The sequence below is a fragment of the Thamnophis sirtalis genome, unplaced genomic scaffold (assembly GCF_051295495.1).
Source record: "Thamnophis sirtalis isolate CommonGarterSnake01/CBP01778 unplaced genomic scaffold, rThaSir2_p1.2 scaffold_2, whole genome shotgun sequence".
NCBI lineage: Eukaryota > Metazoa > Chordata > Lepidosauria > Squamata > Natricidae > Thamnophis > Thamnophis sirtalis.
The window spans coordinates 162,617,892-162,906,249 of NW_028261382.1; the positions used below are offsets into that span (position 1 = coordinate 162,617,892).

At 38.3% G+C, this 288,358-nt stretch overlaps 2 protein-coding genes across 3 annotated transcripts; one reads left to right on the forward strand and one right to left on the reverse strand.

Annotated features, from left to right (window-relative positions):
• Positions 1-322: 322 nt before the first annotated feature.
• On the forward strand, positions 323-58,477 carry ZNF236 (zinc finger protein 236). Of its 2 annotated transcripts, none has more exons than XM_014072934.2 (33): positions 323-385; positions 3,932-4,068; positions 4,825-4,989; positions 6,318-6,496; positions 8,002-8,126; positions 9,240-9,412; positions 11,316-11,462; positions 12,457-12,528; positions 14,368-14,532; positions 15,753-15,978; positions 17,454-17,726; positions 18,652-18,855; positions 20,030-20,174; positions 20,724-20,984; positions 21,690-21,940; positions 22,729-22,830; positions 29,172-29,323; positions 31,590-31,690; positions 31,836-31,987; positions 33,567-33,779; positions 34,613-34,883; positions 36,050-36,153; positions 36,593-36,958; positions 37,868-38,013; positions 38,884-39,130; positions 39,768-39,947; positions 40,602-40,760; positions 42,870-43,048; positions 45,129-45,260; positions 49,599-49,796; positions 52,371-52,500; positions 53,389-53,565; positions 56,766-58,477. In XM_014072934.2, exons 2-33 carry the CDS (start codon positions 4,042-4,044, stop codon positions 56,888-56,890), a joined length of 5,547 nt encoding a protein of 1,848 aa, XP_013928409.2. In that variant the 5' UTR covers positions 323-385; positions 3,932-4,041; the 3' UTR covers positions 56,891-58,477. The 2 variants fall into 2 exon arrangements, with proteins under 2 accessions (XP_013928409.2, XP_087563461.1); XM_087707335.1 differs by having other exon boundaries at positions 37,898-38,013.
• Positions 58,478-63,979: 5,502 nt separating this feature from the next.
• Positions 63,980-216,541, reverse strand: MBP (myelin basic protein). The gene is made up of 9 exons (XM_087707336.1): positions 216,327-216,541; positions 169,178-169,250; positions 150,420-150,513; positions 98,811-99,244; positions 78,009-78,119; positions 74,760-74,795; positions 72,889-72,921; positions 69,220-69,342; positions 63,980-65,759 (listed from the first exon to the last, which is right to left on the reverse strand). Exons 2-9 carry the CDS (start codon positions 169,223-169,225, stop codon positions 65,703-65,705), a joined length of 936 nt encoding a protein of 311 aa, XP_087563462.1. The 5' UTR covers positions 169,226-169,250; positions 216,327-216,541; the 3' UTR covers positions 63,980-65,702.
• Between the last annotated feature and the right edge of the window lie 71,817 nt (positions 216,542-288,358).

The following is a 288,358-nucleotide window of genomic DNA, read 5'->3' on the forward strand; positions in this document are numbered from 1 at the left end:
AAACTTGGAACTACAACTCCCAAAATTCCCCACGGCCGAGGGAGAGGGGCTGCAGCCGCCATCCTCTCACGGGAGAACAGCAGGCCCAAGGCGACTCCTTCCTTCCTTCCGATTCGTCAGTTTGCGCTTTCCCCGCCCCCCGCCCCGCTCCTCCTCCTCAACTCATCACCCTGCCTCTTCCCTTCTCGGCTCGCGAGTCGCGCTCGCCTCGTGCCGGGGTCACGTGGGCCCTCCGCCCTGAGAAACATCCCCGCCTCCTGCTCCTCCTCTCCCTCCCCTTCCTCTCCTCTGGGTCCGTTCCCTCTTCTACCCTCCCAGCCGCGCTTCCGGCGGTAGGTACCGTCCGTCCCTCTTCCTCCCTCCGCCGCCAGCTGCGCTTCCGGCGGTAGGTAGAAATGTATTTGACTCCTCTTTTCCGAACTGGCAAGGGGTGATGGTGGGGGTGTCGTTGCCGTCCGCTTCTTCCTCGACGTGACGGGCGAGGGTGGCGGTTTCTGCCTTTCCTTGCTCGAGCGGGGGAAGAGGAGGGACGGAGGGAGGGAGAGAGGGAAGGCTGCCCGTTTCTTTCTCCTGGTTGACTGCGGCCAGTAACTGGGGCAGTGCAGTTAGGGGGGAGAGAGAGAGAGAGACCTTTGCAGAACTGCGTTAGGTCGGCGGCCGGGTAGAGGGAAGAGTTGTTTTGCTGTGAGGAGGCAAAGAAATAAACAGCCTACTTCGGCTGCGGAGAAAGTGAACGAGGAGCAACCTTCCCTACTCCCCCTTTGCTGAGAAGCTTCCTGGTTGGGCCTGGTTTTGGCCCGTTTGTGGAGCAGAAAGAGAAAGGGGGGAGGAGGGGGAGCAAATTCCCATCCCCTAAAATTTCAGGACACTTCTGCTAGTTGCTAAACCCGGCGTCTTTCCAGCTGACACCTGATCCGTCGTGATTATGGAGCATGGCCCGCATTTAATCTGACCATCAGAAGTTAGAATCCACAACCTCCTCCTTGCTTGTAAACTTCAAGGATTCTCTGAAACTGTTTAACAATTTGTTTTGAAAATGGATTCATAGTCAATATAACTAATAGAGTTAAATAAATTACAATGGGATTGTTATAATATAAGATAGCTACCGCATTGGAAATTAAGTCAAGCTGAGATTAAATAATGAATATTTTAACGTTGGCACAAAATATTTGTACCCAGACGACCCTCTGATTAATGGAAAATGGATTGTTTATATAAAAATAAAATAAAAAATGCATTAAAAAACCAATTTGTTTTGCTAGATTCTCCCATTTTGCTCTCCCCCATTACACCCCCCTCCGAATAAGTATGGAAGACTTCTTTATTTCCTCAGCATCACCAGTCTTATCGCCCCCTCCGATTTTCTTTAAATAGTTTGAAATCAGTTGCTGGGGGAACTGTATTTCTCTCTGCCCTAAACTCAGCCCTAACATCTGTTCATTGAACTCTTTCCAAACAGAACTAAGGTGAGCAATGTAAAATTGGATAGTTGTAATCCGGTCAGAACTTAGGTATGGATTTTACCCTCTCGATGAAAGCAATAGCTTTCATCTTTTACTCCATTGTGCTGCTCCATTGCTTCTCCGTGTTGCAGTTGACATCTCAAGGAGCAGATCTGTAGATATATAGGAGCGTGGAGCCTCACTGAGACACATAGTGATATCTCTAACCCTGTTTTCTACTTGTTTGTATATTGGTCTGCCTTCCTTCTGCCTCCATTTTCAATTGAAGGTTTCTGCAAACAGTATGTGTAATAAGTGGCCTTTCCCTAGATGTAACAATTTTCATAATACAGAGTGGTGTTGATCATCTGAAATATGTCCATATTAAGTAAATTTTGGATAGCCACTTGCTGGATGCATTATAATAGTGGGATATATTTTCTGCTGTATGCTCATTATATATAGGATCACATTCAGACATCAGGTATATGACACGTCTAACAGACCCACATTAGAGCTGATGCTAGTTCTAGTTCAAATTACAGGAAGAGTCCTAACTGACAATATTAAGATGCTAGAATAGTTCTAACTTACCCTGATTTCTGCATGTATTTTCATGAAATTATTTCCTTAAATCTGGTTCTCAGAGTTTGCTATTCTATCAGAATTGATAAAAAATATATACCCAATGGACATAATCCAGTATGAGTGAATCATGTTGCTATAGGTTTAACAGGCAAAAAGGTTTATTTTTGTACTTACTCAGCTCTGATTAAAATCAAGGTTTGTAAAAGATTGTTTCAAAAAACTTCCTTACAACATCTCATTGTCAATATTGTGACAAGTAGGCAAATTATTGTTCTGTATTAGTACTTAGCAGGTTCAGTTTGAAAAGACTAAAAATCTCTGCCCCGAAAATTTGTAGTCCCACAATTGTATTTTGGAAACTTAATGTATTAAATTAGTCTACAGATAGTCCTCGACTTAACAACAGTTCATTTAGTGACTGTTCAAAGTTACAACAGCACTGAAAAAAGTGAGTTATGACTGTTTTTTACACTTAAAAATGTTTAGCATCCCCATAGTCACCTGATCAAAGTTCAGATGCTTGGCAACTTGTTTATATTTATGATAGCTGTAGTGTCTCAGATTTCTGTGATCATGTTTTGCAACCTTCTAAGAAGGAAAGTCAATGGGAAAATCAAATTCACTTAACATGTTACTAATTTAATAACTTCAGTGTTTCACTTAACAACTGTGGCAAGATAGGTCGTAAAATGGAGCAAAATTCCCTCAAGAAATATTTTGCTTAGAAACAAAAGTTTTGGGCTCAATTGTCATAAGTAAAGGACTACCTGTATTATGCTTTAGTCAGGAAATTGTAGCTAAACAAATTATTCTTTACTTTGCAAATGAACCCACTATCATTGTAGAAATGAAGGAGCCTATATCTATGCCTATTACACAAGTGTTGGATTTGGAATTCAAAACTTGGGATTATTTTGTGTGAATATTTATCATCATTTGAATAATTAATATTGATAGTAAAATTATGTCATGTTATCTGTTTACTGAATCTTGATACCATATGTAATATAATTTTAATAAGCCTTTGCCTAATGTAGCATTGGATTTCATTTAAATAACAGATCAGAATGATGAACATTTAGATTGTTTTAAAATTTTGGCTTTTTAGTGCAGTGATTACATTATAAAATTTGGCAATATGAAAATAGTGGAAAGACATAAATTTATTATATGATCAAATTATATAATTTGATGTGGTTTACATATGTATATATACCCATAGAGAAAGAAATGTGTATGGTGTAAGAGAAAGATAAGCTTTTTAATACTATATTATGTATTATTTCTCAAATCCATAAATTATAATTCTAGTGATATATTCAGGCAGCGTCCAATCTCATACTCAATGAGTAAATAAAAATGGTCTTTTGAAGTATATTTCATTCAGTATGGTAAAACATTTCAGTGTAATCTGTACTGTTAATTTTCATCTAAAAAATAAAAAAATATTTGGGAGATGTTCTTAATTTTTGTTCTTGGCCTTTAAAACTTTAGATCTTTTCATTGCAACACATTGACCTGACTATAAGAAGTTATTGTAATTATTTTATCATTTTTTTCTCTGATTTTCTAAACTTAGCATTTAAAATAGAATACATTAAAAATTTCTTGATCTTTTTAACAGTGTTGGGAGACTGAAGTTCAAGTCTACACTCACGCTGAAAAGCTTACTGATTGACTTTGAGATAGCCTCTACTTCTCAGATCACAGGGTTGTTATGGTAAAATACAGAGTGAAGGCAGGATAGAAATCTAACAAAAATAAAATAAAGATGAATCAGTTTAGACCACTTCAGCCATATATATCTTTTTAAAAATATGGGAATAGAACCATCTAAATGGACATGAGTAATTTTTGCTAGACACAATTAGTTAATGTTAAAATGCTTTGTCTTGTAGATGGTGTTCTAGCACTGAATGCAGAATAATAATTATCTCTGGCAAATTTCAGACTTCTGTAAGTGTGAATCTTTTGGTCTTTTTCAAAAGACACACTGTTTTGGCGCCACATGAGGGATCATGAGCAAAATGACAAGGTATGTATCTCATTTAATTTGGGGAAAAATAATGAGAAAATTGATGTAGAAAAAAGTGCATATTTTGTTCATTATTTTCATGAATCAAATTTCAAGATTCTTAATTTTGCAAAAGATTTGGTTTATGGAATTTTCTTTTTCCTTTCCCTTATATGTATTTAAGAAAAACAGAAAAGAATAAGAATATTTAATTCCAATTTTAGCAATGACAAGCTCTTAGCTATTGTACTATCCTTTGAGTGTTTTTCTGAGCTAAAAAACAATGCCACAAATGCCTAAACCTTGTTTAGAATTTTTTCCCTACCTATAGACCAGGGGTGTCAAACTCAGGCAGTGTCATGTGACATATTGGGACTTTCCCCCCCTTTGCTAAACTGAGCATGGGTGTGGCTAGCATGTGACGCATCTGGCCCATGGCCCAGGAATTTGCTAGCCCTACTATAGACAATTTATAAATATTATAAAACAATATATCTGCTGTAAAATTTATACTGGAAATTATAAATCCGAGATTTATAGAAAGAAAATATTTTTAAAATAAATATTTAAAGTTCAGTAGCATTATAAAAATAGTTTGATAATAGGAATTATTTCATGTAGACTTCAGGGTATTTACATGCAGATGGTTTATAAAACATGCTTGTATATACTGTCAAGGATGACATAATTTCCAAGAGAGTTTAGAATAATTACTTTGTATTCCCTCTTTTACAGGCCTTTTCAATTTACTTTTCATTTTTCTTTTTTTATAAACAGCCTCATCAGTGTGACCAGTGTCCAATGTCATTTAATGTTGAGTTCAATCTTACATTGCACAAATGTACTCACAATGGGGAAGATCCTATGTGTCCTGTTTGCAACAAAAAATTCTCAAGAGTGGCCAGTCTTAAAGCTCATATTATGCTTCATGAAAAGGAAGAGGTAATTATATTTATTTTAAAATATGTGTACAATATGATTGTACATTTGAAGTTAACATGTCTATTTTGACATTGTCCTTAAATTGGTTCTTATTATATAAGAAAAAAAGAGAATATATTTTCTATCTTTAATAAGAACAAATAATGGCAAGATCATGTTGACGATCTTATTTCATATTGAAATTTTTTATTTCCTAAGCTACATAGCTAAAAGCATATTTTTATATATATCTAAACTGCAAAATGTCATGAAATTCAAGTGCGAAATCAGTATTTGATTTTTCATTTAGATATCAATTTCATACTTACCTTAATATTTTAAGTTAATTTGAAAAGCACATTCGGGAACGGACTTCCAGTTTGCTCTTAGTGTTGTTTTTTTGCCCTCCGGAACCTTTAGGGAAGCCTCATAAGGGCTCTTGAACACTCCGGAGAGCTAAAATCGGCCCTACGAGCAAACTGGAAGTGACTTCCGGTTTGCTCATAGCATGGTTTTTTGCCCTCCAGAGCCTTCAGGGAAGCCTCCTGAGGGCTCCTGAACGCTCCGGAGGGCTAAAACCGGCCCTACAAGCAAACTGGAAGTCCGTTCCTGAACTTCCGGTTTGCCCATAGGGCCGGTTTTTCGTGCTCTGGAGGCTTCAGGGAAGCTCCTGAAGCCTCTGGAGGGCAAAATATGGCCTCAGAAGAAGGCTGAAGTCAGCTGACAGGGCAAGCCTTCCGTGCCCTGATAAATGGCTTCGCGTGCCACCTGTGGCACCCGTGCCATAGGTTCGCCATCACAACTTTATAACCATCTGATAATGAACTCCTGCATTTGCTCAGCCTTTAGTTTGATATTGATGAAGGGGTAAGAAAAGATTTGTAAAATCCATTTACACATAGTCCTCAAGTTACAAACACAATTGGCACTGAAATTTGGGTCATAACTTGAGGTATGTGATTAAACTCAATTTTATGGCCATTTTTATTATAGTTAAGGAAATAACTGCAGTTGTTAAGCAAACCATATGGTTATAAGTGCAAACCCATTTTTTGCACAAGATGGTTATTTTTTTTTTGCTTTTTCCACAAAATGGCAAAAAAAGTATTCCAAAAGGCAATCACGTGACTGCGGGAGTGGTGCAGCACTCATAACTTTGAGGAGAGGTTGTAAATACCTTTTTTAGAGTCTGTGATTAGTTTGAATGGTCATTAAGTGACTAGTTGTAAAATGAGAACTATAAGTCTGCTGGGTTTTCTAATTTTTTAAAAAATTGTTGACCTTCCTAAATGTCATGAAATACACTTACACATTTCCAGGAAGTAATCAAGCTGACTTTATCTTTACAGAACCTTATCTGTTCAGAATGCGGAGACGAGTTCACTTTGCAGAGCCAGTTGGCCCTTCATATGGAAGAACATCGCCAAGAGCTGTCTGGAAGCAAAACCCACATCTGTAAAACCTGTAAGAAAGAGGTTGAAACTGCTTCCCAACTAAAGGAACATATGAAAACTCACTACAAAATAAGGTGAAAATCATCGATTCTTTACATATGTTCACAAGTAGGTTAAATGATAATATACTGCTCTGGTTGACTTACCATACTGTGTCATTCTCAGATGCATGACTGCATGATTTTTAATAGTTCTAGAAAAAAAACCCCAGATTTCATATCTTGTGATTTTTAACATCCTGGGGCAGGGAAAACAGATTATATCTTATAACGGCAGGGAATGGAATTGAGAGCTTGTTATCCCCAGATTTCTGAGTATATATTTTGTCCTGCTTATAATCAAAACAGAAAATGGAGGATATGTAAAGAATGCAGCAATTCATTTTATGTAAAGAATGCAGCAATTTGTCCTTTGTTATGGAAAAGTTTTCCTCAATCAGTAAAAACCTTTCCTTAACAAATGATAAAGAATTTGGAAGTGAAATAACCTACCATTTATTGGAGTGAGGAGCTGACAGGAATACATTTTTCAGTTTAAAAAAATGAATTTATGTAACTGCGAAAGTTTCCTGTAAAGGTCAGTTGCAGTTTAGATACCTTACTTATACTGTTAGGCCTGATTCATGCATTCACTGGGACATGCAATCCAGCAGTGTCCATGTGGAGCTCAGATGCTCAGTGGTTTATTATGTGTGGTCTCCACTACTTATATTTCCCCCCTTTTTTGTGTGTGAGAAATTGGCTGAGAACTACTCTGATGTAGCAAATGCCCTACTCTTTATCTCAGATACTGTAGACCAGGGCTGTCAAACTCCCGGCCTGTAGGCTGGATGTGTCACGTGCTGGCCATGCCCACGTTCCGGTTTAGCAAAGGGGAAAAAAGTCTTGATACGTCATGTGATGCTGCCGTGACGTCGTGAGTTTGACACGCCTGCTGTAGACAACATTCTTCTTTCTGTGAAGGACTGGCAGTGTCTCTCAATCCAGTCCCATTGCATGTATTTCAACAGCTTGGTTTGGAGACATTTTAATGTATTAGTCATGTAAACTTTGATTAATCAAAGTTTGATTAATTGATTGGTTAATTATGCATTTGGGGTTTTTATTTGCTAATGCACAAGCATCAGATGCATAACCTTAGTAAAAGATGCTCCATATAAGAATTCCTATTTTAACATGACGTTTGTTATCTATGCTTTCTTTTAATTTAATTAGAATATATTTTTGATCAAATAGAAATGTAATTGCAGTCCTAAATAGTCCAAGCTGTCTGGACATTGAAAGAAAAAAAAATATAAGAATTAAGATGATCACTATTTTGGCACTAATAGTGTGGCATTTATTGCTCTTTGTTATCGGTGTCACATATAATGCTTATTAGAAAAAAATACTTGGTGCATAATCATGATTATATGTTAATAACAAGATACCTATTTTACTGTATATCTGAACAAACTACTTTATTATAATTCTGTCTATGTTAATAGTGGAAACAATAAGAAAACTAGTTTACCTTAAGATCTGTTGATGATTGTATGGTTAAAATAATGTTTGATGTTTCATTGTTTTTATGTTCAAAGAGTATCAAATACCAGGTCATATAATAGAAATATTGACCGAAGTGGGTTTACATATTCATGTCCACATTGTGGAAAGACTTTCCAGAAACCAAGCCAGTTAACACGACATGTTCGAATACACACAGGTAAGATGAACAAATGCATCAAGCATATATTTAAATTTATTGGTCGCCCTATGAAAAAGAAAGCTTAAAAATGATCCGGCACAAATTTTATTTAAAAAACATAAATATCCACATCTTACCACTGAATAATCCTTAGAACAGATGAGGATTATATGAGTGTGGTACATTGACAATGCATGCCAATATTCATTTCCCCCTTAACATCATCTCTGATGTAATGAGCCTCATCTGTTTGTGGAAATCTTCTGTGCTCAAGATTATCTTATATGGAGAGCGCACATGAATATAAAAGAGACTTCCACTGCAGGTGTTAATTTTCATTATTGAGAGAATGGGGCAATTGAAATTTTGTCTACAGCAATATTTGGTTTTGCCTGCTTCAGACAAGAAATCTGTAAGAAATCAGCATTTCAATTTTCAAAGTTGTAAATATATTGTATACTGTGACAACTATAACATAAATTGTGCAATCATTGTTAGGGTTTGTGGCGAATTTACTTTTCAAATTTATCAGTAAAGATATTCTAAAACGGTTCACTCCTACAAATCTTTGGCAATAATTTTTTCCCCCTTTCCTCTCAATATTTTAATGAAATTTGGTAACAATACAGTAAGACTTTTTAGATGAATGAAAGGGTAAGAAAAAAAGTGAAAAATGTTTCATCACAAAAAAAATCCTTGGAAAAAATATCAGAAAATAATTTAATTAGCTTCTCAGATTGTTGAGTTTTTCCATGTCCTTCCTAAACAGCTCTGTGCCAATCGTATCTTTCTGTTTGCATAGGGATTGCATTCAAAGGATTTTGGGGAATAAAACTCCACGCACCAGAAGGATGAATGGGTGCCTGATATGTGTCTCCAACTCATATGTTCCCATTAAAGAAAAAAAAATCAGGCAAATCTAAAGTTAATTTGTTGACATAAATCTGGACAGTTTTGCATCTATCAATAGTCACTATAATGACATAGGATGAAAATATCCTGTTGAGTCTGTAGCTTAAATCATTGTATATTCTTTTAACTACGCAGGCTTTTTAGAGATTTCATTTTTCCATTTCCCTAATGCTGCCTTTATTGATGAGAATTCTTTGTTTGATGTGTGCATTATTTTAGGTGAAAGGCCATTTAAGTGTAGTGAATGTGGAAAGGCTTTTAATCAGAAAGGTGCATTGCAAACCCATATGATCAAACACACTGGTGAAAAACCGCATCCTTGTGCCTTTTGCCCTGCAGCCTTTTCTCAGAAAGGCAACCTTCAATCACACGTTCAAAGAGTACACTCAGAGGTAAATCACACCGTTGATTTCAGTGATGTGGAAATGTATTACTTTTTTTATTTTAATTTTTTTCTTAACATTCTGGGTTTCCAGGATTTTTCAAGCAACTGCAATATGGTTTGCTACTAATTTGTATTTACACTGCGTTCTCTTATTTTCCATGCATAAAAGGATGTTCCTGGGGAAAACAAATAAATAGGCCATAGTTAAATTAAGGTGCAAATAGGAAGACATGTTCTTCGTTACAATAAAACTTTCCTTGTTCGGGGTCGATTGCTGTCCATTAAATCCAAAATCCCAATGCTCTTGTTTGCACAATCTTTGTATCATTACATAATTGATGTTTTGTAGGTTTTATGTCAATTTGTATAATTTGCATTATGCAATATGTACTTGGACATTATTTTGAAAATGAAATCTGAACACAAGTGTTATATCCAAATTCTACTTAATGAGAGTCTATCAAGTCAAGGTGGCACTGTATAAATAGTCTTTGTTTAGCGATTGCCTTGTTCTTGTGACCATTTGCAGTTATGATAGTGATAAAAAAGGAACTGTGCAACCAGTCCTCACATTTACGACATCAGGTCTGTAAAGCTGACCTGAAAGCTGAAGTAAGATCATAAGCACAATTATGATTTTCATTTAGCAACTGCTTCACTTAAATGACCAAGCTGTAGACCAGTGGTGGGTTCCGGATCCTGGTGCAACCGGTACAGTGCAACAGGGCCGGGCATCCACCACATGAATGCGTGCAACACACGCATGCGTACTTACCACCCGCAACGCTCTAGCTGCTTGGCAGAGTGTCGCGCAGGCGTCGTGCATGTAAGTCCCGAACAGCTCAAATATTGGCAAGGAGCACGGGTTGGCAGGTGGGCCCTCCAGACCACCGTACCGGAATGGTACCTGGTGCTCCTGGCAGGCACCGGTATGCCCGTATCGGGGCGTACCAGTCATAACCCACTACTGTTGTGGACCCCAATCATCATCAAATGAGGGTTACCTGTATATTATTTTTACTCCTGGAATTTCTCTGTATATTTCTTGTCCTCTCTTGCAATGTATTTTCCTTGGGTGCTCCTACATATGTTCAGGTAAATAAAGAGTTTGCTTGATGGCAAGCCTACCACATCTTTTTCCATTTATGGTAGTATGTAACATGTATCCACGAGCTTGCAATAAAGTGCCTGGGAAATTTTGGGACCTTGAATGTTTCCATTCTCATGATAAGTCTTTTTTGTTGCTGGATGATGACTGCCATATCTCAGATGGGAATGAGACAAATTGCCACAGCCAACTCACTGTGGCCAACTTGCCATGGCCAACTCATTGCAGCCATCTTACCACGGGCAACTTGGCGTAGGACAACTCACCATGGCTAACTCACCAGGAGACAACTCGTTGGACAATTTCACAATTCTATTTAATTATTTAAAATAAACAAAAATTACTTTAATTTTTGCCATTCACATTTCATTCTGCCACTCCTTTTCCATCCTTTCTTTAATGATTCTATTCCACCATTTATTTGATATTGATATAACTCTTGTCCAGCAGTGAGTTGTCCTGTGGCAAGATGGCCATGGCCCGTTGGCCATGGGAGGTTAGCCGTGGTGAATTGTCATAGACCCTCTCAGATAAATGTGAAGTAGATACTGCAGTACTGAAGCTAGCCGCCTTTTTCATGCAGCATGCTTTTTCAAACCCCTCTTGTCTGTGATCACAGCCTGTTTGACAATCCTGGCAACTCAAGAATGAAAGAGATGTTTTATTACATAGGATTGATTTTATTTAAATTATCTTCAGAATAAAACCAATTACAATAAAATAGTGTATATTAAGTAGACGTAATACTTTTTGTACGTAAGTGTATATGTACTAACATATATTCTTTCTTTTCTTTCTAAAGGTAAAGAATGGCCCTATGTATAATTGTACAGAATGTAGTTGTATTTTCAAAAGTTTAGGCAGCTTAAACACTCATATCAGCAAGATGCATGTGAGCTCCACACAAAACACAACAAACTCTACTACAGAAACAGCTCATATTACAACGGTAACTTTATATTCTAATATCTTTGCCCACTTGCATTATATTGTGTGCTTTAATTTTGCTTAGATGGTATGATACACTATATACTATTGCATCATTTATAAATGTACAGAAATGTTATTATTACTTTACTTAAAAAAAAACCTTTCCACTGATCATTGAAGTGACGTATGCAAAGTGACCCTTCAAAGTGCTGGGAGGAGGGGGAGTCAGAAAATATTTCTGTGAACTTTTGTAGAATTTTAATGCAGTTTCAAAACGGTCTTTTAAATGTAACAAAATGAGCATGCTAGAAAAATAAGTTATCCTTCATGTCTACAATAGACTATTTTCACAATATGGAAATTATTTGCTTGTCTTGGTATTACTCATAACTGTTTTTACAAAGCAGAGTGGTTTATAGCATTTTCTTTTACTTAAAACTATCTTCATGACCCAGGAAATATTTGCAGAATATGTAAGATGTTCTAACTTTTCCTTCGAGGGTTTTTTTTTATCTCAACTGAAAGCCTCACTCCATTTTTCTAGCACTCTGATAATTTTTTCATGTGTCGCTAGTGATTTTGATTAGAACACAGAAAAAACCAAACAGAAATTTTCTTGGCATTCTTTGACCAGAAATACAGACACATGAAAAAATCATTTGAATTTTTTTTTAAAAGGCACTTATTAGTCATGTCTTAAAGAAAAGTATGTTAATGTTTTTTCATCCTTTAATAAATAAATATTCAATAATTTCAGTCAATAAATTCTCTAGAATTATGTATTTTATATCAGGACATTAACAGGTTTATCCTAACAAAGTCCTAAATGAAACTAATTCTGCAATTTATTACTCTACCATGTTTTGTTTTGAAAAGTGGATTTATGTATGTATGTATGTATGTATGTATGTATGTATATATGTGTGTGTGTATGTATGTATGTATGTATTTATTTATTTATTTATTTATTTATTTATTTATTTATTTATTTATATTTATATTTCTTAAAATAGGATTCGGTAGCTCAGCCATTGACGTTAACAACAGTTAATTTACTACAGACTGTGGACAATAAATGGAAAAATGTAAGTATTCAGCTTCTAACCTTAATGAGGTTTTATTACTGTTGTAAAATCTCATAAGGGACTCATTGCAGAACTTTTTATATATTACATGTATTCCACATAATTGTCTCATGGAGATACAGTTATCCTTGAGAGATTTTAAACGATTTCATATTATTTGTGAATTTGCTGTTATCAAATAAAGATAATCTTATGCCACTTGCAGGAATACTGAGTTATTTACCAACCCTCATAACTGGAGTATATATTGAGAATTTTTGCCTTGTAATTTAGCAGCAAAGAGAAGATGGCTATTCCTGACATTACTGGATGCCTATTTAAAACAAAAGTCAAATGTAACCCAATGGAAGACATACACTGCCAAAATCATGCCCCCAAAAGTATGTAGACTTCAGATGTAATAGGCAATATGAATACCAAAAATTCCAGAAAGGCCAGAAACAGATTATCCAGCAGACACCATTGGAATCAGCAAAGGAATAAAATGATCCTGGAAATAACTTAAAATTAGACATGAAAGCAGTAGTATTCATAGCTTACAAGAAGATTAAATGTATTATATATCTGAGATTTTTTTTTACGTTTGCTTTTCTGCTTTTACTTTTTCACAAAATGTCCTACGCAGTTAAAACAGCTAAAATGTGAAGCTGAATAAATTACAGGGTAGCTGTTAAACTAACACATTGGGGAACTTCTTATCAGCGCACTTAGAATATACTTCTAAAGTAATAGGAAGTTTCTTGCAAATAATTAGCTGTTGCGGAATATTAACAAATCAGCAACAAAGCACTCAAAGGTACTTCAGCAAAAGAACACTTATGGCAGCATTCTGTAGAACCAGAAATTTCTGAGTTATTTATAAAACCAGAAAGTATGCCGAGTACAGGAAATCTTAAAAATTAAGAATCTGCTGTTCCAAGGGAATTAAGTTTGTTCACTTATTAGTTAATTTGTATGCTCACAATTTCATTCCAGCTGATAGCACTTAACAGTTAGAACAGGTATTTTTATTACAGTACCAGAACAATAAGGACTAGTTGTTCTATTGGCAGAGAATTATGCTTGTGGTTGCTTGCTATTTATTTATAGATTTTACCAGGTTTCTATACCACTCAGCTCAAAAGATTCAGTGGCTTACACTCCTCATTCCATTAAGGAGAATGTATAATAAGAGTTTAAAAGAATACAAAAAGAAAAACCCAAGAAAACAATAAACCTCATCTCTATCACTTTTTAAAATTTGGGATATGCATGTAGGTCATCACAGATTTTATTATCTTTTTAGACATGGATGATATTTTTTTTATTGCTAGTAATTGTTCAGTTCAACAGTATCCCCACAAACATTTATAATGGAGTGAGCCCAAAGTTACAAGGCACTAGAATTGTTACATTTTATAGAATATTTTCTCACATCAGAGCACTCATGCTATTATCAAGCCTCCTTCCATCATTTTAAAATTATTAGATTATATGGTTTATAAAACAGTACACATACCTTTCTTGATTTTGTTATGCAATAAAGCTCCTCAAGTTAATGAATTGGCCTTTTTTTGCTAATTAATTCAGGCCTATATGCTTTAAAAAAAATAATAAGTCTTTGAAAATTTTCGTGTTTATGAAACACATTTGAATTCAACATCGCAGAAGCAGTGCCTCAGTAAGGTAAAATAATTTTTTTGTCCAACTTTGAAATATTGGTCCTTGCTTTTCATTGGATTATTAAACAGTATGGTTCAATTTCATTTAAAAATACCAGTTTAATTCCAAATGTTCTTTGTAATACCTAACATGTGTTTGCAAATCACATTTGTGTACTCACAAATGACTTATCCACAGGCAGAAAATCCAATAACTCCAACTGCAGGACATCAAGGTCAGCAATCAGTAACTGATGTCATTCAACAACTCCTTGAATTGTCAGAGCCAGTGGAAAATAATCCTTCCCAGCCATCTAGTCAGCAACTCAGTATGGCTGTGGGAATCAACAGAGATATTTTGCAGGTAGGATAACCTGTTTGGAATCCTCACCTTGTCTTTTAGCATATTGAAGTCTCCTTACTTGGAAGAAAGGAATAATCAAATCACCCCAGACTAATTTCTCTCTCGTGTGGATTCAGGAAATGCTTTGTCTATAGAAATTCTCAATCATCCACGTCATGGTTGTTCTGAAGGTGCTGTTCCAAAGGCAACTGGACTTTCTTGGTTTTTTTCCGGTTCTGAAGAAGCTTCTTGCATGAGAAGTGAAATGTTGTCAAGGAAAAAAAAACAAGAAAGTTGAGTTGCTCTTTGGAAAAGCACCTTTGGGACTTTGGCGGAGGTGCTTGAAATTCAGACTGCTCCTGGTGGCTGAAAAAAAGGACAACTATTTTGATTGTGATTGTTTTAGGAAGGAAAAGTGCTGAATGCCCATGAGAGCATTACCCTCACCCAAATATTGCTACTTGAGTGCTGTCTTCTTACAGGAATGCCATTGGCAGTTGTTCTTCCCACTTGTGGGTTCAGGGTTTTCAAAATATCTGTGAAACTCCAGTGTTAATAGGACTATAAAAGATTTTAAAAAATGTATCTTAGAAATGATAGCAATAGCACTTAGACATAGATACTGATTCACAATACTTTACAGCCCTCTCTAAGCGGTTTACAGAGTCAGCATATTATCCCAACAATTTGGGTTCTCATTTTACCTACATTGAAAGGATGGAAGCTGAGTCAACCTTGAGCCTGGTGAGATTCAAACTTGCAAATTGTAGGCAGCTGGCAGGCAGCAGGCAGCAGAAGTAGCCTGCAGTACTGCATTCCAACCACTGCGCCACCTTGGCTCATCATCTTAGAAATGATGATATGTGACAAAATGCTGTTTAAAATGAGCAGCAGAACATGAATGAGGTGTTCATTATTCTACGTTGTTGAAGAAGGAAACTTTTCGGTAAATTTCTAGTTGTTTCTGGGTTGAAAGTATTAGAAGTTGTGCTTTCCCTTTTTGGCCAACTGGGTTGTTACTTTTGTTGGAATCTAAATAGAGCTTTACATTTTTACTGTGCTTTTCTTACTCTAGGGAATAGAGCAAACAGAAAGCTGTGAAATGTTCAAATTGAGCTAGAATCGGAAAGGGTGAAATGAATCAGACATCTCTGAAAAACAAACCAGTTTAAAATATTATTGTCTATTTGAAAGTTCCACGTGAATCTTGCTCTCAGTTTAATTCATTATGTTTGTCTTAGCAAGCCTTGGAAAATAGTGGGCTATCCTCAATACCAGTTTCAGCAAACACAGACTGCGGTGAAACGAAGACTCCTCCAAGTCCAGAAGAAACTGCAGATTCTCAGAATCTCTCTGGCCATCAAGTCAACTCCAACAATACGGAACAAGTTAAAGAGCAAGACAACCCAGAGAAAGTAGATAAAAAAGAGAAAAGGGTTCTGAAGAAAAAATCCCCATTTTTACCTGGTAAGGGTGAAAGGTTAATTCTGTCCACTACAGTATACATAAGCAATATTTATTAGTATTTATGTTACCATCAATGTGTGAAAAGTTGGCATTGTACAGAATGCCTAGGAAATCTGTATAGAATGCATGACATTTTTAGGCACAGTATGGAATGACTGTTATTTTAATATATGTATAATACCTAGGCATTATGCAAAATGACAAGAACTATTTAGGCAAAGTATGAAAAAAGAGTCATGAAAAGGGTTAGGGTCAGAGTTGGGTTAGGGTTATTGATCTACTTGTTGCAACAAGGAAGGCTAGAATGGCATTTTAGCGGGAGTAGTTCGTACTTTGCCGGTTTGCCATTTGGCATTGCATGGAAAGCATAGGAAATGTGTGAAATATTAAACATTTCATACTTTGATGTCCCATTTGTTGGCATTCTATAAATTTCCTAGTGTTCTATAAAATGCCACATTTCACACATTAATGGCAACATACACTGTGTAAGCATTATTTAGCAATATATAGCGTAGCATTATCACTGCTGGTTGCCTTTCTGTATAATACTACAAGCTGAATATATCCTTTCTGTTCACTATTTGACAGGTTTCTCAAGTAAAAAAAAGTCTCTATAGACATTGCATTGTGTAACTATTTTCTATTTAGAGCTAGGATATCTAGTAAATTGTAGGATCCAGGCATACTGTACTGTACTGTAAAGGGTCATTCCTAGTCAAGCTGACCTCTAAACAGGTAGGAAAAGATGAAAAAAATAAGGAGAAAGCCCTCCGTTCTGCCCCAGGTTCTATTCCAGACCAGTGGTGGGTTCCCACCGGTTTGGACTGGTTTGGCTGAACCGGTAGTGGTTTGGTGGCCTGGGTTGCTGGAACTGGCAGCGACCCAGGCCTGCCACGCCCCAAACCGATTCTCCGGGTGGCACCGTAGGTGCTGCCATCTTTTTTTTCAGTTCTGCACATGCGCACATCAAGCATGCATGTCCACGCAGCGCGCCCACGAGTGAACTGGCAGTAGTGCCTGCTGGAATCCACCCCTGTTCCACACTTATGCATGCTGAGAGAAAGGGCAGTCTCCTCTAGATACAAAGAGTGCCCTGAAAATCTGCATAATCATTTGGAGAATGTTGTCAAAGGGTGTCTCTCCAGAATGCATTGTGAAAGTCTAGAGAGATCTGGAAAAATATAATCCAGGAAGAAATGCAGACATACCTTTACAGGATCTGCTGTCAGATCTCAAGTCAACTTACAGAACCCTTTACTTTTATTAATTCATAGTGTAGCTATAACAGACTGTTTCATGGAAGCATTATTTATCTAATAGTGAGCAATTCAGTCTACCAATTAATGTCACAGTTGCTAGATGACATTTGCCAAAATGTAACCTTCAGTGCATTTCAAATTCCACTCTCTTTTTTCCTTTCACAATTAGCATGTCAACCTTTTCAAATTGTTTACTCTAAAATTATATTTCAGGTTCCATACGTGAGGAGAATGGAATACGATGGCATATTTGCCCATACTGCTCTAAGGAATTTAAAAAGCCCAGTGATCTCGTACGGCATATACGCATTCACACTCATGAAAAGCCATTCAAATGTCCACAGTGTTTCCGGGCCTTTGCTGTGAAGAGTACTCTCACAGCGCATATAAAAACGCACACGGGAATTAAGGCTTTTAAGTGTCAGTACTGTATGAAGTGCTTTTCTACCTCAGGAAGTTTGAAAGTACATATTCGCTTGCATACAGGTAAAAAGTCTTGCAACTGGACTTCTAATGTTTTGAAGCCCTGCTTATTTTTAATCTTAGCAAAAAAAAAATGAACATTTTCTGTGTCATAACCCTATTTGCTTGTCAGCTGTGTTCAGATCAAACATAGCACAGCAGGACCAACAGTGTCATGTTTTCATTGTAAAATGTAACTGTTGCTTACGTATGTTAAATTTAATATGCATCAATCCAGAAAGAAAGGACCAATGTAACTATAAATTGTGTACTATTGACTTTCTCTGGGTTCATATTACAGTGTTTGTGCAGACAAGTGGTGGAGACTTTGGATCTAATTTGGCTACTGTGGAGCCTTAAGCAACACCTTATTTAAAGTGTCTATGGAGATTCTCAATCGTCATGATTGTCCCAAAGGTGTTTTTCCAAAAGGCACCTGGACTTTTTGGAAGAAAGCCTGGTTGCCTTTTGGAAAAACACCTTTGGAGCCTTATCTGAAGCCTTATCCTTATCTCATACAGGCAGGCATCTTAGTTAAGGTGCTGGGAAAACTCTATTTTTAGCCTTTGGTGAAGGCCTGGGCCATTCAGGATTTTTGGAGTACCTTCTATGCTCAGAGGGAAGATTTTGAGCAGTTACCTTGCACATCTTTAACTTACATATACAGCTGTCCTTTGTTTGTTCTGCATGTTGCACATTGGGGCAAGGAGTGGATAAGTGAAGCTTGTATTTTTGTGGAAAGCATTTGTTCTCTGTCGTAATCCTACAAGGCCATCTATGCTGGGGAAAGCAGGCTTTGTCTTGGTAATATTATAAGTTTAGTTATAAATAATCGATTTTTTATGGTAAAGCTTTTGAATGAGTTAAGCATATTTGATTATTTACCTTATCAACTTTTTATCTATTTTTAGAAGTTGGAATAAAGATGTAATCTCTTTGTCTTTTGTAGGTATTAGACCCTTTGCTTGTCCACACTGTGACAAAAAGTTTCGAACTTCAGGTCACAGAAAGACACACATTGCTTCCCACTTTAAACATACTGAATTGAGAAAGATGCGGCATCAGCGGAAACCTGCCAAAATTCGAATAGGCAAGAGCAATGTGCCAGTACCTGATATTCCTTTACAAGAACCAATCCTCATCACAGATTTAGGTAAAGTGTATAACATAATTTTGCTGGAAGAAATTTCAATATTTATTTAGAAGAGAGTAGAAGTGAAAGAAATGTGCATATTTGATCACACTAGATTCAGATAGTTTGAGAAAATATTCTTCCATGGTTTAGCTATGATTATGTAAGAAATATAATTAGAAAAGCAGTTTCATTCTAGTGTGCCAGGACTGCTTAGCCAAGAAAGAAATAAAGTGCAGATAAAATACAGTACCTATTCTGATATAGTGTATTTATATTTAATAAGGCTTTGCAAAGCATTTGAAAATAATCTGTATGGAGGAAATTTTCTAGGCAGTCACAATTAGCATAGCTTCTTTAACTCTTTTGAAAATGTGCCTTATTTTAAACAGTTTGGACAGATCTAATCTGCAGGGTTTTATTGAGGGTATATATTCAGTATGTTGTGCTGTGTATAAGCTAAATTCCTTTATATTTCAGGAGCTTTACAAATACACAATTTTATTAAAAGGCAAACTACCTGTTTTTCAAAAGTTTAATGTAGGAAGATATAAGAAAATAAGTATTCACATTTGCAAATATCTCCTGATATTTAAGCAGCCTAGTAAGTTTTAATAATTAGTCTTGGGGAAATTAATATTTTCGATTGAAAATGTACATTCTTTTTTTTAAAGGGTTCTTAAAATTGATACATAGGAATATTTCTAATGACCCAATTTATAAATATTTTATTCACATAAATTAAAGGCTAGTGCTATGCTGCACCTTTAGAGACAAAATGTCGCTTCAGAGTGGGTGTGCTTACAAAAGTAAAACCAGCCTTCATTTTCTTAAATGTGTCTGGTTCCTAGACCTGCATGGAAGAGGCAGAGGACAGCCATGTGCTCCTAGAAAAGGCATGGCTGCTTTAAGAAGTTGCTGCATTCATAATCACAGGTGTTTGAAAGTTCCAATATGTCTCTGAATCTGATACATTGAATAATGTTACTGCTAAAGTATTTAATTTTGAAAATGATAATTGGCCTAGCCCTAGTACAATGTATTGCTGTCCTGAGAATTTTATATACATTAAGGGGGGAAAAAAGTAATTATGAAAAAACATAATTTTGATTTCTGTTTAGGAACCAGAATATAATAAACATTGGAAGGATTTTTTCCCCTTTAAAATAGCATTAATCTGCCATTCTTTCTGCAGGTCTTATTCAGCCAATACCAAGGAATAGCCAATTTTTCCAAAATTATTTCAATAATAATTTTGTGAATGAAGCAGACCGGCCATACAAATGTTATTACTGTCACAGAGCTTATAAGAAGTCTTGTCATCTTAAACAACATATCCGGTAAATTCTACTGAAAAAAATATGTTTTGCAATGGACTTTATAGTTACCAGAAGAGATTTGGAAGAGATCTAGGCATATTTCTGAATTAGAGGAGTTTAAGAATGGAAAATATTTCAAAACAGAAAACTTCTTATCTCACTATAGAAAATGTGTTATCTCTGCCAAAGATGACGTTACAAATTTTGCTGCACCTATGAAATTTATTGTATTCGAAGACATGTCAGTGCAAAGAAGGGAAGTTCTCAGTTAACTGAATTTCATTGAAATACCAAAAAAAATAAAAATAAAAGAATAGTCAAGGCAAAAGATAAACCATGGATGAGCACTTAAAATTTGCTGAGCATAATTAGCGATAAATCCCGATTTGGGGTTAAGAGGAGAAAAAAATAAGAGAAAAGGGAATAGAGTAGGAATTTGAATAGGAGATTGTTGCAGGTGCCATTTCTCATAATTTATGTGTCTCCTTTTCTCTTTTAATTGCTATTTATTTAGTATTTATTTCCCTTATCTGTTCCTCTGACTTTGATTTTCTTTGATGTGATCCAAAGGTCACACACGGGTGAAAAACCATTCAAATGTTCTCAGTGTGGAAGAGGCTTTGTATCAGCAGGAGTGCTAAAAGCACATATTCGAACCCACACTGGATTAAAAGCATTCAAGTGTCTTATATGCAATGGAGCGTTCACCACTGGCGGGAGTCTGCGGAGGCACATGGGTATCCATAATGACCTTCGACCCTATATGTGCCCATATTGTCAAAAAACATTCAAAACCTCATTAAACTGCAAAAAACATATGAAAACGCACAGGTTTGTATATCTTGAAATTCAATCCTGAACTATAATTAATTCCAGTTGTTATAAGGTGGCTCTTTTGAAATTCTATGGGGCCTGCCAGTGAATTCAAGTTTTTGAAAGAACTTTTAGGGCATTTTTTTTCAGAGACTGGGAACCTAGGTTGAATTACAAACAACTATTTTTAATGAGTAGATCAGTTTAAAAGTGAAAATAACAGGATGAGAAAAAGCAAAAAGTCTAATTATCACTTGATTTTTAAATATATTTATTGTGGTTATAATATTGCTAAATATATTTCTTTCTGCTAATTTGGTAACTTCTTATTAATTAATTCCTTGTTAGTTCTCTTAGCTTCATTAGTACTTTCAAGTCTATAGTATAGCAGAAGTAGAAATGTGGGCAGAGTGGGGAAATTCAGGAAGTGTCTCAAATTAGATATATTGAGTGATTTGATTATATTACATCAAGTTTGTTTCAGTTCTTGGGAACCACATAAATAGATTTTCTCCATGATCTGTCTCTAACCTAATCCTTCAGGTCTTTCAATTATTTACCTATTGCTGCTTTTACTGAGTCCATCCACCTTACTTTGGTTGTCCTTTTGTTCCACCTTTTCTAACATTAAAGAAGAGCCTTCTTTAGAGACATAGCATTGCATAATGCATCCAAAGTTCTAATGTGTTGACATTGCAAAAATGTTTCTTCCTTTTCTTCTAGGTATGAGCTCGCCCAGCAGCTTCAGCAACATCAGCAAGCTGCTTCCATTGATGACACAGCTGTAGATCAGCAGAATATACATGTTTCGACTCAAATGCAAGTGGAAATTGAAAGTGAAGAGTTGCAGCAAACTGAAGCTGTTGCAACAGATCAAGAAGCTATTTTAGATTTAGAACAGCAGCAGGTTGTTGACACTGAAGAAGCTGGACTCAGGCCTCAGTTGACTGATCAGTCATTAGGTCAAGAGGAAGGTAAACTATTGAGTATACTGTTTATAGGATTAAAATCCACAGGGTTGTATCATTGGTGATAACAATGAGCAAAGACATGGGTGTCAAACTCACGGCATCACGTTGCTGTCATGTGACATTTTGTAATATTTTTCCCCTTCATGAAGCTGGGATGGGTGTGGCCTGTGTGTGATGCATCTGGCCCGTGGACTGCCAGTTTGACACCCCTGAGCTAAGATGTTAATTAAGTATTGTAGTGCCTGGATCAAGATTTTTTCTAAGAAAAGAGGATAAGTGTATATTAAATTTCCAATTTCCAGATTTGGAATTTCTTTTCTTAGCAGCACTTTTACGGCATTTCAAAGATACTTTGAAGATAAATGAAATGTAAATAATAGTTAAGTGGCAGACTCACTTAATATCAAAGTAGAAAATAATTAGACTTTTATAATTTCCTGTTTACTCACCATCTTTTTTCAGTTAAAGTAACCCCCAATTTAATGTATTTTGTTTGTGAACTTTGGAAGCAAAAAACAGAATTTGTCCTATGTAGATATCTTTAGAGCGATGTAAAAATACTCATAACATTTGTCTATACAGTGTATATCTCTATGAAATATTGTCTGCCAATCTATCCATGTATGTCACTTTTTTATGCATGGGTAAAATCACTTGGAAATTTAACAGATATTTTGCTTTTCTCCATTAGTCTGTTAAATCAAGGATTTCTTTTTTGTTGAACAGCTTCCGCAGCAACTACTGAACTACTTAATGTCATTTCCTTTTCAAATATATATATTTAATTTCAGATAGATTTGTGACATCCCAGCATGCACTGCAAGAAAATATAAACCAGTTTGAGCAGCAAACTATCGTACAGCAATCGTTTGATCAGCAAGGATTATCACAAGGTTGGTAAAGGTACAGCCTTTTTAACAGTGTCAGACAGTACTTTTGTTGCACTTGCAAGCTTCATGAGCAATTTATTTCAATTCCAAAATGTCATATATAGAAGGCAATAAGAACTTACATACTTGCATCGCTAGAGGCTAAAGTCCAGTTATTTATTTATTTTTAATTGCTAATCTGGGAACCTTAAAAGTTTATCTTCCATCTTCCATCCAAAGATGATAATACTTTGTAGATGAAAATTCTCCTTAGACAGAGGTAGGATCATAATAGAAGCTTCCAACAAGAGAAAGCACGGCAATTTCCTATATACACACACACACACCGCCCCAAGTAGTGTTCTAAAGGTTTTTAGTTTTTATGTACACTGGTTGTGCTGGGGTCTTGAGCTAGATTGATCTTCAGCAGTAATAAATTTGCATAAAATACAAAACTGCATCCATCCTTTTGCATTTATAATTAGAATGCCTACTGAATCATTGGTGCGGTTTTTGCTTTAAAAAAATAATTATCTTTGACCAAGGACCTTAAAATGAAAATACCTAAAAATGCTAGAGAAGGAATAATTAAAGTGTATGTTGTACACAATTTCTATTCAACTTGGAATACCCTCTACAGATTTTCCATACTTTGGAGTTTCCTTGAAGTTCCTGGAGCCCTTCAGAAATTTTGAATTTCAGGTAGGTATGTATGGACACATGCATTTAAAATGGTGGCCCCTATCCCTTTGTCTGGATATGTGTTTCTTTCCCATTTTTCTTTCTACTAGTCAGAGAGGAAAATTCAGTTCAGGTCATTGTTTCTTTACTTCTTTGTTTCTTTACTTCTGATAGACAACATTGTTTTTAGGTATTGTTGATCCATAGGAAAAACATTACCTGCTTTGTTATTAGATGACACTTCAAGTTGGCGCTTTTCTCCTGTTGTTTCCACAGTTCTTCTTTACATGTCATAGTTGGTCTTCCTGATGGACAGCTTTAAGATCCATAAGGATAACACTCAGAAATAGTACATATGTGATGTGAGGAACTATTCCTGGAAGAAAAGGGGAGCAGAATCATTAAAATGACTTCTGTTATAACTATGATTGTTACATTACAGCCTTTTGGTAGATTATTTTTGCACTCTTCAGAGTATAGAATATATGATATTTTCTCACTGCAAGAGCCTAGCCATACCCTTACTGGGATTCGAACCTGGGCTATATTACATATTAGGCAGATGTGTTAACCACTAAGCCACTAAGACAGAGAAAGGAAGCAGTAGGCTTCCTCCCATATTTGGGCATACCAGGGGTTGTGACACTATATATATATGTATATATATATATGTATATATGTATATGTATATATGTATATGTATATATGTATATGTATATATGTATATATATATATATATGTGTGTATATATATATATATATATATATATATATATATATATATATATATATATATGATGTATATATATGTATATATATGTATATATATGTGTATATATGTGTATATATATGTATATATATGTATATATGTATATATATATATATATATACATATATATATACATATATACACATATATATACATATATATACATATATATACATCATATATATATATATATATATATATATATATATATACACACATATATATATATATATATACATATATACATATACATATATACATATACATATATACATATACATATATACATATATATATACATATATATATACATATATATATATATATATATACATATATATATATATACACACACATATATATATATATATACATATATATATATATACATATACATACATATACATATATATATATACACACACACACACACACACACACATACATACATATATGTATTAGTATCAGTTTCAATTTCTTTAAATATTATAAAGGCTCTTTCATTAATATTTTTCATTACATAGTTTTGTTTGGAGAATTATTGTATTTTCTGTTTTATAAACAGGAGATTCATTAGTTCTGGGAACTCTTTCTATGAATACAAGTGCTGAAACATACATGTTATTTTAAAATAAAATCATTGTCAGAGCATACAGGATTTGAATACTTTTGTCTCTTCCATGAATACTAAGAATTAAAATGCCGATCTTTTTTTCTCTTTTAAACAATTGATTTTTAGACGTGAACAAAATCAACTTCTCACTGTTTCCACTATTGTTCTCTGCATAGAACAATAAATGACTCACACTAACTGTTGACCCTATTATTAACCACATTGTGATTAATAAATTTGGTCTATTGAACCATGGCTTAATAAACCAGGATATAAATATAAATTTCATGTGCTCAATTTTATTTTATTTTATTTGCCATTTGATTCAGATAGGACATTAATCCAGATTGTGGTTTGTCAGTAAATTCATTTTAGCAAACCCAACCATTATAGCTTAGTATCAATTTGAACACTATGACTTTTTCAATAATTTAAAAATTCTGATTTAATGTCATATGCAAGTATTAGCTGAACAGATAGCTTAGCCTACCTCCTGGGTAAGTTGACCTGCCAAAGTTAATTTTACAGCATGGGCTTTTTCCTAAGAAAAAGAGCCAAGGTGGCGCAGTGGTTAAATGCAGCACTGCAGGCTACTGCTAGATCAGCAGGTCAGCGGTTCAAATCTCACCGGCTCAGGGTTGACTCAGCCTTCCATCCTTCCGAGGTGGGTAAAATGAGGACCCAGATTGTTGGGGGCAATATGCTGACTCTCTGTAAACCGCTTAGAGAGGCCTGAAAGGCCTATGAAGCGGTATATAAGTCTACTGCTATTGCTATTGCTATTGCTTTCCATCAAATATTTACTCTCAAATCACCTGGGCAAAGGAAAAAATTAACAGTGTTCGATATCAATACCCAGATTGACCAAAAAAGAAAAAAAAAAGCTATTTACATTGGCTGGCTAAAAACAAAACCAATTTCCAAATTGAAAAATAATGAGTTTCATGCAATTCCTAACAAGGTCTACAGCAAGAGTTGAATTGCTGAATTCCATGGCTAAATATGGGTGCTTCATCACTTGTTTCATCATGAAAGGATTTCTATATGTGGTACCCCAGCCATCAAAGATACTGCTCGGGCTTTGTTCAACTATCAACTCTATACCCCCTTTAGGCTTAGATATTTTAAATCCCTATTTGAAACAATATCCCATTGAGACCTGGATCGTAGCTTGTTCTATTTGACTGTAATATATAAATTCTGAGCAGAACAGCTAACAGTAGGCAGTGCAGCTAAAATCCATTATATTGAACAGATTTGGGTTTTATGTAAAGGCGAAGTATTTATCCAAAATTTCATTTTTTTTATTTAATAGATATGTATTTTATTATTTTCTCCTACCTATTTTATTTTCAAAAAAGACCTTGTATTTCTCCTTTTTTATTTTGTCTGACATGGTCATAATACTACTTTGGTAGTAATACTAACAATTAACAGTCTGGAAACCACTCATTGTGATTCTTAATCTAAATTGGCCATTCATTATTTCTAAATGTAATGATTTTTAAATCCGCTTTAAAGATGGATTTCATATCCTGATATAAGAATTTATTAACCACAATTTTCCCAGTTTGAACCAATGGAAGGCTTCCTGATTGGTTTTTCAATATATCTGAAGAGCAGAAAGGGATTAAAAAGTGGTTCATATAAACCTCGTGCATATGTTGGTTTATGCAGCCAAGACTTCATTATTCAAATTTGCCTTTTGTGAAGAATAAAAAGCCCTCAGATTCAGCTGCCACATAATAACACTTAGCAAAAAAAATTGGAATCTGCTTTAAAGACTTCCAGGTCAATGGTAGCCATTGATTTTGTAACAAGTAAATATGGAAGGTTTTTGCAACAGGCATTTTCAACAGTTCTTTACTTTTAATGGAACTCTGTTCTTTCTAAGAAAAGGAAGCAGTAGCAGAGAAACAGTGATTTCAAAGAGAGAGTGCTTTTCAGTGTGCAGTGTCACACTTGTAAATTGCATCATTTAAAAGGAGGAAACAATGCTCTAGGTCAGTGATGGTGAACCTTTTCGGCACCGAGTGCCAAAACCGGAATGCGCATGTATGCACAGGCATGTGCGTGCGGTGGAGCACCGGAAACTCAAAGACCAGCTGGCCGGTGTGTGCATGACTGTTTTTTGGGCATTTTTCAGACCATTTTGGGGGCTGTTTTCGGGCTGTTTTTGGCCTGAAAAACATCCCAAAAATGGCCTGGAAACCAGTCTATTTTTGGGGCCGTTTTCAGGCATTTTTCAGCCTATTTTCAGGCCATTTTCAGCTGCCCACAAAGACCAGCTGGACAGCGTGCTGGGATCCAGAAGAGCACCTGGTGATGGCACACATGCACACATAGAGGGCTCTGCGTGCCACCTCTGGGACATATGCCATAGCTTCGCCATCACGGCTCTAGGTTGAAGATTCAATATGAGGAGAATTGATGCCTGATTATTTTTTCCTTGGATTAGTGCACACACTTATGTCCATATTTATTCCTGCTTTATTTGGTGGGTAACAAGGAAGATAAAGGGTACCGGGTCAACCTCTTAGACACATGCATGTGTACATAAATTCAAAATTTGAATGGCTCTGAGTTAAAGGAAACTTCAATTTATGTTCTGTGGAGATTACTGTAAAAAAGAAGGAAAATGAAAGGTAAGTGACCTTAACTTTGGCCATTTAGTAAATTCTTAGAATGTTTCCAGATTTGTTCTTTTCTTCTAGGTTTGGCAAATATAGTTTCTATTTTTCCATAGCCATTATTATAATAATGAACTATTATTACATTGTTATTCGTTTGATATTGCCGATTTTATGGATCCCTGTTTTTCTATAGCATATATGTAGGGTTGATTAGATGACATTAAGTTGGCATGACCACACATGTTCCCTATGTCACACTATCTCTAGCGATAATCTGTAGCTATTCCAAAGACATTCCAGTGATCTCTTGATTTCCATCCACAGAGCAACATCGCCAAGGTTAAACATTTTTACCCAGTCCAAATATATTCCTCACTGTCTTTCACCACTAGGTAGCCACTAATAGATGGCCATTTATAGTATAGTATGGTCTTTATTGTCATTGTACAAAATAAATACAACAAAATTGGTTACATTTACATAAAATTGATTTTTACCTACTACATGTTAATTTCTGATTCGATTCTGATATGTATTGGATTATATCAAATCATGCATTTGACAGTGGCCTTTTTAATATCATTGTCACTTCATATTTTCATGTAGTCTCATGCTTTGGATAATATAGCAATAGCAATAGCAGTTAGACTTATATACCGCTTCATAGGGCTTTCAGCCCTCTCTAAGCGGTTTACAGAGTCAGCATATTGCCCCCAACAACAACAATCCGGGTCCTCATTTTACCCACCTCGGAAGGATGGAAGGCTGAGTCAACCCTGAGCCAGTGAGATTTGAACAGCCGAACTACAGAACTGCAGTCAGCTGAAGTAGCCTGCAGTGCTGCATTTAACCACTGCGCCACTGCGCCACTCTATATAAGTATAATGTGGTTTAAAGATCCCTATCCCTATCTATGTTAACTTTTTTCCAAAGCTTCGAATTTAGAAATATTGATTTCCTACTTCATAATTCCAGGTTTCTCTTATTTCATGCATCTCACATTCTATATTCCAGTTATATGTGTCCTTCTGAATAAGGAATTCCTCTTTCATGATATTTACTATGAAAGCCAGTTTGGTGTACCAATTGAGGCATCAGGCTAGAAACCAAGAGACTGTGAGTTCTAGTCTTGCTTTTGGCACAAAGCCAGCTGAGTTACATTGGGTTAGTCACTTTCTCTCAGCCCTAGAAAGGAGACAATGGCAAAAATCACATCTAAAAAAGAAAATTGCCGAAGAAACTGCAGAGAATTGACCAGTCAGTCTCTGAGAATTGAACATGATTGAATGGAAGGGGGGGGGGGGGGGAAAGGAGTTTGTCTTTCAGGATCGATGCTATATGTAACCAATCTTCTTTCAATTTTGATTTGCATCTATATTTAAAGAGAAGGATAGTCTGTACTGAGGAAAATGTGTCATCATCTGCCACACAAGCATATTGGAACAATGTTTATATACTTTTCTTGTCAGCAGTAAATATTTTGTCATTTGTCAGAGATCTGGAAAGGGATTTTCCTTGCAATCCTGTTTGCTGACTTCAAGATGCCATTTTACTTGAATCATGCTAAAGAGCTCAGTTAGTAAAACCTGAGTTGTGAAGGATTATTTTTTTAGGTGTGTTTGTGTTACAAAAAAATAGGGGGTTGTTTTGTTCATTTGTATTTGTACCAGGTTTTACAGTAAATGATGGCTACAGTCAACCAAGTCAGTTTCCAGCAGTACAACAGCTTCAGGATTCAAGCACTCTTGAATCTCAGGCTCTTTCAACAAGCTACCATCAACCAAGTCTGCTTCAGGTTCCTGCCCCCGATACTATCAACGTAGTAAGTATTAATTAAAAGATTGAAGAAATTATTTGTGCTGTTTCTGATTTGGGGCTCTGGATGAGATTTTAGATGAGATTTAGATCTGGTTTTATGTGACTTAAAGGCTAATAATGAACTGCAGTAGTTCTGATGGATGATCAGCATCAGGAACTGAAATAATTGTATGTCTGTCTCTCGTCAGTCTCTTGAACCCTGGTATTTAAAAACAGAGCCATAGCATGTCTAGTTGGGAAAGGCCTCAGGGGCATCTTTTTGCCAAGTCTTAGAAATCCAATTAGACCCTTGGATCCAATTTCAGAAGATTGTGCTGAATGTAATAGCTGATTTAGATGGATTGGCTTGGTAATGGAGAACTAATAGAAACTTAATGTGGATAAGATTGCAGTCAAAAGACAGATATAACTTAGGAATTATTTGGGAGGATTTATTGTGCTTTTGAAGAATTAGGTTTCTTATGTCAAAAACTGCCTTTTCATGATTAGAATAGAATAGAAAACTAGAATAGAATAGGTATTATTGTCACTTTCAATGTACACTGATCAGCATACATTAAAATGTAATTTCATTGCATGCAGCTTTCAAAGGGTCACTACCTCCAATGAACATGACAAAATAAATAAATAAATACAAAATTATGCATATATCCACATATATTATGTGATACAGAGAAACAGAACAGTCTAATTTGGATGTATACATGTACATAGCAAGAAAAATGAATCTTGCAAGTTTACCAGACAGATGGCATAGGGAAGAAAGCTGTTACAGGATCTGGTAGTCCTGCTAGAAATACTTTGAAGCCTCTTCCCAGAGGGGAGCAACAGAAACAGACTGTAAACTGGTTGTGTGGGGTCTCTAACAATGCTATGAGCTCTAAGCCCATAACGCTTATAAGCAGTATCCTCAATAATGGGAAGTGAGCTTTCTATAATTTTTTCAGCTATCCTTACCACTCTCTATATGGACTTTTTATCTGAGGCACTGCTGTTACAAAACCAAACAGTGATGCATCATATTTCAACAGTGTCTATTATTTTATATAACTAAATGTACTAGTTATATACATTACTGGTTTTGTATCAAATCTCTGCTAAATTCATCTCATTTGGATGACTGCCTATATTATACTGCAGTGAAATTCTTCATCAGAGCCAGTTATAATTAAGGTTATGACTCCTTATTATTTATTGGTTACAAATCTGTGCCTAGGCCCTGTTATGACTATAAATGAAAACCTGTACGCAGGATATTTAAAAAAAAAACACTTCCGCTATAAAGAATGCTAGAGAAAGCCTTTTCAGTTGCTTCTGCCAAATGCTGGAAATCCACATTTGGAACAGATGTTAGAATTCTCGTTCTGTTATATCTTCATACTTTTTTTCAGATAAACCTTTACTTTTAGATTGACTTACCAGTTAAAGTTAAAGTGACCATATTTTTCAGAGTATAAGATGCACTTTTTTCATGGAAATGTTGGTGCGTCTTATACACCGAATACAGCCATTTTCTGGCCTCCTGAAGCCCTGTCCCCGCATCTCATATTTGTGAAAAATGGGCAAAAAGCAGGCCGGTTCCCACCAAAATAGGGGTGTTTTTGCCTTCCCCCAACCCTTAAAAGCATTCTGCAGGTTTCAGCAGGGCTGAAGGAAGGCAAAAATGCCCCCATTTTGGTGAAAAATGGGGGCGTTTTTGCCTTACCCCAGCCCTGCTGAAATCTGCAGAGTGCTCCTGGGGGCGGGGGAAGAAAAAAACTTTTTTTCCTTACTTACCTCTTTGAAATCTTGGTGTGCCTTATACACCGGTGCGTCTTATAGTCCAAAAATACGGTAATTGTTGGATCCCTTTTTTATGGATCCCTTTTATATGCTTTTATGTTTCGATGATATGTTCTGTATTGTATAGTTAGCTATCTTGAAAATGCATTTTGATAGAAAAGCAACCTATATGTGATTATTTTCCTCTCTCCAAAATTAACATTTATTTAAATTAGAAAAATAATTTGTGCTGAGAATGGGATTATGGCATTTTGGAATCACTTGGGTTTAAACCTTGTACCCTTATGGCACGGGTGTCAAACTTGCCGTGTCACGTTGCCATCAAATCACGTATTGTGACACTTTTTCCCTTCGCTGGGGTGGGCTTGTCCTGCGCGTGACACATCCGGCCCACAGTCTGCCAGTTTGATACCTCTGCCTTATGGCCTAAATCGGAGGTTATTATCCATTATATATTTAAAAGATTTATTTCAATGTATTGATACCAGGCTACCCGGTTAGTTCAAGATCAGTCATCAGACCTTGAGATGCATGGCCAGCGTTCACAGTTTCTGGAAGATAATGATGATCAAAGCAAAAGATCTTACAGGTATGTCATATTTCAAATGGTAGTTATATATAATATCTAAGTGTTGCTAACATTAAGTCAGAAACTGTAATTAAAGTTTTCACATGTTCCTAGGATTCATCAATGCCTTTGTTTCATTTTATTCAACAAACTTTCATTTTAATAGGTGTGAGTATTGCAATAAGGGCTTCAAGAAATCTAGCCACTTGAAGCAGCATGTACGTTCACACACTGGGGAGAAGCCTTATAAATGCCAACTGTGTGGCCGGGGATTTGTCTCTTCCGGAGTTCTTAAATCTCATGAGAAAACACATACAGGTAATGAAATTTTGGTAATATTTGGTTCCTTTGCAAATCCTTTTAGCTTGCTTAAAATGGACAGCACAATGGGATCAAGCATGGAGATATAGATAGTCCTCAACTTAGGTCAATAATTGAGCCTAAAATTCTGTTGCTAAGGGAGACAGTTGTTTAAAGTGAGTTTTGCCCCATTTTATGACTTTCTTTGCCATAGTTGTTAAGTGAATCACTGCAGCTGTTAAGTTAGTAACATGATTGTTAAGTGAATCTGGCTTCTCCATTGACTGCTAAAAGCAAAGCAGAAGGATACAAGCGGTGATCACATGACACCAGGACACTGTGACAGTCATAAACATGAGTCAGTTACTAAGCATCTGAATTTTAATCCATAACCATGGAGATGCTGTAACGGTTGTGTGAAAAATGGTCATAGGTCACTTTTTTTCACTGTCGTAAATTTGAATAGTCATTAAACGAACTGTTGCAATCGATGATTATCTGTATTTAATTCATCCATTTCAATAATAACCTATTGAAAGCTGCTGTGCAATCCAAATAAAAGATATATGTAGGTGATTGTGACCATTTCCAGAAAGTGGAATGTATATGGCTTTTACCGTTTAATTAACGGATGGAATAGTTACCAGTTCCAAAATCTTGTATAAATTCACAAAAAGCAGTATCAGCATAGTGACCTGTTGAAAACACTGAAGTAATAATGAGAGAATACATTTAAAATCCTCACTCGGCCTGAAGCTCATTTGGTGACAGAATGAGTCTATTACCCTAATTTTATAGGATTGTTTTGAATACTTTTGTAGAGGAATAACCTTATATTGCAGCTGAATGCAAATTATGTGAGTAAATAAAAATAAATACTGTATTTTTGGAGTATAAGACGCACCGGAGTATAAGACACACCCAGGTTTTGAAGAGGCATTTTTTTTTAAAAAAGTAGGTAGGTAGATGGAGGGATGGAAAGGGAGAGAAAGAGAGAGAAATGCAGTAGGTAGGGAGGGAGAGAGAGTAGGTAGGTAGGTAGGTAGGTAGGTAGGTAGGTAGGTAGGTAGGTAGGTAGATAAAGGGAGAGAGAGGAGAGAGAGAGAGAAATACAGTAGGTATGTAGGTAGGGGGAGAGAGTGTAGATAGATAGGTAGGTAGAAAAACTGAAAAATGGGCCTTTTTGTAAAAAAAAATGCATGCATAGCCTTATGGAGGCTTATAGAGTGCTGCTGGGGGCTGGGGGAGGGGAGCAAAAAACAGCCCATTTTTTGCTCATTTCTGCCCTCCCCAGCCCCCAGGAGCTCTCTGAAAGCCTCCATAAAGCAATGCACACCATTTTGGTGAAGGGAGCGGGGCTTTAGGAGGCAAAAAAAATGCTGTATTCGGTGTATAAGATGCATCCAGATTTTCAGCCTCTTTTTAGAGGAAAAAAGGTGCATCTTATACTCCGAAAAATACAGTACATCTGTGGAACAAAGTGAAAGTCAGAATATGTTTTCACATTTGCCTTTGTTTTGTATCATTTTTGATGTGTAGACAAATTATATAACCACTATTTACTATCTCTATTAACTTTCCTCCCTTTCCCGCCTAGGAGTTAAAGCATTCAGTTGCAGTATTTGTAATACTTCCTTCACCACCAATGGAAGCCTTACTAGACATATGACAACTCATATGAGTATGAAGCCCTACAAGTGCCCATTTTGTGATGAAAGTTTCAGAACCACAGTTCACTGCAAAAAACACATGAAAAAGCATCAGACAGTGTCTTCAACAGCAACAACAGGTGGAGAGGTAGCAGGAGGAGGTAAGCAACAGTCTCTGTGTGTCAAAAAAGCATATTACAGTTAGCCTCCACTTATGACTGGTTGTTCAAAGTTATGACAGCCTTGGAAAGAATGGTCTAAAACTCCTAAAACACTTTTGGCTGTTGTAAAATATTGGATCTCCTCCTCCCTGTCACATGACTGTATTTTCAGTACTTGGTAGTTGGTTCACCTTTATAATCAGTTATCAAGCTCCCTGTGATCATGTGATCATCATTTGCAATTTTCTCTCCTGGCTTCCCCAGAAAGTCAGTGGGGAAGCCAGCAGAGAAGGTTGCAAGGGGGTGGGGGGAGAGCGGAACTGAAATCCTTTGTGCACAGAGGGGAGGGAAAGCCCTTGGTGGGCTATCAGGAGGTTTTCAGTAGGCAGATCTTTTGTTCTGTCTCTTAACAACTTGGGAGATCACTTAACAATCACAATTGGGAGTGTCAGGATTGCAGTCATTGAACAAATCAGTGGTGGGCATCTCACTTAGCAACCACTTTGCTCAGAAACTTTGCTCAAAATATTCTGGTCTCAATTGTTGTAAATTGAGAATTAGCTGTAAATGTTCTTTAGCATAAAAATTATAGGATTTCTTTTGCCGGGAATTGTATAAATTTTGTAATCTGAAAGAGAACATGCATCACAGTATTGTAGTATTGATGTAGATCATATAGTGACCTTGCAGACACATCTCTGATGCCCTTTAACCTTGGAGTATCTGCACTTTTGTATAATTGCTATGAATAATTGGCGTCTGCATTAACATCCAAGAAGTTTGTTTGATATTACTGGTCTTTAAAAGTGTTGCTTCTCTGTTTAATTATGCAGAAGAGGAAGAGGCATCATCTGAAAAGGCAAGCTCTCGAAAAGCTAGGCCGGGTGTTATCACATTCACAGAGGAGGAAACAGCTGAACTTGCAAAAATTAGACCTCAGGAAAGTGCCACTGTCTCTGAAAAAGTTCTCGTCCAGTCTGCAGCAGAAAAGGACAGGATTAGTGAAATCAAAGACAAACAAGCGGAAATGGAGGCTGAACCAAAATATGCCAATTGTTGTACTTACTGCCCAAAAAGCTTTAAAAAACCTAGTGACTTAGTTAGGTAAGTGAATATGTAGATTTTTTTTTTAGTTTTGATATATGAATTATATTACTTAGCAGTTTACTTTCTTTCATCCTTAATTTAAAGGAAGAGGCAGGTAACCTTCCAGTCATCATCTGCGTATAAGCATGAGCAAATGGGTACCACCTGCCACACCAACTAGTTTGTACTCTCTCTGAATAACTCTTTACAAGACAGTCTAACTTCTCAATGTTGGCAGAGACTCGTCTATCAGTGCAGTACCAACTGCATGCTCAATATTTTGATGACATTATTTTCCAGTTAGAAGCTGGTCATACTGAAACCGAGTTTTGAAAGCATTTTGCAGTAAAGTGTAGATATACCTTTATTATCTCAGGTTCTTTGGATTTAAGCAGTGATAGTAAAAAGCCACAGATTTTGTTACTTTTGAAGAGTTTATATTCAATGATACGATTAAATGCACACAGATAGTTGACATTTTAATGGTTTTCTCATAAAAGTTGTGATCATCTGTAGCAAAACACTAGTTTTGACTACTTCAATGACAACTAGTCTATGGACTTCTTGGCTAAATACTATTTTTATCATCCTCTTCTATTCAGATTATAATTTTTCCTCAAATAATTATTTACTTTAAAAAGTTATATTAACCACTGGGAGGCAGTATGTGATTGGCTTCATGCATATTGAGACTCATCAGGTGTATGTCTGATGAGTCCTAATAAGGGTGAAACTAGACATATATTACATCCAGGTGGTCAGTACAACTGATAATACCATACAGGATTATATGCATTTTATAAAAACACTGAAAATCCCCACCCCCCCAGCCCAATAGAGGAAGTGAAAGTCATTTAATGCTGTATAGGAGAACATGGTGTAATATAACAATTGACTCAGAATTAAAGACAAGTGGATTGTATATAGCAATTTCTTCTCCCTTGTGAATTTATTTATAATATGTATCTCCTAATCTGTATTCAGAATCAAGTTTGGAAAGTATATTATATTGTAGGCGAATTAAAGAAAAAAATGGTTTTTACTGTGTGCTTAAGCTACATTGAATGTAAAGTAATTCTATAGGAATGTGAGGCCTAACTCAAGATGAAGCCTAACTGAAACTTCTTAGCTATTTCAATAAACATAAAATACCTTATAATGATTAGAATAAATATCTTTGGCAGGCACGTACGTATCCATACAGGAGAAAAACCTTACAAATGTGATGAATGTGGAAAAAGTTTTACTGTAAAGTCGACTTTGGACTGTCATGTAAAAACACACACAGGTATGTAAGATCATGAGCACTCCCAAATTAATTAGACAATAATATTAGATAATAATGAGTGAACATCAGATATATTATACCTTGTATATTAGGCTGTTAATCTGGGAAAGATACTTGACTTTCTAATGAATTAACAATTTAGCTTTTAATATTTAAGTATACTGTTTGGTTTCCCTCCCCACATCCACTTCTTCCTCCACTTATTTGTTTGGAAAGTGGTTAAGCCAATATAGCAGACTTTGTCTAGTTATGACCTAAAAGGTTTGTTTTTTTTCCAAAGCTCGAAAATTTAGGAGTAGATTACGATTTAGGAGGAAGTCTTTAAACATTTCTTTTATCAAATACTATAAAACATTAATACAGGTTGTTTAATGTGCAAACAAAATCTAGCATAAATTTATATATGATCAGAAATAATGTATATTTCATTATTCTCCAGGTCAGAAACTTTTCAGCTGCCATGTATGTAGTAATTCATTTTCTACAAAAGGGAGTTTGAAAGTTCATATGCGTCTACATACTGGAGCAAAGCCTTTTAAGTGTCCTCATTGTGAATTGAGGTTTCGGACTTCTGGACGCAGGAAGACTCATATACAGTGCCATTTTAAATCCGAGGCCAAGAAAGCCAGGAAAGCTGGCTCTCGTGCTCCAGCCAAAGGTCTACAGCCAGTCAATCTTCTGAATTCAACCACAAATGATTCTAACGTTTTCATCATGAATAACTCTGTGCTGACAGGCCAGTTTGACCAAAATTTGCTCCAGCAAAGTATCGTTGGTCAAGCTATCCTTCCTGCTTCTATGTCAGGTAAACATGGAAGTGTTTCATTCTATTTTCCGGTGTGTGTGTGTGTGCATGTCAGTTTTGAGAAAGGTGAAATCAAACTCTTCTGCATCTCCTGTTACTTTCACGACAGATGATGGTACAGTCATGATGGTACAGATGCTTGGGGTCTCTGAACAGAGGCTTCCACAGATGTTTTAATTGAGTCTCTTCATCTTTGTGTAGTTTATAATTTATGATTGACAGGTGTGTTTCAAAGTCATTCATAGAGGACATTGTGGTTTTTTGCAGGGAAACGCTTGGGTTATATAAGAAAAAAATGCAATTTTATTTTGATGATTATAGGATTTCTATCTTTCCTTACATTAAGATATGATTATTGATATCTTGGAAATAAAATATAATAACTACTAAATTGAAGAGAATGATAAAATACTTTAAAAATCCAATCAGTTGCTTCATAAAATTAGCAGCAAATCACAGTGCTATAAATACCAGTAGCAAAATTATTGAAAACCATAAATTCTGGTAGATGCATTATATACAAATAGTTTGGTACAAATAGTTTTAGCCATTTAGTATGTATGCATTTAGTTTGTGTCATTCCCACTCTATGTACATTCATTTACTTAAATTCATTTGTATATATAGAATGCACACTCTGATTTCATTGCTATCAGTCAATCAGGATTAATCAATTTGGCACTTTTTAAAATACACAGTATCAATTTTTTGGTTTTATTGGTATTACCACTATGCGCGATTGCATATTTATTTAAAAGGAAGATTTCATTATTCAGTAAGGGGCATTCCTCAGTAAGCGTCTTTAGGTTTTCAATTTTAATTATTGTAGTATAGCTTGCTTAATTCACTGATGTAGAATATGGATTAATTCATGTTTAATCTTAAAAATATGGCTGTTTTCTTTGGTAGCTGGAGGTGATTTAACTCTATCCTTGACAGATGGTAGTTTGGCCACCCTTGAAGGAATACAGTTGCAACTTGCTGCCAACTTGGTTGGACAAAATGTTCAAATTTCTGGAATAGATCCTAGTAGTATTAACAACATTACTTTACAGGTGGGTTTATTCTATATTATCCTTCATAAGCTGTTAAATAAATTATGCATAGACAAATGGTTATAATCCTTGCTTTTAATCTCCAGATCTTTCATATAATGTTTCAATAGTGTTTAAGTGCCGTTTTTCTCTCCTTCCTACAAATAATTTTCTTTGCGTAATTTTCTTTATTCTATTGCCCACTTATTTAGAATATGGATTCCTAATTCTACCTAATTACTCAAAAGTTTTGAATGCTAGGAGAATGTTATAGGCATCCATCTAAAAGAGGACTTAGAAAGCTGAATTGATAAATGTGAAAAATCAATCATATTTATCATGTCATTTTGCTGAGAATGTTTCTTGTTATCTTTCTGACCTAGTATCTCTCCTGTTTTATATTTGAAAGTTTTTATCAGGTGATGAGGCACTGTGAAAAGAAATCCCTTGACCTGCAGCTGTCCAACATTTTGATTTTCTAAGAAAGTTAATCACGTTCATGTAGAGTTCAGAAGCTTTCTTATAAATAACCCTTGACACTTTGACACAACTTTAAAAAAATAATTCTAAAAGGTCTTCGGGTGGAATCTGTTGAGTGCATATCTTTAGATCTTTTAATGCTAAAAAGCAAAATGAAATGACTCAGATTCACAAAATACAACTTCTGGCAGAATTTGTATTTTATTTACCTGCCAATTGTTGGTTAATGTTTGAAATAAACCAATGTAACATTGCCATAAAACATTAAAACTATCCAACTTTTGTAAGATTGAACAAGTTATTTATCTGTGAGATGTGCCAACTTTTGTTGCTTGGGTATTATAGTTTTACTATACTCGGATTTGGAAAATAAAAATGGAATATATTCCTATCGGACTTGTTTCTTTTCAGATTGATCCCAGTCTTTTGCAACAGACTCTTCAACAGGGTAATGTACTGACCCAGCAGCTAACAGGAGATCCCAGTTTGGCGCCTCAGAACTCCTCCCTACAGACAGTAGAAAGTACAGTGTCAGCAGCAAATGTGGTAATACAGCCTTTGTCAAGCTTGTCCTTACAGCCCAATGTTACTTCTTCAGCAAATATGACAATGGGGCCGATGGCTGAGCAAGAATCTGTATTGACTACAACTACTTCAGGTAAATATAATAGAAAAGCAGATTCATCTGAAAGCTCTTTGATTAAAATTATCTAAATTCCTCTTATTTTCCTATCTTATAATCACACCACTATAATCTGGTAAAAGATATATTTCTATTAATAAAAATTTCTAAAATAGATCAAGATAGGGCCATCTTATGCTCGCAGCCAGAAATTCAACTCACTTCTCTCAGGGATATCACCCTGAAATCACTTGTGATCCTCCTGATAAAAAGCTGGCCTATCTCTGAGTTCTGAACTGAGGGATATTTTTCTATCTTTTATTTGCTTAAATAATTTAAAATATGATTGCTTAGTTCATTTGAAAAACCAAAGATTTGATTCTGCACATCCTCGTTCTACAAATGGTCACCTGGAGAAGTCTGGAAGAAAATTCTCCAGATTAATCCCAAGAGTCACAAATAACCTTCTTACTCCTTCAGATCTAAGACAGATAGAGCACCTGTTTTTCTACTATTGTGATTAGGATTATCTATGCGGAACCATTATTATGTGATATGTATCAAAGCCAGCTCCCTTATGTTTTTCAGTTACATGTCCGACACTGTTATAACATTAAATATGAATAATATAAAGCCTGAGTACTTTCATTTAGTTTATTTTACTCATGTTCAGGTTCACAGGATCTCTCTCAAGTTATGACTTCACAGGGAATGGTATCAACTGCCAATGGTCAACATGAGATTACACTGACAATAAATAGTTCTGGTCTGAGCCATGTTTTAACTCATGCTTCTAGTTCAACCACTACAAACTCATCAGGCACCCCTCAAGAGATCACCCTTACTATATCTGGCAAGTATTATTGTGAAATTATTCTGATTCTTCTCCATTGAAACTTTTTAATGAAACATACTCATTTGCAGTTTTACCTTAGGTGGAATATTTAGGGTATTTTTGATGGGGTTATATTTGGTGGGGTTACAAATTTAATGTTGTAGTAAGTTTTGTACAAATGTTCTTGATCTTTAACTGATTAGTACCGATTGAGTATACCTTATAGAATGTTTTTTACTGCAGCTTCTGCTTCACATATTTCTTCCATATATTTGGCAATATTCAGTTTATATTGTGAAATAATTCATAACTATATACTTTGAACTTGACAAGATTTACCATACTTGTTCCTCAATTTGTTATACAAGTGACAATAATCATGTGCTTTATTTCATTAGAGATATGCTCTCTGTATATACTGATCCTGTCAGTGTAAATTAAAATACTGTAGGATGCAGTGTTCCCTTTAAAGGTAGAGCTCAGCCATACTGAACTTTGATTCTGAAGTTTTTACATAAACTGTTCTATTTCAGAAATGAAAAATTGTTCATTTTAAAGAATATTAAAATGTATAAAGTTTCATGATGGCACTAATTGCTGAGGGCTTTGTTACTGAAAAAGGAAAGGGGAACTTAGATCTGAAGTGGCTAAACAATTCCATTTTCCATTTAGGCCAAGACCTTATTCAACACATTTCCTCTGGCAGCAATGAGCTGAATGGGAACCTACGATTGGCAGCACCTAATATCACTAATCAATCACCTGCTACAACACTAACTATAAATAATGATCAGTTATTGTCACAGAACCCAACACTGAATAGTTCTTCAGGTAAATTTTCATTTATTTTCCTCAAATTTGCTAGTTTGCACATAGTTACTTAGAACTATTTTACAGTGATCTCGATGGAATTTACATTTGAAAACATGTTATAAATTATTTGAACCACATGCAGGGTGGATTTGATTTAAATTAAGTCAATTTAAATCATGATTTAAATCACTGGTAAAAAGACTTAATTTAAATCAACTCAATTTAAATCACAATTTTTAAAGAGCAACTGTCATTTCTGCTACTTCTCTGACCCGCTGTTGACTTACTGATGGTCCCAATGTTGCAGAATATATAGCCTCATGCTACTTAACTAATCTCCATTTCATGCTGATTATTTATGTATCTTAAATAGAAAACTATATTTAGATAGATTTTTACTCCAAAAGCATTTTATTAAAATAAATTTGATAAAAATAAAATAAAAACTGATTTAAATAAACAAATCTGATTTAAATTTTTAAAAATCTGATGTAAATTTTTAAAAAATCAGTTTTTTTTAAAAAAAACACATTGATTTTTTTCCACATTGACAGCATGGTTATCTTTAATAGAAGGTATGTGAGATAGCCATGGTTTGGAGGAATAAGGTCATGGCGAGAATGTGCTTTACCTTGTCAAGGTACAAAGATGGCACAATTTACCTTCCCATGGGGCTTAAGTTCAGTCCAAAAATATGCAACCGCAGAAGTCATTTCCAATGCTAGAACTGCCAAGGAAAAGCCTGCAGTCATGAAAAGCATCTCATTTCACTATGGTGGGGAGGGTATGTTGTTTTGCATTGTGTCTTTAGAATGATAGTTTGCACAGATTCTCATCACACCAAAGTAAACATTTGAATATTTGAACATCCTTGTAATCTTAATTCCTGTTCACCTTAACCTAAATTTCAGGGCACTTTGTGCTTGTTTACTTACTAGCTTTAATTCAGGCATTCAAGGCAATACACTTGTTTTTCCTCACAGCAATCTTCTTGAGATAGGTTGAGCTGAAAATATGGTCCCTTTTTGAGGTAGACCAGTTTAGGAGACAAATATCCAAGAAAATAAGTTTTGGTACAGGTAGTCCTCAGCTTATGATCACAGTTGAGGACAGAGTTTATGTTGATAAGCAAAACATTTGTTAAGTGAGTTTTTCCCCATTTTACGATCTTGTTGTTTAAATGACTCATTGCAGTTGTTAAGTTAGTAATGTTGTTAAGTGAATCTGGCTTCCCCATTGGCTTTGCTTGTCAGAAGGTCACAAAGGCTAATCACATGACCTCCAGACACTGCAATCGTCATAAATATGAATCAATTGCCAAGCATCCAAATTTTGATTATGTGACCTTGGGGATGCTGCAATGGTTGTAAGTGTGAAAACGATTGTGTCACTTTTTTCAGTGCCGTTGTAACTTTGAACAGTCACTAAATGAACTGTTGTAAGTCAAGATCTACCTGTATAAGCTATAATAACTGAATCTTGGAAACCTGACAGTTTATTTTTCCCTCTCTCTTATACCCAAGATAATCGTGGTGAACCAGACTTGATATTTTCCTCACTCTCTTCTGTCTTTTCAGACAAAATTGATATTTTGGTAATGGCTGCAATATATTTTCTTCAAGGTCATTTTCAAACCCTCTGCTGAGGGAATGAATTACCCAAGGTCGCTCAGTTTGGTCTTCCACGAAACATGCTGACTTTCTCATTGCAAATTACACTAGTGCAAACTTTCTAATTCTGACATTCTAAATTGAACACATGTTAAGCATATTAGATCAGGAGAAGTAGTACCAAGATATTACACAATCTAGAAGTTAATGTCATTTAAGCTCTTGTTAACATCTCTGTGATTCTGGCCTATTCTGTTGAATTTGTTCATGCAGAATCATAAGGGCAAGTAGACGTTAATGAGTGTTTATTTTAATGGTTAGGAATGCACTTTTCTCCCCAAGAGGTGAGTAGCACAAAACTATTTTGGAGTAAGATACTGACAGTTGTAGCTGGAATTTAAATTTTGCATGGGTTACAGAATGGCTAAATAATGAAGACTCTTAGAATGTTGTACAGTACATCCCCAATTATGAATTGTGATTCTGATTTTGAATTATTGTGGTATACTTTTTGTAGAACTTAACACTTCAAGCGGAAACCTTCCAACGACACCACCTTTGTCTCAGCCAGCTCAGAACCTAGTAATGTCATCCCCAGGTGTGGGAGGAGATGGTAGTGTCACATTGACCCTGGCTGATACTCAGAGTATGTTATCTGCTGGTCTTGATGCAGTGACACTTAATATCACTTCACAGGTTTGTGTCATTTCTCTGATCTGCTCTACCCTGTTCTTAACATTTGCTAAATTCATTAAACTTGGGGAAAAAATATTAAGATAATCGTAGGTTCATCCTGCTTGTATAGCAATGAATATTGAACATATTTTTTAAAATTGTGCAGTATACCTCACTCTTTGTGTGGTTTCAACTTTATGATATATCCGGTGCTGCATTTTTCAGGGTCTCTATGTAATTGAATTTCGCTTATATTTCCTAAAGGTAAGATGGGATATTCAGGCTTTGCATCCAAACTTCTGTTGTTTGGATGCAAAGCTTGAATGCAAAGTGCCCCCCCCCCTCTTCTCACTATTCCCTTTGCTTCCTAAAACTTGCTCCATATAATATGGAATTCTAAATATGACATGAGAACTGCAGGGGGAAGCACAGATTAACAAATATAGCTCCATTCTTTTCTCCCTAGGAAGCATTGAATCAGTGGGACTAGAAATTCTTTTGTGACTTGTTTGCAGAACAGTAGTTTGAATCCAGCTGATTGTTAGCTCTCATCAATTACAAAGGACTTTTGTTTTCTCTTAATTTTCCCATTAATTTAGCTACGTGGAACCTATCCATAGATTAAATATAAACCATCCCTTGCAGTAAGAAGAAAATACATAAGAAAGTTACATCTGTGGGAGATATTTTAAATGTAGAAGTTTGTTAAGGACGGATATAGAGTTATACTCTATATCCTTCCTTAACAAACTTCTACATTTAAATATGAATATGGATAATACAAATTGGTACTTCTTTTGGTTGTATGGTTTTAAAACGAAGTGTAGTATATAGGGATGATGGGCAGTAAACAAGTCTAATAATTATTATAAGAAGAATCTAAAGTGCTCTGGGACTTTAGAATTAAAACTGACAGGTACCTGCCATGTAAAACCTCAGACTGAGCAATTATAAAAAAAAAAATGACAAAAAAATCTGGATAGTGGACATAGTAGTACCTGGAAACAGCAGAATAGAAGAGAAAGAACCAGAGAAGTTAACAATATACAAAGACCTGCAAATAGAAATAAAAGCAAGCAAAGGTAGTACCAATACTAATAGGAACTTTGGGTACAGTCCCAAAACAACTGGAGCATCACTTGAACACCACTGGCATTGATAAAATCACCATCAGTTAGTTGCAAAAGGCAGCTTTAGTCTGAACGGCTTACATCTGGGACAATGCCTTTAACACATCTACATTTACCTATCCCAAGTCTTTAGGGTCCTGATAAATTGATAAAAATGCCCAATCCAGTCTGAACATCTGGCTGACTGTGCGATGAGCATACTTTTTAAGTGCCAGACAGATCAGAGAAAGAAATGAAGTGAGTAATACAGAAACATGCACCAAGAATATATATCTCACCCCAAATCAATTAACTGCAAAAGTCACAGTTAATCCCTGAAGGATTAAGGGGTTAATCATAGAGTAAGCCTTGGGGTTTTCATACAATGGCCTTGTGAACTATGAATAAAAGATAATATTTTTCCCCCAATCGTTTATCAGAATGTGTTATATAATGCTGCATCTTCATTGCTTTCCTCTTAGTACCCAAATTGAAGTATGTAACACTGAAATAAATGTTTGTTAGTCTTTTATATAGCCTTCTCAACTTTAGTTTTCTCCCCTATGTTTAGTTTTTTTTAACAATTAATGAGTGACAAATCATCTTGAATTTTGTTAGTACTACATGCTAACAGATTGATGGTGTTGTAAGTGTGATTTGTTGGACAGATTTCAGATTTTACACAAAACTTTCATTAATGTGATCACAGGATATATAGTCCATAGGCTATCAGTCAATTAATTTCACATTACATATTACTGCTTTTAGGGTAACTCTTAACATTAGACAAATTAAATATTTTGGGGTTATTAATAGAATAATAGCTTAAACTTTTCATTTAGCCTAAGATATAAGATTATATAACATATAAACTTATCTACTTTAGTTACCTATGCGTGAAAAGTTTAAGTAATAAATATGTTAATTGGTTCAGATTTTGATATGTGACTTAGTTGCACATTTTTTTAAACATTTGGAAATTTCTTTGCCAGGGTCAGCAGTTCCCTGCTTTACTCACAGATTCTACCCTTTCTGGCCAGACCAATTCAAGCTCACAGCAGGTCATCCTAGTCAGCCATGCTCCACATTCAGTACCTGCAAACCATGATGAATTAACTTATCAGGTAAGTGGTCTTCATTAACCTTTCTTGAATGCTAATGCAGTCGTTTTGTGTCCTGTATCTGAGGTTGTCATTTATCTTACTCATTTATTTCATTAGGGATAGTATCTATGAAAACTTTAATTTGACAAGTTTGCTCTTCCAAGGAGAATTTGAGATGGCACTATATTAAATGTAGTATTTGTCATTTTTCTAAATGAGACCTGAAGTGCAGGCCTTTATATCGGGAGCCTGCTATTCATAGGAATTACTCCAGATAGTGTCTATTGCAATGTTCTCTAGCCTGGTTCTCTCCCAATATATTAGATATTGCCAATTGCCATAATCCTCCTGTCAGTGTGGCCTCTAATTAATGGATTCTGAAACTTGGAAGTCCAGTATATCTAAGTAATTTGTTTGAAGAAACTCGTATATGGAACTATTGCCTTAGGCTGATGATATTTTTGTTCACAGCTATCCTAGTGAATTTAATACAGCATATTTTTGCACAGATATACTTTATTGGTGTCAGATGCAACTTTTTTTAATTTTAAAGTCGAAATTTGATTCTCTCATGTGACTGTTTTATTCTTAATATTTATTTTATCTTGTTCTTCTACGCTCTGGTTGCATCTCATCAGCATCTCATCATTGTTTAATTCTTCTGATTTTCTCTTACATCACTTATCTGAAACCTACTATTATTATTCTGCTCTTTTGGATTTTTTTAGTATAGTTTTTCAAATTAATTATGATCATTAGTGTTAATGATTGTTGGCTGTGAATTAGATAGATCTAACAGCATTCTGTAAGATTCCCCGAATGAGCAATGGTGATGATAACCATTTCCATGTTGTTTGTGTCCAGCTTCTGAAGAATCTTTGAGCAAGGAGGCTCTGTTTAGTTGTTGGATTGATAGATCCTACATACATTTTGCTTTTTTTCATTAAGTGAATTTAAATGTGATGTCTATAAAGCAAGAGAATGTACAACCTCCCCGTTTTTTCCATTTTGGCATATGCATTACTACCCTTGACAGATGCCCTATTAGTGTGCTAACATTGCATTTGAAATAATTAAAAGTATCCCTTTATAATGGGCTGTCTGATGAGTGCAGTATTCTTTAGGAACGCCTGATTGCCCACCTAGTTAACCTAAAATCCTGGCAAGTAAGATTTTGCAATGTGTACAAGACGCACAGTAATACATGATTTGAGATATAACTACTTTTGATGTTTTGAACATAATACAATACCAGTACTTTCTTAGGATGATCTTTGCATTGAGGCTTTAAAGGAGAGAATAAAGTATTAAAAGTCAGTTCTTATTTTTGCAATTTAATATTTATGACTTTGCTGTACTAAAAATTCCCATATCTCTGTTGATTGCCTTCACATCCTTTTAAGGGGAATATTATATTTAAATATGTAATTTATTATTGCTATTTGACATCGTTTTCCAGATGTACTGTGCAGGAAAAATGGCTTAAATATGACTAACTGCAGTAAAGAGTGGTACTATCAATTCATGTAACTTTTCAGCAAGTTCTGCTTTTCTTTCAATATCAGTATCAGCCCCTTTGCCACTATAGCTGATTTCTTACAGCTAATATGCTTGAATGTAGAATTTTGGTATCTCTATGCTCTACATATTTGTTGATTGTTTCTTACTATTCATGAAATCTGTTTCTGAAGGAGATACTCTTGAACTATCTATTCTCTTTCCTGAAAACACCATTCTTAATTTTTCTCCCCTTCTTTCATTCTTATTCTCAACTAATCCTATTTGGTTTGTGATTAATTTCTTTGACCACTCTAGTTTTTATGTCCTTACATGTCTTTCTGTAAACTTAAGTTGCATATAAATTGCCTCACCTGTCTGCTTTTCCTCTTCATTTTCATTGTCCACCCCAAAGCTTCCTCTTTGCTGCCTTCCATAGAATTGCTTTTTACTGCTTCAACAGTAACTAATTATGACAAAGAATGGAAAGTCTTACCTGATGATTTATTTATTTTTGTTCATGGGTAATGTCTCTTTCAATCTTAACTCAAGCAACTGATGTCTAGATGTGTTTTTTTTTATGTGCTACTTGAAGAATACCACAGTAAAACATTTATGTAGTATTAAGACATAGAGACAGGCACATACACCGAGAGAGAGAAAGAGAGAGTACATGTATGTTATGTAAACTATGTCAAAGGCTATGGAAATGCTACTCTAGGAAACATCTGTTGCTGATAGGGCTTAAGCCTAGAGCTTTCAGCCACAGTGCTTGAATTGCCTCTGGTTTTGCTCACAGAGTGGGAGTACTCAGAAAGATGGATTGATGGAGACATAAATCTTAGGAAAATTAATCAGGTAAGAATATTTCTGCATTCAAAGGTTTACTTACATCTGGAAAGCATTTGTCTTTTTAACTTTTAGTCTTTCTAATCAATTGTGGACAGGGTGACAGGCTGATTCCTGACTAGTAGCAGGTGGGTATTGTTTGTTTCTTCAAATGACTAGTAGGGCAGTTCAGTTCTAAATTATTTGAGTAGGTAGTTTCTCCTAGCTTTCAGATCCCCAATGCCTTCAGAACATGTAGGCAAATTGATACTAAGCTATGGCTTTGTATCATGTATTTTCATAGCAATCTCATCAAGTTTACCTCTGGCATGTTTTCCCTTTTCCCTGCCCTCACCCCAGCCATTTAACAGAATGGCACCTGAAGTTGTCAATTATAGGAAATCTTATTTTGAGGAATTAGTAAAAGACTACAGGTTTCAATCTTCATGATACTTACCCAAATTGTGGTCATAATCACTACAGTGCTGACTATGGGATTTATTTGGTAACTTAGGTCATGGCTAAGTCATCTGCGGCAACTCAAACTATCCAAGTCCATATAACAGATAATAGAATTCTGCATATAGAAACACATTGCCTGGAAATAATAGCTTAATGTAAGCAGAATTGTTCCTGTGTGCCTCTTTATAGTTGTAAGCACAACTATGATTTTAACTTTGGGTCTACGTATTCTTTTTGATCCATCCAACAAGTTGGCTGAGGTAGAAATCTTGCATCCTTGGTTTATTATTGTACCACAAGTCAGCAAGCATAGTTTGGAACGAAACCAAGTCTGCGGGATTTAAGTAGACATTATCATAAGACTTATTGCGTATCAGGAATAGAAGTTTCTAAGCTCCTGTAATGATATGTGGGAAAGATTTGGGGAGTTGGGTGAAAAGAGGCCGCCTAGGGAATGGTCAGATAAGAGAGGGCATAGTCCACAGCTAGATAGTGAGTGGAGCAAAAGATTCAGAAGGAATCGTCCCTAGTTTCTTGGGCTGTAAAGGAGATGGCAGGAGATTTTACTTTCAGACTTAGAAGATTTGATTAATATAGCGTTACCATAAAGTAGAAATAGCTTATCCAGCTGTGTTTCCTGTCTGGTCTATCCTGTAAGGCTGACATCTCCTTTCCTCAAAAGGAAAAGAGGAAATTAAATGACATATAGATGAATGCTGGACTATGAGTAGCCTTGGTGGCACAGTGGTTAAAGTGTAGTATTGCAGGCTAATTCTGTCCACAGCTGGGAATTTGATCCTAATGAGGCTCACGGTTGACTCAGCCTTCCATCCTTTTAAAGTCAATAAAATGAGGATCCAGATTGTTGGGGGCGTTATGCAAATAATTCTGACATTGAAAACTGCTGAGAGCAGGGGTCCCCAACCCCCGGACCCAGGTCTCTTCAAAACCGGGCTGTGCGAGTGATGGGCAGGCACGTATGGGTAAAGCTCCACTCGCGTGAGTGGAGGCCACTTGTGTTCACGCACAAAGCTCCACTCCATATAATATAATAATAATATAATTTTATAATAATAATATCAGGTGTGTAGGCTTGATTGGGAAACTAGAAAAAGCACCCTAGAAAAAGTGTATACAGATGAAGAGGCAGTTGCCTGTTATGGTTGACAAACTGATCCCACTTTCCTAGTCCATGTGAGAGGGGTAATTTGACAGCAAAATAATCTCTTGTTACATAATGAAACAAATTCATGGGGAAATTGGTATCCCTAAATTGGGTTGAAGTAATATTGATGAACACCCCCTTATTCTTTTACTAGATCACCTGTGTGTGTGATGTGTGGTCTGTATCCACATATGTATCCACGCATCTTGCAGGAAGTTGCTAACAAGATTATTAATCACTTACATGGAAGAATTGGGGTAATATGTGTGTCAAATCTGTATAATAAAACTATGCTCTTGAGATGTAATTGTATCCCATCTGAAAAGGCAATTCAATATTTTCACAAACATTTTGAGGGTTGTGTTTGCCATAATTATTTGTCTGTGTATTTTGTGTCCCTGTTACAGGTGAGTGAGGTTTCCCCACCTCTGTCAAAAAGTATTCAAGTTGAAAAAGAGGCCCGCGTGCACCATTGTTTTGAGTGTAGTCAAACATTTTCTTCAGTCACCGTGCTAATGCAGCACAGTAAGGAAGTTCATGGAAAAGAAAGAATCCACATCTGTCATATTTGCAATAAAGCTTTCAAACGAGCCACACATCTGAAGGTACGAGATGAAATTAATCTGTTTTAATAAAAATTTAAAAAGCCAGGTGGGTGGACTTTGGGACAATCACTGTCTCAGCCCACAATACCAGGCTTTGGTGAAGAGCTGGTTGGTCAGTTCCTGTTGCAACCAATAGGCGAATGCTGGATTGATCCAGGAGAGGAGGTGGGGAAACGGACCCTGCACTTGCAGGAAGATGCTAGGAAGAAGCGGGGGTGGGGGGAGGGAGGAGAGAATAGGGACCTATGATCAATCTTGCCTTGCCTCTAAGGTTTAACAGTTGAGCCTGGTTATTAGTTGGATAGGATATTTCCAGGTTTCATCAGGGTATTTAGATAAATTAAGGACTTGAAGTCCCAAAGGTGCTTTTTCAGGAGGCAAACTGGTAACTTTGCCTCCTGAAAAAGCACATTTGGGACAACCATGACCTGGATGACAAGAATCTCTACAGACTTTAAGGACTTGAAAACATCCCTCAGAAGAAGGAAAGAATAAAGGGCGACCTGATTTGCTGTCAAGGAAACAACATGGGCTTGTCAACGGGATTTGTAGAGAACTTGGAGACTTTACTGGTCTGACCCCCTCCTCCGTCCCGTAACGAAAGCCGAGACAAGCTTAATTAGAATGTCCTTTAATAACAAGACCAGAATCTTGGTGGCTGAAAGCCAAGCAAACAAACAGATAAGGACCTTGGCAGCAAGTCCAACAAACCTTGGCAGCAATTCAGACAAACCTTGGCAGCAATCCAGCCTGCCCAGTTAGTTTCTCTTTAGTCAATGCATTGACTTCTGTGAGAGGGGTGGGTCACAAGCAGTCTTTTTTATAGTCTGGAGAGGGGCCTAATGACCTCTACCTGAGCGCAATTACCTCCTGTAATTGTGTAATTGTTCTTGAGCTGAGTAGCTCTTCGATGGCGTGCATCCAGGAACAACTCACTGCTGGTTTTTGGATCACTCTCCCTTGTCTCCTCCCCACTGGTCCAAGGCTTAGGCGCTACCTGGTGTCCAACCAGTCTCTCTGCGCCCTGCTCGGAGTCAGGGCACAGACTCCAGGGTCCTCCACATCTTCCAGGGCTGACTCATAGGGCCCCTCGCTGTCGGAGTCTGGTGGCAGCTCCAACGGCTCCTGCTGAGCTACAACACTTTACTATTACCAAATCCTGTGCAAAACGTTTTAAGGAGAGGTTCTGCAACATTTTCTGCCCAGCAGAGCAAAATAATTCAACAATATCAGGGAGCAGCTTCCAAAGTAGCTATATGACTTTGCAACACCCCTGCGTCTGTTTTAACAATTTAAAAATAAGTTCTTTGCATATCAGCCCACCACCCCATTTCAAAAATTTTGCACAACCCTTATATTCAATTGGATTTTGCACTGCCTTCAGGATTCCAGGTTGTTTGATTTTATTGCTGGAATACCCATGCTTCCATTTTTCATGTTTATTCAAAGGCAGGGCTGTACTATCATTCTTTCAGCTCTGTTCTTCCATGGTAACACTGAATTGAAACAAAGCACTTTTTCTAGCAAATGAGCAAACTTCTTTCCAGGTACACATTTTTTACAGAAACAATTTTGTTTCTCCTTAGCAGGATAGGCAATGTAATTCCGTGGCACTTTATTGACTGTCCCTAAGGAAACCTGAGCTTACTACTTCCACCTCTGTGTTTCAGTATTTCATTAAAACCTGGAAAAAATTTTTACGAAGACAAAGTGTTCGAAAGTATTAGCCCAGTTGCTTGTGTTTTCTTGCTTTGCTGCTTTATTTAATGTTGCAATCATAAATACAATTATATTTTATTATGTCACCTTGAACATTGTTTCAATTAGGAAGCAGTAGGAATTCCACTTGTTATCCAGACAACTAAATCTTAGTTTGAAGAGAAAAAGAAATATTTCATTCTGAATCATAGTTTGCTCCAGTAAAAATTAGAAATTGTTATGTTTGAATATTAATGAACAAGCAGTTCTTTACGCACCTGGAATCTAGACACATGTAAGGCTTACCTTTCTAATATTATATGTAGAAATTATAAATAGCAGAATAACAGAGTTGGAAGGAACCTTGGAGGTCTTCTAGTCCAACCCCCTGCTCAAGCAGAAGTTATACCATTTCAGATAGCTGGTCAAATCTCTTCTTAAAAACCTCCAGTCTTAGAATCCCCACAACTTCTGAAGGCAAGTCATTCTACTGATTAATTGTTCTGGAAGGAAATTTCTCCTTATTCTCTCCATCCTTTGCTTCTTGTTCTGCCTTCAGGTGCTTTAGAGAGTAGGTTGACCCCTTCTTCTTTGTGGCAGCTCTTTAGATATTGGAACACTGTCATTATGTCATCCCCAGTCCTTCCTTTCATTAAACTAGACATACGTAGCAATAGTGTCTGTCTTTGAAGTGTTGCATTTCACATTCCATTGCACATTTCTTGTCCTTTTGCTCTGAGTTATATAACACCCCTGGGCCAGATCTGCAAAATGAATATAGGGTTGCAGAAACTGGAACTAAATTAACAAGCCTCCAAATATATTTCTATTATAAAAAAAATGTGACAAATAAAATGTATTTTGTCTTTGATTAAGGAGCATATGCAAACGCATCAGGCTGGACCATCACCGAGTTCCCAAAAGCCAAGAGTATTTAAATGTGACACCTGTGAAAAAGCCTTTGCTAAACCAAGTCAATTGGAAAGACATAGTCGCATCCATACAGGTAACTAAATAGTACTGAGTGATACCCATTGCAGTATTTGAGGTTAGATTTTAATCATTTTGCTAATTATGTCTGAATCACCAAGGGCAAAGAAGCCTCATTTGTTTTTAACCACCATGCATTTTTTAGGCTATTAATATTGAGAAAGTTCACCCTTATTACAATTCATAGATTGTAGACATGGCATATTAGACAAAGTGTCTAAGGTATCTACTTGGTCTGCTGTCCTCTTCATGCAAGACAGTTCTCATCTGTAGGTGCTGCACTTCAGGACAGAAGGATCCAGAGGGGTGGAACCAATTCTGAACAGCTGCAGAACCTCTCTTATTAATTGGATTTCCTCCATATTCTATGTATCCTGTTTTGATAGCCTCCCATTCTCATTGCATGTATGGATATTTGTCTGTCTGAAATTAGCTGCAGCATGCTCAGATCAATTATTTGAAAACCAATGGAAGAAATGCCAGGTTACCTGGGGAATACGTATGGTGGAAGAGAAATAAGTCTACGACCACTTTGTGATCTTTGGGGAGGATCAAACGTTCAAGTAGAATTGTCGCATCTCCAAAACGTGTTAATAGAGGTGACCCTTAAGGAATCTAATAAAATGACTTTTGTTTGGATAATATGATGGTTATTTTGGAAGAAGACAGGCTAAGAAAATCAGCTTCCCATTTTATTCTTCCATAGCAATTCCCAGCATTCTGCCTTATGGCTGCTGAACATTTGTGACTATAGCTCTATCAGCCCATGTGTTTTGCAATGGGCTAGACGATTGCTTAGCTCCGTGGAAATGAGAAATATACTTTTCGGGTCACATTAGAAGAAATGGGAAATTTGCCATTGGGTCAATTCATCTGTTCTTGTTTCTTTGCTTTTTTACCAAAGGTGAGCGTCCCTTTCAGTGTACCTTGTGTGAGAAAGCTTTTAACCAGAAGAGTGCACTGCAAGTTCATATGAAAAAACATACAGGGGAAAGGCCGTACAAATGTGATTACTGTACAATGGGCTTCACCCAGAAAAGCAACATGAAGCTTCATATGAAACGGGCTCATGGCTATTCCGGTAATGTGATATTTACTCTGAGAAAGTTTGGTATACCTTTTTATTTATAGCATTATGCTGAAGAGTCTCAACATTTCTAAGTTTTTTGGATTGTACCAAGCACTATAAGAATTGGGCTTTTTGCGCTGGCTCTTAATCTTTAAGATAATAGTAGGGGTATTAATGTAATTCAGTTGCTTATTGAACAGAAATGTTTTCAGTTGTGCTGTACAGTTATATTCCAGTCTAATTTTATAGGTGGCATAGTTGTTGAGAAGTATGGAGAAATCTTACCTCACAGGGTAGTTTTTTAAGGGAAAACTGGAAGGAGGTACCACCATGTATTCTACTTTCAGCTTCTGAATATGCATCTAATGAATACAAAAATTAATTATTTCAGTTCTATATTTGACTTTGAAGAAGCATTTTGGAACTTGCTTAAGTTTTCCCATTTTTGTGACTGAAAAATAAAATGTACGGCAAAAATGTGAGCCATGAAAATGAAAATGGGATGTGATGCACCTGCATAGCCAAGTCTCCCAGCCGCCTTATCACCTCTTCAGACTTCTGCGTTGTTATGCAAATAAATATTTAGGTGATAATTTCTGCTAGCTTTGCAGAAAACAGGCAGATAAATGTAGACATTTTGTTTATTTTAATAAGTGGGGTCTGGTAAATCTGAGTTGGATTGGACAATGCTAAAGACAGTTGTTAGGCATAGTCTAAAGACCAGAAGAGGATGAAGAGCATTGAGGGAATATAATTATCTAGCCCATAAGGCAGCATATGGTTCCAGGAGATAATAGAAGATGAGAAGATCAAAGCCACATGCAGAACTTCTGAGAGAGACTGGGAGAAATGGGAATGGATAGCAGGTTATGGCATCCTCATGGAGATAGGTGAAACAAATCCAAACCAAGTAGCTATACCAAGGCAGGAAGGTACATCATTAAACTCAAGATTTTATTCTAAAGAATAGATAATATACAACAACTTTAAACCCATATTTTATGTGTAATTCTATTTTCAAGCCTACCTATGTCTCCATTCAAGAGTTAAGCAAGGATTTATAGAGACTGGTGACAAAATTTCTCCCTGTCACCCTCAGATGCTCTGCAAATGGCCGTGGAAGGCTTTGATCTTCTCATCTTCTATTATCTCGTGGGAACCTATTCGCCTTCTGGACTAGTTAGTTATTATCGCTCAATGCTTTTATCCTCTTTTGCTCTTCAGGCTATATATATAACAACTGCCTTTAGCTTTGCAATCACCACCCAGTCCAACTCAGATTTACCAGACCACATTGTATTTATTAAAATAAACAAAATGATTTCAACAAGAGTTTAAAATGGAATTGACAATAGTGGCTTTCTGATCAATACATGTATTGGCTATTACAGGTGAAGATGTGAGGCAATCTATTTGCTTTGCTTATGTATGATAGATTCTGGAGCAAATGAAGGCTTGCTTGGCCGTTTATACAGGGAGCTCTAGGCAGGTCAACACTTAATTATCAGAAAAGCATCACTGAGTCAATAAAATGAAGTCGCAAACTCCCAACCTGAATGCATCATCTTTCTATAAGGTTTATATAAATATGATCCATGCATATTCATCTTCAAAGGGGAATAAGCCTGCTTTTCCTGTTTTACAAGTCCTATTATTGGTGTCCTTGGTTAACAACCGTTTATTGAAATTATGATGGGACTAAATGAGTGGTATTTACAACTGATTCTCCAAGTTGTCCCAGCACCCCTGCTGTCAGGTGATCAGAATCTGGGTCCTTGGAAATTGGTTCATACTTTTAATAGATATGGCATCCTGTAGTCATATGGTTACCATTTGGAACCTTCCTTGTCAGCTTTCAAGCAAAGCCAGCTGGGAAGGTTGCTGCTTGCTCCCACCAATTTTCTCCTGAACATCTATACCCTGCCGATTGCAGGGATTTCATGTTAGCACCCTTCCCCTGCCAGCCTGCCATCCACATCTGAGCCTCGCCATAGCATCTCCTCCCTAACTTGCATGTACTTATGTCTCGTCTCAGCACTCCCTCCCCAACCCACACAGACTCGTGCCTCGCCACTGCGCCCTCTCCCCATTGGGGAGTACTCACTGGAGTAACCCCACCCATCTTCCATAGAACTTGCCCTACTGCCTGCCTGCTTGTGAGCCATAGGGGACTTGAGATTTCTCACTGGCTTTCCATTGACTGTGGGAAGTCTGCAGGAAGTCGCAAGATACAATTATAAGAGGTCGTTGCTAATACACATGATACTCATTTAATATCTATAAGCATTTATGGGATTGCCAATGCTAAATGATATGGTCGTGTGATATTGCACTTTGTGACCATTTCATTAACAATGGGAAATCCAACTCCAATTTCTGTCAATAAATGAGCACTATCTTTAATGAACAAGAAGGCTGTTTTCTTTTCTAGAGAGTATGTTGACATGAAATAAAACACTGTACATTTAATTGATGTCACCATAATGTAAAAACCCAGTGGATATATTGTAGAAACTTGATTATATTGTAAGAAGACCTATGATTTGCAATGAATCTGACTTGCTAGAAGAAAAGCAGTCAATCTTTTCTGGTGTACCTCCAAGAGACATAAGAAACAAAAAATACATTTGGTCCTTTTTCTTTATATTTGCAAATTTTCTTTTGATTTTTCTTCATCATGCAATTTTGAGGGCTATGGCCTGAATAAATACAGCTGTGGAAACTGCATTAAATGATTAGGTTGGAAAGTAGAATTTAAGGATGACAACTTCTGTATGTTACTTTCTTAATCATAAAGAGTATTTATGCATATAGAGCTCCATTACTTTTGAGAACTGGCACATAAATTTTAATAGACATAAATTAAATATTGATTTTTTTGAACAAGCTACTCTGTTAAAAGAATTGGACATACCACAGACTAGAACTGCATGTAGGGCTCTGTGTCCAAATGATAGCAATAAAGAAAAGTGAGGAGTACCCCTTGGAAGATGAATATTCTTTAAATTAAAGTTGTGATAGGTATTTACTCAAAACAAGCCTCAGTAAGTTCCCCTACTCCCAAGCTCTTATTTCCTCTTTTTTTGGACCCTCCCCCTTGCAAATCACTGCTGTGTAGTCAATAAAATAATCTTTTGGATTTAATTTTCCGCTGTTTGCCTGAAGACTTTATGCTGTATCTCTTACTGTTCTTTATCTTTTTATTATGATAGGTGCAATGCAAGAATCAACCAGTCATCCAGGACAGGAAGGCGAAGACATTAATCGTGCCCTGAATTTGGAAGAAGTTGTTCAAGAATCTTCAAACGAATGGCAGAGTATAACCAATATTTTTTGATGACTATAAGATGAAAGCTCCAAATGCTTTCAGGACTAGAATTTTTTTTTCTTTTTCTAAAAATAGTCATCTGTGGATTTTTACTATTAAAGCGTATTGCAAATAATAAGGATGATATAGCTTTTTAAATATTACAAAACACCGAATGAATGACCTGTCTTTTGTAAGCATATAGAATATTTGAGGAACATCAGACAAACTTTGCTGCATTATCTACAATCAGTGATCTCAGGTAGATGGAACTTGTTTATCTTTTCATTCCACCACAAGTGTATTCTCTAAAACAGAAATACACCCAGACCTTGAAATCAGTGAAGAGTGAATCTGAAATAGGCTTTCTTGGATGTTCTGTCAATCATGAGGAATGTCTTGAGTATTTAAAACAAAAATGTATGGGTGCCGTAGATCAGAGGTCTCCAACCTTGGCAACTTTAAGCCTGGGGACTTCAATTCCCAGAATTCCCCAGCCAACAAAGTTGGCTGAGGAATTCTGGGAGTTGAAGTTCACCAGGCTTAAAGTTACCAAGGTTGGAGACCCCCGCCATAGATGATGCCTGCTCCAGTGCAGATAATACATGATCTAAGGCTGTTTTAGACCATTAATTGGTGTTGGCAGATACATCAGGATGATAGCTCGTATTCATTTCGTTTGATGAGTGCTATTATTTCTCAGCTTTAAACTCAGCAATAATTCAAAGGAACACATTTAACAACTGCGATTCCCTGAAGTAAATGACAAACACATATACTTTCATGTGGATCTTTCAGCAGAGAAACTTTTGCTGAATAACCATAAAAATATAAGCCATATATTCAAGATGGTAGGACTTACAAGACTATATATATATTCCCTGAAGATCAAATTAGCTGCAGGTTAAGTTACAGCACAGTCATTCTGAAAGATAGCTGCAGATTGGAAGTCCTTGTTACTATTGTCATCAATTTATCTTGGCAGTTATGAAATTTTTAAAGACTACCTAGGCTTTTTCAGTATTACTCTGAAAGGTCCCATTCATTGAAAAGAGGTATAATTATATATAACACCCACATTGGAAATAAAGCATATGTTCTGTTTTAGACATTCCAAAGACAGAAAGATCTTGCTTAATTTTACGTTGAGATTTTAAAATTTCTTTATATGTTATATATATGTATGTGTGTATATATACAGATATTTAAGCCTCTGTGTGGCTGATGAGTATATTTTGTAAATAATAATTCCAGTTTCAAGAAGTGTTTATAAAGTTTTCAACTTTAGACAAACATTTCAAAACCAGTATTGATTCATTTTAATGTAATGTAGACATGTTATATCTTTATGAAAATATTATTGCTTTTAATTTGTTTCTCGGTTCCAGAAAAAAAACTATCTGTACATATAATTTATATTTTGTGTATTATAAGACTAGTACTTTCTATTTCCAAAAAAAGGAAAAATCACTGCTTTTGATAGGACATCTCATAATTCTTTTGTTAACTCTGGACATATGTATATAAGTATATATAGCTGGTGACTTGAAAATAACACTTTTGTTATGTGGAAATATTTAAGTCAAACATGTTGAATAATATTAATTTTTTTCCAAACTTGGTTTTCTGTCTGGTACATTATTCCTTTTCTGGGGTATTAATTATTATGCCTGAATAGATGCAAAACAATTATTGACCAGGCTCTGTAGATATTTCATGTTATTTTGCTATCTTATTTCTTTGCTTTGAATATTTTTTTCCATTTCAAGGGTTTTTTGTATTAGCGTTACTGAAAGTGTTTTGCTTGTTTGCAAATAATTTTTGTACTTATTGATATCCTTATGTGATTAGAAGAACACAACATCTTTAAGAAAAGAAGAAACAGTATTATACTGTGTAAAGTGAAACAACAAAGTTTGTGCTTAGATCTGTTCCATATCAGCAGAGACATACAAATTAAATTCACGTATTACCATATTTATTTTTTAAGCACAAACTTATGAAGTTAGTTATTTGCTAACTTTGCTATTCTTTTCTGTGGGCTATTTGAAGTCCCAAGTAAATGATACATAGAAATATTATGGAGATTAAGAAAACTGATATTAAAAGTACAGTTAATAATAATCTAGTCTGAACCATCATCAATAATAATTATATATTAAAATGCATATGCCACCAACTCCAAGTGTCTCAGGGCATATATTATAGATGGCAAACCAGGGACGAAATCTACCCTGTCTAGATCATGATAACTTGACTGAAAGACATTTACACCTCTCCATATTTTATTCTCCTCAAAAACTACCTTTACTTTAGTTGCAACACAGTTGGGCTATCATTGTGGAAAAATGAAGCTCGAAATTATACTTTACGCCTGAAACTGTTGAGATTGTTATTTTGAACAGGAAGTAGTGTGAGTCACCATTTTGTGCTGAATTACTAAATCAAAATCTTAATGAGAAATCTACCTCGCTTTTGACAAGAAGGCAAGAATGTATTCATTCAGGCAAACAATACCAAGAGTGACAAATAATTCAAAAGATCAGCTGTTGTCACAATTATGAATGCCTTATTGTAACTTGCTTTTCTTTGTTTTGCAAATCAAGAGTAACCAGCTGAAAACATTTAGTGATTAAGAACATAAACTGTATCTTGCTGGATTGAGCTCCCTGATCAATTTGTTCAGAAATCTCTTCTCACAATGGCCAACCAAACTGCACAAGGAAGCCCACAAGTCTCCCAGGAGATGGCCTTCAGAAGCTGTCACACTGCTATCAAAACTAACGGCCCTTCATCCGCTTGTCTTCCATGAATTGTCCAACTCTTTTCTTGAAGCCAGCCCTGCTGGTAGCCAGGCCCAGTTCTTATACAAGCAGATTCTAAAGTTTAATTATGAATAGGAAAGCCCATGTTGCACTATCACAGGGCTCTCCAAAGTTGGCAACTTCAAGACTTGTGAACTTCAACTCCCAGACTTCAAGTTTGGAGACCCCTGCTCTATAAGGCTATTTCAAGGGAAGGTAGTGTCTGTTTATGTCATTCTTTCAAGCCTTCATGTAAGTACATGTCTTTTTAAAGTATTGCTCTATAAATCATATAGTATATTCTTTTTCTTATAAGCCGCCAAGAGTTGTGTTGTTTGGTTTGGACAGCCATATATACCCTTTAAATAGTCAGATGGAATTAGATACTGGATCTCTGGAAAGTGACAGAAAGTTGTAAAAGAAACTACTGCATAGAGCTCCGGTATTTTTGAATCTAATTTTAAATGTATCTAGCTCAGAATTATATGAATTTCACAGGAGAATACTTTACAATTTGAGAGAGGGTCCAGTGTCATGCTAGATTATATTTTCTCTCAAACACGATCAATAACTCATTAAATAAATATTAGATTTAGAGAATGTAAAAGTGAGCTTCTCTGAGAAACGCTTTCAGGTAGTTGAAAAAGACTCTTCATTTTCCCTTTATCCCACTGTAGTTTTGGTCAATGAGGGAACGTTTCTAAACTTGCATACAGATATTGGACTGTGATTTGATTACATATATATTATCCCCATGCTAGCCTAACTTTTCATATTCTTTTGTTAGCCTGATTAATTTGCAGCTAATTTATGTTTTAGGAAAAAGAAAGGAAAATATTACTTGCCTCAGGGAATGATTTAAGATGAATACCATGCATTTATGAACCGAGGAAACCAAATCTCTCGGGAAATTTGATAGTATTCTACAAAACTCTAAATACATCTAATCAGCCAGAGGCTTTGTTGCATTAAGATATTTGAATGTAAAATAATTGCTCTCCTCCATTATGTTCTATGCAGATTTCTTGAAAGATAGGTTAGACTGAGCTCATTGTCAGTCAATGTAACTTTTTCCATCTATAAATGTTTTGGGAATTGTTGAGGAAAATATCTGACATTTTCCCCATCGTATTAAGCTGCAGAATCTTGCAATATTTTTTTTTTTCATTTTCCCAATAGTTAAAATTGGTAAAAGAAAAAAAAAACCTTGTAAGTTAACATTTAGGACAACAGGATATGGAATTTTTCCCCCCATTTTTGAAATTCGCTATACCACATTGGAGAGTTCCACATTATACCTCTGGTTAAAAATGTGTATGTTGAAGTCATACTTACTGGACATTAAATCAAATGTTTTTGATTTAATATTGAGCAGAATTTTTGAACTTTAATTATAGAACGATCAATTATAGAGCTATTTCCTTAGCTCTCAGAATTTGAAACACACTTGAAACTTAGTGTTATCAAATTTGCTTTTCAAATATTGCTAATTTTAATACAAGGGGAAGAAATTATTGCTGCTAGCACATATATATTTCAATATGTCCACCTCTTCCATGAGTCCAATTGTTTTATCTTAAGACATCATATTATATATGCTTGCAATTTCTAGAGGTACCTGCTTTGTTTAAATTGTATCTGAAGATGGAGGTTGCTATGGATAAAAGCAATTTTGATTGTATTGTGCAAGTTCTTTGTTTTGCTTTGCATTTTCATTTCAACAGCCCTGAAAGTCAAGTAGGTTTATCTTTCTAATGTTCTGTCTCTGAAATGCTTCTTTCACCCTGTTCTATGCGAACCACAATTTTCTCTGTGCTTCAAGCATCCCAGGCCAGAAATACAATGGATCACCTAATGGCTTTTCAGGCTTTTAAAGTTATAATCCTGTGCTCAAAAATAAGAGAGCATCATAATTTGACCAGATTTGGAGGATAAAGCAAGAATTGTCAAGAATCCCAAAAAGATTCTGTAAAAACACAAAAGATTGTGTAAAGAGTGACACTTGATTTCTACAGTCTCTGCTCACGCTTAGGATTAATTCCATGCATTCTTCCTTTAGACCAGTGGTAGTCAACCTGGTCCCTACCGCCCACTAGTGGGCGTTCCAGCTTTCATGGTGGGCGGTAGGGGTTTGCTGTAACTCTGCTTTATAAATTTTATAAAGTAAAGTTACTTCCCTACTTTATAAATCACCTTTACTGTGGAACTGGTGGGCGGTTAGAAAATTTTACTACTAACAGAGATACAAAAGTGGGTGGTAGGTATAAAAAGGTTGAGTATCCCTGCTTTAGACAATAAAGTATGTTTTTTTTTTCTGGGTCCACAAACAATGGGTTGGAGAATAGAGGCAAGGATACTTCACCGTTTGGGTGAAACCCAATTCAGTGTTCTTTGAACCCAACCAATCTACTTTCATCATCTTTTAGCAACATTTGCTTAAGTTTAGCTGGTTAATTTTCTGTCTAGGTTATTCCATGTCATCCTTGTGGTATATTGGCTGGTTGGCTGATCTCATTCCATAAACACTAGCTAGTTGGGAATATATTCTGATTTGCTTGCTCAATATATTTGCTCACAAACGTTAGACACCATTTTATATTTCTATGCAAGCCCATCATGGTTCCATATTTGAATACCTTTTAAATTAATGTTGCATGGTGGACCAGTCCCTAGACTAATGTATGATTTAGTTAAAATTCATATAAAGACAGCTTGATCCTACCAATATGGAAAAATTAATGGGTTGCAGAAAACAAAATGTTTCATGTACATAAATCCGACCCACAGAGAGAGAGGTAAAAAGTGGAAGCAAAGATGAATAATACATTTACTTGAAAAGTACAGACTTTGTTTTAGTGTTTTCTCGCTCGTAGCAATACTGTGGAATTATTTGCATAAGATAGAAGACACGTTATTGAATTTATTCATTGAATAATTCATTCACTATGGTAACTCTTTCCTGTTTAAGAATGATGATATTCAAATGAAGTTGCTGTTGCCACCATATAGTGTACTCATCCGAGTTGGTCTGTGTGAATTCAAAGTAATTTCTCCCTAAACGGGATCCATTGTATTGCAAATGTAGTGCATTTAGGTAGTGTATTAAGGATGTGCTTGGGTGGAATAATAGACAGTCTTTTATTTCTTCCTAAAAATGTGTCCCATAGGGGAAAAAAAATATAATTTGTCCTTATTGCATTTAATTTCTGTAGAGGGACGTTTTTAAAACAACAACAACAACAATAATCAATTATGTGAGAATTGCCATCTGAAGTATTACACCCTCGTGTATTGCTTAAGAATAATCTTTCATTAAGCAGTGAAAGATTACTTAGGACTTAGAAACTGCGTGCTGCTTCTTCAAATTAACAATGGGAAGATAAACATTGATGAGGTTTTTTTTTCTTATAGCAGTTCTGTAACGAGCATTTTTTTTCATGACATCCAAAAAAGAATACATTAATTGTTTCTCCCAAGGGCACTTAATTGCAAGGGGCACATTTGTCTATGTGTGTGTGGAGGGGGGGGGGGGGAAGCAGTGATAAGCAATGAGCTTAAGATTCAGTTCAAGGTGTCTCAGATGCAAGAAATGTCTGCAAATCTTCAATGTAGCCGGACCATTCCCAAGAAGATCAGAGAAGGTGTTAGGTTCACAAACCCTCATATTTAGCACCAGTTCTGAATATAGGTAGTCCTTGACTTTCAACCATTTGTTTAGTGACTGTAAAAAGTTTCAATGGCACTGAAAAAAATAACTTACATTGGTTTTTCACACTTTTGTAACTCTTGCAGCATCCCCATGGCCACATGATCAAAATTCAGGTGCTTGACAACTGACTCATATTTATGATGGTTGCAGGGTCCTGGGATCATGTGATCTCCTTTTGTGACTTTCTGACGATGTCAGTGGGGAAGCCAGAGTCACTTAATAATTGTGATACTAACTCAACAACCACAGTGATTCACTTAATAATAACTCTGGCAAGAAAAGTCATAAAATGGGACAAAACTGATTTAACAACTGTTTTGTTTAGCAACAAATTTTGGGCCCTGTGGTGGTTGTAAGTCAAGAACTACCTGTACAATGTAAAATGTGCCTCCTTTATAAGTTCAACGAAATGAAGCATCTTCTCTGACAAAGACAGATGAGAAGAAAACTGTGTTTAAACTTGCCCCTGTTGCTTAATTCACCATGTACTGTATTTTAAAAGGGATATAATCTGCATCCAGACTTCGTTGTGAACGTGATATGCTTTAGTTAGCTGCTTTGTACGTTTTCATGAAATATCTTTAAAAAATTTCTCCAAATGTCATATTAAAAGTTGAGTATTTTATTTTTTTTCAGGAGTTGAACTCATACACTTTAAAACAATACACTTAAATGAAACTCACTATTACGTTGTGGATACACAACGGGACGAGGCTACACATAGAAAAATACACATAGCCAGTAACATTTTGAAAGAAGATGTAATGGAGGGACGTATATATTTGTGTGTTGGTGCATGCTCATGTTTGTTTATTGGTTTTGGTATTTGGTTTTGTTTAGCTTCTGTATTTTTCTACTCTCTCATCTTTCATTGCTGCATATTAAGACTGTTATTTAAAATCTATGGTAGATTAAGGAGAACTATCAGCCATAGTATCTCTCTTCATCTCTGGCATTAAGTGTCAAGAAGTTCTAATATTATGTTGTTGTTTTTTAGCATAGCTTAAAGTAGATGCTGGCTTGGGCCTAAATGTATTCTATAACATATAAGCTCAAACAAAACTTTGTAAGAGTAAAAGAAGGCCTCAAGTAACAAAACAGGTTTTATGTTTTTAAAATAGTGCAATTCAGAAGAGCATTTTTCTTCATGTAGAGGGGCAAACCCATTCCCACATGCGTATATCTTCATATATGATCTGTTAATATTTTTACCTCTAGTTGTTAGTGCTAATGTCCATTACCTGCAGTGACACAAGTCTATCTTATTTTGGTTCACTGCTTGTTTAACTCTGCTGCAGTAACAAGACAACTACAACTACTAACTATGTGTGCAGTTACAATCTGGAACTTCATCACCAAAGGGCTTTCTGGAATGAAAAACATTAGACTTTTTTTTAAAAGAAAAACTATTCGCCGCCAAAAAGTTTACTTTGCAGCGAGCCCACTCTTCACATATCTAAGTCTAGGGTTTTCTTGTTCTTTGGGATTATTCCTTATTGCTATCATTGTTATACTACTCTAATTCAAGTTTGATATCTTCATGTCTCTCTCCCAACCACTCTTATTTCCCAATATGTTGGCAGTGACAAGCAATTGGTTATGCACAAGAAGTTGCTAAGACGTTGTATAATCCTTCTCCATAACCATTGCTTGGACCCATTGAAACATTCACAGCTGCCTTCTCCCACATCACAACATACCTTGTACTCCCAATGTAATATACCTTTCCATGACTGCCTAATCCAGTTAGGAAAAGAAAAACAAAAGGTGTGAGAGAAAAGGGATAAAAAATAAGAGCAAATAAAAATAATAAATCAAAGCCAAATCAAAACATTGGATAAACAGCCCTTACAACATTCTGCACGTGGTTTTTTTTTATTATTATTGTTTGTTTACAGCAAAGATCTCAAAAGATTAATTAATGACTGCATTAATTTAGGGTTATATTTTATGTGGTTAAAGGTTAGTGAAAAAGAAATCGGAAAGGGAATTAATGTTGCTTGTTCCTGAAAAATTAAAGCTTTATATTTCTTGGGGAGCACCTTGAAGAAGAAGAAGGAATAAGATGGGGGATTTTGTTATTTTTTCCTAAATAACGCTGACCGAAAGCTACCTTGCAAGTTTGGGAGGCTTTTGTTGTTGATTTTTCAACTCTTGGTCAGCATTTGCCAATATAGTTTTGCATATTCCTACTGCATGCATAACTCAACTGACATTAACAAATAGATTGTTTTTTTTTATCTAAGGAATTCGACAATTTGTTATTAATCCTTGGGGTAGCTATGTTATGAAGCAGAGAATGTAGCCTTTTAGTGACATCTTAAGTGTTTCAGCGCCTAGCAACAGGGGAGCCAGACCTTGACCCAGGTCGGGAACCGGAGCCTCCCTTTGGAAAGAAGAAAGAAGAAAAAGCAGTATTAAAATCAACATATGCAGCTGAAATATACTACAACATACATATTTTGTATATCCAATTCCATTCGGCCTGTGATTCAAAATAGCTCTCAAAGCAAGGTTCAAAACTGGTTGAACTTCGCTCAATAGAATTAGGATTCAATTCAATAAGGTGGCATCTTTATTATACTTCAGAAATGGCAGCTGTCACAAATCGTGGACAGCCACTGAGAAGGATGAAGCAGAGTTTACATTGCTTCCATTTCAAATTCAACACACACTTTCTCTATTTTCCTCCCATGTAATGGAGTTCTTAGCCTTCCATTTTCCAAGCTCATTTGATAGTGGCCGTTGTATGTTTGCAATTCTTTGCATTCCCGTTCTGAGTATTGACTGCCACTAATAGAACAATAGGGATGATGTATTGGATAAAGAATGGATAGAGAATAGCAATTAAATTTTGATTCACAATTTGGCAATTCTGATTACTTGAAATCAGGTAGTAGGTAAACAAAGCATTTTGTAGCATCTTCAATTAAGTTCATATAGATACTCTCTGTCATACCTAGAAAAACTGTGAATCCATCTTTTGAAAAAGGAGAAATAGTATTAACTCTAATGTTTGCCTAGAATTCCAAGTTTTTAACAAACATTCATAACAGTGAATCGATAATAATGTACTTTGCAAGAATAGTTCATAATCTCTGTATTTGTAATCCTGTTATACATTTTGCCTGTGTTCACAAATTTGAGAAAGAGAAATAAATCTGCAAATCTCATATTTTGACATATTTCCAGCACCAAATAATTTTGTGATTTAGCTTCCAACCCTAGTTCGATATTTCAGAAATAAAACCTTTGTACTTCCTCAAAATATAGGAAAAATTAAGGTGGTTCTCATAAACCCAGAATATTCCATGAAATCAGTTTCTAGTTCATGTTTTGAGTACTTTCACCCTCTCTACTACAGGTAGTCCTTGACTCACAGCAGTTCATTTAGTGAAAGTTATAACGGCATTGAAAAAAGTGATTTATGACCATTTTTCACACTTAGGAGCCTCGCAGCATCCCCATGCTCATGTGATCAAAATCCAGATGCTTGGCTATGGACTTATATTTATGATGGTTGCAATGTCCAAGGTTAGGGTTTGTGACTTTCTGACAAACAATGAGGAGGCCAGATTTACTTAGCAACTGTGCTACTAACTCAACAACTGCAGTGACTCACTTAACAAATGAGGCAAGAAAGGTGGCAAAATGGGGCAAAACTCCCTTAACAATTGTCTCATTTAGCGAGAGAAATTTTGGGCTCAGTTGTGGCCGTAAGGTCGAAGACTACCTGTAGTTGAGTGTCTTGCAAAAGTACCCTTTCAGGATGAATATTGCCACCTGTCCTTTATTCGTTTTGCAGCCTTCCTAGGAGAGCTGCAAAAGGAAGGCAGGAACCAGAAACAGAGAAGATTTAGCTCAGCAGCTATCAGATTGATTTAAAGGATTGGGTATTAAGGAACCTTGGTTCTCCCCCCCCCCCCCAATTTTTAAATACATGCTTCTGCCTATCTCCTGTTGCCGGGTGCATTCCTTAGATTTCTAAAATTTATGCTTCCATAATTACTTGTTGATTCAGAAGGCACCGTACTACCTTATTTCAATAATTCACTGTTCATTTTTAATCTCAAATTACTCAGCCACAACATTATTGCTTAGTTTCATAAATGACAGAGCACTGTAATTATACTTAATGGCTTATTAATTATGTTCCATGAATCATTGATTTCTATGTTATTGTAGTCCTATTAAATCCATTACTTGTCATGGAAGCTCTCCTTAAATTTGTTCTGGTTTTAGGAACCAGGGTTTTTAAAAAATATATATCTGGTGGAATATAATAACAGGGACCATTTCATGCTAAGTTACTGTCAAAAATAAACCTGTATTTTTGCCGGTGCTTAGAAAGAAGTTGGAGGGAACTTTTTTGGGGGTAATAAGAAGGCTGAGCAAAATAAAATAACAAAACTGTCTCTAATAGATAAAAATTATTAGGAGAAAACATAAATGAAACTGTCTAGGCTAAAAGCCCAGGCTATTCTGAACTAACTTTTACCAGCTCTAAGGAGAATAGTCAACAGTGGAAGTTGTGAGATTCTCAAGGAAAACATCGAAACTTGGCTTACAAAATTAGTAACATTTATATATTTGTGTGGAGGTGTGAGCAGCTGCTTTGAAACTGTTAAAACTGGGGAAAAGGGAAATATTTAAAACTGAAGAAAATGAGAAAATAATAATACAAGCTTTAAAAAAGTGAATGGAATATTTTTCCACATGTACTTCAAAGGGAACAATATTTATTTTAGCGGAACTTCATTCTCCAACATCATCATTTTGAAGATCTAATTCACCCAGTTCTAATATGAAGTAGTTCCTTTTTTCTCTCAGAAAAAAATCAAAAAATTCATAACCTGCAATTTGGACAGATCTTTCCAAAATATCCAATTTGTATAATTACTAGTGCATAACATCGCCAAAAGCATTGCTGATTTTTTTTTTAAAGTTGTTAAAAAGTTGTTGTTATGAACGTTTAATTTTGTATAGTACAGCAAATCGTTATTTACTCATTGGCTGAGAGAGTGATAGGCCCATAGTCACCCATCCAGTGTTCATGCCTAAGAAGCTGGTATAGAGTTATGGTTCAGGTATTGGACCGATATGAAGAGGATCCAAGTTTGAGACTACTCTCATTTTTTCTACATTTGAAACAAAATTATTAAACTATAAATTTCTAAAGCTCTTTATTTCACTCAATGCATATTAACATCGAGTTGGGGGCAAACTAGTGGTGGGATTCAAAACTTTTTACTACCAGTTCTGTGGGTGTGGCTTGGTGGGTGTGGCAGGGGAAGGATACTGTAAAATCTCCATTCCCTCCCCACTCCAGGGGAAGGTTTCTGCAAAATTCCCATTTCCTCCAGATCAGCTGGGACTCGGAAGGCAGAGAATAGATGGGGGGTGGTGGTGGAGCCAGTTAGAGGTGGTATTTACTGGTTTTCCAAACTACTCAAAATGATTGCTACCAGTTCTCCAGAACTCGTCAGAACCTGCTGAATATCACCTCTGTGGTAATTCATGGATCTGACATTACTTTTCCCTATGTGATGGGATTCCATCACATAGATGGATTTTGTTACATATACTATTTGTATTTCTCTCTGCTTGGATGATTCTTTACATTTAGACTGATACTAATAGTAGTATTTGCCTTAGTTTAGATTTTTTTAATGTTGTAATCAGACATCCAAACTGTTTTCCTCTTTCCAATCTTTTAGACAATCGCTTAAGACTATTTCCTGGACTGCTTGAATGAATGCAATATATATTAGCAATAGATAAGGAACATTTTCTTATCCCTGCATAATGTTGGTTACTTTTGCTATTTTTAGAAGTATTATCTTTACCAGTCTAAACAATTTAGACAGTGTGCCCTGGCCATCATAGCGGTATCCTTTGTGCCCCTTGTGAGCATATTTATGCTCATAGAATTTGCCACTTCCATATCCAGGTCTGTGAGTTTCGCCACCCTGCAAAAGAGAAAAGCAAAATTACAAATATCGGTAGATTGCCATTAAAATGCAGAACCATCCTTCAGGAAACAGTACTAAATGATCAAAGGCTGAATTGTATCAAAGAATATGGCTGCAGGCCTAATGTCATTTATCCTAGGGAAGCCACTGGCTTCTGTGCGAAAGTTTATAGCTCTGTGTCATAGATAGCAAGCAGAATGGGATTTTTTTTTTGCAAATAACTAGTGATGAAAGAAAATATTTGAACAATTATTGAGAAAAAAGATACTTGGGGAACATTTCTAGCAGAGATAGTGGAAGGTGAATTCAATTCCATTAAAATTGACATTCTATATATACAACTTATCTTAGCCTAGATTCCCATTGTTTGGAAATTGCCTGAGGTGATAATGATCCATAATTACTTATATTACAATTACTCATTTTTGTATTCATTCTACCAAACAGTAACAAATGAGAGCACTTAATGGCAGACTATCAGAAGGAGATGCTGGTACAATAAGTGCATCCATCTTTAAAGAATGAAATCCCTAGAAAATATTATATTGAATATTATCCAGAAAAACAGAAAAAAATGGGACATTTTGAGCAGGTACTTACAGATCATTGACATCCGCTTTTGAAAAGCATTATTAAAAATGAACGAAAGAATTGTTCAACATAATTGTGTAATTGTATGAAGAGAACAAGTAATTCAAAGAATTTCCAAATAGTAATCTGCTTTGTAACTAGTTCTTCAAACGAAAACCTCATTTCCAGCATTGGTAATATGCAGCCTTAATGATAAACTTATGAAAATTGCCTCAGCCAACACATTACAATTATGTCTTTATTTTTAAGTGTTTCCTATCAAAGTAATGACCTGGCTCAACCTTCCAAGCAGCAAGCACATCCAGCAAGTTTTCTATGGTTTCCAACTGTTATTATGAAAAAAAATCAGTAGGATTACTGTGTAGATAATTAAGGCATTTCACCAGGGATGTAAAAAGCAGTTAGTATTCACTTCTAAGAGTTTGCAAAAGGGTCAGTTCATAATAGGCATTGCCAACACTCCATGATCATATTCAAATGCAATCTTATTGCAAATTACTGGTCTATGACTGGTCCCTTCTGTTTATATCTTTCTTGCACTTCTACAAAATTCAAGGTGCTTCAGCCATAGTCTTGTAAATTTGCAATAGTTTTCATAAATACCTTGTGGGCATTTTTACCCAAAGGCAAAGTATAGAATATTCTACTTGGGTGTAAATTAATGGAACAATATAGTTATCTTCCAATATCATTTTATAGCTGAGCTTCCTGATGGAGATAACAATAGCACATAAACTTATATACCACTCCATACTGCTGTACAGCACTTTCTGAGCAGTTTTCTCCCAACGATCTGGATCCTCATTTTACTGAGACTGTTCTAGGTATCCGTTGGGTGAAGTAGCTTGAAACTGCTCTCAGCTGGACTCTGCCTATTGCAAGTCCTTTGGACTTGTCTGAGGCCCAATTTAGTATGACTTCCTAGAGAAAAGCTATGAGGGATCTAAATGGGGAAGAACAGCTTTGGGTTAACCCAAGCAAACTTGAGGGGCTGTGAGATTTGGGATCAATCAGGTCTGGAGTTGGGACAATATAAACCCTTCCCTCACCAGCCACAAATCCAAGTATCTAACTCTGACAAACTTTCATAAAGTCTTAAAGTCCTGGGATTTTTCCCTAGAGCATTAACCAATGATATTGGTTAAGCTTGTCCAGTAATCATTTTGGGATGTTTGCAAATTGGTCTCAATTGTGGCATAGTGTTGTATTGTTGTGGCTTTCTGTTATTAATCATTCTATTTATAATTTGGTTAGTCTTACGTCAGCTATCTAAAGTCGCTCTTTGTGAGTTGGGAGTTAGATATATGAATAGAAAGATGATGGATGGAAGATGATTGTAGATATATACCGAAGGTATAGATTTAGATAAATTCATTGTCACATCGCCTTAATGTGAACACTCTCAAGAAAAGCCACTTTAAGATAAAGATTAAAAATTGTGGATTATGAACAAGAGGGAGAAATAATCTTTGACTTTGAAGCTCCTTTGTCTGGTTGTCACTAACAGTACATTTTTATAAGCTTACTACTCTTTCTCTCAGCAAGAAATTACCATATTTTTGGACTATAAAATGCACCGGTGTATAAGACGCATCAAGATTTCAAAGAGGTAAGTAAGAAAAATAAGGTTTTGTCCTTCCCTGTCCCCAGTGGCACTCTGCAGGCTCCAGCAGGGCTGGAGGAAGGCAAAAACGCCTCCATTTTTGCAAAACATGGCTCATTTTTTGCAAAAATGGAGGCATTGTTGCCTTCCCTCAGCCCCACTGAACCCTGCAGAGTGCCACTGGGGCCTGAGGGAAGGCAAAAATGCCTCTATTTTTGCGAAAAACGACCTATGCTTTGGCCGTTTTTCATAAAAATGGGATGTGGGGGTGGGACTTCGGGAGCCTGTATTCGATGTATAAGATGCACCAACATTTCTATGTTCTTTTAGGGGGGGGGAAGGTGTGTCTTATACTCCGAAAATTATGGTAATCTGTTTTCACAGACATTTGATGAACAGGGTGACTGCTTTAAGTGACCTTTTTAATTTCCAGAGATATCCCAATCCATGATAAGAATCCAAACTGATAGCTCTACCTCCTTTCAAGTCTGACTAGCATTCTGGTCCTCTCTAGCTCCAGGGTAAAGACATGGAGCCAAGTACATAAAAAGATTTGCCCAAGGAAGAAAAAAAAATGTATTATTTGTTCTCTACATCAGGACTCCCCAACCCCCACTCTGCAGACCGGTACTGGTCCATGGCCCATTGGGACCTGGGCTGTACAACTGATGGGCAAGCATATGAAATTTTACTTGTGCATGTGTGGGATTAGGTTGTGTGCACGTAACCATCCCCTCCTCCACTGCCACTAATGCCAATCCATGCAACCAGAAAGGTTTGGGATCACTGCTCTACATCATTATCATAAACACAATTCGGCTTTTCCTACAGTTTCATATTTTACATCTTCATTTTTTTTACTTTAAAAAAATGGTCGAAGAATGCGTAACTTCTCAGTATATGACAATGTTGTAAATATAGGGCAAATCCAATAGAGTACTGTGCTCTTGAACCCATAAAGAATTGGAGCTTTGTACCGTTCATAGTAGAAACCCACCCTTTCCTTCCCCTGCCCCTCCTCCGTCCCACGGACATACAGAACATTTAGGGAACCTTAAAAGAATGCAATTTGCCATGCAGTGAAGGTGCTCTGTGCTCAGGAATCTTAATTTAAGCTTGACTCATTTCAGGATAAAAGCAAGCAATAAAATCATGAATATAAAGAAACTGCTTTGGAACCAGGAATGGATCAGTAAGAGTAAAGCAAACAAGCCAAAGAATAAATAAAAGAATAAACAAATATATACTGGAATTCTGCATCAGCTACAGAAAAGCAAGACAGCAAACTGATGCCCTTTGGGCCTGGGGAAAACAAAATAATTGCGAAGGGAAGCATGTTTATCACCTACCCAGCTAAATCTGCTGAAGGATAATCCTCTCCCCTGCACATGTAAGAAACAAACAAAGTGACATGATAACCACCATGGACTTTAAAGACACTGAGCATGCCAACAGCTGGTAGAAAAGGATTATCACAGTCGGTTGTGTGGATTAAAATATCTGAAGTCCAAGATGTTTGGATTGCAGTTGTGATGTGGGACTGTAGAAGAGTTTACCACATTACACCTTTCAGATGTTCATCATAAAACCCATTGTCTAATGTGTACATCAATTTTACCAAAGGGATTGGTTGTCTGTCTATTGCAGGATTGTTCACAATAAAGCATTTCAAGTGTTGTTGTATTTTTGAGGACAATGAACTATGGTCCAATGTTCTGCATAATGAGTACTTTTCATCCACCCACAGTCTCGGTCTCTGCTATTTTATTAGGTCAGAATTTGAAACAAGGTAGTTTGGCTTTCTGTATTCAGAAGCTGAAGCTGTAGAGAAATTTGAGGGGGGAAATGGAGCGAGTAAACTGTGGGAGTGGTTGTTGTGGGGAAAACAGGAGAAGGAAGAAATAATTGGTATGTTTTCCACCTCGAGTTGTATATGAAAAAAGGGCAGGATAAAAATCTAAAAAGATCCTGTGCTTGTAAAGATTAAATTGGATATTGAAATACAGGGAATCCTTGGCTTAATATCCCAATTGAGCCCAAAATTTCCATTATTAATCAAGGCAGTTGTTCAGTGAATTTTGACACAGTTTATGATCTTTCTTGCCATACTTGTTAACTTGTTAACTTACCAACATGGTTGTTAAGTGAATCTGGCTTCCCCATTGACTTTGGTTGTCAGAAAGTCACAAAAGGGGACCACATGACTTCGGGACACTGCAACCTTCATAAATACATGCCAATTGCTAAGTGTCTGAATTTTGATATAGCAATAGCAGTAGCAATAGCAGTAGACTTATATACCGCTTCATAGGCCTTTCAGGTCTCTCTAAGCGGTTTACAGAGAGTCAGCATATTGCCCCCAACAATCTGGGTCCTCATTTTACCCACCTCGGAAGGATGGAAGGCTGAGTCAACCCTGAGCCGGTGAGATTTGAACCGCTGACCTGCTGATCTAGCAGTAGCCTGCAGTGCTGCATTTAACCACTGCGCCACCTTGGCTCTTCCTAGTCACGTTACCATGACTAGGCTGCAATGATCGTGAGTGTGAAAAACAGTCATACGTCACTTTTTCAGTGTAACTTGGAATGGTCACTAAAAAAAATGGCTATAATCAAGGACTACTTGTAACAAGCCACAGAATGCAAAGAATCATTTCATCCTGTCCTCCGGAGGGAGCCAGCACAGCCTTAATGCTTAAGACTGTTTCTAATTTCCATTTATCTGGACTCCTTTGCTTGGTCATCAGACCTTGGTGGCCCTGGCTGCTGTTTCTTAATGGAAGTCAGCTTGTACTAAGGCCTCTCTTGTTTATACTTGAATAATCAGTGGAAGGGGCAGCCTCATATGTATCACTGAGATCTAGCTGGTATCAAGGAAGAAGGGGAAGCCCACTCCAAAAATGTGGCCAACCCAGGTTTGGGTGTGGCATCAACCACGACCTCAGGACATTTTATAATCCATGTGAATCTTGTGGTTTTCAGTGGTGTTGCCTTGTTAATGAAGTTGGGCATGAAGGATCAGATAGGATTGCTACAGCAGCACAGACTGTGGTCAGATGTAGGCAATAGTTTTTTAAAGCAACCCAATATGCGGTAAATGCATCATTTAGACTACATTGGACTGGAAGGTTATTGAAGTATTTTTTTTTAAAAAAGGAAACCTTTCTTTCTTTTCTTTATCACAGGTTTCGTAGGTTAATATATTCACAGCAAGCACTTACTTTTGCCTGAAGAGGAGGAGTTGTTCTGGGTGACACCTGAAAATCAATTTAAAAAAATAATAATTTGCAAATATATACTGTATATTTGGAATCTCTCTCTCTCTCTCTCTCTCTCTCTCTCTCTCTCTCTCTCTCTCTCTCTGTCTCTGTCTCTGTCTCTCTGTCTCTCTGTCTCTCTCTCTCTCTCTCTCTCTCTCTCTCTCTCTCTCTCTCTCTCTCTCGTGTGTAATTCCATGGTTAAGTTACAAATGACCAATAGATGGCAGCAAAGGCAAATTTTTCTTTCTCATTACTGCTATCTAGTGGGTGTCTAATTTTCTGCACCCATACCTGGTACCCACCTGCTTTTCCATTTTCTTCCCAACATAATCAGCTAATTAATACATTGAGATGTTTAGATATGACTGAAACTGGTGACAAAATGTTGCACCGATTTTTTTTTCCATCTAAAGTTTTCATATTTCTGCCAATATTGGGACTTGTTTAAATTTTAAATTAAATTCTTTTCTTCATGGGACAGGTTCTTGAAATCTGAGTTGGTTGTTACTTTAAGCCCCTTTCTCAACTTTAGCAGATTGAAGAATTTGGACTTCAACTCCCAGAATTCCCCGGTCAGCCATGCTGGCTGCGGAATTCTGGGAGTTGAAATTCATGTCCCTTCAACCTGCTAAGGTTGTGAAACACTGTGATATGCAAATAGTATCAGCATTCAGGAAGAGGCTTATCATTACAAATTAAGAAGCCTTCCTAGATAGCAGGGATTCACTGGTAGGCCATGTTGATAAGACATCACTCAGTTCAGCTAACCGTATCATTGTGGCTTGCTCTTTATCCATAAGTAATCCCGCCACAAACAGCTGCAGGGAATAATGCTGGCTTGTCCTACTTCTTGTTTAATATAACTTTGTCCTCCTATTTAACATGCTCAGTGATGTTTATTGGCGAGTTTTCCATCTTTAAAAATTTGGAGGCCTCTCTGCAAACATTTCTTAAGCTTGTTGTTATCTCATTGTCTGTTCGGTGGGCATAGGGAGAGGCATGCATACAAATACACCGTTATCTACCAGGATCAGAGGTGGGTTTCTACCGATTCAGACTGGTTCGGCCAAGTAGGTAGTAACTCGGCCTGCCATGCCCCCAAACCAGTTCTCTCGGCAGCGCCATAGGTGTCGCCATCTTGTTTTTTGCTTCTGCACATGCGCAGAAGCATTTTTTAGTGCTGCACATGTGCACATAACGTGCATCAAGCGCATGTATGCCACTGAGTGAACCGGCAGTAGCAGGAACCCACCCCTGATCAGTATGTGCTATTGGCTAGTTATAATACAGACTAAAGCTTCAGGATTGATAAAGATTGGTGATCAATACCACTATTAGACGTGTTTTAACTGATACATAATTAGTAGTTCCTTGCTGTTAAACTTTCAATCAAAGCTATTTGAATGGGATTGCATGGCCCTAGCATTTTTTTAGGAAACCGCTTAAATCTGCTCAAGCTCATTACAGGGACATCAAACATTAGAAGGGTTATCCGTGTCACAGTGCTGTTCTCTTCAGAACACTTTTGAAGTCCCAAAGCCACGACTCTTGCAACCAATTCTGTTAAGTATGTGATACTTCTCAGACAGATCTTGTCATTAAAATCAGCTTTATAACGCCAAGTGAGAAATTAAGACTTAGCTACCAAGTAGTAATTCGCGTTCTTCATCTCAGAAGTAGCCAATAAACCTGGGCTTTTGAATCATGATGTGGCATACTTTGCTTTGAAGCATGTTACTAGAGAGAAAGGAGCTGAAGACACCTATTACTTTCACCACTCATTCTGTATTCATTGTAAATTTATTTCACCTCTAAGTTATCAGATGGGATTGCACAATGTCAGATTAGTTCATCTTTAGGAGTTTGAATGTCTGTCTGCACTTTTTCAGAAGTTTGGAAATTTATTTTGAATAATAGCAGCAGCTGTTCAGGCACACTTCTGTCTGTATGACTGGAAGACTGGGTTTATACAGATGAATATTAGAGATTTACAAATCTCTATACAATTAAAGAAACAGAAAGAGTCTTTTAAACACTATCTATCTCTCTGTGTGTGTGTGTTGGGGGGTATGTGGTGTGTGTGTGGTGTGTAGTGTCTAATAGACTACTTCTGATCTCTCTCTCTCTCTCTCTCTCTCTCTCTCTCTCTCATCTATCTATGTATCTATCTATTCATTCTCTCTGTCTCTCTCTCTCTGTCTCTCTGTCTCTCTGTCTCTCTGTCTCTCTGTCTCTCTCTCTGTCTCTCTCTCTCTCTCTCTCTCTCTCTCTCACACACACACACACACACACACACATGTTACATAAATTCAAGGCAATATGACCAGTGAGTGATGATCTCAGCACTTAAGAGTAGTTTCTCAGCTTTTTCTCTGGGATTGTGTCTTAGTCATAGTTTATTATTCCAGTATAGTGGTCAGAATTCCCTCCTTAGATCTAACAATAATAGCCAAGAGATGATCCCATAACTGCAGAGGTAGCCTAGGTATTATTTTCAAATCAATCTGATATAGGGGGAAAATAAATTACAAATAGAATAAATAGTTGAAATATTTTGATTAACCCTGGGGAATTTATAATCTAATCCTATAAATGATGATTAAGTACCAGAAAGTTTGCCTAAGCTCAAATATATTGATTATCTGAAACAACTCCCACATGTATACGTAGGTTAAATCCACAGATAGGCACATGAGTGCACATAAATGTGTGTTTACACATCTCTACCCAAAGTGGTTATTTATTTCACTGTAGTAGATGGTTTCCTAAATTCTTTTGAATTTGTAGGACATATCCTCCTATGGAATAGAACAGAGCTGGATTTATGGATAAATAGCACTAGCACTTAGACTTATATATTGCTTCATCATGCTTCACAGCACTTTCTAAACATTTACAGAGTCAGCATATTGCCCTCAACAATATGGGCCCACATTTTACTGATCTCAGAAGGTTGGAAGGTTGAGTCAACCTTGAGTCGGTCAGGATCGAACTCCTGGCAGTGGGAATGCAGAGTTAGCCTGCAATACCACATTTTAACCACTGCGCCACCACATCTCTTGGGAATTAAAGATTTCCATACCCATTGAGGCCTGTGGATGAGAACAATCCCTTTGCAACTCCCGCCTACCAAAACTACTTGGAGCCCTGGCAGTTCATGTTTCCCCAAGACATAAAAGTAGAAATGACATAGAAGAAAGTAAAACTTACAATGTTCCTGAAGAAGTGGACTACTGGGTTTTCATCCACATAGCGTCCATGGTAAGATCTTGGATGAGGCAGAGAACTTACGTGGCTAACTCTGGAGGCATGGTGATAGTCCTGAAACACAGGGTAGGGTCATACCTGTAGATCAGCATGTATTCCGAAAGTAATTAATGTTCCCCTCTTGAAATCAAATCAAGAAAACAACATAGATGTATCCATTTAATTGTCACAGAGTTGCATTTGATTTGATAAAAACATAACATTTTTAAAAACTGAAAGTTGGAGCTATATTTCCAATGACTATTACATTTATAGCAAGGGACGTGCTGTCTGGAGAATTCTGGGAGTTGAAGTCCACAAATCTTAAAATTGCCAAGGTTGGACACCCCTGATTTAGAGGCTATTGCTAAGATGCTTTAATTGATTTATCTCTTAAAGCTCATTTCTTTTCAAAACTAACTCTTTATGCTTTAATTCCAAGGACAGGAAAGAACTCATTTGGAAAAGAATAACTCTTCCGGTTTCCAAGCAAATACTTTTTTTTTAACTTCTTCAAAAATCTCTCTTGAAGTTCAAGCAATTTGAGATTGTTTGTATGCATATCAAATATAGTATATTGTTATTAATTTGCAATCCAGTTTCCTCCATGTATCTACCTATTGTTCAATTGCAAGGATATGAAGGATATGGAATACAGAACTCCTTCCAACTCTTTTAGCAAAATGGCTGTACGAGGTCTCTGTAGTTTTATTTATGTACATAAATATTTCATTTATTTATTTATTAAATTTGTTTGGTGCCCATCTCCCCTCAGGAGACTCTGGGAGGCTAGCAATGTTAATAGGTAAATAATGCCTATGTTGCATTAATGTGTATCTAACTTTATCTGGGGTTTAATCAACTTAATCAAGTAGAATACAAATTTGTGCCTCTATGAGTATCTATGTTTCTGCTCTCCCCTTATGTTGCATCTGCATGCTTGTGTATATGTGTACACCAGGAACTTGCACAAGTTTCACTCTAAGCCAGGGATGTGCAACTTTAAGGCCTGTGGAGATTGGGGAACTGGGAGTTGTAGTCCAAGTTTAGTTGCCAAGGTTGGACATGCCTGCTCTAAGCCACGTAAAACAGGATGGAACAAGGCAGAGGGAATTTGAGCTTCTACCCAACCTATTTTCCCATCAGGATATATTGGGAGAATTTTTTTCTGGATTGCTTTTCGTCACAGCCCAAGATTGGATCTAGGCCAGTTTAAAGCTTGAGGTTTCTTTTGCTAGCTTCTGCTGCCACACCAAATTTCATTGTTTTCATTCTGTTCTGTTTCCAGAGAATTATCCTGCTGAGAGACAGGCAGAGTCATGAGCCTCTTAACCCAATTAACCTTTCCAACCCTCTGTTGAGTAGAAAAGAATAAAAAGAGAGAGGTCAGATGAGGCTAGCCAAATGGATTATTTTCCCTGGCCCTCTAAATTCCAGGGTAGATACAGAAAGCCATTTAAGAGTTGGTCACCTCTTTAAACTCAATACAGAAAGTATGTAAACATATGAAAAATAAGTCACCAGTAGCACTTAATTCTGGGCATGATTGAACATTTAAAATGTGACTGGATGCTGTATTGTATGCTGTATTTTGTGAGAACTGATTTCCACAAAAAATCTCCACTGAAATTTTTAGAAGCAATGCTGGATTAACATGATCCAGAAGAAGTTAGCAAATCATTATCTTTTATTAAACCAAGCATTACTCTAAACCTAATTGTCTTTAAGTCTTTAGGCATCGGTGTTTAAAACATGCATGGCAAAAATGAAGTATGAAATTATAAGAAAAAACTGTTGTTAAACTAGTGATAATGAACGTTCTTTCTATTTCTATTCACATATACATACACATACTCATACATCATATATATATACACACAGACACATACTCATACATTCAGTTGGCCCTCTGCTTATACCAATAGCAATAACATTAGGCTTATATACCACTTCACAGTTCTTTACAGCCCTCTCTAAGCGGTTTACAGAATCAGCATATTGCCCCCCAACAATCTGGGTCCTCATTTTACCCACCTTGGAAGAATGGAAGGCTGAGTCAACCTTGAGCCTGGTGAGAGTTGAACTGCCAAATTGCAGGCAGCCGGCAGTCAGCAGAAGTAGCCTGCAGTACTGCATTCTAACCATTGTGCCACTGCAGCTTATGCTGTGAGATTCTAACAAGGGACACAGCCAATTCTTGTCCTTACTGTGATTTTCTTTTGGGAGTGCTTAGTTAAGGTTGACAACGGAAACCTCCCAGGGGCAAGTCTCTTCAATCCTCAGCCTTAATACCACCTAAATATTGGAAATGTTGCTTTTGGCTATTTTGACATAATGTCAGCTGCTAGGAACATGGAGCATACAGCCCTAAGCCACAGGCAACCTGTAATTGACTTCATGTATCACACCATGAACTAGATAGGTCATAAGGACAAATGGAATCTCCACAGAATGATGTAGAAAGAAATGAATTTGTTCAGCGTTGCAAGTAGTACATCCTCTCCTCCTCCATAATATTGCATCTAGTTTTGCAAATCTTCAAAACTAATATGTCATCTTGGCTACATAAAGATCAGCAGTTGGAGAAGTGTGATTGTAGCTATCCATACAATTATTCATTTGAAGGGCTACTTGATGTCTTGGATGGCGAACGGAGGGTAGGACACTGTCCTCTCTTGAAATCACTTTCCTTATTTAAGAATGATTAGCTGCCCAATCTGGAGGGATTTAAAATATGTGCTGTACAGTTTTTCTTCTACCTGCCACCCTATGAAGAATTTTGTGTAACTTAAAAATTCCCATTGTTGTATATCGGTGGAACTCCTGATTCTGCTCCCTGCCTTCAGCCTGTAACCTGGAAGACTATACACAAAAATATGACACAATGCGCAGTAAATAATATATGAAAGAGTGTGCATTTTAGAATATAAATTTCATGAACTTTTCTTGGGTATCATAAAAATATGCATATACTTACCTTTAGTTGCAGGAAGACCTACATTAAAATTTGAATATAGTGTCTGAATGAGTCATCTTTGCTTTTGCCACTAATGCTGGCTTGTCATTATAGATCTCAGATGCTTCGAAAGAAAGTTCACAAAGTACTTCAAAATTACACAGTTATGTTTTTAGGTTTTTAAAATTCTGTTTATTAAAATACGTAGCTTGCTCTTTATGAAAACTTCTATAGTTTTCTATTTTTAAAAAAATATGTCTCTGTTAACATGTAATCAGGGGTAAAATCCACTTACAGTTGCTACCAGTTTGGTAACAATGTGAGCACATGCCTCCTCGCATGCACAGGACCTTCCGCGCATGTGCAGAGCGCATCTGTAAAGGTAAGCAAACAGTGAGGGGGAAATCCTGCTTTCTAGCTAATATAAATCATGTGTCACAGCTGATTGTTGGAAAAACTGGTTCGCCTGAACCAGTAGCATTTTTTTTTACTATTGGTTTGGGTGAACGGTAGCATTTTTATTGCCAGTTCGGGCAAACTGGTTCAAACTGATAGTATTCTACCTCTGTAGGTAATGCAAATTCCAGCACTGATTTGATCCAGTCACTCCTGTAAGGAAAGATTTGTCCCAAAGAGAATAATGGAATAACAGAACTGGAAAGGACCTTGGCGGTCTTCTAGTGGAACCTCCTGTTAGAGTCTGCTAACTTCCCAATGTTTAATGTCGACTGTTTATCAGATGGTCCATTGTCTCTTCTGATGTTCATTGTTAAGATGAAATTCTACAGGTCTGTGAAAATGAGGCTCTTTAGATCAATCCTCATGGGAATCCATTACAATTTATATCCAAGGCTGGGTGGTGAGAATTTTTTTTAAAAAAGAAGGAACAAATGGGGTAGATAAATATACTGGCTTCATTCACGATAGCACCATCTTTGATTGTGTATGCCACTGCAGATTTTTCTTGATGCGGGAAGAAAAGAGACAGCTTCCTTTAAAAAATACTTTCTTTTTTGCTCTGGCTGGACGGTCATAATTGCTTAATACATCCTGAATCATGTGTTGCCACAGCACAGATTTGAGTTAATAGGCCAGGATAAAGGATATGTTAGAGACCCATCTTGTTCAAAGATGCCTATTAGATAAATGTTTGGAGACATAGGAAGAAGCCTGTGAAACATTAGCCTGAGGCAGAGACACAGATTTGAATATTCTGTGAGAGATCAAAACCGTACAAGCAAAAATACAATCTGGCTCTCTCAATTACATCTATTGAGCTTCAAATATTAGAATTAAACAAAGTTTTTATTTTTTAATGGGCTCTGACTGCGTGGCAGGAGACTACAACTTTCAGTGCTGCATTTTAGTTAAAAGTTATTCTTCTTCATCCTGAACCAATTATTCCACAGATGGCTTTCTGTGAGCAGATTGGAGACTTAATGGTTTTTGTTATTCCACCATCACCTTCAAATTTCTGAAAATGTTTCTTCTCAAGTAACCATTACAAGTTGGAATAGTTTTTATCAACTCCGCAAATGCAATTCAATCATATCCACATGGTAAACTAAACTGAGTCAGTGGAAAGAAAATGCGAAATTATGGAAGAAACGTCCTTTTAAAACCAAGTGAATGACTGGCTTTTTTGAGTGATCACTCAGATGCTGTGAAAATGATTTTTTTATGAAGGAAGGAAGAGAGGGAGTCAGGGAGGGAGGAAAGGAAGGAGGGACGGAAAGGAGGGTGGGAGGGAAGGAGGGAGGGAGGAGGGAGGGAGGAAGGATGGAGGAAGGAGAGAGGGAAGGAGGGAGGGAAGGGAGAGAGGGAAGGAAGAGAGGGAGGGAGGAAGGAAGGGAGAGAGGAAGGAGAAAGGAAGGAAGGAAAGGAGGGAAGGAAGAGAGAGAGGAAGGAAGAGAGAGAGGAAAGAAGGAAGGAAAGGAGGGAGGGAAGGGAAGGGAGGGAGGGAGAAAGAAAGGAAGGAAAACATAGATTGGAAATGCAGTAAATGTCAAACTAAAACTTTTCGAAATTCTGCCATTTCTGCTTTATTCCAGTAAAGGAAGACTTGTTGACAGAACACTACCTAACAATGCTTAGTGGTTCTCAAGTCAGAGTGTTCTCTGGAGAAAGACTTTCCATTTTTAATTCATTTTAAACATCCCAATCTCCTTTTCCAATAGCCAGTTTTCAACCACACGCAAAAAAAGAGATACACCCTGGTCATGAATGAAAATGAAACTCAAGAGGACTCCTACAAACATCCAGCCTGCACCTGCTGCAGTGGGATTTTTTCTCTCTCAATGTACGCTGTAGAAATTCTGGGATGTCTCTCATCCGGAAGGCACCAGGTTGGGGGAAGACTTCAGTAATTGGAAGCTTCAAGCTGAACGGTGGCCATCTTACCGTCTGTTTGTTTGGTTTGAACAGATTTGGTTTTACAAATAAGATTGGCACACTTCCGTCTCAGGTGCCTTCATCAAAAATAAATAAATAAAAATCCTGACTGCCTTCAATTGCCTGGGGAACCAGTTCTGCTGAAACACAGGAGACGGGAGGGCCATCTCCATCTCCAGCTTTTGTAACTAAGCAACAAGAATTACCAAGGCAACCAGACACTTTCAGGTAGATAAAAGCTAGTAGATAAGAGCTGAGTGGTGTTGTGACTCTGGACTGAAAGCTCTTTAAACCTGCCAGTCATCTAACTAAAGTACTGGGGGGAATGGAGAAGAAAGTTGGGGCTGTAAAGCTTTGTTGTTGTTGTTGTTGTTGTTGTTTTCAACCGCCAGGCTTCCCCTTTTTCTCTTAAAGAAGATGGGCTACAAAGGGAGGGCTCTTCTTATCCTTGAAATTGATTCCGACATCTGAAAGCTGTGTGTTCTCCAATATCTTTGTAGCTGTATCAAAAGTATAGTTGTTACCTTTTTTGGTTTCTTTTAGAAACACAAGCCACTCAGTTCTGGTTACCTGAAATCTTAGGTTTTTTTAAAAAATTTCAATCGAAATAGAGGTGTTTAACGGTTTTTATGTATCGGTTTTATGATATTATGCCCCAGAGTCGCTATATGAGAGAGTTGTGTAGACGTGACAAATGCATTGAAGAATAAAATTAAATTGCTCATTTTTTGACTCGTGCCAAACAAAGCCTTATTCTGAGTTTTTGCTATTGAAGTATTATCAATGATGCATTTGCAAGAACAAATGAAGCATGAACATTGTGGACCTTGGTTACTTATTGAGAAGACAGTATTTCAACTGGTAGAGCTTTTCTTAACCTACTATATAAGTTGCAGCTATGTAACTAATTTCTCTCCAATACTGATGGCACTGATATAACGGTTCACCGACAAAAGGGTGAACGACAAAACCGCGCCCGACTAAACCGCGTCGCTGACGTCATCAACAGGGCAACAACAGCACAGAGACAGAAGCACGCTATAAACCCTAAACCTAAACTTAACCCCTAAACCTAAACCTAACCCTAAACCTACCCCTAAACCTAACCCTAAACCTACCGTATATACTCGAGTATAGGCCGACCCGAATATAAGCCGAGGCACCTAATTTTACCACAAAAAACTGGAAAAGTTATTGACTCGAGTATAAGCCTAGGGTGGGAAATGCAGCAGCTACCGGTAAATTTCAAAAATAAAAATAGATACCAATAATGTTTTTGAATATTCATTTCAAAGAAAAACAGTAAACTAGCGGTGTATTCAATGAAATACTTCACTCACCTCATGATGCTGATGTCCCGCTGTGATGATGATGTCCCGTGCAGCCGCGGGAGCGATGTCCCGCCTCCTATGACACACGGCACAGTGATTCCTATCATTGGATCACTGTACCAGAGGAGGTGGGACATCGCTATGTGGCTGCTTGCCATAACAAGGAGGAGGTGGGACATCGTTGCAGAGCGGCAGGAGGGGGAGGAAGGGGAATCGTAAGACAGCCCTGCATTACATTAGAACGTGAGGAGGGGGGATGGTGCGGTGCACGCTGCGCGGCAAACTGACACAGAGGGAGGGGAAACTCACAGGGGCACTGGGCCATTCACGAGTGTCACCCAGCGGCATGGCCCCGCCCCTTTTTCTCCTCCATTTCGGGCAAATTTTTCACTGACTCGAGTATAAGCCGAGGCGGCTTTTTTCAGCCCAAAAAGTGGGCTGAAAAACTAGGCTTATACTCGAGTATATACAGTAATCCTAAACCTAACCCTTAACCTAACCCTAAACCTAACCCTAACCCTTAACCCAACCCTAACCCTTAACCCAACCCTAAAGCTAACCCTAAAGCTAACCCTAAAACTAACCCTAAACCTAACCCTTACCTTAAGTTGAATCGGCTTTCTTTCAACGTGCTATTTAAAGCGCCCTTCTTTCTCTGCGCTGGCTGTTGTCACCGCATTGATGATGTCAGCGACGCGGTTTAGTCGGGCGCGGTTTTGTCGTTCGCCCTTTTGACGGGTCACGGATATAACTGCCATGGGCCCTTTACTTAGTCAGTTAAAACTACAAGGGAATCCAGCACCGCTTCCCTGTCAAATCTTACTAAAACAACAGGACTTTGTAAATAATCAGTGCTAGATAACAGGCATTGTGAGAAAAAAGACATTTTTAAAAGTAAGAATTTAAGATACAAATAATGGACATTTCCTGTCATTGAGAAAGGACGACCAATAGGTTGCATAAAGTACACTCCAATTTCAATCCTATGTTTTGGATATCTTTCAAGATGGCAGGAAAAAAAACAGCATTTATAATCCCAAATTCTGAAAACTATTGGTTGGAAAAGGCTATATTTAGGCCCTTTCTTGTATTCTTTAAATCACTGTCATTCTAGTACCTACACCTGGGAAATATAATACCTATATTGCATCTGAACAGAAACCGGTTACTCTAAGGGGAAAGATAGCATGGGGAAAAAAACACTGCTGGGATAGTTTCTTTGAAAATCTGCTTTGTTCCATTAACAGAAGATCCCAGAAGTGCCAAAGCAATTGCATTATTAGTAAGGCTCTTTATCTGGGCAGTACATTACATACCAAGAGTATATTGAGAAATTCATCTCATTTGGTTCAGGAAGAACTCCGCCATGACAATTGTAGTTTCATTATTACAATTTCGGATAGAGTTTTTGAAATGGGCAATCTGAGCCTATTTAAGTCTTCTGCAAGTAAAAAGTATGATTTTCACCACAGGTATGATGATTTTGTAAATAATTACAGAGTTGCAGCCTGGCCTTATTTCTTTTCATATGCAATGTTTGCCTGCTGTGCTGTTCTCCAGCAAATGCCACTGATAGTTGCATATGCCTACCAGTCTACTTGTATTTCAGTGAAATTTAACATTTTGTCTTTTTCTAAAAATGTATTTAGTGGTGAATCGACATGCAGATACACAGACACACAGACATACACGTCCTACACTGCCAACACAAATGATAGCGATTATACAATGAAGAAAGAAAAGCTCAAAATGTAATTAAAACAATTATTAAAATAAACTGGTTATGACAAAAGCAAGAAAAAAGGTTGCAGATTTAAAAAAAAGGATCCAAATAGTTACTATACATAAACATAAAATAATATTTACCTTTGTATTAGATTCCACAATGAAAATTGGGCTTGTTGCAACGTGTAGCAAAGGTTTTTGGTGCACATTTTGAAAATCGAGCAAATAATTGCAGTACAAGGTTAGAATACAGTAAATGTATTCGTCTTTAAATTATGAAGAAGATATTGTTGTTTTTGTTTGTTATATCTAGCATATATTTTTAAAAATCACATATTGAATAAGAAATAGAACTGAAAGAAAAAAAATCAGATAAAATTTGTATTATTTAAAACATATGATCCTATTTTTGAGGGAGGGAGCACTATGTATTCAAACCAGGACTTCTTGCACTTACAAATGTGATAAAATTCAAAAACTGTAATACTCTTGATAAAACTGAATATTAAACTAGAATACATTTAATCTTCCAAGCACACTATGAAATAGGATAGGTTGGTAGATAAGTCCTGTTTGAGCACAGACAGTTTCAGACTATCAACAATTTATGCCCGGTAATAATTCTTGTAATACCCCCTTTTTATTTTGAAAAGTGTAGTCCTTCCTATTATCTTATGGGTTTACAAGTAATATGATTTTTAAAGAACTATTGAAGTTCTGAAACTCAGTGAAAGAAAATTAGTTATATGAAAGAATGCTAAAAGATCCTGTAATGAAAAACTATTATTTCAGAAGATTTTTCTGATAATATTTATTTCAATATTTAGTCAAACTAGAAAATTATAAACAATTTATAATTTATTAGTAAGGTTACTAAATTTGGGTGAAGAACCATGATAAACCACTAGCTGGCAGCAACGATGTACATTCATCTTGAACCTTTGTTTCCATTTAGTGATTAGTCAATGTTTTTGCAGACCATATTTAAAGCTCTTGTATTATATAATTGGACTGTGCATACTTTGAGATGACTTAGAAGAGAAGCTTCAGAATATGTGAAAGCATAAGTACAGCACATTTTTAAAGGAGCTGCATCTTTTCTCAGTGGTCCCCTTAAAGAAACCACATTTTTCTAGTGGCTGTGTGATTTAAAATGTCTCTTTTGAATCAATTGGAAGCATCCACCACTCAATATGATGTTATCTGTGTTATTCTAGAGAATTATCACTTCCCTTTGCATTGGACATTATCTAGAACAATATTTGTGTTTGATTGGACTTACTCTTTCCAGAATTAACTTCCACTTTCTAATTTAATATAGCCAATATTTATTTAATTGATCTCTCAAAAGTGTTTTTGCCCAAAAATGGTGCTGAAAAAAACAAGCAATTATACAAAGATAAAGTATGAGTGCCAGCAAAAAGAGCCAAATAAAGTTACGCTAGCTTAAATGCTCCTGAGAAGGTCAAATTGGATTATTGGAATACATGTGTTAGGTGTACCCAAACTGGAATATTGAAACCCACTCTGTTTGTTGGAGATTCTTTGAAATCTACTTCTGTTCCAGAATGCAATTTCAAGATTGTAGGTGGGTACTTTCAGGCAGGATCATATCATATCTTTCTACAAGGGCTGCAATTGCTACCCATTTCTTCCTGGGCATGTTTCAAAGTATTTGTTCAAGTTTCCTCAGGAGCCCTCTCTTCCAGTACCTGTCAGTCTTGATGGAGAGATCCTTCTGGATGTGTTTATGTAGTTGAGGTCAGTGGTGAGATTCAATTATTTTTACTACCGGTTCTGTGGACGTGGCTTGGTGGGCATGGCAGGGGAAGCATACTATAAAATCTCCATTCCCTTCCCACTCCAGGAGAAGATTACTGCAAAATCCCCATTCCTTCTCAATCAGCTGCGACTTGGGGCGGGGGGGGGGGAGAGAATAGATGGGGTGGGGCCAGTCAGAGGTGATATTTACTGGTTCTCTGAATTACTCAAAATTTCCACTACTAGTTCTCCAGAACTGGTCAGAACCTGCTGAATACCACCTCTGGTTGAGGTAAAAGGCCTCCTTAGTGGCTGAAACTAAACTTGTTTGTTCCTACTTGGGAATGATATTCTTCTATGTAGTATTTTAGCCATGGGCAAAGATATCCCTTTATTAGCAAACAATTTCTCCTCTGGTAACATTAAATGTTAGTAGAAGCCATCTTATCCCTCTGCTAGATTTACAATTCTTATTAAAGAATTTTGTAAGTGTGCATGTTTTGACTTTCAAATATGTTAAATTTGGTGGTAGTTTAATTTCTGTAAGTTACCCTATGTAATTTGTATGCATTGAAAACATAAAATATAAAAGCATCATAAGTGGACCCTGCCATAGTGTGGGAATAACACTTTGAAGACGAAAACATAAAAAAAATAGTGTTTTTATAAATACATTGACAGTAGAAGAACCCTCTTGAATATAATATATTTGTCTGCTGTTGGAAAGACAATGAAGAAAGAGCAAATTTGCCTCATGGGTAAGAAGTTCCAAATCCTAGGAGTAGCTACTGAGAAGGCCCTGAATTTTCATCAAGACTGCCTCCCACAGTGATAAGCTTGAGAGAAACGCTTCTTGCAAAGTCCCTATATGGGACAGTTCAGTTTTTTCAGATGCACTACCTATGTAGTTATGATTTTCATAACTTGTCCCTGAACATCTGCCTGCAAACAGAACTGTTAAATATTACATGATTGTTACAATGGATCCTGTTCAGACATTCAATTGCAAATTTCTACATTGGGTGAAGTTTTCAACTACTTTCCCAAGTTAGTTTCAACTCAGTGTAGTCCTCGACTTACAACCACAATCAAACTCAAAATTTCTGCTGCTAAGCATTTGTTGACTGAGTTTAGCCCCCATTTTATGATCTTTCTTGTGGCAGTTGTCAGGTGAGTCTCTGCAGTTGTTAACTCAGCAATACGGTTAAGTGAATCTGCCCCCCCCCTACTTCCTTGGCTTGTCAGAAGTGATCACATAACACACACACACATCCCGGCACTGTAATGTCAGAAATACATGCCAGTTGGCAAGTGTCCAAATTTTGATCGTGTGACCATGTGGAAGCCGCAACAGTCATTAAATATGACAAATGGTCACAAGTTACTTTTTCCAGTGATGCTGTGACTTCAAATGGTCACTAAACAAAGAGCTGTAAGTTGAGGCGTATACTTGCATATGCTACCTTCACCCATGGACATCATTAAAGAAAATGGTATTTCCTGCTTCTCTTTCTAATTGCACATTAACGGGGAGAGATTTAAACTGGCTGTGGGCCATCCTGATTAACAATTTTCAGCTATAGCCAATGCACACTCACTCACTGGCATCATGCATTGCTTCTTGTCCTGCCTTCTGGTGCTTTTACATATGACGTGTGGGTCCCTGTTGGATGCATTATCAGAAGCAATGTTTAGTTCACATGGTGCAAAACTGAATAGGACTTAAATGAATAGGCTGCATTGATCAGTGCTAATTGCAACAGTTCTTACCAGAGTTAGGTCGTATGAATATATAACTGAGATAGGTAAGAGGATGACTTTCTTCTGAGGTATGTTGGGGATATTTTGTTTGCTTTGCATTATTATTTTTTCTTCCTAAAAGGGTAAACACTGTTTAGTATTGAGTAGAAACATGTATTTATGCATTTATTTATATGCTGCCTCAATAAGAGAATTTCTCTGGGCAGCTCCAATTAAAAATACAATGTAAAAAGAACCACATTATAAAAATAAAAATGCAACACAACAAATATAAAAAAATAGATGGTGCCAATAGTTCAGTTCAGAGAAAGGCTCTAAAAAGAAATCTCGCTCTTTAGAAATATATGGAAAAGTGGCAAAGAGTGAGCCAGACAATTTGCTCCAAAGAGGCTAATCTACCAGTCCAATCCATCAGTCAGTCAGTCAGTCAATCAATCAATCACTCAATCTGTCAATTAATCAATTAATCAGCCAATCAATCAATTAATCAACCAATCAATTAATCAACCAATCAATCAATTAATCAGTCAGTCAGTCGACCAAGTAGTAAAGCAATCTCCCCTTGCATCACTCTCTGAACTTTCCCAAAGTGTGGGGGTAGGAGCGGTTTCTCCCCGCTAGCTCTAATGGGTTGGGTCAAAATTGGCTAGAAAAGGCAGTCCTGAAGAGATCAAAGTGCCAAGCCATGGATTCAAGAAGTTGCCTAAATTAAATCAGAAATCCATTGGCAACTAAAGCATGGAGTTCTGTGCTCTCAAATTTTGGTAGGTATCTCCTCACTTTTACAACAGAAAGCTTCATTCAACTAAAAAGTTGAATTTGGGTCTTTTAGACCATTCAGAGTCCATGACTAGAGAACTGGAGGCAGAACCGTTGTGGACAAAAATATGCTGCATTCCCATATATTTGTTTGGAATTATTATCCAAAACATTAAAAATATACAACATAAACAATTGGGCACATACAAATAACTTTTTGGGATGAGCAGGGAATCCTCACCCTGCTTTTTTATATGGTATTGCGCAAAAAAAATATATGGTATTGTGCATAGTTTTTATAACAAAATACACATTTTAATCCTGAGCCTATAATATTATTGCAGACTACCAGACTTATTAAGAACCACTGGTCAATATGTAAAAGCTGTATCTATAGTATTCTCCTGCATATGGGCAGCTATTAGTCAAATTCATCGTATATTTGAAATTGTGCTTAGTAGTTGAAATTCCTTCTTTCTCCTTTACTGTTGATTGAACATCTTGATTTTTGGCTTCAGAAAGCAAAAAAGATTGGAATTTGTCATGCGATTTGCCTAAATGACAACCTCCAGCCAGTGGACGTTGCTTTCAAAAATACAATAATGGTTACCATCTTGAGTGGTTTAAATTTGAGGGAGGCTAAAGCTAATCTCTTTGGCTGTATAGCCACATCAGTAATAATGTGCTTTGCTCTACCAGTTGCTGAGCAACAGTAACAGGAAAGCATGACTACATTCCGATCCTATGCACTGTACTCATGTCCTATTCATGTCCTACTCCCCCAAATTTCATATTGGTGTCTGGAAAACATTTCAAGTATTGTTCAGAGGCTTGTGTCAACATTAGCAGATTCCAAATGAGCTGTTTATAAGCAAAAAGAATAACTTCAGTTGATGTGACTTTCTCTTTAAAAGTTTTTTGTTTTGAATCATGCCCTGAAGTATTAGAGTTTTTCATTTGTGTATATTCAATACTTCCCTATTATGAATTCTACCATCTTATGCTGCAGGACATTTGAATCCCCAGATTCAACTCAAAAAGGGAATCTTAATGAAAGATAGTGTTGTTTACAGAAATATTTTTTCTTATACCATAGTTTTCTTTAGAGAATTCCGTGCTTGCTATTTAATTAAAAAAAAAAAAGATTAATTCCCATGCTTGCTTGGAGAGCTAGAGAGTTGGCTTTTTTTCTTGATACCAAAACATTGGTCAAACGTCAGCTAATGTGATTGCAGAATCTTATCTTGTTTTTGCCCAAGGATATATTTTCTCAGATTTAATTTTTAGAGGTTGCATGTTGAGAGTGGGGTAGTTGCTAATTAAAAGCAGAAAATGTTATTTCCCCTCTATTTTTCATTTCTTCTAATCACTAACCCCAATAAAGAGCAGTTTGAACCTATCAGAATCTGAACTGATCTAAACAGGAAATCCAGTCAAAAGGTCCATGTCCTAGGATTCTCTGTTTGCTGCAGATCTGCAAATCTAAAGATCCCATTTCACCAACTCTGAACATTTTAGAAGACCAAATGATGGTTTTCAGCTGGGTTTGGATGGTAGTAAGTGTAGTTAAGAGCACAATTTATGGCTATAGTGGGAGAAAAGAGTGGTTTCCATAGAGAACACTATAGAAAAATCCAGTAAGAGGCAAGCACATTTTGTAGTAATCTCTGAAGACTGAATTATTACATATCAGCGATGTGTACATTCCAAGGGTTATTTATTCATTTATTTAATTGAGCCGAACTGTAGATCCCTTTAACACAATCCATTTTATTCAAAGCTTATTACAGTTATATATTTTACATTTTCGTGTTCTTCTCACCTCAAATCAGCTATCTTTCAAAACCCACATCGTTCTTAGTCCCGATCAACAGAATACAGTATGAAAATATATGACAATGAACATAAGATGTTAATGTATTAACAATGTATTAACTACTTAGTACACCATTTTGCCGTGAGAAAGGTGCTTAAGACGTCCTTTACCAATGCTTACGAAGATCAAATATTGAAACAAAATCATGTTGATAATCACAGACTGTGGAAAGCTAGTACCGTTGATTATATATTTTACAATGCTACAATTTATATCTCAGTCGCACAAAATCGACAAGATTTTTATAGACACAACAAAGTTTTGAAAGAAGAAAAAGTCACAGTACATCATTTCTTTCAGAAAGTATATATATACATATTGAAAGACTTAAGATTGAAAACGAAAAGGTCCTATTGATGTGGCTAATTTTTCAAAATACCTTGCACTGAAAGTACAGTCTATTATAGCTATTACCATTAATCTGAAACAAGTATTTGCTTCATTACATTTTACTTTCCACTTTGAGTGGTCTGTGATTAAATAAGAAGTCCCTGGTGAACCACAACTTCGGACATCATTGGAATTGTTGAACCAATAAATTACAATTATAAGATTCATAACAATGAAGCAAATTGAACAATAATATGCGATGTTAGCTTCTTCCGAATACCCCAGATAGAAACACAAGGACTCTCTGGTTTACTCAAGGCTTGTTTCAAAGAGAGAAGTAAAGGATGGAAGGTATTTACGAAAGAACAATGAAAATTTTAGGTTAATAAATCAAGAGATGATCGTCTGAATGTGACATATCATTCATTTCATATTTACAATGATCTAACATATGTTCTGAGGGGAAAAAACCCAAACTTTTTATTCCTGAAATATTCCTGTCCAGTTTCTTATTGACCAAATGTCAATAAGAAGCTTAACTGTAAAATATTTCCATCGATTTTAGATGCACTTATTTTTGAGAATTTAATTATATAAAATATTTAGACGCTACATTAAATAAAAAATGTGTCTGTTAGGTCATGAAGCCTAAAAAATGCCAGTATGTTTTCACCAGTGCATAGCTCCTGAGTAGCAATTTAGTTGCTAAACTGAAACAGTTTAGACGCTGACATTTCATTGGAATCTGGAGCCGATCTGGAGCCATTCTGGAGTGCAGTTTAAATGGTCTTATTCTGGGTTTACAAAAGGAATCGGTGCCACTTAGAAAATAAATCCACCCCTTCCAGTTAACTGCTACAAAATAAAATACAAAATCAAACTGAGTCTCTCAGTTTCTACCTTGGTGTTTTAACCACTACACCAAATTGGCTCTCAGTAAGTTATTTAGAAGTTGACCTATTTATTGACCTATTGATAATCAGGTCAATGAAAGATCTCAAAGTTTCATGCCATAAAAGGGTGCATTTGCATTCTGTGTCGCTAACTCACAGGACCATCCCGTAACTGTTGACCATCCCGTCAACTGTTAATGACAAGCTAATTTTAAATGGTTAATAAAATAATAATCTTAGTAAGAAAGTATCAGAAGGTAATACTTTGACGTAAAAAAATAATTTTATGTTCTATCATGAAAACAGAATCATTTTTTCAAATGGCACAAGCATCTAATCCGGCTTTCTAAAATGGTCCATTGAACTGATTCTTTGATATGATAATGTATGATTCACTTCAGTGAATCCTGGTGAATGCTTGCTTAAACACCATGTTTGCCACTAGGTGCATTATCCCCCCCCCCCCAGTTATATTCTATAAAATGTTATTATTTGGAATTAAGAAGTTTTGAAACTAAACAGGCTTATAATAACAACAAAAAATATCTCGGTGCTGGACTATAGAAACATGAATAATGGAGGAATGTATTGTAAATGGCTTGAGTTTGTAGAAATGGCTAAATTGTTTAATTAAGGAGACAACTGCATTACTGTTATAAAAGACTGGAAACCTTTTATGGTGGTTTTGCTGAAAATGAACAAAAATGAACTGCTGATTTCAGGATGTATTGATTAAAAAAAGTTAGTTTATGGGAAGAAAGCAGCTATGCAATATGGGAAGGTGGAAGTGATAATTGCTATGCTTGCAACAGCTGCAAAGAAAAATCAGAAATGGTTTCTTTAGCCATTTCCCATTTTTGTTATTGTTCACTTTTTATTCTATCCTTTTATAATCTGTTTTTTATTCTATTTATTTTACATTTCTGTAGTTTTTAAAATCTGCGTGAGACCTTCCTTTAATAAAACTTATTTGTAAAAATACCCCTCTGTGTCAGCTGGATATTCATTTTAAATTGTCAAAACCATTTGACTGGAGGTTGCCATTTGAGGTACAAATAGCCATCTTAGACAAATTGCTCTTCCTTAATGGTGAAAAGCATCTTTGGGGAAGTGCCTATCCTTTGCCATTCCATAAAATTCAGTTAATAGGGTTTCTTTGGAAATGTGGTTATTAACGTTGCAGTTACTTGATTTTTACTAAAAACATGTCATAGAGGTGATTTGGGGTCAACTTATAAGACAATCAGACCAACAATTTCAACCCTCAGATTGTTCTCTATTAATTTCAACTATTAAGTCTTCAAGAAGATGTTGGATAGCCATTTGTCTGAAATGGTATAGGGTTTCCTGCCTAGTCAGGGGGCTGGACTAGAAGACTTCCAAGGTCCCTTCCAACTTTGCTATTGTATATCTTGTATATCTTGTATAACTGTAATTTCTCACTATGCATATATTTAAGATGATATATAGGTGATTTGTGTCCTGCCACAAAGGTGCCTATACTTATATATTCAGTTTCATGCGTTTTATTATTTTCCTATTCCTTCCTTTCACATTTCTTAAACAACAAGAGAATCTGCATCCTGCAATAATGAAGAGGAGGTAGAAACAAAGTAAGTATTCTTCAGGCTTTCCTCCATCCTACTCTCTTTAAACAAAGCATATTATTATTCAAACATTGTGTTTTTTCATCCCTGGATATTAATAAGAAAATGTCCCTCTGCGAAGAATTTATAATGCTCTTTCACTGAATGTCAGCAGCTTCTCTGGACAAAAGGGTTACTGTGTTTGCTGCATTCCAACATTCACTGATGTGGGCAGATCAGTTATATAAACTAGGATTGCATTGCTTGGGGAGGGGATTTAACCATCATCCTAAATTACATTGAACTCTGGGAATCCTTTCCAACAGACTTTAGATAACTTTTCTGGTAGCTCAAGAAGCTCTTCGGTCTTATAACTTTATAAATCCAAAATACTTTTCATGTAAATAGGATCTGAAGTTTTACAGAGGTATATGGTGATACTTTTAGTTTGTTTGTTCCATTTGAAGAGAGGTCCTTGAGTACATTGTATATGGGAATAACCTTGGGTGTGAGATGGAAGAATGATAAGATAAGAGGCAGCTGAGCCCACAAAAGGAAGAGATGCATGATAAACACCTCAGAAGGTTCTTCCTTCTTAGCTTCTTGCACTGTAAAAGTGAGGGGAGATACTGACAGGCAAGAATTCTCTTAATGTAACTTTACAATAAAGATGGAGTGTGTACTCATGAGTGTTTTTCTTGTCTGAATTACTTCTCAGGATTGACAGAGCGTATGCTCCCTCGTGATTCTCATTGCCAAGAAATGTTCTTCTTTGAATACAAAATGCAATACAAGGGCAGCACGATTTCACTTTCAAGATGCTTTCAAAATTTACAGTGCTTGTTTGTGTTAACTATTTATATACAATATCTAGACACATTTAATAGGAGGGATACAGTGTATTTCGGGCTATTCTGACATAGTTATGGACAAATCCTTTTCTGCCACTCACAAAAGTCAAGAAAGTCTAGGATGATAATAATTCTATGTTTTCCTAAAAGCATAAACATGCACATATAGTATTAACAAAAGTTTATAGCACTTACTGAATTAACTTCCAGCATTGAATTTCTCCCGGAATGGATTCCTAGGATAATTTTTCATTACCAGCATTATTATTTCAGAGAATAAATAACACTGTTGCACAATGGCATAGCCATTTGTTAATGATTTTGTCTCAAATACCGACAGTCCAGCATTTAAAAGCAGATGTTCTGTTCCAGCTAGACAATATTTGGAACTGTTTATAGCTTTTTAGTTTCTGTCCTTGAGGCACTGAGTTTTAGGTTGTGACGATTGAAATGCATCAGTGAAGGCAATGGAAACTAACAACTGTGAGCTATGAATCAACCATGCAAAACAATCATATATCATACAAAACTGTTTTTTGTCTATATACAAATCCACTGTAAAAGGTAAACAGCAGTTATTGCTCAATACAGAGCCATCTACAGCTTGAAGCAGATTTAATTCCCTACCACTAGGTGCTTGAAATGAAAACTTTGTGAACGATGGTGTCTCAAAATCGTGACTGACTGATTATCATAATGTTCTTTTCATTGATCATAAATAGGTAATTTTACAAGCATGCCATACCAGTCAGTTTTGCCACTTCAAAACGTTTCTGTATATACAACAGGGGCCATTGGTCAGCCTGGGCAACACTGTAATAATACACAGAGTTTCAAAATTCTTCTGAAAAAGAATCTTAGGAGAGGTTTTTTTTAACTACAGTTGATTGTTCTTGCAGTAACTTTCTTGCTCTCCTCTTTCAAGGCTGTCCAGTATATAATGTGAGTCCCCTTTACAAGAGCTAGACTGTGAAGCAATTCAACATCCTATTAAAAAAGAGAGTTATAGCACCCAAACTCCTAGTTCTGGCTGCCAAGTACCATGATATAAAGAATTACTTGTAGAAATAGTCACCTGTATCTTCAATAGTGTGCCAAGTTTCTTACTCTCCAATCCCAGCTGACGTGTTTAGTACTGAGATGCACTAAAATATCTTAAGGCTTCCTTATTTCCCCCATAATAAGATTTGAAACAGAACAGCGAAGCAACAACAATAAAACCACTATTGAATTTAACTTATGGACAGTAGATATAAATCTACATTGTGGAAATCAATCGTTGAGCACATAAAGAGATACAGTGGCAGAGAAAAGATATTTTTTGCCTAAAGATATAGAATGGAATAAAATACATCAACATGGCTTTTCTTATGGCAATATAAGCAACTGCCTTGCTGCTCCTAAGACTGCTGAGCCATTAGCAAACTCAACATTGTCCACACTAACTGGCATTGCTTGTTTGGGCTATAGGTTAAGGAATGCCTTCCAGTTTGGTCAGGACATGCTACTGGTTGGACTTTTTCCATATAAATGTCATGTTCTACACTTTGCTGGCCCTCTAGCGCCTTTACCTACACTGCAAAGAATCTATCCAACCAGAAAGCAATTTAAGAAGTAATTAGAAGGGCCAAAAATGAAATGATTTAGACAAAATATTACAGTGATATATAACATTAAAAGATGAAACAACAGGCAAACAAATGTTTTTCTTGCATCTCAGCGTCTTCGTTTTGCTTTCTCTTTATCCTCATTAAGATACCCATTCCTATTGTTTACATTGGGGCATGATATTTTCCACTAACATCCCCACTCAAAAGTAAGAATAGTTATTTCTCATGTTCCACCACAAAATTGATGTTCGTCAAAAGGGCAGTAAAATATACTTAATAGAGACCTGGTCTAATTTTGCCATACTTTTCATTTTGTTTGAGGGAAAAGAGAATATTTGACCGGATTTCACATTTGCTCTGCATTGCAATAGTCTTCTAATGCTGCCTAGTGCCATGGAATTGCCCACAGGAACAAAAACAAAACAGATATTAAACTAATACACTTTAATTAACCAAAATCACTGCATAGAAAGATATCATAGAAGTATTGCATCAAATTACAAACATTCTAGGATTCTTCTCCAGGCTTTCAGAAACTCTGCAAGCAGTGTGATAGGAGGGGGGGTGTGGGAAATCAACAGAAGACTAACAACTTTCTCAATATACATTGGGAGAGTTTTACAACAAGTAAACAACAAAGATCCTGACTTCTGAAAAATCCTGACAACCAAAACTGAGGCATCCAGTTAGAAAATTAAGGACAAGACAATGTTCCTAGTCAACTCAAGGGTATTATATTTTTTGTAGGGATATTTTCTCATACACTATTTTAAACTTTGGACTAATAACCAACATTGCATTAGAACTCGATACATAACATCCTTTTTGGCTAAGCCAATTCTTGCTCTTTGGAGATTATTCAGTTCTTGTGATTTTTCTCCCACCCTCCTTTTAGATTTCTTGCTGCTAATCTGTTCTCCTTTCCTCTGAGCTCACCTTGCCCCGTCTCGGATAATGCTTGTCACCGCCAAAGAATCTGCCCAAAGAATCAAGTAGACTTGGTTCCCTGTATCTTCGTGGAGATCCATGTCTAGCATGGTCTATGGTACTTGCAGTTGCAAGTTTGGACCCATGCCGGAAAGAGGAGCGTTTTTGTGAAGCCATCAAATCCGAGTTCTCAGAAGCTGCTGCTGCTGCACTGTCCTCCTGAATGGTCTGTAGCTCATCTGATTCAGAGGGCCGATCTTTGAAGGTGTTGTCTTCTCTGCCTGGGGCATCTCGGGAAAAGAGGCGGACCAAATGGGGGCGACCAGTTGTGTCAGCTGGGTTGGCTTCCTTCCAGGCATTCTTTGGATCCGCTGTGCCCTTGGAGTCTGTCACCGCTCTGCTCTTAGTGGAGGTCCCATTGTTCTGGTTCACATCTGCCTCTCCTGCAAACAACAAGGATGAGATATGAATACGGGCCTGTGAAAAACAGAATGTTAGAACAATGGTGCTTTCTTCCCCTTGCCTTCAGTTAGCTGCTTCACACAAAAACCATAGATTATATGCAACTTCAACAGATCTGTCCTTTACTGAACCTGACACACATATATAATTTTTATATATATCTAAATTATATATATATATCTAAATTATATATATATATCTAAATTATATATATATATCTAAATTATATATATATATCTAAATTATATATATATATATATATATATATATATATATATATATATATATATATATATATATGTGTGTGTGTGTGTGTGTGTGTGTGTGTGTGTGTGTGTGTGTGTGTGTGTGTTTTATTTGTGCTGATAAATAAATAAAGGGAGACTAGTATAGATCTATTTCAAGCTATTTAGCTCTCATCAGCTTGAAATAGATCTATACTAGTCACCCTTTATTTATTTATCAGCACAAATTAAAAAAAACACAAATATAACAAAGGCAACAGTAAAAATATTGGGTTTCTGTCGTGATGGACTCTTGTGATGAGCCGATTGACAGATGATGGAAGCAGTTAGCTTCCTCCCATAATTGGGGCTTACCAGGAGTTGTGACACTAAATATAGCCCAGGTTCAAATCCCAGTAAGGGTATGGCTAGCTGATGAGAGCTAAATAGCTTGAAATAGATCTATACTAGTCTCCCTTTATTTATTTATTTATCAGCACAAATAAACACACACACACACACACACACACATATATATTCTATTAAAAGTTATAAATTGCAATGTATCACACAAGCTCATTGTACATATGTTGTGCACTGACAATAAAGGAAATTATTAAATATTAAATATTATTATTACTAAAGTTATTTTTATTAAGCTGACGTGTATCTATTTATTCACTTGAAGTCAGTCATTAAGAAGACAATGTTCCTTAAGTGATTGTTAAGGTAAACTATTACCAGAAGTTGCTAAATGATTCCCAATTCAAAACTTAAGATGAATCATATTTAAATGTACCATTTATTTCTCGATTAAATTGCAAGACTTTATCCTTTTACAAAACCCCACGAAGCTTCCTGCCTGTTACCCAAATGCTGATTTTCCTGATGTGATTGATTTCCACCAATATCAACATAGGGTGCAAAGTAATACGTGATGTTTCTTTAGATAAGGATAAGGCACATGTGGTTGCTTTTGTTGCTTTTACCTGTGTTCCATCCCCCCCCCCCCGGTGTGCTTTTCAGGTTGTTATGAAGAAGCGATGGAGCCTGACGGATGAACATTTGTGAGAACCCTCATCATTGCAGAAAGCATTTCAAGTTATTAATACCTGGCCTATGGCAATAAATTATATTAACATTCTAAACGTACAATATAACATTTCCTTGTGATTTCACAATGTGTTCCTCATTGGCAACTGATAGACTGCTGCCCATTTGCAGTAGTGACAACATCCAATCAAGATAGCAGTGGCCTTTTAAAAATTCTGATTGTTACTCATATTTTAAGGGGCAATGCTTCACTCAATAACAGCTGCCAATTTTAATTGCATGAAATATGGCATTAAAATTAGTTTTGCTTCATCACGACAGCCCCAATTAAGGCTTTGGAACCAAAGGCCATGTTCATGAATAATATTTCTGCCACCTTCCTTAACTTCAGCCACTTTTTTTGCTGACTCTAAATGTATAACATTAGAATGGATATGTTAATATGTTGTAATTGAGCATACATCTTGTTAAACAGAAACTTTGAGGCTAAAATAAAAATCATAATAAGATTTTATGAAAAAAATTACTTGTTAACACTAAGCAAATTCTATACCATAATGCACATTCATTATACAAGAAAAAGAAAAAGAACAATGAAGATATTGTGTCTAATTAAATGCATTAACAAAACACCAGAGCACCTGCATGCTAATATTTCTACTACAGTTGTGCTTTTGTAAGGGAATGCATTTAATTCTGGACAACAATGGAGGACATTTGTGCCACAAAAGACGCTTCTCTCAATCCCAGCAAGAATATCTTACGCCGTTCTTTAGTAAAGAAGTTTTACACTGACAGTTTTTATTCTCCTATTCCTTGGGAAAAGGTCATAATTGGTATGGCATAGCATAATGTGAAAGCATGGTGTAACTTGTAGACTTTGACAGTGAAGATGCTAACCACACAAAAGTATTCCTTGGCACCGTACCTATAGGTGCCTCTCTTGAAGCTTGGAGTTAGTCTCACCAATTTTTTTTAAAAGATTATTTTTATAAGAATTAATAATTAAGTGGGAAGTCAACTTAAGTACTACCCTCCAACATAGTATCTTCTGAAACATTCTAATGAAATAAAGATGGTAGGCTCAAACCATGTCTAATGCTTTGTTTGCAAATATAACCAAATAAACCAAATAAAATATGAAGTAAGCTGGGTGGTCAAGGTATCCTAGAGAAGGGGTCTCCAACCCCCTCTTTGTGGAGTGGCACAGGTTTGCGGCATGCCAGAAACTTGGCCACATAAATAAGCAAAGCCCCCGGGAACTGGTCCCTAGTGCCCAAAAGGTTGGGGACTGCTGTCCTAGAGGATACATGAATCTTTTCTGAATGGCCATGTCCACAACATGGTCTCAGAATTCCAAATATGCCCATCAGCTTAATAGATTTACATTCAAACAGAGCAATACAACTTAGTTTTTCTATGGCTCGGGTGCCTATCAAAATTCATCAGCTCCAAATATTCAGGGTAAGAGAAGATGTATCAGTGAAGTTGCTGATAAGTTAACCAACAATCCCTATCAGTTCCCACGAAAAATGGATTTGAAGAAATACACATAATATAGTAGCATTAGAACAGCCCTGCTGCCTCAGGCCAAGGCCTACTTTAGTCTAACATTTAGATGACTTACCTTGTCGGTGGTTGATCCTGTTCTTGGTAACATCCTGCCTTCAGATTTAAGAAAAATTTCCAATCCTCTGAGTGTCAGACGATTTCAAAACATACTTATTCCCATAGCTCTGAAGCTGCCTTAGTTAGTTAGATTGTAAATGGTTTTTGATTGTATTTCTATTGATTGGTAGTATAAACTGCTGTCAACTCTTTCAGAAAAGCCATGCAGAGAACAGGCAGCACAAGGACTACCTGAAGTCTACTTTATTTTTATAGCGTATATTAAAAGACTCTTGAATACCTGCCTGAGTTTGATCTTTCTTCATCTTCTTATAATAAATGGAATCAAGGTAGAGTTTCTTCTTTCTCAGGACTGGATTGTTATTTACTGTACTTAACAGTTCTTATGTTTCCCTTAGTCAAGATAGCAATAGCAATAACAGTTAGACTTATATACCGCTTCATAGGGCTTTCAGCCCTCTCTAAGCAGTTTACAGAGTCAGCATATCGCCCCCAACAATCCGGGTCCTCATTTTACCCACCTCGGAAGGATGGAAGGCTGAGTCAACCCTGAGCCGGTGAGATTTGAACAGCCGAACTGCTGAACTGCAGTCAGCTGAAGTAGCCTGCAGTGCTGCATTTAACCACTGCGCCACCTCGGCTCTTAATCATCTCTGTAAAATGGAGGGTTATGAATAATTGCACAAATAGGCAAATACATGTTATTTTCAGAGTGACCAATCAGATGCTTCTTAAGTGCTTTCCAGCAAGAACAGATACATAGCTCTCTTCCCTTGTGGTTCCCCTATAAGTTGTATAGGGTGGCATGTTCCAGATGTTTTACATAAAACTTATAAAATGAGTTTTAAATTTTCCTCCTGGTGGTGGCTCAGTGGCTAAGATGCTGAGCTTGTCGATCAGAAGGTCGGCAGGCTAGCGGTTTGAATCCCTGGTGCCACGTAATGGAGTGAGCTCCTGTTACTTGTCTCAGCTTCTGCCAACCTAGCACTTTGAAAGCATGTGAAAATGCAAGTAGAAAAATAGGAACCACCTTTGGTTGAAAGGTAACAGTGTTCTGTGCACCTACAGCGTTTAGTCATGCCAGCCATATGACCACGGAGACGTCTTTGGACAGTGCTGGCTCTTTGGCTTTGAAATGGAAATGAGCACTGCCCCCTAGAGTTGAGAACGATTAGCACATATGTGCAAGGGGAACCTTTACCTTTAGGAGCAAGATCAATCTATGAATACAAAGACTATACATTTCTGATGTCAACACAAGAACACATTCCCCTGAATTGCTTTCAATGTTGGTACCTGCTGCCTCCCTTGTGTTTATTTGTGGTGATATTTCAAGTTTCATTACAAGCAAAAATACGGGACATGAAAAAGCATTCAGGAAAAATAAATTACCATCTGTCAAGTGTGGCTTAAAGATTGGGAAGAAGACTTCTGGCTCTTCACAGATTTTCACACAGTGGGGGAAAAATGAACTCCTGCTGAGATGAAATTGAAAAAAACAGCCCTAAAGCAAGATTCTGTAGTGTACACCTAATGTTCAGCACATCTTTGTTTTCTAACTACTTTTGGCTTGGAAGTTGGTTATTTAGAGTATAGTGTAGGGAGAGAAGGAGCAGAAAACAAAAGTCTGTGGTAATAGGTGGTGGGATTTGCTATGGCAGTAATTTGGAATGTATGAAAAGCATGTGGCAGCCATCCATATCACCCCACAGAGACCTTAAACAAATACACACATACACACTCTGAATCAAAGCCTTTTCAACAAGGAAGTTCTATTAAAACACCCACAGATTTCAAGTAAATGTAATCTTTTGTGTTTCTGGAACGTGTAGTTTTTTAAAATTTAATTCTAGCATTTCATAGCAGAGTTCATAAACAGTGCAATGATAATATGTATTTTCTGGGATCCTTTACCTGTAGGTGTTTGTCTCCTACTTTTCAGAAGAAAGCATACAACTTTCTTCTTCTATAAGATATGCTGCAGTCAAGGAATGCTGCTTCATTTTGACATTGATATTAAATAACCTAAATTGACACTCTTACATATGGCAGAAACCCTTTGACTGGCAACCCAATTTGTGACAGTAAGCTACACATTACACATTAAGGGGTTATTTCCCAAACCTCCCATTTTTATTCCACTAAATGTCTTAGGGCTTCTTCATGATACCTTGAAATACTGTTTTTGGAAGTAAACTTACCAGGAAACTTTTAAGCATTCTCCCGACAAGAATGGGAAGAAATATTTTTTTAAACATGATTTAGATATTATGGAGTTGATCTGTTGGAAAGTACAGTGAAAAGCATTTACATAAATAAAGATCCTGTCAATTATGTTATTTTCTTTCTAAGACTGGTTTTAGGATGGAGATGCAACTTACTAATATGTTAACTGCAATTCCTATTTCAATATAAAATTTACCTTTTAAGATGCTAAAACCTTGTTTTTATGGGTGGTTGTTTCAAAAGTGTGCCTGGAGAATTGCTAGACCCTCTTTTTCTTTTGAAAAATGTAATTTCTTTTAAAAAGTTCTATTAAGCTCACCAAATATGATTATTTGCTGCTGTTAGTTTTTATAATTGCTGTATTAATATTTTTCTAAGTTTACTGTAATAGTTTTTATTATGTATAATTAGGAATTGCTGGGTTGTTTCTAATCCTCATGAAAAATAAAATAAGAATGATAAAAATAGTAATAGTAATAGCAGTAGTAATAAGGACTGCAATATATTATTGTATTAAATTTTAATATTTATGGTAAGTCTTTAAAATAAATAACGATTTTAAAAATGTGGACCAGAAACATCCACAGTGTATTAAAAGTGGTGCAAAGATGTAAGTTATGGAAAGTAGTTTAATAAATTTCTTTAGTCATTAAATTTTTTCTAAGTTTAGAAATAAATTATTTAAAAAATAGATATCTCATTTTTTGCACATTTATAAAAGAAATATCCAAGGGAGAAAACTGAGAATTTCTGCGGTTCCAATTGAGTGTTTCATAACATGGCCTAAAATGTGAAAGGAACCTTCAAAGTTTTTTGAAAATTGAAAATCATATTGTTCTGCAGAACATCTATTTCTGTCATCCGAGAGATATAGGTAGTCCTCAACTTACAGCCACAATTGAGACCTGAATTTCTACTGCTAAATGAAGCAGTAGTAAAGCAAGACATTACATGACCGCATTGCTTAGTGACTGCAAACCAAGAACAGGAATCATTAAGCGGTGGGAGTCCTAGGTAAGAAGTGCAGGGGCTGAGGGATGCCCAGTGATACCCAATGTAAGACACGCATGAGTTGGGGGGAGATGTATGCTGTAATGCAACTCAAAGCTGTAGCTGCCTGTGGAAGTCTCGGCTTCCCCAGTCCAGTAGTGTGGCGCAAAACTGGGAAGCTTCAGTTGCCTTTCCTGATTCAACAGTCTCCCCCTATATCTCCCCATGCCTGATTTATGCCCTTTTGGGCACCTTGTACAGTGGCAGTCATTAGCAGAAGTCCTTGGGCTGGAGCTAAAGAAGAGACCCAGGGCCTCCAGCAGTCTTAGTCAGGTGCCACTGCCCCCAGGCACTTACTTTAGACCCAGGGCCACTGCTGTCACTGATAAATGCCACCTCAAGCTCCCCGTTGTGACCAGCCATTGCAGCACCATTGTGAAAGGACTCAGTTTCCCCCTGCCACTATGTGCTTCACAGGTCGTGCCACGCCCCGCTGACCTTCGCTATTTTTCTCCTGCTGCTGATAGGCGCACCTGGACTATGTGAGGCAAAGGCTGACTGCACCAGACTGTCTTTTTAAGGTCATCTTGGGCCACTCGCCAAGCCTCTAGTGCCACTCTTTCTCCAAATTGCATGCCTCATTGTGGTGAATCCTTTGGAAACCTTCTAGTTCTCTCCAAGACTCGCGAGAAAGGGGTGCACGATTTGGAGGAGAAATGAAAACCGCGATTTGGAGAAGGAAGTCTTCCAAAACTGGGGGTGAAGTCAGGGCCTCAGGATGGGACTGAGGCTACTGAATGCCCTGGGCCTTTATAGCAGGTGGGCTGCCATGTAACCAAATTTTGATCACGTGACTGCAAGGGGTTCCACCACAAAACTGCGCTCGACTAAACTGCGCTCGACTAAACCGCGTAGCTGACGTCATCAACAGGGTGACAACAGCGCGGAGACAGAAGCACGCTGTAAACGCTAAACCTAAAATTAACCCCTAAACCTAAACCTAACCCTCCTAAACCTAATCCTAAACCTAACCCTAAACCTAACCCTAAACCTAATCCTAACCCTTATCCTAACCCTAAACCTAATCCTAACCCTTAACCTAACCCTAAACCTAACCCTAAACCTAACCCTAAACCTAACCCTTACCTTAAGTTGAATCGGCTTGCTTTCAAAGAGCTATTTAAAGCACCCTTCTTTCTCCGCGCTGGCTGTTGTCGCCCTGTTGATGACGTCAGCGACGCGGTTTAATCGGGCGCGGCTTAGTCGAGCGCGGTTTTGACGGGTCACGACTGCAAGGGGCGCTGCAACAGCCATAATTTCAGGTCTGGATTGTTAATCCAGTTTTTAAGCACCCTTTCAATTTCAAACGTTTGCTGAACAAATGACCACAAGTCAAAGAGTATATATAGTTTCACACACTCACTCACGCACACATCATATAAACAGAACATTAGGAATTTCTCTGACTGCTCTGTTTGGAAGTTCATGACAAATGAAATAAAAGCTAATATTAACATTTTTTGTCATTAAATTGTTACATAGTTTCACTCATTTTCCCTCTCTTCTTGAAATATGTTAAGATCTGACAAAGGATACTTTCTTCAGGTTCAAAAGTACAGATAGCTCTCAACATATGACCAAAACTGAGCCCAAAATTTCTGTTGCTAAGCAAGTGAGTTTTGCCCAATTTTCTGACCTTTCTTGCTATAGTTCAGTGTTTCTCAATCTTGGCAACTTGAAGATGTCCGGACTTCAACTCCCAGAATTCCCCAGCCAGCATTCGCTGGCTGGGGAATTCTGGAAGTTGAAGTCCGGACATCTTCAAGTTGCTAAGGTTGAGAAACACTGCTCTAGTTATTAAGGGAATCACTGTAGTTGTTAAGTTAGAAACACAGTTGTTAAGCAAATCTGGCGTTCCCATTGACTTTGCTTGCCACAAGCTTGCAAAAAGTGATGATAGGACCCCAGGACACTGCAACCGTCATAAATACATGCCAGTTGCCAAGCATTTGATTATACGACCACAGAGATGCGGCAATGGTTGTTAAATGTGAAAAAACAGTCATAAGCCACTTTTTTCAATGCCATTGAAACTTCGAACAGTCACTGGTTATAAGTTGAGAATTACTTGTATAATATGGGTGAAGATAGAAAAATGTTTCATATTATAGCATCAGAGGTGGTATTCAGCAGGTTCTGACCAGTTCTGGAGATCCAGTAGCGGAAATTTTGAGTAATTCTGAGAACTGGTAAATACCACCTTTGATTGGCCCTGCCCTCATCTATTCTCTGCCTCCTGAGTCCCAGCTCATCGGGAGTAAATGGGGATTTTACAGTAATCTTTCCCTGGAGTCAGGCGGGAATGGAGATTTTACAGTATCCTTCTTGTGCAACGCCCACTAAGCCATGCCACGCCCACCAAGCCATGCCCACAGAACTGGTAGTAAAAAAAACTGAATCCCACCACTGTTCAGCATGGTGGTGAATTTGGTAGTACGGTTGACTTTTTTATATTGACATACTACACCCCAAATTTGGCTTTGAAACATAAGCTATAGTTTAATTTCTGGTTACAAACCAGAATCTGATCTTGGAGAGAAGCATTGAATCCAGGATCACAAAAGAAATATAGAATAATAAGGAGGGAAAATGAAAATACAAAGCTTATTCTGGGTTTAAGTTATGCCACTCAAAATTAATATCAGAATAAACTTAGTGAATTATATTATATGTCCCATATAGCTAAGGGTGGTTACAATGTGCAATGTTAGAAATTTAACATCTAAAATGCTTAAATTTGTTAACAATCACCTTCCAGGTTTTCTTCTAAATTGATCAAATATTGCAGTTATGAGGGGAATGGTCTCTATGTTCAATAGATTTACTGTAATGATGCTTTAAAATAACAGGCAAAAGGCACCTCACTTAAATCCTTATACAATGGACAATGTAAAAAATAATGAACAATGTCTTGTACGCAACGCAAACATATGCACAAAGGCATTCTTCCAAAGGAATGTTAGAATACTGTCTTGTTAAAGGAAAGAAAAGGCATAGATTGAAATCTGAACTTGGTAAAAGCATGCTGAATTTTCAGAAACTGGAAATAGCTGGCTTCACAATACTCCATCTTTACTGAAAGATTTTTTTAAAAAAAAAATGAGAAACGAGAACCTCAAACTATAGACCCTTTTTACCTGCATCACAATCCAATACTTCAGGGGATGGTAAAAAACATCTGGCAGTGAAGAACTGCAGCTGTAAAAGGATGAACTTGGAATCTCTTCCTTGAAAATTTATGCTGAGCAGTTTCTAAACTTTAATAACAAAACAAACAATTGCCTACCTATTATGATACAAAAAAAATAAAGAAAAATGTATGTGGATAATAAGCTTACAAAATCAAAAGCTACAGGATAAATTTTCTTGTAAGATTCATTTCAAAATTTCACTCTAGATACGGTACTTGAAAGTACAAAAAAATAGCCATCTAGCAATCGTTCAAATTTGGAGGCTTTCTTTAACTATAGGAAGTCCTCAGCCTACAACGACAATTGAAGCCAAAATTTCTATTGCTAAGTTAGAGATGTGTTAAGTGAGCTTTGTCCTACTTTACAACTTTTCTTGCCACATTTGTTAAGTGAATCATTGCGGTTGTTCAATTAGTTAACACAGTTGTTAAGTGAATCTGGTTTCCCCATTGACTTTGCTTGTCAGAGGGTCACAAAAGGTGTTCACGTGACCCCAGGACACTGCAACCGTCATAAATGTGAATCAGTTGTCAAGCATCCAAATGTAAATTACATGACTATGAGGTCGTAAGTGTGAAAAATAGTCATAACTCACTTTTTCAGTGATGTTGTAACTTTGAATGGTCACAAAATGAACTGTTGTTATGTCAAGAACTATCTGTATTTTCATTATTCTGATTTTGGAATAAGAAATCTTTACATAAAGTACTAAAGTGGTTGATACTCCCAAGAAGCCTCTCCTGTGTTTCAATATTTCTACCAGGTCATCATACACAATAAACTAATAGTTTGCTCTGCCAGGTATTTGAAGAAAAAAACAAATGCAACATTCCCTTAACAACTGTTAACAGCTACATCATAAAACAGAGTAGACTGACTCATTTCCTTGTCAAATCCTTTTTAAGACTTTAAAAATCATCTAGAAACCTCAACTTCCCACTACGGTGAATAGGATAATTGCTCTAAGAAAATGAATATGTTATATTCTTTATTATAGATAAAGGCTGATTATCTTTGTCACTATATCTAGAGCACATCCAGATTAAGTTTAATTAGTTAAATTTAATAAACTTATATGCCGCCCAATCCCGAAGGACTCTGGGCGGCTTACATAAAAGACAATTTAAAAAGTACTAAAAAGTTTAAAAAGTAAAGAAAACAAAGAAGGTTAAAACACAACACACTCAACCGTAGTGGGGCTGGACCTCATTCAAGAGGTCAACAGCCCCAGGCCTGCTGGAAAATCCAGGTCTTAATAGACTTTTTGAAGGCTGCGAGAGTGGGGAGGATCTGGATCTCTGGGGGTAGATCGTTCCATAGGGCTGGAGCAGCTACAGAGAAGGCTCTCCCCCGAGGAGCCGCCAAACGACATTGTCTGGTTGACGGCACCGGAGAAGGCCCACCCTGTGAGATCTTATCGGTCGCTGGGAGGTATGTGGCAGAAGACGGTCCTGTAGATATTTCCCACACTACTGGGAAACATGTTTCCCACCCATATTGAATTTGGAGGAAGCGGAATTACATATTACTGAATGTTCTCCAATGAAATCTAGAATTGTTCTTGAGTCATCTGCCATTAATAAACACCTTCCAGTCATAATCATTCCTTCACCCTGCACTGTAATAAAAATCACAGAAAAAAATGTCCTACCATTGTTTCTGCCTACTTACTGTGTCTCAAGTCTCAGATATAAAAACAAATGAGGTCGGTAAAATGAGGTTCCAGATTGTTGAGAGCAATATGCTCACTCTGTAAACTGCTTAGGCCCATAAAGCAATGTGACGCAGTATATAAGTCTAAGTGCTATTGCTATTGCTAAAATGGCAATAAAGTTTAATTTTACAAAGATTACATTATGTTACCAACTCCATGGCAATGGTGGGTTTCAAAAAGGTGGGTTTCAAAATTTTTTACTAATGTTTCTGAGGGCATGGCTTGGTGGACATGGCTTGGTGGGCGTGGCAGGAGAAGGTTACTGCAAAATCCCCATTTCCTCCCAATCACCTGGAACTCGGGAGCCAGAGAATAAATTGGGGGGGGGGAGTCAGGGGTGGTATTTACTGGTTCTCCGAACTACTCAAAAGTTCCGCTACCGATTCTCCAGAATGGTCAGAACCTACTGAATGCAACCTCTGTTCCATGGGTAGTGATGGGTAGCTAACCATTACATGGGTAGAGCTTTCCAAATCAGCTTTCTGCCAATGCTATTCAGTTTATTTGATGTCACAGTTGTAGCGTCACCTGCAGTGAACCAGTTAAGTGAAACTCTTTGTAGGCAGCACAGTGGGCTTACTCATCTGTTGGAAGCTCTTTCCTCATCCCCTAATTGTTTCTCAGTACGCGATAATTTTTGTGAATGAATCCAGGACCCACAATGATGATGATGTAATCCATACAGCCATGTCGGCTCTTGATGATTCTATGGGCCAGGTCTCCATGTCTTCCGATCTTGCACTACTTTTTTGAGTTGTTCTATACTTTGGTTGGTGTCAGTTTTGATGTCCAGCCACCATGTTCTTTGGTGGCCTCGATTCCTTTTACCGCTATTTCTTCATGTATAATTGCTTTCTGCAGTTATCTCGCCCACATAACATGGGCAAAATAAGTGAGACATAGTGTCGTGATTTTGCCTTCCAGTGGCACAGCTGGTGTTATGAGCTCCAGTGCTTGCTTGTTAGTCACCTTTGCTGTCCAAGGACTAGGACATACAGAGAGACCATTTTGTTGTGCCTACAATTCCCAAAATTCTCCTTTACTGATTTTTTGCTAGACTTCTGAGATCATATTATATAGTGGATATTCTCAAGAGAAAAAGGACCTTGTTAAATAAGCAGGGATGGATTACAAAAGGGAAGGAAATAATCAATAAAACCACCAGGGCTGAGAAAATTACATGTCTATCTGAACAGACAAAACCGGTAAATAAAAATAAAGCCAACACTAAAGTAAAACAGCAAGGGAGATTTAAAAAAAAATACCCTGGGAAAAAAAATCATAGATAAATAAATGGAATTGGGTAGCATACTCCGCACTAAATCTGCCTTACCGAGCTGGAACTAAAAAAATAAAAAAGTTTTAAAAGGAATACAACTGTGAGGGTTTAAAACTAGCCTAGCACATAACAAAATATCACATTTTAATTTAATGTTTCTGAGGATTACTGAGACACATCATCAAAAGCAATATAAATTCAGTACACCATGCAGTATGAATAAACACAGCACTTTGGCTTCTATTATTCCCCCCCAAATATGCACTTAGAACTTTCTCAGACTTTTTATGTATAATTTATGGAACCCTACATAAAAGGAACACAGAGGCTTTTTTTTTTCACATACTGCACACAGCTGTAGAATTATTCTCCCCAGAGGTTTATCAATGCTTAGCCCGAATAGCTTCTAGAAAAGCTGCAGAACTTTTCATTTCTGGCTTGTCACTCAACAGGGTTGCACAGGTGTGGGATAATTATAATTTAATAGGGTAGTTTGATGTCATTGAGTTTAACAACAACAGCCTGGAGAATGTCAACGCAGATTTATCATTTTAAAATGCAGATATTTGGATCTTCTATTATCTCTTCATTTGACTCTTTAAAATTTTATTTTTTAATTACTAAAAAGAAATGCATTTCAAAAACCTTTAAAAGGATTGAAAGCTAATTATCAAAATATACCTGTTTATTTCATGTATACTTGGCCTCTCTCTACTTCAACAAATACTCAAAATGGTCATACGGGTCATCTTAAGAGCTCTTTTCTTTCATTTTGATAAAGAGAGAGAGAGAAAAATGAGAAGTAACATTTACAAAATGTCACTGAGCTCTGTTTCAGTTGTTTTTGTATCATTCAACTCTCAGCAACCTTTTTATTCAAAGGCAGCATTTATCAAAAAGGAAAATGATAGTGAATGTAAAATGACACCTCTTCCCAGCCTGGAATAATAGAGAGAAAAGAAGAGTTAAAAAGAAAACTACATATAAATATAAATTAAAATCCTTTGCTATGTCAAGCTTTTCCACACAATCATTGCCCATTCTCATGTTAGAAGAAACCAAGAGGAGGAGGAAGAGGAGGAGGAAGAAACTTTTTGGGATGAGTGGAAGATAAAGGAGAAAAAAGACAATTGCACTGGAACAGGGCCGGATTTAGATGAAAAGAGGCCCTAGGCTATTCCACTTATGAGGCCCTTTCACCTCCCATTTTTAAGTTTGTAAATTACATGAGAGACAATAAAATACATCATTACTGTGATATATATATATATATCAATATATATCAATATATATAGCTGGCCTCCTGATGGAGGGCGGCTCTGCTCTGCGGCAAAGGCAGCGAGGCCAGCCGCCTCCCCTGCTGCGCTCAGCTGCCCGGCTCAGCCCCCTCGCCCTCACCTGCCTGGCCGCTGGTAGGCTCCGCGTCGACGGGGCGGCTACTGGGAGCGGCCGCTCTCGCCAAACCGCCGGTGCCGGGAATTTGGGCGGGCTCCCCAACTGCCGCGGCGCTGGAACGATCTTAACCAATACATTTTTATGTTTGTTTATTAGTCATATGCGTAGAATTTCTCCTTATTTTCGGTTCAGTGTTTTAGTGTTCACTGTTTTTAGAATAGTGTAATTTTAATTTTGCTAACAATTTGAATGTAGGCCCCTCTTGATCTTGAGGCCCTAGGCTGAAGCCTAGTTAGCCTATCGGAAAATCCGGCCCTGCACTGGAAACAGAATGAGAAGGAATAAAACAGAATTGAAGAAAAGCAAGGAGAACGGGTAACTGAACAGCAACAGAAAAAAATGTTATTTAAATGCTACCTAAAACTTCCTTGCATGCAGAGGTGGTATTCTACTGGTTCAGACCGGTTCACGCGAACCATAGCGGAAATCATGGATGGCCCCGCCTATTTGCCCAGGCTCTACAGCATCCCATTTAGCTCATGCGCAGAAGGCTGTGTGCATGATCGATGGTGGAGCATGCAAGCAAAGCACGTGAACCGGTAGGGAAGGTAACTGAATGCCACCCCTGCTTATATGGTCCTGTAATACCTTAATTCAGGGTAGTGTCAAGGTGACTGGATGGAGCTGAGTGTTTACTGGTTGGAAACCCTTCCTGACACCATTTGGAGTTTATTAACTAAAGATACTACCTAAAGCAGTGTTTCTCAACCTTGGCAACTTGAAGATGTCTGGACTTCAACTCCCAGAATTCCCCAGCCAGCATTCGCTGGCTGGGGAATTTCTGGGAGTTGAAGTCCGGACATCTTCAAGTTGCCAAGGTTGAGAAACACTGACCTAAAGGGATTAAAAATCACCCGGCAAGGGAGGTGGGTTTCTGCCAATATGCCCTGGATTGGGAGAACCGTTGGTGGCGGGAGGCTCCACCCACCTTCTGGACACTTCTGCGCATGTGCAGAAGTGTCGCACAAGTGTGCACAAGTGTGCACAAGTGAACCAGTAGTAAAATAAATTGAAACCCACTACTGCCTGGCAAGCAAGAGCCCAGCCCTTTCAAGTGATACCTGCAAGATGTACAGCAATTTGCATGTTTTGCCCCTTCACTTGCTTTGAACATATATTCTGTTAATTGCAGAAAAAAAAATAAGAGGAGCCTCTGCTTTCATTTTAGCAAGTAATTATTGCAGGTTTGGGGGTGGGGGAAATATATTTTGCTATTGTCAAATGTCCCAAGTAGCTTGCTTTTGGAGCTTGCCCTCCATATCTATCACAGAAACCATATCCAGATATAACTCAAACCACCTGCTTGGTACTTTGGGGCTAAGAGCCAAGTTTATTTACTCAGCATGTGCCTATGTATTGCTTGGGAAGATTGCTAATGATGTAGAAATGGCCCCATCAAGGAAATTTGTTTGGCATTTCTTATAATCCAATTGAAAAAGAAAAAAACAACAACACATTGGCAAATTTCCCTGGGTTTTGGGAAGCCAGTGTTCAGAGGAAATGTTGCCATTTGACAAGGACATAGAAAAATCTGTCTTAAATAAAGAGGGGGGGGGGAGATAATTTATAACCGCATATTTGTACTCATGTTATGGTAAATGTCTCTTTTATGATTTCAAGCCCGAATAAATACTTGAGCCTGTCAAAGGGAATAAAACTGGCTGAGATAAAATTGCCCTTGGCAGACCCTTGTAGAATTCCTATTATATCTTCCAGCATGTCCCCAAATAATCCTTTGGCTGCAGCACAAGGAGCACAGCGCCACAGAGCACAGCTCCTTCTGGGTACTATTGACTATTGTATGGGGGAAAGGGCAAGCTGATTTGCACTGGGACTTCGCTGGCTTTTCAAAACGCCTTTGTTTGTCAACTGCATAATCAACCACGGCCATAAAGCCTGGAGACACACGTGGTTAATAACCCCCCCCCCAAAAAAAAATCATTACATTCAATTAAAATAAACATTAAACTGTCGATCCCTTCATCAAGGAATGTTTTAGAAATACTCTTGTCTCAAACATGAAATTGTAAAATCAGCTTTAGCTGTCAGATTACAGCGCTTCCGATTTAGTTCTGAAAAGAGGCTTCACGGCAGGCAGGCAGGAACACATCTGCAACTCTTTAAAGCAGCTGCAATCCTCAAAATAAATAAAAAAGATGGATGCTGTTCCCGCTACAAGAGACAGGATATTTCTCCCATGTGCTCCCAAGCATCTGTTGGCAAATCTGAAGGACTGTGCAGCTCTGTTGAAAAATAGCACTAAAAGTCATTGGGTACAAGAGGCATTTCAGAATACGTGAATTTCAGAGCTGCAGCTGAGCGATGTCCTCTCGTGGTTTCTCTTTCCTTCCCTGAAAACCCTTTTCTGATTACAATGTATATCTTTCCCCTTTCAGGATCTATTCCTTGGGGCCTCTATTTGCTTACTGAGGATGGCTCATCCTTTTAGGCTATAAAATGTACTTAGTCCCTTCAGTGGTGGGATTCAAAAGTTTTTACTATCGTGGGTGTGGCTTGGTGGGCTTGGCAGGGGAAAGATACTGTAAAATCTCCATTCCCTCCCCACTCCAAGGGAAGGTTACTGCAAAATCCCCATTTCCTCCCGATAAGCTAGGACTCAGGAGGCAGAGAATAGATAGAGGCGGGGCCAGTCAGTGGTGATATTTACTGGTTCTACAAACTACTCAAAATTTCTGCTACCGGTTCTACAGAACTGGTGGAACCTGCTGATTACCACCTCTGGTCCCCTCTAAAAGGAGGTCAAGGAATTAGGGATAGGTCCAGAGGTGGGCTGCTACTGGTTTGCGTGAACCAGCAGCTCTAACCAGTGGCTGGGCCCACCCACCTACCCCGGCGCTATTCCGTCTTATATAATTGCCATGAGTTTGAAGCCGCACTCTCATATTTTTGGTTCTGGGCGAACTGGTTGTTACATGGATAGGTCTGAAGTTTGGGAGTAAGATGATTCCAGGTGTACAAAGGGCTTTGTGGAGGATGAGCTATCTAGCATTAGTCTACACTTTCATTGGTACAATGCCCTTTCTTTCTGTTCTTCCTTTCTGAATCACTATTTTTTCCTTCTCTAAGCTGCTCTGGCAGCACTTTGTCAAATTAAGCATCAGACCAACACATCTGATGACAATCAGAGATCCTGCCACTAAGTGATACTGGGTGTAATCCTTTGCCTGAGAGTGAGCCTAATACGTAGTGATATTTATATTTAGGTTGAAAAGAAATGAATCTTATTAGAGGACATTGTTGTTGTTTGTTGTTTATTAGTTTTGTATGCCGCCCACTCCCGAAGGACTCCGGGCAGCTCACAATAAACAGGGAAAGGGAAATAAATAAGACAATACAAAGAATTTAAAAATGCACAACATTCACAATTGAGGCGGGGCTAGATATTTCAACAGCCCCAGCCTGTTGGAACAGCCAGGACTTGGTAGCTTTACGGAAGGCCGGGAGGGTAGTAAGGGTCCGGATCTCCACGGGGAGCTCATTCCAGAGAGCTGGCGCAGCAACAGAGAAGGCTCTCCTCCGGGGGGTTGCCAGCCGACATTGGCTGGCTGATGGAACCCGGAGAAGGCCAAGCCTGTGAGATCGAATCGGTCTTTGGGCGGTAATTGGCAGGAGGCGGTCTCTCAGGTACCCAGGTCTGATGCCATGCAGGGCTTTATAAGTAACGACTAGCATCTTGAAGCGTGTCCAGAAACCAATGGGTAGCCAGTGCAGCTCGCGGAGGATAGGTGTAACGTGGGTGTACCTGGGTGCACATTGGTCTTAACTGCTATCAAAATTACTTATCATAGTTTCAGCTAAGCCTCTTAGTATATTACATCATGAATTGGAGATAGTGGATTTGCAGACACCTTAAGGGATTCCTAAAATTTGTAGAAATGCATTTCAAAAATAAGTTTGAAAAAGTACACAAATATCCAATGACTGACTGTAATTTATATTTAAATTATAATTAAACTGAAATACTTTGCTGATTAGATAACCCAAGTCTATAATTGCCATGGCTAATTTTTTTCTGTGGAGTATATAAACTATATCTTAGTCCTCATGAATCTGCATTTTGAGTTATTTTAATATTTAACAGAAATTTTATACAATGAGTAACACCTCTGCGGCCCTTATTCAGGCTTTTCTATAATCTAGAATAGGGCTGTTAAATTCTCAGCCCATGGGTATCACACACTGGCCATGCCCACACCCAGTTTAACAAAGGGGGGGGGGAGTCCCAATATGTCATGTGATGCCACCATGATGACATGGGTTTTACACACCTGAACTCGAAGCACAATATTTTCATGGTATTGTAATGGAAAGAAGTAACACAATATGTCAGAAATTGCTATAATATTGTCTCTGAAACGATCTCCCACTGAGCCAACTCCCTATGGTGGTTCACATGCCAACTGCACCCATTACAACTCTTAGACTCAGATTTTTAAAAAAAATTTCCAAGGTTCATTTGGAAGCTTTCTTCTCACCCACAAATAGTACTCCAATGGGTCTATGACAATTTGCCACCATGGCCAACTCGCTGGGGACAGGAGTTCCGCTAATATCAAAGAAATGGTGGAACAGAATCATTTAAAAAAGGATGCAAAAGAATGGAAAGAATGAAATATAAATGACAAAATTAAAACATTTTGTATTTATTTTAAGCAATTAAATTGCATTTTTAAATTGTCCTATGGTGAGTCCTATGTCCTATGGATTCCAGAGCAGTGTTTCTCAACCTTGACAACTTGAAGATGTCTGGACTTCAACTCCCAGAATTCCCCAGCCAGCATTCGCTGGCTGGGGAATTCTGGGACTTGGTCCAGACATCTTCAAGTTGCCAAGGTTGAGAAACACTGCTCCAGAGGATGGTAGAGGACAGGAAGGCCTGGAGGAACGTTGTCCATGGGGTTGCAATGGGTTGGACATGACTTCGCAACTAGCAACAGTGGCAAGGTGGCCACAGTGAGTTGACTAAACATGAGAGCCATTGCCACAAATCCACCCCCCCTTTTTTGCAATTTCCAAAGGCCATCAGCATGCTTTAACTTTTTGTTATAATCTTGCCTGTTTTATTTTAAATAATTTTTATAGCAATACATACTCGCTGAATTGCACTATTTTAAATCAGACTCCTGAACAATATTTTGACAGAATAACTTCATTGGCTACTCATTTGGTCTAGTTATCTAGCTAGCTAGTTTGATATAATGATTAAGGTGCTAGACAAGAAACTGGGGGACTGTGAGTTCTAGTTCTCTCTCGGGCATGAAATCCAGTGGGGGCTTTGGATCAGATATTCTCCCTTAGCCTAATCTACCTTGCATAGTTATTTTTAATGAGAAAATAAGAATCAGGAACATTATGTATATCTCTTTACGCTATATAGATTAAAGGCAAGATAGAAATCATGCAAATCTTATCCATCTGTACTTTCCTACCGAATTATTTTCTTTTTTTGCACTTGAATCCTAAATGTGACTCCATATTTCATGAAGAACAATGGTGGCTAATGACACACACACACACACACACACACACACAGTAACAGCAGCAGTGATCGATGGGATCTTAACACAATATCAGCTTTTCAGACTCAACGTTCTGCAGAGAAAAGCTGCATGCACAGTACGAAGCTTTGTACCAGCTTGTGGGTGTTACTGCTATTTAAAACCCATTTTGCAACAAAAAAGGCAGTTAGCTTTTCAAATATGTATAGTATTCTTCAGTATAACATTGTGCAGAAAAGGCAAGCAGAAAAAGCTGTGGGTTTTCCAAGAACACAATTATAGGAATGGTAAGAAAGATGCCGCTTATGATGTTTCAGCACTTGAGGGGAGGAAAAAAAACAAAACAACCTGGTGAAATGCTATTAACTTTAATGCCTCTTTTTGCCATTTATTTGAAATAACTGTGACTTAATGTAACAGAATAATATTAAGCAGAGAAACGTTCCACTGAGAAGGAAAGAATAATACAGTCAGGTGCTTACAACGATTTGTTAAACAACAATAAACTCTTTTCCCTACCTATCAATGTGTTAAATTAATACTGCTCACTTTCTGTGACAGTAACCACATGGTTTTACCATATAGTCATGCAGACTGGTGCCTTCAGTTGTTAATGTACATTTTAGTTCCATTAGTGGCAGCCTGAAAATTGCAAAGAAAAAAGTATCTGCTATGAACTCCACATGGTGTCAGGAAGGGCATCTGGCCAGTAAATGCTCAGCTCCATCCAGGCATCCCGACTCTACCCAGAATTAATGGCAAAGGACAGTAGGAAAAAAATTCCTAAATTTCTGAAATCAACTATTTGTATGAGACGGCTTATCATTGAGAAACTGAACAGGGTAGTCCCTTCAAAGCCACCCAGAAATTTGTATATGCAGGATAGTATTTCATATAATTGTATTTATATAATGTCTTCTTATATATATATCTGAGATACATTTCCCTAAATTGATGAATTAATTTTGAGATGATTAGTGATTGTTTTTTAAAGGAAAACAAACATTACTTGTTCTTTTAGAACATGATGGTCAGACCTGCTGTCGATACCAGTTCTTTGGCTGACTAAGCTACAAGAAAGGATTAACGAGGGTGCCTACTGCTATTTTATATTTATTTATTTCACTGACGTCGTATCTTTTTGTATAGCAGATCAAGGTTATGCACAGTGCTTTCTCCTTCTATTTGTCCCCTAATAGTAGCGCTAAGAGATAGATTAGGGTGAAGAACAGTAATTGGATGAAAGTCATCCAGAGTGCTTCTGGGGCTGAAGGTAGATTAGAAACTAGGTCTCTTCACTTATAGTCCTTGGCCACAACACATTGGCTCTCACAATACACAAAATTATCCACTCCAATGTCCTACCTGTCAATGACTACTTCAGCTTCAACCATAACAATACATGAGTACATAATCTCAAGGTAAACCACTCTAAACTCGATTGCAGAAACTACGACTTTAGCAACAGAGTGGTCAATGCCTGGAATGCACTACCTGACTCTGTTGTTACATCCCCCAAACCCCCATAATTTTAACCTAAGACTGTCTACTGTTGACCTCATCCCAGTGCCGGATTTTCCTATAGGCTAACTAGGCTTCAGCCTAGGGCCTCAAGATCAAGAGGGGCCTACATTCAAATTGTTAGCAAAATTAAAATTACACTATTCTAAAAACAGTGAACACTAAAACACTGAACCGAAAATAAGGAGAAATTCTACGCATATGACTAATAAACAAACATAAAAATGTATTGATTAAGATCGTTCCAGCGCCACGGCAGTTGGGGAGCCCGCCCATGTTCCCGGCACCAGCGGCTGGGCGAGAGGCGCGGCCGCTCCCAGTAGCCGCCCCGTCGATGCGGAGCCCACCAGCGGCCAGGCAGGTGAGGGCGAGGGGGCTGAGCCGGGCAGCTGAGTGCAGCAGGGGAGGTGGCTGGCCTCGCTGCCTTTGCCGCAGAGCAGAGCTGCCCTCCGTCAGGAGGCCAGCTATATATATTGATATATATTGATATATATTGATATATATATATATCACAGTAATGATGTATTTTATTGTCTCTCATGTAATTTACAAACTTAAAAATGGGAGGTGAAAGGGCCTCATAAGTGGAATAGCCTAGGGCCTCTTTTCATCTAAATCTGCCTCATCCCATTCCTAAGAGGTCTGTAAGGGGCGTGCATAAGCACCAGCGTGCCTACCGTCCCTGCCATACTGTCTCCATTTATTCATAACCATTTACTGTGTTCGTACTTACTTATACCTGTTATCTTTTACGTGTTTGACAAACTAACTAAATAAAAATAAATAATATTCCACTGCATGCAGTTTGTTAACCAGAACTATTCTACATGAGAATGGCAGTCATTGAAACTGGAATTTGAAACAAAGTCAGGTGACCTTGCTTTATGGCCAGCTTGAGCCACCCAACATTTCTTAAGAATCAGAACAGACAAACCACCCGTGCCAAGTAGCTGCAATTCCACAATCCACTATTATTTTGAACCACTGTTTCAAACGTACTCTTTTCCATTATGGTCCATCTTAATCTCTTCCAAACTGTTGGTCTATTACCCTTCATTCCAGTGTATGACACCTCCAGAGCCTGGCACATCTCTTGCCTTCTAGCAGCTTGTCAGTGCTTTGAATGACCATTTCATCCTGGCTGCTATTATCAGCTTCGTACCCCCCTTCCAGTTGATCCCACCATGCTCATAAATAATCACCATTAACCAACTTCAGTGGTGGGATTCAAAATGTTTTTCAACCGGTTCTGTGGGCGTGGGTTGGTGGATGTGGTATGCCTTGGTGGGCGTGGCTTAGTGGGCAAGGCAAGGCAAGGCAAGGATACTGTAAAATGTCCATTCCCTCCCCACTCCAGGGGAAGGTTACTGCAAAATCCCCATTCCCTCCCGATCAGCTGGGACTCCGGAGTCAGAGAATAGATGGGGGCCAGTCAGAAGTGGTATTTACCGGTTCTCTGAACTACTCAAAATTTGCAATACCATTTCCCAGGAGTGGTTAGAACCTGCTGAATACCACCTCTGACCCACTTCTATTTTTCTCACCTTCTGCCATATCCACTTTCATCTATCTCAGCGGGCATCTTTTTGGTTTCCAAACAGGCTGGGTGAAACACGCTTTCCTGTGTGTGCTGCAATGATCCCATTTCTTTTTGTTTTGTTTCAATGCTTAAATTGCAGCACAGGCATGTTGGAAGAAAGCTAAAAGGTTTCAGTGCATTCTACTTTGCTTCAACGAAGCTGAACCCTCATTCCTTTTGCCATAATGTTTCTATGGAGCCAAGGTGGAAAGAAGGAACAATGTTGTTCCTTTTTTTGTAAAGTTTGTAGTATTGAAGGAAGCATGATACAACGAGGAGGGAAAATAGTGTCTACGTTAGTGTCAAAGTCTTTGGGAAAGCACAGGGGAAAAAAGGATTACTGAAAAAAAAGCCTCACATTCTTTAAAATGAAGATGGGTACTAGGAGACACACTGGCGTGAGCCAATAAAACTTGTCTACTGGGAAGAGCAAGAAGCAGAGGAACAACCAGTCCCAATATGAGTAGCTTTAATCTGAGATGGATTAAATATCCCAGTGCTAGGTTTCAAAAATTGTTCAAATCTACTCTCTGTGTGTGGCCTCTTTTGTGGAAGTGGCTTGCCACCCATGTGACCGGATGGGAGTGGCTTGCCACCCATGTGACTGGATATGAAATTATGAATTAGTACTTAGGTCGGTTCAAGTAGCTGTTCAGAAACTCTGGCATTGAAGCATGCAAGTCTTAAAGCTGTCAAGTTACAAGATCCTTGCACCCCTAACCCTTTAGAAAAAAAAACTAGGGGTCTTCAAACCTGACAGCTTTAAGACTTGTGGACTTCAACTCCCAGAATTCTTCCTCCAGTCACGTTGGCTCAGGAACTCTGGCATTGAAGCATGCAAGTCTTAAAGCTGTCAAGTTACAAGATCCTTGCACCCATAACCCTTTAGCAGTGGTGGGTTTCAAAAATTTTTGGAACCTCTTCTGTAGGTATGACCTGCTTTCCGAGTCCACTGGTGGAACCTCTTCTAACCGGTTCAGTAGATTTGACGAACTGGTTCTACCAAATAGGTGCGAACTGGTAGGAACCCACCACTGCAGTATGATATCCCAATATAGGTACGTATCCCAATATGACAGGGCTGTGGTTGACCATGGGGGGTCAGGCAGGCATAGCTGACTGGGTGAGTGTTGCCAATTAGGTGGGTGTGGCCATCTTAAGGCCACTCCCCAAACTGCTGGCATGTTTCCTCTTCGCATTGGGTAGACTGAGCCAAAGCCATGCTGGCCCAATGCTTCCTCTTCGCATTGGGTGGATCAGGCTGAAGCAACACCGGCCAGCCCCTTACATTTTCCAGAACGGCCCCATGGGCCGGATCTGACCATATCACAGGCTGCATCTGGCCCATGGGCCTTGAGTTTGATACCCCTGCAATGTGAGGTAGCTTTAATCTTTAATTTAAGCTCCAGTGGAGCCACCTAACTTTTTGTATTCCAGGATTGGAGAGGCTGCCACAAAGAAGAGGGAGTCAATTTATTTCCTAAAGCACCAGAGGGCAAGACAAGAAACAATGGATGGAAACTAATCAAGGAGAGAAGTAACCTATCACTAAGGAGAAATTTCCTGACAGTTAGAACAATTAACCAATGGAACAGCTTGACTTCAGAAGTTGTAGGTGCTTCATCGCTGGAGGTTGTTAAGAAACAACTGGACAGACACTTGTCTGAAATGGTATAGGATCTCCTGCTTGAGCAGGGCGCTGAACTCGAAGACCTCCAAGGTCCCTTCCACCTCTATTCTGATTCTGGATTGAGCACCAATCTAGTCCCACTTCTGGTCCACTGCAATCTGGATTGAAATTTTTAGTCAACCTCAGAAACAGCTGGAACACTGTCAGAAGCAAGCAGTTTGAATTTACCATGCAAAATTGCTCAAGGGTTGACTTAAATTTACTTTCTATACATCAAGATGGAGAACCTGAAGGGGGACTAACATATGACTGGAGTAGAAAATAATATGGGCTTTGGAGCTTGGTGGATGATGCAGGTGTAGCTCTGCTCTTCAAGTTCCACTGGATCTTTTCCAGATGACTGGATTACAACTGCCTATAATTCCTGCCATGATAAATCCTTGAGATGGGAAGACTGTTTTAGCTTTATGTTTTTGCAACACCTTATAGCAGGAAGCTAAGGCTCAATTATCACTGAGGACAACAACAAAAAATAAACCTGTGAAAATCTATTTGCATTATTCCTTTGTTTGGTATCAAGTGATTGTTCTAATAACAATATATTGTGAAATTATCTCTTCTGTTCCTCAGAGTTTTTTTTTAATTAAGAGGTTTGAAGGAAAAATTAGAGGATGCTTGGAATATGTGAAAATATACTTTTTATTGCCCTCATGGTAACCCTAAATCCATTATTGTCTGTCTGTCCGTCCATCCATCCATCCATCCATCCATCCATCCATCTATCTATCTTCTATCTATATCTCTCATCCATCCATCCATCCATCCATCCATCCATCCATCCATCCAATCATTTATTTAGGTGATTTTTATAGCTACCCATCTTAGCAAACCACTCTGGAGGTTTCACAATTCAAAAATATATATTACAATTCCATAAGTGCTTTTCAAAAGGCAACTGGACTTTATTTTCCTTGAAAATGTTTCTCATCCAAGAAGCTTCTTGTCCAGCCTCAGAACTGAAGAAGCTTCTTGGATGAGAAGCGAAATATCTTCAAAGAAAAACAAAGTCCATTTGCCTTTTGAAAAAGCACCTTTGCAACCACCATGACCTGAATGACTGAGATCCATATATTCATAGACATATATTACAATTAAAATCTTAAAACATTTGCAAACAATAAAAACAATAAAACCATTAAAACAATAAAAGACCATTAAAACTTCTAATCCGAGTACATATAAGACATCTGGCCTGTTAATAATATAGCCAGGATGCGGGGCTTCTTGGCGTATGTAGCACCCCAGGCTCGGGGGCATAGCCAAGTCTTTACAGAAGCTAACAGGGATGGGGCCATTCTAATCTTCTGAAGGGAAGATGTTCCACAGATTAGGAGTTGCTGCAGAAAAAGTTCCCCTTTTATTAGAACTTCAATGGATGTATTCACAATTCTCTCCAGCAATATGTAATTACACTCAAATATAAGTATGCAGAGAGCCATAATCCACTTTGCTTTAGTCTTTGGCAACATCATTTAACATTCAGCAAACAATCAATTAAGAAGTCTTTAAGTTCAACTGACCTACAGCAGAGTTCAGTACTAGTCTAACAGATTGCTCCCACTTTTTCTCTGTTCTTGACAAAATTGAAATACAGCTTGATCTCAAAGGCCAAGGATGGGCAATTTGTAACAATGAAACAGCCTCTGGCATATGTTTGAATAGCCTCAGCCAATAACTAATCTTGGACTTATGGCAAGGGTGATCTATTTCATCTTGAACTGCTTGCTGGGCAGTGTGTTGGAGGAAAAGGTTAAATGGAAGAGAGGGAGGATTTTTAGTGTCTACCCTATTTATCATGAGCTTCAGCCCTGACCCCTGGAGTTATAAGGCTGCCAATCTATTATCTCTGAGTAAACAGAGACTTTTCCACCACAAGCAATGTTTAAACATTGAGCATAGTATAGAAAGTCAGCTTGTTGTAGTGGTTAAGATTTGGCCTAGAAACTAGGAGTGTGAATTCTAATCCCATTTTAGGTATGAAAGCTGGCTGGGTGATTTTGTGCCAGTCATTCTCTTTCAGCTCAACCCACTTCACAGAGTTGTTATTGTAGGAAAAATAGGAGGAAGGAAGGGATATTAGGTATGTTCATCACCCCGAGTTGCTTATAAAGTAATAAAATCAAGAAAAAAATTGAATCTATCAATCAATACAGCATAGCTGCATGTTATGCAGTTTTAACTTTTGACTGGAAGCTGCCCAGAGTTGGTTAAATGATGGGTGGCTATATAATGTTTCAATAAAAATGATGGAAATCTCAAATGTTTGTTCCCAGAGCCTTTGTGTTCTTCAATCTCTAATTCTGCCATTTGCCCAAGTGGTAGTGGCTTTGCAGTTCTTACTATCACCATTTACCTTTAGGGGGCGTTTTACCTGATATGAGCTTACATATGGAGAGAAATGGGCTTTCAATACCATGCTGCCTTACTGACAACTACGAAGATAAAAACAAAATAATGAAATAATTGTTATTGGGCCATCGCTGGGCCATGTAGTATATCAGATCCCCCCCCCCTTAGGAGACAAACTAATCTTGCAGTGAATAAATACAAGTAAATATGATTAATAGGAATCAGTAATGTAACAAACTCTTTTGGAACTCATTGGTAGCCTCATTCTTTAATGAACAAGGACACATTCAATTTTGCAGCTACTAAGATTGTTGGATGAGCAGGCACAAAAACAGCCAGGGAAATGATTGAAGCCTGGGAAACAGGCCCTTCATCAATCAACAGGAGTGCTGATTTACCACCGCCCTATCAAGTACTTAGAAGGTAGGGGCTGGGCAACACAAGGAAACAACAGCTAACGACTTATAAGCCAGCCATCTACACACACCCAATCAACATCTAAAAAAACCCCCACATATAACAAGCACTATGAATACCACACACAGAGCAACATAAATTCTGCTGGAGATAAGATCTCTGAAGATGAGTCCAAAAGCTCAGAAGACAAAACCTCTGGTCCTGGTGATTGACCCAGATTGGATCCTGCAAACTCTTTTTAGTTTCAAATGTTGAAATGGAATAAACAATATTGACAAAGATAGATGGCAGAACCATTCCAATCAGGGGATCCAACAACTCTAATTTACATAATAAGAAAAAGATGCTACAGAACACGTGTAAGTAAATACAGGATAAGAATTCAGTGAGGGTACATGCTGATCTGCTATCAATAAAATAAATTTTGCTTTAAAGACATCAATAACACAGACTTCCTGAAGAACTGACTCAAATTGACAGCAAAACAACATGTCCTTCCATTGTGTGATGAATAAAAATGACTGAACCCACAGAAAATGAAGATTAAACTCAACAGAGTTTCTAGTTAGACCATTCATCTATTTCTACTCAAGTAACATAGTCGTCCATCAAATGTTCTTTTTGATTCAATTTAACTGGGCTTCATTTTGTTTTCTGGAAGTTTCAAACTTTAATCTAGACCTGGAGAATTATCTCATCATTCTTCTTCTTTCCATCTCAGGAACACATTTTCATGCTTAACTCCTTTCCCACAAAGGACTGCCTCTAGTTTCTAAAAGAAGAAAGCCTCTAGTATTTTCTTGTGTGCTATAACCAATATTTTTCTCACAGAAAAGAAAATGATTCAAAACCAGTCATGTTTGAGAGGTTGATAGAAGATGGTAAGTGTTTATATTGTAAGCAAGGTATTTTAACATGCACATAATCACATGCACGCTAATTAGTAGACTGTCATTTTGATGGGAACACACTAACTTTTATGGAAATATTTGTGTGAAAGGTTTTCATGAACCACTGTATATTTAAGTAACCAAAGTAATTTTCTTCATCAGAAATACTGACTAGTTTGACCTGCAATTCTGTAAACACAGAATTATAATAGTTTGACATTATAATAGAAATGAGTACCTTATTATCCAGAAGATTTATCATTACCAGAATCCTCAAGAGCGTATTACCTGAAACACTAAATATGCACCTCTCTCTTATTTATTTATGAACTTCATATATTTATGGCTCTCAGATTTAAAATCAAGATAATGGCATTGTTAATAAATAATTAACAGGCAGAAATAATTAACAGTGTAAGCACCTGTATAAAAAACAATGCATGTTAAGCACAAGCTAATACATCCCTTAATTCTGCAAGGAATGCTGGTTAGCAACAGAGAAAACTCAATGTTCTGTATTCAGCAGAGTTGTGGAACCCCAAGCAAATCTTCTCAGATAAACATGGAGGCTCTTACAGAAAAAGATTTCTCTCAAGTGTCTTGGATCTAAACTGTGTGCAGCGTTCATGATAATAATCAGAACTTTGCATTTCTCTCCCCCCCCCCCCAAAAAAAAAACATTGGCAGCCAATGCAGTGTGTTCAACATAAGTCTCTCCTCATTCGGAATGACCAAGTAGGTTGCTGAGTTTTGTATTAATCAAAGTCTCTAGGCTACATAAAAAGACAATTCCATGTGAAGTGCATACTATAGTCCAGGGGTGTCAAACTCAATTCCTGGGGTCTGGATCCTGCCTGCAGGGTGCTTAGATCTGGCCTTCGGAGCTGCCCTGGAAACAGCAAAGGATCATCTTGCAGTGCCTCTGGTAGCAGAGGGTTGTAGGAGGCCGTCACAGCTGAAAACAGAGCTTGAGAGCCCATTTTCGCTGGCAGAGCACTTGGGCCACCACAAGCACCTCCAACACAAGTCCTAGCAAGGGCCACCCACCCTGGCCACGGCCCCCAGCCTCTAAGATCAAATACAACCCTGATGCAACCCCAATGAAATTGAGTTTGACACATTATCTATCATGTGGCTGCTATGAATTCTTAAACCACAGCAGACAGAATGTGAATATTCAAATCTCACAATACATAAGGCTAAGAGCCTTTAATGCCAATTCCATTTGAGATTGGTTCTTTTGTGATTCTCACATCGCTCATGTTGATTCTACTGCTTCAGAAATTCCTTCAGCGTTAATTTTCTATGGCCCTGGAATATATTTATAAAAGGAAGACATATATCTTAGAAATAAATGAGTATTACAAATAAATAATAATATCTTATACAGCATAAGCATGCTGTGTACTTGAAGTCTGCAAGTTATTGAATTATGTATCTGTGCTACATAATTTCTCATCATAAAAGGTCTATTGGCAGAAGATGATAAAATCTAATATAAGTTCTATTTTTTTTAAAAAAAAACACTTTCCACCCAAGACAGCATTCCAGTCAAAGGGGAAAAAAGTGCTAGGAACCTAAACCTACGAAAAGGTGAATGTGAAATTATACCAATACAACTTGCTGGTATTAGCTTAATTAGCTTATTAGTATAAGTTTGCTGTTGCAACTTATAATTTGAATTTAGTTTTCCATAGCTGCTAGCACTGAATTGCCAGTTGAAAACACTACACTGGGTTACGATTATATCTTACAGCAAGTAATGTAATTGACAAAAAAGGTTGATAATATTCATCATAAATTATAGAAGTTGAATTCCTTTCTCCTAAATTGCTGTAGGGTTTAGAATAGTTGGACTAACAATACTTATATTCTGCATATGTTTTCAAATGCAGTTTCAATTATGTTGAGGAAAAACTTTTCATACATAAAAAGGTAGACTTTGAGGTGGACTTAAATAGGATTAAGAGCAGGCTTTCCACAATTGTACACTTGATTGCTGATTGATTAGGACTGACCTAACACTGCAGTTCAGGAATCTACAGCTTCCTTTGGTTTGGAGGGGTCGGTTCTGCCAGCATTACTGCTGGTTCGGCATGTGTGTGCATTTGCACCTAAAAAGGTCTGTACATGCGCACAACATTAGAAAGGGGAACATTTGTTTGCAATGAAGATTGTTCTGTGCGTGCACAGAACTGAAAATCAAGATGGCACCGCTAACAATAGAACTGGTTCGGGGGCGTGGCAGTCCAAGTTACTACCTACTTGGCCAAACTGGGCCGAACCAGTAGAAACCCACCTCTGCTTGACAGGAGGAATACGGCACTGAAAAAATGGGTGGGTTGAGAACCTGTTTTAGGAGGGAGATTTTGGTATATTAAGGGTGAAATAGATTCCTTAATGCCATACAGTCCTAACTTTAAAATGTCTTCCAATTTCCCCCCAATAATATAAAAAAATGTGGAAAATGTGAGTACCCACCACCATCAAGTTGATCTCTTCTTAGATGGTGTTGGAATTAATTTCCTTGTTTTAAGCCTTCTTGCATAGACAATCAAGATCTTCTTTTTACAGTGGTGATTATATTAATCTTAAAATATCATCTAGAGGTGTTCTTATTTTTAATAAACATTTTTTTTATTTTTACTAAACAAACAACACCCCAAAATGATCATCTTACATTACATCTTGTAGAAAGTGTGTCAATTGGTTACAATTAGCTTTCGTGCATCTCTTCCAGAATCATTACTTACATTCATATCGAATATCAAAGTTCTTAATGAGTCTTACTTTCAACATATCATAGTTCTCATTTAGCTGAAATTGTTTTAATGTCCTTTTGCCTAGAATAATCCATAGTTAAAAAAACAACAACAACAACACAGCCACCTAATGGCATTTCATTAATTATTATCGAGAGGTGTTCTGAACCAAATCACGCACAGATGTTAGAGGATCTTAGACAATTTCTAATTATTTTGCTAAATGCTGAATCAGATGCTAAGTAAAATGAGCAATGAGATGAGAAACTTCTAATTATGAGGCAGCAAATTCAGATTTAATCCAATCAAATAATAACATAACTTCCAGATTATGACACTTGAACTTTATAATGTTTCTCAACGATAACAATAACAAAAGGAAATAATTTGTACTCTGCAGAATATGTGCTCACCTATTTCACCAGAAGAATAAATGGATTGCATAATACACAAATATTGTCAAAGCTAGAATAGGTAGGAAATCTTAATATAAATTTGTTCCTGAGGCATTCATCTAAGTTGCACCAGTGAACAGGATACCAATGGTAAAACATTAGGTCAAAGCTCTAACTTAAAAGAACTCATCTTATTTTAGTTATCAAATCTAGTACAATAAAACAGCAATGCGAAATAACTATACACAATTCAGTTATATGCAGTAGAGATTTAGGATGCCAATATGCACTGTGATAAAGACCAGGGGTCTTCAAACTTGGCAACTTTCAGCCTGAAGGACTTCAACTCCCAGAATTCCCCAGCCAACTTTGCTGGCTGCAGAATTCTGGAAGTTGAAGTCCACCAGGCTTAAAGTTGCCCAGGTTGGAAACCCCTGATATAGACCATAAGAGCTATTTGGAGTAAGTATTCTAGGCAACAGTTTGTGGGTTTGGTTAATAATCAAGAATTCACCAGTCTTTTAAAGTAACAAATTAGGTGGCCTGAATTAAATACAAGAGCCAACCATGTTTGTTAATCACACTTTCCACATTCATTACCTAGTTTAGGTAATGAAACATCTGCAAGAAAACAAGCAAGCTCAGAGCACCAAGGACCCCTCAAGAACAAACTGCCTATCTCATTTATTCCACCTTATAGTTTTTATGGAAACTTTCTGGAAAGTTCTGCTACCTAAACATTGTGAAGAGTCTGGGGTTATTAGGAATACTATATAAGAAAATGCTATTATTGAATTGTGTGTATTGTAATGAAAAATCAGAAGAAATGTAATTTAATAGTTCCCAATTTTATTAGTTCTTGAGAGGAAAGTGCTTAAGATGAAAATACCTTTTTAAGAAACCTATTTTCATTTATGAAGCAACCTTCATTGCTGGTATTCTTGTTAATTCCTTGTTGAAGAAGTACTAAAAGTGCTATGCGATTCTTTGATTTCTATTAGAAGTCCAGTACAATTATGAACAAGGTTTTCCTTGATGTTATTCACAATAGGGGAAATATTGAGACTTACATAATGAATAGAGCTTTTATTTCATTCCTTTAACTAATTCCAACCAGGGCTATGGGTTAAAAATGTGGAACACGCAGTGCTGCAGCAAATAAGAAGCTTGTAACTCAACCTCTTCAATAGTTTGCCATTTAGCATTGTTGACTGATCTTGAAGTTATAGTAAGAGTAACATAATCTGCCTGGAATATGTAAAAACAACAATCCCACTTAATTTTCTATTGAGCAAATAATAAAGTACACTATATTATGTAAACATTTCAAAAACATTTTGGACTTTGTGTGTCTTGACTTTCAAGCAATACTTTTTCTTCTCTTCAGAGGCAGCATTTGATGACATAATTATGTATGTATGTATGTATATATGTATGTATGTATGTATCAGAGGTGGGTTCCTACCAGTTCGCACCTATTCAGTAGAACCAGTTCATCAAATCTACCAACTGGTTAGAAGAGGTTCCACCAGTGGACCCGGAAAGCAGGCCACACCTACAGAAGAGGTTCCAAAACTTTTTGAAACCCACCACTGGTCCTTGGATATGATTATTCTACACTATCATGCTCATATTTATAAAACTCAGTGCCTCTATGAAAGGTAAGGATGACTATTGCATTTGTGGTGCAATCAGAACATTGCGTGTGTTGAAGTTGTTTTAACGCAAACCAAAGATGCCTTTTAAAAAACAAGTTTACATTGGTTCTGACAAGTGTCGTCGGCATCTTCATATCTGATCACGTGGGCGGCAAGCCACTCCCATCCAGTCACATGGGTGGCAAGCCACTCCCACAAAGGAGGCCACACCCACAGAGTAGGTTTGAACAATTTTTGAAACCCACCACTGGTATGTATGTATGTGTGTGTGTGTGTGTGTGTGTGTGTGTGTGTGTGTGTGTGCGCGATATAGTTACATAGATACAACAAGATATAGTCTTGTTGTATTCGGGTCTTTTCCCATGTAAGATTGAGATTGTCTTGGCAACATTTCGGCGAGGTCTCACTTGCCAAGCCGAAAACACCAGCCTGAGGATGGCGAGTGAGACCTCGCCAAAATGTTGCCCAGACAATCTCAATCTTACACGGGAAAAGACCCGAATACAACAAGACCAGCATACGTACACCCGTGAAAATCTATGAAAACAGTATGTATGTACAGTATGTATGTTTTCGTGCATATACATAGAAATATTCACACAAATATTTGAAAGACTATCATATCAAAGATCTGGATTTCAGTAACAAGAAGGGATTGACAGGGCTCTGCCACCATGTTAGAATCACCAATAAAATATTTGAAATGTTACATACAATTTAATATTAAAATGTAATGTTAGAACTATCTGCAACCAAGATTAGTCCAATGTATTATTACTGGATAATATATAACACTAGCTGAATACCCGTGCTCTGCTACAAAACTATGTGATCAGGCTTGATAAATCGACACTTGAAAATTAATGACCAGTTATGATCAGCCTCTCCTCTCCCCTTCAGGCTTGCCCCAAAGAAGCCTCTCCTCTCCTATCCCCCTTCTCCCCCTAAGGCTGGCCCCACTGATCCTCTCCTCTCCCCTTCTCTCCTTCAGGCGTGCCCCACAGAGGTCTCTCCTCTCCTCTCCCCTTCTCTCCCTCAGTCTAACTCCTTAGCATCAGAGCGTTTTTCAGGTGGGGAGGGGCAGTAGAATGTCTAAACTTTCAGCCTAGGGGCCAGATGAGTCATGCACTGGCCACACCCATGCCCAAGTGGCAGTTGGAACAGAGTTCTTTTCAGGTGGGGAGGGGGAGAAGATCGTCTAACTCCTTAGCATCAGAGTGTTTTCATAATATTATAAGAAATACTAATGATCTGATGGTCATTTCGAAAAATCCTTTCTTAGTGAGCACCTAGAAGCCAAGAGGAACATATGTGCCAAATGTCAAGTTTGTAGGCTTTACGGTTCTGAAGATTTTGTGATGATGCATGAGTGGTATTTTGCTTTTATATATATATAGATTTCAAGTTGGTATCCATTTAACCAAATGCATGAATTATCATTATTTGCACCTGATGCAAGTTCTGAACTAATCCTAGCTGTCCCTCCCTTAAAATTTATGGGGTCAAATATATATTATTTTATGGATTTGATAAAAAGGACTATTCTCAAGGAAAGCTATTCCTTAAAGCAGCATTTTTACCTTTGAAGAAACCTTGAACTAATTTTCAAGTCTCAAGAAACCCCTGTGTAAAAATCATAAAAAATTCAAAAACCCCACAATGCAAGTCACTTTTAAACTATTTGATCGATACTTTATATTTACCAACAAAACAGTAGGCTGGAAGCAGAAGGAAGCAGGTAAAAATGTATACTGCTATGATTTATACTGCTCTAACATAGTGTGATGCATGAAGTCAGAATCCCCCCCCAATCACAATGTCAGGGACCCACAATCTCTTATGACACTCCTAGTAAACTTTCATGGAACCCCAGTTGAGATAGGCTGCCTTAAAACAATGGTATTGCAGGGCTAAAATATTCTCTTAGCTTCAAAGCTATACTTCTGCATGCACGTATTTATGGTTTAAATATATTGGGTTGTTGAGTAGCATATCGAGTAGAACTTCTCTATTTTGGACTCCATTGTATTTCCAGCCCAAATTATGAACCTTCAAAAAGAAGATTCATTCTGTTGGCAAATGCTCCATATAAGATAACTATTGATGCTATCATTTCTGACAACCTATTAATAATCGTGCATTATCTTGATATATGAGTAGGAAAAAGTTAATATTAAATGTATCACAGACATAGTAACCTTCCCTATCAAGAATGACTCATTTTTATCTAGAGGCAGACAAGACTATGCATTTTAAATTGCAGGCTAAACTTGGTACAGTTGCTGTTTAACTGTATTTATCATTTAATTCTCTTTTGCACTGTAATTCATCCTGAGGCTTTGACAGAATTTACCTACAATATTATTTCTCTAGGGTTGGCTCTAGCAGTGCCACTTAAAATATTCACTCTCACGCTAGCAGTCTTCTATATATTGTAAAGCACCACAAAGTTGTTAGAATTGAAACAGCTAGGCCTACGTATGTGGAACAGGTACGCGTATTTCTCCCTCCAAAGAGAGGTTTGTAGGATAGTTGGCGTTAAATACCCAATGATAAGTATTCAGTGAATAGTATACACACAAACCTATGGTCTTGGTTAACAGAAATGGCTATTAATATAAACTGCAGATTATGCAATTCCCTTGGGTCAATAGCAGTCAAAAACTATAAGGAATATTATGTATTTAGAGCTTTATTTTTGAAGACTTTCTAAAATATGAAAAGTAGCAACATCAATACTTGTATTAAAGCACAAATAATAAACAATGATTTACAATGGGTACGATCCTGTCTCCAATAGAGGTCCTTCAGTTGGAGAAATGTTGCCCTTTGGTATTTACTCTCCTTAAGAAATCTGTGCAGTTCAGAGGAGACTGAATTCCTTTACATTTGCCTGCAACCATTCCACCAAGAGCATACTCAAGAAAATAATAAATATATTGCTCATCTGCCATTCCTCATTGCTGTACCGCTATGTGTTGGAAGGCAACAGCCAGCTATCCTGTGTCATCTAAGATAGCTTTGTAGGACTCAAGACATGATTCATATGATCACAGTGTGTTATACAGTTCTGTTGTCAAATGTCTAAGACCGATCAAAACAATTCAGCGAATACTTCACGTCTCATATCCTTCAGGGATTAAGTAAATTAAAAATGCATTTCATTTTATAAAATTGATTCTGTCAACAACCACTAAGTCTTCTTCATGGTTTACAGCAGCAGCAGCAACAATAATAATAATCATATTTATTATGTGGTTGTAGTATCTATCCTAGTCCATAATCGGATATGTATTTTTTTCCTTTGCTATTCAGCCCAGCATGTCATATCCCAACAAGAGCAAACTATATCCATCTGTAGTTGGGCTTAGAAGCCTGGCCTGATTCTTTTTGTAGATATGAATGCAAGTTTGATTAACGTTACAGTCTGACTTCAATTCCATGTTTGCAATAAACTGTTTCTTATGCAAATATAGTCACACTACATCGACAGCACGATTAGAGTAATGGTGCATGGCTGCATTTAAATCATTTGATTAAACTATTATTGGATCTTTCTGTCTTGCTGATAGCTCATGTTCTTCTGGAAGGCTTGCCAAGCAGGCATCACACATGGGAAAAGAACAAAAGGTTGTTGTTGCAGCTAAATGGAAACACTGCCACCTACATCACTAACATGACACACATTTCAGGGACACTCTGTTAGTACATGGGTAGCATGGGGGATGCTGCTCAGGAAAAGAGCATTGAGAGTTCATTCTGCACAGTGTGGGAGCCACTGCTCCTTCCATTCTCCTCCGGTAACTTCATAAAGTCAAGCAGGAGAAACCCATGAGGGAAGAACATTATTATCTTCTCTGTTGTTGGAAGTACATATAATGCTTCTGTACCGGAGACAAATTCTTTGTGTGTCTAATCACACTTGGCCAATTAAACCTCTTCTCTTCTCTTCTCTCTCCTTTCCTCTCCCCTGCCTTCTCTTTCACCCCACCTACTCTACCTACTCTACTCTACTCTACTCTACTCTACCCTACCCTACCCTACTCAGCACGGGCTTTCCTGGATCTTGTAGAAGACATGGCATGGAAAGGAATGTGGGTGTTCTCCTTCCAGAATTTCCCCACCTTTCTCTGTGCTGAACAAGGCTCTCGTGCTTCTAAAGGCAATGCCAGAAACTAACAAGAAGTACTTCAATCATGCTAAAAACTGAATTATACATAAGTCTTGTGGTTTATACGATGACGAGCAACAGGTAATAAATCAAATTAACAAGATAGCAAGTTAATATTGTTTTATCTACATCCCATAGACGTACAGAAGGCATACTGGAAGGCTAAGGATTTTTATTTAGCTGATGTTTCTTAGCAGATAAAAAGGCAGCTGCTCCACAGTACAGCGTATTCGGTGTACAAAGAATCCAGGTTCAGTAGGTACAAACTTAATCAACACAGCGGTATAATCTTCATGCACTGGGATTGAGCAAAATGATTTTGATACCTTGCCAAGGATGCAGAGACTTTGATGAAGCCTATTTGAGAATCTCTCTGAATCATCCTATCGGTAATAGACAACAAACTGTACGGAACAGTGTGTACCAAGGTGTTACGTTTCTCCCCAAACGCAGGATTTTAATTAAAGTACACTTTGTTTGCAACTAGTTCTGTGTGTTCACATACCACATATTTCTCAGGATCCTGTGAGAATTAGAGTCAACCATGTTGGGACCAGTTCAAAGAACACACTAAATCTTCAATTTACAAAGGGCAGATAATTGAAACCATGAAGAGTTTCTGCTAATGTTTTGGGAACTTGGGGTAGTTTTTACAGAGTTAAAGGAGTAGCATTTCATTGTAAGTTGATTTTGCCTGGTAAACCAATCCAAACAATTATTTAAGGGGTGGGATAAAGAAACTTCTGAACAAAATAAAAGAGGAGAATGGACAGGTCCCTGAATACATCTGATATACGGCAGTTTCTTAGGTTTCTACAGGGAGAAGATCCACTAGATAAGAACTTTGTAAAAATAATGCACAACAAAATGCTTTTTTTTCTGCCTTAACTGTGTACTAGGAACACAGAAAATAATATTTCATCCTGGAATTTTTTCTGAAAACAAGCCAAGTAAACAGTCAATTCATATAAAAGCAGATGCGGTTATATAGTGAATGGCTTGAATCTTCTTACAATAAATAGGTATAAACAAAGCCTCTTGCACAATATTTTGTTACTAAAATGACAAATCATTTTAACTAGATTAAAAAAAGTTCACAAATTGCTACTTTTGTTTGGCTTCAACATCAAAACAGGCTGAAACAAACAAAACGATTTAATGTCATTGGGACAAAATAAATGTTTAAGTGATATTTCTAGGATAGCAATTCGTACACTTTCAGATTAGTTTTAGTCATTAAGTGAAAATGAAGGTGAGGTTGTGAGTAATAATCTCCCTCAGGAGGACTGGAAAACTGCAACACCGAGCAATTGGAAACATATGAAGCAAACAGCTTTTTCATTTCCTGCTTTAAAAAAATGAATCTAGGGTTGTGTACCCAAACTATACGAATTAATGTAGAAGTAACAGTCATTTAAATCAATAGAAACCTGCTTGCTTGTATGTATGCATACAATTACAACCTATTCTGTCTTGTTAGCTATTATAACGATAAGCCTTATACCAGGGGTGGGTTTCTCGCCTCGTTCCAACCGGTTCGGTTGGAACGGGGCCGGCGGCGTCCTCGTGCACGCGCGCAGTGCAAGCATGCGTACTAGCGTCTGTGCGATGCTCCAGCTGCTCCTGGAGGATCGCGCAGGCGCTGTATGCGTCCTGCGCATGCGTGGAAGCACAGAACTCGTCAAAACTGGGTAAGGAGCGCGGGCGGCTGGGTGGGCCCTTCGCCGTTCCCAGAAGTTACTTACTTCCGGGTTCACCGACCAACCGGTTTGCAGGGACCGCCTCAAACCGGTTGAAACCCACCCCTGCCTTATACCATATATAAGCCAAAGCACAATGGCATTTGCTGCTAATGACAGTGCTAACCCTAGGAGTTTATAAATATCTGAAGCAGCAACATTCATGGTGGAAGGCAGAGTATCAGAGGGACAAAACAGCTTTGCAATGCAAGCTGTGGCCTCTTCCATTGTCATTTTCATGCCATATACAAGCCCCAAAGGGCAAAGCTAGAAGTATGACACTCAATTCAATGCAATTCCATATGCAATAGGAATCGGGGGGACACTGCTGATCTAAAAACTGAATTTGTGAGCAACTTTTTCACTGGTTTTTAAAAAAATATCTTGCTGTGTCTGAAAAAATCAATCTTTAAATTGATATTTCCCATCTCACGGATACTTTTCATTCTTTCCAGCCTAATAGAATATTGAAAAGAAATTACACAAATGGTGTCTGATAGCCAACAGGTTAATAACTCGAGAATAAAACAGAACAATCTCAGATCTCATATCATGAAAAAAAAATCCCCACAAAATGAATATGAAAATGGCCTGGATTCAGCTTGAGAGACAACTATTCCAGAAAAAAAAAATCCCTCCCCATTAGACTTCCCTATTGCTGATCATTTCATTCTAAGCTCCCTCCCTCTTCTCTGTTGGACATGTGACCAAGGGTGATGAAGATGGAACTCATTCTACACTTGCTAGTGTTGACTTTCAGACAAACACCTACATGGGCAAAGTAAACTCACACACAAGTTATTTCATCGCACAGAAGAAAATAAAGGTGACTTCTATGGCCACTTCTGGTCAAGAACTTGGGAAAAAGAAATTAAATTCTTATCCTCTGCAGGTTTGTGTTATTCTTTTCAATCTAATAGAATGTTGGGAACAATTTCTGTACAGATGTTTGGATTGAGTTCTCCATCAGAATTAACTGGTTAGAGCCTAAAAAAGTACTAGTTCTAAGAATAACATAAATCCAGAAAAAATGAAATAACTCTCTTTGGGAAGGGCAGTGTCTTGGAATGCTGCTGATTTTTCTAGTCTCATTCCACCTCTCTCCTGATGAAATGTCCCAGAAGGACGAATTTCAGAAGTTGTGATCTGCATGCCATCCTTCCCTTTTTCTTTTGGACTGAAGAAGCTCTTTAAGGATATACATTTTTTCCCAAGCTAAGAACATTAACTAGGGGTTAGAGTTCAGTGTCAAAAATGCATTCCCAACAAGTGGAAAAAGCAATTTTATTTAAGTGGAATTTTAATATTTAATTTAGTAAAAGTAACGTGATTACTTCCCGTTTACTTTAATTCTAACAATTTAATAATTCTAATCTGGAAAGCCACAATACTTTAAAAAAAACCCACTGAACGGCCTAAAGGAGAAGTGTATTACTTTGAAATAATAAGTAATTAAATTGTTATCAGCTAATTTTATCAAGACAACCAAGATCTATGGAGATATCCGGAAATTGCAATCCTCCTTTAAGAGCATGAAGATTTCAATAAATCTTTACAGGCATTTTCACAGGCAAAACATAGCAGTTACAACTGATAATGAAAAAGACATTTCTTAAGTTGCTCTCATTGTTAATTGATTTGGAAGCGGGAGTTGATATATGTTTTATAGCCGGGGTCATTTCATATTTGTTGTTGCTTTAGATTTATAAGAGCCGAGGTGGTGCAGTGGTTAGGGTGCAGTACTGCAGCCACTTCAGCTGACTGCTAGTTCTGCAGTTTGGCGGTTCAAATCTCACCAGCTCAGGGTTGACTCAGCCTTCCATCCTTCCGAGATGGGTAAAATGAGGACCCAGATTCTGGGGGCGATATGCCAACTCTGTAAACCGCTTAGAGAGGGCTGAAAGCCCTATGAAGCGGTATATAAGTCTAACTGCTATTGCTATTGCTATTATAAAGCCTCCCAAAGTTGTCTGGAATAGGACAACTCAACAAGCAGACAAGTTTGCCTAATTGTATTATAAAATGTAACGTTATACTTGAAACAAGCTATCCCTAAAAAATGGTTGGAAGAGGCTGCCTTGATCCAAGAAAAAAAAAAGCCAAATGAAAATGCCATCATTTGATTGTCTCCCTGTTGCAGCAGATTGTGGTTTGTAATCTACTTACGAAAGAGCAGGACTTGAGACCACGAAAGTGAGAGAAACAGGTTTATTGGATGCATCGAGTTCAGCGTGTTCACACACCAACATCTGAACTGAACTGAGCTCTGCCCAGGATCCTACTTTTATGCCGTGTTCCACACGGTACATTCTCAAGGCGTTTCCATACACGAGACAAGCATGACATTTCAAAAGGGGAAGTTCACTTGGACTGTTACAGCAAAGTACATAGGAGAAATATAAAAAAGAGAAGTTCCTATTTCGTCTTAAGCTGTCAGCACCTTTTACCTCTGTTCTATCTCTCAGCCACGTCTGGCTTCCTGTGCCCCCACTTTACAGGGTCTTGCCACACTGTTCAGCCCTATTTGTAATACTTATGAGGAAGTTGGGGAGAAGGTTCACTGCAGCTAAAAGTCAACTTTGGGACTCCAGGGCACTGGAGTAAAAGCCAAGCTAAAATGAATTTATAAGGTCCATTCTATTAAGACCACCTAACCTGGCCAGCCACTGGTGAGTTTACCTGTGCAACCCATGCTGTATCATCCCCAAACTAAACTAGTTTGGGAAGAGAGCAATATTTGAGCTTTCTTTACTATAGCAAGTCTTTACATACCCTGTTGAGCTGCACATTTAGAAAAAAAAAATCCTGATAAATCAAGCATTTCATTGAAGTTATAACAAAGACAGGAGCAGCATCAAGAAGGGACTGGAGTGAGAAACTTATCTGAATGCCTCTGAAATAAAGAAGAGTATTATCAAGGATTCACAGGGATTTGCAAGAGACTGCCGTCTTGTCACCACCAGGGTATTTCTACACAAGTGCCAGTGTACGAAGCTGTAAATACTAGTCCCTTTCAATTCTCTTTTCTATCATTTCATTAAACCAAGCAAATAAAAAAGAAAGAACCCAACGAGAACCTGGAACTAATTTTTACTATGTTGATTTTTCCACCCCATGATGATCTATCTTCAACTTGGCCTTTCGGGTCTTCCAAATATCCACTTATCACCACTGTATCTGAATCCTTGCTGCTGGTTGTCCTCATTTCAATTTTTACAATTTGCCTTCTAAACAAAATCCTCAAGGAGATGCAATGCAATGGGTTGTTAATTAGCCTACATATTATTTTAAAATAGCCTTCTCTCTAAATGTAGTTCTACTGTAATGATAGGATTTCTGCTTGGCCAGTCATTGGCTTCAACTCCCTTCAATTTCAAAGAAATTCTGGAAGTTGAAGTCCACATATCTTCCAAGTTGCCAAGATTGACCTAGAAATTCAGAGAAAATCTTTTGTGGATTTTGAACTATCTTCTGAGAAAACGTACCCTTGTCTTAAAAAGGAACAATAGTCAGGTACAGACTACATCTGGGTTCAAAATACTGTGCCAAGGGATTTTGATCCTTCTCTGAAAACCATTCTCTAAAAACCAGCAGTTTGCTGCAGCAGTCAAAAAAGCCAATGCAGTCCTAGGCCACATTAATAGAGGGACAGAATCCAGATTACATGAAGTTTTAGTCCTATTTTGTAATACCTCAGGAAGATCACACTGAGAATATTACATCCAGTTTTTGTCACAATATTAAAAAGAGATGCTGAGACTCTAGAAAGAGCGCAGAAAAGAGCAACAAAGATGATTAAGGAACTGGAGGCTAAAACATATATAGAATGGTTACAGCAATTGGTTATGTCTAGTCAAATAAAAAGAAGGACTAGGGGTGACATAATGGCAGGGTTCCAATATCTAAAGGGTTGCCACAAAGAAGGGGGAGTCAACCTATTCTCCAAGCTTCCTAAAGGCAGAACAAGAAGCAATGGATGGAAACTAATCAAGGAGAGAGAACAACCTAGAAATAAGAAGACATTTCCTGACAGTTAGAACAATGAATTAGTGGAACAGCTTGCCTTCATAAATTGTGAATGCTCCTTCATTGAAGGGTTTTAAGAACTACTTGTCTGAAATGGTATGTTTGAGCAGGAGGCTGGACTACATGACCTCCAAGATCCCTTCAAACTGTTATTCTATTACACTATAAAAGGCTATATCGACTAGAATTGTCTTCATGTTTTGCACTGTCAATAATCTGCTAAAATTCTTCTTCCTGTTGTGGTTCACTGGTGGCCTGCGGAGGTGGGTGCTTATGCTCCGGGATTGGGCAGCCTATAAATCTAATAAATTAAATTAAATTAATTAAATTAAATTATCAGCCTTACCCTAAAAGACTATGGCAGACTTCTGTCAGACTCTTCACAAACTGTTTGTGAATCACTACAGGCTGTGAATGAACATAATTCACATCTGTTTAAATAAAAAAAGGGTTTTGGGACGAAGTGTGTGATTTTTACTGTATCAGGAAGCCTAGATCAGAACACTTCCTTTGGAGGGGGGGGGGGAATAAGGAGCTCTGCTTTACCACTATCTTTCTATAAAGTTGCCATTTTGCCATTTCCTGGTTGGTTATATGCATGTTCAAGATGTGGATATGAAGCAGACATCACAATGCAAACCCCTACTCTACCCCAAATAATTTCTGTGACATCCCTCCCTCCAACATGAATAGAACTGATTTCACTTGAATGATGATTGAACAAGAGAGAAAAGTACCCCTTACTTTTAATAATGAAACATTGACCAACACACCATAAGAGATCTTAAAATTTTATGGCGATACTATTGCTGCTGTGGTTCGCAGAAGCAAAGATTTGGAACATATTTTGGCCATACTCTCAATGTACATAAGATGACTAATCATGTTGAAAAATAATTAATGACTCCTCTCTAAGTTATTTGTGACCCCTGGGGATCCTTAACTGTAACTTTGGGGATCCTGCTATTTCAAATTATTATTGTTAAACTTCAAGGATCTTGGCTGATAGGAAAGTGATTTAAACCACAGCATGTTTTGTATCTCCTGTTTATACAGCAGGGGGAGATAGGATTTATGATGCTATAATGAGGATTTATTTTTGGGGGAAAAACACAAGATTCAGAATGAATGAATGGCCTAAATTTAATTTTAAACATCACTTCATAATAAAATGAATGGATAATAATCACATATACCAATGGTGAGGAGGAGACTGAGATTCAATCTCACCCATAATACTATTGAACACAGAGTTCTATTCATCTATCTGGATTTAATGGACAGACGTGCTTCTCTTTTTAGACGGTGATATTCTTCAAAATGTGCTAAGACAACCCAGTCGCATTTGGGAGCTGTTCAACATGCTGAGCGAAACCCTGGATATTCAATATGCTGAGTTTTGCCCTGAATGTACAGTTGCACAAAAGTACAGCACAGTGAAGATGTTCCCTACTTATGAAGAATACAAGTTAGCTGACTTTCTTTGTTCTCATTAACAGATGCTTCCTGGAGCCTGAGCTAAAGATCTGTCATTCATTTCTTCCAATGTACTGCAGTGACCTTCTCAGCTGAAATCCTCATAATTAGGTATCAAGTGTAAAAGACCCCAAGTTACTTTAATTAATTATTTAAGATCTCTGTGACAGCAGATAGGATCCAAACTGCATGAGAATGTCTTCTTCTTTAGTTAGCACTCATATCAGTCACAGGAATGGGCTCAATTCCACCTGTTTTGGGTCCCATGAAAGGTTTTTGTTTTGTTTTTGTTTAGGTGTGTATTGGCTGGGATGGAACGGGAATCATTACACTGAAAACTATGCATAACAAATCCCAAATCAAAAAATCTTCCTAGTTTAAAAAAAACAATTGATAGAATGAAGTCTGTGGATTGCCAGATAAGAGTCAGATGAACAGCAGAAAGTGGAGTGAAATATCTGGATATTTCCATAAATCACTGAGTAAATTATAGTATAAATAAGAAAAGACATACATCTGTAACCTGAAAGGCTTTTTGGAAGATTGGGATGAGGTGTTAAATCACTGCAACAGTGATTTGCAGGGAAATAAAAGGGTTTGGATTCTGCAACTTTCAGAGGTTAATGGGATAAAACTCTGTTTCCTATTGTTTAATTTCCCATTCCTGCACTAATCAGGAGTGACTCCTAACCTTCTGAAGAAGCTGGTGGCAATGATGGAAAAGCATTCCTTCATTCAAAATTTTCTTCTTTCAGATGATATATCTTAAGATCTGTATAATGCCCTTGAATTTTAAGTTTTAATATGTGGGAGAAGTCCTTCTATTAGCAAAGCTCTATTTTCTTCAATATGAAGCAGAAATATCTTCAATTTATGGAAGAAAACATTAAGTATGAAGCTATGAGAAGAATTAGAGATCCCCACATTTTTTTTGTACATACACACCAGTGGTGGGATTCAAATATTTTTTTACTACTGGTTCTGTGGGCGTGGCATGACTTGGTGGACATGGCTTGGTGAGCATGGCTTGGTGGGCGTGGCTTGGTGGGCGTGGCAGGGGAAGGATACTGCAACATTCCCATTTCCTCTCAATCAGCTGGGACTCAGGAGGCAGAGAATAGATGGGGGCAGGAACAGTCAGGGGTGGTATTTACCAGTTGTCTGAACTACTCAAAATTTCCACTACCAGTTCTCCAGAACTGGTCAGAACCTGCTGAAAACCCTCTCTCTCTCTCTCTCTCTCTCTCTCTCTCTCTCTCTCTCTCTCTCTCTCTCTCTCTCTCTCTCTCTCTCTCTCTCTCTCTCTCTCTCTCTCTCTCTCTCTCTCTCTCTCTCTCTCTCTCTCTCTCTCACACACACACACACACACACACACACACAGAAACACACACACACACACACACCATATATTTACAAATATTTGTTTAAATTGGATTAGTTGATTAGTAAACTGATCAATACTTGGTCACTCATATACTGTGAATTTTGTAACATTTTTTCTCTCTCCACTTTGCATGTTTTGTATGTATGTATGTATGTATGTGTGTGTGTGTGTGTGTGTGTATATGTATGTATGTATGTATGTATGTATGTATGTATGTATCACTAGTACTAATAATAGGAGTAAAATGAATAAGCACTGTACAGCTAAAGCTAAATCATTAAATACACAATTATTTCAATGAATTCAATGGGACTTTCTCCCAAGTAAATATATTCAACTCTACTGTATTCTGCATAACAATCATTATACATTTAGACAATGTGTGTGATAGTACCATTAAAATCTTTAAAATGAATAAATACAGAGAAGGATTGTCCTGTGATCATGACACAATCTGGCAACAGCCCCTCTCTGCTCTCCAACCAGAATGAGCTTTGTGTGAGTCTGTCACCACTTGGCATTAATGTTGTGGCTTGTTTTCAAGGAACAATTATGTTTCTAATTGACAATAGAAGCTATCCAGCAAGTAGATTGCCATGAACTGCAATAACCTTACTGCTAGCATCCACTGCACAGCAAGTCCACCAAGCTTGCCAATTAGGTTATCCAGGTAAATTGTTCTTGTTCTCGCTCGCTTTCATTTGTGCTTGGTTGCTTCATCTTGTTGACTGGTGCCTGAAAATGCACTGAATGCATAATGCACATGATATACTTCAAAACTCAGCATGTAATAAATACTACATGAAGAACTTAAATTAGTTTTTCGCCATTGGTGTTATAATGCTTTCTGGACCAGCTTCAGGGGCTAAGAGTGGGAAGCACAGTTTTGGATTGTTCTTCTCCTTTCTCCATGGCAGGTTCCAGTTGGTGGTGGTGGTGAGAAGCAATCAAGTTCTAGGACCCTTCATTGTGGAATGCTTCAGTGTGGGGTCTCTCCCCTTTCCTCTTTAACACATACATGAAACTTCTGGGTTATGTCATTTGATGGCACATTATACAGGATCCTCAGTACACCAAAGATACTCAGTTATACATCTCCACCCCTGGTCAGGTAAGTGTTGTTGATGTGATGCTTCCAAGTACCTGGAGGCTATAAAGTTCTGGATGGGGATGAACGGATTTTGGCTCAACCCTGGCCAGATGGAGTGCTTTCAGGGTCTTGGACCCTTAGGGTCTGGTGCTTGTCATCTTTGACTTTAGATAGCATTGCATGGCGCTGGACAATGGTAGTATGCAATTTGGAGGTCCTTCCAGACTCACAGCTTCTGATTGATGAGCAATGGCAGGGGAATATTTCCACAGTTTTGTCTCATGCACCAACTGTGTCATTTTGTAGACCAAGACCCTCCCTTTTTATGATCCTATAATCCCTTAATTTGGAGTAGAGTCAGGGTGACTGGATAGAGCTGAGCATTTTACTGGCTGGATGCCCTTCCCTGTCACATGGAGTTCGCAGCAGATGTTTTTTGTTCTTTGCGCACCAGGAAAGAAACAGCTGCCACTAGTATTGAACTCTTAACCGTCTATGTGGGAGGTGAGCATCTTCATCGCTAGGATCAGGGACCATATAAATCTTTTAAATAAATAAATAATATGTGTAGCACGCAGATAATTGTTATCTATTCTATTCATTTTCCTGTATTCATCTGCCTGCATAGCTTGCTAATGTTAACCTAGATTTTCTTTGCATTGATGGTTTGATAGCATGCTTGGCTTTGGTTTTTGATCTGCTTGACTGCTTGAATACGTACACAGCTGATACGTCTGAGATGCAAATCGATTTTTAATTGGTGGTTAGTTTCTATCATTATGATAATGTCCCATTCTTTAAGCAATTGTTGTTGGAATGTACATATGTGGCATGGACTTTGACCATAGCTCCCAGCTCTTATTGCAATTATTTTTTCTCTTAACACACACTCTCACTCTCTCTCTCTCTCTCTCTCTCTCCCTCCCTCCCTCCCTCCCTCCCTCCCTCTCCCTCTCCCTCTCTTTCACACATACACACACACACACACAAACACTTTATTTCTTAGCAAGAAATCAATAGGTGAAAATTTGACATCCAATGCTTAATTCATTCTTTTAATAAGTGATCCTATGCTTTTCTCACCAAAACAGAGGCCCTGGTGGTAGACTTAATTCACCTCTCCCAATTTTCGTCGGCACTAATTTAGAATTCCTCTATCACAATATAGATTTCATAATTCAGTTGGCTTCCGATCCTGGCTTGCTTGGAAGCAACTGACCCCCAGCTTCTAATTCACAACAATTATAATGAAGAGTTATGCTTAAATGCATAGCTTTTCACTATAATTTGCATAATGATTAGGCATTGTAATTTGCTCATCTGTCTGAATACTGAAAGAGGAACAAAGGCGCATCAGCAAAACTCCTGCAAGCAGACTGTTCACATCTATTGTCCATTTTTGGTAGAGCCTGGCAAAATGTCCTTTTCATATGAGAAATGTTGCAACAGTAGGAGGTAAAGCATGGAATCTTTGCTTTAATCTGTGAGGTTTCATTCATTCAACATTTCCTAAGATTCATTAATACCCATGTGTATACTATTTGGGGAAAACAGGTGAGGATAAGACAAACAGCAAAATAACAGCAAAAATATTTCTTTTTTCTTTTCAAATAACAGTCATGAGTTTTCCCCCCTTCAAATACACTCAATTACTTTAAAAAACTCAGTGATATAAGTGTAATGGATGAAATGGGCTAATCGCTAGATCAGCAAAATTTTGGGAAAGGGGAGAATTTTGCATCTAGTAGCCCATAAAAGAAAGGCAGGATAAAAACATACCCAAAGTAGAAACTGAGAAAATGAATTATCACATAATAAAAGCAGCTACCGTCAAACATAGCTAGCCTAACATCCCAGTTCTTATGTAGTTAATTCTATTAGGGATTCTATTAAAAAAAAAATCAAGAGTTTAACTCTCTTAACAAATTCAGAAGTTGGAAAAGGTGCTATTGGCTTTCTGATCTTTTGCCGCCATGGACTAACCCAGCTCTCCTACTATTACATTTGCCCTCAGGGTTATCAGTCTTTCATAACAAAAATATCCCAGGCCAGATGAGATTACTTTAGTCGAAAATCTTTCCTGTAGATAAAAGCTGATAACACAGATAGGTTATCACATTTCGTTGCTGCAAATGTTAAATGTTATCCTGCAAATAGATGTTAAACTGCTAAAACTTTACAACTGTTTTGATTTGCCTAGTTACCCAGCAAGATAGGTATCTACCACAAAATGATTTTGTGGTGGAGTAGTATATATTCCTTTCAGAATAAATTGCATCAATTTTAGCGTGGGAATTATTTTAAACAAGCAAGAGACTGGACACATACAAGTGTTCTTGAGAAAATGTAAACAGAGGTCTCCCCCTTCTGACTAGTTCCTGACTTACTCTTCATTAATACAGCTCAGTGGCTTTTTAAAAAAAATCCTTCTTTATTTACATAGATAGCATCTAATGGTCTCTCTAATTTTCAAATAGCCATCTGTACCTCAAATGGTGGAATATTTTAGCTTTCTTTATTTCATTTATCCAGTTAGCCCAGTTATTTTACTTCCAAATTAATAGCCAACACTCAAGGAAAATACTTGGACTGGACTTTTTTTCAGAAACCTAAATAAAAAGCTGCAAGCCTGATTAAACAAAGTTTAGCAGGTCCCCCCCCCATCAGAATAGCCACTCCCATTTAATCCCATTTCTACAAGGCAGGGATGACCTTCATAATTCCCCCAAGAGTTGTTAGGGTTTAACCATTAATTTCTGATTTCCTGACTGGATCCAGAACATTAGAGATACAGCATTTTCATTGATTGGAGAAAGCAGAAATTCTTCTCTTCAAAAGAGGCTGACTTTTAATTATTTTCCACACTCTATAACATTGAATATATTTGATGAAAATAAGAAGTCAGAAAAGAATAAATGGGAATAGGAATTAGACTTCAGGAACGTCTAAGCAGGAGGCCCAAAAGTTCTGCCTTGAGCCATTTTCTCTACAGTGAATCTGTGATGAAACCCAAGACCTTATTCAAGGAGGTGCTACATAAATAATTTAACTAAATTATAGCAGTTAGACTTATATAGCGTTTCATAGGGCTTTCAGCCCTCTCTAAGTGGTTTACAGAATCAGCATATCGCCCCCACAGTCTGGGTCCTCATTTCACCCACCTCGGAAGGATGGAAGGCTGAGTCAACCTTGAGCCGGTGAGATTTGAACCGCTGAACTGCAGATAACAGTCAGCTGAAGTGGCCTGCAGAACTGCACTCTAACCACTGCGCCACCTTGTGGTCTCCCCTTATTTTCCCTACATATGCTTTATTTTCAGCTTTCTAAATAAACTCATTATTTTACCTGGCATTTTGGCTTTGTTGGCTTTATAAGTCAACGTCTCGTGAAAATTTCCCCCGTCTGTACTTTTAGGCCTTAGACCAGGGATTGTAAACCTTTTCAACACCAAGTGCCCAAACCAGAACGTTTATGCATGCGCATGTGCCAGAGCACCGGAAACCTGAAGACCAGCTGGTTGGTGTGCATGTGCACACCAGCCAGCTGATCTTTGGGTTTTTGGCATATGCATGCGCACCAGTCAGCTGGTCTTCACACGCGCTGGAGCACTGGAAATCCAATTACCAGGTGGCTGGCGCATGCATGCCTGTTTTTGGCTGGTTTGGGGGCTGTTTTTTGGGTTGCTTTCATGCCGTTGTCCAGGCCATTTTCAGGCCATTTTTCAGGCTCTATTCCAGTGCTCCAGTAAGTGGTGCGTGTGTGCAGCTGGCAAAGGCGGGTGTGCCCACAGAGAGGGCTCGGAGGGCTGTGTGCCACCTCCGGCATGCGTGCCATAGGTTTGTCATCACGGCCTTAGATTATAGAGATTGCAGCAGCTGGAGATTGTGGGGTATACTTTCTATGTGCCCTGCCAGATTTGACATGTGTTCTATTACCTCTTTCCTAGTGGTTTGGTTTTATTCTTGTTATTGTTTTTATTCTGTTCATTGTATTATGAGCTCTCCTGGGTTATCCTGGATTTGGGCAGTGCCACATCAAATAAATGATAAATAAATCACAATTTCCTAGCTACTCTTGTGTTTCATGATTGGCACTTGTTTTATTATATTAGAAATACTTAATATTTAAACTCTGTTTTCTTACAGCTGAAGGGAGAAGTCATTGGCAGAAAGAACAAGAACTCCCCAAGCAGGCTAGGTGGTTCAGAAGAATTGTTCTTGTTGTTATTTTACAGAAAACCCTCGCAAGAAAAGAGTCTGCAGGTGCGTTTAAAATTATCTTCCTTATTAGTTTTTCACAACCCCTCAGAATAAACTAGTATATTTGGTATTCACTCCATTCTGAAGATAGAAAAAAAATTGTGGGACAGTTGACCATCGGCTTAACTTGGTTTAAAATAAAATAAAGGGGAAAAAAATCCATGCCAAATCAGAAGTAAGCAGAGAGGATCCTGCCCATCGCCATAAAGCAATCCTACATTATTAATAAAAAACCTTGCCACCTTATAACCTTCAAAATATTACTCATTCCTAGTTTGTTTTCTTTGCAAGATGTGGGCTTGCCATGTTTTGTAAATCTCTAAAAAGAGACTTTAACTTGCAACAGGATCTCTTGTTTATTATACAAATTATTTTTTAGGTGTGAAAAATAATGTCAAGAGGAGACTTACCAAAAACTTCATTTTCTTCTGAAGGCTCCTGGGTTAATGGAATTGGTTTGGAACTATCCTTATGTTCAGCCTCCTCAAAATTTGCATTGGTATTCTGAAAAGATATATTGTAAGGATGTTAAAAAGATAGCCATAAAAAAATGGTTATTTAGCAAATACAAATTGTGCACACGTTTTCAGATTATGGCTCCATTTGGCCTTTTTTGACATCTTTGGACCACATCCCCAAAACTGGAGGGGCCAGGAAAATACATCAAATTATAATTCAGTTCATGCTTATTCAGCTAACTGGGTTGTAGAGCTACACCAGTGGTGGGTTTCCATTTTTTTACTACCAGTTTGCTTGTGTCTGCGCTCACGATGCTTCTGCGCATGCACAGAAGCGTCCGGGCAGATGGGCAGAGCCTCCCACCGCCACTACTACTGGTTCACCCGATCCCACCTTTGAGCTGCACCATAAATGGAAGTCTCTCTTTCTCCCATGATATGTACTAAACCCACATTTAATCATAATCTGCCCCCTGATCAGGTTGTGAGTTTGCATAGTGATATTGGAATCTCCGCCCTTGTTAGGCTGCTCCTGCTTTCAAAATCAGGTATCAAGCTAGATTACCTGACAGCCTTTGTGGTTACAAAGTGAATCTGGTCTCAAAGATTGTTTGAGAGGTGGCGCAGTGGTTAAATGCAGCACTGCAGGCTACTGCTAGATCAGCAGGTCAGCGGTTCAAATCTCACTGGCTCAGGGTTGACTCAGCCTTCCATCCTTCCGAGGTGGGTAAAATGAGGACCCAGATTGTTGGGGGCAATATGCTGACTCTCTGTAAACCGCTTAGAGAGGCCTGAAAGGCCTATGAAGCGGTATATAAGTCTACTGCTATTGCTATTGCTATTGTGTTGTGGTTAGATGGGGGAGGGGGGGAGAAGTTGGTTGTGATCAGATGAAGACGGTAACCCCAAAAAGAATATTGTGGCTTTGCCCGTTGACTTAGGCAATATTTATTGTCCAAGGAGGGTATCAAGGTTCAAGTTTAATCCTTGATCCCAAGTAAGTTTGAGATGAAAATTTTTGCATTGCTTGTCTTTAAGGGGAGTAATAAGCATAATCTTCCTTAGACATTCAGCTTCTATTTGGACAGAGAATGAGGCACAAATGCTGGTCTTATTCTTTCCTCTTCCTGATTTTCATGATTCAGCTGAAGAAGGCTACTTGAACTTCAATATAAACTTCCATGGGATCTGGTACACAGTTATAAGATTGATGCTATCCAATTATTACAAATAAATGTAGGGAAGTGGTGGATTTTTATTTTATTTTTTTGCTTTCAAGGTGATGAGCAAAGCCATATCTATTCACATGCTCTTGAATATTTCTTTATCCCATTGTGAATCTGAGCTGGCCCCCACTAAGGAACAGCATGACCCAGCAACTGGCATGCAGGTCTTGTAAAAATGATATCCTAATTCAATCTCAAGCTGTTTTGGGATATTGTATTCTATCACTGATAAGTCAATTTGAATGCACCCCCAACAGGCAAGTTCAGTTGCTATCAGAGGACTGGATGAAGCAGATTTCAAGACCAACTCCACCTTTGTATAGTTAAAACTGATTCACCTTATTTTGACCTATTTCAATTTTTTATCTTTAAAAAAATATAATGTGCAATTCTTAAACGACGTCAATAAAAAGCATGCACTCAAAGAACATCATTTGACAATTGATTGTGTTTCAAAGATCTTTTTTCCCCAAAGCAACTCCTAGATTTAAAAATTTAGAACCATGTCAGTGGCAAAATAACTAGTAAGAGTTATTAAGATTTGACCCTAGGCAATGTACATTTATATGTGAGGACTGTTGAGGGGTTATTTCTTTTAAAAGCATTTTAAATAATCAGATGTTTTCTTTGCCATTTTAAAAGAGATGGACTGAACTAGAGGGTATTGGCTAGTACATTATATTCTGAGAGATGGGTAAAAGTGGTGGCATAAAGCAACAAACCCCAAGAAGACATAAGGTGTGGGTTCACATATCACATTAAGAACAAAGTTACACACTATTGCTTAGCTGTGGATAACCTCTTGGTTTTGGATGCTTTGTGCATTGTATCTCTGTAAGCCACAGACATCCTGATCTAAATTCCATGCTGACTGCCATCCATTACTGAATAACCATTGAAAAAATAGAATGGAGTTGAAAAGAATTATGTTGCCTGTATAATATTGATATATCTTTACCTGCATTGTATCACTTAGGTTTAGGTTTAGGTTTATTGGATTTATATGCCGCCCTTCTCCCAAGGATTCAGGGCGGCGTACAACATTAAAAGAAACACATGATACAAAAGTTAAAAAAAATTAAATAGAATATCCCAAACAAACCCAATAAGAATTGACAATAACATTTTTTTTAAAAAAATCGAATTAAAATTAACAATGATCAATAATTAATTTTGTTTTGTTCAGGCCAGGCTGGCTTGCTGGAAAAGCCAACTTTTTAGGGCACATCGGAAGGATCGGAAGTCAGGGATTATACGAAGCTCCGGGGACAGCTCATTCCAGAGGTAAGGCACTCCCACAGAGAAGGCTCTCCCCCTGGGGGTCACTAGCCGACACTGTCTGGCCAACGGCACCCTGAGGAGGCCAACTCTGTGGGATCGCACTGGACGATGGGAGGCTACCAGTGGCAGTAGGTGGTCTCGCAGGTACCTGGGCCTAAGCCATGGAGCACTTTAAAGGTCATAATTAGTACCTTGAAACTTAACTGATAAAAAGTCAAAATAGCCCAACTTCCATACTAATAACACATCAAACTACCTGAAAACGTACAACATTCTAAACACTTTCAAGCGTCCAAATGTTAACCAGTACGCAGTTAAAATTCAAGAAGCAACAACAGGGTGTATGTGTGTGTGTGTGCACACATGATATGAGACGGGTGATTCACCAATGTATGCACCAAGTTACAAACATTAACAAATTATGCCAGCTATGGAAAGGATGCTACGTTTCATCAAGGCTGTTGAGAAGAAAAGAAAAAAAACCTCCAAGTTTTGGAAATGCAACATAGAAGCTCTTAAAGTTAAAACTCTTTCATTAGTGATATTTTCTGATTTTCTGATGTGTGGAAAACAAAAAAGATATTAATATGTAACATTTATAGTAGCAATTTGATGGCCTTCTAAAGATGAAGTGGAGCTATTTAATTGCCTATGTTACGTGTAAGATTATGCCACTGACAGGCAATTTTGATGTGCTTCATTTTGCATTTCAATCTAGTCCCTGATTTGCAATAAATTGGGACGCTCATTATAGGCATATTAGATGGACTGGAGTTGGGCAGACACTTTGAATGTTTTCAGCTATGGAGAATGGATTGAACAGAACTTTAACCCAGATGTTTAATTTTCTTTATTGGTTCCCTAAGAAGTACTACTTGCTACTGCTTGTCATTAATGAAAAGAGCAAGAAAATAATATTCATTTCATACTCACTCAGTGGGCTGGAGAGGCTCATGACAAGCTCTTGGCGCACTTTAATGAGAAAAATCATGACAATGAGATTTCCACTAAAATTTAATTAACATGGTTTTTATTCTAATCCAAATTAAATTGGAAATTGATTCCCATAAATTGTAGATAGTCCAACAGTTAGTTTAGGAACATTTCCAAATTTGATTATGTCTTAGCTGTGTGCAATGGTTGGTTCAACATGCCACCTTCTATTAAATAAGAAAGCCAAACTACAGATAAAACCTATAAAAGAAGAGTCAATCAAAGTGCTAATGTCTATTTAAACAAATGTGGAACAGAACTTTGCAGGCCAGAGGATAGAAAAATTACATACCCACACTAAAGAAAGGTGATACAAAAGAATGTATGAATACGCACTCTTTTGAACTAATTCTCACAGCAGCAAAGTTTAGCTTAAGATTTCACAAATGCAGTTTACCCCCAATGCAAAATAAGTTCTCCCTACAATTATATTACCATCAGTACTGTCATTGTATTTCAATTTGCCCTTTGAAAGAAGAGCAATATCCAGTGCTTATGAGTGGGACTTTCTGCTTTTTATCTCCTTCAGTTCTCTATAAATCTACATTTACATACCATTCAAAAGAGACAATTAAAAAACTAGGAAGAAAAGAAGACTGGAACACAGCACCAACATGCCAATAAGCAGGCTCCAGGCAAACAATCAGGGAGAATACAATACTTTAATCAAGAATGAACCACCAAGAAGGAAAGCACACCCCTGCCTAAACTTGCAGAGTAAGCTAACATACATAAACACTCACACTGATGATGTTTATTAGTTGGGTGATGAAATGTCTGCAAGCAAGCAAGCAACCCCAGAGGGCACCAAAAATTCCACAATCCTCTATGTGCTTCAAAATGTGATTTGGGTGGAGATGAGGGTAGATGTAGGAGAAAGGATAATCATTCTTTCATCAGCTGCTTCCACATGTGCACCATGGGATCCACCCTAACTTTTTATGCAGGGCAAAATACCAACGTCTTAAAAGTTCCCTTTTTTGGGAGGGACAGAAACAATTTTAAAAGAAAAATAAACAAACAAACAAACAAACAAACAAACAAATTAATAAAAAACAGAGTATCTCATTAATCTGTTTTGTAAGCCAAATCACAAATTGGGTCAGATATTGTCTGGAAATAAAGGTTGTCGCCGTGACTTAAATTTCTTTCCTTGAAATCAGACATAAGAGACATTGGTGTTTGGTGAATCAAAACTGTCTCAGAAATAACTCAGAAACTCCTACCTTTGTATGTATGTGGAAGGGTGGAATATATATTTAATAACAATACTATAAGAAAGAATAATTTTCCTACGGAAAGCCTTTGGCAAGAACCAATCTTATCTCTTATGCTTCTCAGAAGTTCAAGTGTTCCTTTTGCTTATTCAGAATTTGCAATTTTTCAGCATAAAAATGAAAGGCAATGCTTCCAAATGATTCACTGTCAAAGTGAGTGGAATTACTTTTTAAATCAGGGGTTCTCAAACTTTTTAAACAGGGGGCCAATTCACGGTCCCTCAGACTATTTGGGGGGGGGCAGACCGGTTGGGTGGGGATGGCTAGGTAGTCATGTCACTGGGTGGGTGTGGCTACGTCATGTGACTAGAGGGTGTGGCCAATTGAACAGTCCATTGAACAATGTACACAAATTAAACTTTAATTTGTTTTGCTCCTGGGAGTGTTTTATTTGATTTTGTTTGCATGTTGCTGTTTTGGTTGACTTTTCTTTTTCCTACATCATTTTTTTACTTATTTAGGAGTCTAGTAGTCCACTTCAGGAAACTCAATTTTGCAGCAATTCTTCTCGGCCCCAAGGAGCTTACAATCTCCCTCTCCCCCCTTCTCTCTCTGCCTCCCTCTCTTTCTCTATCTATCTTCGGGAGGTGGTGGAGGTGAAAAATGGGCCCATTGTTTGGCCTCCTGGGGCACCTGTGCACCCCATTCTTCACCTCCCCTGCCTCCAGAAGCATTCTGAAGATAAAAACCAGACGAAAACAGCCTGGGTTTTGGCCAAAACCAGGCTGTTTTCACCCATTTCTTGGCCTCCTGGGGCTGAAGGATGGGCGGGGCGAAGTGGGCAGGGCAGTCTCATGGTCCTGTGCAGGCTGGATTAATGGCTGTGGTGGGCTGCAAGTGGCCGCCAGGCCGTAGTTTGAGGAGCCATGTGTTAAACATTGATTAAGATGAAATAGATGAATTTTCACTCTATTGTTTTATGCAGTCTTTTTTCAAAGAGCAACTTATCTGGACTCTTGAGGAGTATCTGAATTCTTGTATGAAAATCACCTGTGGCACTATGGCTGGAATGTGGTAATAAAAACAAATGATATAATTTAAGCATTATTTGTTTAAATGAATCCTATTGACTCATGTATGACTAGTATAAATTGTTCTGTAGTGTGGCTGTTTTTCTTATGTGATATTACTTATAATTAATAAATAACCTTGAAATTCTTGCAACAGATATCTGACCTTTAAAGCACAAGGAGAAAAGAATTTTAAAGGAAAAGTGTTAAGCAACCTTTCACATTATATGTTTTTGAACTTTGTTTTAATCAAAACAAAAGGCCTGGAGACAGCATATGAATCTTAAGACACTCTTAATTCATCATGTAAGGAGAGAAAATAAATTTTGTATGATAATATGATTTACTCATCCAGTGGCCCTGTACACTACCTAATTAAATTCAGTTCAGTGTATTAAATTTGTTATGGCTGTTTACTCCATTAGACTCTGGGCAGCTTTATTAATAAACAAAACAAAAACAAAAACCAATTAAAAACATATAAAGAAGCAGTAAGGTTTAAAATAGCCAGAAGAATAAATACTAAAAAAATGACAAATGACTCTAGAAAGCAAATCTAACCCTTAAAAAAGTGAAGGACTGTTTATCAGAAATAAAGACTAATCATGACTATCTCATTTTTTTTTTAAAAAAAAAACATGCTTGGAAAAGAAATTGAATCAGACTGTAAAACATGAAGAAAAATGAGAACCTTGCAAGGGAAACAGACCTACAGATGAAGATACAAGCAAAATATAACAACTATTTTCCTCCTGCTCCTTCTCAATTTCTCACATATACAACCTACAAAATAAGTGTCCCAGAATGAGACTGTTCTATCCCTGACAGTTACTACAACACAATAGTAGCTTCCCTGGCGCTCTCTTTATATGATTATCTGGCATTGGTATAGCTCTGATATAGACTGTAGTGAGGAAAAACTAGTACTATAAAGTTGTATGTGTGATAGGTGGTTTCTCTGAATTTGGAGAATCAGAGTTTCTAAGGGTTTTTTAATAGGTTTGTCCCCATTTTCCAAACACCAGAAGTAGCTTAAACTGCTGTGAAAGAAATCTCTCACACTAAACATCAGAGGTATCATGAAAAATAAAAGGTACATGTTAATTAATTAACTGCATATATTGAATGAGGTTTCTTTCTATCATCTCAGCCAATAGCCCATAAATTAGACTGAGGCAACTAGTAAAGACGATTGGAAGCGAAGGTAGCTTTATTTTTTAATTTTTTTCCTACAATCACCCTCAAGCCATAAGTCAAGAGTATTTGAAATGCTGCAAGATTTCAGCATTTGCCCTGAGTCAGAAATTGACTGGGGAGGTCACAAATCATGATCATGTGGATGCTTCAACTGGTCACAAATGCAAGCCAGATGTCAAATACCTGAATTGCAATCCCACAGTCATGGGGTTGATGTGATGGTCACAACTTTGTCAATAGGTCGTAAATCACTTTTTCCAATGTCATTGTAGCTTTGAACTATGATTAAATGAACATTCATAAGTTGACTATCTGTATAAGTTCTTAAAGCTGTTTATTAAAACCCACAGTAGTTTAATGATATACATACTCACCCTGAAAAGATGTTTATTCTATAAACAGATAAATATCAGGATCTGTTACTATACTAAGAACAGTAGGGAGGTGAGTAGAATAGTAAGGCTCATGTCAAGGGTAAGTTCTGGCTGGCTTTACAGCCGGTTCGCTTGTGTGCGCACTTTGCGTGCATGCACTGGATGCGCAGAACTCAAAAACAAGATGGGGGTAGTGATGGCGGTGACCAGGGAATCTGTTTGGGGGCATGGCAGGCCTGGGTCGCTGGCGGTTCCAGCGACCCAGACCATCATACCACTATCGGTTCAGCCGAACCGGCCCGAACTGGTAGGAACCTCTGGCTCTTGTACATGTCACTATTATGACTTATCTAATTCTAAAAAGCAGCTTTTATTTGCTAGAGTGAAAAGGACTTAGCCACTGGCATATTGTACACAGGATTTCAGCATCTACATGAAGACTTACATTTTGAAAGAAGAAAGGGAACAACAGATTTCCTGTATGTAATATGCAACAGATGACAGAAGACTGAGCTAGATTAATACTAAATAAAGCTTTCTGTTTCCTGAGAGTTTGTCAGAAGTAAGACACACAGCATATCCTACCTCCTTGACTTTCCCTTTGATAAAAAACCTTGCAGATGCCGCGAACATTGGATATTAGTACTTCTGAAAAAATCCACAAGAATTTGGGCTACGAATTTGCATGGACTGTCTTTCTGCTCTCCCGCCACATGTTGTCTTATGAGTTTTAATCTTTCCCTTTCTACCCTGTTTCCCGGAAAACAAGACAAGGTCTTATATTAATTTTTGCTCCAAAAGACAGATTATGGCTTATTTTCTAGTTGTCTTATTTTTGGGGAAATATGGTACTAAATGCATCCGTCTGGCTGATGATCTTAACTGGGGTTTTATTTTTGGGGCACGGCTTATATTTCAAGCATCCTGAAAAATCATACTTGGGCTTATTTTCTGGTTGGGTCTTATTTTCAGGAAAACACAATAGTCATTCATGATATTCTAAAGATGTTATCAACTGACACAGTAACTTTACAGAACATTACCTATCATCTGAAAAGATGTTGGTTTTTTTTAAAGATGCTTTCCTTTTTCTGTCTGATTAAACAGCGAACGAGCTAATGGCATCACTGCTTTTCTTACTTACGCAGACATTGAGCGTTTCATTATTATCATTATTGTTTTTTTGTCTTCCTTTCCCTGATAGGCATTGCCATATCACAATGGAAGAACATTTTGCAAGGTTTAAAGAAACATCAGCGCCACTGTATGAATAGCTTATGTAAGAAGCAAAATTTGTATTTAGCAGAGACGTAGATATTTTCTTTCTCAAATATCTTCCTTAGAATCTCTTTATCCTAAATAATTTCTCAACAGATCCCTCAATTAATTTTTAGGTGATCAGACAGATTGGAAAAGAAAGTAGAGATTATTCCATATTTATGATGTACCACCCATAGACATTTGAGTGAGTGTATATTTATATGCATGTGCAATATTGCTTAATAATCAGATAATTTAAAAGTAGTAAGAGTCACAATGACTAAAAGATGATATTTGCTATGTACAGTATAGCGGTGCAATGATAACAATAGATTTGCAAAATATTGGTGAACCTCAACTATGTAGCAAAGTAGAAAGCCATTACATTCCACCTATGGCAGATCAATTATAAGTTCCCATGAGCACGCTGAAATCACAAGGAAATGATTCACTCAAATACCAGACCAAGGAGTGCCTTCCACTCCCAGGTGACACTTGAGTCATCTCCCAAATAAACATTCCTGTTCTGCTAGAAATCATTTTGGAAAAGGAAAAGGTAAGGTATGTCCACGCGATTTAAAAAGTGTTTTTCTAACACTTCAAATGGAACATGTGACTGCTCAAAAAGCAACCAGAGAAATCACCTTAGGGGATATCCTGGACTTGTATCTCCTGGTTTCTTTCATTTTTCTTTTTGCCACATGGAATTTTCCAAGTCTACATCACTGGAATTTAGAGGTTACCCCCTCCCCACTATCAAAATCATTAATAAACATTAGAAAAGTAATTAAACAAAGTAAGCCTCCATTAGATCTGATGCATCTGTTTTACAAAATATCCCATAAATCTCCTCTCTCCAAAAGAATGTGATATTTTAATTATCATGAACCCCTTAATGTCTCTGGAAATTAAACAAACTAATAAATAGAGACTTGACAGCAAAATGCTATGGGAAGTAATAAGCACGCACAAAATGGCTTTTAAAGTGTACTTAATTGAAATGTATGAGTAGCATGGCATGGGAGTCTATTTTTACAGCTCGGTCTGTATTTTTTTTGAAAATGAAGGAAAATCATATCTGCTTCCCTTTGGCAAAAATCTCGAGTATTAACTCGAACTACTTATTTTTCTCCACCACTATATGAGAAGATGTCTTGCGCAATCTTGAGGACATCTATTCAAAAGGTCCTCTCACTTCATTCAGGGAGAGTAACTCCTGTACGAGTGTTCATTTTTGCTCTGAACAAATACTGGCAGTTCTTGTTACGGTCTGATTACTTCTTCAGTTTCCCTGTTTGTAGGGATTTCATACACCACAGCCTTAAATGGCTTGATTTTTGGGATAGGAAGACAGTTTAAGAATCCTTTCTTCTACTTTGGCCATAGCAATGGATTCGATTTCCCCCCTTCCTTACTTCTCCTTCACCCCAGGGGAAAAAAGCGCCAGTCATTGAGGACATGTGTTTGCCATGAAATATATTTTTCTATGAGCCCCTTGCCACTGATTTCCCCCATGTACTTGACATCTTCCAATCTGATGTATCCCTCGGTCAAACAAGGAAGGTAGGCAGTTAAGCAGATTGGCTATCCTGGGACAGGAAACTATCCTAAATCCTGTCATTTCTGTTTCACCCAGAAAATATTCCAAAACACATTTTCAACATCAGTGTCACTGGATTTGAGTCAATGCTAAAATGTTTGGGTGGAAAATATCAAATACTGTCCCTGGCTGTGAGTGTGGCATCTTCAGCTTCTCATATTGTAGGTAGTTCTCGACCTGTGACCACAATTGCAACCGGAACTAAGTGATGAAATCATTAAATAGGTGCCTGATTTAATAACCTTTTTGCCACAGATGTTAAACATATCGCAAACTCCTTAAGTGAATGTGTCTTCCCCCATTGACTTTGCTTGTTGAAAGCCTCCTAAGAAGGTCACAATTGGTGATCATATGAGCAATCCAAGATGCTGAAACCACTGTAAATACAAGTTAGTTACAACGTCTGAATTTTGATCATATGACTGTCGGGAAGCTGTGACGGTTGTGAGTACAAGGAGAAGGTCATAAATAACTTTTCATAGCACCAACTTAGAATGCAGTGGTTATTAAATGAATGATTCAATGGTAATAGCTTTATCGGTAATAGGTTTTCTCTGCCTGCTCTTAACTGCCAATGTCTTTGGAACAGGGAAAGAAAGTGCTAGGAAGATCAGTGGAAGAACAGGATAAAATGAGTGCAGAGAAGTTGGAGAGAGACAGATGAAGTATTCCGGCATTCCTTTATTCGACTCAAAAGATGCTGCCAAACTAAAGAGTTTTGTTCCACCAAAATCCTGGTTTTCCATTTCCCATTTCATGTACTTGCCTAATCTGTATAGTACACAAGAAGAAGATAGTGCCAAAGCATTTCAGGTTGCAAGACTATTTTTGATGATGAAAATGTAGGTGGTCAATAAGGTTGACTTTAGAGCTGCAAAAAGACAACCGCAACAATAGAAAAATGCTAATGAAAAGACTTTGAATATATACTGAGTTGCATAAATTAAGCATTAGAGATGGCAGAATTAGCTTTTTCTTGGTTTAGAATGTGAATTTTCTTTATTTTTAGAATCTATTATATGTCCGCCTTGAACCCATCTCACAGGACTGTTGTTTTGTGTGCGGGGATAATAGAATGGATTCCTATTGCATGTTGCCTTAGGAGCCAAGGTGGTGCAGTGGTTAAATGCAGCACTGCAGGCTACTTCAGCTTACTGCAGTTCTGCAGTTCAGCTGTTCAAATCTCACCGGCTCAAGGTTGACTCAGCCTTCCATTCTTCCGAGGTGGGTAAAATGAGGACCCGGATTGTTGGGGGCAATATGCTGACTCTGTAAACCGCTTAGAGAGGGCTGAAAGCCCTATGAAGCGGTATATAAGTCTAAGTCTAACTGCTATTGCCTTAAGCTTTTGAAAATAAAGTGGGGTATATATAAGAAATAAACAAATACGCTTATAATCTGAATCAGAATATGGCTGATCTTGTATGTTGTTTAAGAAAATTCTAGCTCATATAGCTGCAGGATTATATAATTAAAACTAGCTTAATTACAATTAAATTAAGTACATGTACAAAATTCAAGAGTTTTCACTTTAATTATAAGGTAAACCAGTAAGACATTAGCAGCTCCTTCCTTCCTTCCTTTTCTTTCAGATGCCTTCTCAGATAATTAGACTAACAATGGACTCTAACTGAGGTCAAGCTTTGAAGTGTGCTTCTTAACCACTTAAGTTGTTCAGTGTAATGGATGTTTCATTGTTATTTCGTGAGATGTGCCTTGATTTAAAAAAAAATTGCTGTAGACAATTTTCAGTACTGTACAAGTTATAAGCTTTGAATCAAGGCTGTATGAGGCCAAGCCATTTTACCCTGTGGAAAAAAACAGACCGGCACAAGCATTATTCAGTTTGTTTACTTGACTGCATTTCTCCATGAAACAAATGTTCTCTTACTCACTTTATTCTTAAAACAAGCACGCTAGTTCCTTATTCTGCAGAAAATTCAGTCAACCTCTCTTACCTTCCTTTTCTTTAATCCCACTATCAGTGCCAATTCATAAACCCTCGGATTCTCCCTCTGTCCACACACCTAAATCAGGATTTCTCCGTAAAGCAGGCAATCTTTAAGATCTCCTATAATTAAATTCACTTCTCTCATGTACATGGAAAAAGTGATGTTGGAAACACATGTGTCTTGTTCTTCTCACATCAGCATGAATATGCAGTACATAATTTCTCTAGGTGTGAGTGGTAACCCCTAAGAGGGTCATAAAGCAGCGCATCGGATTTGCCAGAGTATGTCTTTCTTCTGCTGCAATAGTACACTCAAGGATGGGCTGCTGGGGGTTCACAGGGATTTGGGACCTCTATTCTGTATAGTTTGTAGAACCTCCAAATCCCTCTCCTGGCTGGTCCCACCCACCCTTCCCCTCCCAGGAGTCCCCACGTGGTGCGTTTTGGATGCATGTAAGTGCAGTGCATGCGCGGAGGCTTAGGGAGGGCAAAAAATGGGCCTAACAGTAGTTCAGGGCCTCTGGAGGCTGGGGAGGCCATTTTCGCCCTCCAAGATGCTCAAGAAGGGCCTCTGGAGCCCGGGGAGGCCATTTTCGCCCTCCAAGACGCTCAAGAAAAGCCTCCGGAGCCCAGGGAGGGCAAAAACACCCCCGTGCCGTGGTACAGGGAGCTGACTAGGCCATGCACACCATGGCTACACCCACCCAGCAACAGGGCAGATAATCTCTTGCCCACCCCTGACTACACTGTAAGCAAAGCAATTGATTGGTTCCAGAACCTTCTACAAAGGAAGTATAATCATGCTAGAGGGCAAAAGGCTTTTATGCACTGCTCTTAACAACTGACAAACCCTTGGTCTGTAGAGAGAATTACCATGGAATGGAAGGAAGGATGCGATAGAATAAAAGAATGTGGAAAAGGTTTTACAAGTACCAAAACACAAGCCAGAACAAAAAAGGAGATGGACTTTGAAGGGGACATAAAAAAGAATTTACTATTTGCCAGTGTTTTTCGAGTTGCTGTATTTTAAGAACAAATTGAGAAAAGCCAATTCAAGGTAAAGAAACGCAGTTCTGTTTTTTTCTCCCTTCCTGACTTTATTGATTGAGACTAGCTATTTTGTGAAACCCAATGAAACCAGAATTCTGACTTTAAACAAAAATAATCGAGTTCATGCTTTTCATGAAAAGCATAATTTAAATGTTGTTTTTGTTGCTTATTTCCATAAATGGATTTACTTTATAAACTTGCTTCATTTGATGTATGGATGAAAACTTCATTATTAAAAGGAAATGATATCTCCAATTCTTGCCTAACCCCAAAGAAAATATAGGTTTTATTTAGGGAAAGGGAACTGTTTGCATAAACCTAGCTTGTTTTCCACTCACATTTTATACTATCAGGCAAAATTCTTAAGATTTAGTTGAAGTAAGCCATTGAGGTGTACTCCTTGGGTGTGGTGATTTAGCCAACTATGAATCCATCCAACAGTAATCTAGTTTAGCCCAGTTTCATCTTTTTATTAAGAAGAATGTTATAAGAGACTCTGTTGAAGACTTTGCTGAGGAATAAGCCACATGTGTTGGTGGTATTCCCCAGATTTTCTCATAATACTTTATCAAGTGAAGATTCTAAACCCCATGAATCTTTTCTAAAAAACCTCTAATATAGCCCAGACAAGAATTGAATAAAGAATTATAGGAGAGCTGTAATTTATTGCTGAGATAATTCCTGGTAAAATATCAAAAGCAAGAAAATTATATTGAAGTGAGATAGTCTCCTTGGGTCAGAAGGCCTGCTAAATAACATCGCAAGTAAAGTCAACGTTAAAAATAATCTTTAAAAAACAAATTGTTATTTTTTTCTATTTTATGATCAATTTTACACTTTGTAATTAATCAATTTGTTAATTTTAATTTATTTTAATTTATTTTGTCAAACATGTATAAGATAACAGATATAAGTATAAACATGATTATGAATACAGGTAATGGATACGAAGAAGTGGGGACAGTAGGACAGGACAGTAGGAATGTTAGTGTGCTTATGCATGCCCCTTACAGACCTCTTAGGAATGGGATGAGGTCAAAAGTAGACAGTTTAAGGTTAAAGTTATGGGGGTTTGGGGATGAAACCACAGAGTCAAGTAGTGCATTCCAGGCATTGACCATTCTGTTGCCGAAGTTGTATTTTCTGCAATTGAGTTTGAAGTGGTTTAAGCTAAGTTTGTATCTATTATGAGCTCGTGTATTGTTGCGGTTGAAGCTGAAGTTGTCATTGACAGGTAGGACATTGTAGCAGAAAATTTTGTGTACTATGCTCAGGTCAGATCGAAGGCGGCATAATTCTAAGTTTGGTGGTATAATGTATTCTGTTGTGAGCAGAGAAATGGAGGACTCTTCTCATGAAATATCTCTGGTCTCTCTCAATTGTCTTAATGTCTTATATGCAGTGCAGGTTCCAGACAGATGAGCTGTATTCGAGAATTGGTCTAGCAAAGGTTTTGTATGCCCTAGTTTACAATACAATATTACCGGAGAAGCTTTGCAAGATTAGGTTAACAACTCTTAATGCCTTTTTGGCAATGCTAATATAGTGAGTATTGTACGAACCATAGTTTAAGTCAGCTTAAGTCAGTTGAAATTTATTTCTTTTTGAAGAGCTTATTCTATTTTTTAATGTTAGGTATGATGATAATGTGTGTGTGTGGGGGGGGGGGAACAGAGTATTGAGAGCCTGCTAAATACAGAAAACAACACTTACTCAACCTTCCTAGTTCTTCCCCACCAGTTTTGTCACCTGAAACCATAAAGAAGCTGCCATTTCCTGTCATTACATTTTTCACTCCAATTATTAATCACTGACTGATTATGAAGAGTACAAAGTACTTCAAAACATTTCTTTACTTTTTTAGAAACAAAGAAGTGATTGAAGAAGACTTTGTAAAGATTTTGTCAAGACACTTAACAACCACAGTCTAGATTAACGGCATTTTGATAGGACTTCAAATCATACTTCATTAATGAAACTTGGAAGGAAAATTCACCTCATTCAAAATGTTTATATTACTACACAATTTAAAGTTCTAAAATTAAAATCACACCACGGTTACTTATAATCAGTCCAGATGGGAGGCAGAACGTTTGTGTGTTTATAGCAGAGACAAATCTACAGTAGTTAGTATTGGATAAGGATGTACATTAGTCTAGAACAGGAGTGTCAAACTCGATTTCATTGAGGGACACATCAGGGTTGTGTTTGATTTCAGGGGGCCAGGGTGGGCATGGCTGGGTGGGCATGACCAGCTCAACATCACTCATTTCAGGGGCACCTGTGGTGGCCTGAGCACTCTGTCAGTAAAAACGGGCTCCTGGACTCTGTTTTCAGTGCCATGGCCTCCTGCAACCCACTGCCAGTAAAAATGGAGCTCAGGAGGGCTGCATGCATCCCTCCAGAGCTCCATTTTCACTGACAAAAGCACTGCAAGCTGGTTCTTCCCTGTTTCCAGGGCAGCCCCGTGGGCCAGATCTAAGTACCCTGCAGGCTGAATCCAGCTCCTGGGCCTTGAGTTTGACACTCCTAGTCTAGAAAGTCTGATAATGTCCTCCAGAAGGCAATTGCAAACTATTTCTACATTATGCCAAAAAAAAAGCATGGATGCATCTATGTAAGTCACCAGCACTTGAACTCAACTCCAAAAATAACTTGACTACTTCAGCAACAGTGGAACTGACAATAGTGGAATTGAAGACAATTGATAGAAAAATAACTCAAAATTTCTGGAAGTAGTTTTGGGGTGGTCATAAGGCCTTATTCCTCATCTCTTCCTTTAGTTTCATTTTAAACTGGGTTTAAGTGGGCAGGTTTTTTAGAAGCCCTTAGGCATTTGTTTGAATCTTGTTTGATGCATCCATTAAATCCATAAATTCACACTACTAATTTATGATTAAATAGATTGGTTAGATTGTGATTCAGATAGAATCGTATGAGCTCCAGCTCCTGGAGCTAATCTTTTTTTATGGTTTTTGAAATGCAAGTATTTTGGACAGAAAATATATTTTTTCTTTTCTCGTATATATGTATTGGCTTAATGGTTCACCTCATCCTGGTAGAGTTTCATGAGATTTCTAGGATTTCATAAACTCTGCAATCTACAGAAAGATCTGCTGATGTTGACCCTACTTTCATCCTTGGTCCTTCATTTTGATTTCTATAGTCATAGGCAACTGTTCCTAACTATAATGATGCCAAAATGACTAAACGTGTTGTGTTGACACAACAAAAGTGCCGTCCTTTATATTTTCACTGCAACATTGCACACACGTACTTAAAGAGCAGCGCTCGTGTCATAAAGCACGTTTTAACACTTGCCTCCTGCGGATTGCTTCGTCTGTGATTCACACGTAAGAGTGCAGAGGCACCTGTGCAGAGCCTTTGAAAGGCCACAGCATCATAATACTTTAGTCACCTCCCAAGTGGTGCAATGTAATCTACCTGGAGCCACCACTGAGAACTACCAGATGATGCAGCTAGTACAGAATGCAGCAGCACAGGAAGTTATGGGAACCTCAGTACCACCCATGTCATGCCTCTGCTCTGTGAGCTGTACTGGCTCTCAGCATACTTCCAGGTGGAATTCAAGGCAATTGTTATCACTTATTAAATCCTCTATTTCATGGAGTCAGGTTATTTGCAGGGACCGCTTCTCCATAGTTGTTTGTGCCTATCCCATTAAGTCTTCCAGTAGGATCACACTTGGGGGTCCCTTCATATGGAATCCCAGAAGCACGTCTTTGATGTTGCAGCGCCTGCCCCCTGGGACACCATAATCCTCAAGATTGGCCTTGACCCTTTCAATACCTCTGTAAAATCAGGCAAACTTGGACTATGTGTGTAATTGCTATTGTTTTTGTCTTTTTTACTTTTTTAGACATTATGCTCTTTACTTTTTTTCACGTAAGGTGAAATATATATACAGGGCGGGGCATAACCTTTTCCTAGGGGGTCACAGCAACACTTGTAATAACAACACAAATAATTCATACACCATTCGAAAGCCCATCAAAAACTGAGTTTATTGACACGATTTAATAGTCAGTATGACCACCATTAGCCCTTCGAACAGCATTCAAACGAGGTGGATAAGAACACAACAAATCTTCAAACAGTTCCGTTCGATTTTCCAGATTTTTCAACACAGTTTCCAAATTCATTCTCAAAGTTTCAACCGAATATCGATTTTGACCTTGCTCCTGAATCATCAGAGCTTCCACTTCATCCTTAATCCTTAATTATGGCCCCAATGTTCTCTGCCGGATTGAGATCTGGCGAATTTCCCGGCCAGACGTCATTGCCCCAAAATTCGACATTGTTTTCCTTTAACAATTGCTGAGTCGCATTTGCATTTCCGAATCGAATTTTCCAGCCATTCTTAAAGCAAATTTAACATTTAATAGCTCATTCAATTCAGTTTTTTATGGGCTTTAAAATGAGGTGTCGCGGAAGTTGTAAACTGCTGTCGATCTTGCTGTGACCCCCCTAGGAAAAGGTTATGCCCCACCCTGTATGTATGTATGTATGTATGTATGTATGTATGTGTGTGTGTGTATATATATATATATATATATATATATATATATATATATATATATATATATATATATATATATATATATATATATATATATATATATATATATATATATATGGTGTGTGTGTGTGTGTGTGTGTGTGTGTGTGTGTTTATTTGTGCTGATAAATAAATAAAGGGAGACTAGTATAGATCTATTTCAAGCTATTTAGCTCGTGATGGACTCTTGTGACGAGCCGATTGACAGATGATGGAAGCAGTTAGCTTCCTCCCATAATTGGGGCTTACCAGGGGTTGTGACACTAAATATATACCTTCTTCCCTGGCTTCAGCTGATGAGGAGACCTGTGGCATAATGGCTAAGACATTTGCCTAAGATGCAATACAGCACAGGTTCGAATCCCAGTAAGGGTATGACTAGCTGATGTGAGCTAAATAGCTTGAAATAGATCTATACTAGTCTCCCTTTATTTATTTATCAGCACAAATAAAAACACAAATATAACAAAGGCAACAGTAAAAATATTGGGTTTCTGTCGTGATGGACTCTTGTGACGAGCCGATTGACAGATGATGGAAGCAGTTAGCTTCCTCCCATAATTGGGGCTTACCAGGGGTTGTGACACTAAATATATATATATATACATACGTACGTACGTATATGTATATATGTATTTGTGTGTGTGTGTGTGTGTGTGTGTGTATACACACACACACACACACATATGTTTGCAGATGGTTTAATACTAAAACATAGGGGGTGGGGGGAAATTATAATAACCTGAAATCCAAGAAGATCTTTAAGTTTCTAGCTATTATTTGATTTGGGAAAATACAATCTTTACAGTGTCATAATGATAAAGCTTCACCTACAAATCGTGTTGTAACGTGTAATGAAAGATCTGTATTTCCAAACACTGACCTACTTCCAAGGATAATGCTTTTTCTTACCTTTGCCTTCTCGGTAATTTGATCCTGTTTTCGAACTTGATTCCCCATGATGATTTCTACGTTCCTTCCAGAGCTGCAATAAAAGAATAATTTTTAAAAAGTTGGTTAGGAGCATCACAATGATTTAAGTGTGATTTAGACAACTATATTGCCCTAAAGTTTATACCCCCCTCTAAGTCTATGTATACTATTATGGAAAATGTAGTTTTATGTTTTTATAGTTCATACTGTGCTCCAGGTTCAGTCTCAAGTATACATGAGGAGGCTTGGAAAAAACAACTGTAAGTTAAAATGCTTTCCCCTCCTCTCCCCCCACCCAATCATTGCAGCCAGTTCTGAGATCAATGCTCTCCTTTGATACAGTATAAGGCAGAATATTGTGATGCTGCCTTATTAAATTAAATTTAGGTATAGTGACCAAAGCAAATTGTAGTCCTTAAAAGGTTAGTTCCAGGTTATTTGCAAAGCATGCTTCCGATGCAAAACCTCTCCAGAATGTAGATCACTGATAAATCTAACAATTGGTATGTCTGACACTGATCATTATGGCACTAACTTAAACTGATCCAATAACAGCCAACAATATCTCTTTATACCTTGGTGTGAACAACCTGGTTTTGAAGAGTACAGGAGATAAATTTCATTCATGTAGAAGTACAATAATGTATTTATCGACTGAAATCCTACAGAAGATTGAGAGGTCTTTCATGTTTGACAACTGTTTCCTGTTCCTCTTTTTAATCCAATAATGTAAAGCTCTCTACACACATTTTAAAGTGAAGCATTGTCGTGACAAAAAATATTAGAACTGTATTGAAGGTGAATCAAAACCTGGACCAAACTAAGAAAATGTTTTGCAGAAAAGCTTTCCATTTTTTAAAAGTTTATTTTCAGAGTGTTTTTAAACTTTTTAATCTAGATTGTGGGAAAGTTGTCAAGAAATCATGAAGGTTTTTTTTTTTTTTACACAGTAGCTACGGTAAATATAAGAATAATTGACCCATGAGAATTTCACCTGACATTTATTTTCCTCAAAAAAATAAAAAGAAAAGAAAATGCTTGTCATAAAATTGAATGAAACTGGAAGAAATCATACAGGTGCAGTTTCTGGCCCAGTGCATGTATGCGCACACACGCACCTGCAAATACACACACACACACACACACACACACACACACACACACACACAGAGGAAGAGAGAGACAATACTGTTTCATGTAAGGGTGGTTGTGCCAGATAGTTTGTCCTATTGCAAGCAGTCCTTGAATTATTATAGTTTTTAAAGTATTTATGACTATTTTTCACACTTATGACAGTTGTAGCATTCCCATGGTGGCATGATCAAAATGCAGGCTCTTGGCAACTGACTCATATTTATGATGGTTGCAGTGTCCTGGCATCATGTGATCACTTTTTGCTATATTTGGATAGTCAATGAGGAAGCCAGATTCATTTAACAATCTTGTTACTAACTGAACAACTGTAGTGATTCACTTAACAAATGTGGCAAGAAAGTTCATATAATGGGGCAAACTCACTTAACAAACATTTCACTTAGCAATTGAAATGTTGGGCTCAATTGTGGTCATAAGGTGGGGACTCCCTGTATTTCTAGATAGTGCATATAATATTTCTGAACGTTCTCAGCTATTTCTTCATCAACTTGCTCAATGATTCTGAGCAATGATAGTTATTAAATGAATGTAAAACCATGGTGAGAGTGGTTTTAAATCCATTAATAACTGTGCATTTTATCAAATTTCTAATTATCAGGAAGTGTTATCAAGTTCCCTACATTTAGGAGAGAAGGAAGGGGGGAAGGAAGGAGGAAAGGAAGGGGGAAAGGAAGGAGAGAAGGAGAAAAGAAAGGAGGGAAGGAAGGAGGGAGGGAAGGAAGGAGGGAAGGAGAGAAGGAGGGAAGGGGAAGGAGGGATGGAAGGAAGGAGGGAAGGAAGGGGAGTAGGAGAGAAGAAACGAGGGAAGGAAAGAGGGAGGGAGGGAAGAAGAAGTAGGACCGTTGTAAGATAAGATGGATTTATGGGATGTTAAGAAAGCAATTTTCAAGTATATTGTCAACTGTAGGGAAAAATTGTTATAAATACATATTATTAATAACAGTTATGAGATCATATAATTGTGAATGTATATATGAAATTGATAAAATAATTTTTTTTTTAAAAAAAAAAGTTCCCTACATTTTTCCCCCAAAATCTGGCATATGAATGATCCAGCTGACCAGTTAATAAATACTAAGCAAAGTCTGGCAGCTGGCAGGCAAGAAAACATTAAGCAGTTAATTTTCTGGCTTTGTAGTATTCAAGAGAGCTATTAAAATATCAATAAATGAGATCGGTTGGCAATACATGAAGTACGATGGCCAACTTTGCTCATATTTAATTATTGCCAGAAAACTTTTGAAAGGTTGTGTTTTCCACAGTGAATTCCAATAATTACATCTGATTCTTTCTAGAGATTCATATTTTTACCATGAATATCTAGTATTTTTGATAATAGGACTGAGGAAGGTAAAAGGAGAAAAATGGATGGCACTCAAAAAGACTGGACAGAGCAAAAGAGAGCAAAAACAAATGAAAGTTGAGCCCAACAATTTCTTTATTTAATCATTGGATTTCATGGTTGCCTGAGTACAAAAAGACTTGGCTTTTTGGGTGGCTTACTGTTGTTTTTTTAAATGAATTCTAAGCACTATTTCCAAAAACTCAGTGAAAAAAATTGCCATCCTGAAAAGAGAAAATTGGCAAGGCATGCTATGAAATACTGCAGGCTTAAAGCAATTATAAAAACAAATACCATCCACACAGCCTGAACAAAGAAACAAGAAAAACTCCCATCTCAGATGTTATATAGTAGTCCTCACTTAATGGCCTGTCAAGGCTGCTTCACTTAATAACCAAGAAAGAAACCACTCAACTCCATTTTGCAGAATTAAGAGTATTTTTACTGATTATAAGTAAATAGAAGCTAAGCAAAGCCAGATCTGAGCAAAAGCGCGCGAAAACATTAGATATCATACATGACCCCTTCCCCTCCCCTTGGTAACCCCAGTCCATAGTCCAATCCACTATCTCCCCAGATGTCAGGTGGGAGACATCTTCAAAAATCATCATCAGGTTGGTATGCCTGACAGTTGGACTTGGTTGGCATGAAACTCCCCCCCTTGCCACATGCGCAATAGATGGTGAGAACAACCCACAATTAACAGTCCTCCTGTACAGATTATATCCCACTCCCAAATACCATGCCCTCCCTCCCCGTTTCAATGGCAGCCGAAAAGCAAGCAGCAAAACAGAGGCTGACATGGCCATTCATTCAATAATCATTTGAAGTTACGACAGTGCTGAAAATGTGCATCTTAGAACAGTCCTTATAATTGCAGTGGTCACCGTATCCTCATGGTCACGATAGAGGGCCGTGGTGACTCAATCACAATCTTAACATCTCAACATCCCTTGGTCACGTGATCACAATTTCCAACCTTCACTGAGGGCTTCCCACAAGCAAAGTCAAGAACACAAATGATGACTATCTGACATTATGAGCCGTGGTGATTAGAATGCGGTACAGCAGGCTAATTCTGCTGCTGCTGGCTGCCTGCAGTTTGACTGTTCAATTTGCACCAGGCTCAAGGTTGACTCAGCTTTCCATCATTCTAAGGCTGGTAAAATGAGGAGCCAGATTGTTGGGGGCAATATGCTGACTCTGTAAACTGCTTAGAGAGGGCTGTAAAGCCCTGTGAAGTGAAATATAAGTCTAAGTGCTCTTGCTATCATGCTGTCCATTTCTGTCTATAAACAATATAACACCAGGGCAATACAAGCAAATTCCATTCTATTTCAGTCATGGCTGAACAATGTCTAAAGCATAAATTTGCAGTGTGTGCCCATTAAAAAGTCTTATCCTGAAATAGAAACACTTTGGATAAATCACATCTGATGTATGTATGTATGCATGTATGTATGCATGTATGTATATAAACAACACACACTGATTAAAAATAAACTTCCACACAGCTAATGAGCAAGAATGCGAGAGAGAGAGAGAGAGAGAGAGAGAGAGAAGGAGAAAGAGAGAGAATGAATTGTTCAAAGTATTAAGGTATTAAGTTCCTCATCCAAGAAACCCCAGCTATTTATCAGATGAATTCAAAACACAGAATTTTGCAGAAATAATTCTGCACTGATGCCAACACCACCGCAAACTGCTCCATTGTTAACAAGAGTAAGGATTCCAATAGTCAAACACATCACTTTTAAATGTTGTTTTATTCAAATGAAGCTTTTAATAGCATCATAAACATTAGCCTGTCTAAAACCACAGAAAGAATTTAAATTTTTAATGAGAATTTATTAATAACAAATTCCATTATTTTATTTTTGGTGGAAAAGACTAGTTTCACATTAATTCACACAATACACCAACGAGTTAAAAACAGATGAATTGTTCTGCAGTGGAAAATGCAGCCAACCAATTTAAAGATTCAGACAAGTTATGTGATCTGTTTAAGGTCTAGCATAGAGGGAAGATATCCCAATACTCGGATCATATGTGGTTCTGCTTTCCTTTCAGTAGGTCAACTTTGTCTATCCCTCTTCTCATTCCCTTCCTAGATTTTCTCTTTACTCAAAGATGGATCTATTAGAATAGAGATAAGTTAATTTTATCTCCTCCTCTGTGCCCGGATAGTCAGTCTGGTGACATGAACCTGAAAATGGAAAATCAGCTCAATCCCATGATCACACACACAAACACAAAATTAACTTAAAGATAAAATTTCACCTGAGTCACCTTTGTTAGATGATGATTTCATGGACATGTCCATATGTTTTCCTTGTCTTTTGTTAGGGGTGTTACCTGGAACCCTGACATTCAGCAACATAGAAGTAGGTTTTTTTTATACCTTCTTTTATTTATTATTTTTATTACAATCTACATTTGCTTAAACTTGCCAGTCTAGTCTACAGAATTCAGGTTTCTTGAGGTTTTCCAATCCAAGTACAAACATGGTCTAAGCTTGCTTACATTTTTTGGAATCACACAAAATCAACTACAGATTGCCTCTTCCTGTGGCCAAAACCATGAAAAAAATAATCCAAATAAAATAATACCTCATCCAAACAATGTCATATCCACCTATGGCTATAATTTTCTGAGCTCCTTGCACCTCAAAGCTTTTAAACGCAGTTCTTATCCATTTAAAACATCTCAGTCTTTCTCCATGCATTTCCTTTCTTGCAAATGTGGATTCAAGGTTCAATGGTTCCAACTATTGATTGAACAAGCATTTTCAGTTCAACGCTAACTATAATTTATTAGGATGTTTGAAAATGACATCATGTACTTAGTTTGCATCCAGCGTAAAGTTAGCTAGGGCTGGAGTCCAAGTTGAACATTGTCCAATTTATAATAGCTTTATGAATTTATATTAATGAGCCACTACAAAAGCAAAATCAATTTTGGTTCCAGATATACTAAGCATAAGGCCCTTGTTGAGAAGAGTTAATAAAGCTGAACCTTTTTTTTAGAATTGTGTCCAAGTTAAGATTTGGGAAGCTTTCTCTGCTTATATCAAATACATTCAGTTTTCTCACTACACAGTGAGCCTGTGAAATGGAACTTGGAGAAAGGGTTACATTCCATCTTTTTTACTAGTTATAGTACAATACAGGTAGTCCTCAACATAAAACAGTTCATTTAGTGACCATTCAAAGTTACAACAGCATTGAAAAATGTTACTTATGACTGTTTTTCATAGTTGTGACCTTTGTAACATCCCATGATCAAGTGATCAAAATTCAGGTACTGGCAACCTGTTCATATTTATGACCTTTGCTGCATCCCAGGGTCATGTGATCACCTTTTATGACCTTCTGACCAGCAAAGTCAATGGGGAAGCCAGATTCACTTAACAACCATGTTGCTGGACTTCCGGGGAGGAACTTGGCCGTCGGCAGCGGCTTAATTGAGCCGCTCCCAGATTTCTGGTTCGTTATCTAATTAAACACCCTTTAGATAACTCAAACTTCAGATAAGAAGATTGTAGTGAGCGTCTCAGCCGGTAAGAACTTTTCCTTGCAGTTTGTAGCTTTTTTTTTCTGCTGCAAACGAGGGGGTGTGTGTTTTTTTTTAAGCTGAGTCATCTCCGGCCAGATTTCTCTGCTGTATTAACGGCACAAGGCCAAGAACCCCCTCTTAGAACCATGTTGCTAACTTATCAACTGGGGTGACTCACTTAACAACTGTGGCAAGAAAGGGCATTAAATTGTTCTGACCTAGGCTTCCCAAAAGCATGAAGCAAACTCCTTGTTCCGATAAAACCCCTTTTATTAATTTACTGCGAATTCTGCCCATTCACATCCAGCAAAGTCTTTCAAGGGAGGATTTACAGTAACAGACCTTATCTGGCTTGGACAGCTGCCAGGTTGATATTTGCAAAACTTTGCAAGGAGTCTGGGGAGTCACGAACTAATTAAATGAACTAATTGTATCCTGCAAACTCCACTCCCCTTTTGCTCCTCTTTTATTTCCTCTGGGAGGGCCATTCATCATCCACCTGTGGCCTTACTCCCAAGTTGCCCCTGGCAACTCTGTGCATGTGTACACTGGGAACAGGTTCCAGCTGTTTGTCTGCCTCACTAATGTCTGACTCTGAAGGCGGCTGATAACTGGCATACGGCTCTGCCCCCTGCCTCTGACACAGAACCCTCATCAGAGTCTTCACCAGACTCCAGGACTGGCCCATGTTCCTTCCCAACCTCCTCACTGTCTGAATCTGCTGCCCGCTCTGCTGGCGGGGAAAAACAAAAATGGGGCAATACTCATTTAACAAATGTCTCACTTAACAATATAAATTTTGGGCTCAATTGTGGCTGTAAGTCGAGGACCTGTATTAACCTTTTACCATTTCTACCCTGTTAGTTGTTGAAGAAGCTCCAGATAGATACCGTCTTAGTGCTATTAACAATTGCACTGAGAGAATAGGACACTCATGCCATCATGTTCTTTGTGCACCTATCCTTTATCCTTGCGTTCTTCATGCACTGGGAGAGGCATGTCTACAGAGATGCTTGAACCATATTTCGATGCTTCTGAAACAATGCAGATGTTCCTCCTGATGTATACAAATAGGGAGGATGGACAACAAAGTTCAAGAAAGATAGTAGCACTAGCTCTGCGGGCTCACCATGCAAAGAAGAGCTCCTGTACCATTAATGCAGATTTGTATTATTAGAACTCATGACAGGCATAACCCAGGGTTTAGCTGCAGAATCTTAGGTAACCTGCAGGATTGAAGGTTCTTTTTTTTTCCTTGAGAGAGAGGCAACACTTTCAATCATCATTTAATGAAACAAAGATGCTTGTCTCTATACTCCGGCTCAAAGTTTATCCCCAATTAATATATACGAAGAATGAATTCTTGTAATATGTTTGGATAATGTGATTCATTTGCCCTTCTGCACATGTACTTGCATCCCTCCCCTTTACTTACAGAGGGGTTGGTTGTTGGTTGCTACAATCAGTCACATACAGGAGAGATAAGAAAAATATTTTTATAGTAGAATTGCCACCTGGTCTGTTTGAAACCAGTTTAACCGCCCTGTTCACTTCCTTTATCGGCTCTTGTCACTGAACCACAATACTGCAGAGTTACCACATTTTACAGTTCTATCCACAGTCATGCAAATCAGCAGAGGCCAAACACACATTTCGGGTAAGCTGGCATGAAATATGAAAGCAAGTCTGAAGTACCATCATTTCCCCCAAATGAATTTAGCCCAATCTGTTCTCAAGACTAATTGCGTTTTGCAGCAAAAACAAAACACAGTACATTTGAAGGACAATTCGCAGCGCATCGCAGGATTATTTTTACCTCTCTATCCCAACAATTTCACTGCGTTTCTTGACTGGCAAATGAAATGACTTATTCTTTTTTTAAATGGCAAGTTTATCTATTCATCAAAAAAATGACTCAGTGTGTTTTTCCCCCTGTGGCATAGATTTTAAAGACATTTTGGAACGTTAGAAAATCATTAACTACTCTTTCTCCCCAAGGTAGATTTAGAAATCTGTTTGACATAACTGACAGATATGGAAGCTTTCCCTTCCCCCCCCCTCTTTTTGGTTTACTTTTGTAGCTTTTATTTCATGCATTCGTTTCCTTATTTTTATTTTGTCATTTCTTAAATTACTGTCTGTAAAACTTATTAAAATAAGTATTTGAATAAAATAAAATAGAGATATAACAACAACAAAGCATGTGAACCAATTCCATGGAATCGGTTTTGATCTTTTGATGACCCGTTCAGGTATTCAAATCCTGCTGCAAGTTAGCAGATAATAACTAGTATATCTATCCATAATATACTCTATTAAAGGATAATAGATATCATTTGTTGCTTATATTACCCTGTTTCCCTGAAAATAAGACTTCCCCAGATAATAAACCCAATCGGGCTTTTGAGCGCATGCAGTAAAATAAGCCCTCCCCTGAAAATATTGCAAAACAGCAGCAGCCATGAGGTGATTATGCTTGCCACCTCCTGCACCTCAAAAATAATAAGAGCTCCCTGGAAATAAGGCCAAGTGCTTATTTCCGGGGTCAAAAGAAAATAAGACCCTGTCTTATTTTCAGGGAAACATGGTAATGTCTAGAACACGTCTACCTCATTAGTATATTAAACTACACTGAAAGATATTGATGAAAATCAGTAGTTTTCAATCTGGAAATAAAACAAATTGCCAAATACAATTCTATTGTTTAAGTTTTCACAAACGTAGTCATCTGTGTTTCAGCAATGTTTGAAGACTATAAAATATCCAATAAAGTTTGGAACTATACAGTATACAAAGCCATACTTTCCTCTACCACTCCTCTCTCCCGATCCCCTCCCTCCCATCCTTCTCACCCTCCCTCCCATCCTCTCTCCCGTCCCTCTCTACCCATCTTTCTTCTATCCCACTCCTCCTCCCCTTGGTGTATTTCCACTATATGTCAGTGTACTTAACTTATCCTATTTTTACAGAGAAATTATAGAAAAACAGTATACATGTGAAGTCATATTACATTGAAATCTAACCTAGTATATATCCCTCCCTTCCCCCTCCCTCCCCCCAACCCCCCTCCCTCCCCCCGACTTCCCAGTACATGGGAATAGATTGTACATGGTATAGATTTTTAACAAACACAGTCTAAAATATATTGAGAAAAAAAGGGGGGGGGTTAATAACATCTCTACATTGATCTTAGCTTCTTCTTGCTAAGCTAACTTTAAACAATTTAAATCATTCCTGATCTTAAGCGTAGGCTATCTGGAATTTCTTAGTCCCATATTTATTTTGTATATAGTCAATCCATTTTTTCCAGTCTCGTTTATATCTCTCATTTGAATGATCTTTAAGATATGCCGATATTTTAGCCATCTCGGCTAAATTTGTAACTTTCAATGTCCATTCTTGAGTTGTAGGCAAGTCTTCCTTCTTCCAGTATTGCGCCACCAACAGTCTTGCTGCCGTTATTAGGTGCAGAATCAAGTTAGTCTCTACCATTGTAAAGTCAGTACTTATACCTAGTAAAAATAACTGAGGAGTGAACTTTATCCTTCTTTTAAAGATATTTTGCATAATCCACCATATTTTTATCCAAAATGCCTCAACCATACTTTCATTGTGGTAAGGCCCATCATGGCTTTCATTGTATCATCATATCATTTCCTGGTCATTTTTTTTCTATAAAAATTAACAGCTTATTTAGAATGGTCTTAATGCCACTGGCATCAAACACATTGCCCTTGTTGCAGGCTGTGTTTTTAAAGTTTAACTTTTTACAAAAAGTCAGACTCAAACTAACCACATGAGTTCCTGTTTTCTGCCTTGGATGAGAACATTTAATTGCTTGCTATCTATGCAAAGGCACACCTCCTGTGGCACTTCCCTTTTCTCAGTGTGATTCAGGCAAACCAGTTTGTTCTACATGCCTTACTCCAAAGGCACGTGGTACAAGATTTTGAAGTTTTTCAACTATGTTTTGACAACCTTTTAAAACACAAAATGCAGACCATCCCTCAATTTTTCATTTAGCTTCATAAGCTTTTGGCATGTTTGAAAATAGAAGGAAGACTCCCATTGCTAACTTTCATTAAGTAGAAATTGAAAATATCGGTTTCATGCAGTTGTGGGGTTTTTGTTTTGTTTAGCCTGTTAAAAAGAATAAGATAAACAATGAAGTAACCAATCCAGATCACTGACTTGTTGCTTCTGTTGCTCTAAATAAAGGCTTCTGTTCCCCCAACCATCATCATCACTGGGATAATTTGGGGAATTCATCTTCCAGAATTTTCTACTCCATTTAGATAAAGACTGACGAGTTCTGAGAAATGACCACACCGGCTTGGGAAGTTCTAATAGAAAACCGGCTAGAACATCCATTAATTTGGCTTAACCTTCACAAAGTCAATTGAAATAAATCAGCCATGCATTAGTAGGGTTAAGACACAAGGTAAGAGAGAGAAGGAATATTTAAAGAGCTCAGTGGGAAATGATTGATGGGGCTTGGGGCACATCTGTACAAGGTCAGGTGCAGCCTCTAAAATATTCTATGTCCATTATTATTGGTAGGAAGCCATGATTCAAACCATGAAAAAACAACCCTGTAGTAAATGTTAAGAAAGAGCTTTCATGAAAGTGTTTTTTTAAAATAATATTTGGACAGTGAAACAGACTGCCTATGAATGATAAGTACTTTGTTGCAACGAACATTGACCATATATCCGTCAGAGGCAAAATCCACTTACCTTTGCTACTGGTTTGGTAGCAATGTGAGTGCGCATGCTCAGAGGGTCACAAACGGACGTGGTGATGTCCGGTTGGGTGGGCGGAGCCTGCTATGAACGCCCCTGCAACGGTAAGCAAACAGCAAGGGGGGGGGGAATCTGTTGTGCCAAGCAATTTAGATTAACTAGAAAGCAGGAAATTCTGCTTTCTAGCTAATATAAATCACACATCACAGCTGATCATCGGAAAAGCATTTTTTTTTACTACTGGTTTAGGCAAACCTGTAGCATTTTTACTACCGGTTTGGGCGAACCAGTCTAAACTGGTAGCATTTCACCCTGATATCCATACAATATGCTCTAGTTGTGCTCTATTTCTATAAGGGACTGGAATAAATAAACCCCTTTAGATATCCCTGATATAGGAATACTTACTGATCAGTAACTGTTGTAATTTACATGATGTGGTCTAACTGGCACATACATGGTAGATAAATACTTCACGGCATAATGGACATAGATGTGGGTGGCCTCTTAAGAAGATTTCGACCCTCTCAGTTAATTATGAGAATTAAAATCTGTCTCCTTTCTGTCAAGGGAGAAAATCTATTTGCACACCAAAAAAACTGTTGCACCTACAACCAGGATTTTAAAGAGTAGGCATTGTACCAAGGTATAGTCTGCCTTTTCCAAGAACATTTTCAAGGCATAGATATCCTTGATTATTATTTTCAAAGCCTTTCCCACAGAATAGCCTCCACCCTGAAACAGAAGGTCTCTTCTCTCAGGCATTGGGTAAGATGGGAGGTGAGCCCGGTATATATGCATATAAAAGAAAGCTCAGGATCATATTGGTTGAAAATGTGCGGAAGAGGCCTTCATCCTGCAGTGGGTACACAACAGCTAAAACGATGATTTGAGAGAGTATTGTTGCAGCACTGATGGTATGTAAGAGTCTCAAATGTTTTTTTTTAAAATTGTTACTAGCTGTTAACCCGGCATTGTCCGGGTATTTATTTATCCAAATCCTATATTAGACATTCACAAATATCTGGACCAAATGTAATTTCTAATGTTGGATTTTCCCCCTTATAAGAGGGAGCCCCTTTGTGGACTACAGTAAAGCCATTACCATAGCAACTCCACTGTGCTGTACAGTAGAAGCCATTTAAGGCAGTACAGAATCCATTTAAGGCACAACAGGCTGTATCTTAACAGAACACACCCTGAGGGATGTTAGAGGTATCTGACCCCCCACAATATTTGTTTCCAGAGAGTAAGTCATCTGTGTACCAAGTTTGGTTGAAATTGCCTGAGGTATTCCAGAGTTATGCTGGAACACACACACACACACACACATACACACACAAAGTCATTTATATTAAATTATGTCTATTAGGTGCCAACAGTTGTTTCATATAATGTAGGCATCCATATAAATGTTTCACATAAATAAATAAATTGCTAGATGATAATGCTATCATCTAAACTTCCTTATTGTAAGGTTTATTTATTTATTCACAACTTGGTAATAAATGACAGAGTTGTTCTTTCACACAACCCATTTCCTAGAAAAAGATACGGCAGGTTTCACAGACACAGTTCAGTTAGATAATAATCTTTTACTGCTGACAAGAATGAAACCGTATGAAACAGTTCATTGCCTGTTGCCAGTTGGAAGGGTATACATGTTTCTTACACCCATAGTGGTTTATATATTGTGAATATATATTCTGTTCTCCCCATGAATTAATGCACTGTTTGTGCAGTTCTTAGAGATCTTGAAGTTGAATGGTTATTGAGAATGTACAGAATTGCCCCTTCTGGTCTGAGACTCACTGGCTTTTTGTTTTATTCTCAAGACAAACAAATAAAAACATTATTTATAATACCCACACACCCACATATAATCCATCTTCAATTAAAATAATAAGCAAAAACAAATAGCCATTAAAATTATCCAAGAGCAATGAAATCAACATCAACTCACAACATTAAATGTGATATCCCGCCATCTAATCTTGCTCATAACTTTTCAAAAATAAAAGCTAGCTTCAATACTCTACATTTCAAGATATGTTAATAAGGGCTTCTATCAATCAGTCTGCTTTATGAAATAAGCTTTCACATCTTTGATACATCTACATCTAAAGATGCAGTGAGCCAGATCAGGGGAGAAGAGAATTTTATAGAACTTTAGTCCTAATATACAAAGAAATGGAAAAGCGAAATCTGTAAAGAGAACTGAAAAAATAAATAAAGTCTTGTTAATTGTATTTATAAATCAGATCAGAACAAGGTGGTAGCTTGGATAGACAGCGGAAATGACCAACTGCATGAAACACTAGTCTCAATAACTTAAATTGGGCAATGCAAAACCTGCAATGTGAATAAAATCAGTAAAATGAACAATGGTCCTGAGCAATGTGTATTGCAAAACAATGATATAACATTCAACTTGGGTAAGTTGGAGTTGAAACTAAGGGAGGATAGCATCTTGGTTTCTATCAGTGTTGCAATGGCTAATTATTCAGTGGTTTAAGGCATTTAGTTCAATACATATTTGTATGAATACTAAATTTGAAGGAGGAATGGGTAATTGCCATTTCTGCAATGGAATGCAGCTATTCAATAAAAATGTTCTGTTTGCAGTAAACCCTTAGTTTACTAGAGTAAGGGGATAGATCATTAAAGCAGAATGTACATTAAATTTGAATGGGATTTTACACATGCCTATCCTGTATAGGCCACAAAAGAGAATGGGATTTTACACATGCTTTTTCTACATATTTTACGCATGTCATATATATGTAAAATTTTATTCATGCTTAAATGACAACTAGGATTTTATATGTGTGCATTTAGATTTTATAACTTCCATACAAGATCTCTTTAATCAACAGTTTTAGTAACCAACTTACTAATATATCTCTATCAGTATTAAATATCTATCTATTTATTTATTTATTAAATATATATATACCACCCATTTTACCCAGATATTTTTCACATATTAGCTGAGATCTTAGTACCTGTGACTGGCACAGAAAGTTTTTATATGTTTTGTTTGACATTGTTACAAGCTGATATCTGTTACTTTTACTTTTATAGACGCTGTTTTAAATATACATAAAGAATTAGTTATGAGTCTTAGGTTTTTTCTTTAAATTACATTTCAATGCACAATTTTAAAAACCAACCTGTGGTAGAGGCTGGTGCCTGAGAAATACAGAACTGAGAAATATGATTGATATTGAGATTTTGATTCAAATCTTTTATTTTACAATTTTGTGCCTCCCCCTTTATATTTTGCATCTAGTTCATAATTTTAAAAAAAAGTATAAGAAAAAAAGAGATTTTTACTCAAATCCAAAAACAGTCCTGTTCACCTCGACCTAAATTTGAAGTAATTGAAATTTTATTCATTTCAGAAATTACCATGCCAGAAGTGTCTGCTTGAGTCTGATTAAATTTTAACAGAATTAATTGGTCTCTCTCCCCACCTCTCTCTCCCTCCCTCCCCTAATAAAATTCAGAGAAATAAATGCAGGCATCTAGATGATAGCATACTTTTGAAAATACATTATTTATAGGAATGAAACATAATCAAAATCCACAGGTGTGAAGTTTCAAGCAAGGCAAGCCTTTAGAATTTTAGGAAGCGAAGAGGAATAAAAATGTTGCTCATCGGTATTCAATAGGTAATTTCTATAAAATTAAGAAAATTCCAATGGTACATTTTGTCTGGATGTCTATCAAAGATCAGAAGGACAATCTTTTTGCTTCTGAGCTGAGAAAGGATTCTCCAATTTGCTTAATTGATAGTAGAGTGAAAAAAAAAGTTAATCTATTACTGGGAGCTAGAAGTTGAATAACAATTATTATATTGTGAAGAGAAATTTCCCAAATTAGTTGAAACTAGGATGTGAGCAATTATGATGTTGGCAAAATAATGAGGGGTGATTTGGTTAGCTATAAAGGCAAGGGAGGAATTCCAAATGTGGTGAGATTAAAAAATAATCATGTTCAGATTAAGAATACAACCAACATTTTGAGTGAGCAATGAATGTGAAAGACAAGATAAGAATTAAGTCTCGGTACACAGAGAGACAATTCCAGGCTGCGAAGCCAATTTAATTGTATTGAGCCTTGAGCAGGGGATTAAGATCAATAGCACAAATCAGCCTCCTGCAATCTAGGTGTCTTCCAGATTTATGGACTTCAATTCTCACTTCTCAGCAACGGTCATGAGTAACTCTGGGAGAAGGAATCTACAGGTTTTTATTTCAGTCGTCTACATATAAATCCATAGATTTTGTATGGTTGTACCAACTGCAATTTGTTTGTGGAGAAATAAATAATAGCAGAGAAGACTCCCCAAACTAACTGACCCTACCCAAGAAAGCAATCACAACAACGCTATAAAACAGACTTTCCTTTGTTTCTTTATTGCCTATACTGCCTAATAAGATGAAATTCAATGTGGATAGAAGTAAAATATTACATTTAGACAAGAAAAACCAAATGCACAAATATAGAACAGGTGGTACCTGGCTCAACAGTAGTAACTGGACAATCACTTGAATATGAGCCAGCAGTGTGCTGCAGCTGCCAAGTTAAAGCAGTCCTAGAATGCATTAATAGGATAGAATCAAGATCACATGAAATGTTAGTACCACTTAATAATGCCTTGGTAAGACCACATTTGGAATATTGCATCCAGTTTTGGTTGCCACGATATTAAAAAGACTCTAGACAGAGTGCAGAGAAGAGCAACAAAACTGATTGGGGGATGGAGGCTAAAGCATATGAAGAACAGTTGCAGGAATTGTATATCTAATCTAGTAAAAATAATGATTAGGGGTGACATGATAGCAGTGTTCCAATATCTAAAGGGCTGCCAGAAAGAAGAGAGAGTCAATCTATTCTCCAAAGGCACCTGAATGCAGGACAAGAAGCAATGATGAAACTAATGAAAGTGGGAAGCAACCTAGAATTAAGGAGAATTTTCCTGAAAGTAATTAACCTCTGGAACTGCTTGCCTTCAGAAATTGTGGGTGCTCCAACACTAGAGGTTTGCAAGAAGAGACAGGGCAAACATTGGCCCAGAATGGTATTGGGTCTCCTGCTTGAGCAGAGGATTGGACTAGAAAAACCCCTTCCAACTTTGTTATTCTATTATTGTCTGGGCAATCCATGAAGTATAATCTGTATGTGAATTGTGAGGGTCAAATAAAAGTCCATGTACTCAGTGTCAAGAAGGGGCAATATTTCCTATACAAAAATGGCGAGTAACTAAGTAGGCTGTAATTAGAGGAAAGAGCTCTGGACTTATTATATAGTTTCAAAGTTAACAGCAGGGGCTTCTTAGAATAATTGCAGTTATCCTAGAAAATGTACTTTAGTTTTATGTTTTTCTTGACAAACTTCAACAGTGTTAGTTCAACCCATAAATGTCTAGGATTTGGAAATACTGCGAGTGGGACATGTTGCAGCAACTCTGGAAGACTATAGTTAAATAATGGAGACAGATGTAGCAATACAAAAAGGGCTGTTGGGATGAATTATCAGAAGTCGAAAAACCGCATAAAAGTAACATTGAAAAGCTAGTTTAAAAAAATACAACATATGTAACATGTATTTTCTCAAACTGTTTGACATCACCTTATGAATGTTTAATTTAAAGTGGCAACCAGTCAGTGAGTAAAATAAATGATGCAGTAATCAAGCTGGAAAAATGTTATTATCACAGTCATCATCATATTTTTAATGAGGACATTGTACCTAATATGCCCAACGCTGTTGTACCGTAGGACACGTGTCAAACTGATTTGCATTTGTGCACGTACTAAGCACAACACATGATTCTCTGCAGTCTCCAACTAGAATTTAGAAGCTATCTACAGACAACATGTCCTTTTTTTTTTTAAGTACACCATGCAGAGACTGATATTCAGACAAAGCTCTTGGGGATCATGCTCTATATGCCAGCTGGCACATTTCACTCACATTGTTTTCCAGCTGGATTCAGTAATTTCCTGCCTCAGCTTCTCATGCTGACCATGTTCTACATTCTGTAATTTACACTGGCTGGTTCAATAGTCAGCAGAAACACTGCCCACTTGCCAAATCTGGTGAGTACAATTTGCTGCTGTCTGCTCTCAAAGTCATGTATTACTTGTGTAAGAGAGAAACTGGATTCGATTCTGTCAACATGTTTGGTATCAAAGAAGGAAAACATTATATGTTTCTCTTAGATTTGTACCGTAAGTGCACTGTCTCTCAAAATCATCTACTTTACTTCACATACTGCTCTGAACTTTCTTGAAAAGAGAAACATGCATGTAAACCAGACCAGTGAAGCCTAGAACTTTCCAGATGTTCTAAACAGAACCGAGAACATTCCTCATTACTATAGCACTTAGCAATTGCACTTAGACTTATATACCGCTTCATAGTGCTTTTACAGCCCTCTCTAAGTGGTTTACAGAGTCAGCATACTTCCCCCAACAATCAGGATCCTCATTTTAACCACTTCGGAAGGATGGAAGTCTGAGCCAACCTTGAGCTGGTGAGATTTGAACTGCTGAACTGCAGATAGCAGTTAGCTGAAGTAGCCTGCAATACTGCACTCTAACCAGTGCACCACTTTGGCTCTCTAGCCATTGCTAGCCATATTGGTTGAGTTGCTGACAACTATAGTTTAGCAGCACTGGTAGGGTTTTAGGTTTTGCACACAAATGTTCTTCTTACCACAATATTAAGTCATAGAAACAAAAGACAATCAGATTTTCTTGGTCAATTAATCCAAGAATAGAACCAGGTTGCATATGGATCTCAGCAAATCAATCTTTGCCCTGCTCCCCATTTTAAGATTGCACCACTCAAATAAGAAATAAGGGGAATTACTTTTTATCCAGGACAGCAAATATTGACATATTTTTTTATCTCATTCTGTAGGAAGTATTTTAGATAGGAAGAACTTAATTATCAAGGAATTTAGCTAGGTCACTACATTAACACTTTCTGATACTATCACATGTCCTTCTCAGTTAAAATTCAAGCTTGTTTCTAATCTTAATGTCAAATATTATTAGCTAGTTTTTTGGTCTGTGCTTTGAACATTATTTTATATATGATGTACAGTAAGTTGAGTGTAAGAGAGAGAAAATGAGGCTGAAGGAGAATGGGTGTGTAGGTACAGTTCTTTTCCAGAGTTGAAGTTGGAACGGTTTTACATTTGCATATAATACATTTGTTCATGAAATGCTAATTGTGTGAGGAGATTATTTGAGTATTATCTACTCACACAATTAGCATTTCAAAAACAAATGTAATACTGTTCCAACTTCAACTCTGAAAAAGAACTGTACCTACACACCCATTCGCCTCCAGCCTCACTTTCTCTGCCTTATACCCAACATACTGTACACCCAACTCTGTCATAACATCTCACAAGAAAAAAAATGGCAGCCATGAAAGAGTTGGCATACAAGTCTCTCCCTAAAATTTGTAGAATTATAATCTTCATGAACCATATTCATGATTTTTCACAAGCCAATCCACCATGAAAACCCCACATAAAACATCTGTGACGTAACTCATGAGAAGAGAAGTCAAGCACAGAATATACAGCCTAAAATGACATACTTGTGATGCCATGGTAGTGATATGGGTTGCATTCCATTATGGTTGATTTAGTGAAGTCTCCATGGAATTGATGGGAGGATATAAAGCAAGCTATTGGAGCCGAGGCAAAAACCAAGAAGTAGGTTGGGTTACATTATAATTCCACCCCATCTGATATTCTTCCCATCCCCACAATTATGATCTCTTTATGAAGCCCACTTGCCTAGAAATGGACAGATCACCATCTGAAGGCTTTGCTTGTGGACGACTTCTCAAATCAGCTCCACATGAAATTAAATCAACGGCTGCAAATTGCACATTCATGATTTATGATATGGATAAAATTCTTCTGAATGGTTTAGTAATTTTGGAAAATTAGTTTTCCATTGCACCTTGTATGGATTATGTGGCCGTGCGACCTCTCATACACAAAACATATGCTTTTCCATTACAAAAAGTTGTTTATTTTTTATTTATTTTTGCAACTGTCAATCAGCAAATTTAAAAAGTAGTTTTGTCTTCTAATTCCATCCATACCTTTGAGAGTCCAATGCTTATGAATCTACTTAATGTTTTGAAAAAAATACCAAAACCCAACAATATTTGGAAGGAAAAGGCTTTCGGATGTAACTGAAACTTCATGTTTTTTATTTCTATATCATTTCCATCAGTGAGGTCAAGTCAATTTACCTGGATGAAAAGAATCTTAATTTAATTCCCATAAGAATCCTATGTAATAGATTGTGCTGAGAGATAATTTAAGGAGCCATGTGTTCACATCAGGCATGGATTACAGCAAGATCATCTCCTTCACCCTCATGGAAATCTACTGATTTTATCATATTTTGCAAACTACCAAGACTGTAAATAATAATAATTGAATTGTTAGATCCACTAGCATTAATTTGAGAAAAAGGCAGAGCCAGTCATAATGTTTAAATCCTTTATAAACTCCGGCCATTTCCATTTATGGTCATACTTCCATTCCTAACATAAAAAGCTAATAGTTGATACATTTTCAGTTGGCTAAGACAGACTTTCCCAAACTGGTCCCAAGTCTCCAGCTATAATGAACAACCAATCATGACTAGCTAGTATGCCCACTGGAGATAATATGTAGGTAGCAGTCTGAACTGAAAGGTTTTCTCCAGGGTAGAATATATCTTAATTTCACTTATTTGAATAAATCTTTTAAAATTAGGATCAGTTTTGCTATCAGCTAAAGCTAATGACCAGTTTATTATGTAAACTTTTGTGAAGAAATACATGTTATCAATTGAGTTACTCGACAAAATATATAGCATGCTAAATAACTTTTCAATCAGACATTTTAGAAACGGAATTCCCCCCCCTCCCCAAAATTACTGTCTCCTCAAGAGAATTGACACATAGGGAGAAAAAACATCACAGACATATTACTTTACTGTACTACTACTAATATCTGTGACATTAATTTTCTCTTCAGTGAATTTTTTCAGTTACAGAACCATTGCAAATTCCTTGTGAATTTCAAGATTAAATTAACCTTTAAAAAATGTATTTCCTTTTCATAGCTACCCAAAGTTTTCAATGCTTATTCATGTTAATAAAGTACACTGCTGGAATTCTAATTAAACAGACAGATATTGATCTTAAATCAGTCTAAATCATCATTCAGTTGCTTAGTTCTGGCATTTTCCCATTGTTTCCTTATAGCTCAAGAAGAAACACACAACAACGTTCTTGAAATCTAGATTCAACCCCGAATAAACAAAACTATCAACATCAGTTGTAGTTAAGCACAATTAGTTCCATTTGAACTTAAAGTAGCATTAAATCTGAACTTTAGATATCAATTAATTAGTTTATTACAGTCTTAGACCAGAGACCAGAACAAATAAAAATGCTCAATAAAAGTACAATTAAAAATTCTAGAATAAAATAATAAATAACAACTAAAATCTATAATAAAATCCAATCTGTCCATTATACATGGTCTAACTATACTACAATTACAATCCATAAACTGTGTGGCGCGTTGAACTTTATATATAAGCATGCAATCATAGATAAACAGCTTTAAGAAGGGTTAAATAAGTAATTCAGCTCTGATCAGATCATCATCTAATATATTAATTTACACAATATTGACATTTTACTTCTATAGCCACTATTTTGGCCAAGTGTATTTTTAGATTTTTTTTTAAAAAAATCCTGCCTTATTTTATTATTATTATTTTTATAAGTAATTCAAGGGGGCAAACATACCTGATATTCCTTCCTCCTCCTTTTTCCCCACAACAGCCCTGAGAGTTAAGTTGTCTTTCATGCTCACAGTCTCCTGATTCCTAGCCTGGTGCCTTAATCACTAGACCAAACAGGATGACTCAGCACAATCATGCTTGCACCATCATAATTTTTTTGTCACGTTTGTGGCAGTGGTGACTTTACTGTCTTCTTTAAATCAACGAAGGATAAACCGTGCTATGATTAACATTTCCTTAACCAAGACTCCCGAAACTAGAATTATGGCTTCCGGTAGCAAACATTCCATGTGGGCTGGGCAGGGGAAAGAGTGTGGCTGAGTAGAAAAACATCAAGACAAGAGAGCTAACATTTTCATAATAAATCTTTCAGACTTTAATTTCACTGAGAGCTATTGTTTTCCTGTGGAATACTAAGTCCTGGAGCATCATCCGATAATATTATTCAAATAAAGCTGGTTACAAAGAAAATCTCAAAAGATTAGTAGCTAAAGAGATAACAGCTATAGAGATCCAAGTCCAACTGACCAGTTCATGTAGAATTACAAACTACAACCAATTAATACTTAGAATTTATAGATCCTCACACATATAGCTCCACATAAAACAAAGATACACATGAGAAATTAGTGCTAAAGGAGATGTTCTCTAAAAGCTAGAATTCTCCAGAGGGGAAATGAAGACTTTACTTTCTGTGCTATTTATATTCATATGGTTTTGGAACATCTGATTTCATTACTAGCTAATTAACATTTTATAATTCTGGAGCACTTACCATCATGTACATTTTTTATATATGGGTTGGTTCTAATCAAATCACAAAATAAATCACAACATAATATTATTTGGCCAACTGCAGGACAAACATCTGACTTTGAAAAGACATACATTTTTTTCGAACTTCCTAAGGCAATCTCTCTACCTATTTCATTAAAAAAAACTAGAGAAAAAAGATGAATAGTCACATTTCTTCCTAAGAGAAATCAGGAAATATGCAACCTTTATATGACACTGGCTAGGAATGAAGAATAACAGAACTAAAAAGTCAGCATTTGGAAAGATCTGGCTGAGTGGTGTCTTTCATATAGGTCAGTTACATTTTTCTTTCAAACTATTTCCAATTCCATATCCAATAAGATTTGACATGTTCCTCCTATAATATCAGATGTATTCAGCATGTATGGATTATGATATATCTTCAAAATGTACATTCAAAGTCACTATATTTCTTTCCATAGAGCCAACCAATTTTTTTAAATTGACCAAATTCCTGACTATGTGGTGACCAGCAGTTCTATCATACTTTTGAGGCTTGCAATTTTTTTTCTCAAGTATCAGGATGAGGAAAAGAGAGAATATTGAGACAACCAATGACCTTAAAGCACCAGTAGATCACGTGTATTATCTAAACAATTCAAATCTGATTGTCAACTTCTGAAAATAATTTGGTATAATCAGTTATTCTTGTGCTTGTTGTTGATAGTTTCAGGAATCCAGACAAGCTTTTTATTTTATCCATATTACATAAAGTAGAGTCAACATGTATAATAAACATGTCCTAGATTAGAAGATGAAACAAATGACTTCCTAATTCTGTTTTCCTCCAAGTAACTTCTGGACCACGTGTTCTTTAGTTTTTGTTCAACTTTCTATCCAGTCAAGTCTTAACTGTCAACAAGAGTTTATTATTTTTTGAAATTTTAAAATTATTAGTAGAATAATGCTCAACACACATCTATTTAAGAAATAAACCTTACAAGTCAGGTCAAACACCAACTTAAATCTTTCTGTCTCTTTTTAGAATTCATTAAACCATACCCTTTATTTATCTGGTATGAACACATAAATGAAAAGATGTATCATTTATGTGTTTATACCAGATAAATAAATCTTTCTTTAACAAACTTTATATATTTCAGACGCAAAGTACTCTAGTATCAATATATAGACAATGCCCACAACTTAAAGGTTTTCCATAGAAAAAGGATTATTACCCTAATCTAAACCATATGGCTCTTCTCTGATCAATTGTATATAAAGGTAGTCCATAACCTACAACAATTTGCTTAGTGACCATCTGAAGTCACAACAGGACTGAAAAAAGTGCCTTAGAAGTGGTCTTCACATTCAACAATAGTTGCAGAAGCCCTTTGGTCATGAGATCAAAATTTGGGAGCTTGGCAACCAGCATATATTTACGATGGTTGCAATATCTTGGGGTCATTTGCTTTTGGCAGTCAAAATCAAGAGGAGAAGTCAAATTTCCTTAAAAAATGCATGACTTACTTAATAGCACAGTGATTCGCTGATCAGAAACATTTAACAATTCTGTTGCCTAGCAATGGAAATTCAGATCCCAGCTGTGGTTGTAAGCTGAGGACTATCTGTACTGAGAAGTGTTCCACTTCAGTTGCTCCCTCCTTGTGTTCAGTTCTTTCTCTGATCAGGCCTTCTAGTCCTGCAACCCTGTTCTGCTAGTTTGGTGCTGAAAAATGCATTTTCTGCTTACAATATTACGTTCTAGCAGGTGGCCTTAATAAAAAACTTTCTCAAACGCTGACAGCTGCCGTGATCTCTTTCCCCTCATATCTCAAGCAAGGCCACACCCAATGCAAGTCAAGAAGCGATTACATTAATAAAACTTGCTAAAACATTCCTTTAAGCAATTCTGCTACAAGCTGCTACTCATGCTCCTCAAACATTCTGTTCACATGAATAATTAAGTGATCACATTTTGGAGAGCAGTCAGGCACATCTTACGGCTTTGCATGAAAGTTTTATTTTGACATGTTACAGCGTTTACTACAAATGGAATAAACAGTCCTGTATTTTTTTTTAAAGGCACAATATCTCAATGCCACTCCATTTTCAATACATTTCAGTGCCAATTCTGTGAGTTCCATATGCAGTGTATGAAGTCTTAGAGTCTATTATTGAATGGAAATCTGAGTTTAATAGAATAACAGAGTTGGAAGGTATCTTGGAGGTCTTTTAGTCGGTTCCACCACAAAACCGCGCTCGAATAAACCGTGCTCGACTAAACCACGTAGCTGACGTCATCAACAGGGCGACAACAGCGCGGAGACAGAAGCACGCTGTAAACGCTAAACCTAAAATTAACCCCTAAACCTAAACCTAACCTCCCTAAACCTAATCCTAAACCTAACCCTAACCCTAACCCTAACCCTTAACCTAACCCTAAACCTAACCCTTAACCTAACCCTAAACCTAACCCTAAACCTAACCCTTACCTTAAGTTGAATTGGATTGCTTTCAAAGCGCTATTTAAAGCGCCCTTCTTTCTCCGCGCTGGCTTTTGTCGCCCTGTTGATGACGTCAGCGACGTGGTTTAATTGGGCATGGCTTAGTCGAGCGCGATTTTGATGGGTCACGTTTTAGTCCAACCCCTCCTCAAGCAGGAAACACTATACCATCTCAGACAAATGGTTGTCCATTCTGCTCTTAAAAATATCCAGTGTTGGAGCACCCACAACTTCTGGAATCAAATTGTTCCACTGATTAATTGCTCTAACTGTCAGGAAATTTCTCCTTAGTTCTAGGCTGGTTCTCTCCTTGATTAGTTTCTATCCATTGCTTCTTGTCCTGCCTTCAGATGCTTTGGAGAATAGATTGGCTCCCCTCATCCTTGTGGGAGCCCCTCAAATATTGGAACACTGCTAACATGTCACACCTAGCCCTTCTTTTCATTAAACTAGACATACACAATTCCTGCAGCTGTTCTTCATATGTTTTAACCTCCAATCCCCTAATCATCTTTATTGCTCACCTTGGCACCCTTTCTAGAGAACATCTTTGTATATTGTGGAGACCAAACTGGATGCAACATTCTAAGTTTGGTCTTACCAAGGCATTATAAAGTGGTATTAACATTTCACGTGATCTTGAGTCTATCCGTCTGTTAATGCAGCTTAAGACCCTGTTGGATTTTTGGCAGCTGCAGCACACTGCTAGGCTCATATTTAAGTGATTGTCCACTAGGACTCCAAGATCCTTCTCAGAGGCTACTGAGCCTCTGCCAATGGTATACATTTGTTTTCTGTAGAAAAGAAATACAAAGCATAAAAAGAAACCATCTTATTATCATCATCCAATCTGCTTGCCAAATAGCCTCATGACACTATATTTCTCTTCCATTTCTCAGAATTTCCTGAAAATTCCTACTTTGCCTTAATCAACATTAGTAGCAAAATAATAACATTCTCTTATCTTTCCTGCTCAATCCTTCCTTCATTTCAGATGTTTTATGACACATCTATCCCTTTTTCAGATTCACATTCTTTTATTTATTGCTATTCAGCGGAACATCATAGTTTCATTGTTATTCTTGACTTTAATATTTTTAATACGGAGTTTGATTGGACTGAAGTCTACCAAATAGGAAGATAATAGGTAAAAGATTACGGTATGTTTCTTGGAAGTAATTGGAAGGCTTCTGGATACAAAGAAATATATTTTGTACCTAAATTTAAAGGTGAATATTATTCCAAAACCCCAATATAGTCAAAGAGAAAGGCAAATCATGTCATTAACTGGGTATCATGAAAAAATGGGCAAAATTAGCCTGCCTAAGCCTCTAAAGCTCTATGTTTATGCATAGGCTACCAACTAACGATTATTTGGGATGAAAATTCTTATAATCCCTAGCCACTGCTTTCTGAAGGTTATAGTTATAATCTCAAAACCTGGCAGGCATTTGTTTGTAGAGCCAAGGTGGCGCAGTGGTTAAATGCAGCACTGCAGGCTACTGCTAGATCAGCAGTTCAGCGGTTCAAATCTCACCGGCTCAGGGTTGACTCAGCCTTCCATCCTTCCGAGGTGGGTAAAATGAGGACCCAGATTGTTGGGGGCAATATGCTGACTCTCTGTAAACCGCTTAGAGAGGCCTGAAAGCCCTATGAAGCGGTATATAAGTCTACTGCTATTGCTATTATTGCTATTGCTACATCCCATACTTGATGAAGAAGTATGAACAAAAAAAAATACATGACATTTATCTTTTACCTTAAAGTAATAAAGAACAAGCAATACTATGCTCTGCTCTTCCAGTTGCAATTAAATGATGGGGTTCAGGATGAGAATGGAAGGTTTTAGGATTGTGGAAGGAAAGGATGCCCCTTTGTGCTTTGACTCTTGCAGAAACCTTCACATCTACAGCAATAAGAGAAAGATATCAGACGAGGGAAGAGATGTTGGTGAAATAGAGCCAGATGGAGATTGTTAGCATACTTCCTTGGTATTCCAAAGGAGTCCCGAGGCTGAAGCTGAACGAAACATGAAGCCAACACAATAATGAACAGAGTATTTGTGACTGTTGGTTAATCTTATTTGCCATGGTTTGGTTGGCTCGTTTCATAATATTTCATACAGCACGGTTGCAGATCACATTGGAAAAAACATAAAAATGATAGCTTTTGAGGCTGTAAATACAAAAGGAAGCAGCAAGGGAAATGGAAATAATTGGCACAATTTTCGGGGGGGAGGGGAAGAAAAGAGCATTAAACTTAAAAGCACACAGAATCTGACTTCAATGATAATTTAAAAATGCAGCTATCACATGAACCTCACTGAAGGATTAATCACTCAATCTGTCTAATAGGTGGCTGTTTCTGCTTGTTTGATGACAACAATAATTTATTGATCGCACAAAAGTGTGATTGAAAATGGCCAACAAAGCAATTTCAAATAAGTCAACATGTTTTCAGCCAAGTTCTTTAGCTGTCCAAACAATCATTTCCTGACAGTTAGAACAATTAATCAGTGGAACAGCTTGCCTCCAGAAGTTGTGAATGCCCCAACACTGGAAGTCTTTAAGAAGATGTTGGATAGCCATTTGTCTGAAAGGATATAGGGTTTCCTGCCTAGGCAGGGGGTTGGACTAGAAGACTTCCAAGGTCCCTTCCAACTCTGCTATTGTATTGTATTGTATTGTATTGTATTGTATTGTATTGTATTGTATTGTATTGTATTGTATTGTATTGTATTGTATTGTATTGTATTGTATTGTATTGTTTGAAAGACAACATATTCCAGATAGCAAACATATTTCAAGTATAGAAAGGGCTACATACACACTAGTGTGGGTATCTGGCAAAGAAAGAAAGTGTAAAATAGAACATTTTTTTCTCTGTTTACTACTCTATTTACAGAGTAAATCGGTAAATGTAGACTGATGTCCTACAATCATTTATTGGAAATAACTCCACTGCACTGAGTGGTCCTCATTTTAATAAATATACCATTTGAGTACAGCCTTGTCCAGAGGTCTGTCCCTTTGATACAATTATATTTATTGATCTTGACTGATGAGCTTGTCTGTAGAACATAGATTTAGTAATTGAAGTTCAAATAATACATAAAACTAAACAAAATCTTCAGAAGCTTATCTAATTCATGAATGGATTTTAGAAACAGTCTCTGTCACAAGTCACCACGGGTCCACATTTTTATTTGCAAGGTAATTAAAAAGTTTAGTCTGTAAAACGTCTAAGTGAAAATGATCAAATATTTAAAATCCAGTCTGCCCATTTATGAACTATGTTACATTAAACAAGTATTTCTATTCACTGAAAGCTATCTGCGTCTCACTAGTTAACACGGAGACTGAAATATCGTTTATTAGAAATCATAACTAATAACCAAGCACAGAGAAATACCATGATTGACAGCTTAAGAAATACTTTATTCAATTAGTCGGAGGCAATTGCAATAAAATCATGTCAGGGAGGAATAAACAACATGCAACAAACATCCTGGTTTTTTCAACTTACTCAGAGGTAAATACCAGACTTAAAACCACCAAGGTTATTATCTGACATTGTATGATCAGATTCCACTTGCCAGCTACTTAATAAAGCAAAATATAAGGCAACAATAGAGGCATCGGAGTGTGTGAAACAACTCCAAATGGTGACCCTGTGATAAAAGTCCTTATTAAAATTCAATTACTTTTTTAAAAGGATGGGGACTTTCATTGCAAAACTGTTACCTTGTCCTTTTTTAAAAATACACCCTGCAGATACCATTGTTGCTGCCTTCCATGTTGTTTTTACAAATAGTTAGCACAGCAGGAATTTATAGTGAAAAGATAGCAAATTAGAGACAAGCTCCCTCCATTCACTATTGACATTGGGACCAGAATGGTGGCCAAAGCCATGGTCATGATGTGAATCCAGAAGCTGACCTGGCTGAAGCCATCTTGGAGCTTCAGTGCTACCACACTGGAGTGAGGGATAGGGAGATAGCTGGGGTTGTGTAGTCAAAATAAAATTCTTTTGCCAGGGAACCAAGGATGTTTTCCCATCTGGCTGGAGGAAGGAGGAGTGATGTGTTGGTTGGGCCATGTGATGTGTCTGGCTGGAGGAAGGAGGACGCTGCGTTGGTTGGGCCATGTGACTAATTGTTTGGGTTTGGGGGAAAAACCTTTACTTTTTTTACTTTTACTTTTAATTCGGTGAAAACCAAGGGGCCCTTCAGAGTTGGTTTTCACCAGATATGTGCCAATTTGATAATTCCAATAAAGCTATTATTTGAGGAATCATCCTGCTTCGGAGTTTTGCATCTATTACTTGGAACTCTGACACATAATCTGATTCCCAATCCCCAGCTATTTGAAGCTATACAAAGCTGTACTCCATACACATCTTTACCTTGCTGGTATATAAGAAGTGATATTAAGAGATCAATTGGCAGGGAATCAAACTTTTTATAATTATGTCAGAGAGGACTTCAGCAGCTTTTTATCCTGATAATTGTAGTCCACCCTCTCAATCATGAAACTGTGGTTCTAGGGTGTTGTTCTTGTGTATTTCGAAAGAAGATGTAATTTTCTTGTCTGCAGCTATTGACAGCTGGAAACAGCTTAATATAGCCTGTGCATCTGGGGCCTTTTGGTTATGCTGAAATTGCAACTCCCAGCATTTCCAGGCCACACTACCCATTGTAGATCTCAAATATGATGGGCTGGGAAGGCTATATTACCCTGACAAACTACAATCACACTGACGGACTCTTTTTTTTCCTTCTGTCATTCTCATCTGTAATTCTTGCAAGTTCTTAACAGAAGGCACAGCCTCACCACTTTTCCCTGCAGTTGCACAGAGACATTTGATTATGCCTTTCTTTTGAAAAATACTGCAAACCTTGCAAAGAAGAGTGGAAGTTTGAGTAGTCTTAAACTATAATTTGTAGCTCAGTATATTTTCTGAGAAGAGATTGTACTTGCTGATATAACATTGATTCATATAATCATGAATATACAATAATACAATAGCAGAGTTGGAAGGGACCTCGGAGGTCTTCTTGTCCAACCCCCTGCCTAAGCAGGAAACCCTATACCATTTCAGACAGATGGCTATCCAACATCTTCCTAAAGACTTCCAGTGTTGGGGCATTCACAACTTCTGGAGGCAAGCCGTTCCACTGATTAATTGTTCTAACTGTCAGGAAATTTCTCCTCAGTTCTAAATTGCTTCTCTCCTTGATTAGTTTCCACCCACTGCTTCTTGTTCTACCCTCAGGTGCTTTGGAGAATAGTTTGACTCCCTCTTCTTTGTGGCAACCCCTGAGATATCGGAACACTGCTATCATGTCTCCCCTTGTCCTTCCTTTCATTAAACTAGACATAGCCAGTTCCTGCAGCCGTTCTTCATATGTTTTAGTCTCCAGTCCCCTAATCATCTTTGTTGCTCTTCTCTGCACTCTTTCTAGAGTCTCTACATCTTTTCTACATCGTGGCGACCAAAACTGAATGCAGTGTTCAAAGTGTGGCCTTACCAAGGCATTATAAAGTACTTGACATATCCAGTTCCTGCAACTGTTCTTCATATGTGTCAGCCTCTGTTTTGGTTACTTGTTTATGGCTGCTTTGCTACGCTTGCTTACTATCAGCTGCTTTAGGAAGGGGGGGCATTGTATTGGGGAAGGGAATTATATTGCACTGGAGGAGACTTGTTCTCAACATGTTCTGCACATGCTGGTGGCTGATGTTTGGACTTGGTCAAGGCCAACTGTCTCACATACCAACTTGATGAGGCTGTTTTAAGATGCACCCGCATGACACCTTAGGGAGTTGCAGATTGGACACTGGGTTGGGAAATGGGGGGAGGGTGCTGGGTAAACGTTCGATATGCATATGTTCCCGCCTTTCTGGCTCAGATCTTGCTTTCCTTTTAGCTGCTTTCACTTCATATCTAGTAAAAGTACTTTATCTCTATTAACATGGAGTTGAGGTTTTTCTTTCTTGGATATTGAAGGAGGCATGCCTGACATTAAGCAACATCTCACTTCGCACCCATCCCAGACTTAAAAGCTTCTGTGGGGGGAGCACCCAAATGTCTAACCCCTGCAACAAGCAGGAGAAGAAAATGGCCAGGGTCACAACCAGCTGAAAACCAGAAGATGACTGGCAAGTAGCGGAAATAGATGATCTCATGATGACCCATGCTTTACACCTTCTTTAGGAGGCTTGGGAATGACAGTGCACCTGTGTAAGTCTCACTGAAAGGGAGAGTGGATTAGCCGAGCAGGTGGAGGGGGGAGCAGAAGACATGGTTAGTCGTGAAATGTCCCTGGGAGCTTGGCAAGAGGGAGGGGCCCCAGCCCCAGCAGTTCGAGCTCCACCAAGGAAGGGGGGGGGACCCCAAAGGCAGCAAATGCCTCAGATTCCTCCACTTGGAGTGAACTACAGAGGAGATCCCAAAGAACTGGGATTTTTTTTTACTGCAAGTTCGGGATTACATGCAAGAGTATGGGGAAGTTTCTCATCGGAAGTTGCTAAAGTAAGAAGTGTTACTATGGCTTTGGAAGCCAAAGCGGCTGCCTGGATGTTAGCTTGTGTAATGATGATTCCCCCCTGCTGAGGGATTACAAGGAGTTTATGACTGCCCTGAGGAAATGTTTTGATAACTCCCTCCTAAATCAAAAGGCGAAAAGCAGGATGAAACCCTTAACCCAGGAGGGGAGGCCTGAGGTTGAGTACACACAGGAGTTTTGTGAGCTGTTTGTGCATATGCAGACCCCGGCTGGTGGGGAGGAACCTGGCTGGCAGCTAAGGAGACACGGTGAAACTGCCCTGGAAGGCATGGAAGGTGCTGATGTCCTTCCTCCAGGCCAGGGGGAGAAGGAATCCTCCTCTTCTGTGGGAGAAAGTGAAAATGATTCAGATGATGACCACTCGATGAGTCCCCGATCGGGACCCATGACCATCCAAGTAGAATTAAAAGTGCCATCAACTGGAGCCCAGAGGAAGATGCTGGCCCTTTTAGATTCTGGATGCACCCAATGTGTAATCAGCCTGGAGGTGGTGGAGAAAATGGGTTTAAGACTGAGGACTTTGAAAGTGCCCATTGCCTTTTGCCAGTTGGATGGGTCAAGGTCTGGGGGTGCCTCTGCCCATTTTGTAACTGAACCAATAGAAATGTGGATGGAGGATCACCAAGAAACCTTGAGATTCATCATGGCACCTGGGATAGATCGGCCCCTCATACTGGGATTACCATGGCTACGGAAATGGAACCCCTACGTGAACTGGAGGAAAGGGTGGTTGCGCATTCGTTCTGCAAAACCCCATGAGGGGAAAGGGAGGATGTTCCACATAGCCAATGCCGAAACAAACCTAGCTCCCGCGGTGCAGGAAAAGATTAAAGGAGAAGAGAAAATCCCCAAAGAATACTGGGACCTCAAGGAGGTTTAAGTGAAAAGGCCTCCAACAAACTACCCACCGCCCACCGCGCCACTGATTACAGCATTGAAATCATCCCAGGGGAGAAACTCCCTAAGCCCCAGATATACTCAATGACCCCATGTAAAATGGAGGAATTACGAAAGTTCATTGACAAAAACTTAAAAAGGGGTTTCATACAATCAGCTAGGCCACAAGTGGCCGCACCTGTATTGTTCAGAGAAAAGAAAGATGGCTCCTTTCATTTATGTGTGAATTACAAAAACCTTAATGGAATTTGCGTGGAAAATGTATACCCGCTGCCACTCATGAAGGATATGTTAGCCCATTTGGGGAAGGGGAAGATTTTTACCAAGTTGGACCTCAGGGAGGCCTACTACAGAGTCAGAATCAAAGAAGGAGATGAGTGGCCAAGGCCCAGTAGACTTGGATGTAACTACGGACCTAATGAACAAACTCAAAGATGGCCTTGAATCCAATGACTGGTTCAAGGAACATTCTGATGAATGCACCACGAAAGATGGACTGGCATGGGTAGGAGCTAAACTGCATGTTCCTGCTGACCTGAAACCTGTCATACTTCAACGGGCCCACAATTCGAGAATGGCAGGCCATTTTGGATTTGTAAAGACTTTGCATCTGATTAAGAGGCAATTTTGGTGGCCTTCATTGAAAAAAGACATTGAGTCCTACAAAGCCAGTTGTCCCATCTGTGCGGCCACAAAAAGACAACCGGGGAAGCCCCAGGGTCTCCTCCAAAGTGTTGTCCACCCTGGGGCCCCATGGAAAGAGATATCAATGGACGTTGCTGTCGATTTACCAAAAAGTCTGGGGAATACCGTTATTTTGGTTATCACCAATCTGTTTTCCCAGGTTCATTTTATGCCATGTTCCAAGATCCCATCAGCAAAGTTGTTGACCAAATTGTTTATTTCACATGTATATAGGTTGCATGGAGTGCCTGAATGCATTATTTCAGACAGGGGGGTCCAATTCACCTCTCTCTTTTGGAAAGAGTTCTTGAAATTGATTGGCTCCGCCCAGGGACTAAGCTCCACCCACCATCCTCAGACTAATGGGGCTTGTGAATGGACTAACTCAGTTTTGGAGCAGTACCTCCGATGTTTCATCAAGTATCAACAAGATAATTGGGCTGAACTGTTACCACACGCAGAGGTGGCGTACAATAATTCGGTACACAGTAGTACCGGCATGACCCATTTTAAAGTTGTGTTTGGTCAGGACTTTGTGCTAATTCCTGAATTGCCTCAGGAGAAACCACAAATTTTGTCCTTGTTTGAATGGAGTGATCAACTTTGGCAGTTTTGGCCCATGACCTGCAAAGCGTTAGATGCGGTGCATCAGGCTCACAAACGACAAGCGGATAAGAGAAGGGTTAAGCCAAAAGAGTACCAAGTTGAGGATAGAGTGTTTTTGTCCACCAAGTTTCTGCAAACCACCCAAAAGTCGAAGAAGTTGGGGCCGAAGTACGTAGGTCCGTTCCCCATTGTAAAAATCATAAATCCGGTATCAATGAAGTTGGACCTGCCGAAAAACCTTAGCAGAATTTATCCTGTGAAGGATATCCCCCAGAAGAGGAAGAGCCAATGCCACACGTGCCAGGCAAAATGGCTCTACGTCCCAGTGGGCATATGTGCTATAGGTTCTCCATCACGATAATAGACAAAGCAAGCTTCTGAAAGAATACTCCATGTTAAGGAATTATGAATAGGACTACAAGACACTTTGTGTGCCAGATCTATGCTCATTTTTTATTAATGATCTCATCCCCATCCTTCCAAGTACTATTCAAATGCTTTTAATGATGATTGTTAAGTCAGCTCTTTAAAATGGGATAATGGGAGTTCTGATAGCCTATTGTTTACCATTTTGAAGTGCTTTTAAAATGACCATTCATGGTCAGAATTCATGGTCAAGGACAGCTTGCAAAGAGAGTAGAATTAGTCCATTATTTTTAAAGAATCATAATATTTCTCCACAGCTATCTGCCAGATACTATATAAGCAGAGGTGGTTTTCAGCAGATTCTGACCAGTTCTGGAGAACTGGTAGCAGAAATTTTGAGTAGTTCTGAGAACCGGTAAATACCACCTCTGACTGGCCCCACCCCCATCTATTCTTTGCCTCCAGAGTCCCAGCTGATGGGGAGGAAATGGGGATTTTGCAGTAACCTTTCCCTGGGGTGGGGAGGGAATGGAGATTTTACAGTATCCTTTCCTTGCCATGCCCACCAAGCTATGCCCACCACGCCATGCAACGCCCACCAAGTCACGCCTACAGAACCAGTAGTAAAACAATTTGAATCCCACCACTGTTTATAAGCCAGTAATGCATATTTCTCTGCCTCAAAAAATGTGCACGCAAAGTGTTTACAACACTTTTCTACCTTATTTCAGATGAATACTTTAGGACACTTTTATCATTATTAGCTAGGTCTTACAGAATTTTAAAATGGGAAGCAATAAAGATAAGTCAGCTTTCAGATATTCCAGCAAGGTAATTAAATTAGAAGCCTTCACCACTTTAGCTACTGTGCTTTTTTGAGCAGAAAAACAACATATAGCTGGGCTATACGGACTTTGGTCAGAGCCGAAGCTGTGCTGAAAGCTGTCTTTTGATTTCTCAATTAATTCCCTTTGAAAACTACACTTCAGCAAGAAGACCTTGAATTCCTTCAATGAAAAAAAATTACATCCCAAAGGCAACATGATTCTTTCAGCTGAGGCAAAGAAGAAACATAATTTGCTTTGATGAAGGAATTCATGTTGCCTCCAAACATGAACCTTGTGTGTCATTCATCAGTGTTTGAAGAGACTTCTGAATGGATGTTGTGCTTCAGGGCAAACTGCTTTGGACTCTGGTAGGGGCCATACTGGGGATGGCAGAAGGATGTGCTCTCCAAAATGGCTCATCAAAACTTGAAGTGATTCATACTGTAGGACAGGGGTCTCCAAAAGATGACAAATTTAAGACTTATGAACTTCAAACTCCCAACATTCTCTAGCCAGTCATGGGGAGTTGCCCAAGTCTTAAAGTTGCCAAGTTTGGAGACCCCTGCTGTAGGAAATGAGCAGCATATCCTCAGTTGCACCTCTCAAACAAGGAGGGGAATGACACAGGTTGTCTTAATGGACGGGCCTGATGGACATTTGCCCGTGGGCCCCACAAGCATAGGGGCCCCATATTAATCTCTGTATGTTAACCCTTCAACGTACCTTTTATCATATAAATACAGCAACTGTATGGCTTACTGAGTATTATTGTGTTTTTCAAGCCTCGTGTATTTTTCCCAGTTGCAATGTATGGCTGTGAAAGCTGGACCATAAGAAAGACTGAGTGCCAAAGAATCGAGGCCTTTGAACTATGGTGCTGGAGAAGACTCCTGCGAGTCCCTTGGACTGCAAGGCGATCAAACTGGTCAGTCTTAGAGGAGATCAACCCTGACTGCTCTTTAGAAGGCCAGATCCTGAAGATGAAACTCAAATACTTTGGCCACCTGATGAGAAGGAAGGATTCACTGGAGAAGAGTCTAACACTGGGAAAGACTGAGGGCAAAAGAAGAAGGGGACAACAGAGAATGAGGTGGTTGGATGGAGTCACTGAAGCAGTAGGCGTGAGCTTAAATGGACTCCAGAGGATGGTAGAGTCCAGGAAGGCCTGGAGGAACATTGTCCAAGGGTTCATGATGGCTCGGACATGACTTCGCAACTAACATCAACAACATTGTTCAAATGTTTATTATGTTAATTAGTTGTTGCTGCACAGCATGTTTTTAATGTTTCAACACCAATTTTGTTGGAAGTACCAAAAAAATAAACATATAAACAATAAACTTATATTTATTTACACTTTTATTCCTGTGAGTAGTTGTCGTAGGGGGCCCAATATACTACTTTGCCCGGGGCCCATAACGTTGTTAAGATGGCCCTTTAATATCCCCTTTAGTAGTTGTCAAAAAAATCTGTGAACGAAGTGGAGCAACACAATTGTTTACTTTTAGAAGCAATATTGTGATGTTGGTTTGAAAATCAGCCCTAGAAGTTACTCTGGTCAAGCTATCATTGAAAAGAAGCCCTGCTCCAAAGATTTAAGAGCCAAGGTGGCGCAGTGGTTAAATGCAGCACTGCAGGCTACTGCTAGATCAGCAGGTCAGCGGTTCAAATCTCACCGGCTCAGGGTTGACTCAGCCTTCCATCCTTCCGAGGTGGGTAAAATGAGGACCCAGATTGTTGGGGGCAATATGCTGACTCTCTGTAAACCGCTTAGAGAGGCCTGAAAGGCCTATGAAGCGGTATATAAGTCCACTGCTATTGCTATTGCTATTGCTATTATACAACATCCCAAGTGAAAATTACTTCAGTTGTTGTATCCCACATTCAAGGTACTTTTGAATATATTTAGATTTTAAGTTTTTGAGCTCACTGCAACTTTGAAAGTGGAAGAGAGCACAGATGTTACTTCTATCTTCATCATTTTGCAGCAAATGTCTTGATCTAAAACATCTTGTATGAATTCCCTGGAATTTTATTATTTTTCCTTGGAATTCAATGAAATGCAGGAAGTTTAAGAAGTTGCAGAGTCCAAGGCAGATAACTATATAATGAAACAAAACATTGTCATATAAGGACACAAAGGTGGAACAATTTCTCACTGAATGCTCGTCTCATTGGCATTTTCTTCTCTTGGGCGAAAACAAAAGAAAAACAATTGCTTATCTATCTAATTAAAACAGACTGTAAGTCATTTTTTCACATAGTTGATTATTCAATTATTATAGCTATTTCTACATCATCACCTGTCAATATGAGGCTTTGAAAAAAAATAAGAGATTTATAATCCAAATGTGGCAGCATAATATGATAGGAAAATAATTGTTTCAGTCATAAATTCTTTGGTTTAGCTATTATTTGATGATATGAACATTTTTCTTATTCTAGTGTATTTGGAACAGCAGTTCACTTTCATTTCTCTGATGGATGGTATTTCAGATATTTAAAAAATGAATTATCCTACTGAATGTAGTAGTAATAAAGTAATGGATTAGAAAAGTATGTTTACGCCAGCTGTATAATTATACAAGGGATCTTCTCTACAATGAAATCCTCTATAAGTCCACTTAGAAATAAGTGTCATTGATATCAGCTAGAGATTTAATCCTAGCTAAATAGTTATTAAACCACTATATTCATCTGACATACATCCTAGCATGTCATACTTTCAATGTGATTTCTATGACTGACCTTAATCAGCTCTGCAATTGATTTCTCTCTCCAGTGTATAACCAATTTTTCCATTAATCAAGAAAGCAGATATTTTAAAAGTGCAAAATTACAAGAGAAAACAAAACATAAACCCAAGAGAGTATAGTCCTACGATATATAAACATGTGAGATTGCTATCAATTATTTTATATTATAGTTTATTTTTTGGGGAAAAAATCCATCACAGCATGCCCACAGAATGAGGTTATTTTTTTTAATGCCTACTCCATGCTTAAGGTAAACTTTATAGTAGGGCCACAAATTTTGGTCTATAGAAATCCAGATAACCATAAGTTGGCCATAAAGACTTCGTTTCTCCCTGGATCTCTTGGAATCTATTTATATTTGCCTTTATTTCGGCAGCTCAGATCTGGTAACCTTAATGATTTTTTAAAAAATCCTAATTGACACACACCTATATAAATCAGACTCGGGGGGGGGGGGAGAGTTTAAACAATTAAATCACTAAACCACAGAAACTATTTTTAACTGTGGCATAAATTGCGTTCTTTATTCTCCTTCTAATTGTTAATGTTTAATTGTTAATAATTAAAATTGACAGGGAAGATATCAAAGTGGAAGATAGTTTCTGCATTTTGGGATGAACCAAAATAGTAAGGGAACAATCATACAGACTAATACTTGGTAGAGCAGCTATGATAAGGTGACCAGATTTTCAGATTGGAAAAGAGGGACACCCTTGACCAGGGGGGGGGGGGGGCTTGATTTAAAAAAAAATTTTTTGTCAAAAGGTCACCCCAGGACACTGAAACCAGCATAAATACGAATCTGTTGGCAAACAAAATTTGGATCATGTGACCATGAGGATGCTGCAACGGTCGCTAAGTGTGAAAAATGATCGCAACGGTCGCTAAGTGTGAAAAATGGTCTCAATGGTCGCTAAGTGTGAAAAATGGTCATCAGTCACTTTTTTCAATGCCATTGTAACTTTGGTCACTAAATGTTTTCCCCCTCCTCGAGACTCCTCACTTCTTCCTTCATTCCTCTTGCTTATCTACCTTCACCTTATCTGTCTTCTGCTCTTTCCCTCTCTTCCTTCCTTCCTCCCTCCTTCCATCCTCTTCTTTCCTCACTCACTCCCTTCCTCCTTTTTTCTCTTCCTTCCTCCTTCCATTCTTTATACGATATAAAATTCAATGAGGGTGAAACACACCAAATCTGGCAAAGCTGCCTTGCACCAACCTGGCCTGCCCATAGAATAGCAGCCACTTTGAGACACATAAACCTGGTCTGAACATATTGCATCACAAAGATTTGCAAAGATCACATTTGCAAAAAGGAACATTTCTTGTAGTAAATACATTTTATAAACAATTTAAAAGTAAAAATCCCCCCCCAAATAATAAAAGAAATCCTTAAAAACCATTGTTAAGTATTACACCAGCAATAATTTATACTGTCACCATTTCAAACTATCATCAGAAATACGAATCTGTTGCCAAACATCAACATTTTGATCGCGTAACCATGAGGATGCCACAACGGTCGCTAAGTGTGAAAATGGTCGCTAAGTGTGAAAAATGGTCATCAGTCACTTTTTTCAATGCCATTGTATCTTCCTGATTATTAAAAGTGCAAATTCACTCAGTGTCAATCATGACTCCTGAGTCCATTTCAAAGTATTGTGCATAGAAATTTTAAAAATGGCTTGTTTCAATTTATTTTGGATAGAATCTTTTTTTAAATAGTCTAAGACAATTTAAAAAAAGAATCAACACAGAATACCACTATTTTAAAAAATCATATGCACAATAAATAAAATATTATTTTAAAATACATTGAGCCTATACTCCTTACAGTAAATGACTCATCTGGAAACAAGCCAATAGCATTTTTTGTGCTTTCAAATTTACAGATGTTCCAAAATCAGCTTAAAGTCCAAATATTTAAAGACCACCCCCCTCAAAGTTATCTTACCAGAGCTTTAAATATCTTCTGGGGAGGCCCTGTAATCCCATTCATGACAAAGGTAGGGCTTTCTCAGGAGGAAGGTTTCAGTGCCCATCCTTTGGAAACCTCCTCCAGAGCAGGGAGCCCTAACCTGCTGTCCATTCAGGAAGGCTGTACAAATTATTCTGTCTTCTAGAGCCATTGGGATTTAATATGGTTTTATCACTGGATTTTCTTTTTATTGTTTTTGTGGAATTGTTACAATGATTTTATAATAATATAATTTTATTTGGCATTTTTGTTGCTGTAAACTGCTGAAAGCCCCTGATAGAATACAAATTATTTAATAATAAATTTAAAAAGCTGGGTGCAAGATATGAAAACACTGCAAACTATTGTTCAAGATAATTTGATACCTGTTGCTCTGGTCTTTAATGCAATTCTTGCTTAAGGCAAAGCCCTCCCCCGAAAAAATGCTTCTGCCGGGCTGCAAGAGCCACGTGGAAGTTGTCTGCACAGCTGAAAAAAGGACTGTTTGCTGGGCTGGGAGGAGGAGACAGCCCCCTGCCTTCTCCCCCTTTGGCTTTGCGGAGTTCACAGCCAGCAGGGGGGGGGGGGGGGGCAAGTCTGGATGGAAGTTCTCTGCAGGACCGGCAGCCGCTTTTTCCTCCCGAGTAAAATTTTTACTCGGGAGTAAATTTTACTCCCGAGTAAAATTTTTACTCAGTAGTAAGTAAAATTTACTCCCGAGTAAAATTTTTTACAAAACATGATTTATTTTACTCACCACCAGTAAGCGCAGCTGCAACCCCAACAAGAAAGACAAAATAAAATGGAGACTCCATGCGTGCTCAGCTAAGGAGTCCAGCCAATCAGTGAGCTGGTTGGCCAGCTCACTGATTGGCTGGAGTCCAGCCAATCAACTCAGTGAGCGGCAGGCTGGGCTGGCTTAAATTTGTAGGTAGCATAGAACAGAACGATGAGCCAGCCCAGCAGCTGATGGGCGGGAGCTGCCAGCACCAAAAAAAGCGTGCCTTTTAAAAAAGCGGGCGGGATGCGGGAAAATGCATCAAAAAGAGGGGGTGTCCTGCCAAAAGAGTTATGTCTGGTCACCTTAAGCTATGAAGACCTTCAGAAAGATACTCAAAGGCCCTCTTGTGTCTATATACCTTCAAAGATGTATGTAGTGCAAGCAATTGGTATTTCCTCATGACAATATAGAAGTAACAAATGGACTTTGAAGAAGTAGAATAGGAAAGTATTGATAGTGTTAAGAACTTTTGTATTATAAACAGGGGTGGGCTTCAACCATTTTAGCAAGGGGTTCTCTGCCTGATTGCTGGGTGGCTGTGGCCATGGTGGGCTTGGCCTAGTCAGCCTCCTGCACCAAGTTGGGGGGGGGCTTTTTTACCCTCCCTGGGCTCCAGAGGCTTTCTTCGAGTCTCCGGGAGAGTAAAAACGGCGTCTGCCTTGGTGCAGGAGGCCAACTAGGCCATGGCCACCATAACTACAGTTACCCAGCAACCCAGCAGAGAACCTCTTGCTAAAACTTCCTGAACTTTCAGTAGGCCCAATTTTTGCCCGCCCCAAGCCTCTGCGCATGCCCTGCATTTACCTACATCCGAAACAGGCCACATGGGGACTCCTGGGAGGGGTGGGGTGACCGGGCCGGGCCCTCGTCACCTCAAGACTGGATTACTGTAACACGCTCTACATGGGGCTGCCCCTGAAGAGTGTTCGAAGACTACAGTTGGTCCAGAACACAGCCGCACGAGCGATATGGGGTGTATCTAGATACACCCAAATTACACCTATCCTCCGCGAGCTGCACTGGCTTCCTATTGGTCTCTGGATGCACTTCAAGGTGCTAGTTGTTACTTTTAAAGCCCTTCATGATTTAGAACCTAGCTACCTGAGAGACCGCCTCCTGCCACTTACCTCCCAACAACCAACAAGATCGCACAGGTTGGGCCTCCTCCGGGTGCCGTCAGCCGGACAATGCCGGCTGGCGACTCCCCGGGGGAGGGCCTTCTCTGTTGCTGCGCTGGCCCTGTCTAACGATCTACCTGCAGAGATCCGGACCCTTACCACTCTCCTGGCCTTCCGTAAAGCCGTCAAGACCTGGCTGTTCCGGCAGGCCTGGGGCTGTTGATTAATATCCAGCCCAGCTTAGATGGAATGGGTGACATGAATTTAAATACTGTGTTTTTATTTTTTTTATCTCTATTTTTTAAAATTAAATGTTTCTTGTCTGTTGTGAGCCGCCCAGAGTCCCTATGGGAGTGGGCGGCATACAAATTCTAATAAACTTGAAACTTGAGGAGTGGGATTTGGGGGTTCTCCAAAATGCACAGAATCTTAGATAGAGGTTCTCCCGAACCCCTGCAAATTCTCAGCAGCCCATCCCTGATTATAGAATACTACTGAATAGTGTTATAAAATACCAGTGACAATCCAAGAAACAAACAAATGGATCATTGAACAAATCAACCTAAAGTTTGGTGTAAAGACCAGGCTCAAATTATTCTATTTTGGATATATTATGTGAAGACCTAGCTCTTCAGAGAAAGTCCTGGGGAAAGGTCCCTTTCCTTAAAGGAAAGAGAAGAGGACAACCAGCAGCAAGATGGGTGGGCTCAGTTACAGTGGTGAGGAGTGCACTGTTGGAAGGCTTGAAGGATGAGAGTAGAGATAGATCATAATGGAGAAAATCTATCTATGTGGTTACTAAGAGTTGACACCAACTTGATTGCATGTATTGAATGAATCAAACATTAATATAATCTATGGTTCACATACAAGAGAAATAAACCTAATGTATATATCTTTCAAGGCAAGATAAGATCCCAACGAATTATTCAATTCTGTCTCATTCTTTTATGAATATCTGTGAAATATTCAACATTGTTATGTGAACAGTTACTGTTTAATTCTGCCTGAACTTCTTGCAGGTAATTTCTTTCTTAAGATCCTTTTAGAATTTAATTTCTTGTCATTAAACCATTATTTTGTTTCTGGATAATGCAGTATATGTATGCTAAAGTAAATATTAGTTCATGAAAAGTTTATGAAGTAATACAGTGAATACAGTAAAATAACCTTAAAGGTGACTTAACATCTAGAAAAGGCCAGGACATCTACTCTGTATTTATTTCAATTTCACTTATTCTGACACCTTAAAGAAGAGAATTACACATTTTGTATCTGCATTTCGTAGATAATGACAGCTATGTGAAACAAAAGCCAATCACACAACAAATGTCCAGCAGCAGAAGAAAAACTAAACAAATGACTTAGTATATTACAAGTCATCATCCCTATGGGCTAAATCAGATCCAGAAACTGACTCCACAGGAAAACCAGAAGTATACATTATACTTCTTCCACCTTCCATCCTTCCGAGGTGGGTAAAATGAGGACCCAGATTGTTGGGGGCAATATGCTGACTCTCTGTAAACCGCTTAGAGAGGCCTGAAAGGCCTATGAAGCGGTATATAAGTCTATTGCTAAAAAAAAAAAGAGATAGACCATAATAACAGAATCTATAAGTCTACCTCTGTTCCCCCACTCCTTATACCGCTGTGGGTTAGTAGGGAACCAGTCTAAGTCCCTTTCAAATACTTTTCTACTTCCTGGGCTTAGGACACTTTCCTGCTCCTGTTATCTTAATGGCTTCTGAGTAGTTTTTTCCAAGCCGTTTCCATGCCTCCCTACATAAGTGTGATCAATTTATATTGTTGTAATTATTTCAACATGTTTGAACAGGACACTGGAATAAATGTAGGAGTTTTAGCTCGGTGTATTCTGTTTGCTGTGGAATTACTAGTCATGTTCCCTAGAACACAAGTAAATTGTTTTTTCCCCAATCAGTTGGAAACTACTACTCACATTCAAGACAATTTGAACAGAAATCCAGTTCAAGATAGGAGACCAAAGGGAGGAACAGCTTGCACAAGAATGTAGGAGCTGGAATCATGGCTCTTAGATAGCCTTCCCCACCTAAACACTCTCCAGCTGCCAGGTCCCAGAATTCCCTAGTTAGCATGATTATTGCTGTGAATTCTGGGAACTGGTATTCACGAATATGAACAATGTCTAAGTTCCCCAAAGCTGCTCTTATGTGAGTTATAGTATCCTATTTATAAGGATTTGATGTAATGGTTAAGGCATTGGCTAGAACCCAGGATGCCATGAATTTTTGTCTTGCTTTAAGCACAAAACCTGGTGGGTGACCTTGTGCCAGTCATTTTTTTTCATCCCTGGGAAGGAGGTAAAGGCAAACCACTTCTGAAAAACCTAGTCGAGAAAACTGTAAGAACTTGTCCCAGTAATCGATTGAATGAAAGAAAGAAAAAACCGTAAGACACAAATAAGACCCGTGCAATGCTAAAATATCTTGACCAGCTCAAATGGATCACAAATGAAGATTTTTTTCACTATTCTTAAAAGCATTCCACTTCTATCTTTTCATGTGTCTGGTTGACTTCATATAAAAAGTGTATTCCAGTTCACACAATGTATTAAGTGCTGGAAGAAGAAAATGTGCAGCACCAAATTCTTTTGTGGATATTATCCACTTCTCAAGTTGAAAATTAGACATTCATATCTTTATATACTGAATACAAAAAGTAATGTAAACTCTAAAGTAGTCTGAATGCTGTTTTGAAAAGCAAGGACCACTCCCCTTTGAAAACAATGCAAATCACAGTCCCACTCTAATGTCATTACTCCACTTTCTGCCACTTTCCCCCTTCCCAAAACACCCCAATAATTTTGACTCTCATGTCAGAAGAAAAGGTTGGCCCCTTGCATTATGTCCATAAGCCATGAGTTAAGAGTTTAATGTTTTGTGCAAGTTGTTGTTAAAGGTAAAGGTAAATAGGTTCCCCTCAAACATATGTGCTAATCATTCCTGACTCTATGGTGCTCATCTCCATTTCAAAGCCGAAGAGCCAGCATTGTCCAAATACATCTCTGTGGTCATGTGGCCGGCATGACTAAATGCTGAAGGTGCATAGAATGCTGTTACCTTCCCACCAAAGGTGATCCCTATTTTTCTACTTGCATTTTTACATGTTTTCAAACACTTTTGAACACTATGTACACTGAGAGCATATGCACCAAAGACAAATTCCTTGAGTGTCCAATCACATTTGGCCAATAAAGAATTCTATTCGATTCTTCTAATTGCTAGGTTGGCAGAAGCTGGGACAAGTAAATGGGAGCTCACTCCATTACACGGCACTAGGGATTCGAACCACCAAACTGCCGACTTTTCTGAGCGACAAGCTCAGCGTCTTAGCCACTGAGCCACCGTGTCCTTATTATTATTATTTAATAATTATTTCCCAATGATTAACTGCAAGTGACATAATGGGATGTTTGAACCCAATCAGGATGTACAGGAGTTAAGATGAAAAACCTGATCGTATTTGATTATTCAGTTAATCTTATTTCTTACACCATCAATTGGTCTACTCTGGCAGACCTTCGCGGATCTCAAAAAGCTAAACCGAATCAAAGCTAGTTAATATGTGAGTAGAAAACCCAAGACTGTAGGTGACACTGTGACAGCAGCATTCTGAGAAGAAGTCACAAGACATTTCCATTTATTGCCAAAAGATCTAAATCAATATTCCTGGATCACCAAGTATCCAGTAATTCACTTGAAGACATTTTATTATTATAATGGTTTGCAGTAATAAAACCAAAGTTCAAATTAGAGAATACTTTATCGATTTTTTTAAAAAAAAATCATTGTCTAAGTAAGAGTCTGTTTTTTAAAAAGATGTGGTTTGTGGTCTTTTCAAAATCCAACAAAATGGTAAATCCCTTCCAAGAGAAAGCATTCCAGAAACCTGTGACAACGGCAGAAATGGCCAGATCCCAATCTCTGGCAAGACAAATAAGTAGCAACTGTATGCAAGCCTACACAGACAGCCATGCACAGCTTTAAAAACCACAATCAGTGTAGGATGTTAAAACCCACCTCTCTCCTAGAAGAATGAAATATCCTAGGAAATATTGAAACGGCAGAATATTATATTTCCCTGGATAAGAAATGGAGAAACATATTTTTTGGCAGGAAATAGACTCACTCTTAATAGCCCTCACCTTTGAGCCATTAAAATAAGCCTGAGCTAGTCTACTCCATATAACAAAGGTAGAATTAGCCTTCTACAGAAACTCACCACAGGACACCTGGGAAGATGCAATGGTCAACCAAACATGGACTCAAGACAGCCTACAGAGTTGCCCCTGCATGGCCTCATGGGAGTCTGACAACCAATCAGAATACATTTCTTACACAGGAACAGGAAACAGAGAGGTGGGGCCGAACAGAGAGTATAAAAAACTCAGGAACTCTCAGCAAGCCCCTTCTTTCTCTTTTTCTTCTTCACCCAACATCTGAAGCATGTGATCCCACTTTTCTATTTAGGAACTCAAGCCATGTGATCCTGTCCACCATTAAACCATCTTTCCAAGCAGCCTCCATGTTGCCGGTGTCTTTTCCCCCCACTTGGAACTGAACCCAGAAGGACATTTCTTCCAGCACCAGCACTTTGTAATTTGCTGGCAAGGAGATTTATACTTGCAATACAGGTGTGTTTTGGAAAAGCCAACTTACTGCTAAGTTTGTACCAGCAGAAATTTCCTAAATAGTCATAAAGGTCACTCCGTTCATTGCAAGACCTGCAAGTTAATTCACCACGGGTTTAAGGTTCTTTCTTCCGGGAATATGCATCGCTGCCACATTGGCTAAAAATGATAGCGGGAACTCCTGGCTGCTGCCTTATTCAGAGGAAAGAGAAAGTTACTGAGTTATTACTGTTGTTTTCTTTTGAGAACAGGAAGATGTAACCCCAAAGCAAAGCAAAGCAAAAAAAAAAAAAAAAAGATCTTGTAGCAATGGTGGTGGAACGGAAAAGACTTAATTCCTCTTTTCTGGTTCAATTGCATGGCACCTGTCAAAACAATTTTTTTTTCCTGTTTGATGAAATTTGGCTGAAGATTATTTCCAGATTTTATTTTCACGAAATCATAAAATGCCAACTTTGCAAGCAGACACACATTCTTCTAATGATGCCATTTGAGCAAGAAGAAATCTCACCAGGCTGGGCACAGAGTTTATTTTCATTTATTCATTCAATCATTCATTCATTCATTTGCACATTCATTCAACTGACTCAGTTATAAGACTCTCCATTTCTTGACTGCAATCAGCAGCAAAAAAAACAACAACAACATCAGGGCCACTTCCACCCTGTTTAGCTACTGAATTCTCTGCTATAGAATCACTTCTTCGAAACAAAAAATTACTTACAATTACATTTTTACAGCTCTTTCTATCAGAGGAGAATGGGAGCTCTAATTCAACTTGGGCCATAGGAAAAGCCTTGCTCAGCTCCATCTACCACATCAATTTCATTCCATTTCATTGTACACATGTTGTGCATTGACAATAAAGGTTTGATTTGATCATGGGAGGCCTTTCCAGCTACAGTTCTTTACTAACAATTTCAAGTCAAGATGTCATACTGCTAGTACACACAAAGCACTCTCAGGTTGAATGGCCATCCTAAACATTGGTTCTTAAATTAGCCCATTTTGGGGATCTGTGCAATACACTCAGCCATAAGCTAATGCAAACAGCTGGAATTTTGCAAAATGTTATGCTAGCTACACACAAAATTTGATGGCAGCACCAACCACATTTAGGGTATGCAAATGCAGCATTGAGCCATTCCTTGACCTGGTTTGGTGTTGCAAGTGAATGCAGCCATTAATGTTTGGTATCACTGTACTCCAACCATGGATGGTCAAGTTATCTGACACTAGTTGTAGAGTGAGATGAAAAGGGAGGGGATGCCACAGTACTATGCCCCAAAGTGTACACAGAACAACGAAGTACCAAACCTTCCATGCACCATTAGGCCAAGAGGAGAAGAGGACAATAAACTTGCCTTCTTCTCTGCCTATGATTGTTTCGGTAACGGGCTACAAAACGTGGGAAGCCTTCCTTCCCGTTTCCGCAAGCCAGATCACAATATTGAGATATGCGATTTCACGCGTGGGAGATTGACTAATCCGAGACTCGTCGTCCCCGTTAATGCCAACGCTGCGCCAGATGTTCAGCAACCTGTCACAATCGACCGTATCCCCCCCCTTCCCCCAGCTTTGTCGCCTCCCTCCTTCCCTCCGCCTCCTTCTCTAAATCCTCGGGCAACTCCCACCGAAGAGACAACAACCCTGGGACAAAACCCGAGAAAGGTTGTCGGAACGCACCCAAGATGTTCTCGCGTGCTGGCGGGCTTGGTTCCCCCTCCTCTCCCCGCACGCCTTTTCTTTTCAGTTGGGCCTCGCCTGCTTCGGTGGGGGGGGGGGGTATCGTCAGCATCCACCAGCCAAAGCAGAGAAGGAGAAGAGCGGGGGTGGAGACCGAGGGGGACTCCCCTCCACGCAATTCAGCCACACAATGAAGGAAATCTCGAAGGAGGGAGAAAGGAGGAAGGAAAAAAGGAGAGAGAGAGAGAGAAAAGGCGGCCTTTGGGAAGTGGAAGGTCAGGCTAGCTTGGCGGGTCAGGTTTTGGAGCCTACCGGAAGACACGAGGCTGAGGGGCGATCTCCCGCCGACCGGCTCCCCGCAACTTGCTTGCCCGACGTTGCCGATCAATAAACGTTGTCAGTCAGAGGAAGCCACTTCTTCCTTTTCCTTCACGCCTCTCGAAGCGTGACCTGCCTTGCCTCGCCAGTCCAGAAGGAGAAGGGGAGAGAGAGAAGGAGAGGGAGAAGGAGGGACAGCGAGAGAGAGAAGAAGAAGAGGGAGAGGGGAGGCGGGAGAGAGAGGGGCGAGAAGGAAAGAGAAAGCGAGAGAGAGGGAGAGAAGGAGAAGGCGAGGGGAGAGGAGAAGGAGAGAAAGAGAGAGAGAGAGAAGGAGAAAAGAGAGAGAGAGAGAGAGATTTCTTCTCCCTGGCCGTGCAGGTGAGAGGAGCTTTGTGATCTAAAGGCTCCAGCGGGAGCGCGTGCTTGCAGCAGCTGGCCCGTCACAATGACAGATGTCCTCGCTTGCCGCCACTAGCCCGCGCTTAGAGACGGGCTTGGAGGCTGCTCCTTCCAGAACCGGGAGCTGCTCTCGGCCACGCTTTCCCCCCGCTCCTTCCCTCCCGAAGCACCTTCGCGCCGACCCGGGTGCGCGGAGCTCTCGGAGCACCGAGGGGTGGGTGGGGCTCCTGCAGACGATTTCCAGCGCAAACCAGGAAGAGCTGAGCGAAATCCGTGAATGTAAACACGGGAGGGGAGGGGGGCAGATTTTGTCTTGATGGGGTCGGGGAGAAATCCCAGGGTGCGAAGTCGGCGGCTACCCCTAAAAGAAATGGGGGGGGGAGAGAGGGAGATGTTGCGTGTTAAGACTTTGGGGCAAATGTGGGGCCCATTCAGCCCGGGGGGCAAGGAGGGATCCTCAAGAGAGCGAGGCAGGCTTCCTGGATTAAGTGGATCCCTGCTCGCGATGACGTGGAAAGGGCTCCCTGTTCTTGTAAAAGTACAGAGTTCAGGATTGCGTCACCACCTCCCTATAAAAAGCGGGAGCCCAGAAAGACCAAATAGACGTTTCTTTTATACTAAAGCGCCAGTCCTGTGACGTCTCCTCCAGTAAGCTCAGCACAGGTAGACAATGAAGGGTGGGCCCATTTGTGCCTCTGAAGACTGTCTTTTGGGCTATCTTGGCCAGTCAAAATGTGTTCCAACTATATGAGCTCTAATTCACCTGCTTGATATATATCTACAGGTGATTGGAGCAGATACTATGCTTCTTGCTGATGCCTTTCAGAGGTGGTATTCAGCCAGTTTTGACAGGTTCTGAAGAATAGATAGGGGAAATTTTGAGAGTGAGGAGGGAATGGGGATTTTGCAGTATCCTTCCCCTGCCATGCCCACAGAACTGGTAGTAAACATTTTTGAATCCCACCACTGTAAGATGTAGTTTGATCCTTGGGGACACATGCACATAGTTACTGCCCTCAATGCAAAGATACTTCTGCAATTTGTTGGAAATGACATGGCTGCATGTCCCCACCAGAGCCGGATTTTCCTATAGGCTAACTAGGCTTCAGCCTAGGGCCTCAAGATCAAGAGGGGCCTACATTCAAATTGTTAGCAAAATTAAAATTATACTATTCTAAAAACAGTGAACATTAAAACACTGAACCGAAAATAAGGAGAAATTCTACGCATATGACTAATAAACAAATATAAAAATGTATTGGTTAAGATCGTTCCAGCGCCGCGGCAGTTGGGGAGCCCGCCCACGTTCCCAGCACCGGCGGTCGGGCGAGAGGCGTGGCCGCTCCCAGTAGCCGCCCTGTCAACGCAGAGCCCACCAGCGGCCAGGCAGGTGAGGGCGAGGGGGCCGAGCCGGGCAGCTGAGCGCAGCAGGGGAGGCGGCTGGCCTCGCTGCCTTTGCTGCAGAGCAGAGCCGCCCTCCGTCGGGAGGCCAGCTATATATATTGATATATATTGATATATATCACAGTAATGATGTATTTTATTGTCTCTCATGTAATTTACAAACTTAAAAATGGGAGGTGAAAGGGCCTCATAAGTGGGATAGCCTAGGGCCTCTTTTCATCTAAATCCGGCCCTGGTCCCCACCTACGCCCTGAAATCAGTCTGTGACTGAGATAACCTGGCACCAATTCAATGATGAATTGTCTCCCGGAGTGACTCCAATATGCCTGTCGTCATATGGTGTGCTGATGTGCATTGAGCCATATCCAAGGATTACACACTCTATATAGCAATGCTGAGGGCCACTGCCCAATTTGCTCATTTTGCAATTGCCTGTGTGAGGATTGGATTGAGGAATCATTTTCTCAACACTTCACTTTATCTCACCCCTCCCCTCCCCTCTCCCTCCTCTCCACTCTTCTCCCTTCCTTCTTTGCTTCCCAGCTTACTTCCTTCCTTCCTTTTTGTAGTTAACGGTAGTCACACCATACAAAACCACATATTTCTCCTGTTATTTCTTCAGTCCTGGCTACCGATACGTCACTGCTGTTCTGTAATTTCCGCATTTGTTGTGTTCAAGTTACATTTACGTCAATCTCCTGTGGTTCCATCAACTGGATGATTGCACAGTCCTCAGGACTACTGCATCTGGCGGCCAGTTGACAAGCTGAGTGGCCAGAGGTGATTCTTTGGGAATATCTTTGGTGCTCATACTTTGTTCCACTGTTTTGATCTGCAGACATGCCACTATACGGGGCAACCTATACACAGGAGGAATAGTTAAGGAAATCTAGCCATTGCTATGGATAATAAGAAAAGAATATGGAGAGAACTGGATTATGGAAATGTTACTAAGCAGCCATTTCGTTGAGGAACTTTTAAGAACAGGAACACTGTGGTCATTGTTTGCTTTTCCTGATATGCACTTATTCCCTTCAATTTCCCATGCCAGCAGTTGAACTAATTTTCTCTGCTGCCTCATCTTCCAATCCATTTGCCTGTCATTTGCTGTTGCAGTTATGCTCTATGTTACACAGTCATCCTGTCCTTGTTCCAGAATCAGGCTTCGTTATAAGAACTGTGGTTCCATGGGATCACATAGAGCAGGGGTGTCAAACTCAAGGGCTGTGGGCTGGATCCAGCCCACAATGTGGGTTAATCCGGCCATGAGGCTGTCCAGGGAAATGCAAGGGGTCAAAATGTACTGCTTCAGCCTGGTCTACCCAATGCGAAGAGGAAACATCCGGCCAGTGGGACTTTGGCCCGGTCTACCCAGTGCAAAGGGGAAACATGCCAGCAGTTTGGGGAGTGGTGTCAAGTTGGCCATGCCCACCTAGTCGGCCACACCCACCCAGTCACCCATGCCTCCCCCCTCCCGAGGTCAATCACAGCCCTGATGTGCCCCTCAATAAAATTGATTTTGATACTCCTGACATAGAGGAAGGAGAAACCTTTACTCCCTCTCTTAACTCTGGGGCAAAGCCAAAGTTCAATAAGAGCTCCAATTTAGATATCTCAGTCATTTTGAATGCATAGCAGCCGAGCTGCAAGCCAGGAGATTACCAAGCTTTGCAATGCAACAAAAAACGAAGACACTCTAACTGGAGTACAGGAAAAGGGTGGGTTGCAAATGAAACAAAATGTTTAAAAGCTACGACATTAGTTACTTTTCAAGCACATCTAACTTATATTAAAGTAACCAAAATATATTTGCAATCCTCAAGGCAGGTCACGATATTTGAGCACCCGTAATGGTTGGAAATTGAAAGTTGAAAAATATGACACACCCTAATGCAAGGTATGGGCACAATCATGTAAAATGCCTATTTTATTATAAGCTGTATCACATCTGTCAGGGCAATACTAACATGGCTCTAAAAAGGGCGGTTTGCAGCATCCAGCAGCTCCCAGTTTCCCATCCCTCATTCTGCCATCCAGTGCCAAAAACTTACAACATTTGTACTGCTGTACAAGGATTTCGAAACCATAATAATTGAAGACCTCCTCCTCCTTGGGCCATTCAGAGGTATGTGGCATTGATCAGGGTGGAGGTGGGAGGAGAAACCACATGGAAGTTTGGCTGCATAACTTCAGTAGATGGATCATCTACTGACAAAACTTGCATGACCTGTTCTACTCCCCAGACACCAGCGCCCATATCAATGCTTCCATGAAAACCATATTTCTATAGCTATTGGCCAATTCAGAATTTCCCACTGTTTGGAGGTAGATCTTACTAAGTATTCAGTGCCATGTAGGTCAGTATAGTTTTATTGCAAAACAATAGTATTATCATATGCAGCCTAGAATCCCTTCTCATGAGATGAGCAGTAGTATAATTTGGTAAATAAATAAATAGTTACAGAATCTTGCAGGTGTGCTCCCTCTCTCTTTCCTGTTAGTTTCATGAGAACTGGGAGGAGAAGGGGAGGGAAAGATCTTGTGTGACATGTTTACTTAGATTACATTCCTGCCTTAGACCCAGCCCTCTTTTATCTAACTGTTGCTGTGGTAGGAGCTCCTGCTTCTGTGCCTCAAGGCTCTTCCCCTTTCCCTCTAAAACCCCTGAGCTTAACCAGGATCACAGGAGATCTACCCATTATAGATTGTAAGGTGGTTAGAACATCCCCCACTTGAAGGAATGTGTTGGGATAGCAGAATTTGGTCCCTTCTCTCTTATTTTTCACCAATAGGATTGGAGCAGCAAGAATGCACTGCACTGTGCAGCCAGAGGAGGTACCAACAGAACCATCTTAGCACTTAGTACCATGATAATGATGATGATGATGATGATGATGATGATGATGATGATGATGATGATGATGATTAGTATATGGTGGTGTTATAGTAGCCAGGAGACCACAGTGCAAGTGCAGAGTAGTAGTTTAGCTTGCCAAGGTACCAGCCTAGTATGCTTGCAGGCTTCCAAAGATGTGCCACAGGAAGACAAGCTGCCTTCATACCTGAGAAAAAGATGAGCACCTCTTCCTGCAGTGGCACCCAAGCTCCGCCCCCTCCTTCCTGGAGGTGTCTCGCAAACAGACAATGCAACCGAGAAGAGCCATCAGGAATCTAACTGCCTGCAAAGAGCAACAGCTTGTCTCCCCACCGAAGTGGTGTCTGTCTGTTCTGTCTGTATAGAACATGGTTTCAAATTGCTAGGTGGACAGAATCTGAGGCACCCTGCTACGTAGTGCTAGGACCACCGGAATAAAGAGTCTTTCCAGCATCATTAAGCCACTGAGCCACTACGCCTCTTTGTAATGAGTACTGAATGGACCATTTGTTTGTTTGTTGTTTGTTGTCCATCACTTTGTATGCCACTTCAGTCACAAAAGTAAATCTAGATAGCTAACACATTAGGATTGGCTTAGTTTTGTATTTGTTTTGGTCATTAACTAGTACAATGCATAAATACCATACAACATTTAAAAGATTGTAGAACATCATTTCTGTGTAGAATCAATATAGGTAGTGTATAACATGTAAAGTTAGTTTAAAATCTATACAAAAAGCTAAACAAAAAGAGCTAAGAGAATTAAGGTGTGCTAATTTCAGAAAAGACACAGTCTTTTTAGCTGTGTAGCTATGTAGCCCTACTGCTTCTCTATCTATTTATTATCCTTTTGCCTTTGGTTAGCTTCTGAGCATAATCTTGTTACCTGAGCTGTAACATCAAGAGGGCATTTTCAGTAGAAAATGGAGATAGAGTTTTGTGGGTTTCCCAGAAGGGAAGTGTCTAAATGAATGAAACAATCCTCTGGCCTCTGGCTTGCTCATAAAAAAAAAAAAACATCTTAGAAGAATGTGGGCCATAGATTCTGTTTCGATTTCTCCCTAAAGACAAACTCTTTCAGAATAATGGCTCATGTGGCATTCGCCCTCTGTTAGTGCAGAAGGAAATGAATTATTGCAAGTCCTAAGCATCTGTGTTTATAAAAGGTAAAATATATAAGATCTAAAACAATAAAAGAATAACAAGGAGAATAAATAAGCATCCAAAACAAGGCCTGCTGGAAGAGCGATGTTTTTTAAAGCTTTATGAAAACTATATACACTTGAGAGAAAATATCTCTCTCATAGGACTGCCACAATTATAGAGGAAGTCCATTTTTACTGGGCACAGAAGGTGACATTATTTTAAGCTGGGGTTTGGACTGCAGCTATGGCAACTGGCAAGGGAAGAGGGCAAACTTTGGTTTTCCCCATCTTCCATTCATCCGCTCTCTTGTGGTTCTGTCAACTGGTTTCTAAGAGCATTGCAATACCTGCTTGCTTGCCTACTCACTTGGCTTTCATGGCGAGTTGTCCCTGCTGCGTCGGCTTTGTTAAGTTGTCCTATGGCGAGATGGCCCCAGTGAGTTGGTGCCGGTGAGCTGGCTGTAGCTAGTTGGCTGAGGCAAGTTGGCCGTGGTGAGTTCCATTCCATTGCAATATAGCCTGTCATATCCCACTTTCTTTTCCAAGCAAGAGATCTGGTATTCATGTCCCCAATTTCCCAGCTAGCACTGCAATGACACCACCCACTAATTAAATGCCTTTTGCAATGGTTGGATCACAGACCTGCTATGAGAATTTGTGGCTGAGCATGTAGAATGACATACAATTAATTCTGTAGCTGATGAACAAGTCAGATAGCAAGGTGGACCAAAGGAAGGACATATTGTTCTTCTTACAGAAGTTCTGCAAGAACTGATCCTCAGGTGATGTATCTGGATCTGAGCAAGCATCATTACCTTCAGACAATGCAAGACTGCTCAAGGTCTAACAATATTAGTGTAATACCTTCACAGATATTTATACTGCCTAGACTCACTATTACAAGAGGGATTGCCACCAATTCCTCTCAGTGGACTATCAACTCTACCAGCAGCAGCTGGAAGGATTCATAAGCTTACCCTACTCACTTTCAGGGAGTACCACAGATCTACAGCCCATTTCACTTACAAAGCCTGCATAGGTGCATTTGGTTGTCTCAGCCATGGTTAGGAGCAGTGTATCTTTACTGTTGCTTTCAGGCCTAGCAAAACTGGGGATGTTGCCAACTACATCATTGCAGATTTTATTCTCCAAAACAACTGTTTCCTTCCCTGAACTTCTCAGTGGGGGTGGAAATGTCTTAATTGACAACTTGTTTCAAGAAAAGAGTTTGCCATCACCCTGAACCCATTCCCTGCTTCTTCCTTCTGTCTCCTGTCTTATGACCACAGTGGCTTGTTAACAATGTTGCATCAAGGCAATGCAACCTTCTTTTGAATAAACAGATGTTCATTCAAATGCAACGTTGTCTCCATACGACCTGTATGTTTGCCACAGCAGAACGCTGGGTGGGTTCTGGACCCCTTTTTCCTATAGCATGCAAACTCTCTTTAAATGTGAGGTCTTGGTTTGCTTTCCATGTACCTGCCTATAGTTTTGGGTCATCCCACAACCACATAAAATAAATGAAGCTCACCCTTTCATTGAAATCAGTGGCTGAAGCCCTTCCTGGCCAAGTATAGTTTAACCATGGTACCTTGAGGGTATAGACTCCAGCATGAAATCTTTCAAACAGTGGCATTTTTCTCTTTTGACCCCTATACATCCATTCCAAGGGCCATATGTAACCTGCTCCATACCAGTCTGCCCTAAAGTAGAATTCTTTCCATGCATTCTTGGTATAATTTCCTTGGATGAAGAAGTCACTTGTTGGTGACAGACATATCACTTTCTGCATGCCAATACAATACTGACTGTCTCAAAGGAACAAAAGCCTTTTGCAGGGCATCCCTACATAGCGAACTGGACATAGTCTCCAAATTACCCTATGGGTGTGTTGCCACATATGCAGAACATTGCTGTGTATTCTTGTTCTTTGCATTCTAAGATTTGACTGCAATATGCCAAGTGGTGAATCTGAGCTTTGTAAGCATGTAGAAAGCATAAGTGGGGAAAACCCAACAATTTCTTATGTCAGTTCCTCAACTGTCCCCATGTTTCTGGAGGCCATGTGCAGTGTGCCAGCTGTAATTCTTAATAGTTGTACTGGCATGCTTCAGTGAGTAGTGCTTTTGAATACTTCCCTAGGTAATGAGGATATACCTCTGTCCCTCACACTCAGCTTGATTAATTTTCATGAGAACTAGTGGAGCAGCTGCTGGGAAATAAAACCAGCCCTAAGATACAATAATATGACAGCATGAAATTTGCCCATTGGCTCTAAACCTGTGCTTCTAGATGCTTGCAGAACCAACCTAGCATTTCTAAATGGAGTCAACACACGGATTGTTGACACATTTGATTTTTAGCTGGTGGCAATCAGAAGTGACAACTATCTTTTGGTCAAAATGACAGCATTCTTATACAGGAAGATGCTGCCGGGAACAGCATGAACTCCCTAACAATGAGGATCTTAGCCATGTGCTATATCAATGCCATGAGTACAGGTGAAACTCAAAAAATGCAAAAGTTCATTTATTTCAGTAATGCAACTTAAAGGGTGAAAGTAATATATGGGATAGACTCATTACATGCAAAGCAAGATAGTTCAAGCTGTGATTTGTCATAATTGTGATGATTATGGCTTACAGCCATAATTGGACAATGCAGAAGATCTGAAGGCCGCTATTGAAGCATCCTGGTCTTCCATAACACCTCAGCAGTGCCACAGGCTGATAGCTTCCATGCCACGCCGCATTGAGGCAGTAATTGCTGCAAAAGGGGCCCAAATCAAGTACTGAGTACATATGCATGCTTATACTTTTCAGAGGTCCGATATTGTTCTATGTACAATCCTTGTTTTATTGATTGCATGTAATATTCTAATTTTCTGAGATTGTGGATTTGGAGTTTTCATGAGCTGTAAGCCATAATCCTCACAATTATGATAAATCATGGCTTGAATGATCTTGCTTTGCATGTAATGAGTCTATCTCATATATTAGTTTCACCTTTTAAGTTGCATTACTGAAATAAATGAACTTTTGCACGATATTCTAATTTTTCGAGTTTCAAATGAACGAATGGCCTGAAAACCAAAGAGGAAGTTTATTTAATACCATAAAATAGACTGCCATTCTTCTGACAGTAGGTGATAACATTCATTGTGAACGTGTGCTCCTTGTTGATATCAAACTCCATGTGCCAACCGGTGTTCCATTTAGCATGTCCTAAAGTCATCAGGCAAGTTGGGATCAGATAACAGAACTTTAAATAGGCCATTTTCCATCGTGACTGTAATTCTGAATGCAGTGATCAAAATGTTTTCTGGAATTAGTGGTGGAAGAAGAGACAGATTAAAAAACTACAGTTGCAGTAAATACAGCATAATACATCTATGGCCTTTCACAGTGTCATCTATGACTGTAAGTTGAAGTTCTTTAACCCAGGTTGGAAGCAGACTGATGCTCACTAATCAGCATGAAGCCATACCCCGGAGGCAGTGGGATATCCTATGTGGACTGGATGCTGATTTAAGAGAGAGCTAATAGTATAGACTGGTGTCTGTTGGATTGCCAACTTCTGCATGACATATGCCATCCTATTTCAGGAAAGCAATTCTCCAAGAAATGAGAAGCAGCCACAATCTGATAGTTGATCATCTAATTTGACCTGGACAAGACAGTAGTGGTCACGCAGCTTAGTTTGACAATTGAAAATGCTAGTCTGCTTCAAATCTACATAAATTGAGTTTGATGGATTCCTTCTTTCTTAACACTGAGTATATCCATGACCTGTCATCCTTGGATGATGCCCACTGAGAAACATACTGGTAGATTACTATGAACCCATTGTTGCTTGTAGATTGTGGGCTCACACTTAGCATGGTAGCAACTGAAATATTCCTGGATTGTATCATTGTCTTTGTTGTGTAAAAGGTCCACACAGGAGAACTACGTATTTTGAGGAGGTCTTGTTTACTTACAGTCCCCTGCCTGCATTCCATATGACTTCCGAGATTCACCCCAGCAAGCCACCATTAGTTATATGGAAGGCTACAATGCTATATGTTCCACCCATATATTAGACCTACCAATTAATCTGTTACACCATTGATGTGCCTGCACTGAGCCAAGGTGGCGCAGTGGTTAAATGCAGCACTGCAGGCTACTGCTAGATCAGCAGTTCAGCGGTTCAAATCTCACCGGCTCAGGGTTGACTCAGCCTTCCATCCTTCCGAGGTGGGTAAAATGAGGACCCAGATTGTTGGGGGCAATATGCTGACTCTCTGTAAACCGCTTAGAGAGGCCTGAAAGGCCTATGAAGCGGTATATAAGTCTACTGCTATTGCTATTGCTAGCAATCCCTTGATTTGGCCAGTTTGTAAAAAGTACTTGGGCAGCACAATGTAAGAGCTGTAAACACATCTAATTTTCCTCTGCTTTTAAATTTTGGATTGTGGAGACTTTCCGTGAGATTGGAGGGGGGAGGGGTGATTGCATAGACATGCTCAAGGCTGCCACTTTTTAATTATTTCAGCCTGAGAACAGCAGGAACAGTATATAAACATATAAGCTTATATAAGCTTATATAAGTTTGGAAGGTTCAACCGCTGGTCCTGGTGACCAAACAGATTGGATGTTGCAGCATATAAACAATGCAGGCTTGTACTCTATGCTCCTGTAAGACACAGTTAATTATAGTAAACTATTACTGGTAATCATGATGTGGAGCCTGGCTATAATGAATTATTCATAAAGCATTTCTTTTCAGGAATTTCAGGCTTTGGAGCATTTTGCAATAGTAACCTCTGAGGCTACTTGTATTCTATTCATTATTCTAAGATATAGTACATACCCCCATCAGATGCTGGTTCATGAAAGCCTTCATAGAGTCACACAGACCAAGGGAGGCATGTCAGGCATTGCTAGAAGAGGCATTTGGCGGAACAGACATTTGGATAGCTAAAGGCTCAATGACACTGCCTCAGTATTCTGATTTGCATCATCCTATAGGGGGTGTGATGGCTGAGGAATTAAAGACACTGAGCTTGTCAGCTGGAAAGCTGACAGCCCAGGTTCAAGACCCAGGTGCTGTGTGTTGGGGTGAGCTCCCATTAATTGCCCCAGCTCCTGCCAGCCCAGCTGCTCAAAAGCATGCAAATGCAAGTAGATAAATAGGTACCACTTCGGTGAGAAGGTACCAGTGTTCTATGCACCTCAATGTATAGCCATGCTAACCACATGACCATGGAAATGTCTTCAGACAATGCTGGCTCCCTTGGCTAAGAAATAGAGATGAGTACTGCCCCTAGAGTCGGACATGACTGGACAGAAGAAATCTTTTCCTTTGTGCCTCCTCATCCTTTTTGTCAAAGAGTCACCAATAGAAACAATATTGCTAGTGCAGGCAATGCCATGTGATAAAAAACAAGGCCTAATGGAGCTAATGTGTTAAGTTCCTAACGTAAACAGTGTTTCTTTTCTAAATCAGAGCCCTGGTGGCTTAGTGGTGAAGGAGTAGCCATGCAGCTAAACTCTCTCCATAGCCTGGAGTGTGATCCTGATAGGGTTCAAAGTTAACTCAACCATCCATCTTTCTGAGGGCAGTAAAATGAGGACCCAGATTGTTGGGGACAATATGTAAATAATGTTTCTACCTTGTAAACAATCCGGAGAGTGCTGTAAAGCACCATGGGGTGGTATATAAGCTGTTGCTGCTGTTATTATGCTTTGAGGTTGGGCATCAGTCAAATTATGGGCACTCCTCTGCTGATGCTATCACAACAGTAGGAGACAAAGCTCTAGCAAGTTATTTAATACCACAGTATCAGAACCTTGGCCCAATTTTAGAGGGTGAGATGGAAGAAGGAGGAGAACCAGAAGGAGAAAGTGGCACTGGTTTTCAGCAGCTATCTTTGTTTAGTACATCTGGTATAGAAGAGTCATTTCCTCTTTCTATCCTTCCTGTTAATTGCAAAACTGCATGTTGCTATTTTAACATCTTGAAAAAGAGCCCCATCTGGTCCTTGTTCTTCGATAGCAAATGCCTTGGATCCAGAGGGAGCCTTCAAAAGAAGAGTTTCTTCTGCTGTTGTTTATCAAAAAGAGCATTTTGCAATATTAAACTGTGTCAAGAATCAAAAACCTCACATTTGGAATTGGTGATGGCCATAGGCAAGTTCTATCCCAACAACATAGTGCTAGGCAGAGTTAGTTCCATGTGTTTTTTTCCCCTGCTAATTCTAATGACTATTTATTTGCCTTGGAAATTATTTCATATTTGAAAAAGAAAATAGTGCAGAAAAACCTCACGGGTGGAAGTTGCTTCTTGCACTTATGTAGTTAAAAGGTGACAAAAGGTTAGGGTAGGGATGTGTGGTCTTCCACAGGTCCATCATTCCAGTGACATTAAGTCCTGGTGCGGGGAATGCATTAAATACCCAGGAAGGAAGAAGATTGACTTAGTCAGTCACAGATATGTTTTTTTCTACTCAGAGGAAATTCAGATCTTCGGAAATTTGCAGACCACTTTTTCTTTTCCTGTCAAAATTACAACCCTAATAGGCAATTTCAAAAACCTACTTCATGCTGATTTTCTAAAGCAGAACAAGGATTGATGGTGATTACCTGGTTGAAATGACCTGTGTCCTTAAAAACTAAAGCTTTCCTCAAGTCAAGCTCAGCTCCTCATATCCAACTATTTTTTGTGGCAACAGCATGGATGTGTGTGTTGCCATTTCTCTTCTCAAGAATTTTTTTTAAGTTCCCAAGCTATCCTACAATCCTGATTTTTTTTTTTGCTTCTCTCCCACCTAATATTAATCAGATTTGCAAGACTGACCAACGGTTCTGCCATTTGTCAATAAAACAGATTCATGTATAGAGGTACATGTAGGGATTCACCGCCAAATGCGTGCTCGACAAAACCACGCCAACAAAACCGTGGGGAGAAAACCGCGAGTTCAAAATCGTGCCGACAAATGAGGGCAGAAGCGCGCCAACAACAGCGCACCAACAGACGCGCGCTCTAATCCTAACCCTAACCCTAACCCTAACCCTAACCCTAACCCTTACCTTTACCCTTACCCTTACCCTTACCCTTACCCTAACCCTTACCTTAACCATAATCACACTTCTGTCGGCGCTCTTTTGTCGACGTGCCTTTGTGGGTGCGCTGTCGATGTCACGGTTTTATCGCTGCGGTTTTGTCGGGTGCGCTGTTGCCAGTGCAAATAAAATTTTCAAATAAAAGTTAGTTGCAAAAATAACATAGTGTCAAAATGGCCTTTCAGTTATTCTCCCTGGAGCTCATTGAACCTGCAGGAAATCCAACACCTTGTGGAGTTGGCAGTAGATTTGGACAGTGAGGAGGTTGGGGAGGAACATGGGCCAGTCCTGGAGTCTGGGGAAGGCTTTACTGAGGTCTCTGAGTCAGAGGCAAAGAGGGTGCCAGAATCTTATGCCAGTTATCAGCTGCCTTCAGAGTCAGACATCAGTGAGGCAGATGAACAACTGGAGCCTGTTTCCAGAGTGTGCATGTGCAGAGTTGCCAGATAAAGCCAACAGCTAAAGGACAGGGGTCGACTTGGGAGTAAGGCTACAGGTGGATGATGAATGGCCCACCCAGAGGAAATAAAAGAGGAGCGAAAGGGGAATGGAGTTTGCAGGAGACAATTAGTTCGCTTAATTGGTTTGTGACTCTCTGAGACTCCTTGCCAGGTTTTCCAGATATCAGACTGTCAGCTCTCCAAGGCAGGTAAGGTCTGTGACTGTAAATCCTCCCTTGAAAGACGTTGCTGGATGAGAATGAGCAGAATTCAGAGTAAATTAATAAAAGGGTTTTTTGTTGGGACAAGACGTTTGCTGCATGCTCTTGGGAAGCCTGGGTCAGAACACACCTGACGAATTGACTTGAAAGTACAAAAAACCCCAAATCTCTTTATTTCAGTTTATAGCCATCTGAAATAGAGGAGAAGCAGTTCTTATTTATGTATGAATAAGGCAGGCTTATACATTGCATCACTAACGATTAACATTCACGTCAATTCTTTATTTGCCTATCTGAATGGTTAGATCATCTGTTTAAATCCAGACTGCTGTGTGCTGATGATGTCATTCCATGTTTCAGACATGCCCTAGGATCACTCCCGAGTTACATTAAGAATAAAGAATTAAAGCTTAATTATGCAAAGACAAAAGTCTTGGTATTTGCGAAATGCCTTTGAGACTCACAGTGGCAGCTAAATGGCCACACAATCAAACAAGGTAAGGCCTCTAAACTGCTTGGAGCTGCTTTTCCAAGCCGAGGTGGCGCAGTGGTTAAATGCAGCACTGCAGGCTACTTCAGCTGACTGCAGTTCTGCAGTTCGGCTGTTCAAATCTCACCGGCTCAGGGTTGACTCAGCCTTCCATCCTTCCGAGGTGGGTAAAATGAGGACCCAGATTGTTGTTGGGGGCAATATGCAGACTCTGTAAATCGCTTAGAGAGGGCTGAAAGCCCTATGAAGCGGTATATAAGTCTAACTGCTATTGCTATTGCTTTTCAGATCTCTGGCAAGAGAAATGCTCATCTGGACTAACTCAGAATGCTGAAATATCAGAACTCTCTGTCTATCCAAGAGTCCTTATTCATCTTTCTTGCCTTAAAGCTAATCTCTGATAAAGTGGGCTCCTGTTTAAGGCACAGCTAAGGTTTTAAAAGAGTGGCTCCCAGTTGGAAACAGTACATCTCCATTTGTACAAAACAATCTTTCAGGTTCCTTATTGCCCTTTCAATATAGTCCTCAAATGTGAATCCGGTTTAAAAATGAAATTCAGTGTCTCCTTATTTGGAAGGGTTTGGGCACTCTAGGCCCAAATCAATGTTTAATCCATCGATTAAACAATGCCAATGTCAGGGTTCCAAATAGCATCCAAAAGTAAATCAGAGTCCATATGATCACATGGTCCAATCTCCCACTGCCATACTGGCAATTCCACCCATCCAATTCCAGTCAGGTGCAGAGGTGCAGAGACAAAGGATAACCTTGGCTTTCTGGAAAAATTTTTGTTATGGCCACATAGTATGTAACTCCTTACAATCCCCCCTCTCATTTTCCCACAATAGAAAATGAATAGTACAATAACAGAAAGTGTGGCAGGCCAAAGATCCAAAAGAAAAGATGGCTGCAGGCCTGACACCCATATCTCAGGACCCTGACAGCACACCATCTCTACAGCAGCACGTGCATTTTGGAATGAGGCTCCCCCAAGGACCAGAAGGTCCCCACCCTGCTAGTGTTTTGAAGCACCTTGAAGATCTGGCTCTTCACCAAGTAAGGGTGAGTAACATCTCCCCTTGAGCTCAAGGGTTTTTCTTCTCTTTTTAATCCCCATGTGGTTTCCCCCATGTCTCTTCCTAACCTTGCTCTTCATTTTTAGTCCTCTTATACTTTTAGTCTTGGCTTTGAATGTTCTTTACCTGCAACCGTCCAAAGCTGTGTGGAGTTGGGGAACATATTTACCAGCCAACTCTCAATGACTCCGGGTGGCCTGCATCAATAAAAGTGGGAAATTACAAGACATAAAAAGATAAAGATAAAAGATGACAAGGATAATGAAGTGAAGGATCTCTCTCTCTCTCCCTTGTTGAAAGCCTGTTTGAAGAGACAGGTCTTTATGGCTCTTTTAAACAACAGCAGAATGGATGCCCTCCAGATATCAGGGGAAACTTCATTCCAGAAAAACTAGACAGAGGATACTAAGTTCAATGCCAGATGGAATAATTAATTTTTCATCACTTTTATACGCTGTGAAGTACAAAATACCATCATGAAATAAAACAAAGAAACAAGAATGCAGTCCTAAATCCTAAATCCTGAATGTGGCTGGCTGGAGGATGTGGGATACACTTCTCTATCAGTTTCTGCTAGTGATGAGAAACACTGTTAATGCTTGGGTGGACTCTCCAAGTGAGAAGTCATTTTTCTCACAGCAGAATGCCCAAACGCCAACCAGCAAAAATGGAGGCCTTTTAGCTATGCCATTTCTGAAACTGGTATTAGTGAATGCCAGTCCTTCTCCCCAGTTGGTTGCTGTAAATGTAACTAGAGGTGGGGGGGAAGGGTGCATGAAGTTTTGTGATTTCTATCTGCAAATACTTAACTCTTACTAGTTAAGCTTTGGCAAATCTAGACAGAATACTAAAAAGCAGAGACATTACCCTGCCAACAAAGGTGCATATAGTCAAGGCTATGGTTTGCCCAGTTGCAAAGTATGGTTGTGAAAGTTGGACCATAAGAAAGGTTGAGCACCAAAGAATTGAGGCCCTTGAGCTATGGTGCTGGAGAAGACTTCTTCGAGTCCCTTAGATTGCAAGATGATCAAACCAGTCAGTCCTAGAGGAGATCAACCCTGGCTGCTCTTTAGAAGGCCAGATCCTGAAGATGAAACTCAAATACTTTGGCCACCTAATGGGAAGGAAGGACTCACTGGAGAAGAGCCTAATGCTGGGAATGATTGAGGGCAAAAGAAGAAGGGAACGACAGAGAATGACGTGGCTGGATGGAGTCACTGAAGCAGTCAGTGTGAGCTTAAATGGACTCCAGAGGATGGTAGAGGACAGGAAGGCCTGGAGGAACGTTGTCCATGGGATCACGCTGGGTTAGACATGACTTTGCAACTAACAACAAAAATCTTATTTACATGTTTCACTGGAACTGAAATGAGAAGTCAATCTATTTCTTCACTCCTATCCAGGAGCAAAGTTTAATTCCAGTTTGTTAATTCCTCCAGAATCATATCTGCAAAACTAAACAAGAATTTATCTTATGTTTCCCTTAATAGGCTAAAAACACGTAGTCTATCTATTGATGTCATTTACAATTTTTATAGGTTGCAAAAAGTGGCTTACGACTGGTCATTGCTCTTACAACCATTTAACCAATTTTAATCACGTGATTAAAATTCAGGCAATTGGCTACAGATATATGTAACAGTTGCAAGGTCCTGGGTCACATGATCACTATCTGGGATCTTCCCAGGAGGCTTCTAACAAGCAAAGTCAATGGGGGCAGCTGTAGTCATTTAAGAACTGCATGATTCACTAAATGACCATGCTAATTCATTGAACATCTGGAGCAGAAAAGGTCTTAAAGTGGGCTGTAACTCACTTAACAACTGCTGTGCTTTGCAATGCAAGTTCTGGCCTTACGATCACCCTAGTTGTGATGGTAAGATGAGGACTACATGCACTTGTTTCTCTATTCTCTATTTATTTTACTCTTAATAATAACCTCTGAATTAGATAAAGCTGGATTATAGTAACTTGGCCAAAGTGGGCTTTATCCTTGAGAGGGTATTATAATATAGGTTGAAGTATGTATCTTTATCCATCAGGCAATAATTATTATAGTTTTAAGCTGTATTTCAATATATAAACAAAATATGAATTTTTCATAGAAATCATGAACTGGGAACATAATAATAATTGCCTGTTTTCCTCTGGGATTTGCAACAAAACTGATTATAAACTGAGTACTTTTCAGAAAGCTCAAGGAAAATCAATGACTCACAATTGTTTTTTTATTAGATTTTCTCTTAAACTAATTTTGCTTATTACTGGGAAATAAAATAGCAGTAAAATACAAATCATCCATTTTTGAAAGACAGCTTTGGAAGATGAAAGCAGCTGACTTATGGCTATTCAGATTTTAAATAAATCTTCTTTCCCCATTGTCTTTACCTAATAAATACTATAAATCTAAGATACTAAAACTCTATCCATATGTTTCATAAAAAACAGATCCATGGATCCTCCCCCTCCCTTTCCCAAATCCTGATAGCACAATAGGTTGGGAATCATACTGACTCCCACTGTGTTTAGCATTCTTGTTGTGAAATAAGCTTTTAGGATTATCTAGTCTTGCTTGAGAAAATGTTTTATTGAACTTAATAAACCTTTCTTCCAAGTACATGTACTCTACATAGAACAGACTGAGTTTTCCTTAATTGGTCCATGTTTTATTGACACATAAATGGAAATGAAGGGAATGCTAAACAGTGGGATGCAAATGCTATAAAGATCTTGCAAATACACTGGGATTGTTCTGAGCAAAGATCAAAGTTATAAAATATAAACACAGATATTAATATTTACGGATTACTCATATTTGTAGCATATTGGCAGAATGCTCAGAATATTTGCCAAAAAAATGCTAGAATTCTCTGACATAAGCTGCTGCTTATAAGCTTTGCAGTTGCTTACCAGCCCAGATCAAATCAAGTTACATTCAAAGGGAGCTGAAATTTCCTTCCAACTTGGTGTAAGTGCCATGATAAAATGATGTGGTTTGTAACATAAGTATAATCCTAATTAAAGCAGTGCAGTTTAGTTACAAAGTTTTACCTCAGTATTATAGGTTAGGTTTTTGGCCTGCCTTAATTCCAAAAGAGGATGGTCAAGAGGTGATATTCAGCCAGTTCTGACCAGTTCTAGAGAACCGGTAGCAGAAATTTTGAGTAGTTCGGAGAACCGGCAAATAGACTGGCCCGTCCCCCACTGCCTCCCAGCTGATCTTCTTTTGTTGCCCTGAATAGTAGAACAGAGCTAGAAAGCAGGTTAGTGGGGTGGGGAGGGAATGAGGATTTTGCAGTATCCTTCCCCTGCCACGCCCACAAAGCTACACCCACAGAACTGGTAGTAAAAAAAATTGAATCACACCACTGGCATGCTCATTTTATAATCTCAAGAACTTTTTCTGTGTGGTGTTTGTACACATTAGTATTTAGTGTATTTATAATCAATTCATAATGTCAGGACAGTTATTTGCATGTTCTAATATCAGTCCCATAATTATGTAATAATAAACCACATAAGTACAAAATTATGCTTCTGCCCTGGGTTGGGTTCAATGAAGTAAATTGCATACAGTAGCTACAAAATTCTTGGTTTGATCCTTGGTTTGCAAATGTGAACCAAAGCTTTTATAAACACCTGTCATCCAATTTCCCAAACAAGATGCCATTTAAGTAAAAAAAAAACACAAAAAAAAACCAGGTATAAATTGCCCATGTCTTGTTTTCATCCTATGATACAAAGACAAAATAAAATAGCTTGAAATCACTCTGTGTGAGGAGATACCTTTCTTGTAAACTCTAATCAAGGAAGGACTCACATATGTGAAACTTGCTACCGATTTAACTAAGTATTTAGCATGTTTTCTCAGCAAACCCGAATCACAGGTATGCTCCAGAGCTCAGAAATACATTTTTCTATGAAGCTTAGCTTGCAATCCCATGTTTTATTCAGTTAGTTTCCTTACATTAGTGATGCCTAATGACACTTCTAGTGCCACAAGTGAATCTGGTATCTGTTTTTTTTAAACAATTATTCAGAATTTTTACAAGTAAGAATTTGTCTAAGCTTCAGATAAGTTGGAAGAAAGATTGAAGTGAAATATAACCCCTAGTTAAGAAAAACTGGTACAGTTGATCTTAACCTCACAAAGGGGACAGTCACATTCAGATTCGTGCCAGTCTGCTTAGTTCAGTCATTCAAATAAAGGATGAAGGACACAAGAAAGGAAATTTATTTGTATTTATTTATGTGTTTAACAAATTTAGAGGCCACCCACCGAACAGAATGACTTGATATTGAAGTTGATATTGATTTATATCCCATCTTACATATATGGTATATAGTTCTTCTTCCTCCTGTCCTTCCTCACCATTACAATCCTATGACATGAGACAGGCAGAAGAAAAAGTGTCTGGCTTAATGCCACCCGGTCAACTTCTGTGGCTGAGGGTGATTAGAACCTGGGCTTCTCAGTTTCTTCTCCCACCCATTAACCATCAGATGGTGGCAATTTGTTTCATCATAATAGTTGATTGCAGGAAATTGAAGAGCTTCTGAAAATAGGTTTCGTGAGCAGCTAACCATCCAGAGAGTGAAAGGACAGTGAAAATCCAATTTCCTATGAAGCTAAATATATATAACATCATAATTGCAGGTTTTACAAGTATCTATTGATGGTGACAAGACAGTCCTTTGCAGCGTAGTCCTTTCAATAGTTCCAAGAAAACTCCACAACAGAGGTTGGGTCTTAACGGTTCGGACTGGTTCGACCGAGTAGGTAGTAACTCGGTGGACCATGCCCCCAAACCGGTTTTATCAACACCGCAATAGGAGCCACCATCTAGTTTTTTGCTTCTGCACATGCGCAGAAGCAATTTTTTCACTACTACGCATGTGCACATAGTGCTTATCAAACGTGTGAAGCATGCATGCACCCGAAGTGCGTCCTTGAATGAATTGGCAGTAACAGAAGCCAGAACCCACATCTGTTCCATATCCATTTGCACTGTTCAGGAGATTCCGAGGGCACAGACCAAGTAGTCTCAGCTTGATGCTAACGATCAGATGACTGCAAGGAATATAAATCTTTCCACCATTCAGTCAGAACTGAAAAAACTTCTTGATTGAGAAGTGAAAAGTCTTCAAGGGAAAAAAAGTCTAGTTTGCCTTTGGGACAACCATGACCTGGATGACTGAGAATCTCCATAGATGATGGCGAAAAGAGTTTTATTCTTCTCATTTTTGACTACTAGACTTACCAGGTATATCCTTGGCAGCTTCAGAAATAAATGACAATATGTTTTTAAAGAAAAGAAATCAAATGAGGAGCTTCAATATGTCTGTGTGTGTTTACCTACATTTTGAGAGTATTTATTGAAAATAATCTTTTTAAATAAAACCTATAGCGTTAAGAATTCACCTGTGAACTACAATATTCACTGGTATAATTTTGCATTTACAGTAAAATCTGGATTTAATGTACCTTGGATACAATGGACACATTTTATTCAGATTGTAACACCCCACCCCACCCCATTTAATGGTATGGAGACTTTACATCAAATGATTTGTGCCAATGATGTAATTATGCAGATTGTTCAAATTGACACAGAAGGTATCTATTCAGGTTTAATGGTAATGTGGATTTAATGGGTATGCTCTCCTCTTTGATTGGTCTGTTAAATCAAGGTTTTCTTCTGAGGTCTCTGCAAAAAATGCAACTTTGAATTTATAAAAGAGTAAAATGATGAAACACACATATGATTCGAAGTCTTTGATCTTCATTTCATCATTACACACACTCTTAATGCATTGAAAAAAATTGAAAAGGAAGATAAACACACTTTTGTGGAATGGATTTTGTTTCCTCAATTGTTGTGGGGAATTGTTTTATGCTTTCCAAAGTTCTTAAAACTTTTGATCTGATATATACTGTAATAGCTATTATTACATTATTTCCAACTGAGGAAATGGGAAGGGAAAACTTTGTCACAATGGCAGATGAGCAGAAAGCACTTAATATAGCTTCATAGACTATAATATCTTGTAAGCCATCACAGAGAACAGCAATCAGCCTATGGATCTGATAAGAGTTTGTTTCTTCTTCCTCTTCTTCTTCTTCTTCTTCTTCTTCTTCTTCTTCTTCTTCTTCTTCTTCTTCTTCTTCTTCTTCTTCTTCTTCTTCTTCTTCTTTTCAAATGTTGCTTCTCTCAAAGGAAAACAAGCCATGAAATCACACCAAGAACAGAGAAAGTACATAGGAAAGATTCAATGCATGGATGCATTGTCAAACAAAATCTTTCTTTCCAATTCACAATCTCCCTTCCGAATGTCTCTTGCTATTATCTCTTCTTTGTAGCCCCACTAAGATAAAATGATTTCTCTGTAGGACAAATGGCTGAATGAAAACCACTTATAATCTCAAGATGGAGATAATAGCAGAAATAAAAATCAATTGTGATTTCAAGATGGACAGAACTCACAAGGCCTATTTCCAAATTGAATTCCTTTTGGATTGATTAAATTCTGTTTTGGAATATTTTCTGGTTTTCAACGGTAAAGCAGAGGTATGGTTGGTTTTGCCTACATATGCATCCCTTAATGAGATTTTAAACTATATACTACAAATTCATTTCTCTTCCAACCAAACTAATCAGACAAAAACAACAACAACAACAACAAAATCAAAATAGAGATCTGCAGTAAGCCTTGGATTAACAGACTTAGATTTAATGAACCTTGAATTTTGGAGTTTAATGTCCATTAAATTGGCATTAAATTGGCATTTATTTTGGGTTGACAGCAACCCAAAATAAAGGATTTAGTTTGCTACTTGGGAAGCAATCAATAAAGTGGCCTCTACTTTCTGTAAAGAAAAAAAAATGCATGTTCTTATGCACATGTTTCACATGCGTTCTGGGATGGGGTGGGGGTAGTTAGTGGGCAATATGTTGGAACAGGTTTGGCAGCTGAGTTGTGGAAGGAGGCTGGGAGCCTACCATACTGAGAAGATCAGGAAGGTAATCTATTTAGCAGGAGTAGCAGCAGGAACAGATTTCCTTGCAGAATAATAGAGGTATACTTTGTAGTCCAACCCCAGCTCAAGTAGCAGATCTTATACCTTTCCTGATGAATGACTGTCCAATCTTTTCTTAAAAACTTCCCAGCACAGCCTCTGGAAGCAAATCGTTCCCCTAATTAATTGTTCTCACTGTCATAGTTTTTCCCCCCTTAGCTCTAGATTGGATCTGTCCTTGATAAGTTTCCATCCATTACTTCTTATCCTGCCCTCAAGTGCTTTGGAGAATAGTTAATCCCCTCTTCTCTGTGACAGTCTCTCAAGTACTGGAAGACTGCTATTATGTCACCTCTAGATCATCTCTTCATTAGACTAGTCATATCCAGTTCCTGCAACTGTTCATCTATGTTTTAGCCTCCTGCTCCCGAATCATCTTGCTTACTTTTCCTTCTTTTTACACTGGCTTCTGTCCTAAGAAGCCAACAGTTTACTTTGATCACAGAACAGTTGCATCCTTCAGCAATACATAAGATTGTTCCTTAAAAAGACATACCTTAGGGCTCTCTTCATATGTTCCTGTAGCTGAACTCAAGGGAAGGAAAGAACTGGAGTGGAAAATGTATCTAGATTTCACAGACATTAGAATTCAGCAGACTCCCTGTTTCCTAACTCAACTTTTTATGAAGTATAAGGAATTGAAATGCAGCCTTTTGTTCTTCACATACATTCATAGGATCAACGAGAGTTTCCTGTATGTGAGAATGAAAGTATTAGCAATGATAGTCTCTAGCATATCTGTCTCCAATCAGGTGGCCTTACAGGCCGTATCTATTTTAGAGATATATAGATTTATATTCTATATATTTATAGGTATGTGCATGCCTGCTCCTAATTTTGATTTTCATATTAGAAGAGCATTTGAACAAAATGTTGCATAATTCATTATCCAACTAAGTGACTGCTAGAAACAGACAAGTGTGGATGTGGAATTCAAATTTATTAAGTTTGACATCTTTAAACAAACGAGACATTGGAAACAAGAGTGTTTTTCTTGATAATACTTTAGTTCCAGAAATTTAAGCAAACAGAACAGCTTGACAACAATTTCTATTAATTCAGATAGGATATCCGTGATGGGCCTCATGTTGCTCATCCCATAGAAATGAACTCTGATGGTGGAAATCCAGAAGGTAGCATCTCAATTACATAATAGCAATAGCACTTATATACCAATGCTTGACAGCCCTCTCCTAGCAGTATACAGAGTCAGCCTATTGCCCCCAACTATCTGGATCCTCATTTTACCCACCTCGGAAGGATTGGAAGGCTGAGTCAAACTTGAGCCTGGTGAGATTTGAACTGCCAAATTGGAGTCAGCCAGCAGTCAGCAGAGGTAGCCTGCAATACTGCACTCTAACCACTGCACCATCGTGGCTTTGATCATGTTTAAAACAGTACACTTAAACTGGGACTACAAGTCTGATGCACCAGGAAGATCGCTGTCCATTAAGGATGGTACCATTAGATTGTTTTCCTAGTCAGCTTGATTATTGAATGTTCATTCCAGTTTCCGGAGAATAAAACAAGGCAACATCTCAAAGCCATTATTAGTTGAGTGTGAGTAGTTGGGGGAATGAGTTGGAAAGTTGCCAGACATCACATTTCCTGTACTCTCTCCATCTCTCTTGCTTTCCTTTCTACATAAAGGTTTGTTTTAGTACATATAATTATTGACAAAGGAAACAATTCCATTTTGGGCAGTATGCATGACTAATCAGTGCCTCTATGTTTAATACTGAATTCTTTTCCATTAAAAAAAAAATTGTTGCTTATCACCAAGTAAGGATACAATCAATTTTTTTTAATGGATTCATTGTATGACTGTGATGTTTGTTTTATGTTATTATTCTCCAATGGCATTGCCAAGTTTACCCCCAGCAGTGCTTCTGTGGAGAAAGAAGATCAGTTGGAGATAATCTCTTTAAAGCATTGTAAACAGCAGCTGCTCTGTGGTTATCAGATTCAGAATGAGACCTTCTACACTTTGGGAAGGAATTTTCATAGGAAAAATATCACAAATTATTACGAGATGGTACATACTTGCCGTGTGACTCAGTCTCTGCCGTGCCTTAAAAAAATGAAAGGGTCTGTCTTCTAGTTCAGATAAAATTGCATCGTACAGAGTTTACATTAAAACGGACCCTTTGTCCATGTTAAACCCATGATTATCAGTTGCTGCATCTGAATCTATGCCATTAAAAATCTGGTATAAAGAGTCTATTGTAAAAGAAGAGTGCTTATTATGAAGGATCAAAAACTTGTTCAGTGAACTGAAGCTGGTTGATTGTTAAGATGATTAAAAAGTGAATTATTTGTAGCTTTGTAGTGGGCTGATAACGCCTAAGGAATGGCCTAAGGGAAGATAAACTCATGTAAAGCTATGCTGAAATAGGCTTCCTCCACCCCCTCTTTTAAACCTCTTTTTACTTATCTGTAGGATGATTGTGTTTAACTTTATAATTACTCTGAGAGGAAGTTTGAGCCCTGATCCTTTTATGGTGTTCTTCTTTTCAGCTAACCATATCTTCATCAGTCTGCAGGTTCTGCCTGTCCACAGTTCCTCCTCTGAACACACTCAGTGGAAGGGGTTATTTCATTTTGTCTCCCCTTGGCATTTAATTGAAGAATGCAAAGCCAAATAACTTGAAGACCCCCCCCCCAGTGCCCCTTGCAGCCTCCTGGGAGTCAAAATGGGGGTGGGGACATCGCCCTCCCCCTTGCCCCACATTTTGGGCCTAGCAAGCCACCCTGAAGCCTTCTGGGAGCCAAAACTCTGTGGTGGTGCCGCCCTCCAATTTTCGGTCTAGCAAGCCTCCCCGGGAGCCAAAACGGGATGTGTGGGGACTCCTGGAAGGAGTGGGGAGGAGAGGGATGGGGCCAGTCAGAAGTGGTATTTGCTGGTTCTCCAAACCAGTTAAAATTTCTGCTACTGGCTCACCCAAACCGGTCAGAACCAGCTGAATACCATCTCTGGCTGTAATAAACTTTTATTTTACATTTTAAACCATATCCATCTATACGATAGCCAAGAGATCAAGAGTCATCTTGCAGTGAGATGGGTGGGCAAACAAATGTAATAAATTAATAATAATACATTTTAGCGGTATTTTTTCAAATTAAAATATTAAAATGGCTGCCTACTGTAGGTGTGCATGTGTGTGTGTTTACATGTAAGTAATTTGATGTTTATTTTAGTGTGGATGAAATGTCTCTTGTAAGACGTGATGGAACGCTTGCCTGGGTACAACTGTGTTTTCTGAAGTTTTTGTTTTTAAAATTACCAGACACTCAATTCAATTCTGTTCTATAGGGAGAATGAGGCAGACAGGAACTGAGGCAAGGCAGGTTGAAGCTAACACAACCTTTATTTACAGTAACATACAGCTCAATGTAAGGCAAACCTCGAACTGGCAAATAGCAAAACATTTGACAGCTGACTGTCCTTTTATACTAGAGCTGTCAGACGCTTAACCAATAGGATAGCTGGATTCTCCTGCCAGCTGGTTGCTCGCGTCTTAGCCAATCAGGAGCTAGCAATGCAAGTCAATGGTGTCGTGGTGTCGTAGCCTCGAGGACTTAACAAATTCCAAGACAAGTCATCTGTTTATGCATGCGTGCATGAGCTTTACATAAATATATAAAATCAGAAAGGATAGAAAACAAAATGGTGACACAATAATAGGAAACTGTGTAATAGGAATATATTTCCTAGCAGTATTTTCTACAAATGGACTGTTGTGACTGATCAAACAAAAGATACAATATTATTGCTACTTTTTAGAAATATGGCCAAGCCTGCATGACTTGCAATACACTAAGACAAACCGAGCTCCTCAATGAATCAATCATGGTTGTGGCATGCTTAATTTGTCAACGACAGTAACTCAAGTCATTTCCCTCTCCATAGTGTAAGTTCAAAAGCCATTTCCTCCAAGCTAAATCTTAACCTTTCTTCCAGAAGAGAACAACTTGAAGTGTCTTTTGTGGGAGAAGAAAAATCAGGGAAGACGGATTTCAACAGAAACAGAACTTTCAAGAAACCTTTTTGAGAGAGCTATTGAGACAGCCACGCATGTTTTTTTTCATGTCTGTCCTATTATCCCATAAATCAGACAGTGAGAGTTTGAGATTTGTAGTGATAGAAGACCGAGGTGTGAAGACCTATTCATCTTCTGGCCTTACCGTCTCCTGTGAAAAGCCAGGCAATTTTCTCCTCAGTCTTTCTGGAATTAGTGCTAGATGGGAGAAATGTACATGATTTCAAGGACCTTGAGTGAAAAGTGGATGCTAAGAGAAAGTTCAACTCTCATTTGCCCGTACTGATATAAAGGTGTCACATCACCCCCCCCCCCAACTATGTACATTGTGCTGAGGGAATCACACAAATCTCAAGTGCTCACAAAGAATATTATAATGTGTAATTATAGCAACCATGTTCATGGGATTAAGCTAAGCTTTTTATTATTTATTTGTTTAAGCACTTCACTCATTTATCATTTTTTTCCATCTGATGTTTATTTTGGAGCGTTGTTTTTAACCATGTTCACTGGAATGGTTGATAGTTGGGTTGGTACACCTGTACTTTATCCTGATTTCTTCACACTTTTCTCTGCTGATAGAAATAAGTCTACTTTTTTTATTTTATTTTTTGGCTTAAGGCATATTGCATTTGTAAAATGTCTTTAATTTGGGCTTTCTTTAGCACTGCATCTGAATCTTCTAAAAATATTTAAGTTTTAAAGTAAAAGATTACATTTCTTTAGCTACTGTTTTCAGCTTCTAATGATGTAATTCATGAAAAAGAACTATAATGTGAGAAAATGATAACATTATGCCATAAAATGGATTGACTACGTGGCTGTCGTGGAAAACAAGACATTCAAACAACTTTTGAAAAAGTTGTTGCAAGTGATTTTACTAGTGCTTGATAAATAAATCACCATAGTGTCTAATCACTGCTTGTTTTTTTATGCTAGCCCAGTAAGTACAAATATTTCAGTTTGTACCACAGTACATTTTGTTCAGTCAACCTCTGAAAGCTGACTCAGATGTGCTCACATCCCAAATGTTTTATTCATGTATTTACTTCTCATAACTTATACAAATGCCCTTCTATCAATCAGTGCAAGATGATCTAACTTTTAAAATGATTGAATTGCTATTTTGTAGACATATTTAATTGCAGCAGATGGCAGTACCCGGCTGATATTGTCTGGGCATAAAAGCTAAGTAAAGTTAGGTTAATTAGCGCTTAGCTCAGAGATCTGCAGAGAATGTCAGGATCTAGGCTAAACTAGAAGTCAGAATACACACACACACACACACACACACACACACACACACACACACACACAACAGTGGTGGGATTTGGCTCCCGTTGCAACCGGTACACTGCAACAGGGGTCGGGCGTGTACCACAGGCATACGCGCTGCACATGCATGCGCACCCACTGCCTGCGACGCTCCAGCTGCTCGGCGGAGCATTGCACAGGTGTCGTATGCTGCACATGTGTGCGCAAATGGCCTATTTCCTTCAAATACAGGTAAGGAACAAGGGCGGCCAGCCGGGCAGGCGGGCTCTCCAAAGCACCGTTCCGGTACAGTGGCTGCTGCTTTCGGCAGGCACTGGTACGCGCTTACCGGGGCATACCACCTTACCGGGGCATACCACCTGAAACCACACACACACACACACACACACACACACACACACACACACACTGAAAAGCTGCAATGGTAAACAATTCATGTATGTTGCCAAGAAAACAATGGATGTGTAAAAGTAGTCACCAGAAGACACAATTGAGTCAATGATGTCCATGTCCATCTTTCCAAAGTAGATTCAGGTATCATTTTACAATATAAATTTGTCTACCACTTTGAATATTTGAGTAACTAAGTGGCATAACAGAAATCCATTCCAGTAACTTTGGTAAAGGCTTTTCCAACAGAGGAAAAACCCAAATTTCAACCTACTATGGTTTTATATGTGTGTAAATGTCTATGGAGATTCTCAGTCATCCAGGTCATGGTTGTCCCAAAGAGGCTTTTTCAAGAGGCAACTGGACTGTCTGGTTTTTCTTTGAAGACATTTTGCTACTCATTCAAGAAGCTTCCATAGAACAACTATGACCTGCATGACTGAGAATCTACATAGGCATTTAACTTTGAGATGAACACCCTTTGAATATGTGTAAATATTTATGATTCACTGGTACACTTAGTAACTTTTGACTCTCACCTTTATAGATCTAGGTGGCTCTTTCTTATCTTTACATTACATATATTATATTATATTAATATTCTTCTCCCTCCTTTCCCTACTTCACAACTGCTCTTTTCTCCTAATATATATGAACAAGTGCGCGTGTGCAGTTTTGCATTTTAAACTCATGTGAATAATGCCATCCTTACAGCAATAAAAATAAAATGAAATGCATTTTTTGTCACTGCTGATATTTCAGGCATTTGGGAAGAAATAACATTTTATTTGTAAGAAGATTGAAAATTGGTTTTTAAGTTAAAAAAATAAATCTACAATTCTCAGTCACTAGGCACTGATAATATCTACCCCCCCCTCCATCCCTGTAAATTAATTTTTAAAAATAGGAAGAGGAGAATGGAGATGTGGAAAACAGCGTCAGTAAAATGACTAAGCCATTGGGAAATATTAACAGCTGAGCCTATTTATCACTTCTAGATGGCTATTTGACCCATGTCAGTTAAGGGCTTGAGTGACAAGATTTAATCCTGGCTGTGCTATTAAAAAATGTCTCCTGCCAGGAAACTGTTGATTTACTGGTATAAGTTATATTTGCCACAATGCAGTTGCAAAGAGACTCCAGTTGTGGGTTTTTATTTTGGGTGTAATTCCTTATGGTATTGATTACCTGGGCATTCTGCAAATTCTTTGTGGATTTTGTTTGCCACCAGAATGCTTTTAAACCACAATGCTCTTCTGCCCTAAGAGCCTTTTGTTATTTTACACTCAAGCCCTTTTAATTTATCTTCTATCTCAATTGTCCTATCCATGTTACTAGTGGGAATTATTTACTTCACAAATACTTCAATACTAAAGTTCTTGCATACTGTGCTTAGCCAAGATGGAGGACCGCTTGATGCTAAGTAATCTCAGATTCTCCTTCAAGGATTAGATACCTAGGAGACCCTCCATTATGGGGAGACTGTTGCTTCAGCTATGAGAGCAGATAAAAATTCCACTCATGGGATTAGAGAAGATCTACTTCACAAAAGTAAACAAGGGAAAACATTGCACCAAGCTCTCAATATATCTTTTCTCAACCTAGGAAAGGTTAATGCATTTAGATAAGAAACAATTTTTCTTAAAAGGTTTATTACCCGTAGCAGATAACTGATCACTGAGTTGGAAATTGGTAGCTGAATAAACATTTATGTCATGTAGGCTTTCAGTAGAATGTCTTTTATCTATTGATTATGAACCTGCTAAACATGTTTTTTTTCCCTCTTTAACAACTTAATAGTATGGAATAGTAGAATGTGTTTAATAGGATCTCATGAAGTAGACTGCAAAATTTTAGAAGGGCTGCTGGTGAGAGATAGGTCACAATCAATGGTTATGGTTTTATAGTTTTGTGTTGGTTTTAGTGCTATTATTGATCTTTTGATTTTTGAACACCTTTGTTGGCTTTAACTATTTGTAACTACAAAAAGATGTGTGTGTGTGTGAGAGAGAGAGAGAAAGAGAGAGAGAGAGAGGGAGGGAGAGAGGGAGGGAGAGAGGGAGGGAGAGGTGGGATAGGTAAATGATTGATGGTGAATAAAAGAAAGATGATAAATATCTAGATGATGTCAATAAATAGCTCTCCAAATCTTTTTTTTATCCTATGTGTTTGTTCTTACTATTGTGTTTTGATATATTTAGCAACCTACAAGACAATCTGTGACCCAGTGAGTCATCCTTTTAGAGATATTTCCTTACTCAGACAAAGAAACAGAATGATCCCAGACAAGCAAAAAAGCATCAGAAGCAACTTCCAAATTCATGCTAGCTTCCTTATTTACTTTACTTGGGAAACTGGCAGTGAGCATCAAAAATCTCCCTTCCCCTTCTCCTTCCCTCCCCTTCCCCTCCCTTCTTGTAAGTCTGAAATAAATCACAAAAATCAAAGTACTTCTTGTCAATATACTCAAACATTGGTCATTTGATGAAATGAAGATACTGCTCTTCAGTTCCATAATTGTTACAGTATCTGAAAGAGTCATCTATGCTTTCTAAACCAGTAACCTTTCTTTATGTGATGTCAATGAAATTGTTATTAGTTATTTCGATGACCCTAAGTATAATGAGCTTGACATTGCCTTAATAAACAATAAAACTACAATTTTAAAATAAGTTTTAAAATAGATAATAAATATTTATTTTTTATAATAGTCCTGTAATTCAGGAATTAGAAAATTAATTCATTTGGCTTAGTCCTATTATTTCTACAAAGACACACAAGTCCTTTCTCAGCTATATCTCAGTACTTGAAATGCATCAAAATATCACAATGTGTGGCTTTTTAAAACATCAGCATGGGTTAAAATAATTATGACAGAGTACAAAAAGAGAATTCAGTACCTGATTTGTGGCAAGGGACTGTTGCTACACATTGTTTGTCAGCATTTGGATTAGTCTTTTTTACAAAACAGGGCAAGGAAGAAGACTACCAAGGAAACTTGCATCTAAACTGGATTTTAAAAATATTAAAAAATGATGGATTGCAAAAGAATGTCGTGTTTTTCAGTTCGTAAAACATATTACCATATCATAAAACAAAGAGACGTGGTGGTGCAGTGGTTAGAATGCAATATTGCAGGCTAATTTTGCTGTCTGCCAGCAGTTCGATTCTCACCAGGCTCAAGGTTGACACAGCCTTCCAGCCTTCTGAGGTCGGTAAAATGTGGACCCAGATTCTTGGGGGCAATAGGCTGACTCTGTAAACTGCTTAGAGAGGGCTGTAAAACAATACGAAGTGGTATATAAGTCTAAGTGCTATTGCTATTACACGAAGAGTTTAATAGAATTTTCCTATTTTCTTCTTAACCACTCTATTTTAGCACATAAAATAGAATTAATAGTGAATATAAATGAATATATATTCTGTAACTCTTAAGTAGCATTGGGATTTTACCTGACACATTTTAATGAATATTTTATATAACTTAATTTATCCTTTAACACCTTTGAATTAGTCTGTTATACACACTCCCAAAGTATCTAAACAATAGTGAAAGGAACAATACATTTCATTTGTTCATTGAGACAAAGATGTTAATTCATTTATGTAATAACGAATATGAATTAGACTGATTTTTCCCCTAATGCAATTGTATTTATTTACTCTTAGTATTATTAAATACATTTTGTCAACATTTTATTAAAGAGAATAAATATTTATTACAGAGGAGAGGGAAAAAAGGGATGTTGCATATAGATATTTAAGGAATGGAGCTTATAGCATGGTGTTATGATGCATGCTTCATTGCTTGCCCTTTTTGCATTTGCATGTCTGCCTAGGATCAAGGGTGAGAGGCATAGTGGTGCAATTCAGCTGGTTCTATCTAGTTCGGGTGAACCGGTAGCGTTGGCAAGGAGAGGCTCCGCCCACCCACCCAGACGTCATCACATCCCGTTTTTGATGCTCTGGGCATGTGCGGAAGGTCATGCGTATGTGTGGAGGTGGCGTATGTGAGCAAAGCGAGCATGTACGCACGCTCACATTTGTGAACCGGTAGTGAAGTTAAGTTGATTTCACCCCGGTTGAGGCACTGTCTCAATTACTGAAGTTTCAAACCATTCAAATATTAAACATTTTCACCACCTGGTTAAACTTGGATCAGATTCATCATGGAAGCTAGTACAGTTTCTTAAAAAGTGGTGGAATATAGTTTGGGAATGGGAACACGAGTGCATGAAGCTACATTCATATAGTGGCTTCATTTAGACTGCACTATAGTGAGTTAGAAATGGCATTCATTTCTAGAAGAGCCAAGGTGGTGCAGTGGTTAGGGTGCAGTACTACAGGCCACTTCAGCTGACTGTTATCTGCAGCTCAGTGGTTCTAATCTCACCGGCTCAAGGTTGACTCAGCCTTCCATCCTTCCGAGGTGGGTGAAATGAGGACCCAGACTGTGGGGGCGATATGCTGACTCTGTAAACCGCTTAGAGAGGGCTGAAAGCCCTATGAAGCGGTATATAAGTCTAACTGCTATTGCTATTGCTATTCATCAAGCAGAACAGAACAGATTAACAGAGTTGGAAGGGACCTTGTAGGTCATCTAGACCTACTCCCCACCCAAACATGAGGCCCTACATCATTTCTGATAGATGGGAATCCAGTCTCTTCTCGAAAGCTTCCAGTGATTCAGTGGAATTACTTGCCTCCAGAGGCTCTGGGTGATCCAACACTGGAAGTCTTTATGAAGAGATTGGAGAATCATTGTGGTGGTTGTAAGTTGTAAGAGAACTACCTGTAATTGTAGCATCCTGGGGTTATATGATCAGCATTTGAGACTTTTCCAGATGGCTTCCAACAAGCAAAGTCAATGGGGGAAGCCAGATTCACTTAATCACTACATGATTCACTTAACTGCAGTGTCCTGTTTAACTTTAACTTTAACTTTCCTGTGAAAAAGGTTACAAAATCAGGCACAATTCACTTTACAAGCACCTTGTAAAGTCCTCGGTTGGGGTCATAAGTTGAGGACTACCTTTCTGCTACTCACTGCTTAATTAGCATTAATTTCTACCACCAAAAAGAAAATATTACAAGAATTTTAGCTACAGAGTACTTCCACTGTCAGGTTTAGAGTTCTTAAAATGCATCTTGTACTAAAAATATTATTCCACAATTATTTTTAATAAATTCTTGCTTGAATACACTTGTGTATAATGTTTAACAAAGATTTTGTTATTAAAACTTCTAGTTAAATGGGGGAACTAAACTGATGTTCCATTTGGAAGATTAAATTCTTAGCAAAAATGCTGCAAAAAACATTCCAAAGGAAATTTTAATCAAAAGACAGAATATTTTCAATTTGCTCAGATTCTGTTAATATGAAGAATACTGAGCCAGTCAAGAGTTACAATAACTATCAGAAATGTTCTTCTTTTTTTAATGGGTTTATGAGGAATCGGCTGTTGATGCAAGATAAATGCGGATGAAAACATTATTGATAAATTAGATCCTTGTGCACTTGGGTAATGGACAGAACAAAAATTAAATTAACAAGAGAAAAAGAACTTCTACAATTGTAACTTCTTTACTGAAAATGAATTGCACGCTTTCGTGACACCTCGCTGTCTAAAGCATAATAAAGAGGACAGTAGCCTAGGTTTTCATAATCCGCAGCCTGAGTGCAGAATATCTTTCCTATTCTAGGGGAAAGTTTGTCCAAACATGCATTTGTGTAGCTGTAACTTTACCAGGAAAAGCCAGGGATGGTGCATCCCTCAATATGGTCTAAGGCAGAGATCACCAACCTTGGCAACTTAAAAGCTTGCAGACTTCAAGTCCCAGAATTTCCCAGCCAGCCATGCTGTAGATCAAACAGCAACTTCAAGATGGGCATTTTATATTTCAAAAGCATTATAGGTACTCATCTAGAATATCTTATCCTCGTTGCCATGAACCAATTTCTGTACTGAATTTAGAGTTGACCACCTATATCCAGTTTCACACTGCTTCTATTCCAAACAATGATTTTTTAGATTTTAAAAAAAATCTCACCTTTATTATTTTAATTAATAATTCAAGGAAGCTAACATGCCTTATATCTCTGTGAGTCGGGCTGAAAATTACTCTTCCAAAGTCACCCAGGAAGATTTCATGCCTAAGGTGGGACTAGAACTCACGGTCTCCTGGTTTGTAGCCTGGTATTTTTAACACTAGACCAAAACCAAACTTCTGCACTCTTACCTTATGGTTCCTTGATTACTATTGAAAAAGACAAATAATGATGGATGTCATTAGCTTAAATATGAGAATCAAAGTTCTACCTGTTTGTGTAGTTTTATTGGTAACAGTATAAAAGTGATTTGTCTGTTATTTTCTGAGTTATTGTTACGGTACTTGTTTAATGTACACAACTGGTATTTTAATTAATGAGACCTTATCTAGCTCAGCATCCACAATTAGATGAGGTCAGCCAGACTGATACAACACAAACAGCTCAATTGAATTAAAATCTTGATAATGAAGACAAGATTATCTTTTCTTCCTGGAAACATGTACTTGTTTCATTAAAAAAAAATTATCTGAAATCCAAAAAGACTGTCACATGTTATGAAACTTTGGTGACCTTACTTTGAAAGGCTAATGTGATCTCATGCAAGCATGCCAAAATATTGAGATTTGATTATCTCAGAGGATATACGCCATTTGAAAACAATTTTGTTTATAAAATGTACTCATTTACTCTGGCAAGGAAAACAATGCCCTTCCTTTGCTGTTGATGGAAAAGCGGTTGGGGGAGCCCAGCACTGTGAATGGAGTTTTTCCACAAAGTTGGGATATGTCATGGAGGTGATATTTGGGGAAAACAATTCCCCCAGAGCTCATTGATAAACATTTCTTGGTTTGCTCTTCCATCGTACACTGTAGGACTGTAGGCAATATGCCCCAGAACCTGCATTGGATTGTGCAGTCTGGGAGAGCCTGGGAACATTTCTTCATCAACAGGGATTAGGGAGGCCAAGTTATAAAATGTGTGTTGCATCAAAACTGTCCTTTATTTATTTACTTGCAATGAAATGTTGCAATAGAAATACAAAAGGATACAGCTTGCATTTGGTTGACATGATGCACGTGCCATCATTTTGTTGTCATTGAGGCTAATATTAGGAGGAATTTAATAGCACAACTGTCCCAAAAGTGCTTTTTCAAGAGGCAACTAGACTTTCTGGTTTTTCTTTGAAAACATTTTGCTTCTCATTCAAGAAGCCTCTTCAGCTCAGAAAGTCCACTTGCCTCTTTAAAAAGTACCTTTGGGACAACCATCGGTGATTGAGACTCTCTGTAGACATTAATAGCATGGAAGTACCAAACATTCAGGAAATGAGTGAAGTCTTTTCCCCCAACCAAATCAAAGAGCTTCTAGGAGAGAGTGATCTTTTGGTGTGTGCTGAAATTTCTATTTCAATGAAGGCTGGAGGTTAACTTGAAAACACTTCAACTGTGTTGTCTCTCACAGAACCGACCTGAGAAATGGTTCAACGTGAGAAGAAACAAACGCTAAAATAACCAGACTGGTCTGATATCATAACAAGAAACTGGAGAAGTAGGTGTAAGATTTCAAACCTAGATTTTAATATGAATAGGCCAGATATTTGACCTTAGCAGTTGCTGAAATTCATTAATAGCAGTTTGGGGTAGGTTGGGTTTTTTTTTTTTTTTGCAATAAACTTATCCTTGCATGCCTGTAGACTTCTACTTCCAGTTTTAATCTTGGCCAGCAAAATGTTAACAAACCTGAAGTAATTGAAAGTTCTAAATTATTTATCAGGGAAGTGAATCAAATTGTCCCCACAGCCCAGATTGCTTTACTGAGCAAGCTTTATTTTGCCTCGGTCAATTAGCCATGAAAACTATTTACATGCAGTATTGTGCAATTGTAACAAACTACTATAGATACTTCCAATTCTTATTTTTCCAGTTAAGCAGAATTAATAAGCTACAGCCACCTCATAGCTGTACCATTTTTATAAAGCCCGTATCATTTTTACGACTTGATTATGAGCCAAAGTTTTCCTTCATTAATGACAGTCCCCTTCAGTAAGATAATAAGAAGGAAAAAAAGAGTGGAAATAGTCCAGAGCACAGAGATCAGAGATCGCATTGGTCATTTTATATAACTGCCTATAACTGGATTTTGCATGTCACAGTTCATCGCCTAGATGGATTTAATTTCATGCTAATGATTCACAGAACTTCTCCTCTGCTTGTCATTTACAGGAAAAGGGCTCAGAATAATAAATACTTGGTGACTTTAGGTTATTTCTTGAATCTCAATGGAAGATGAATGGCTACTGGGATAAGAGGAAGTAGAGTGGACTTAACAGCATAAGAGCCTTACTAGGCTCAGACAGTGATCTGTTTAGCTCACATGCTAGCAACCTAGATGCATTCAGGAAGCCCACAGCCTTAGACAGGAGGTTGGTAATTTTCTTTGATTGTTGCTCCCTAGTAGGTGGGATTTAAGGTATGCCACCCTTGCTCTTAGCCATCAAATTAATCACTGCAAGTCCAATGCTTCAGAAATCTGTTCAGTATCCTTTTAGAAGGCACCCACTACATCTGAGATTAACCAAAACTCAGTAAGTGACATGAGTGGCTACCCAGTAATGAGAAACATATATTGAATTAGCAGGAAGAAGAGAGAGCTGGATGCTTATGTAAGACCACTTTCTATGAAAAATGGATATCAACTTTACTTCATTTAAGTGCCAGAGACTTCTGTTATGAAACTTTCCCTGACCTGCTTTTAATCATTTTTTTTTCACTGCTTGATTGTAGAGAGCCAAGTACCAACCTTTTTCCCTTGCATTTCTAATTTTAAGAGATATCAGATTTTGCCCAGGGGAGAGGAGGGGAGAGTTAAGAGGGGTTAGGTTAGTTAAATAACCAAATAAACCAAATAAACAAACCGATAAGGACTTTGGCAGCAAGTCTGGGAAACCTTGGCAGCAATGCAAACAAACTCTGGCAGCAATCCAGCCTGCCAAGTTTGTCTCTCTTTAGTCAAATGTTGACTTCTGCAAGAAGGGCATGGCACAAGCAGTCTCTTTTATAGTCTGGGAGAGGAGCTTAATGACCATCAGCTGAATGTAATTACCTCCTGTAATTACATAGTTGTTCTTGATGCCGAGTAGCCCTTCGACGGCTTGCATCCCGGAACAACTCACAGTTGGTTTCTGGATCACTCTCTCTTGTCTCCTCCCCACTGATCCAAGGCTCAAGCGCCACCTGGTGGCCAACCAGTCTCTCTGCGCCCTGCTCAGAGTCGGAACCTTGTCCAAGGTCCTCCACATCCTCCAGGGCCGACTCATAGGGCCCCTCGCTGTCAGAGTCTGGTGGCAGCTCCAACGGCTCCTGCCGGGCCACAACAGTTTACATTCCTTTTATAATCCCATTTAATTCGAATCAGCAAATTCCCAAAGTTGCTGGTTTTTGTTTTTCATAAAAAGTACCAAAGGTTGTCATTAACAACTCATCACTTGTCTGAGAAAGTTTTGACTGATCTATATGTTCTGATTGAACCACTTTTTGATATATAGTAACTAAACGCAATGAGAGTTGGTTTGGTTGAGTAGTTAAGGCACCAGGCTAGAAACTGGAAAAATGTGAGTTCTATTTCCCCCGGAGCTGTAATATAGGCAACATTGCCCCATTTCTGAAAATATTTGCAAGAAAACTGCATGGAGTAATCCAGGCAATCACTGGGAATCAACACTAGCCTGAAGGCACAACAATAAATAAAAATTGAAAAAATAGTATTATAGAACCTTTCTTTTGTATATCTGATGCTTACCAAATATTGTTATAAGACCAGGTTGTTGAAAAACCAATGATCCAAAAATGACTGCGAGCAATAAGAACCAAAAAGCATAAAAAGACGATTACCTTTTGTGCTAGATAAGAAGCAAAATATAAAATTTTAAAAGCAATCACAGCTAAATCATCTTTAACCTCAGTTTCTCCTTTTGTATATAGTTAAATACATCTGAAACTGCAATGCTTCAGAACTGTAAGATTTCTAGTCTTTTCAAAAAGGAATTGCACAAACAGCCGGATATTTTGACACGTTTTCTATTTTCAAAGCAAAGCCAGAATGGAAAAAAAACACTAGCCTCTATTAGCTGCCATTTTGATCAAAGCGAATGGCATTGTCATACAAACAATAAAGTCTTCTTTAAATCCAGCATGCCTCCTATTGATTTCCTAATGGACATGTAATTTTCATGGTAGGAGTACCAAAGTGGTTTGCCATTGCCTTCTTCAGTGATGTTTTACATGCAGCTCTCCCGAACTCCATTTTCACTGGCAAAGGGTTGCAGGAGGCTGCGGTAACCAAAAATAGAGCTTAGGAGCCCATTTTCGCTGGCAGAGTGCTTGGACCACTACCCTGGCCACACCCACCCCAGACTTCAACCCAGACTTCAACCCAGAGGTCAAACCCAACCCTGATGTGGCCCTCAATGAAATCGAGTTTGACACCACTGTTTTACATGTACATCCCCCAGTAAAACTCAGGTCCTAATATTTTTAGCGGTGTCTGATTCAAATACTAATCAGCATTGCTTTTTTTTAAAGCAAGCGCAATAGCTATACTTTTTCTCACATTTTATTAGCTTTGCAGATGAAAGAATGTTATTCTTAAATGATCAAGCGAAGCAATTGGCAGAATCAATCAGATCTGTAATGAATGAAATCCACCTGACAAAAATCCAACTGTTAATTGGGGATGAAACATTGCTTTCTTTTGCTCATTGGGGAAGTCCTTATGACACTTTTCCATTGTGTTGACAACTGTGACAAAGCAAATAGTCATTTAAATTGAAAAGAGAAGCCCTAACATTGTTAAACGATTCAAGACATGGCTCTGGCATATACAAGGACGTATAGATAATACAATATTCCTGTCATATTATTGACACAATATTTGGTCAATTGTCAAGTCAAGTATTGTTAAATAACTACTTATACTTTCCACAGTATGGTTGAAGATACCGAATACAGTGCAATGCTAGATTATCTCTCCCCTCTCTTATCTCTCTATCTCTCTATCTGTCTGTCTATCTCTCTATCTCTCTATCTATCTATCATCTATCTATTTATTATCTAGTGGGTGGGTGTTTAATTATTTGATTAAATAAATTATTGAACCCTAGTCAATGCAAAATACAGCACTTATAGTGTAATTGGGCAAGTATGAGGGAAATATGAGAATTCAGTTGCCAGGATTACACATTAGTTGATATTGCTTGTTCAAAGTACCTTTCTATGTGAGCTTGATATCAACTCTGTAATAACTATGTGTATTCAATAAAGTTAATAAACAGTGGTACCTCGGGTCTCGAATGGCTCAGAGCATGAACAATTCAGGTGCTGACTGAAAAATCCGCTAAATGTTTCACTCAGTTCATGAACACATCCTCAGGTGCCAAATAAACACAGCCACAACGATTTTCCCTGCCATGGCCATTTCCCCTTCCACTCCATTTTTTGTGCGCGCATACGTAGTCAGTCTTGCTTCTGGTCACAACTAAATCCTGGAATGGATTACGGTCAGCACTTGAGGTCCCACTGAACTATCTTGAGGCTGATGGGGATTCAGTAATGAGAGGAGGACATGTTGCCTATGACCATTGTTCCCTCTAATTTTTTTTCAGTGTGAGCAGAAAAGTATAGTGTTTGAGTGGCACATTTTCATGCCTGAACACCTGAATTTTTTTCACAGATGTCACCTAAGACAACAACGAAATCAGTATTATTTGAAACTCAAAGTTATGTTTATTCAAGATACCCGCTTAATTAAAAGTGTTATATAATATCAGTATCACTTAACAACGCTCCTGCTTAGCAACCAAAATGTTGGCTCAGAAAGTCTGGCATTTGAAGCACGCAAATCTTAAAGCTGTTGTTACAAGATCCTTGCACCCCTAACCCTTTAGAAAAAAAAACCCAGGGGTCTTCAAACCTGACAGCTTTAAGACTTGTGGACTTCAACTCCCAGAATTCCTCCTCCAGTCATGTTGCAGCGATGTCATCTTTGTGGATCTGCTCCATCTTCGGTTTTTTCACAGGGGGTGGGGCTGCCGCTGAAGATGCCAATGAGCCCCCCCCACCAGAATAACTGCTGCTGCTGCCTCCTCCTCCAACAGCACCACCACATTTGCTGCCCAGCGCTGCAGCTGAGGTGAAGCTGCCAAAGCTCCCGTTGGCATCCCTGTGCATGGCAGCGGCGGCGGTGCCTCCCCCTCCACTCGGAACACCTCAGCTGGGCAGGGGTGCTGGCGGGAGCTTTGGCGGCTTCACCTCAGCTGCAGCGTCGGGCGGCAAATCCGGCAGTGCTGTTGGAGGAGGAGGAGGAGGCAGCAGATATTCCAGTGGTGGCAGGGGCTTTGGGGGTTTATTTCAGCCGCAGCACTGGGCGCAAGTGGCTAGGATTGGCCGCCCACAAAGGACCTCCCCGGGCTTGCTTTGCTGAACACAGGGGCGACTGACCCTAGATTTTGTGAGGCCCCTGCGCGGCAGTTAGAAACTGCTGCGCGGGGTTTTCTTGCTACATGCGCGGCCGTGTGGCCGCGCAGCCACGCACCTTAGAAGGAACAGTGCCTATGACTGATTACAACACAGAAACATAAGGTTTTCCAAGCCACATCTTACTAAGGATACCCCTTGTTACATGCAGAGGCAATATGCCTAGAATCATGTTGGGAGAATATTTTATGATTTGTTTTCAGTTAATGCCAAGACTGAAGGATACCAGCAGGGGAAAAAAACCATCTTCTGTCTGTTCTTTGATATGGGGAAAAATGTGGGGAAGGTGGACAGGGGTTGAATGAAGTTATTTGGAAAGTGGAATGATCAAAAGACTTTCAAATCATTTTAATACTTTAAAAGTATGGTGAGATGCATAGCAACACCAAGCTTTTTGAAGAGGACAGTTTCTTGTTTCTTTTTAGAATTTCTATGGCTTTAAAAATTTTAGTCTGTATCGTTGGACAAATGGACATTCAGAATATCTTTTTCTTTAAGTAGGAGAGCCTGCAGCCAAATTCAAAGCTTTACCAAGCATCTTTTGTAAATCCAATTTAGTAAATTATTCAGGCCACTCTCTTAGTTTGTTATTTGTATTTGCCTTTTAATTATTAAGACATCAGCCAGTTTCTTTTGTGTGTCCATATTATTCTTTTAGCTTGTCATTTTAAATGAACTTTCAGATCAGTTTCATTCTTGACAATAAAACTTGTTTCTCTTCCATAAAATCTTTTAAGCATAGTCTATCTATACAGATGGACACTCTTAAAATTAGCTTCTGGATCCATTGTTCAAAAATCTTCTTCAATATGTCCAAATTAAAATAGTCTGCTCCATTCTGTATTGCTAGCAAAATTTAAGTGTTCTTCTAACCATGAGTTTCTTCTAGTTCCCTCTAGTGTCCAACCTTCAAAGTCCCATTCTAGCATTTTTTTTTAAAAAAAGAATTCAAAATAAAAGCATTTTTCGACAGGAATGTTTCCTATAATTAATTACAATTTCTTTACAAATTTATCTAGATCCTTAGCCCATCCAAAATCAAAATTTTAATCATATTTTTTGCTGTTTATTCCAGATTTTTGAAAGACCCTTAAACATGTATTTAAAACTAATTTCACTAAGGATTGAAGGAAAACTCACCAAGTGCTATAAAACATGTCCATCCAAAGATTCCTAATAGCTGAAAAGCAGTTATCAAGCAATTTCCAAAAGTGATTAGAAAAGAAAGTCCCGTATGTGATCCTGGTGCCTTTTGGAAGGTGATGATTGTAAATTGAGTAAGATGGTTATTGCCTTGACTCCTAGAAGTCTGAAACTGCCAGAGTCAACAATCTTGTGGTTTCCTCATGGGGAGCAATTCTCTGAAATAATTGTGGCTGATCTCAAGTCCTCTCCTGCCTGGAAATAAAATACAAAAAGTTGGCCTACTCAACCACTCTTCATTCTCTGAGTTTAATATTTTTATTGAGTACTAGCTGGATACCTGTGCTGTACGACAAAACTATGTGATCGGGCTATGCAGGAGAAATTCAGTTCACAATCCATTGGCTCATTGGTGGTTGGTGATTGAAACACATAAGGGAATATCGCTCCCACCACCTTGAGTCCAGAAGCAGTTCCATAGGTGGAAGGGATATACATTTTGGTGAGGTACCGACGTTTAGTAGTGTAAAAAGCCCTAGACCGCTCCTGAGTGAAGGAGTGGAATGTCTGCCAGTTTGAGCTGAGATAATGGAATGTGAGGCAAGTGGCATTTGGAACAGAGTTCTTTTCAGGTAGGGAGGGAGAGCAGAATGTCTAACTCTTTAGCATCTGAGCATGTTAATATAAGGCAACTGACCGTTGGAACAGAGTTATTTTCAGGGGGGAGGGGGAGTAGAACTCCTTAGCATCAGAGTGTGTTGATTTCTGTATAAGAAATGCTAATGATCTGATGGTCATTCCGAAAAATCCTTTCTTAGCGAATACCTAGAAGCCAAGAGGAACATAAATGCGAAATTTCAAATTTGTAGGATTTACAGTTTTGAAGATTTTGTGATGAATGAGTGGTATTTCTCTTTCTTTCTCTCTCTCTCTCTCTCTCTCTCTCTCTCTCTCTCTCTCTCTCTCTCTCTCTCTCTCTCTCTCTCTCTCACACACACACACACACACACACACACACACACACACACTCACACACACACACACACACACACACACCACAGTAAAATACAAAAGTAAATAAAAAAGCAATGGGGGTGGGAGGAAGAGAAGTGAAGAAAAATAGGGAAAGAAAAAGAAGCATTGACTTCTGACTCTCTCTGTTACAGTATAACAAGGCATTAACTCAAATCACAACTTTTTGCTTTTCCATAATAGTATGAACACGTCTTTTCTGTAAAGATATATCAGTCTAACCTGTAAAGTCCAAAGTCAGAGTTTCCGTGTAGAAACAAAAGTAATTACAAAAGTACTTACGGTATGTTCTTTTCTTTAATCAAAGTAGTCAATTTTGCCATTTCAACCAACGCCATCAACTTCTGCAACCATTCATCCATGGTAGGAATTGATGTGTCTTTCCATTTTTGTGCATATAACTGCTCTTCATTCTCAGGCAGTTGGTGGCTGTTTGTAGAAGAGCCATCTGCAGTTTGCCATTTGTTCCCCAGAATTTTCACGCTTTACCGTGTTTTTTTTTAAAAAAAACCATTTATTCTGGCTGCCAATGAATGGAAACTTTGTTGGAAATGCAAGTTATCCCCCATTGCTTTGTACTAAAATGGCATAAATTAAAGCAATGTAAACAATCTGGGGTTGTTTTCATCTTTAAAAATATATCATTTATAATTAATGGTGGAACAATGTTGCAAAAATGTCAATTTCAAATGCCTATAAAATGGAGAACTGGTAATTAGGTAGCCTTGAATCCCAAGATGGGTCGCATATAAATGTAACAAATAAATAAATAAAATAAAGAGGTTAGCAGCAATGGAAGCAAACAGTTAATGGAGAGAGAAAATAATTCCCTCCTTGTTTTAGATTCTAAAATTTAGAACAACTATCCATCTTCTCAAAAAGGGGGCCACAACAAGAGAAAGATTTAAATAGGAGAAATGGAACCCACAGTCAAATGGCTCTATGAGACTAGTCTAGATTTACAATCAAAAAGAGCCACAAACTTAATAACATGAGTCAAAAGTATCACAATTGTCTGGAATATTCAATAAATAATTTGTTGATGATAGAAGTCAGATGCCATGAGGGATTTTATTATTGTGTTTCCCTTCCCCCCCTTTTTGTCCACACTCTTAGTTACTAGTTTTGACCAGGCTTTAATTGCAAGAGTTGATGAAGTATAACATATTTATATCCATATATACAAACAGATTACATTATCTATTGATCTGCCTAAATGAAAACAAATATTGATATATTCCATCTGCAAAATACATTGCGTAAAACACTTTCCTTGCTTTGAACTACCTAAGTTCAATATTTGGAAAACATATTTTTTTCCTTTGAAAACTTTAGAGTGTCTTGACACCAGCTAGAATTTTAATAAAAATAAATTGGATTTCGAAACAGCAATTTGTCAGGAAAGCCTAATCTGCTTCTTAGATCTGCAGAACAGTGGTGGGTTCTGGATCCCGTTGCAACGAGGCTCGGCATGCACCACATGAATGTGTGCAGCGTGCGTGCACACACGCATAGTGCACGCATGCGTACTTACCTCTTGCGATGCCTCCGCGAGCCTCCGCGAGGCTCCAGCTGCTCAGTGGAGCGTTACATAGGTGCCGTGCGCTCCATGCGCCGAAGCAGCAAAGAACTCAAATACAGGTAAGGAGCTTGGGCGGGTTGGCAGCCCCTCCGGAGCACCATACCGGAACGGTACCCAGTGCTCCGTGCAGGCACCGGTACACCCGTACTGGGGCATAGTGCATGCAACCCACCATTGCTACAGAGCCTCAAACAAGATCGTAAATTTTCCACAAAGCTTCTACTTCCCAAAGAGTGGAAAGTCCTGATCTTTTCTTTGAATAGGTATGAGTTCATTCTGTATTTGCTTTGCCTAGCCAAGACTTTCCAATCAATGTATAAAGAACGATGAAACAGTAGACTTAAGGCACATAGCATCTCATATTTTATAGTCATATGTGCCAATATGTCATATGACCCATATCCTTCTGAAAACGTTTTTATTAGATGATAACCAATGTCATATTCCCATGATGGTGAAACTCTCTGCACACATGCCAGCCATTGCCCCAGCCCAGCTCCACCGTGCATGTGTGTGAGCCTCCCACAGGTCAGCTGGACTTCAGGTCTCTTTGGGGCACATATGCAGGGGACATGTGTGTGCATATGTGTGGGGTGAGGCACATGCATCAGAGGGTGCTCACATTGCATTTTGGGGCCTTGCATGGCACCCCCGCTCCCCATTTTGACTTCCAGGTTGGTGCAAGAGGCTTTCTAGGTCCAAAATGGGGCACCAGGGGGAGGGCCCTCATGTACCCCCTCTTGTCTGTTATGTCTTCCAGGTTGGTGCAGGGGGCCTGCCAGGCCCAAAACTGGACATGGGGGAGTGTGAAGCTCCTCTGTGCCCTGTTTGGGGTCTGGAAAGACTCCTGCACCAACCTGGAAGCCAAAAATGGACAAGTGGGGATGGGGCACATATGTGATGGACAGGGGAGCATGGATGTCACACACACGTGTGTGTGGGAGGTGGGATGCACATGGGGGGGGGTCACGCATGCATGTGCAGTGGGCATGCAGGGGGGCGGGCATGCAGTGCATTATGAGCTTTGGCACACGATGACAAAAAGGTTAGCCATCACTGTCATATACAATAGGCATTTTTGCAGAATGTTATGAGGATTCTTGCAGGGAGTTGGACTATAAAACCTCAAAGGTCCCTTCTAACCTTTGGAGACAGGAGAGCTACATTATCAAAACAACAAGGAGGAAAACATGGCTTAAACCCAAACCCTGCAGAAAGAGATGTATGCAAAAACATCTCAGAACCCCACCCTTCATTAACTTTAGTACAAGAGGGAGAGGAGAAAAATGCACAATCCTACTTGTAACTGTAGTCCACATTAGTAAAAGTTTTAGTCTTCCATATAATTTATCTCATGGTCTCATGTAGCCGTCAGTGAAGCTTGTATTGAAATGTAGAACCATAGAAAAATAGTGGCATTTAAAATTACACAACATGACGTTTCTCACAAAGGAGGCTTAAAGCAAGAACTGAGCCTACTTTCACAAGGAGCTCCTTTTACTGATAGTTCTGCATTCATCAAAGGGTAGAAATGGATAATCACAAAGCTACTGGAACAACAAAGCATTATTGTTGATTTATTGATCTGATCAGATCACTTTGGTTCAGCCAGGAAGCAATGCTAGACTTTAAGTTTCCAATATCCATCAACACTCCTTAAATTCTGTTATATCTTTAGCCTTTGCTGCGGCCTTTCACTGTGTCAAGCAGTTCTTCTTAACTGGGTAAATTCAATTTGTGATTTATTTCTAACAGATAATCTAGAAAAAAAAATTAAAGCCATACCCAGAATGCAGTGCTAAAAATAGAAATGGGTAAGGGAAGGAATTGAGAGACAAATTGGCATGGCTTTAGGTCAGCGTGAGAAGAACCAAAATGTCACCTTAGTTTTAGACTTAATATTTTCCAGCACACATTATTCTTGATGGCGACTTAATCATAGTTTGTTGCAAAGGTTTGGGACACCCATGACCTGGATGACGGAGAATCTCCATAGACATTAACCGTAGTTTATTGCAAGTATGTTCCAATGATATTTTTATCCCATTTAAAATCACAAATCAAGGAAACACCGGTGGCTGCCCCAAATTTTTCCAAAGTTGGATTCTGGGGCCTCAAGTTCTCCTTTAGTTTGGAAAAATATATGGAATAGGGAAGATTAAATATGAGATACATTATTATTATTAATAATATTAATAATATTATGATTGTTCATATTCGCCGAGGTGGCACAGTGGTTAAATGCAGCACTGCAGGCTACTTCAGCTGACTGCAGTTCAGCAGTTTGGCTGTTCAAATCTCACCGGCTCAGGGTTGACTCAGCCTTCCATCCTTCCGAGGTGGGTGAAATGAGGACCCAGACTGTGGGGGCGATATGCTGACTCTGTAAACTGCTTAGAGAGGGCTGAAAGCCCTATGAAGTGGTATATAAGTCTAACTGCTATTGCTATCGCTATATTCTCTTATCATTCTCTGATCGTTCAGCTTGGAGGCTAAAGATGCAGCATGGCCTTCTCCAATTCGAAGAGACACTTGTTTGGCAGGCTGAGGCAAAGAGGCAGTTCCGGAACCAGAGAAATCTGGGGACTGGGCAGGGGACAGAATGTATCTGCCCTCAGTGTGGAAAGGATTACCACTCCCGAATTGAACTTTATAGCCACACCAGATGCTGCGTTATGGCCTCTTTCCAGAGCACGATGTCATACTCTTTTGAGACTGAAGGATGCCAATGTAATTATTATTAAGTTTATTGGCCATCCTTCTTACAGTTTGAGGCAACTCTGGGAGCAACATGCCCCGTTTCTTCTTTCCTATGAGCCTGTCTCTGGATCAGCCTTTCCTTAGCTATCATTCTTCAATTGTGATTGACAGTTCATCAATTGTTTCTCCCCTTCAGAACTCTGGTTGGTAATTGCAATTACTTTTTCTAAAAGATCCCTGGAAGAAAAGACACCTCACTTAAAATGCTGCCATTTTTAATTCAAAATTCCAAATAAGATCACAGACAGGGTCATTCTGAATATTACTCTCCAAAAAATTAACCGCAAAAGGAATGTGTTTGGTTCAATATTTGACATTTATTTTGAAGCAAGTGTGAATTCAATTACGGATATAACAACTTTGCTTAGCCATTAGATTCCAAGAATGATACATACATCCTTCCATTTATTACTGGAATTGTGATGCTAACATAAAGTTTTATCTTAGGCAAAAGAGAGATCTGATAGAAATTTAATGATCTCCAATTAATAATGTGGATTTTAAAGAAAATGAGGGGCAGATGTAATCTGAGATACTTTCATAATAAACAAATTGCCAAGAATGGGAAAATTAGGAAGTCCACAGAGTTCAAATGAATATAAAGGTTTATTGCAAGCTTATGCTCTCTACAAGAATCTGAACTACTAATGGTCAAAGCACATTAGCGGTAGATAAGAGTCAATGGAATTGTGGGAACGAAGGGATTCGAGACTGATGATGCATTTGACCCATCCCTTGAGCTCAGTCTGGTCATCTCCTACACATATCCTTCATACTCAGCACACATATCCTTCATACTCAGATACTAGCATACTCAGTCCAGCTTGGAAAATTTGCTCATTGAAAAACAAATGAGTCATTGTAATTTAGTTATCCCTGTATCATCCCTGTATGGCATCTACTTAGGATCTCAAGTAGTTGCTATGGAAACTAGCAGTTTCAAAATCCCAATCAAGTTTCAAGAGCCATGTCAGAGTTGTCAGACAATCCAGTGGTCAAAATTTCATGAGCCTAATCCACATCAACATCACACAAATGTTGGGTATCAGTTGATGCCAAGAAAGAATTGTGGATCAGGATTCCTTCTTAAATCAGACTGCAGCCAACTGTCTTTGACTGAAGGATTTATTCCTTTGCTTGGCAAGGAGCTTTTGCTCTTTGTTCTAGTTGCTGGGGGCTGGGTGGCTCGCCATTATTACCATCTGACATGCAGCTCCTCAGGTAATGCCAGTGTTTGATTAGCCTCAGGTGATTCTTGGTTTTGTGTCCCCTGAGGTCGACATTCTACAGGTTTTACTGGAGCCTTTTCTTCAAAGTCAGTGTCAGCATCTGAGTTCTGCCCCAGGATTTATACCTCAATGCTGCATTGTAAGAATGTCTCTTGTTTTACCATGTTTATTTTTCCAATGATTGTCCTCTACTCCCCCCCTCCAATTTTCCCCTTACCTCTCTGCCTTCAACCAAATATTATTTGCCCCCAACAGCCCCTACCTACTGAGACAAGTCCTTAGGTGGCCTGTCCTTCTGAGACATCTTGCCATTTTAGCAATCAAAGCAAAAAGAACAAGGAGAGGAAACTTGTAGTTCAAACAAGCCTTTACAGCACATATCTTGTTCAACAAAGCCTGATGAATCACACTAAATGGAGGAATCCAAGCAGAAAAACAATAGCTCTTAATACTACTTGCAAGCATGTAATTTCTAAGGCAAGAAAGATGGCATTATTCCAACAAGTTAAAAATAAATTCACATAATCACCATGATTGGATTTCCCTTATCAACCTTTTCCATGTTGACTAAGAATTCTGGTAATTGTGCCCCAGTATATCTAGAGATTCTCCAGTCGTGTGTATAGGATCTATACCAGTGGTGGGTTTCAAAAATTGTTGGAACCTACTCTATGGGTGTGGCCTCCTTTGTGGGAGTGGCTTGCCACCCATGTGACCAGATGGGAGTGGCTTGCTGCCCATGTGACTGGATGGGAGTGGCTTGCCACCCATGTGACCGGATATGAAATTATGAATTAGTACTTAGGTTGGTCCAAGTAGCTATTCAGAAGTTAGTGGTTAGAAGCAATCGTAAGGCAAGATATGCAATTAAAACCAGAAATATTTTGTTGGCTATTTGAAAGGGAGTATAATATATATTTAATTTTACACATGTTAGCAGCTGCTGGAATTGTGTTTGCACAACAGTGGAAAAACAGAGATATGTAAATGAATAAATATTACAATGTGCAGGAATAAATAAATTGACAATTAAAATCAAGAAGGCTTTGAATACTTTTTCATGTGGGATTGGTTTTAACAATTGCCAACTAACGGAAACAGAAATTAGAAATCCAAAAGTATGAAAGAAAACACCAATTATGTAAGGAAAGGTCCCTAAAATGTATAACGAAATATTACTAGATTATTATTAATGCGTAGATAACTGCGGGACATTACACACCCACCAGTGATGGGTTTCAAAAATTTTTGGAACCTCTTCTGTAGGTGTGACTTGCTTTCCGGGTCGACTGGTGGAACCTCTTCTAACTGATTTGGTAGATTTGACGAACCAGTTCTACCGAATAGGTACAAACTGGTAGGAACCCACCTCTGATCTATACCTAGACATACATATACCTAACTTCAGTGTGGGAATGTTTGAAGAAACAACAAAGAGTTTAATTCTGAGGAGAAAGAAAGAGTCATCTTGAAGACATCAATATCTTAAGTGATCACACAGGATGTTCAAACAAAGTTTTTTTTGCCTCCTGTTGTCTACTATTCCTAATGTAGGGAATTTAAAGATGAAAGAAGCTTGTTTCTCCTACACCTTCTGTAATAATTACCACCTTCAAACTTTCTCATAAAACATGGTAATATAACTGGCCCATCTCTTCTATGCTCACCAGTTTTCTAGAAAGTCACCTGCATGCCAAATGATTGAAAGAATTATTACACCTTGGGAAAATTACACGGATCTTTCCTATTCTGGCAACGTTCAAAGTTTACTATTCTGCCTTTGTTCTGAGGAGCCTCTAATATTTCCTTGAAAGTAAGACTAAGACTATTCCCCACTGTACCTTTGCAGTGAAGAAAGCCATATTAGATTTGCCGAGAATATAGTAATGGAGCAACTATGTGATCCCTCTGGAAGACTTGCCACTTCCATAGAAGTGATGGAACCATAAGAAATGCAAACCATTCTGAAATCCATGTTAGACAGCTGGCACAATCTGAAATTCAGAACTGCTCAGCCACCTTGATTTTTTTGAAACCTTAAACTGAACCCTTGGCCGTTTATTAGACTGTATATAATTAATTTCTTGCCTATGGAACTCATTTCAGAACTTATTCTCAATAAAAGCTGCTATCTTTTTAAATATTTAATCTGAGCAAAAAACTTCATTTTAATCAAGCAGTGGTCAAATTACTTTTTCAATGATCTTCCCTAAATTAATAATTTAAGGCTATCTAAAGGATGGGTGTATGCACTTTCTTTGTAAAAGTAAACCTGACAATTCTTTAATGGAGGGGTGGGCAATTAATTTCCCCAAGAGGCCACATGACAAACTGGGTGTCAACTCTGAAGTGAACCTGACTGAACCCACCTTGTCCTGCCTCACAATTGCCACAAAGCCTGAGAAAGCAGGTGAGGGCGGAAGTAGTAGAGTCACAATAAAAAGGTTTCCTGTGGGAACCAAAGTCATCATAACTTTGGGACTGTTGTGCAGGACTGCTGCCCTGGCACCCTGCTATTGCCCCCACACACACATACACCACTCCAGCAGTGGGATTAACTTACTTTCCCTACCAGTTCGCAAATGTGAGTGCACATCTGCGCATCAGAGGTGGATTGCCAATTTTTTAATTATCGATTTGGGTGTGCTCCTACACGTGCTCGCATGCGACACTTCTGCGCATGCACAGAAGCATCCAGGTGGGGGGGGGGAGAGCTTCCCGCCACCGCTATTACCAGTTCGGCCAATCCGGGCTGAACCGGAAGCAACCCACCTCTGCTGTGCATGCACACCACCTTCTGCACATGAGCAGTGCTTGCACATTACATTGGGGCAGGTGGGCGGAGCCTCTCACAGCCACCTCTACCTGTTCACCTGACCCAGAGAGAACCAGCTGAATACCACCTCTGCACTACTCCAATTGATGCCACTCTGCCCCCGCCACTGATACCCCACTCCCGGCTGCTGATGACTTCCTGCCCTTCTCTGTCAGTGGTTGGACTGGAACAGCCAATGGGCCAAATGTCTCCTGCAGCCCATTAAATGCCCAGCTGAGCTTTAACTCATAAAATTAATTAGAATAAATATCTACAAATTGGGCAATATAATTTCCAGATTTAGAACTTCAAAGGTATTCAAAACAGATGTTCTCTTTCCTTTCTCCATAAGTTGGGCAATTTACAAATGACCCCTGTTTCAAGATACTATTTACAGAGTAAAAAATTGAAAAACCTTGCCAAGAAAACCTCAGGGAATTGTGAAGGCAGTCTCCAAGAATTGGTCATGACTGGAGGGAAGAGGAAAAAAATTTCTCATAGTATTACACTGTTTTTATGCCAAAGTTCAAGCATATTCTTCTATCTCTGGAAATTAGAGAGCTGTATTTCTCAGAGTGGTTTATTAATTTAGAACCAAATTCCATTTTCAAATTTTCTTCATTCAGTACATGGTAAAAAAATAATCATTGATTAGAAAGAAGCTGTTATTCTATGAAATAACACCCACACAAGTGTTTGGAAAAGTATCCTTAGCACCATTAGCCTTGGGACTATGAGTGTGCAAAAATAAATAACTCTTTCAATAAAACAGAAAGTGTATCTACTTCAGTTTCTTTTAACAGGCAGTTTTCCTATAATGAGGTGTATTGATGTGGGGGAAAATGTTGAAATGACTAGAACAACTGAAATATCCCGCATTTGAATGGAACAAAGTTCAAAACATTTTAGTATCCTGGTCAAATGAAAGAATGCCATTTTGGAACAAAATCAGTACCAGGTTTGCTACTGAACGACTATAAAAATAGATGGAATTGCAATCCATGGGGTTGGTCCATCCATCAAAGGATTAATTTTTAAAACAGTTAGAAAATAATAAAATAAATCCCTCTTAGGAAGCTATAGTAGTACTGCTTATCTCTCACTAGGCTGAAAAGTTTTTATTAGAATCAATTATTGGAACTCTCCTTAACTTCAGCACAACCTTTTCCATTTTTAAATAACCCCAAGGCACTGAGACAACATATTAACAGGGCAAAAAGATAAGTACTTTAAAATTCCTTTCATTTAACACCTCTCCCAATCTGTAGATAAACAAGCCATGTAGGTGGACATAATGTTTTAATGTTTTCCTTTAAAAAAAACAAACACCTCTTATTGAATTTTTCTGTTGATACTCTGCTCACTTTCTAGCAGTTTCAAACAACAAATTCAGCATGTGCTCCCCTCCTTTTTTTCCTATCTACTTGGCAAGTCAAAATAAAAAACAATCTTGCTTGCAGAGGTGACTGCTGCCTGTAAAAAAAAACCCAAACCACCATGCTTCTAATGTTCATGAGAGGAATTAAATATGAGCCAGCAGTGTGCAGCAGCTGCCAAAAAAGCCAACACAGTTGTAGGCTACATAAACAGAGGTTTAGGTTTTAGGTTTAGGTTTAGGTTTTATTAATATTTGTAGGCCGCCCTTTTCCCTGAGGGGACTCAGGGCGGCTCACAGAAACCAAGGGAGGGGGAATACAACGTTAAGACGACAACATATAATAAAATCAACACCATACATTCAGTATTCGGGCGGGGTAACGGTCCTTATCCCCAGGCCTGACGGGCGAGCCAGTTCTTCAAGGCTATGCGGAAGGCTTGGACGGTGGAGAGGGTACGAATCTCCACGGGGAGCTCGTTCCAAAGGGTCCAGAGGGATAGAATCAAGATCACATGAAGTGTTAATACCACTTTATAATGCCTTGGTAAGGCCACACTTGGAATAGTGCATCCAATTTTGGTCGCCATGATGTAGAAAAGATGTGGAGACTCTAGAAAGAATGCAGAGAAGAGCAACAAAGATGATTAGGGGACTGGAGGCTAAAACATATGAAGAACGGTTGCAGGAACTGGGTATGTCTAGTTTAATGTAAAGAAGGACTAGGGGAGACATGACAGCAGTGTTCCAATATCTCAGGGGTTGCCACTAAGAAGAGGGAGTCAAACTATTCTCCAAGGCACCTGAGTGTAGAACAAGAACCAATGGGTGGAAACTAATCAAGGAGAGAAGCAACTTAGAACTGAGGAGAAATTCCGTGACAGTAAGAACAATTAATCAGTGGAAGAATATGCCTCCAGAGGTTGTGATAGTATATTTTCACTTTTAATTATTTCTCAAAGATCAACAGCCACCTTTAACAGATTAACGGAGTTGGAAGGGACCTTGTAGGTCATCTAGTTCAACCCTCCACCCAAGCAGGAAAAACTAGTGCAAAAGCAAACTACACTATAGTCCAATTATAATACTCCAAGAGTTGGAACACTTGAAATGATGCTACTTGCAATCAGTGTTAAGTTCAAAGTTTGTGTGAGATGAGGAATTACGTAATACATTGTCTTTTCCCCTCAAGTTTCCTGTGTGTAAATACCTTGATTTGCAACCACAACTGAGCCCAAGATTTCTGTTGTTAAGTGAGTTTTGCCCCATTTGACACTCTTTCTTGCCACAGTTGTTAAGTGAATCACTGCAGTTGATAAATTTAGTAACACGGTTGTTAAGTGAATCTGGCTTCCACATTGATTTTGCTTCTGAGAAGGTTGCAAAAGGTGATCACATGACCTTGGGACCCAGCAACAGTCATCAATCTGATCTAGTTACCAAGCATCTGAATTTTGATCCCATGATCATGGGGATGCTAGAAAGGTCGCAAGTGAAAAATAGTCACAAGTCACATTTTTCAGTGCTGTTGTCACTTTGAACAATCACTAAATGACGTGTTGTAAGACGAGGACTACCTGCAGCTACTTCAAAGTTGGAATTTCAAGAGGAGAATATTTCACACATATATAGTATATAACCCTTGTGATTTACGGCACATTCTGTATTTCTTGTAGAGTCTCAAATGTCTTTGTGACTTTTAAACTTTTAAATTATAAGAATGAAATGAAAGAAAATACAAGTGATCTCAATGAAGAAAGAAAGCATCCAGTTTGGACAATTCAAGGTTTAAAGGTATTCTGAACTCGGAAAGGTTATAGTTGCCTGACAGGAATTTAGTAATTATCCTCTTAAGCTACCTTCTACATTTTTTTTTTTAAAGTACCGTATATACTCGAGTATAGGCCGGCCCGAATATAAGCCGAGGCACCTAATTTTACCACAAAAAACTGGAAAAGTTATTGACTCGAGTATAAGCCTAGGGTGGGAAATGCAGCAGCTACTGGTAAATTTCAAAAATAAAAATAGATACCAATAATGTTTTTGAATATTTATTTCAAAGAAAAACAGTAAACTAGCTCTGGGACATCGTTATGTGGCTGCTTGCCATAACAAGGAGGAGGTGGGACATCGTTGCAGAGTGGCAGGAGGGGGAGGAAGGGGAATCGTAAGACAGCTCTGCATTACATTAGAACGTGAGGAGGGGGGATGGTGCGGTGCGCGCTGCGCGGCAAACTGACACAGAGGGAGGGGAAACTCACAGGGGCGCCGGGCCATTCACGAGCGTCACCCAGCGGCATGGTCCCGCCCCTTTTTCTCCTCCATTTCGGGCAAATTTTTCACTGACTTGAGTATAAGCCGAGGCGGCTTTTTTCAGCCCAAAAAGTGGGCTGAAAAACTCGGCTTATACTTGAGTATATACGGTATGTTTTTTCTAGTCTAGAATTGAGTGACATGCTTCACCTGCATTTGAAGGTGATCAAGATACTCAAATCATTTCTCTTTAAACACCACAAGCTCTCATGGGAACAGCAGTCACCCTCATGAACTAAGAAGCTAATGGAACTGGTTGACTTAAGCTGATGACCGAATATTCCCAAAGGCTAATTACAACAGAGGCTAGATGGATCAGGTGCTCCATTGCCCACCGGCTGTAATATTAACTGTATTCCCCAGTGTGGTCAAAAGACATTAAAAAGAAGCAAGGCGGTAATAAGAACTTTTAAGAAAAATAATATGTTTGTGGTGCCGGCACATGTCTACCTTTTTTCAAAGGAACACCTGCAAAGTGTTTAGAACTTTTTCTTCCCCTAGAATAAGCTAAAAAGTGCAAATTATGTAGAGGTTGGACAAAAGAAATCTCAACTGCATTCATTCCTTATACTTGAAAGATTGCACATACACAACTATGTGAGATTATCTTTTTAAGTTAAGAGACAGCTGGTAACATTGCACTTCTAATTTTGGCTTTTAATGGATGCATTTTCATGGAACGCGTACATTCTGGAAAACCATATATTAATAATGGTATAACATATATATATAGCCTTCTAAAGTGAATTCTTCTGTATAGATGATACTATCAGCCACAATTAAATCCCATTAAATGTAATAATTACAATATTTTTGAAAGGTATTAGTACTGGTGTTTTATTTCTCTGTATATAGCATACACATAGGAAAGTACACTGCATGTCATAAAGGGGGTAAATATAATATCTGAGATAATATTTTAAAGAAAGATATAAATAAATATTAAAGATATAAAGACATTTTTATGAGCCTGGTATGCATTTTTAAGACTCTCGGATATCAGAGAGGATATGAGAATATAGTGCAAACACTAGAACCTTTTTTTAAAAAAAAAATTGGAACCATGTTTTAGAATTTCTACAAAAAACAAAAATATAACCAAGTAAAATGCTTGATCGGAATTATTCCTTTAACACATTATTTGTGTGTATTGGGGAGGGGGGAACAAGAATAGCAATATAGCAATAGCAGTAGACTTATATACCGCTTCATAGGGCTTTCAGCCCTCTCTAAGCGGTTTACAGAGAGTCAGCATATTGCCCCCAACAATCTGGGTCCTCATTTTACCCACCTCGGAAGGATGGAAGGCTGAGTCAACCCTGAGCCGGTGAGATTTGAACCGCTGAACTGCTGATCTAGCAGTAGCCTGCAGTGCTGCATTTAACCACTGCGCCACCTCGGCTCAGAAGAAGTACAGAACATACTGTGGAAAACCACACAAATTAGAAGAAATGCAATGGCTGTTAGCACATATGAACCAAACTCAAGAAGGGTTATTATCAGGGTTCCCAGTTATACGCCCATAGCAAACAGAACTCTGAGGCAGAGAATAGTTTTATTGGACATATCGTATTGGCACGGGCTGGTGAAAACTGACTCTGAATGTTCCCGCGGTTTTCACCTAATTAAAAGTAAATGTTTTTCTCCTCCCCCCCAACAGTCACATGGCCCAATCAAGGTGTCATCCGGTTGCCTGGTAACTCACACCTCCTCTCTCCAGCCACCTGTGGGAATGTCCTTGGTTCCCAAGAGAAAGTATTTTGTTTTGGCTACAAAACCCCAACTATCTCTATTCTCCCTTTCCTATCCCTCAGCTTCAGTGTGGCAACACTGAAGCCTCAAAATGGCTTTGGTCAGGCTAGCTTCAGGGTTGACAGTTATATTATAATAGATATGAGCTTAAAGAGACTCTGCCTTGACTCTCTTTGGTACAAGAGAGATAATAAGCATCAGGTTTTCAAGATTCTGTTACTATAGCCTATAATACAGAGTGCCAACATTTGTGGTAGAATCCATTTTCTTGACCTGGCCTAACCTCAAATGGCTGACATCAGCCTTGAAACCCTCACAGCATGCTTCCTTCTGTCCCTCTTACAGCCTCATTAAATGGCTGCTAATGGATTTTAGAGCATAGGTGAATATTATATATGTATCACATTATATGTTCAATGATCCTGTCGCATTTCTTGTGATCAAGGGCTTGAAATACAGAGGCTTCTAAACAAAATGCACATAGTGTGACTTTATGTTTCCAACAAGATTCACATCACAGCAAATGAACATGTCTGGTTTTGTAAGTGTAATTTGTCGCAAGAAACTGGTATTTATTCTTCTTTAGAAGTCAATTAGTAAGAAACAACCAGATAGCAGATGTTTCATAGCACCAGCCATCTTGGCTAGGAGAGATTCGCTATGATTTTTTTTTATTGACAAGAATGCCTGTTGTTTACTGATCATCCAACCCAAAGCTTTTTAAAGTCTAGATTTTAATTTGACACTTTATTTGACCTCTTACGCAAAGCCCTACACAGAGTATCTTATGCTTCCTTCCTTTTCAATAATGAAGATATAAGCCAAATGAGAATAGAGTGGCTAAAAGTCTAAAAGCTTGTCTAATGATGACCAATATTTGCGACACAGAACTGCAGCTCTAATTCTCTGGCCTTTCCTAATTATATTAGCACAGTTGAAGGGAGGGCTAAATTGTTTTAGGATTTAATGATAGTTTGAGGATCATCCGAGAGATAAAGTATCTGTATACATTTAAAATTACATGGAATTGTGTTTCTGTTAAGATTATATAATTCAGTAGTTGGTTCATGTCTAAATACCAACTTTAAAGCAATGTTCCAAGACAATAATAGTTTTTATGTTCTGTGAGCTTTCTGTTTGCCAGGCTATGAGAATTGTTCTAAAATCTGCATTATTTGTATTATAGCAATTATTATATTAGGCCAAGTAAGAAAGAAACGTTGTCTACACACTTCTGAAGTCTTTCAATTTCTTCATTGGACAAGTGCCTAATTAAATGAAAAGGATAAAAATGTAAAAAAAAAGAGTGCATCATTAGATAGCACATATAAACCTTCCATTTAGTTAAAAGTTCCTTTTATGACTCTGTAGCCCCTTAATTCAGAGTATTCCTTAATTCAGGATGACTGGATGGATCTGAGTGTTTACTTGCCGGATGCCCTTCCTGACTCCACACAAAGATTACAGCAGAATTATTTTCTTTGTGCCCTAGGAGAGAAATATCTGCCGCTACTTAAAATTGAACTCTCAACCTTCTAGGTAGGAGGTGAGTGTCTTTACCAATAAGCCAGCATGCTGCTCAAATCTTCCATTTAGTAATTGTCTTCAAAATGGGATATGGAAGGAAACTGATTGTTCAAATGACGCTCAACCAAGAGTGCAGGTTTCTAAGTGACGGGGAAACAGTTACAGGTAGTCCTTGACTTATAACCACAATCGAGCCCAAAAAATCTAGCGGTGGCTTGGATCTGCAGCCATGTGTAAGTGAAATAGATTGTTTTTGGGAGGAAAAAAAAATAGTAGGGTTAGACCAGGATGAGTCTAAGGACCTTTTTCAGACCAAGTGCCCAAAGTGCGCCCAAACCCTCAAAATGCAATGAGCGCATGGTCCCCACACATGTGTCCTGCCTCCTGTGCATGTGTTCGCAGCCCCACATATGCCTCTGCCCCCCCATGCATGCACGTGTGGCCCACACACACACGCCTCACTGTGGCCCCTGTGCACAAGCAGTGTCCCCCCACATGCATGTATTCCCCCCACATGTGCCCCACACCCGCGCATGCACAGCAGAGACCTGACGACCAGCTGACTGGTGAGTGGCATGCACACATGCATGGTGGAGCTGAACTAGGGCACTGACTCGCATAACCACAGAGAGAGCACTGCGTGCCACTTGTGGCATGTGTGCCATAGGTTCGCCATCACTCGGTTAGACTGTCAAACTTTATTTGCATTTATATGTATATGTACAAACCCGCACATTAAAACCTGTCTGATTACGTCTGATATGAAGTGTTGTTTGTTTCTGATGCCCAATTCTACTTCTCCAATCTAAATGAAGCTGCAGAACTTTAATTCAGACAAAAATAAGGTGTTGCTATTCATCTTGTTCAGAACATAGTACCCTTCCCTTTAAATAGATCGATGTTGTTGCTATCATGTCACAAATCAATTGCTACTAGCTGAGGCAGGTCTGTCAACCGGAACTTCTCCAGCCACAAACATTTATTTTTTGGCAACACAAAATATGGGAGAGTTATACCACTACAAATTATCTATCTATCTATCTATCTATCTATCTATCTATCTATCTATCTATCTATCTATCTATCTATCTATCTATCTATCTATCATCTATCTATCTATCTATCTATCTATCTATCTATCTATCTATCTATCATCTATCATCTATCATCTATCATCTATCTATCTATCTATCTATCTATCTATCTATCTATCTATCTATCTATCTATCTATCTATCTATCTATCTATCTATCTATCTATCTATCTATCTATCTATCTAAATCATCCATTGCAAAATTCAAGTGTTAGATTAACAAATCAAACAAGAACATTTTGTTCATTTAAAAATAATGTCAGGCTGGAAATACTGCCACCTATGTGTGCATTTGTGGGTATCATTTGCCACACCAGGAAGTGTTCTGTGTTTTGTATTGGAGATACGTTTTTGTCTCACATATGATGTTATATATTACCAGATATTTTGCTAGGACTCTCAATTTAGCACTTCCGCTTTTCTCCCTATCCTCTGCATCAGACCATCAGTAATCTTAAAATGAAGAAGCAGAAGCAAATGGAAGAGATACAAAACCTTCAGCAAGTTGAAATCTTTTATCTATCAGTTTCTCCCTGCTATGGATTTTTTCACAGGTTCTGAGGAAGCCATTTCACAGAGAACAAAGTGCCACTTTATTTCTGTTTTATTAGGTAGCAGGGAATGCGTTGCTTTCTGAAACATTAAAAAAATATCAGTGGAAAATTGGCTCTTTAGAATTAAGAGAAAGAAGCCTGTCAAAATAATAAATAATTTTGTGTCCCCCCCTCCCCTCCATGAGCCATTACAGGAAGAATTATTTTCTTCATTTTCACAAAGGGGGATATTTGGAATTATTTTATTAGGTCAGATATTTAATCACACTTTTCTCTGGTTACTCAAACCTTGGTCACTTTCTGTTTAGATTACTGCAATTTATTATGCACAGGGCTGCCCTTGAAGGTCACCTGGAAGTTACAGTTGCCTCAGAATGCAGTGGCATACAATTTTGAGAATCCATACGTTCACCCATACTACACTATACTACATCGATGCTATGCTGCATCCAGTTTTTTCCAAATGCAATTTATGGTGCTGGTTATTACCATTAATAGCAATAGCACTTAGATTTATATACCACTTCACAGTGCTTTACAACCCTCTCTAAGCAGTTTACAGAGTCAGCATATTGCCCCCAACTATCTGGGTCCTCATTTTACCCACTTCGGATGGCTGAGTCAACCTTGAGCCTGGTGAGTTTTGAACTGGCAAATTGCAGGTAGCTGGCAGTCAGCAGAAGTAGCCTGCAGTACTGCACTCTAACCACTGCACCCCCAAGGCTCTTGGATGGAAGGTTGAATCAACCTTAAAGCCCTAAATGGCATGAAATCAAGTCATCTCCCCCCAGAGGACATCTCTCCATCCATCAGAGCACATAGGATAGACATGCCTCAAGTCCCTTCCCTTAACATTTCCATCATATACATCCTGGGACATGTGTCTTTTCTGTTGAAGGCCCTGCCCTATGGAATACTCTCTCCCCTGAGATATGAGCTACGTCTACTTTTCTACTGTTCTGGAGACCATTTACAACTCAGTTCTTCCATTATGTGATGGGATATGGAAAGGCCAGTGTGGCATGAAAATGTGGGTGTATTAGAAAGTGTATGGGTGTATTAGAAACATATGGGTACAATACCAGGTTTTTCTGATTTAAATTTTATTGATACAGATAGTCCTCAACTTACGACCACAATTGAGCCCAACATTTATGTTGTTAAGTGAGAAATTTGTTGAGTAACTTTTGCCCCATTTGATGACTTTTCTTGCCACATTTCTTAAGTGAATCAGCAGCTGTTAAATTAGTAACACTGTTGTTAAGTGAATCTGGATTCCCCATTGCCTCTGCTTGTCAGAAGGTCGCAAAAGGGGACCCATGACACTGCAATTGTCATAAATGTGAGTCAGTTGTCAAGCATCTGAATATAAATCACGTGACCATGGGGATGCTACAATGGTCCTAAGTGTGAAAAATGATCATAAGTCACTTTTTAAAGTGCTGTTGTAACTTTGAACAGTCACTAAATGAAATGTTGTAAGTCGAGGACTACCGTACTGTTTTATATTGCTTTCTTGATTGTAAGCAGCTCACAGTTGTTTTTAGGATGGGCAGCCATAAAAATGTTTTAAATAGATAAACGACAGAACTAGAAACTAGTCTTAAAAGTCAATTTCCTTTTGAGCAATATAGTAATAACAATCTAGTTATCTAAAAATTCAACCCAAGGCATTAAGATGTCCTACATAAGAACTATCATCCTTTATCTCTAAAAAATGCTTTTTTAGCCTAGTTTTCAAAGCCACCACTTGAATGATACAAGCAACAATTATCTGAACTATTCTAAGTACTCTTTTCCATCAAAGCAAGCACAAAAAGGTCTAGGAATAAAAGATGATCAAACACAATATTTAAAAACGCTGTCACACTTATGCAGAGCAGCTTTAACATGAAAAACTGGAACCCTGCAGAACGGTTTGGGGAATTTGTATTCATTACTCCACTATTTTTAAGTTATTTAGCATGCACTGTTACTGCATATGCTAATAAGTTAAAAACTTCATAGATAAGTCAACTTGCCAGTGTCAACTTAAATAAAAAGCAGAACTCCTCCACTGTACGAAAGAAAGAAAGAAAGAAAGAAAGAAAGAAAAAAAGAAAGAAAGAAAGAAAGAAAGAAAGAAAACGTACTGTATAAGCAAGCAACTATTTGGACAGATGTTTCTGTGCATTTGAGAAACTGGCTACAATGCCCCTTCTGATTATTGACCTTGTTAATGGGATGCGGTGGCTCAGTGGCTAAGACACTGAGCTTGTCGATCAGAAGGTTGGCAATTCAGCGGTTCAAATCCCTAGTGCTGTATAACAGAGTGAGCTCCCATTACTTGTTCCAGCTTCTGCCAACCTAGCAGTTCGAAAGGACGTAAAAAATGCAAGTAGAAAAATAGAAACCACCTTTGGTGGGAAGGTAACAGCGTTCCGTGCACTTCGGTGCTTAGTCATGCTGGCCACATGATCACGGAGATGTCTTCGGACAGCACTGGCTCTTTGGCTTAGAAACAGAGATGAGCACCGCCACCTAGAACCAGAAATGACTAGTACGCATGTGTGGGGGAATCTTTGCCTTTACCTAAAGATAGATTAAGCTTCATTAATCAGATAAGTGGAAACTAGACCTCAGAAGGAAGTAGTGGCGGCAAACATCTCAGAAGGGACCCCCCCCCTACTTTTTGGGGCTATAAAAGGGGCAAGGAAGAAAGGTCTATGGAGATTCTCAATCATCCAGGTCAGAGGTGGGTTGCCAATTTCTTTACTACAGGTTTGGACACACTCACATAATGTGCGACACTTCTGCTCATGCGCAGAAGCATCCGGGTGGATGGACGGAGCCTCCGGCCGCTGCCACTATCGGTTCAGCCAATCCGGGCCGAACCGGCAGCAATCTATCTCTGATCCACATCATAGTTGTCCGAAAGGTGTTTCCCCCCCCCAAAAAAGGTAACTTTGGAAGCTTTTCAAAAGCTTCTCATCCAAGAGATTTAGAAGGCCATTAATTAAGGTTTGGATAGCACAGTTATCTATGGCACGACAAAGTTAATGTTGATTTCAATAATCACTTTGCTTGACATGCCATACTGAGTTTGGAATAAATATAAAACAAGGATCTCTATGAAGTTGCCTCTTTGGGTCTCTCCCCAGGAAGCTTTTTAAAGAAAAGAAAAGGTGGGGAGTTTTTTTACAATATGTAAAGGCAATGTATCTAACAGATGAACCAACAACAAAATTAAACATTAAAGCACTTTGTTAACAATCTACTATTCCATTTAATTTATATAAAGTTTAGAATGGCTTCTTATTTACTGTAAATCACCAGAATCGTTGTCTCTGATTCGTCCGGAATGAAATATCTTTGTTTGATTCTTATTAATAAAACTTTTTCTTAAAATTTAAGTTGAGAACAATAAAAAAAAAGAAAGAAAGAAATGGTAGCGAAGCCAGACTGGGAGACCTATGGTAAAATAATATTTTTCAACTCTGGGAACCCCACCCTCAAAGGAAGAGCTTGAATTAGAACAATTTGCCTTTGGTTTACATACCAACAACCGAAAGAAAGATTTAAACTAGATCAAAAGAGTTATGGGTTTGATTTTGTAGAACATGAATTGGAAAACTTACTGTGAGGTAGTGATGAACATATTATTGTTAAAATGTATAAAATGTTACTGAATCTGAATTTGAAAGTGAACATGTGAAGCATTGTATGATTCAGTGGGCAAGGAACTTTGGGTATAATGGATTGCTTGAACAATGGGAATATATGTGGTTGAAATGTTTAAAATTCATACTAAACTATAATTTAGAAGAAAATTTTTATAATATAACGTATCAAGGGTATTTAACACCTGATAAACTATCTAGAATGCACAAAGGTATTTCAAAGGGACCTTTTATCATTGATGGTGGACGTTTGATAAAGCAAAGAAGTTTTGGAGTATGATTCATATTTTAACACAGAAAATTCTTAAAACAAAGATAAAAGATGAAACCAGAAACTTTTCTTTTGGGGTTAATGGAAAAAGACAGGGGAAAAATGGAACTTTGATGTTACATATTTTTACAGCTGCAAAGCTACTGTATGCACAGAAATGGAAGGACATTTCAATCCTCATAGCTTAATCTATGATGAATCTCGGTCATAGTTGTCCCAAAGGTGTTCCCTCCCCACCAAAAAAGGTATCTGGACTGTCTTAGTTTTTTCTTTGAACATGTTTAGCTTCTCATCCAAGAAGCTTCTTCAGTTGTTCACTTCAGAACTAACGACTATTCTTGGATGAGAAGTGGAACATTTTCAAAGAAAAAACCAAGACAGTCCAGTTACCTTTTGTGGGGGGAAACCACCTTTGGGACAAGGAAGAAATGTATTTTCAGTCTTGCAAGTTTCTGTTAGTGTAACCTTAAAATAAAATAGGATTGGCTCATCTGGATTGTGTATCTTTATCTGGTCTACTTGACAAGGTGCACAAGAGAACATTTATTGTTTTGATAAAAGCCTTGGCAGATTCACGTATTCCCTTTCGAGAATGAGGAGGAAAAGGAATAAAATAATAACAGATAAAAGAATAATTTTACAACATCTTTTCCAAATTCTTGCAGAAGTGGAAAAAGACAAAACATTTGTTCTGGGAGATGTGAATAGAATGTCAACTTTGGATTGTATCAAGGGAGGAAAGATTTTTCAGAAAAAAAAATGTTCCAATATACAGGTAAGTCCTCAACTTACCTCCACAACTGAGCCCAAAAGGTATGCTGTTAAATGAGACATTTGTTAAGTGAATTTTGCCTCATTTTATGACATTTCTTGCCACAGGTATTAAGTGAAACTCTGAAGCTGTTACGTTAGCTACATAACATAGTTGTTATGTGAATATCTGGCTTCCCCATTGCCTTTGCTTGTAATCTATCTATCTATCTATCTATCTATCTATCTATCTATCTATCTATCTATCTATCTATCTATCTATCTATCTATCTATCTATTTATTTGTCTTGTATGCCGCCCACTCCCGGAGGACTCCGGGCGACTCACAAAAGACAAGGTAAAAGGGGGAACGAGACAAAGACAACATATTAAAAACAAAACCAACATTCACAATTTCTGTAGAGGTAGATGCTTCTCAGCTCCCCCCAGCCTGCTGGAACAGCCAGGACTTGGTGGCTTTGCGGAAGACCGGGAGGGTAGTAAGGATCCAGATCTCAACAGGGAGCTTGTATCAGAGGGCCGGAGCTGCAACAGAGAAGGCTCTCCCCCAGGGAGTCGCCAGCCGACATTGGCTGGCAGATGGAGTCCGGAGGAGACCCAACCTGTGCGATCTAATTGGTCTGAGAGAGGTAATCGGCAGAAGGCAGTCTCTCAGGTACCCAGGTCCAATGCCATGTAATGAGAAGTAATGTAATGAGAAATTGAAATTTTGGATGGCAGGAATCTCTAATGCTACCATTTGAGAAGCAACTAAAGCATGCCTGAGGGATTATCACATTTGTTTAAAAAAGAAATGATATAGCAATTATACTCTGAAAGTTATCTGCTGCATTTTGCCACAGTGAGGTGATGGAAGAAATGTCCCTCTGGGTTCAGTTCCAAGTGGGAAGAAAGACACTGGAAACAATGGTGGTTGTTTGGAAAGATGGTTTTAATGGTGGACAGGATCACATGGCAAAAAGGGAAGAGGTTCTGAGAGTGTCTGGGTTTTATGCCCTCTCTGGGCTTTTGGTTTTGAGCTTGTATTCTGATTGGTTGTCAGACTCCCATGGGGCCATGCAGGCTTGGTTGACTCTTGCTGGGTGATGATGTAATGAAAGAGCTTTGAGATTCCTATTATGGTTCTGCCTGAAGGAGGTAGATCTTTGTTATGTAGAATAGACTGACCCAGGCCTTAATGGCCCATTGACAAAGGTGGGGTGTGTGAGTTTCTGCCTCCCTTTTAGGGGAAATATTCTGCCTTTTTAATATTTCCTAAAATATCTTATTTTTTTAGGAGAGGAATGTGTGCTAACTTCCTACAGAGGAATTCTTGGTCATGTTGTAGGATTTGGGGGGTTTTTTTTGCAAGAGGGGGGAGCAGGGGGGAACAGCCCAATATACTATTTACAGTTCTGTTGATCTGCATTTAATATGCTGGCATTGCAGCTTTGAGTCAGCTACTTTGCAGTGGGATAAATTCCACTTTTATTCTTGCCTTCCACACGCAGGTTCTGTTTGCAGTTACTAAATCCTTGTGAACGGCAAGAAGTAACTATATAAGTCATGACACAAGACTTAGCACTTGGGTTTCTGAGAGCAGCCTGCAAAAGAAGGATTAATATTTGTATGTTATCATTAGTTTCACATGCTGCACCCCAACCAGGGACAGAATGAATTTGTAATCTACTTCTGGATATCCTGCACGGTAAGATAAATTGGAAAAGCTTTCTTTGGGAAATTTGCCATGAAAGAAAAAGCCTTTGAAAAATGTATAGCACTTTTAAGCAAGAATACACATTCGTTTTTTGTGTAATGTCCTCTGAAATATTTTTTGCCCTTTGATTAATTTTAACTTAATTCATTCTGCAAACCGTATGTCTTAACTGAATGTATAATAATACTGAACAACTTTTCTCTTTAGGTCACAGTGAGGATAATGACAATCAGCCACAGAAGTACTTAGCTTTCCAGTTACATTTATAACCATAGAAGCAAAGACAAAAAGAAAAATGACATTAAAATGTGCAGATTTCCAGAGCTGCAGAAATTAAATTTTGCCGATAATATATTCTTGCTCTATCAAGAATGCATATTCGAGTTATTATAATCACTTGACTTTTAACGAACTTTTAATTATCCACTACATCCAAACATATTGTACTGTGTTATTAATAATTCAACAGTATGTATTTATTGAAAGCAGGTGTATACGGTTTTCACTTAAAAAAATCTCAAGGCAGGTCTTCTAGTCCATCTCCCTGCTGAAGCAGGAGACCCTGTATCATTTCTGACAAATGGCAGTCCAATCTCTTTTTGAAAGCCTCCAGTGATGGAGTACCCACAACTTTTGAAGGCAAGTTGTTCCATTGGTTGATTGCTCTCATTGTTAGGAAATTTCTCCTTAGTTCTAGGTTGCTTCTCTCTTTGGTTAGTTTCCAACCATTGTTTCTTGTCTTGCTCACTAGTGCTTTGGAAAATAGTTTGACACACACACCCCGTCTCTGTAGAAGCCCCTCAAATATTGGAACATTGCCATCATGTCTCTCCTACTCCTTCTTTTCATTAGACCAGACCTATCCAATTCCTCTAACCTTTCTTTTTGTGTTTTCGCCTCCAGTTCTTTTCTGCACTCTTTCCAGAATCTCAACATCTTTTTTCTATTGTGGGCACTAGAACTGGATGCAGTATTCAATTTCTAAATGTGGTTATTACTAAGGCTTTGTAAAGAGGTACTAGAACATCACATGAGATGCTGTTGGATAATTAGTTTGACTATTTTGCCCAGTATAGATGTGACATGTCTGGAGGTTTTTTTTTTTCTGAGTAGTCCTCGTTTCCCTTTTTGAAAAAGGGAATGACATTTACTTTTATCCAGTTTTCTGGAATCGTTCAAAGGTTATGTTGTTTTTCCAATTCCTATGGAGCAGCCAAAGAGCGGGTATGCTTTACAACAAATTGGTAGTGTTTCCCGGTTCACCAACAAAAGCGCTGATAAAACCATGCCGACAAAACCGCGACGTCAAAATCGTGCCCAAAAAAGTGTGCTGACAAATGCGCACCGACAAAAGTGCGCCATCAACAAACAACATAGTGGGAAGCGAAAACAACGTTATAACCCTAAGCCTAAGCCTAAGCCTAAGCCTAAGCCTAAGCCTAAGCCTAAGCCTAAGCCTAAGCCTAAGCCTAAGCCTAAGCCTAAGCCTAAGCCTAAGCCTAACCATAACCATAACCATAATCACAGTTTTGTCAGTGCGGTTTTGTCGACGCGCTTTTGTGGGCGCGATTTTGATGTCATGGTTTTGTCGACGCGGTTTTGTCTAGCGCACATTTGTTGGGTTACAGCATTTCCCATAGTGAATAAAACAAGCCAGCATAGGATGATGGAGGAAGCATGTAAAGATTCAGGTGTCATATGCTCAGCACAGGTCCTCTATGATTAAGGCACTTTACTTCCTCTGGTCTTTACTTTTCAGAGAGGAAGCCTAAGAGGCTGTATTTCTATGTTTAAGAAGCCATGCAGTTGTTTTGTACGTTGATTTTTTCCCCCTTCATTATTTTTTTTCCTGAAATGGAAAGCTTTGGTTTCACTCTGTTCGCTTCTCTTAATCATTCTCCAGAACTGCCTGTCATAATGCTCTGTGCTTGACTGAAAATTGACGTAAGAACTGCTCTTAATAGCTCTGTGAAAACAAATATATTTTTGTATACTACTAATCATCCCGGTAGTTATTTCACTGAAGTTTTATAATATTAATTTAGTGTGTTCCATTTCAACACTATTCATTTTGTTTATTATTATTAAACAAAAATGCTAAACATTTTGCTCTGGCTATAGTGTATCTCGGACAAGGAGGAGGCTGACTTACTGAATGAATTAATAATGCCTAAGCTATATACAGGTAGTCCTCAAGTTATGATCACAAAATTTAAGTTGCTAAGTGAAACATTTGTTAAGTTTGCACCATTTTATGACTACAGTTGTTAAGTGAATCATTGCATTTGTTAAGTTAGAAACATGTTTGTTAAGTGAATCTGGATTCCCAGTTGAGCTTGCATGTCAGAAGGTTGCAAAATAGGACCACATGAACCTCGGACATTTATTTATTATTTATTTATTAGACTTATATACCGCTTAATAGGGCTTTCAGCCCTCTCTAAGCGGTTTACAATTTTTTCAGCAACTTGCCTCCACAGTCTGGGTCCTCATTTCACCCACCTCGGAAGGATGGAAGGCTGAATGGACCTTGAGCCGGTGAGATTTGAACCGCTGAACTGCAGATCACAGTCAGCTGAAGTGGCCTGCATTACTGCACCCTAACCACTGCGCCACCTTGGACATTGCAACCGTCATAAATATGAGTCAGTTGCCAAGCATCTGAATTTTGATCACATGACTATGGGTATGTTGCAATGGCTATAAGTGTAAAAAATGGTTATGTCACTTTTTTTCTGTGCCGTTGTAACTTTGAATAGTCATTAAATGAACTGTTGTATTTAGCTTTTAAAAACTGTAAAAAGAAGTTGCACTAAAAATGGTAGTAATAATATTCTGTTGTCATAGTATAATGTACAAAGAATATGTGTTCTTAACTTACTTACTTCCCAAAAATAGAATATCTCCTTTTGGTAAAAACGTATAAACCAACAGTCTTCTTTCATAGGGTGAATAAGAATTCATGAATGAAAAGGGATCAAAGCTTGGTTGGCATCCATTTATCAATTTATAGCCGGCATCTGTTCTGCCCACAGAAATATTTAAAATGTAGTAATCTGGTTTCCCCATTGACTTTGCTTGTCAGAGAGTCGCAAAAGGGGATCACATGAACCCGAGACACTGCAACGGTCATAAATGTGAGTCAGTTGTCAAGCATCTGAATTTTGATCACATGGCCATGGGGATACCGCAATGGTCATAAGTGTGAAAAATGGTCATAAGTCACTTTTTAGGTGCTGTTGTAACTTCAAACCATCACTAAGCGAACTGTTATAAGTTGAGGACTACCTGTATTTATTTATAAAGCTACATTGCAACTTTATTGATAGTGTCAGGTATTCCTCTGCTTCACTAAGAGACTAAATATTTGCTGCAGAATGTTTTAGCTTCAAGCAGTAAACCAATATAGCATTCGGCAACTTAACAGTTGCAGCTAGAAGATCACGACTGCAGTGACAATGCAATATAATACATTTGTTTATTTGTGTTAGAAATGTTACAACTAAAATAAAGCATACTATATGACATAAAATTTAAAATATAAAATACCAGACAAATACGTACAAGTTAAACAAATCTTGCCCATTAATTTTCTTCTATCGTGAGATCTTCAAATATATACTGATCAGGACACAAATGGCAAGTATACATATGTGCTGTTGTCTGCATGTCACCACAATTGCAAAGGATCACCAAATAGCCACATTTGTTCAGAATGTTTCTGGATCTTGTACCTGGGATCAGTCTAAACATAGTAGGTACCAGCAGTATTAACATTGATTTCCAATCTCCTTGTAATCAAACCACGCAGAGATAAATATATCCATTCAATTTATAAGGTAATAACAATTCTTAATACTTTTATTCAGATCTTCTTCATTAAGTGGTCCAGTAGCATAAACCAATCCTTTATCTGTTAGTTTCCATTATTTAATGCATGTATAATGAGAAGTATTACACCCAATTAGAAGTTCTCTTAACTTATTATTGGTTAAACTTTTGCTGTGTTTTGAATGCTAATTCAGAAAATAGAGCATAGTTATCTGAACTATAACACTTCTTTTATTAAATAAAATAAAGCATTTATGAGATTCATGAACTTAAAGTATTTTTTCCATTTTATGAATCATATATTACCTTATAAAAACACTTTCAGTTCTTAACAATTAACTTAGATTTCATAGGTATCCCTTCACAATGTCAGCAAGGAAGTTCAAATTGTATAAATTAATTAAAAATAAAATGGAGTTCGTAGTTCGTATCGAGTAGAATTAACTTACAATTTTAGATAAGGCTACGATCATCAAAAATGTATTGCCTGAACTAAAACATTGATTTATTCCCATCTTCACTGAGACAATGGAAGAATATGAGAAGCTGGTGCACTAGGTGTCATGGAAGTAAATTTCAATGCAAAACCTGGCTTTTAAAAAATCATGATTTATATTTTTAGGCAATGCGCTGAATGATATGGCAGTTCTTCAGATTCAAAGAAGACATTCTGCTGTGCAGTTCACCTGTGGACATGACAGTGGCAGCCCCAGCTTAAAACACACAGAGTCTAGCACAGTGGGAGCACTGGAACTCCATTGTTGTAATAACTGTGGGGGTTATTTTTATTCTGAAAAATATTACACACATTCTAGAGAGTGTTAGTGATTCCAGCTCTACTCTGTGGTAGCCTTACTTAAGTTTAACATGATTTACTAACTAAATGTATACAGGATTACTACTTAATGCAATCTATGCATCGTAATAGATTAAGATAGACTATTAATTTGTCACATGATGTTTAATTCTGAGTAACCTTGTAAAATAGTTACATTATGTGCTTTATTGTTTATTCCTCAAAATACATTTATATTACATAAAGTGTCCAGTGAGCTTTATGGAATAAATTGCTAAATTTGGAGTTTTTGCAGCAATTATTCATTTATATAATATATGCATAATCCTCATTTAGCAACCATAATTGGACTGGCAATTCAGGCGTTAAGCGATGCAGTTGCTAAGTAAAACCATCACCTTACTTAACAATTTTACTTGTGAAGATTGTAAATATGAGGATTGGCCATAAAAGGCACATGGAAAGTCAGACCTTCAAGTTGCCAATCAACAAAGAGTGCACACTTAGAGGAAAATGAAGATATACATCATGTGCATACATATTAATTGTCTTTATTAAGAGATACACATTCAGGTTGTTCCAGCTTTTGAGAACATATTTTATTCAAGGGCCTCTAATTCCACTGCTTGAATTATCAAGAATTCAGCACCCTTTTAAGAGTTCACTATAGTTCTTTCAATGTCCCTTCACATCAGCTGAGCATGTACTCAGATATTTTCAGAAGCTGGATAAGATTGGAAACCAAACTATAATTGCAATAAGCTGAAAGAGTGTACCTACTATTGCAATTCCTGTAATTTAAAAGTTTATGTATGTGTTTGAGCCTGGGTATACTTGCTGAAGTGTGGTGATTCATTTTTCAATTTTCAAAGTAGATTCACAGACTCAAATCATACTATATTCTTTTTTCAATGCTGAACATGCCATTATTTACACTGAGGAAAATAAAACAAGTCTATTTCCAGGAATAAATTAGGCCTATATCTAAGATGGAACAAACTATTAAAAAATTCAAAACCAGTGACAAAGTATGTCAGCTCCAGAATATTTTTAAACAGACATTTTTGAATAGAAATATTTTAAACACAATAATTAACATAACAATATTGTGTGATATTTCATTAGGGATCCAGCTCTGATTTAAACAAGGATTACAGTTTGTTTTTTTTACAGTACTATATGTATAAATCAGTTCGTTCATGATTGTATTATTATCTAGTTTTAATTAGGAAAGCCTTGTTTCGGATCCTCTTATAAATTTATGAAATGTGTAAGACAGCATGTTTTTTTGTTTCAACAGAAGTAA

What these genes read in the sequence shown, in the direction of transcription:
- ZNF236 (XM_014072934.2), top strand. Translation starts at nt 4,042, where the DNA reads ATGAGGGATCATGAGCAAAATGACAAG. An exon ending in TGGAGAGGTAGCAGGAGGAG is followed by an intron (nt 33,780 to 34,612) that starts GTAAGCAACAGT and finishes TTAATTATGCAG; the next exon opens with AAGAGGAAGAGGCATCATCT. An exon ending in CACTTAATATCACTTCACAG is followed by an intron (nt 43,049 to 45,128) that starts GTTTGTGTCATT and finishes TTTCTTTGCCAG; the next exon opens with GGTCAGCAGTTCCCTGCTTT.
- MBP (XM_087707336.1), bottom strand. Translation starts at nt 169,225, where the DNA reads ATGGGGAATCAAGTTCGAAAACAGGATCAAATTACCGAGAAGGCAAAG. An exon ending in AAATTACCGAGAAGGCAAAG is followed by an intron (nt 150,514 to 169,177) that starts GTAAGAAAAAGC and finishes ATATCTTTTCAG; the next exon opens with AATACCAATGCAAATTTTGA. An exon ending in CCTTCAGCAGATTTAGCTGG is followed by an intron (nt 69,343 to 72,888) that starts GTAGGTGATAAA and finishes TCTCTTTTGCAG; the next exon opens with GGTGGCGAAACTCACAGACC.